At 52.6% G+C, this 286,225-nt stretch overlaps 1 protein-coding gene, 4 pseudogenes and 8 gene segments (V, D, J or C); 7 read left to right on the top strand and 6 right to left on the bottom strand.

Annotated features, from left to right (window-relative positions):
* Nucleotides 1-30,096, top strand: part of LOC115642209 — a 440,558-nt gene extending 410,462 nt beyond the window's left edge. Inside the window, exons 7-18 of the mRNA XM_030545694.1 lie at nt 1-155; nt 4,693-4,817; nt 12,874-12,976; nt 14,149-14,457; nt 15,926-16,252; nt 16,562-16,882; nt 18,090-18,404; nt 23,768-24,073; nt 25,717-26,016; nt 26,687-27,013; nt 28,607-28,776; nt 29,041-30,096. The exon at nt 1-155 is cut by the window's left edge and continues 229 nt beyond it. Of these exons, the coding sequence (XP_030401554.1) occupies nt 1-155; nt 4,693-4,817; nt 12,874-12,976; nt 14,149-14,457; nt 15,926-16,252; nt 16,562-16,882; nt 18,090-18,404; nt 23,768-24,073; nt 25,717-26,016; nt 26,687-27,013; nt 28,607-28,776; nt 29,041-29,049 (2,767 nt within the window). The 3' untranslated portion in view covers nt 29,050-30,096. The remainder of the gene's footprint in view (nt 156-4,692; nt 4,818-12,873; nt 12,977-14,148; nt 14,458-15,925; nt 16,253-16,561; nt 16,883-18,089; nt 18,405-23,767; nt 24,074-25,716; nt 26,017-26,686; nt 27,014-28,606; nt 28,777-29,040) is intronic.
* On the top strand, nt 20,280-21,507 carry LOC115642348. The segment is given in 2 exon segments: nt 20,280-20,707; nt 21,096-21,507. Coding segments are annotated over 2 exon segments (411 nt in total).
* A 7,701-nt stretch (nt 30,097-37,797) lies between the features above and the next one.
* Nucleotides 37,798-47,358, bottom strand: LOC115642208 (annotated as a pseudogene).
* Nucleotides 47,359-50,514: 3,156 nt separating this feature from the next.
* On the top strand, nt 50,515-60,819 carry LOC115642207. The segment is given in 7 exon segments: nt 50,515-50,530; nt 52,343-52,642; nt 53,628-53,954; nt 54,176-54,502; nt 54,824-55,156; nt 60,143-60,276; nt 60,512-60,819. Coding segments are annotated over 7 exon segments (1,521 nt in total).
* A 5,031-nt stretch (nt 60,820-65,850) lies between these two features.
* LOC115642206 lies at nt 65,851-70,820 on the bottom strand (annotated as a pseudogene).
* Nucleotides 70,821-75,810: 4,990 nt separating this feature from the next.
* On the top strand, nt 75,811-83,958 carry LOC115642205. The segment is given in 6 exon segments: nt 75,811-75,838; nt 76,864-77,190; nt 77,412-77,738; nt 78,060-78,392; nt 83,506-83,639; nt 83,875-83,958. Coding segments are annotated over 6 exon segments (1,233 nt in total).
* A 5,254-nt stretch (nt 83,959-89,212) lies between these two features.
* Nucleotides 89,213-95,054, bottom strand: LOC115642204 (annotated as a pseudogene).
* A 5,682-nt stretch (nt 95,055-100,736) lies between these two features.
* On the top strand, nt 100,737-108,500 carry LOC115642203. The segment is given in 7 exon segments: nt 100,737-100,753; nt 100,789-100,907; nt 101,659-101,985; nt 102,168-102,494; nt 102,808-103,140; nt 108,123-108,255; nt 108,497-108,500. Coding segments are annotated over 7 exon segments (1,260 nt in total).
* A 5,371-nt stretch (nt 108,501-113,871) lies between these two features.
* Nucleotides 113,872-115,873, bottom strand: LOC115642202 (annotated as a pseudogene).
* Nucleotides 115,874-116,008: 135 nt separating this feature from the next.
* Nucleotides 116,009-213,433, top strand: LOC115642201. The segment is given in 9 exon segments: nt 116,009-116,140; nt 118,391-118,403; nt 125,601-125,606; nt 128,366-128,665; nt 129,780-130,106; nt 202,519-202,845; nt 203,170-203,502; nt 206,752-206,885; nt 213,061-213,433. Coding segments are annotated over 9 exon segments (1,656 nt in total).
* Nucleotides 146,320-194,851, bottom strand: LOC115642324. The segment is given in 7 exon segments: nt 146,320-146,780; nt 147,279-147,608; nt 148,701-149,015; nt 150,226-150,546; nt 150,856-151,182; nt 152,607-152,915; nt 194,776-194,851. Coding segments are annotated over 7 exon segments (2,058 nt in total).
* A 3,784-nt stretch (nt 213,434-217,217) lies between the features above and the next one.
* LOC115642200 lies at nt 217,218-235,089 on the bottom strand. The segment is given in 8 exon segments: nt 217,218-217,382; nt 223,501-223,640; nt 227,765-228,097; nt 228,596-228,924; nt 231,629-231,948; nt 232,264-232,590; nt 234,043-234,351; nt 235,002-235,089. Coding segments are annotated over 8 exon segments (2,011 nt in total).
* A 3,804-nt stretch (nt 235,090-238,893) lies between these two features.
* On the top strand, nt 238,894-247,739 carry LOC115642380. The segment is given in 7 exon segments: nt 238,894-238,912; nt 239,993-240,292; nt 240,974-241,300; nt 241,449-241,775; nt 242,085-242,417; nt 246,786-246,919; nt 247,157-247,739. Coding segments are annotated over 7 exon segments (1,524 nt in total).
* Nucleotides 247,740-286,225: the final 38,486 nt, after the last annotated feature.

Raw genomic sequence — 286,225 nt, 5'->3', positions numbered from 1 at the left:
GATCAGTGAACAGGAGTGGAACGCCGGCAACACCTACACCTGCTTAGTCGGACATGAGAAGCTGCCCCTGCAGGTGACCCAGAGGACCGTGGACAAGTCCACCGGTAAACCAACCTTGGTCAATGTCTCCCTGGTGCTGTCCGACACCAATACCTGCTACTAACCGTCGTGCCGTCCCATCCCTCACTGTGCCTCTCACTCCTCCGACTGCTGTTTGGAAGGGGAGAGGTCACATGGCCCCTCCTATGTGTGTGTAAAATAATGGTGTTTCTGGAATGGAAAATCGTTGGCTGCATATTTTAAAAAAAATGTTAGAAATAAAGTCAATTTTGGGAAAAAAATGGAAACTATTTAAGTCCTTTTCTGGAGAAAATACCATGTGATGTGTCCTCAGAGATGGGGAAGGGTTTCCAAGAGTTCATTGCCCATATGAAATGGAAACTGGGCACTCGTGTTTGCACTGCAGTCATGATTCTCATATCTCTTTCTTTCTGTCTTTCTCTCTCCAGCCCTCGCTCCTCTCACAACCGTCTCCTTGCTAATCTCAGATCTTCCACCTCCCTCTCATGCCCCTGAACACAATTAGCTTGATCCTCAGTTACTTAATTCCTGCTGATTCTTATTGACTTCGGAAGAGAGTGGGGCCAAGGTAGCTTTAAACGCCCTTTCCATTCCCTGCATTCTCCCGGTCTCAGAGCACCCTTGGGGCTGCTCTAACATACTCACTGCTTTCCTATAGGCCCTGGGAAGCAGACAATATACACATCTGATAGCAGTGAGTGCCAGCCAGACTGCACTGGATAAGTACTTCTGCAGAACCCTTACACCAATTCTCCATCTGCCTGGGGGATCCTTTGCTCAGGAAATGCTCTCAGGGAGTTCTTTCTGCCCACTTTAAGGTAACTTTGCAATGCCAAAGTGGTGTAATTCAGAATCAGGCACAGTCTCTGGTATCCAATTCTTTCATGATTATCACACAAGGTGACAAGAAATACTCAGTCTCACATGCAATCTCTGGTGTCATTACACTCACAGTCCAACACATAGGCTCACAAGAAGTATTCCGGTCTCATATATGGTTCTTGTGGCATTCGATGCACTCATGGTCAACACACAGGGTAATCTTGGCAGCTAAAGGTTCTTCAGGCTCGTGGTTTCTCTTGAATGTCTGGTGTCCCAAGAAAATAAAAGATCAGGGACATAAAAACACATAACTGCAATGATGTTGAATATATCACAATATTCTTTCATGCCCACTGGGATCTCCCTTTGAGGTGTTTTGCTGATGCGCACAAATACCGGCACAATTTACTGTTGGAAGACAGGATACTGGGCTAGCTGGACCGTTGGTCTGACCCAGTGTGTCCGTTCTGATGTAACAATCAGGGTTTGTTTATCCATGCCTGGTAGACCTTTCCCTTCAAGTTGCTTTGTAAAGACTTTGTGCATATGTGGCAATGTTTCCATACTTCGGAGCATTGCCTCTGTTCACAATGAATCTTTAGGAGCATTGCACGCACCCAGTAATCGTTTTAGTCACCACTGAAAACCTCTACGATTCACGGCATCTATCGCCTCGTGACTCCAAAGTGTTCCACTGGGCATCATGGCCCCCACCTACTGCCTTTTGTACACTGGGCCCTCAGTCTACTTCTTAACAGGACAGGAGCACAGATCACCAATAAAAAAGAACCACTCTCAAAGCTGGCCCAGATCAGCCACCAAGGTGGGGGGAAATACCCTGCTCACACAAGTTAACAACCCAATGGTGGGCAGCGTCATGAGGCTGGCATCCAGGGAAGGATTTGCAGATACTGCCTACAATATTCATATTAATCTCAAAACACAAGAGTATTTAGTAAAAGAGAGAATAAAGGTGCAAAGGAAAGGCATATGGGGCCTTCAGGCTCTGGGGTACTGACTCTGATCCAACCCCACTTCAGAGGGATTAGCTGGTTCAGGAGTGTCAGAGAATGGCATACAGGGCATTTCCCTTCTAGGAGGTGCCAGCTCTGATTCAGTCCCTAGGGGGCAGGGGGCTGCTGGCTCAGGGCTGCAGGAGATGGGATATGGGGCCTTTCCTCTTTCATGGGCACCAGCTTTAATCCAGCCACATTTGCTAGATCAAGAGGATCAGGGTATGAGCTATGAGGTCTTTTCCTCCTTCATTAACTGGTTCCAATCCCATCCCGGATTAGTAGTGACCCAAAATATTGCCTGTTATGCAGTGAGTGTCAGACCAGTTCTTAGTGCGATAGGTACCATCATCGCATTATATAAGAATTTAGCTAGGTGGCTAATGGGGTGTGTATGGAGACAGATTTTGCAATGGGTTAATGGATAGGCAGATAAATAGACACACACTAGGCAAGGAAGGCTAGATAGAAAAGTACCTGCCAGGCTCACATGAACTGAAGGCCTTGCCCAAGGAAGTTCTCTCTGCTGGCGACAAAGAGTTCTTGTTGGGCGTCTTAATTATCTACTTCCTGCCAATACAAATTTAAAAAGTAGGGATGGTTGAAAAAAATCTGTCTAAATTGCTTTAGGTAGAAATTTAGGGTTTCAGGTCAAATGATATTTTTCACAAAGTTTCTGCTTTCCACAGCAAACTTTGATTTATTTTTTTGTCAAAAATGGAAGGTTCTAAATCCAGAATATTTCGACTCTTAAATGCTTCTTTGGTGCCTCATGGGAGTTGTAGTTTGGGTGCTCCCATTCTCCTCTTTGGGCCAGGCTCCCCAGCTGGATTTCATGTCCCATAATGCACAGTAAGCATGCTTCTCCTGGGATGGACTGCCTCTCCTTGAGAAAAGGCAAGATTGTGGAGTATGCTGGGAGATGTGGTCTGACCAAGGAGCCTGGGCTTTAGACGAGGATGGACAAATAAGACTCCTGAACGACAACTCCGATGAGGCACCATGGTGCCATTTCTAAATTGAAATTGTTCCATTTTTACACGAAACATTTCAGTTTTCAATCCAAACAAATTAAAATTTTTACACTGATTTAAGAAAAAAAATTCTGGCCAACTCAAATAAAAAGTGCCATGAACCCATCAGCATCTGTGACAGATGAAAATCCAACCTTTTCAGAAAGTTCACTTTGCAATATAGCTCCATTTCCTCCACCCCCAGTTCTGGGCTCAGCAGAGTCTTTTCAAAACAAGAGTTGTCCCACAACTACTCATGCTAAAGTCACAGTAAGACACCTCACCGCATCTTGGATACAACTTACATTCACGCAAGTCCCTTCTTTGGTATGAAACGTAAAACCAGATCTCAACCATCCATAGTCATTCAAGATCCCATGTCATTTCCCCCTTATCCAATTTCTATAGCAGGAAAGAGCAGAAATCTGAGATTTCCCATTCACCCAAGAGATTCAGAGAAGCTTCTGATCTGAATCATCAAAACTTTTGAAGTCTATTCATCGTTACTTTCCATGGTTCTCAGTTCAGGAATCAAAAACCTTCATGACTTGGTCTTCTTCAGTCATTACCACCAACTATTCCTCTTCACTGTTGTTCATTCTCCCATATACTCCCTTTGCAGTACGAGCATACAGCCTTTAAAGTAGAAATGTTGGTCAGAATAATGACCATGCTGGTGAAGGGTCAACCAGCGCAAGGACTATGATACATTTGAATACCTCTTATTAGTCCCTCAGAATAGGGCTTTCAGGTTGCACAATCCCCTCTGCATAGAAATTAACATCATCCATTTTCAGTTTGCAACCAAGAACATCCAGAGACGTGCCTGCAGGGAGCAGGTCCTGAGCAATTTATAGGTAGAAATATATTCATATGTAATATTCTGTGATCAGAGAAGAACATGCATATAGACATGTAGGTCCACAAATATCCCCTTCTCTCTCTCTCCTCCACCTTTCAATGCTTCAATTCTATATTTTTTATGGAATAATTTAGCCAAAGATTTCCAAAGAAGCCAAAGGGGCTTGGATGCCCAATTCTCAATTAAAGATAAAAGATTCCCAGGAAATTGGCATCCAAATCCCTCAGGTTGTTTTGAAAAGTCCAGTCTTGAGTTTTTCTGTCTATCGCCAGACACACTCATCTGCTGTTGGTCTGTCTATCCATTCCCCAACTCCAACTCCTCACCCTTGAATTCAGTGCAAACAAAACCCTCTACCTCTTAAAATATTAGCCATCAAAGACACTTCAGAAACAGCCTCTTAAAAGCATGGGGAGAGACTTTCAAAAGACCCTGAGCAGTGTAGGAAATCCCACTCTTTGTCTCTTTCTTCACCCTTGGGACCATGGAGTTTCTTCATTGGATTAGGCTGTTGAGCTGCCAAGTCCAACCTCCCAACTCCCATTGAATCAGATCGGGAGCTCCCCAAGTGGAGTCAATGGGCCAGGTCCCCAACTGGTGTAAACTGGCTGTATCTCCACTGACTACAATGGAGCAATACCAATTTACACCAGCTGAGAATCCAACTCTACGTCTTCCACAGGGAGGGGAAAGCCCTCCATTGAACCTGGCTGATGACTTGTTCTGGGAGGGAACAGAAATGGCTTGACCTCCCCTGATACCAACACCTCCAACCTATCTACTGGAAACTCCACCTAACCCAATTCCCCTCCCAATGTGCCCCTCATAGCAGTACTCAGAGGTTCCATCGGATGATACCACCAATTGGTCCTGACCCTGTGTATGTGTGTGTTGTCCAAAGTTTATCTAGATGGCTTCGTGGATGCCGAAGAGGAAGACTTCTACAACCTCTGGACAACAGCCTCCACTTTTATCATCCTCTTCCTCCTGAGTCTTTTCTACAGCACCACGGTGACACTGATCAAGGTAAAGAGGAGATTTGTTGCTGCAGGAGGGGGAGGAGAGGAGAATGCCCTAGTCTAGACTGTGATGCATCAAGGGGAACGTGCTTGGAAATTGGGGTTGGAGCTTAAGGGAGTTAGAAACCCAATTCCTATTGTTTTTTAATAGGAGTCAGGCGCCAAACTCCCAGCCTGGCAGATGCACTGGGTTGGATGCCTAGTGGACCCAAATGAGATCACAATAGTACATTAGAGAGGAGGTTGGTTGCAATTGGTGGAGAATCCAGCAGGCAGGCAAAGCGAAGAGAGGGATCCAAAATTCCAGCCTCAATGACAACGCCATCAACTGTTGTTCTTATTTAGGTCCCTGTAGTCTCATTGTGATAGGCCCTGCATGCACACATGAGACACCACAGCCCTTGCACCAAAGAGCTTGCCATCTATTTCTAGAGAAGACAAAATTGTTGCCCCCAATTTACAAATGGAGAACTGAGCAATAAAGCAACTTCCTCAAAATCTCACAGAGTTTTTGGCATGGACAGGACTCTTGAATCCAACCCAGTGTCCTAAACATGGTGCCAGCTGACTTCTCTGCTAAACACTGTCAAAGCCAAATTCCAGATGCACCACCATGTAACTGAGGGATTAACTGAGGCTAGAGAGAGACAGAGGTAGTTGGTTTTGGCCAAGGCTGGTCTTTTCAAGGGAGCCTAAAGACAGAGGAATAAAAAATTGGCCTTTAAATTGGCATCTGTTGCTTAGTGCAAGTACATGTAAGCAAACAGTGTGAACAGATGACACTTGTGCCAAAACCCATGTTCATCTCATCAGCTGCAAATCTGCAGCTCCCATCAAAGCCAAGAAGGAAGGTCTTCTCATTGATAAAGAAGACCAGGACTCTGTCGCTCACGGAGCTCTCATCCTGATCTCTAATAGTTAGAGACTAACTTAAACCTAGAAGCATGTGGTTTAATATCCTCTCAAAATTATTATCCACGTTGACTGTAACTCTGCATATTTTTGGTATCCACTTAAATATCCAGTCCAACCTAATCTTTGTGAAGTGCTTAGATACCACAACTAGGCTAGGAAGGCAGCATGGTGTAGTGGCTTGGGGCCAGATTTTCAAAGATATTTTGGTGCCTAAATCCCTTTAAAAATCTGACCTTTGGTCACTGGGCTAGAAGCGTAGACTCCTGGGGTCTACTTTGACCTTGGGCAAATCACATCCACTCTCTGCTACTCTTTCCCCTCCCTCTGGTGTCTGTCCTGTCTATTTAGACTGTAGGCTCTTCAGGGCAGAGATGGCTCTTATTACAGTGCCCAACATAATGGGGTTCTGATCTCAGTTGAGACCTTTTCTTGCTACCATAACATAAATCATTACTAATAGGACAGGCAACATAGACATTGATATATCAGCATCCAGGCAACTGATGGGATCATAGATCTCCAGAGGTTAGGAATAGGATGTTCAAAGATGCCCAAGTGGAATTTTGAAAGAAAAACTTTGTCCAACAACTCAGTATGCAAGGTCAAGTCCAATCTGACACGTGCAAATTCAGGAGTTTGTGCAGAGGTGGAAATTTGGAGGCCTGGATGAAAAACTGGTCTTAAAACATCCAGCTGAGATTTTCAAATCTCCCGAAGTCATTTAGACTTGGAACTGTGTATCCAGATCCCTTAGCCACCTAGAAAAAATCTCAACCTCTGTTTTTCTGTCATCTTCTTCTCGCAAGGGTCCTAGAACCAGATTCTGGACCTCAGGCTGAGTAGTATAAGAACCGGAACAGAATAGAGTACAATAAAATATAACAGAACTGCACTGTGAGGAAATTAATGGGATGGCAAGAAAAATAACTAATTACTCAACATGAATAGGCTGGCAGACTTTGGAATTCAGTGAATGTGACTTGTGTCCTACATAATGGTAATTTTACCATTTCAGGTGAAATAAACCCAACAGCCCAAGATTGTTCCAACCAAAGGAGTCCACGGAAAGCGATTTTCCTGAAGAACCGTTCCAAACTTTGCTCCATTCTGTCACCTGCGTAATTGTTCACCTGCCTGTGGAACATTCTCAGACATCGTCTGAATGTAACTGGACTTTCTGTCTATTGTTTATGCTCTTTCCTCTCCATTTTTAATGCACATTTGGCCAGTTTTTTATTTCTTTCTATCCTGGTAATCTCTGCTTTATGCAAAATGCAATCTCTGCTGGCATAAGAAGTTGCACGTTAATGGATATATGTAATCAAATTGCACAACTTGTTGTTTCCCCAGGCGTTTATACTTCTCATCCTGTACATATTTTTCATGTTGAAATAAAGAGATTTATTATGTTGACATATCAAGAGCTTTCTTGTGGATCCTTATTGCTCCCTGGTACTCCCTATTACGTGTAAGCATTTCACAGTAACAAATAATTGTTTTCTTTGCCCTTACAGCTCACAGAGTTTAAAGCCAGAAGAGACTAGTAGATTATTTAACCTGACCTCTTACAGAGCACAGCCCAGAGAACTTTACCCAGTAATTCATGCAGTGGAAGAAATTATTCTACTCTCTTATCGTAAAAAACCCTATGTGCCCAATACCTTGTGGTTGGACTGGAACTTACCTTTAGGAAGAGACATCCCATCTTGATTTAAAGACTCTAAGTGAAGGAGAATCCATCACCTCCCTTGGGAAGCAGTTCCAATGATTACTTCCTCTCACTGCTAAAAAGTTGCCTTTTATTTCTCCTTTGAATTTTTGCCACGCCTGGATCTTGATACCCCTTTGTCTGCTGGATTAAAGGGTCCATTACGATCAGAGATCTTCACCCAGTTGCCTCTGAAATTTCTCTAAGGGTCCGCTAAATAGACTGGACTCTCTAAGTCTCTCTGCGTAAGGCACGTTTTCCAGACCATATATCTGCACCCAGTACATTAGGGTCTTATCTCCGTTTGGTCCGATAGGTATCATGATACTAGAAGAGAGATGAACAACATCAAAGCAGTTGGTAAATACTTGTAAAATTGCTGACACATTAAATGGGCAAAATTAAAATTACAATGCGATTGTGGGAAATTATCCTTTCAAAGCACTACAGAGTTCTGCAACTGTGGTTTAAAATTCTGTAGTAACACTAACACATGACGCAGTATGTTGAGTTGACATTGCAGGATAAGATAAGATAAGAACCTGTCTCAGGTTCTTAGCTGATGCCAACACCACAATGTCTTTCTCTGGTCTGATCTTTTGCATCATTCAGTCTCAGACGTGATAAACCCAGTCACGGTCCAAGATTAAACAAGGTTCAAGGCTTGGTATGCAGAGACCTCAGCTTGTTTAGTACCATGGTAAATGCACCATTAAAAACCCTTTTTAATCTTTTATGAAAAATACAGAAAAGAAGAAAACCAGGTAAAGCCTGTGAAATGTAATGTGTTAAATCCAGCTTTCATTTTAACAACATCCCTCGTTCCCCTTCATCCAGACAGATTTTAGGAGGAAAAAAGCCCTTGTTTGATGGTCTCTTTAGATGGTATCAGAGATAGTAAAAACTGTTCTTTCGAGGAAAAGAGACGAAATTAGTTGAGATGGGCTGGGGCTGTCGCTGTCGCTGTTGTTGTTAAAATCTGATCCTGTTTCCTAGAAGACAAAGCAAACACACATAAAACGGAAGGGAAATGACCAGCAAAGATAGAAAATGCAGCTTCTGTCTCTGGGGTTGACTTTCACTTGCAACCTCACTGATGGCGAAACACGGGCATAGCACCCGATCTTACCAGCCGCTCCGAGCTATGGCAACCTCGTACCAGCGTAGGGTGTTTAGGGCCTTGCTTTCACTTGGCCCTGCTCTGGTCTGATGACAGTTTTGCAGAATGTGCAGTCGTGGCCAGGTAAGCCAGACTTTTATCAGACAGAAGGAGAAAGAGAGAGAAAAGAAGGCAGAAAAGGAAATTAACTCATTATGGGGGCAGGGGGAGACAAAGTCTCACATCCCAGGTAGTGTCTGGAATTCAACCGGAGCCAGTGGAGGTGGTGGTACCAGCTGGGTCCCTCTCTCTGGTCCACTCTGGTCAGGACATCTCTCAGGATTAGGTTTAGGGACTCCAAAAGAAAGTGTTAGGCAGAATAGCCCAGCCCCTCATTATATTGTCCACTAATTAGGCCTAATTCCCAACATACCCATTTTGGTTCATTGATTTTTGTCTCACACTATTCTCGTTTACAGGCATGATCCTCACAGTCCTTGAGTTATATCAGTGGGTTTTCAGCTTGGACTAATTCAGTCTGTCTCCCTTTCATGCCTTTTCCCGTCCACACTTGTTGTTATAGGTTACTGTGCCCTCTTACGAACATACGCTCACTTTTCACAGTCGAGCGCACAATTAGGATAACTTTGTAGGCCCAATTATCGCAACAAAACCCTGCCCAAGAAAAATGCGGATGCTTCTCCGAATGTTTTCTTGTTTTCTCAAGTCTTTCTCCCTAAAGAGAGTTCTGGATCTCCCGACCAAACATGCCAAGAAATTCCCATTCTGTTCTCCTCTGGATTTCAGAAGTACAAAGGCAGCCATGAAATTGTTTCCAAGCACCTCACAGCAGTCCCTGGCTGGGATTCTAGGGGAATGGGTCTTATATTGTTATTTTTCCAGCTCAATTCACTCCAGAAGGTGAATAACTCACCTTAACTTGAGCAACAGAAGCAAGAAAGATTGAGGAGTGATCTTCTCCTGTCTTCTGACTAACAGGCTTAGCCATTGGCCAGTCCCCTCATGGACAGGCTTAGCCACTGGCCAATGAATCCAGGCTGCAATTTCTACTCTGCTCAATAGCAAGAAAATGGAGACTGCTAGAATTATCACATGGGTATGCCAGTGATGAAGCACAATTAAAAGAGATGGGTGTGACATACAACCGTGCCTTTGCAAGGTAAGACCAGCTCTTTGGTGCAACTGGATTCAGTCACCCCACTCAGTAGAGGCTTACTCGTGTTTGGATTCCACCAGGTGAGACGTAGCTGAGATGCACATGTTGTAATGGTCCGATGGGTCTGCTGGTAGGTAACAGAGCTGGGAGACTGTAACGAGTGAGAGGCAGAAAAAGGATTATTTTATATTAAGACCCTGAGTGTTCAGGTTCTTCTCCAGAAATATGCCTTTAACTTTTCTGCAGAAATAGGCTGGGGAGAGCTCACAGGAACAGGATGTGCAGGGAAAACCCTGGTGTGGAAGGGTGATCCATGCTTAGTGACCTGGATTCAATTCCAACATTTCCTGCCTGACCTTGGGCACACCACTTACCTGACCTATGACTCAGTTCCCCATCTGTAAATGAGGATGATGCTATTCCTCCTACCTCAATGGGGCATGTGAGAGCTTAAAGACAGGAAAGTGTGTGAGGTGCCCAGGTGCAATGGTAACGGCTGCCAGAGAAGTACTCAAAATCGAGGCATGTTGCTGCAGAGTCAGAAACGAATAAGTTCAGTGAGCATTTGAGAAGGTTCGTGATGATCTGCTTTGGTTCAAGAAATGTCTGAGGTTTGGGGAGGTGAATAAGCATCTGTGGTGGAAGGCCAGTGTACCAAAGTTGCCCAGGCCCCCGGGTGGGGGAGGTGAAGTACCAATTCCTATTACTTCAATGGAAACCGAAGGGCAGAACCTGTAAATTGTCACAGCTTCATTGACATCAGCATCAGTTCAACTTCTCATTGACTCTCCTGACTAATCACTCCCTGACTTCTTCCAAACATCTCAGGAGCTTGCAATAAAGGGTCTGGCAGGAATGTTAAAAATATTGGGCTTGGAAGGCAGGATGATATTCTGAATGTATTTACAGGGTATCCAGATACAGGGGAGAGCCTTGTGTAGATATGAGAGACAGAGAGAGAGAGAGAGAGAGAGAGAGAGAGAGAGAGAGGATGAATATACTTGTACAAAACTTTCTTCTCTTCCCTGTAGCCACCTTTTCTTTCTTTTAACGTCTCCTGGCAGTTTGTTGTTGTTATACAAAGGGTCTCTTCTCGGCCTTGCTCCTGTGACGGTGGTGAGAAGTAGCTGGGTGGTTCCTCGCACCGTGACTGGCGGTGGAATGTCCACTGCAATTTGATGTGTTTAGAACTGATCAATTGGTGGAGTTTCAGGGCACAAGAAGGGATCGCTGTGATCGGCGTGTCCCCCGGCGGTTCCTGGCCCAAGCCCCCACCTTCTGGTCGAGCAGAGCAGTTAGAAAGAGAGGCCAAAGCTGGCTTTAAGGACTGTGAGTCCTGGAGAGTTCACTACAGTCCAGAAATCAGGACTGCAACCCCCAAAGTATTGTAAAGCTGTGAAATTTCCCCTGGACCTGTCAGTGTCCCAGAGAGGTGGATTGAAGAGGCCAGAGGCCGAGGTGTATAGTTTGAAAGCTCTGTTTGCACAGAAGGGCAGGGACCAGAGGAGAAAGGGCGCGTGTTGGGTTATCTCATCCATCCATGGATCACGGAGGGCTCTTCCCTAGCTTTAACAAACGGTCTTGTCATCAATAAGCCCCTACCGAATTCATGGCCATGAAAACCATGTCATGGACCATGAAATCTGGTCTTCCCCCATGAAATCTGGTCTTTTGTGTGCTTTTATCGTGTACTATACAGACTTCAAAGAGGAGACCAGTGTTTCTCAAATTGGGGGTCCTGGCCCAAAAGGTAGTTGCAGGGGGGGTCACACGGTTATTTTAGGGGGTTGCGATCAGGCCTGCTGACATGGGAGGTGAAGGGAGCAATTGCCAAGGGGCCCGGATGATTTGAAAGGGCCCGGGACGCTGGCCCTGTTGCAGTAGCAGTGGCCGGGAGCCCTGGCTCAGGTCAGCGCCAAAGGAGCCAGGAAGGGGCTGAGGGATCAGCAGAGGGTCCGGTGGGAGACTACTGGCAGGAAGGCGGGAAGCAGGAAACACAATGAACAGAGTCACGGGGCAGAGCTCTGTAGCCTCCGAGGAGAGCTGGGAACCCAGGCTGAACGGTCTTTGTGTGCCCAGCCCAGGAGGGTTTCTCCGGCTGGACCCAGCCCCAGGCTCTGCCGCCCCCGGCCCAACCCGCAGGTACTAGGTGCTGGAGAGACCCAGGGCCAGCGCTGGACGGGCAGGAAAGAGGCACTGCACAAAGGCCCCGGGAGCTGCAGGTCTTGCAGCCCCTGTGGATCTGCTCCCGTGCGGGAACACACCTGGGTGGGGCCGGGACAGTGATGGAGCTACTGCCCTCACGCTGCCTTTGGCTGGGGCAGGCTCTGCCCCGGGGCAGCACAGAGCGAGGGCAGAGCCTGGGGGCGAGGGATCAGAAAGGGACGAGGGGAGGGGAAAGACAGTGTGAAATGGTGGGGGGGTTGAACTATTTCTGTGCAGCCAGGGACGCCCAGGGGCAGCCAAGCTGGTGCTAGCGGGAGGGGAGAGGTAATGAAATCCCCTATTTGCCCACTTCTTTCTCCAAGAGGCAGAAAATTCTCCTCCATTTCTCCCTGATTGTCACTGATGGGTATAAAATCCAGGCCGGTTTCTCTCCTTTCCTCTCATGTCAGTGACCCTTTCTCTCGTCTCCACCTCAGATTGTGCCCCATTTCTCTCTAATTCATCTATGTCAATTAAAATCGCCTCAGGTTTGGGATATTTTCCCATGCATTTGACCTGCAGCAAAGTGTCCTTTGTCAGGTGGGAAACGGTTACCTGAGTCATTCCCAAACGGGAAGGGGGTTGGTGGGTGCAGCCCTGAGACGCGGCTGGCCGTTCTCTGCCAGCAACAAGGCCGGGATGGCCCAGGAAGGCAAAATGGCGGCAAATAGAGACTGCCCAGCCCCAGGTTACCCGCCCCGAGCTGCTGCCTCCCACAGCTGCCCAGTGCAGCTCCCCCCAGCCACTAGCTGCTAGTCACCTGCCTACCCCTGCTGCTGGGGAGCGTTCCTGCTCCATGCCCCTCACGTGCCCTCTTAAAATACCTCCCCAAATGGCTCCCTGCTGCCCATGGAGGCTGGTGGTGTGGAACTATCACTTCACTTTATTAACTGAACTTTCATATGCAGGTCCCCGTCCCCGAAGCCCCGGGCCCTTTTAAATCACCGGGTGGGCCGCAGGGCTCCCGGGCACATGCGGGGTGGTACCGGCGGCAGCGACAGCAGCCAGGCGAGTGTGTGGAAGCCCTGGCCATGCTGGAAGAGTGCGCCGGACCATGTCTATGTGGGCACGGCTTGTGTGTGCGTGGCGTGAACCTCAGCCATCTCCTTCTAGGGGCCCATTGACTGTTCTGCCCTGGAATTACTGTCGGCGGGTCCGGTTATGGTATTGCCAACCTGACTTCAGAGCTGCCTTCAGAGCTGGGTGGCCGGAGGGCAACGACGGTTGGCCAGGTGCACAGGTGCAGTGCCATTCCAGGCCACCCTTATGTCTGTGCTGCCTTCAGAGCTGGGCGGCCGGAGGGCAGCGATGGTTGGCCAGGTGCACAGGTGCAGTGCCATTCCAGGCCACCCTTATGTCTGTGCTCCCTTCAGAGCTGGGTGGCCGGAGGGCGGCGACGGTTGGCCAGGTACACAGGTGCAATGCCACACCAGGCCACTCTTACGTCTGTGCTGCTGCTGGCAGCGGCGCTGCCTTCAGAGCAGGGCTCCTGGCAACAGCCACCGCTCTCCAGCTGCACAGCTCTGACCGCAGCACCACCGTCAGCAACTGCAAAGAAGTCAGGGTAGCAGCACCGCAACCCCCCCACAATAACCTTGTGACACACACACACACCCAACTCCTTTTTGAGTCAAGACCCCTACAATGACAACACCATGAAATTTCAGATTTAAATTGCTGAAATCATGAAAATGATGATTTTTAAAATCCTATGCCCATGAAATTGAGCAAAATGGACTGTGAATTTGGTAGGGCCCTAGTTATAAAATACAGGAAGGGACTCGGGGAACTGGCTTCAATTCCCAGATCTCCCACAGACTCCCTCTGTCACCTTGGGGAAGCCACGTCACCTCTCCATGTCTCAGTTTCCCCATCTGTTCAATGAGGGTAATGATTCTCACTTCACACCGGAGAGCTGAGATGGGCTGGACTCAGGTTGTGAGGTGCTTGGGGAATATTTCAACCTTGCAAAGGACCAGAGTCTCCACTCAGCATCACTCGCACAAAGCAGAGCTATTCCAGTGCAGTTGCTCCAGGTTTACACTGGAACGGCCGAGGTCAGAATCCCATTTCTCATGTTTTTCGCCCGTCGCTAGGACACCACTGCACAATGGGAAGTTAAAGGCAGAGAGAAGGTCAGTGACAGGCCCAAGGTCCCACAGCAGCTGGGAACAGAACCTGAGTCCTCTTCCCCCTTTTTGATGGTTTCTCTTGTATTCTCTTTATTTTTTCAGGGAACCCCACAGCCCCCTCCGTCTTCCCCCTGGTTCCCTGCTGCACCAAGACTGACAATGCTCCCCCGGACACAAGCTTGGCCTGCCTTGTAACGGGTTATTTCCCATCACCAGTGGAGATCAAGTGGAATTCGGGCAAAGTGACCCAGGGGGTCACAACTTTCCCAGAGGTGACAGTGAGCAACGGGCGCTTCGCCCAGAGCAGCCTGCTGATCATCCCTGCCAGGCCCCGGCAGGGCGACACCTACCAGTGCGATGTGACACATCAAGGGACAGCAACGACCGAGTCGAAGAAGTTCCCTCAGGAGTGTAAGACACGCGGCAGGGGAGGGTGGGACAGCCAGGCTGAGCTTTTCAAAGCGCCTAAAGGGTCTGGGAGCCAGTGAATCTTAATCCACATCCCGCAGGCGCCTTTGGAAAAACCTCAGCCTGAAAGTCTGGGGAAAGTTTGGCCCAGTGTTGAAACACACTGAGCCCTGGTGCTTTGTCACTGCAGATCTCCTGCCCCCAGCGCCCCCTCCATCAACCCCTGAACAAGGGAAACCTTAGGGTGAAAGGCGCCTGGGGCAGAGACCTACGTTCCACTAAGGGGGGGATCTTTCAGTCCTGCCTAAAGGATTTAGGCACCTGGTTCCCATGGGAATTTGGCATGCGAATCCCTTAGGCACATGGGAAATCTGAGACCCGCAGCTGGGCTGAAATGGCACCTAAGCCGCATGCTGGCCCCTCTGCACAGGGGAAATCTTCGGCTCACTGCCTTTCACCCTCACCCTCACCCATTCCAACCCAACCGCCTCCCACTGGGGAAGGCAGAACAAAGCCCATTCGCTGCATCCAAAGTCCAAAGCCTCAAAGCAAAACCAGTGCAACTCTGAGCCCAGGGTCCCAGCCACCAGAGCCCCCCAGCGTTCAGCCAGCTGCATGGGGAGCCCCCCCCTTTCCCACTAGGCCACCTTCCCTGCATGGTTCCTAGGCCTCCTGCCTGTCCACGTCTCGAGATTCCCCCTCAGGCGCTTTCCTCAGCACTGAGCCAGAAGCTTTCCCTGATATAGACAGCAGCAAGCAGCCCCATGTGACTACAATTCCCAGCAACCACTGGCCTTAAAGGGGCTATACCCCCTTACGAGCTAGCACTGGTTACACCTTTGTCATGGAGCGGGGTGTGTTCCTTGCACTCTGGCTGTTCTGAGGCATATTTTGAAATGGATACAAGCCCAGAGCCACAACCCTAGGCATTCTGGGGTCTGAACTTCAACGGGTATAAATCAACTGATCTCCTCTGAAGTCAGTGGCACTGAGCTGACTTACATCAGCTGAGAATTTGACCCTTTATCCGTAGTCAGACACAGTCAGTCCTCTCCCAGGTTTTCTTCTGATGCCATGTCATGCTGTACAGCGCCATGGTCCCCCTTAAATAGGGGACATTAATTGAGGGAAACATGTTCAAATAAACAAACACAGCTCAAGTTCCAGCTTTGTCCCAGCTGTTTACCAGGGAGAACACACTCCATGCAGCACGTGCAGGAAGAATGCCTGGAGGCTTTTAACATTTGCCTAGAATATTTAAGGGCCCTGTTCCCATTTGTTTTAATCCCTTACAGGACTGTGAAAAATCTCAGCCTTGGAGGCTGATTAAAGTACTCAGTGTAAATGTACCACAACAAGGCTGGTGTTACTCGTGCTGAGAGGACTGTAGAGTTATCTCTCTCTCTGGAAGGGGGCTGGGGATCTACAGAGAGTGACACTGGACTGTGTTTTCCCCTCTCTCTGCTCTCAGGGTGTGGTTTGACAAAGCCACCCGAGGTTCACCTCCTGGTGCCCACCTGCGAGGAGAGCTCCACGGAGAGCCAGCTGGAGCTGGTTTGCCTCCTCCTGAGCTTCAAACCCAACAAAGCCAACGTGAAATGGCTGGTGAATGGAAAGGAGAGCAGCCCCCCCACCCCGGCCTTTTCCTTTGCAATGGGCACAGATGGTTTCTACATGGGGCAGAGCCGCATGAACGTCACCAAGCAGAGCTGGGAGAAGGGGGACGTCTACACCTGCCAAGTGACCCACCCAGCAGTGGGAGCAGAGCTCTCCATGCACAACACCAGCAAGTGCTTGGGTGAGGGGCTGGGCCCGTGCATGGCGGGGAGGTGCGGTGGAGAGTTACTGAGAAACCAGCCCTGCCTAAGGGTAGGTGGGACTTCACCTAGACCCCAATGTGATGGAAGACATAGGAGTGCCATAGAGAAACTGGTGCTATAGGTGGATGGGAAGAGAAAGAGATACCAGGGCTGGCTGGATGGGAGGGACACTAGGAGTGTTCTGCTGGAGATGGAGGGATAGATTAGATTAAATTAGATTTCAATCATCTTTTTCTGCCTTTCCACATTATTTGAACTGGTCAATGACATCTCTTTGCATTTCTCAGCCTGCCTCAGAAGCTCACTTGACCCAACCATCTACTTAACCAAACCCTCCTATGAAGACGTCATCAAAAATTCTGGTCATGTTACCTGTCTAGTTCTGGGCTATGACTTAGCAGCCAGCAGAATCGCATGGAAAGTGAATGGGCAAGTCAGCTCTGCGGCAAAGACAGAACCCCCCAAGAAGAACAGCAACGGGACCACCAGCCTGCTCAGTTCTCACCCTGTGTCGCTGGCACAATGGGGACAAGGCACCCAATTTACCTGCAAAGTGACCACACCCTGTTCTGGAGAACTAACGCAGGACATAACCATGAGCAATACAGGTGAGGAGCCTTGGCATCTCAAAGGGAAAGGCAAACTCCAGTCACTGTGAATTGGAATTAGAGGGTAAAACTCACCCCACACACGTCCTAAGCAGCCTTTATGTCCCAGTTAATCCCCCAAATAGGACTTTAGCGGAGCCTAGGCCCTCAGCACAGGACTGTGTTTCAGCCGTAATTAATATTTCCCCTGTGAATCTCTCATTCAGGGGATCACCATTAATATCCAGTGAGAGGTTTTCCCAGTACTCACTGTCTTCTTATCACTGAATTCCAGCTCCTCCAAGAATTTCTTTCCCTCATCTCCCTGGGAAACAGGGATGTGGCCTGTTAGGGACTCAGTGTCCTATTTGTGACTCTGATCTGATGTGCATATGTACTTCTTACCTCTGGAAATCACGCTGGTGTTTGTCGACCACCATCAGGCCTTTCAGGGATGTTTCTGGTGAGAATCTCTCAGAGTGTCCAGTGAAGTTAAATGCCCAAATCCCATTGAAATACCCAAGGTCTCAAATCCCTTAGCCAGCCTTTGAAAATCTCAATTGTGTTGAATTTTGCTGTGAGTGTTTGAAGGAGGGAAGACGCTCCATCGGAGTGAGAAATTGGGTTGGTGACTGAATGTCATGATGATGCATGGTGGAGACTTGGGGTGAAGAAGCGATAGTGTGTTCAAGGTTTGGGGTGAGGGTTCAGTATTGGGATGCAGAAATAGCTCAAAGCCCTGTGTCTATTTCCATTACTGAAAAACCAAGCTGAGGATAAAGATTGGGAGGATGATGAAGATGATGTCAATAACAATGAAGAAGGAAATTAAGATGTTGAAGGAAAAAAAGAGAAAGAACGTTATAATGCTGGAGAAGATGAAGATAAAGAGGAAGGAAGTGATTATGAAGACAATGGTGGTAAAGAAGATGAATATGATGACGGTGATGCAGACCAAGAAGAGATGATGTTAAGTTGTTTCCATTTAAGGATGAGGGGAAAGCTCAGGACTTCATTTGAATGTTTGGGTGAAGGTCCAGGCTCTCTGAGTTTCAAGGGAGATGATGCTCAGTGGTTGGGTTTTTATTTTGCCTGGTCTAGCTTCACACATACCCTGAACAACCCTCCCTGGCCCCTTCACACAGTGATAGCTGCTGGAGCTAAGTCCTTAACTTAGACATCCAAAGCAAGTCTTATTCTTCTCTTACCCCTCTTCCTTTTCATTTAGGCATCAGGAAGAAGGAGCCCTCAGTCACCATCTCCCGAGCCTACCACGAAGACATCTCCGGGAATAGAGTCTCCTTGACTCTCATCTGTGAAGCTAGCGGCTTTTACCCAGCAGAGATCAGCATCTCATGGTTGAAGAACAACTCCCCAGAACTCAAGTCGAGTTACAATAATGGCCCTGTGTCAGGAAGTGGCACTTTCTCTGCCTACAGCATCCTGAAGGTTGACAAAAGTGTAGGAGCAGTAAATTACACCTGCGTGGTGCATCACCCAGCCATGGAAGAGCCCAAGAAGGTTGTGGAAAAGGTGTCCCTCGGTAAGTGGATTCTCAGGGGCAGGTGTTAATTTGGGGATGTCCACACACTTTCTTACCCCAACCAATGGCATGAACAGCTGCATGACTCCATGTGAGCCCTGGTGAGGAAGGTGGCAATGAAGGATTTCTATCTCCATTATGGTGCCATATTTGGTGAAACAAGAACTGCATGATTTATTGCAACCCGAGCTGGGTAGGGAATGTCCCCTCCACTCCAGGGCAGGAAATTTCCATTTTCCTCCAAGGCATTATCCAGTCTGAAATTCTCCAAGCAATGGGAATCCCAACTCACCCCGTGAGTAGTTGATTCCACAGCCTCACGGACCCCATCACCAGTAAAGGAAGTGCAGGAAAACTGTCCTAATTGCAAGAGAGAATTTCAGGGCAGGAGCAGAATGTAATCTCATTGGGCTGTGATTTGCCCAAGACATTGGGATGGACACTCTTGCTCTTGGGGAAAGTTCACAGAGGTCTTTCATGGCTGGGAGGTGGTTCACAGAAAAATTTCTTTCCTTCTTAACCATGGATCCCCCTAGGAGTTGTTTGCTTCACAGTTAGACATGGATTCTCATGGTGGAAGATTCACAATTTTGTCCTTATGGTCCCTTCTTATTCCTCCAATTTGTTGTTGGCATATTGGAAATGCCTTCATGGATCTGCAGCCATGACAGACACCCAATTAAAATCTGTGCTCAAGGGAAATGTGAGCTGGAGTGGAGCAGATTCTGTATCAGATTCAGAAGCTGATGAGTGCATGCAAGCACAGGAAAGAAACCCCTCAGCTCCATTGCCCCACTGTGGGGCTTGGGCATCCATGTGAAGGTGGAATCTCAACTCCTGCAGCATCTACTTTACAATGCTAATCTCAACAATGTTCGATAGAGCAGACATCAGCCTCTAGGCTGCACTTCAAAGGCAGCAACTCCAAATGCCCCACACAACTGAATGGAGATGCTTCCATTCAACTCAGTAGGTCCACACACCCGTGCACATTTTGGATTTGTTGGTGACTGTGCCACTCCAGGAACCTGCGTGAGTTTCTCTCTTGCCCACTTTCCTTGATGCTCCTGCATGTTGCCTCATGAAGACAACCCCTTCTTTTCTGTCGCAAACCCTCCTGAGGGACTGCTGTCACTCCATGCAGGTAAGTCAGCCCTTTCCTACTTTGTCTATATATATCTACTTGATTTTCCCTTTTGAGCAGCCTGGCTGCTATCAGATTATGCTCTGGTTTCTTTGCAGCCTCGACCAATCTACAAAGACCCACGGTTGAACTCCTGCAGTCCATAGACCTGGAGAAGAAAATTGTGACATTGAAGTGTATTGCGTATGACCACAGGCCCAAAGGAGCGACAATCAAGAGGCAAGGAAAACCACACCTTGAAAGTGAGTGAAGGATGGAGGATGGTCCATACAGAGCTAGCCACCACTTTGAAACAACTATGGACAAATGGGAAGAGGCAAGTTACAGTCCTGAGGAGCAGCATACAGAGCCAGAGCAAAAGGTGACCAAGAAGACCATCAGCAAAGGTGAACTATAGAATGATCTACTGTAGCAGCAATATTTATTTTCCTGGCAATGTGATAAAGGCCTAAATGTACCAGCTGGCTTATTCAGAGCATCAGGGAGAGATGATACAGGAACGGACGGACCAATCATGGATGGGATGTTGGGGTGTTGCGCTACATATCCACATAGTCTTACACATATGGCAGCGAGGCTCGGATACCAAACTAAACACGCTAATGGGTTCGTTCCAGCATGGCAATTTTTCTTTCATCTGGAGTAGAAGGGGATGGGAATCATTGGATGGATGGATGGATGGATGGATGGATGGATGGATGGATGGATGGATGGATGGAGAGAAAGAGAGAGATGAGCTGTGTGGGGGTAGATAGCTAGAGAGATGGACAGACAGACAGATCAATGATTCTGGAGGGTTTCTGTCAGCACCCCCTTGTGACTCTGTTTCTCCCTGAAGCCTGGATGCTCCCCAGTGCCCCCACAGTGACACTTCACATCCTGCCCCCCTGCCCAAGCCCAGGAGCAAGTGACACTGTCACCTTGCTCTGTTCCACCAGCGGCTACTACCCCGGGGGCCTGCAGCTGACCTGGCAGGCAGGTGGGAAGGAGAGAGAGGGCACCCAGCTCAGACTCCTCCAGGGGAAAGATGGAAGATTCAGCTCCTTCAGCAACCTGACGATGTCCCAGGCAGAGTGGGACGAGCCGGGGGAGTACAGCTGCCATGTGACCCACCCTTGGACCGGTAGCCCCCAGCTCAGTACTATCAGCAAGTGTGCAGGTGAGTCAGCTCCCCTAATGCTCCCTTGGCCCCTTGCCTTCCCCCTACCTCCTCCCCCTCCACTCCCTGACCCCATTTCCCCTTCTTGCTCCCCCACTCCCTCATCTCTGCAGCCCCCTCTACTCTCCACCCTGATCCCCCCATCCCTTCCCACTTTGCACCCCCTACCCCATCTGGATCAGGCCTGGTCTACCTTTCCCTGCTCCACAAACCCCTCACTGCTCCCCCTGGCATCCCTGTCCCCCTGACGCTGCCCTGCTTCTGCTCTGCACCCCTCACCCTACCCCGAGCAGCTTCCTCAACCTCTATCCCATCCCATCCCTCCCTGCAGCCTCTCCCCACTGCCACACCATGTGAAAGACATATCTACCTTTCTTCTCCACTCCAGCCTGTCAGGGGAGCATCCCCCTGCCCAACCTGTAGCTCCTCAAGCCATCCCTGCAAGCCTTGCTCACTCGAGGCAAAGCCCTCCTGACTTGCCTGGCAGTGGGCTATGACCTGGGCCAAGCAAAACTCACCAGGGAGCTGGACAGTGCCATCTGGACTGCAAGTGCACCGTGGGAGAAGCCAAAAAACACAGCAACCATACCCAGAGTCTCCTGAGCCACCTAGCCATCCCCAGGGAAACCTGGGCCTCTGGGAGCAGCATTCTCTGTAGAGTGACTCATCCCTGCTCGCTGTTCCAGGGCATGGAGAAGACCATCCAGAAGCTCAGGGGTGAGAGAAGGAGAAGAGACTCAAACAATAATCAGTGACTTTGCCTAATGCTTTATAGGGGGTAGGGACCTGGACACCTCCCACTCCTTACTGAAATACAGCCACCTTCAGAAAGGGGTCTGGTACCATAAGGCCCAGAGAGAGAGAGATGCAATCATGGATGGGCGGATGGATGTGGATGGATGGATGGATGGATGGATGTTTATGGAGATAAACAGAGAAGAGGAAGAACAGATAGGTAGATGACAACCAATAGGAAAGGATAGCGAGAGAGAGTCCAACACCCCAAATCCTGTAGCACAGCACTCTCTAGTACAGAGCTGGCAAATAAGCCATCTAATGTCCCCTACTTGGATCTGGATCAGAGATGGGACCCCCAAGAGGGGAAAGACCCCATGTCTCATTCCCTACCCCTGAGCCAGCCAATTCCCTGCCCTGAGGCTGATCAGAGCCACCTAGAGGGGAGATGTCCATATCCAATTCCCCAACTCCATTGACTTCAGGGTTTCAAGTCATTCTTGATAAATTCACATTGCGCTTCCCCTCCATACAGGTGCCAGCATAGCCAAGGCTCCTTCTATATCCCTCCTTCTCCCATCGCCAGTACGACCCAGCCCCAATGCTGAGGTATGGCTTACCTGAGAGGTCTCTGGTTTCTTCCCATCCGAATTGCTCATCGAATGGAAAAGGGACAACCACAGCATCGAGCCCTCTGGATACATTACTCTGCCCTCAGTGGCTGAAGAGAGGAATTCCCAAAGCTACCTGAAAAACCCAGGGTCTCAGTGGGAAAGTGGGGTTGTATATACCTGCATGATAGGGCATGATTTCTTGCCGTCTATGCACTGCACCAGCAGGACTGTGTTAGGTGAGTCTAGATGCCAGAAAGAATTCCCTAGCAGTGGAAGAGTTGGTGAGCTCTGCAAGTCTGTGGAACCATTTTCCCTAAGGGAAGGGAGAACCCATTTCTCAGGCTTTCTAAAACTAGGACTGGGTGCCCCCTCTGGGGAAATCAACTAGAAGGAACAATTCAATAATGACTTTTATCACAGTCTGATGATACTGTGGAGGGATATGAGGGCGCAGTATTGTGATCTAGTGATTTCTTGTCATGATATGGTGATGTCTAGCGTCACAACCCTGCATTGTGGTGTTGCTATGTGATGTAGCTGTGTTGCGACATGGTGGCTTTATGGCACAGAGTAATTGCACACCAGCATGGCATGCTTTATGCTGCATGGAAACGTGACACACTATCAGGACACACTTTGTCATGACGTGTTGTTATTATGTCACAGTTAGATCTTACTTTGTCACTTCATGATATTTTGTCATGACATTGCTATTTTTTCATTATGTAGTGATACATAGACATGAGTTGTGATGTCTTTTCGTCATGGGATGGTGTCTCACCACGACTTGGTGGTAATTTCTGGTGATTTATTGTATACTGCACTATAGTGATATGTTGATTTTTCTTTGTTGTATGATGTCTTCTCAAGAGATGCTGATATTTTGGCCTGCTAGGATTATACTTTTGTTAATGTTTTGCTGTAACCTGACAGTGTTCTGTCATGACCGTGGTTATTCAGGATGCCATGACCTGTTGTCTTGATGCTGTGTTGTGAAATGTTGACATCTGGCTGTGACAAAATAAAGAAGAGCCAGGATGCACTGATGCTGCATCTCAACATGATGCAGTTGTATCATGGAACAGTGTTTGTACTGCATCGCAGCATGGCATGAATGCACCTTGATTCAGTATTTGCACTGCCTCTTGATACAATATGATGGAAAAATTGTGTCACGGTTTACTTATGTGTGTTGGCACAGCAACTCAACACCATGCAGTTGCTTCATGACATAGTGTTTGCATCACACCTTGGCATGACCTAGTTGCATAGCAGCATCTGCATTGTAGCATGACCTGAGACAGTTCTCTTGCCACCACCTATGGTTTGCATTGCATCATAGCATGATACCATTGTGTCACGACTCAGCATTTGCGTTGCAACATGACATGATGCAATTGGGTGTGACTATGGAGCATTTGTATTGCAACCTAAGTATCACCACATTATTATGATAATCCCCCAAAGCCATAGGGCAGCATGGTCTGCACTTTCAGCGTTTGCATCTGAAGAGCTTGGTGGTTAGATATTTCCACTGAAGCTAAATCCTTCACCATCCTGGCCTTTTCCTTCTACACAACACCCACATTTCTAGGTGTAACTAGAGCTTACCTTCTCTTCAGCTTTCTAGCTTCCCCAACACCTTCAGCATCCTCCCCCCCCTGCTTCTGCATGAACTAAATTGCAACAAAAAGCCACCCCTTTGTTTCAGATTTCCTGGAGACATCTCCCCCAACAGTCACAGTCTTCCACACACCAGACATAGGTGGGCATGAGAATCTGACCTGCTTTGCCACTGGCTTCTACCCAAAGCACCTAGACATGCAATGGACTGTCAACAATCAGCAGCTCAGCTGCAGCTTTCCCTCCTCTCCGACGGCCCTGGGCGATGGGAGGTTCCAGCAGAGCTGTCAGCTGGTGTTCAGAGCGGCTGAGAGGAGCACGCTGAAGCCCTACACCTGCACTGTGACCCATAGCTCCACTAAGATGATCCTGAAGACGGTGCTGCACTCTACTGGTAAGCACTGAGCAGGATTTAGCTCCACAGGCTGAGACAGTCCATGCTCCCTAGGGGATTGAGGTGACATTTATGGAAGTTGTGTGTCCAAAATCTCTTCCTCCTTCTTGGGTGTCTTTTCTCTGGCCACAGCTTCCTGTCATTATCCCCTTTTCAACAATGCCCAGACTCATGTTCATGAAGGCTGCCCCTTTTTCAACTTTCATCTCATTTCTTCCTTTAGGTCTAGGAATATTCCCCTAATTTTTCCATATGCATGTCATCGACAAAGATTGTTTGTCAGTTCTCAGTCATGAATTGTCCAGCATCAGCAGTCATCTTGCAATTATCATCCGTCAGTACTCTTATGTCAGGTCTCACTTACCAAAAGTCGATTCTCGATTATCAATCATTGAATTGATGAAAATCAATTCTCAGTCATCATTTATCAATTCTTAGTTATGAATTGCCAAGTATTAAAAGTCCATTCTCAGTTATCATCTATCAGATCTTAGCTATTAGTTGTTGGATAGCAAAGTCAATTCTCAATGATCAGCCTTCACTTCTCAGTTTCAGAGAAGACCACAAGAATGATTAAAGAATTAGTGATGTTTATTCTATTTATCTTGACAAGAGAAGGTTAATGGGTAGGGCTCTACCAAATTCAGTCCATCTTTGTAAATTTCACCATCATAGAATTTTTAAAATCTTAAATTTTGAGGTTTCAAATATTTAAACCTTAAATTTCATGCTGTTGTAACAAAGGATGAATATGTATTTAAAAACAGCAAAACATAACCACGTAAAGCCCTTAAGTGAGCATTTCTCAAACTTGGGGTCCCAACCCAAGAGGCGTTCACAGGATTGCTTCTGCCCTTCCTTCAGAGCTGGGCAGCCAGAAAGCAGCTGTCCAGACGCCCAGCTCTGAAGGCAAGGCCGAAGTAAGAGTGGCAATACCTCAACCCCCCTACAATAGCTTTGCAGTCTCTTTTGGGTCAGGATCCCTAGTTTGAGAAGCACTATGTACTTTTCTATACTTTTACCCTAGAGTATAGTGTAGGTAAAAGTACACAAAAGACCAGATTTCACGGGGGAGACCAGATTTCATGGTCTGAGATGTATTTTTCACAGCCATGAATTTTGTAGGGCCCTATTAATGGGTGACTTAATCACAATTCATAAATAGCTACAGATGGAAAAAATTGATAATAGAGGGCTCTAAATTTAGTAGACAAAGGTAGAGCAAAATCAAAATGGCTGGAAGTTGAAGCTAGACAAATTCAGACTGGAAATAAGGTGCACATTGTGAGTAATTAAGCATCGGAAAAAGTTACCCATAGGATATGGATTCTCCATGACTGGCAATTTTTAGATCAAAACAGGATGTTTTTCGAAATGATCTACTCTAGTTCATGCAGCGAGTAGCTCAGGGAAGTTCTCTGGCCAGTGTTATGCCAGAGGTCAGACTAGATGATCACAGTGGTCCCTTCTGGCCTTATATCTATGAATCTATGAATGTGTGACACACCAGGCCAGCAGAAGCTGAGCAGCTCAGAAAGACATGCCCTAGGCTCTAAACTTTAAGGACCCATAATCCGAAAATCCCCCAGTGACTGGACAGGTAGCGTTATGTGTGACCACGTCCTCGATGATTGACTCCACAGGCTGCCGGGAACCAGCATTGCCATCTGCCTACATCCAGCCCCCATCTTTGAAAGAGCTTTTCATGAACAAGTCAGCTTCTGTGATGTGCAAGACCTCCCTGGCCAATGCCAGTATCAACTGGACAATGGACGGTGAGCTGGTGGACCTGGGAGCCGTGAGGATGGAGCAACTCAACGGCAGCACCTGGCTGCAAAGTTGGCTGCAGGTCAACCTGAGTGAATGGAACTCCACCGAGACGGTCAGATGCCAGATCAAGAGTGACCTGGCGGAGAATGTGCTGGGCATCAGCCCAAAGAATGGTGAGGACTTAGGGGAAAGGTCCTCTGTCCTGACCATCCCAGAAGGACCCTGGATTAACTGGAGCTATCCAAAGTCACACAGGAGACTAGCCCATGGGAACGTTCACTTAGCTGGGATGGACTGTAGGGTTAGGGTTAAAGTTAGGACACTAGCTAGGAATAGATTTTAAGGTTAGGGCTAATTTTAGAGGGCAAGATGGGGATGGACTGTCAGGGAGAGCCCTGCACCTGCTGGGGAATGGACTGTAGGTTTAGGGTTGGTGATAAGGAACTAGATAGGGATAGATTGTAGGCTTAAACACTGTAATTCCTAAGTTCCTTTGTGCATCCAGGCCTCAGATACTGCAGTGATGGGTGCCAATATTAGATAGATAGATAGATAGATAGATAGATAGATAGATAGATAGATAGATAGATAGATAGATAGATAGATAGATAGATAGATAGATAGATAGATAGATAGATATGGGTGAACAGGAGAGAGAAGGAGTGCTATCATCCAATAATGGATACTAAATTAGCCTTGAATTGATCCCCTTATCTGGTAAGCACTTTCTTAGTGCCTTGGAATCAAAGCCACCTTGAATGACTTTGTTGACCCATGATACTTTATATTCAATTATGCCGTTCTTGTGCTCTCTCTCCCCACCACACTCCTCCAATGCTGCAGGTTCCTTGAAGGCTCCAACCATCTACCTTCTGTCCCCATCCTCAGAGGAAATCTGCCGCAACCAAAACCTCACTCTTCACTGCGCCGTCAAAGACTTCTACCCTGGTGAGGTCTCCATCTGGTGGCAGGAGAAGACAGCCCAGACGGAGGTCGACATCCTGGCCGATGACGAGAACCACAACTGTGACCATAACAGCCAGCAGTGCTCAGTGATCAGCAAGCTTGAGGTGTCCAGGAGCAGATGGATTCTGGGGACTTCCTACAGCTGTCTAGTCGCCCACCTCTCCTCTGAAGGGATTATAGCAAGAAGTGTCAATGTTCAGACTGGTAAAACACACCTTAGCTGCTTCATTCGTGCCCCAAAATCCACTCTGCACCTCAACCTAAAGATTCCTCTGTTGGCTGCCCCCCACACCTTCCAATCTGGCCTCTGCTTGTTCCCTATGTCTGTTTCCTTTGACTCAGTCCAGATGAAGACATCATTCACCTGCCTTCTTTGTGTACATTCCACAAGCCTATTAAAGCACTAACCCAACTACACCTATGGGGAATTTTGCTCTTATCTGTGGTCTCCTACCTCTTCTCCTGCAAGTATCTGGAGGACATGATGCAAAAGGATGGAGAGGAATTTATTTATTATTATTATTATTATTATTATTATTATTATTATTATTATTATTATTATTATTATTATTATTATTATTGAAATGTCTAGAGGTGCCTGTCACAAACTGAGGCCATGTTGTGTCAGTTACACTATACACACCTATCATCAATAGCCTAGTCAAGGGTAAACCCAGGTAAACTGAGTTTACTCCCTTCTCACTTGGGGAATATGGAGTTTAGGTTAGGTTAGTTTACTCATTTCGGTGTTTACCACTACACCACTGCCTACTCTCAGGACCAGATTTTCAAAGGTATTTCAGTGCCTAACTCCCACTGATTTCAAAGACCTTTGAGGACCCGGGTCTAGGTGAGTAGGCAGCTAACTCCACTTGAAATGAATCTATTTCTTTAAGCACCTAATTATATTTAAGACCCTAGCCCTTATTTTTAAGCAGATTTTCAAAGATGTCTTGGATATATGGATACCCAATTACCATTCATTATGAGGATTGGACATCCAAGGACATTAGAAAAGTTTGAAAATCCCACACTAATGGGATAACTAAAGGAAGAAGGATTTGCTTGTGGTAAAGTCATTGGGCTGGGACTCCTGGGTTCTTTTCCTCTCTCTGCCACAGCGTTGCCTTTGGGACATTGGGCAAGTTATTTATGGACTGGGTTTCAGACGTTTGCAGCTCCATTCAAAGCCATTAGAAGCTGCAGGGGCTTCGGCAAGTCCGCATTCTCCATGTGTCTAGAATTCCTACATCAAGGAATAGTTGTGAGGCACTCACACACAAGAGTGATGCAGGAGGTCAGGTTAGATTATCATAATGGGTCCTTCTGGTCATAGAATCTACGGGAATAGATAGATAGATATACTCATTTAGACTCTAGATAGGTAGCAGTTATTATATCAGAGCAGGCAACTGGTCCATCTAACCTGGTATCCCATCATTCACCCATGAAGTCTTGTATACTGCCTTGATGGGAGACTTATAAGTAGAGGACAGTAAAGTTGGGGGAGGGTGGAATAATGAACAGAGGTTGGGAACATTCGCTAGAACCAATTGGGGAGATCTCTGAAGCTGTGGAATCATCTTCCCAGGGGGATACACCCTATTCCCTAGAGGTATCTGGGGTCTGCAGAGTCACCTCTACATGGGGAAGGGGAGAGACCCTCATCTTGTGCTACTCTTAACACAGGAGCCCTATTGGAAGCATTAGCATTGGAGAGGTGGCACTGAATGAGTCCCTCCCTATCAGTCATATCCCCATCCCCCAATGACCCTGGCACCTCCTGTCTTTCGGCAGAGTCCTGGCACTGCTCCGTCCTGGGCATCAACCCCTGCAGCATCCGAGACGACAGCATGGATGACTACAGTGAGTTGGACGATGCCCAATGTGTGTGGACCACGGTCTCCACCTTCATCGCCCTCTTCCTCATCACGCTCTTCTACAGCGGATTCGTCACCTTCATCAAGGTGAAAAGGGGGCTTGGGCATGAACCAGGAGAGGATGGGTGAACCTGGGCTGGCTGAGAAAGAGCTACCAATCCATCTACCCGCCTACAATGTCTGTCTCTCTGTCTATCCCTATACACCCCCTCTATCTATCTATCTATCTATTTATCTATCTATCTATCTATCCCCAGACATCTTCTCTCTCTATCTATCTATCTATCCACATATACACCCTCTATCTATTTATCTATCTATTTATATCTCCCTCTCTCTCTGTTTTCACAGGTGAAATAGGCACCACTCTCTCCACACAGTGAAGAAGAAGGGATGGGGTCCAATCTGCCCCTCTGTTTGCAGTTCTTTTGCCCACTTCCATTTCCCTGCCTATCCATGGCGGCTGGCCTGACCTACAGGGTAGATCATCTGGCCATGGTGATCTCCCATTACTTCCAGAGACACATGAAGAAAGAACATCAAAGAAAGGCCTTCACTGTTCCCGCCCATTTTATGAAGGCCAAGAACTATGCATACTCCATGCTAAGGGAGAGAAAGTGGGTAAAGACGTCTCCCAAAAAGATTCTTTTGATAGTTCTCTGTTCCTTCTCTCAGCCTTACCATATCAGCTCCCTAACCCCTCAAAAAATTACCTGAGCTCCCCTCTGTGCTGCTAAATCTTATTCTGTACTACCCCTCCTGAGAGTCTTAGGGGGTCACGGTTGGGGACCCAATACACCCCCCCCATCTTTCACAGGGCTTCTAAGGTGGGAAACAAACCCCACTCCATTCAAGGTTGCCAAGGACCCTGGGACCTCCTAGGGTAATACACACATACCCCCAGTCCTAGGACAGAGATGAAGGCAGTTGCAACAATCTGCATCCAGAAAAAGCCAGCTCACAGCCACTCCATGCTATCCAACCTCGCAAGAATTCATCCTCGTTCTGTTTCTCCACTCAACCCCCTGAGAGCCGAACCTAATGCTGCAGATCCCGCACTGCACCCCACTGGAACCCAGCCTAAGGCCATTCCCCCCAGGAGGTCCCCACTCTACCCAACAAGATCCTAATCCAATGGTATTGACCCCTCAAGTTCCCCACGTAACCCCACAAGAACCCAACTCCATGCTGTTTCTTCTAACAAAGCCCCAACCCTAAAAGACTCCAAACTAATGCTCTTCCTCAATAAATTCTCCCACTCAATGCTGGAAGAATCCAATCCAAATGCATTCCCTACCCATCCCTAGGAGGTTCACGGCTACTCCCCCAACAAAATCACAACCCAACCTGACAAGAACCTAACCCATACATCTTCCAATACATACGTAGCCAAACTCCACTCTTCCAGTCTGAGGCCAACTCCAAACCCAGATCTCTCATGACTAAATTCTAAGCTGTTTCCCCCATGCCAGTTACACTCACAATCTTTAATGCCCCACATCCCATGCTACTGTAATTGCCATATATTCTGAGGTCTTGGGGCTTTTTGTACAAACGACATGTTATAACATTGTATTGATTTACATGCACCTGCATTATTTTCTGTTGCATTGCAATAGCCTGCATTGTTTTGCTTTGCATTGGCTTTCCTGAATTTGCATTGCATTGCCAGGGACTGCATAGTGCTGCATTGTAGCATGGCATCATGCCTTATTGCATCATACTGCATTGCTTGTACATGGTGTTCTTTCATGCTACCCTGTTGCATTGCCTGGTAGTGCACCAATTTATACTGTGTTGTGCTGTCAAGAGCTATAGAAACATAGAAATGTAGGGTTGGAAGGGACCTCGAGAAGTCATCAAGTCCAGCCCCCTGGGCTGAGGCAGGACCAAGTACATCTAGACTGTCGCTGAGAGGTGTTTGTCCATCCTGTTTTTCAAAACCTTCAATGACGGGGATACCACTATCTCCCTTGGAAGCCTATTCCAGAATACAATGACCCTGGGAGCTAGAAAGATTTTTCCTAACATCGAACCTAAATCTCAATTGCTGAAGATGTATTTGTCTTACATTTATTATTATTAATCATGTTTATTATGGTTTTCTGTAGGACCAACCAAGGATGGGGTCCCATTGTGCCAGGGGCTGCACAAACACAGAGTAGCAGCCGTTCCCTGCCTGAAACAGTTTATAGTCTCAACAGACAGACGCAAGGTGAGGGAAGGGGTAGAACGCGCCAGCACAGTGAACGGTACGATGGTGGCAAATGACACGTTAGTGCTGCAATTTTTTTAAGGTGGGTTTAATTAGGAGGGGATCAGCTAAATGACAGACAAGTGCAGGGAGGTTGAAAGGGCGGGAGGTGAGGGGGACAGTGCAGGGGAGAAGCGAGGCAGGTGTGAGGTGGAGTCAAGGTAAGGAGTAGGTGGGGGAGGAAAGGAGAAGGTTGGCGCAAACAGCCAAGCAGCACAAAAAGGAGAAAGTCCAGTTTGAATTCCAGAAAGTTCTGTGACCATGTGAAGGTCCCTGCTTTGTATTGCATTTGTTCACATTGCAGCGAGCCTTTGCATGGCATTGTGTTGCACTGACTTGCCTTGTGAGTGGAGCTGTGTGAATAACTGATTTGGGGGTTCACTGGCCAGTCTGACTTTAAAAAAAAATCATTTGGGGGGGACCTGAACCAACATTTTTCAGAATTTCTGGCAAATCAAAAATTAAAAACTATCATTTCAGGTGAAACAAAATAATTTGTTCAGCTTGAAATAAAACACTTTGTTCCAATTTCAGGGGGTATTTTTTAAAATGTTTTTAACATTTTAAAAATAAAATTGAAGGAAATTCTGAAACTCAAAGTCATCTCAATCCAAACAATTGAAACATTTCATTTCAAAAATATCAAAATGAAAATTTCAACATTTGGGGAGATTTTTAAGGTTGTTGTTTTGATTTAAACAATTTGCTAGAAATGATATGAATTTGCTATGTTTCAGTCAGCCCAAATCTGCATTTTTCAATGAAAGAAGTTTCACCTGAAAAAAAATTCGCCCAACACTGGTGATAATGAACCATTGCCCAGCATTGCATTGTGGTTAGCCATTTCATTGGGTCATAGTGCAGTGCGCTGCATGGTTTAGGATAAGAACTGTATGATGGAGCTGTTCCCGACAGCACGGGATTGAACTTGATGACCTGAGAAGTCTCTCTAGGCCTACGTTCCTATGCCTTGTATTGTTTTACCAGGAGTGTGCTGCTGCCATAAGTTCACTGTTTCACTCTATCAAAGGACCTTGTATCACATTATATCACACTAGATTCCATTGGATCACACTGCATCTTGATTTTAGTCCAGTCTATCACATGGTATTGCATTAATCCGCACAGTAACATGTTCTGAGCCAACTCACCACCAATTGTTTTGAGTTGTGCTGTCTAGCTGGAACATCCATCATGCTTTGGCGTCTAAATAAAATTTTGTTTTCCATAAAATCCAATTTCTTTCTGTTTTGCTGGCAATTTTTCTTCAGGCTACTGTCTCTGAGAGTTGGTGACATCAATGAAGGTTCTGATTTTTATCTAAAAAGTGATGAAGAAAAAGTCACCTAGTTGAGAGGAGGGTTGGTCATCTGGTTAAGATCTAGGTTCAGTTCTGTGGCCTGCATGTATGAAGATCTAGAAGATCTAAGTTTAGTTCTGCAGACTCTATGTATGACTTTTAGACAAGTCACTGATCCTTTCTGGGCAAAATTTTCTAAAGCACCTAAGTCCCATTTTCAAAAGGAACATAGCTATTTAGAACTTAAATCCCACCGATTTTGGCTTCACAGAGCGTTAAGTGATTAACCTGCTCAGGCACTTTTGAAAATTACACACCTAGAGCAGGGGTCGCCGCTGTGTAGGGAAAGCCCCTGGTGGGCCAGGCCAGTGTGTTTACCTGCCCCATCCGCAGGTCCGGCCGATCACAGCTCCCACTGGCCACGGATCGCTGCTCTGGGCCAATAGGGGCTGCTGGAAGCAGTGGTCAGTAAGTCCCTCGGCCTTAGAAAGTTTTTCCTACTATCTACACTGGGATGAATTCAGGTTGGAACAGATGCATAGAAGGGCTGCGAGGATGATTAGGGGAATGGAAGACCGGTTTTATAAGAGGAGACTGGAAGAGCTGGGCTTGTTTAGCCTAGCAAAACCCAGACTGAATGGGGGTTTGACTGCTCTGTGTATGTATATCAGGTAAGCGAACACCCTGGAGGGAAGCTCTTGAAGTCAAAGCACAAGAACAAATGGTAAATTTCCCATGAGTAAGTTGAGGAAATTAGAAGCTTGGAAACCATCTAAAAATGGAGGTTTTGGAACCACCTCCCACCAGAAGTAGTGGGGGGGAAACACCATAACTAGTTTTGAGATGGAGCTTGATACATTTATGAATGGGATTATATGATGGGGTTGCCTGTCATTTCAGGTGACTAAACTTGATGACTATAGAAGTCTCTTCCAATCCCACTCGGCACCTATCTGCATCTTTAGGCAACCGAATGCTTTTCCAAATCTGGGCCTTAGGCATTTTTGAAAATGTTACCATCAGTCCCTTCTGAAAATCATCAGCTAATCTTTAAAACACTAAGGCCAATTTTAAAAAATTTCAGAGCCCTGAATGTAAGTCAAGAGCCCAACTCTCATTTTCCCCTCTAAAGCCAACTGGATTGACTTTTGGGAGTAAGGAGACAGTAGGATCTGGGTTTACGCAGAACTTCTGAAAATCTAGCCACTTCTTTAAAGGCTTTAATATGCATTAAGATGTCCATCTTTAGAGGCTCTAAGTGGAAAAAGTTGACCCTGCTCCTTAAATTTATATGACACCCCCTGTCTTTACTTCCTTTGCATTTCTCTTGACCTGGTCTTAGGTTTGTCTACTAGGAAATCTCAGAAACTAATGTTTGTAAAGCCCCCATCTAGTCCAGTCGTCCAGCTCAAGGTTGTTGTTTAATGTATCACCCAAGAGCTAACCTCAGTAGACTCAAAGAATCTCCCTCAAGTCCTCTCTGCTCCATCTCCACCCCGGGCAGGACTGACCCCAAGGCTTTCTCCACCTGAGTCTAGTTTAAAATGAATACTGGGGTTTCCAACAGGTCACTGTGAGATAGGCACAAAACTTATACTGTCAGTCAAAAGGATTTGGGCACAGCACTCTTTTAAACCCCTTTAAAAATCCCACCCCAAGTGCTCAGCTAGGAAGTCATTAGCCAAGGTGATATCATAGAGTGGAGCATAGTTTGTCCATTTCTTGAAGATGGGCTAGACTGGGGAGTGGGGTCTGGTGGGTTAGAGCAGAGGAGCCCAGGAGTCAGGACTCCTGAGTTCTATTCCCACCTCAAGGAGGGGAGTAGCATCTAGTGGCTTAGAGTGGGGATACTGGGTGTCAGGACTCCTGGGTTCTGTTCCTGTCTTTACTACTGAGTCATTGTTGGGGAACCCGGTGCCTCAGTTTCCCCAATGGTTATAATAATGGTTACCTACCCCACAGTGGGGGTTTAGGGGGTCTGTGAAAATTAACAACACTTGGATGACAGCTGCTAGTTAGCAGAGCCAAGGGTTTGAATAATTTACAGCATGTTGTTCACTTTGTTTTTCACCACCAAGCCCACAAGGGCTGTATTTTTTAACTTAGTCATCAATGGCCTTCCATTCTGAGCTTCGCAAATCAAATCTGCCCCTAGCCATGCCAGTCTTCTACCCCAGAATGTCTCAAAGGGGAAACATCTGCTGCCAGCTGTTTTGATAAACAGGACACAGATGTTCTCAGACAGGCTAAATTGGAGAACGGTTCTTGGCCTAACCACAAAGACCTTCAGCGCGTGATACAAGGGGAAACGAAGAGTAAATTTAACCTTCCCTGAAATTAACCTATTTGCTCATGCTCTGAGAATGACTCGAGGGCTTAAGGCAGATGAACAACTGAACATCAGCTCGCAGAATGCTGCTGAAGCTAAGAGGGTGAATGCAAGCTCAGGACTTGGGATGTCTAAGCAGGGGAACATCAAGAAATAAACTGGACATTTAATGGACTCTATGGGCTCTTTCAATGGGATTTCCATGGGATTCCCTTTGAGATACACAGGACTGGAAGGGACCTCTGGGGTCATAAACTTATTAAGCAAGATCCTAAAACTTTTGCCCCCTTCTCCTCCTAGGTGAAGATGGTTCCTGAACCCCTTCCTGTGTTGGTTAGAAACCTTCTTCTCCTTTCTAGACTCAGATTATTCCTGGCCATTTCATACCCACTGGTTCTTGTCCTTTAGCACCAGTAGCTCTTCCCCAGCCTGGTGCTTATCAATAACGAGGAGAAATAATGGCTCAGTTGAACGAGGCTGACAGTGATTTCAACACACACACAGCTCAGATTTCTCCCTAAATTTGATTTCCAGAGCATCCAGAGTCTAACATTGGCACTGATGGGTAACTAGTACCTCTGGGGATCAGGTCACTTCCAGGTAGGGGAACAAGGAGTGTGACTTCAGGCACTAGTGTTTGCAGATGTCCATCTCTATAAACTGGATAAACTTTCCCCGCCCCACAGAACGTGCACCTCTAGGGAGGGTGAGTTGCAGAACTGACAGAGAAAAGCTCAGTGAAAATCCTGAGGTCACGGGACAAAGATAAAAGAATCCATCACCCCACCAGTGGTCAGAGCAAAGGGGGACTTTAAAGAGGCAGAATTAACCAGGCTATGATCCAACTGGGGAGGTACTCAAGTTCTCGGGGGCAAGTGCCCAAGGATTTATGACAATTCGTCAGGTCTCCCAACTTTCAACTCATTCAGAATATGTTGGCTTCTACATATGATGACACCTAACAGAGAGGGCGATTAGCTAGATAAATGTGGGGAGGACTGGATGGATGGATGGATGGATAACAGGGGACTGGAAGATACAGTGAGTAGTGTTCTCATAGGTTAAATCCCACAAAACCATCCTCTAATGCAGCAACCAATTTTTTAATCCATTTTATTTTGGATCAAACACACAATTCCCATGTAAGTTGCACATTAAACAACAGAGCAAATGAGAGACTCTTCTCCCTTGACAGAGTCCAGATTGACCAGCCCTCAGGACACTACAGACCTGCAAACACACACACACACTCCCACACACAAGGAAATCCGGTCCTTGCCATGGGACGGGAGTGGAGGGTTGAGGGGAATGGGGTTGAGTTCAAGCTCCAGTGTGGGCTGTCCCTTGGGGACATCCGGGGAAGGACTCTGCCCTCCCTGCTCTGGGCTCTGCAGAGCTCAGACCCTTCAGTGGCCGTTGTGGCACCCTCTGAGTTGATGTGGAACATGGTCCCTCCAGTAGTCCGGAGAAAGGGCGGGAGCCTGGGAGGGCTGACAATGGAGGGAGGGAATGAAGAGGATGAAGCAATGCTGTCCCCCTCCTAGGAGCCTGGAGCCAGGCACTCCCTGCACCTGTGGGACACAGAGAGCAGAGGGGTTCAGCCGGTGCCATTGGACTTGGCGTTGGGCTCACGGGCAGCATCCTACGCTGGGAGAGCAAGGCCAGAGGGGTCCTTTGGGACCATCTAGCCTGTCCTGCTGCGTAGCCCGGGCCATGGACCTGGCCCAGTCACGCCTGCGTCCTGCCAGGGTCTCTGCATTGAGCTGGAGCTCAACTTCCAGACAGAGACACCGGCCTTGTCAAACCGCCTCAGGGAACTGCCACTGCCCACCAGGTGCCGCACACCAACTCCCTGGGGAGACACGGCTGTCTAAGCCAATTCTGCTTCTGGTTCCAGGTCCCAGCACCATGTCCCAGCCACAGAACCGGCTTCACAGGCTGCTATGGCCCTTTGTGCATCTGGGCCCCACTACAGATCCTTAGTGATCATGGCTGAGTGGTTGGTGATTGACGCTCATTGGTCCTTGAACATTTGTTCTGGTTTCCTAATTAGTGATCATTCCTTTTTGGTCATTGATCATTCATTGCTGATTATTGATAAGTGATTATGATCAGTTAATAATTACTAGCAGCTTATTAATGGTTGATGCTTGATCCTTGAGCCAGCTCCAGCCCCACTCCTGCCTTGTTCCCATCTGGCTCCAGCCCTGCTCCTGCCTTGTTCCCATCTGGCTCCAGCCCTGCTCCTGCCTTGTTCCCATTTGGTTCCAGCCTTGTTCCTGTCCTGGCCCCAGGCTTTCCTCCCTCCAGGTAACCTGGTCCTAAACCTGGGCTCTAATTCCTGACTTTGGTTTGAGTCTCTGACAATGATAAAATCACACAGATGTAGGACAGGGAGAGACCTGGAGAGGTCGCCTAGTCCCATCTCCTGCTGTGGGGCAGGACTGAGTAATAACTCGTCCATCCCTGACAGGTATTTCTCTAACCTGTTCCTAAAAACCTCGAACAATGCAGGCTCCACAACCTCCCTGGACAATTTGTTCCACTATTTATCCAGCCTGATAGTTAGGAAGTTTTTTCCAGTGTTCAAACTAAACTGCCATGGCTGCAGTCTAAGCCCATTGCTTCTTGTCCTGTCCTCACAGGATAACGAGTGCAATTTTCACCCTCCTTTTTGTCACAACCTTTTATGTATTTCAGAAATGTTACCATGTCATTCCCCCGCCCCCACCACCCCAGTCTTCTCTGTTCCACACTAAACAACCCCAGTTCTTTCAATCTCCCCTCACAGCTCATGTTTTCTAGCCCTTAAATGATTTTTGTTGTTCTCCTATGGCCTGTCTCCAACTTTTCCTCATCTTTCCTGAAATGTGGTGCCCATCACTGGACACAAGACTCCAGCTGAAGCCGTATCAGCGCGGAGCAGAGCAGAAGAATTACTGCTTGTATCTTGCTCGCAGCACTCCTGCTAATACAGCCCAGAATTTGGTTTTTCCCCAAAAACATTACATTATTGACTCATATTTAGCTTGTGATGCAGTCTGACCCCAGATCCCTTTCCACAGTCAGTTCCCGTTCTGCATGTGGGATACTGGTTCTTCGTTCCCAAGTGATTACCTTGCATTTGTCCTCGCTGAATTTCATCACTGACTGTGGGTGACTGGGTAGTTCCCAAGGACGGCTGATGGCTGGTGGCTGCATGCTGATGGGCTGGGATAGATTACTGAGCACTGGTTATTGCTAGAAGCAGTGAAGTGTGACCATGAAGGTAGCGGTTGCTGTTACCTTAAGCAGCGTGACGCCGGCGCTGTACAACAGGCTGAGCAGGAAGAGAGCAATGAAGGCAACAGGTGTCCAGAGACCGTCAGATTCCTCCTCTCCTCCTTCAGCATCGATGCCTTGGTCCTCCACTGGGCAGTGAGGAGCTGGGGGTGAGATAAAGGGGCCGGTTAGAGAGGCCTCTTCGTTAAGCCAAGGAGCTGAGTGGGCACAGCAGGGAGCTCTGGTCTGTGCTCTTGGCAGGAGCTCCTGTCCAGGGCCAGAGACAGAGGGCTCCCTGCCAGGGGACACTGGGTGGGCTGCAGGTGGAGACTCCCTGTCACAGGCTGCAATTCTCAGAGCAGCCTCAGGGATTTCAGCCCCCAACTTCCATTACATTTCACACCCTTTGGCTCCTTTGCAAACTCCAGCCAGCAGCACTTCATGCCCCTCCCCGAGCATGCCCTCCCCCTCCCTTGGCCAGCCAGGGAACTGGGCTGAGACCTGCCAGTACAGAACTCAATGGGGCCAGGCACACCCATCAGACAGCAGCATCTTCCCAGTCAATGCCAGCTTGAGTTGTGCTGGGACCGGTTCCTCGGCAGTGGCGGCACCAATTCCCCCACCACCAAAACTCCCTATTTTGGGGACCTGGGGAATTTACCCACAGAGCTGTTCTGAGACCTCCCACAACTCGTACCATCCCAGAGGGAGTGTGGTCCAATGAACAGACCACTGGGATGAGACTCAGGACTCCCATGGGTCTATTCCCAGCTCTGTCATTGACATTGTGGGACCTCAGGCAATTCACCTCCTTTCTCTCTGCCTCGGTTTCTCTTCACACCCTTTCTCTGTTTGGACATTAAGCTCTTCTGGACAGAAACTGTCAATTACTCTATGTGCATGCAGCTCCTAGCGCATTGGGGTCCCAAACTCAGTGGAGACCTCTACACACTACTGTAATACACCTAATAATGGGACCATCTGATGCAAACAACTTTAAAGCCACTACCCGCTTGGACTTCATTTCAATCCATGCTCTGAGAAGGGGGAAGATATGTTGACCATCGCCACATTTGGGCAACACCTGACCAACCCACCCACAAGCCCGAAGGAAATGGGGAAAGGCATGGCAGCTCCATCAGTAACACCCTGAGCTTCCTCATATTGTCATGACGCTGGAAACAGAAGTGATGGCCCCTGTAGCGAGGCAGTCTGGTTCCCCACCACCTCAGAGAGGGACGAGGCCCTCTGGACATCAAAGTGGGCAGAGCCAGTGGAGCTTGCGCCCGCCCCCCAGAGGTCAGGGAACAGGACAGAAGTAGAAAAGCCCAACCCCAGAACTCCCTAGAGCCCTGGCCACCGGAGAAGTCAGACGCCTGTGGCAGAGCTCCTGGTGGGGAGACTCCTGCAGTCTGCGGCTGATCCAAGGACTGGATTGATCAGCCGAGGCCGTGATGCTGACCAGGTCTCGGTGAAGCTGTTAAGTCTGCCTCTGGCAAGCTACCCAGAGGAGAACCCGGAGGAGCCCATGATGCTGTGTTCTTGGGCCCTGATCCTTTCATCTCAGATCTGCTAAAGCTTCATCAGGGGACGTTTGAGTCATAAGGCAGAGGTCTCTAGTTCTATTCTGGATCACCCTGATTTTGGCCATGGACATTGGACTACAACAGGTTTTCTCAAACAGGGGTCACCACTTGTGTAGGGAAAGCCCCTGGAAGGCCGAGCCGGTGTGTTTACCTGCCCCGTCGGCAGGTCCGGCCAATCGCGGCTCCCACTGGCCACGGATCGCTGCTCCAGGCCAATGGGGGCTGTGGGAAGCGGCATGGGCCAAGGGACTTACTGGCTGCCACTTCCAGCAGCTCCCATTGGCTCGGAGCAGCAATCCGTGCCCGGCGGGAGCCGCAATGGGCCGGACCTGTGGACGGGGCAAGTAAACACACTGGCCCAGCCCACCAGGGGCTTTCCCTACACAAGCAGCAACCCCTGTTTGAGAAACCCTGGACTATAACCTGAAAAACTCGTTCAAGGGACTCTTTGCAACTCTGAAGCCAACCACCTCTGCTATGAAACTGACCTAAGAACTCAAGTCCTACCTTTATGTATGTGTCTTTTAACCAGTACTCACTCTCTCACTCTTATCTTTCTTAATAAATTGTAACTTACTTCATAAGAATTGACTGTTTGGGTAAGATCTGAAATACTCATTGACCTGGTGGGTGATGTCTCCAATCCTTTGGGACTGACAGAACTTCTATATGATGAACAAGATTTTCAGTAATCCTCATCCTGTCTGGGTGGGAGCTCAAGGCTGGGTTGCTTTAAGGGAGCTGTATTTCTGTCTTCTGGGTAACGAGTAAGGTATTGTAGAAGCTGTTTTGTTTCTAGTTTGGTGAATCTATCAGGATAACCACCAGTCGGGGGGATTGGCTGCCCCATTCTTTGCAATTTGTCCCGATTGTGTGATCTCAGCATGGCCCCCCAGGGACCCCAGTCACTCTCCATGCAGGTACTTATACATATCATTGAAGCCAACTATTGAATGTCTCTTTCATAAGCTCAACTGATTCAACTCCTCCTCTCTCTCACTGGAAGGTATTTTCTCCAGCCCTCTAATCATTTTTCTAGCTCTCTTTTGCACCCTCTCCAATTTTTCAACCTTCTTTTTGAATATTGGACAAGAGAATGGCCACAGTGCATGGGACCAATTCTCCAGCTACCACAGTATCCTGTCTTCCAACAGTGGCAGATACCAGATGCATCAGATGAAAATGGACCAGAATGGGACAACGGTCAAATGATTAATCCACTGTCATACAGTCCCAGCATCTGACCATAAGAGACTTAGGGACATCAAGAACATAAGGTTGCATCAATGACCTGCTTGGCTAATAGTCATTGATGGACCTATTCTCCATGAATTTATCAAATTCTTTTCTGAACCCAGTCAGGCTTTTGGACTTCACAACATCCTTAGTCAACAAATTCCACAGCTTGACTCTGTTGTGTGATTGCTGTAAACCTGTGGCCATTTAATTTCATTGGGTGAACCATGGTTCTTGTGTTATGTGAAGGAGTAAATAACACTTCCTTTTGTCACACGAGTCATGAGTGTATTGACCTCTGTAAAATCCCCCCAGTTGTCTCCCTAGATGAACAGTCCCAGCCGCTTTAATCTCTTCTCATATGGAAGCTGTTCCATAGCCCTGATCATTTCTGTTGCCCTTCTCTGAACCTTCTCTATTTCTGTTCTATCTCTTTGGCGATGGGGTGACCAGAACTGTGCACAGCAGTCGAGGTGTGGGCGTGCCGTGGATTTATACAGAGGCAATGTGGTATTTGCTGTCTTATTATCTGTCCCTTTCCTAATGATTCCCAACATGTCGTTACCGCTTCTGACCATAGCTGCAGGTTCACCCCAGAACCGGATGCTGTATTCCAGTGTCAGTCTCCCCAGTGCCGTACTCAGAAGTGAAATCACTTTCCCTGGTCACCACCCCCCTGGTCACACATCCAGGGACAATGGGGACGGAGCTCGTGGCAATGAAAGATCCTAACTCAGTCTCACCCTGATGCCTAGCTCCCTGCAGACATAACATCAGATTCCTGGGGGCTCTGCCTCTGCATCTTATGTGGTCAGGTGAGGACGCATCTGCTAGTGGTTCTGACGCCATAGCAGCCAGGGCTACATTGCTAGACAGATGCGATGGTTAAGATGCAAGTTGGAGATGGGAAAACAGGGCTCTATTCCCATCTCTCCCACTGATCTGCAGTGTGACCAGAGACAAGCCACTTGGGCTGGGGCCTTTAAAGGACTCTTAGGCAGTTAGTTGCCACTGAAATAAATTCATAATTCCAAGGGGAGTTGGGCATCTCACCCCTCTGAGCATCCCGGATATAATCCTTTTGTGCCAAAATATCCCCTCCCAGCCTCTCTGTGGACAGGGATGGACAGCTAGACTCATGACACTGCATGAGGAAGGATGGATGTTGTAGAAGCTAATATAGACAGATGACACTGCAGATGTTGGATGGATGGACAGGATTGCAAAAGGGAGAACAGACAAACTCAGATATTGCCAACCGAAATATGGATAAACAGACACAGTGCAGAGAGAGAGATTTGCAAGTGGGCAGGAAAATGGACAGCTAGTAAAGAGGGGGAAACAGACACAAGTACAGCAGAGGATAGAATGGATGGATAGATCCTGCCACAAGGAAACACCAAAGGGTTATTGGAGAGGGATGAGAACCAGGAGTCCTGGCTGCCAACCCTGACACAACCCCCCTGCTATAACCCACTAGACCCCCACACACACACTCTGCCCCCAGAGCTGGAAAAAGAACCCAGGAGTCCTGACTCTCCATCCCCTTCTCTCTCATTAATTTGCACATTTCATCCCACCCACAGATGTGTAACACCCAGTCTCACTGACCTGAAACCGGATCAGAGCTGGTGACCCCTAGAGACAAAAGGATCCATGTCCCATTCACTACACCCTGAGCCAGGCAGATTGGGGCAAGTGTCCCCTACAGGGGAAAGGCTGAGTTCTAACCTTGAATCTTGAGGATGGTCTTGACAATGGCCGACGGGATGTCTCGGTGTTTCATGGTGCAGGTGAACTCCTCCCCCGCCTGCCACTCCTCCACGCACACCCGCAGGATGCTGGTTGCACTGTAGGTACCATCTTCCTGCAGCACCGGATCCCTGGAGACCACGGCCAATGGGCCCCCGCTACCCCGGTTCCAGGACACCTCCAGGTTGCTGGGGTCTACATGCCGCTCACCAAACAACTGATGGTGGCGTTCTGCGCTATGTAGAGGTCCTCCAGGGAAGGCAGAAGGAGAGACACCTTCAGTGGGTGTTGATTACAGTTGCTGCCACCTGGTTAGGGGCAGGAGGCAACGTTGAGGGCTGGAATGAGCCAATACTCAGGAGGCACCAGCTGATAAATGAGTACCTCTGCCTCAGGGGAACAAAGCCGAGGGGCTGTTTGGGAAGGGCCCGAGGATCATTGGGATGGGAAATAGGGCACTGGCTTCCCTGATGGAAGGGGCACGATCCTCATCTCATGGGGCATCAAGAATAATGACTGAGGCTTTCCAACACACCCCGGGATTGGGATTGGGATTTCTGGGTCCCATTATTATTATTTGGGTCTCTGGGTCCCATGAGCAGATCTGAAGGCCTCTGGCTCCCATGGGACAAAGACCCATTGGTGAAATCACGGCAGGGGACAGACCTGCCATGTTTGCTCAAATCAGGGGCCTTCCAGTCTCAAATTCATGAACCCAACAAAGATGGCAGAGATGACAGCTGGGACACAGAGAGGAGAAATGACCTGCCCATGGTAATTCCTGACTCCTTTCCCCCATGCTCTAACCACTAGTCCCCACTCCCCTCCCACAGCTGGGGATAGAAACCAGCAGTCCTGGCTCCCAGCCCTCTGCTGGCACTACTAGATCCTGCATCCAGAGCTCAGGACACAACTCACATCCCCTAAACCCCTTCCCCTACACAGGCAGAAGGTGCTCTTTATATTTCACCCCAGTGATATTCTGGCTGCTGGTCTCCCAAAGTCCCTCAGGGTTGTGACCACAACTCTCACTGCAAGCCGATGTGGGAGGTGAGAGCGTGAATCCCTTTGGAAACCCCAGCATTGAAGCCTGAACTGGTGCTAGCTCCCTCACTAGCCCCTGGGAGTAATGGGGGGCCCTGGCCATATTGGGATGAACAACCCTCTCGTCGCCCTTTGGAAGCTTCAACTCACAATTCTCTGACTTCACCTTCACCTTCGCCGTTTCATTCAGCGTCATGTGCCACACCAGGCAGAAATACTGGGGCCCTGCTTCTCCTTCCCCCGTGGGCCTGGAGACTCTCAAGATGCTCTGAGTGGAGTAGGCCTCACCAGATCTGACACAGGGACACTGCTGTAGTGGGAGGCAGGGACTATGGAGCTGTTGTGCTCCCAGCAGAGGTTGACGTCTGCCGGGAAGAATCCAGTGACGTCACGGAGGAATGTGTGGAAATCTTTCTTCCCTGGAGTTTCCTCTGAATCCAGGCAGGAGACAGTGGCTGAGACAGTAGGCACGTGGGCAGGGTAGGCTGGAAGGGACAGAGATGTGAGATGAAGCTAATTTCTCTCCCAGGGATGGAATATGTCTCCTCTTAGTCCCTTGGTGGAACATGTGAGGGGTGGCCAACCTTGGCCATATTTATTATGGTATTTGCTGTTTTTCCTTAAATCCACAGCTTATGCTATGACCATGGAATCTCAGCTTTCATTTAGGGTCTATCCCCACTGGCTGTAAAGAAAAGTCTGAAAACATGATCCCCACTCACTCCCTTTGTTCCTGACTCACAAACCAGGAAGCAAATAATAGCAGCCCAACATTTATTAACATTTCTAGATTTTTTGCACCTGTTTCACAACTTTGTGCTTTGAAAAATTGAAAAGGGCTCATAGAAGAGCCTCAGTGATGATTCAGTAGCTGTAAATGAGAGATTTAAGGAGCTATATTGATTCAGTTCAGGGTAAACTGAAGATGTGACTTGAATAGTGTATGAATACCTTCCCGGGGATAAAACATCAGGTACTAAAACAGGGTTTCTCAAACAGGGGTCGCCGCTTGTGTAGGGAAAGCCCCTGGCAGGCTGGGCCGGTGTGTTTACCTGCCCCATCTGCAGGTCCCGCCGATCGCGGCTCTCACTGGCCGTGGATCCTGCTCCGGGCCAATGGGGGCTGCTGCAAGCAGCATGGGCCAAGCGACTTACTGGCAGCCGCATCCAGCAGCTCCCATTGGCCTGGAACAGCGATCCACGGCCAGTGGGAGCCACGATCAGCCAGACCTGTAGATGGGGCAGGTAAACACACGGGCCCGGCCAACCAGGGGCTTTCCCTACACAAGCTGCGACCTCGCTTTGAGAAACCCTGTACTAAAAAGTTCTCTAATCTAGCAGAAAAGGCAGAACAAGAACCAATGGCCGGAAACTGAAACCAGACACGTTCAAATTCGTTGTAAGGCAACAATATGAGAAGAAAACCATTAGAACAAACTATCAAGAGAAGTGGTGGATTCTCCATCTCCTGAGGGGTTCCAATCCAGACGGGACGTGTCTCTAGATGAAGCGTTAGTCAAAGATATGTTACTGAGCTCGACGAAGGGATAAATGAGTGAAATACTCTGGCCAGGGAAACATGAGGTCTGACTAGATGACCTAATGATCCCTTCTGGCCTCAGACTCAATGAATCTACCTTTGATGGACCATCTTAACCCTACTTTCTATCTTCTGTCCCTCATCACCTCTTCTGAGGGCCCCGGCTGAATCACCACTTTGAAAGACCCAGGAAATATCCACCAGATCCTCCTCTATTGCCTCACCTCCCTACTGGAGTCTAGTGAATTGCAAGGCCTTCATTTTCCATGGCAGAAGCTGGTCTGAGAACATGCAGCCTGACTATTATTGTGGTGGTGTCTACCAGCCCAGACTGAGACCACAACCCACTCCTGCGAGCCAGCGAAGTGACGTGAAAGAGAGCCCCTGTTCCAGAAACAGACACCAGCTGAGAGAAACAAAGGACCCTTATCCCCACTTTGCAGGCTTGGGCACAGAGCGAGAGTAAAGTGACTTTGGCTGAGTTCACACAGGGAGTTGGGAGTTACACGCGGACGTACTCACTTGTATCCATGAGTGGCATATCCTGGGTGACTTCTCCAAAAGAAGGAGGTGTCACTTTGCAAGTGAACTTGGTCCTGCTCTTCCATTACTCCAAGCTTATTTCGTGGGTGCTGATGACGCTCTGGATCCCATTGCTTTGTTCCAGGTTTCCTGTCTCTGCATCAGAGCTGGCTTTCTCATCACTTCCCAAGCCACCTGAACATCTACCAAGCTATAACCCAGCACATCACACAGGCTGTCTCCCCAATCAGGTCATCGTAAGACGGCTCGGTGACAGAGACAGATGGAGTCACTGAGGCAGGCTCAGAAATACAAAGGACTTGTTTCAATAGGGAAAGAAGAGCAGAAGACTCCATGAATTCCCTGCACCATGAAGGATACTACAGTGACGGGTGTTACAGAATCATAGAATATCAGGGTTGGAAGGGACCTAAGAAGGTCATCTGATCCAACCCCCTGCTCAAAGCAGGACTAATCCCCAGACAGATTTTTTACCCTAGTTCCCTAAATGGCCCCCTCAAGGATTGAACTCACAACCCTGGGTTTAGCAGGCCAATGCTCAAACCACTGAGCTATCCCTCCCCTCTTAGAGGGGGACTGTCAGTCCCCTAATTTGTGAGCCTCAATTTCATGGGATGTTAGAAGGAAGAAAGATAGAAATCATTGAAAAAAAGCCTCTTTCTAGCTATTGACAATCCCGTAGCACTTTCTATCTCTCCATCTACACTTTCCTGTGCAGACCTCCAGCTCTTTATTACTAATTATTCACGTACACATATCCCCTTTCTCCATCCATCCATCAGACCTGTCTTTCTACCCAGCCGTCACATCCATCTTCCCTTCCAGTCATTCCTCCTTCTATCCACACTATCTAGCTCTCTATTCATCCAGCCTGCATATCTTTCACTGCACCCATCCATCCCTCTCCCATCCACTCCTAGTATCCATCTCTCAATTGTATTTCTATGTCACCCTGGGATCTGGGCACAGTAAGAGGCTGGTTTCCAGGTAACCCTTCATCCCACCCCACCGTGCACGGCCACAGCCCCTCACCCAAGCACTCGCTGGTGTCGTGCATGGAGTACTCCATTCCCCGCACTGGGTGGGTCACTTCACAGGTGTAGATGTCCCCCTGCTCCCAGCTCTCCCTGGTGATGTTCACTTGGCTCTGGCCCACGTAGGTGCCGTTTGTGGCGTTCCCAATAGAGAAGTCCGTGGTGGGAAGATTCCTCTTCTCGCCGTTCACCAGACATTCCACTTTGGCTGCCCCTGGGCTGAATCTCAGGAGGAGGCAAACTACCTCCAGCTGCTTCTCCATGGTGTTGCGCTCACAGGAGGGGCCAAGGAGGCAAACCTCAGGATGAATTAGAGACTCACATACTGGCAGCAGAGAGACAAAATGGATACCAGCTCAGAATCATGAATCAATTGCATTTGTACGGCACCGAGCACAATGTGCTCAAGTCCTGACTGACAATAGAGAGAGGAAAGATTTACCTTTCCCTCCTTCCTTCCCTCGGCACCATTCCATCTCTCTATCACTCTGTCTATGTCATCTCTCCAGCTATCCGCCTTGTTTCCATCCATACTTCTGTATCTCCATTTGCCCACCCACCTAGCCCATGCTCCGTACCATCCTTCCCTCTCTTTCACTCTCTCCATCTTTCCCTCGTCTCTGTCCATCCATACATCCATCCCTTTTCTTCTCTATCCTCCCTTCCATGGACTTTATCATTCTATCTCCCCCACTCCCTCTGACACTTTAGTGCACCCTTCTGCCTCAGTCCTTTCCTCATTCTCTGGCACCCCAACATAGCTCACCATTCGTGATCTCCACATCTATCATTTTACGGGATGGGGTGTGCTCCACACTGCACTGGCAGGTGTTGTGTGCCAGGCCTCAGGAAAGGGCGGTGAGCTGGCTGACGAGGATGAAGGCCCTGCCACTGCTCTGTGCCGTGGCTGGGAAGTCTTGATCCCGTTGGTCACTCTGCCGGAATTCCACTTGATGTCCACGGGCTTCAGGAAATAGCCGCTAGGCAGGCTACAGTCAGCTTACAAGTGGGGTCCCCAGCTACATCGTCACAACAGGGGAACAAAGGGAACACAGAGGGGGCTTGCAGGAGCTCTGTCTGAGAGAAAGGCAAGTGAGGACATTCAGAACTGAGATCCTAAACCCAAAAAATGGTGGGACTCCAACCTCAGAAGGGGTTCTACAGAGCTTGGCATAAAACCCAGGACCCCTGGCCGTCAGCCCGCTGACCTCTCCATTCCACCACACCCCGCTCCTTCCCAGAGTCACAGATAGACCCCAGGAGTCCTGGCTCCTAACCCCCTATGCACACAAACCCACTAGATCACTCAGTCCTTTAAGAGCTTGTGATGCATACAGAGAGATATGCTGCAAGGAAACATTTGAATAGCTATCATCTCACTATTATTCCCTTTCCAGGATCAGTCTATCCCAGACCTATCGTTAGAACGGGGCAGGGCTGGGAGCCAGAACTCCTGGGTTCTGGCCTTGGCTCTGGGAAGGGACTGGGGTCTTGTGGCTTAGAATGGTGGGGCTGGGAACCAGAACTCCTGGGTTCTGTCCTTGGTTCCAGGACAGCAGTAAAGGCTGGCTCTGCACCCCATGGCAGGTTCTCTAAAAGGCCTCACCCTCACCCCCCAGAGACTTCAATCTTTTCAGAGGTCTGCAGACTCCGTGACCAAATCTCTGGTGAGACGCAGCAAACGACCAATAGGGGCCGAAAAGGGGAAGTTGAGACAAGTGACAGTTGTTTTTTCACCCCAGTGTTTGCCCCCATCCAATCCAATTTTCACACCTTCTCGCCAGCTTCAACACTGACAGCTCCTGCGTGGGCGTCACTGAGCGATAACAACCTATAATTATCTTTGGTGACCATTTGGAGGAAGAAGAGGGGATGCCCAACAGGCAAAGAAACCTCAGATGAACAATCCGACTGACACAGACCTCAGTGGATGCAGGGACACAACTCCCCGGTCTACAGTGCTGGGCCACGACCCACCATGGCTAAGAATTTGGTGAGTAAATTAGAGGAAAGTGGCTGCTAGTGGGGTGAGTACAGGGGGTCTTTTAACTCCATCGGAATGAGCCCTTTAGAGAAGAAAACTTTATAGAGAGAGGAGCAGGACTCTTGGGCTCTCTCCCCAACTCTGGCAGGGGAGTGGGGTCTGGTATTGGGGGAGGGGGTCGGAAGCCAGGACTCCTGGGTTCTCTCCCAAGCTCTGGGAGGGGAGTGAAAGCTAGGGGGTCAGAGCAGGGGGCTGGAAGCCAGGACTCCTGGGTTCTCTCCCAAGCTCTGGGAGGGGAGTGAGAGCTAGGGGGTCAGACCAGGGGGCTGGAAGCCAGGACTCCTGGGTTCTCTCCCCAGCTCTGGGAGGGGAGCTGGGGCAAGTGGGTCAGAGAACAGGGCTGCGAGCCAGGACTCCTGGGCTCTCTCCTCAGCTCTGGGAGGGCAATGGGGTCTAGTGGGTTAGAGCTGGGGGGGCCAGGTGGGTAACACAGGCCAGGCTGTGCCCTTGCCCCCAGGCAGAGATGGGGGAACAGAGGTGCTTTTCTCACACTCCACTTATAAGCTGTGATAACAGCTTTGAAAGGGGTCCAGAGCTGAACTAGCAGGGGGCTGCACATCAGGAGATCGGGAGTGAGGGGCCCCAGGAGAGCTGGGTGGGGGCAGGGCTGGGCTAGCAGAGGTCTGCGGGTCAGGAGTGAGGGGCACTGGCAGAGCTGGGGGGGGCAGGGATGGGCTAACACAGGATGCAAGTTGGGAGTGAGGGGCACCGGTAGGGCGGAGGGGGCCAGGACTGGGCTAGCAGGGGCTGCGGGTCAGGAGTGAGGGGCCCCAGCAGAGCTGCAGGGAAGCGCAGGGCTGGGCTAGTAGAGGGCTGTGGGTCGGGAGTGAGGGGCAACGGCAGAGCTAGAGGGGGCAGGGCTGGGCTAGCAGAGGGCTGCACATAAGGCGTGAGGGGCACTGGCAGGGCTGCAGGTGAGCCCAAGGCTGGGCTAGCAGGGGATGCAGGTCAGAAGTGAGGGGCCCCAGCAGAGCTGCAGGGAAGCGCAGGGCTGGGCTAGTAGAGGGCTGTGGGTCGGGAGTGAGGGGCAACGGCAGAGCTAGAGGGGGCAGGGCTGGGCTAGCAGAGGGCTGCAGGTTGGGAGTGAGGGGCAATGGCAGAGCTGGAGGGGGCAGGGCTGGGCTAGCAGAGGGCTGTGGGTCAAGAATGAGGGGCACCAGCAGAGCTGGGAGGGACAGGGATGGGCTAGCAGGGGCTGTGGGTCGGGAGTGAGGGGCACTGGCAGGGCGGGGGGGGCAGGGCTGGGCTAGCAGGGGCTGCAGGTTGGGAGTGAGGGGCACTGGCAGAGCAGGGGGGCAGGGCTGGGCTAGCAGGGTATGCAGGTCGGGAGTGAGGGGCACCGGTAGGACAGAGGGGTGGAAGGGCTGGGCTAGCAGAGGGCTGTGGGTCAGGAGTGAGGGCCATCAGCAAAGTTGGGGGCAGCCCAGGGCTGGGCTAGCAGGAGGCTAAAGTTTGGGAGGGAGGGGCACCAGCAGAGCTGTGGGGGAGGTGTGGGGGAGCCAGGGCTGTGGTGGGTATCAGGGGGCTGCAGGTTGGGAGTGAGGGGCTCCGTCAGGGCTGGAGGGGGCAGGGCTGGGCTGGCAGGGGCTGTAGTTTGGGAGTGGGGGGCACTGGCAGAGCTGAGTGGGGGAGGCCAGGACTGGGCTAGCAGGGGCTGCACATCGGTAATGGGGAAACCGGCTGAGTGGGGGGGGGACCCCAGGTCTTGGCTAGCAGAGGCTGTGGGTCAGGACTGAGGGCCATTTGCAGACGTGGGGTGCTCAGAGTTGGGGGGCTGCAACTAGACAATCAGGGGAATAGCTGAATACTTTTAAGGGGATTTTATTGTCTCCTATCTTTAGCCCAGTAATAAATATTTGCAAACAAAATCTTTCTAAACTGAGGCACAAATTTCCCCTTTGGCATGTCCCTTGTCAGAGGTAACCCCTGAACTCACCGAGTGCAGGAACGCGTCTCCCTGAGCCGGCCCTGCCTCCTTCCACCAGCTCTGCCCTCATGCTCCATGCTGAGAGCCGGGCGGGGGGATTCCCAGCACACCTAGATGTGAGCTCGGCTGCCTGGGGCTGGACATAACTGGCAGCTCAGAAGCAACAGCTCAGGGGTCAACTTCCTAACTTGGCCTTTGAGTTGAGATGGCTCCGTTTTTGCAGCGCACTCAGCTGGAGACGCGTTGGGCTTCCTTTCCGGGGGACAAGCTCTGACGTCTCCAGCTAAAGCCCACTGGAGATGCAGACCCCGGTAAGTGCTCCCAAAGGCGCTTCAGCTTTGGGCATCTAGAAAGTGAGGCAGCTGGAATTCTTGGGAGATTTCTCCCACAGAGTTTGGGAAAGTGTCCAGAAAATCTTCATCCCAACTGGTTCGAATCTGAGTGGTTTCTTGAGTGGGAACCTGGCTAGAAAGGTCGTGAGCTAGGGATGGTGATAACCAGTCGACTACTGAGTTTGGGGGAGGGAAGGTTTTTTACCCTAACCCCAGAACTATGACCCTAAACCAAACCTTAAACCCAACTACTTAGACCCCCAACTCTGTCCTAGCTCCCTAACCATGACCCTAACCCCAGCATCTTAACCTCGACAGATGCACCCATTCCTTCACCTCAACACCCTAATCCTCATCCTTTCCCTAGAGTCCAATCTTCATCCTTAACCACGGCCCTCCTCCCTAACTCTGACCCCCAACTCTGACCCTCTCTTCAAACCCAACCCCTAACCCCAACGTCCCAACCTTATCCCCCAAACTCTGACTTTAGATTGCACAGGCTGCAATGGTCCTGGGATCAGTAGAGTCCTCATTGTTATTTCTCTGTAAAGTTCCTGGCACAATGAGACCTAATCCTAGACTGGGTTTTCTAGACCACTGTGATACAAGTACTAACAACCAATTATACCCCTAACCATAACCCCAGCTCTAACCCAAACCTCCCACCTTGACTCTCTGAGCACTAGGGTTTCTGTGTCTCCAGTTGGGTATCAAGCATCCCAGCCTCAGAAATATGAGTCATTGTCGCAAACTGACCCTTGGGGTAGGACCCAAGAGTCTCACTAACTCCCTCTGGGAAATGGCAGCAGAACTGGTTGGTATTTGAAGCTTGAATGGCTGCAAAATTTTCTAGAAATACAATCACAACACATTAAATATTGACCCAAACCATTAAACCATCGCCCATAATTCCATCTTTGCAACCTATAGCCCTTATCCCCAGCACCTGACCCTAACCGCTAACCCTTAATCCTCCTCCCCACGTATAATTATAACCCGAACTCTAACCCAAAGGTCCATATGTCCCGGGTTCAATTGACAGTCCCAGTCTTTCTGAGGATATCTAACCACGTGTGTTTGAGCCATAGAAATGCTTACGAGCCAGCAGTGGCCATTGTTGTTACCATCTAGAAGGCTAATGAGAATATAACATTTAATATTCGTTCCCAAGCTAAAATCGCTAGTACAACAGGGTCTATTTAGCACCAAGAGAACTGGGGGCCCTGATCCTGCTCAGTCTGTGACACAACCTGGAAGACGGGTGGCAGCACAGACATTACTAAGACCTTGCAGCTGTCAACAGTCTCACCCCAAACTGTGCTGTGAGAATGGAGCAGCGTGGGGCTCACTAGGGGCATTCTCCCCCGGCATTGAGTGCTGGCCCCAGTGTCAATCTAGGGCCTGGTCTGCACAGAGTGGGGCAGGGCTCAGTGGGGCTGTGTCTTATGGCCTCGCTCTCTCTCCCTTTGCAGTTAGTGCCACGGCACCATCTGTCTTCCCCCTGACCTCCTGCACCAGCGATGTCACCACCTCCCAGGTCACCTTCGGCTGCCTGGCCAAAGGCTACTTCCCCGAGCCGGTCACCGTGACATGGAGCCCAAATGTCGGCTCCTCGGGCGTGAGGACCTATCCCTCCGTGCTGCAACCTTCCAGCGGCCTCTACTCGCTCAGCAGCCAGGTCACCGTCCCGGCCAGCAGCTGGGAGTCTAACACCTATCGATGCACCGTAGAGCACCAGCCCACCCGCTCCAGCATCTCCAAGGAAATCCCAAGTAGGGAAAGCGCGGCGCGGCCTGGGGAGGGAGGGGGGTGGGAAGGGCTGGGGGGTCTCGCAGGACCCTGCTCTGGTGACTGCTGCAGGGAGAGAGGATGGGCGCCTGCTAGTGCTGTGAGCCAGTGGAGTCGCAGGGGTGGGTGGGTGGAGAGAGACACCACAGAGCGATGGGAGGGAATGGGGACAGGTAGATGGTGTTGGGTGCAGATAGCAGGGCTGGGGACTCAATAGGGGGCGCTATGCTGCAGGGAGCAGGGGGCTCAGCAGGGGGCGCTGTGCTGCAGGGAGCGGGGGGCTCAGCAGGGGGCGCTGTGCTGCAGGGAGCGGGGGGCTCAGCAGGGGGCGCTGTGCTGCAGGGAACCGGGGGCTCAGCAGGGGGCGCTGTGCAGCAGGAAATGGGGAGGGCTCAGCAGGGGGCGTTGTGCTGCAGGGAGCCAGGGGCTCAGCAGGGGGCACTGTGCTGCAGGGAGCAGGGAGGGCTCAGCAGGGGGCGCTGTGCTGCAGGGAGCGGGGAGGGCTCAGCAGGGGGCGCTGTGCTGCAGGGAGCCAGGGGCTCAGCAGGGGGCGCTGTGCTGCAGGGAGCAGGGAGGGCTCAGCAGGGGGCGCTGTGCTGCAGGGAGCAGGGAGGGCTCAGCAGGGGGCGTTGTGCAGCAGGGAGTGGGGAGGGCTCAGCAGGGGGCGCTGTGCTGCAGGGAGTGGGGAGGGCTCAGCAGGAGGCGCTGTGCTGCAGGGAGCAGGGAGAGCTCAGCAGGGGGCGCTTTGCAGCAGGGAGCGGGGAGGGCTCATCAGGGGGTGCTGTGCAGCAGGGAGCGGGGAGGGCTCAGTGGGGGGCGCTGTGCTGCAGGGAGCCGGGGGTTCAGCAGGGGGCGCTGTGCTGCAGGGAGCGGGGAGGGATCAGCAGGGGGCGCTGTGCTGCAGGGAGCCGGGGGCGAGGCAACTCAGGAGGGATCTGTACAGCAACTAACCCATCACCCTTCTCCCAGAGCCCATCCCTGCTGAGCCCCAAGCCCCCGAGGTGCACGTCCTCCACTCCTCCTGCACCACCAAGCCAGGTGCCATCCAGCTGCTCTGCTTCATCTCCGGCTTCTACCCTGAGCCTTTGAAGGTGGAATGGCTGGTTAACGGCGAGCCCGGGTTACTTCACGGGGACACTGCCCCTGCCAAGAAGGACGCCGACGGCCGCACCTTCATCACCCGCAGCAATGCCAGCGTCTCCCAGGATGTGTGGCTGGAGGGCAAGACGTACACCTGCCAGGTGTCCCACCCGGGCACTGGGAGCAAAAAGCAGGCCCACGCCCGCAAGTGCGAAGGTGACGCTGAGCAGGGACGGGCTGTCTGGAGAGGCGAGGGGGACACAGGAAGGGATGGAGGGGGGAGGGGAACATGTGAGACTGGGATGGGCTTAGTAGAAGACAGGGTGTGAGAGGAGACTGGGATGGGCTCTGTAGAGGACAGGGAGTGAGGGGAGACTGGGATGGGCTTGGCAGGGGAGACCAGGCCTAGCAGCTGACCTGGACTCTCCTGTCCCCAGAAGAAACAACATCTCCCAGCAACATCCAGGTCTTCCTGGTGCCCCCATCTCCTGCCGCCCTGTACGTGGCCCAGAGCCCCATGCTCACCTGCCTGGTGGTCAACCTGCCTAGCGACTCCGGCCTCCAGGTGGTCTGGTCCCGGGAGAAGCCAGGGTCCATTATCCCTGATCCCCTGACCCTCACTGAGCAGTTCAACAACACCTTCACCGCCTCCAGCTCCATGCCCATCTTCACCCGGGACTGGGAGGCCGGCGAGACCTTCACTTGCAAAGTGGAGCACTCGGACCTGATCTCGCCCCTCATCAAATCGATCTCCAAGAAGCCAGGTAAGAGGAGAGGAGGGTCTCTAAGGGGAGAGACTCAGTCCCAGGACCCAGCATGGAGGGATGCTCCTTATGGGGAAGCCCCAACCCCCAACAACCTGGGATCCTGGCCCCTGAGTCCTTTTGCATCCCCAAATCCCCACCCTCACGTTGTGCTCCAGAGATACCAGCTCCCAGTCCCCAGCCTCTCCATCCTGGAAGAGAGAGGGGATCTTCCTACTCCCACACACACACACATACACACACATACCATCCTTCTCCCCATCTGCCCCAGATGAGTAATGTGCATGGCTCATCTCTGTCCTCCATCCCCACTCACTGAAGGCAAGCACTCCGCCCCGGGCGTCTACCTCCTGCACCCCCACAGTGAAGAGCTGAGCAGCAAAGGAGACTCTGTCAGTGTCACCTGCCTGGTGCGGGGCTTCTTCCCCGAGGACATCTCGGTGCAGTGGATGAAGAACCATGAAGGTGAAAAGGAGACCAACTACATCACCACCCCGCCCATGAAGGATGGAGCCAGCGACTCGAACTTCTTCCTCTACAGCAAGCTGAAAGTCAGCAAGGCCAGCTGGAACAGAGGGGACACCTACACCTGCATGGTCACCCACGAAGCCCTCTCATTGAAGTTCACCCAACGCAGCATCAGCAAAATCTCTGGTAAATGAAGAAGGCTCCTCCCAGCCCCACTGCTAGCACTGTCCAGTACAGCTTCCTGTAAATAATCTCTGTGCCCTGCATGACAACAAGTGAATAAATGGAACTAGTCTGAGCTCACACCCAGGTCTCCTTCTTGTGGTGTGACTGGGTGAAATCTGCGAGTCGCCCAAGGTGGACGAGGTCCCAGGTTGCAGGCTGGGAGAAACTGAGATGCTATAAGGCTGGGGATGCCAATTCCCAGATCCTGTATGGGTGGATACATATATACCATGGATGGATGGGGAGATACATGGGTTGATGCCATGAAAGGAAATATGAGTAGTTGCCACGGAAGGAAGGATGGGTAGATATGTGGGTCCATGCCACGAAAGGAAGGATGGATAGATATGTGGGCCTATGCCGTGGAAGGAAGGACGGGTAGATATATGGGCCATGGAAGGAAGGATGAATACATGCACAAGTACATACACACCATGGAAACAGTGATGGAGAAGGGGGTAGATGCACAGTTACAGACATACTGCAGAGGAACAGACACATTCAAGCCAATCTCAGTTGGAAGGCCAGGTGTTCAGAGAGATGATTAAATGGATACATACTTCAGATGGCAGGACAAATACACTGAGATATCACAAGCAGCAAGAGAGAAATAGGGAGATCATTATTTGGATTAAATAAACCCCTATATCCCCAAATGAGACCAGGACCCTGTTGGGATGGGCACAGCACAGACAGCAGGAGACAGTCCTTCTCACAGCCTAAATAGAGAAAGAGGAGGAAGAGAACAGAGGTATCAGAAGGGGGAGAGTCCTGCCCAAAATTATCGAGCATGTCAATGACAGAGCTAGAAACAGAAGCCAGGTGTCCTGCGTGTCCCACCCAGTGTGCCTGCTACAAGACTGCACTGTACACAGGGATTAATGGTTGGATGGTTCAAAGAGGGTGGATGCCAATGGATAAATAGATGTCAAGGGATAGAAAAAATCCCTGGGGATCTGCAGAAGGGTGGATGGATGGATAGAGGGGTGTGTTGGGGGGCATAGATGGATGGATGGCGAATGTTGGATGGGCACACTTTCTGAAGGAGTGATGGATGAATAAATGGATGGAGTGTGATAGATGGATGGGTGGAGATGGGGATGAATGGATGTATACATGAACGGTGGTGGATTGGTAGTCACATATGGCACTGGACTGCTACCAATGGGGATGGGCAGGTGCCTGGATGAAGGGGTTGTTACACATAGTGAGTGAGTGAGAGATGAGGATGAAAGGATGGCTAAATATAATGGCTGACTACGCATGTTTGGGAAAGGATAGATGGCAATGGATGGATGAGAGTCAATGAGTACCGATGGTGATAGAGGGATGGGGTGGATGTATACTGAAAAGGATAGATAGATAGATAGATAGATAGATAGATAGATAGATAGATAGATAGATAGATAGATAGATAGATAGATAGATAGATAGATAGATAGATAGATAGATAGATGGGCTTGCCTGGGTGGACGGTGAGGGATGAGGATGGACGGATTGAATAATGGACTGCACATTGGATGGATGGTTAGAAACAAGAATGGATGGGTGGGTACAGATCTGTATGGATGGTGGAAGATACAGATATAGGGTTAGATGGATGTTTATGGATGAGGAAGGACAGATGGATGGTACAGATCAGGAGGGATGGATGGAAGATACAGGGATGGATGTATGTTTATGGATGAGGAAGGATGGATGGATGGTACAGATCAGGAGGGATGGATGGAAGATATAGGGATGGATGGGTGTTTATGGATGAGGAAGGATGGATGGATGGTACAGATCAGGAAGGATGGATGGAAGATATAGGGATGGATGAATGTTTATGGATGAGGAAAGATGGACGGATGGTACAGATCAGGAGGGATGGATGGAAGATATAGGGATGGATGGGTATTTATGGATGACGAAGGATGGATGGATGGATGGATGGTACAGATCAGGAGGGATGGATGGAAGATATAGGGATGGATGGATGTTTGTGGATGAGGAAGAATGGATGGATGGTACAGATCAGGAGGGATGGATGGAAGATATAGGGATGGACGGATGTTTATGAATGAGGAGGGATAGATGGATGGCACAGATCAGGAAGGATGGATGGAAGATATAGGGATGGATGGATGTTTATGGATGAGGAAGGATGGATGGATGGTACAGATCAGGAGGGATGGATGGAAGATATGGGGATATATGGATGTTTATGGATCAGCATGGATGGATGGATGGATGGCTAAGCAATCTCTAGGATCCCAGTGAGACAAGGCCCTCTAGGCTCAAACCTGTGCATGCCCAGAGGGGTGCCGTGTCAGGGTCAACATTTACCCCACATCCCATCCCACCCCAGAGAGGAGCAGGGAGAATTTTGAGACAGAATCAGTGGAGGGAGGGCAACTCAAATTCCCTGACCCCTACATACACCTCCCCTGCTAGCTAAGAAACTAAGGGGTCTCTCTCCACCCCATCCCTCCGTGGTAGCTGGGGAGGGGGTCATAGTGCAACAGACAGCAAACACCCCACACCAGGGATCAGCTTCTGGCACCCAGTGCTCGCAAAGCAGCAGCACTAGTAGGGCTGTTATCTGGAGCAGACACTAAGCAGGGACTCACCTAAAGTCTCACTAGGGCTGGTGACATGGGGGTAGGACAGAGGAGGCAGACTCATCTATGGCCCCGCACATGAGCCCCATCTCCTACGTAGCCCCAACAGGGCACCCACATGCACCCGTGTGTGTGTGTGTCAGCCTCAGGGCTGGATGGGCGAGCGCAGGGCTTGACCACACCAGTGCCAAGCCCAGCGCTCAGCACGTGGTGCCAAAGGGTGGGTAGCAGCAGCGGCAGTGTTAGGGCTGTAAAAGCAGCAGAGAGTCCTGTGGCACCTTACAGACTAACAGACATATTGGAGCGTGAGCTTTCCTGGGTGAATACTCACTTCGCCGGATGCTGTTATCCTGGGGCAGCGCAGGGGCACACACAGTAAGGGAGTGGGGAGGTTGCTGAGAAAGAGATAGAGAGAGAGAGATCTGGTACAGATGGACACACCTGTAACGTGGCATGACCCAGGGACCCTCCCACCTGAGCTGTCGTGTTTGTACACACAGAGAGACACACAACACAGAGAGACACAGACATGCACCCAGAGGCAGCCACGCAGCCTGTTCTCCCTCCACTCGCAGCCAGCTCTAAGATGCAGCTGTCTCTGGGACAGGTGTTACAGAATCTCTCACCCTGTGCTGAGCTGTGTCCTCTCTGGGGTGGAACATGGCGTCTGGTTATTCACGGACCCCTCCCCCGGCACTGGGCTATGTTTTACTCTGGGGTGGGGTATGCGGGAGTCAGTTTATATGGGGATACCTCACCCACGTCTAAGAAGCAGCTACCAACTCCAACCAAATCCTCGGAGCCCCCTTTACCTGGCTAGTGAGACCTGCATCACCCAGAAGCCAGTGGGCTCAGTATGGGGTGATCTCCCCTCACAGTCAGAGCTGACCTCAATGCCCCCACTGCTATGCTAGGGGTGCTGTGATACAGGGGGCACCATCTTTCCTCTGAGAGATAAACATGAGCCTCCCAATCATTAAATTACTCATGACTCCGTTCATCAAAGCAACAGTGATCAGCACACCCCATGCCAGCTACAGCTTGGCATTTAGGCAAAGGGTCCCTATCTAAACAGCCCCTGTGTGCCACCCCAAAGGGGGCACATCTCAGTGCCGGCTGAGAGACCACCTCTATAAACAGCCACCAGATGCCACCGTCCCAGTGCCACCCAAGGGAGCCCCAAATAAACAGCCCCAGAGGTTGCTGTGTTCCATCAGAAGTGACTCCTGAGTGTTTAGGTACATTGGGACCAGTGTCATAGAGGTACACGTGTGAAATCCAGTCATCCTGGTCTTTAGCGGGCTCCTCTGTTGTGGCCCCATCCTGGCACCTCACATACACCTATGAATTTACCCTCTAAGGGATCCTGAGCCACCTTTCTTGTGGGAATGGAGGGAGAGAGAGGGTGTGCAAAGGGAAAGAGCAAGTGAAGATGTGTGTAATGGATGGTTTGATGAATGGAGGGTTGTGTCTAGAGATAGATGGGTGGAGGGGTGTGTAGGGATGGATGGATGATATCCAGAAATGGATAGATGGAGGGGTGTGTGGTCATGGATGGACAGATGGATGGAGGGATGGTTGTATCTAGAAATGGATGTGTGGAGGGGTGTGTGGTCATGGATGGATGGGTGGATTGATGTGTGGGGATGGATGGATGGTTACATCTACAGATGGATAGATGGAGGGGTGTTTTGTCATGGATGGACGGATGGATGGAGGGGTGTGTGGGGATAGGTGGATGGTTGTATGTAGAAATGGATGGGTGGAGCGGTGTGTGGTCATGGATGGATGGTTGTATCTAGAAACGGATGGGTGGAGGGGTGTGTGGTCATGGATGGATGGTTGTATCTAGAAACGGATGGGTGGAGGGCTGTGTGGTCATGGATGGACAGATGGATGGAGGGATGGTTGTATCTAGAAATGGATGTGTGGAGGGGTGTGTGGTCATGGATGGATGGGTGGAGGGAAGTGTGGGGATGGATGGATGGTTATATCTAGAGATGGATAGATGGAGGGGTGTTTGGTCATGGATGGACGGATGGATGGAGGGGTGTGTCGGGATAGATGGATGGTTGTATCTAGAAATGGATGGGTGGAGGGGTGTGTGGTCATGGATGGATGGTTGTATCTAGAAATGGATGTGTGGAGGGGTGTGTGGTCATGGATGGATTGGTGGAGGGGTGTGTGAGGATGGATGGCTGGATGTGTCTGGAGCGGGAATGGGGGAGGGATGGAAGGATTGGTAGAGAAGGGGATAGGCAGGTTGGTGCTGGACGCACAGTCCGAGCTCTCTCTGTCACAGTGGCTGAGTCCGAGCTGATGTCTCTTTCTCTCTCCTCAACAGAGGTGATCGTGTCTGGTGAGTTTTGCAGCGAGGACGAGGATGAGGAGCTGGATGGACTCTGGTCAAGCATCTCGGTCTTCATCACCCTCTTCCTCTTGAGCGTGTGCTACAGCGCCACCGTGACCCTGTTCAAGGTGAGAGAGAGAACAAACGTAGGAATGAAGGAATTAACGCCTTTAGCACAGTAGAGGGCAGCGTGGAGGGGAAAGAAAGAAGAGAGGAATGAAGGAGAAAGGAGAATGGGTGAATAAGACAGAGACTGAATGAATGAGACACAGACAGAAAAGCAGGAAGGAATGACACAGACAGACAGAGCAGCTCCCCCCAGCACTGACCCCTCTCACCCTTCCTCTCTCTGCCCCACTGCAGGTGAAGTGGTTTTTCTCCACCCTGGTGCAGCTGAAGAAGGCGAGTGGCCCCGAGTACAAGAACGTGATCCAGCGCGTGGTGTAGAAGCTGCTCCTCCCATCTGCCCAGAGACAAGGGTTCGGGGCTTCTGGCTCCATTGGTGACACCACTCTGAGTCCCACAGATGCCCCCCGCCAGCGCTGTGCCCCTGGGAGACCCCTCAGGGGGGGGAGACAGGACCTCACTCCACATGGCCTAATCAGCCCTCAGCCACTAGGGATGCTGCCCTGCTCGGAGCCTGGCTAAGACTGGACAACTTGTATCATGCAGGGAACCAGCGCCGCTAGCAAGGGAACAACCCTTCTCCCACTTCCCACCCTCCTGAGCCCAACAGTCCCTGCTCTGGGGCTGGATCAGAGCCAGCGCCCCTAGAGAGGAAAGGCCTCACTTCCCTTCCCCACCCCCTGTGCCAGCCAGCCCCCCGCCCTGGGGCAGGACCATAGCCAGAGTTGTGTCTGTCATGCTGTATGTTGCATATTTAGCTTTTCACTGGGATTTTTGTGGGTGGTATGTGTCTGTGACTTTTATTGTGTGCACTGAGTGACAATAAATAAATAAATAAATAAATACATAAACAAATCAGGCTCCATCTCATTCATAACCTCCATCCCGGACTTTCAGGGACCCCTGATGCCCTCCACAGGGGCATGTCATGTCTGTAGGGGTGCTTCCGGGCATGGGGAATAAAATGACAGGTGCCCGCTGAACTGGCCCCAATGGGAGATAGGGGTCTAGCTACAAACCCAGAGAACTGGGGCCTCGTCCCTCAGCCTATACAGGCTGGGACGGATGGGCAGGAAGGGGAGATCTCTGGGGCAGAGAAAGCCATTGGTCAGATAGGGTGGCATGCATGAGAAAGAAAGAAAGAAAGAAAGAAAGAAAGAAAGAAAGAAAGAAAGAAAGAAAGAAAGAAAGAAAGATGTGTATGTATGAGGATGGACAGTTGTGTAGATAGATACCTGTGGCTTACATTCTCCTTGGTAAAATCTCCCAAAACCCATCCTGAAATGCAGCTACCAGTTTTGAACTCATTTTATTCTGGATCAAACTCAAAATTCCTGTGTAAGTTGCAAGTTAAAGAAAGGAGCCAATGAGACTCTTCGCCATTGACAGATTCCAGGTTGACCAGAACTTGGGACACAGATGCGTGTGCACGCACGCACACACACGCGCACAAGGAAATCCAGTCCTTGCCATGGGATGGGGTTGGAGGATGGAGGGGAATGGGGCTGAGTTCAAGTTCCAGCATGGGCTGCCCTTGGGGACGTCCAGGGAAGGACTCTGCCCTCCCTGCTCTGGGCTCTGCAAAGTTCAGACCCTTCAGTGGCCGTTGTCGTGCCCTCTGAGTTGCTGTGGAACTTTGTCCCTCCAGGGGTCTGGAGAGAGGGCAGGAGCCTGGGAGGGCTGATGATGGAGGGAGGGAATGAAGAGGATGAAGCAATGCTGTACACCTCCTAGGAGCCCAGAGCCGGGCACTCACCGCACCTGTGGGACACAGAGAGCAGAGTGGTTCGGCCAGTGCCGTTGGACCCGGCGTTGCTCTCATGGGCAGCATCCTACGCTGGAAGAGCAAGGCCAGAAGGGTCCTTTGGGACCATCTAGCCTGTCCTGCTGTGTAGCCTGGGCCATGGACCTGGTCCAGTCACGCCTGCATCCTGCCAGAGTCTCTGCGTTGAGCTGGAGCTCAAATTCCAGACAGAGACACCGGCCTTGTCAAACTGCCTCAGGGAATGGCCACTGCCCAGCGGGTGCCGCACACCAACTCCCTGGGGAGACACGGCTGTCTAAGCCGATTCTGCTTCTGGTTCCAGGTCCCAGCACCGTGTCCCCACCACAGAACCGGCTTCACAGGCTGCTATGGCCCTTTGTGCATCTGGGCCCCACTACGGATCCTTAGTGATCATGGCTGAGTGGTTAGTGATTGACGCTCATTGGTCCTTGAACATTTGTTCTGGCTTCTTAATTAGTGATCATTCCTTTTTGGTCATTGATCATTCATTGCTGATTATGGATAAATGATTATGGTCAGTTAATAATTACTAGTAGCTTATTAATGGTTGATGCTTGATCCTTGATTAACATTCATTACTGATCTGTGAGAATTGATTATTGATAATCAATTGCAGATTAATGGCTACTCAGCATTAATTACAGATCACTAGGTACTGACCAGAAATAGCCAATCCCTGATTATTGATTTCTCAGTGATAAATGATTGGAATTGATAATAGACTCTTGATTCTCATTCATTGATCACTGCTGAGTCAATCTTGATGGGAAACTCGCTCATTAGTGATGATGCTCATAAGCCCAGCAGAAGTTAAGAAGTTGCCCAAAGCATTTCCCCAGAGCTGTGATAGCCAGGGCCATCCAGAGGATTCCCGCCGAATTGCCACCAAAGACATTGGACTATAACAGGGTTTCTCAAACAGAGGTCGCTGCTTGTGTACAGAAAGCCCCCAGCGGGCCAGGCCAGGATGGTGTGTTTACCTGTCCCATCTGCAGGTCCGGCCAATCGCGGCTCCCACTGGCCACGGATTGCTGCTCCAGGCCAATGGGGGCTGTGGGAAGCGGCATGGGCCAAGGGACTTACTGACTGCCACTTCCAGCAGCTCCCGTTGGCCCGGAGCAGCAATCCGTGCCCGGCGGGAGCCGCAATGGGCCAGACCTGTGGACGGGGCAAGTAAACACACTGGCCCGGCCCACCAGGGGCTTTCCCCACACAAGCAGCAACCCCTGTTTGAGAAACCCTGGACTATAACCTGAAAAACTCGTTCAAGGGACTCTTTGCAACTCTGAAGCCAACCACCTCTGCTATGAAACTGACCTAAGAACTCAAGTCCTACCTTTATGTATGTGTCTTTTAACCAGTACTCACTCTCTCACTCTTATCTTTTCTAATAAATTGTAACTTACTTCATAAGAATTGACTGTTTGGGTAAGATCTGAAATACTCATTGACCTGGTGGGTAATGTCTCCAATCCTTTGGGACTGACAGAACTTTTATATGATGAACAAGATTTTCAGTAATCCTCATCCTGTCTGGGTGGGAGCTCAAGGCTGGGTTACTCTAAGGAAGCTGTATTTCTGTCTTCTGGGTAACCAGTAAGGTATTTTAGAAGCTGTTTTGTTTCTAGTCTGATGAATTTATCAGGATAACCACCAGTCTGGGGGGATTGGCTGCCCCATTCTTTGCAATTTGCCCCGATTGTGTGATCTCAGCATGGCCCCCCAGGGACCCCAGTCACTCTCCATGCAGGTACTTATACATATCATTGAAGCCAACTCTTGAATGTCTCTTTCATAAGCTCAGCTGATTCAGCTTCTCCAATCTCTCACTGGAAGGTATTTTCTCCAGCCCTCTAATCATTTTTCTAGCTCTCTTTTGCACCCTCTCCAATTTTTCAACCTTCTTTTTGAATATTGGACAAGAGAATGGCCACAGTGCATGGGACCAATTGTCCAGCTACTCCAGTATCCTGTCTTCCAACAGTGGCAGATACCAGATGCATCAGATGGAATGGCCAGAATGGGACAATGGTCAAATGATTAATCCACTGTCATACAGTCCCAGCATCTGACCATAAGAGGCTTAGGGACACCAAGAACATAAGGTTGCATCAATGACCTGCTTGGCTAATAGTCATTGATGGACCTATTCTCCACGAATTTATCAAATTCTTTTTTGAACCCAGTTATGCTTCTGGACTTCACAACATCCTTAGTCAACAAGTTCCACAGCTTGACTCTGTTGTGTGATTGCTGTAAACCTGTGGCCATTTAATTTCATTGGGTGAACCATGGTTCTTGTGTTATGTGAAGGAGTAAATAACACTTCCTTTTGTCACACGAGTCATGAGTTTATCGACCTCTGTAAAATCCCCCCAGTTGTCTCCCTAGATGAACAGTCCCAGCCGCTTTAATCTCTTCTCATATGGAAGCTGTTCCATAGCCCTGATCATTTCTGTTGCCCTTCTCTGAACCTTCTCTATTTCTGTTCTATCTCTTTGGCGATGGGGTGACCAGAACTGTGCACAGCAGTCAAGGTGTGGGCGTGCCGTGGATTTATACAGAGGCAATGTGGTATTTGCTGTCTTATTATCTGTCCCTTTCCTAATGATTCCCAACATGTCGTTACTGCTTCTGACCACTGCTGCAGGTTCACCCCAGAACCGGATGCTGTATTCCAGTGTCAGTCTCCCCAGTGCCGTACTCAGAAGTGAAATCACTTTCCCTGGTCACCACCCCCCTGGTCACACATCCAGGGACAATGGGGACGGAGCTCGTGGCAATGAAAGATCCTAACTCAGTCTCACCCTGATGCCTAGCTCCCTGCAGACATAACATCAGATTCCTGGGGGCTCTGCCTCTGCATCTTATGTGGTCAGGTGAGGACGCATCTGCTAGTGGTTCTGACGCCATAGCAGCCAGGGCTACATTGCTAGACAGATGCGATGGTTAAGATGCAAGTTGGAGATGGGAAAACAGGGCTCTATTCCCATCTCTCCCACTGATCTGCAGTGTGACCAGAGACAAGCCACTTGGGCTGGGGTCTTTAAAGGACTCTTAGGCAGTTAGTTGCCACTGAAATAAATTCATAATTCCAAGGGGAGTTGGGCATCTCACCCCTCTGAGCATCCCGGATATAATCCTTTTGTGCCAAAATATCCCCTCCCAGCCTCTCTGTGGACAGGGATGGACAGCTAGACTCATGACACTGCATGAGGATGGATGGATGTTGTAGAAGCTAATATAGACAGATGACATTGCAGATGTTGGACGGATGGACAGGATTGCAAAAGGGAGAACAGACAAACTCAGATATTGCCAACCGAAATATGGATAAACAGACACAGTGCAGAGAGAGAGATTTGCAAGTGGGCAGGAAAATGGACAGCTAGTAAAGAGGGGGAAACAGACACAAGTACAGCAGAGGATAGAATGGATGGATAGATCCTGCCACAAGGAAACACCAAAGGGTTATTGGAGAGGGATGAGAACCAGGAGTCCTGGCTGCCAACCCTGACACAACCCCCCTGCTATAACCCACTAGACCCCCACACACACACTCTGCCCCCAGAGCTGGAAAAAGAACCCAGGAGTCCTGACTCTCCATCCCCTTCTCTCTCATTAATTTGCACATTTCATCCCACACACAAATGTGTAACACCCAGTCTCACTGACCTGAAACCGGATCAGAGCTGGTGACCCCTAGAGACAAAAGGATCCATGTCCCATTCCCTACACCCTGAGCCAGGCAGATTGGGGCAAGTGCCCCCTACAGGGGAAAGGCTGAGTTCTAACCTTGAATCTTGCGGATGGTCTTGACAATGGCCGACGGGATGTCTCGGTGTTTCATGGTGCAGGTGAACTCCTCCCCCGCCTGCCACTCCTCCACGCACACCCGCAGGATGCTGGTTGCACTGTAGGTACCATCTTCCTGCAGCACCGGATCCCTGGAGACCACGGCCATGGGCCCCCGCTACCCCGGTTCCAGGACACCTCCAGGTTGCTGGGGTCTACATGCCGCTCACCAAACAACTGATGGTGGCGTTCTGCGCTATGTAGAGGTCCTCCAGGGAAGGCAGAAGGAGAGACATCTTCAGTGGGTGTTGATTACAGTTGCTGCTACCTGGTTAGGGGCAGGAGGCAACGTTGAGGGCTGGAATGAGCCAATACTCAGGAGGCACCAGCTGATAAATAAGTACCTCTGCCTCAGGGGAACAAAGCCGAGGGGCTGTTTGGGAAGGGCCCGAGGATCATTGGGGTGGGAAATAGGGCACTGGCTTCCCTGATGGAAGGGGCACGATCCTCATCTCATGGGGCATCAAGAATAATGACTGAGGTTTTCCAACACACCCCGGGATTGGGATTTCTGGGTCCCATTATTATTATTTGGGTCTCTGGGTCCCATGAGCAGATCTGAAGGCCTCTGGCTCCCATGGGAGAAAGACCCATTGGTGAAATCACGGCAGGGGACAGACCTGCCATGTTTGCTCAAATCAGGGTCCTTCCAGTCTCAAATTCACGAGCCCAACGAAGATGGCAGAGATGACAGCTGGGACACAGAGAGGAGAAACGACCTGCCCATGGTAATTCCTGACTCCTTTCCCCCATGCTCTAACCACTAGCCCCCACTCCCCTCCCACAGCTGGGGATAGAACCCAGCAGTCCTGGCTCCCAGCCCCCTGCTGGCACTACTAGATCCTGCATCCAGAGCTCAGGACACAACTCACATCCCCTAAACCCCTTCCCCTACACAGGCAGAAGGTGCTCTTTATATTTCACCCCAGTGATATTCTGGCTGCTGGTCTCCCAAAGTCCCTCAGGGTTGTGACCACAACTCTCACTGCAAGCCGATGTGAGAGTTGAGAGCGTGAATCCCTTTGGAAACCCCAGCATTGAAGCCTGAACTGGTGCTAGCTCCCTCACTAGCCCCTGGGAGTAATGGGGGGCCCTGGCCATATTGGGATGAACAACCCTCTCGTCGCCCTTTGGAAGCTTCAACTCACAATTCTGTGGCTTCGCCTTCACCTTCACCGTTTCATTCAGCGTCATGTGCCACACCAGGCAGAAATACTGGGGCCCTGCTTCTCCTTCCCCCGTGGGCCTGGAGACTCTCAAGATGCTCTGAGTGGAGTAGGCCTCACCAGATCTGACACAGGGACACTGCTGTAGTGGGAGGCAGGGACTATGGAGCTGTTGTGCTCCCAGCAGAGGTTGACGTCTGCCGGGAAGAATCCAGTGACGTCACGGAGGAATGTGTGGAAATCTTTCTTCCCTGGAGTTTCCTCTGAATCCAGGCAGGAGACAGTGGCTGAGACAGTAGGCACATGGGCAGGGTAGGCTGGAAGGGACAGAGATGTGAGATGAAGCTAATTTCTCTCCCAGGGATGGAATATGTCTCCTCTTAGTCCCTTGGTGGAACATGTGAGGGGTGGCCAACCTTGGCCATATTATTATGGTATTTGCTGTTTTTCCTTAAATCCACAGCTTATGCTATGACCATGGAATCTCAGCTTTCATTTAGGGTCTAGCCCCACTGGCTGTAAAGAAAAGTCTGAAAACATGATCCCCACTCACTCCCTTTGTTCCTGACTCACAAACCAGGAAGCAAATAAAAGCAGCCCAACATTTATTAACATTTCTAGATTTTTTGCACCTGTTTCACAACTTTGTGCTTTGAAAAATTGAAAAGGGCTCATAGAAGAGCCTCAGTGATGATTCAGTAGCTGTAAATGAGAGATTTAAGGAGCTATATTGATTCAGTTCAGGGTAAACTGAAGATGTGACTTGAATAGTGTATGAATACCTTCCCGGGGATAAAACATCAGGTACTAAAACAGGGTTTCTCAAACAGGGGTCGCCGCTTGTGTAGGGAAAGCCCCTGGCGGGCTGGGCCGGTGTGTTTACCTGCCCCATCTGCAGGTCCCGCCGATCGCGGCTCTCACTGGCTGTGGATCCTGCTCCGGGCCAATGGGGGCTGCTGGAAGCAGCATGGGCCAAGCGACTTACTGGCAGCCGCGTCCAGCAGCTCCCATTGGTCTGGAACAGCAATCCACGGCCAGTGGGAGCCACGATCAGCCAGACCTGTAGATGGGGCAGGTAAACACACGGGCCCGGCCAACCAGGGGCTTTCCCTACACAAGCTGCGACCCCGCTTTGAGAAACCCTGTACTAAAAAGTTCTCTAATCTAGCAGAAAAGGCAGAACAAGAACCAATGGCCGGAAACTGAAACCAGACACGTTCAAATTCGTTGTAAGGCAACAATATGAGAAGAAAACCATTAGAACAAACTATCAAGAGAAGTGGTGGATTCTCCATCTCCTGAGGGGTTCCAATCCAGACGGGACGTGTCTCTAGATGAAGCGTTAGTCAAAGATATGTTACTGAGCTCGACGAAGGGATAAATGAGTGAAATACTCTGGCCAGGGAAACATGAGGTCTGACTAGATGACCTGATGATCCCTTCTGGCCTCAGACTCAATGAATCTACCTTTGATGGACCATCTTAACCCTACTTTCTATCTTCTGTCCCTCATCACCTCTTCTGAGGGCCCCGGCTGAATCACCACTTTGAAAGACCCAGGAAATATCCACCAGATCCTCCTCTATTGCCTCGCCTCCCTACTGGAGTCTAGTGAATTGCAAGGCCTTCATTTTCCATGGCAGAAGCTGGTCTGAGAACATGCAGCCTGACTATTATTGTGGTGGTGTCTACCGGCCCAGACTGAGACCACAACCCCCTCCTGCGAGCCAGCGAAGGGACGTGAAAGAGAGCCCCTGTTCCAGAAACAGACACCAGCTGAGAGAAACAAAGGACCCTTATCCCCACTTTGCAGGCTTGGGCACAGAGCGAGAGTAAAGTGACTTTGGCTGAGTTCACACAGGGAGTTGGGAGTTACACGCGGACGTACTCACTTGTGTCCATGAGTGGCATATCCTGGGTGACTTCTCCAAAAGAAGGAGGTGTCACTTTGCAAGTGAACTTGGTCCTGCTCTTCCATTACTCCAAGCTTATTTCGTGGGTGCTGATGACGCTCGGGATCCCATTGCTTTGTTCCAGGTTTCCTGTCTCTGCATCAGAGCTGGCTTTCTCATCACTTCCCAAGCCACCTGAACATCTACCAAGCTATAACCCAGCACGTCACACAGGCTGTCTCCCCAATCAGGTCATCGTAAGACGGCTCGGTGACAGAGACAGATGGAGTCACTGAGGCAGGCTCAGAAATACAAAGGACTTGTTTCAATAGGGAAAGAAGAGCAGAAGACTCCATGAACTCCCTGCACCATGAAGGATACTACAGTGACGGGTGTTACAGAATCATAGAATAACAGGGTTGGAAGGGACCTAAGAAGGTCATCTGATCCAACCCCCTGCTCAAAGCAGGACTAATCCCCAGACAGATTTTTTACCCTAGTTCCCTAAATGGCCCCCTCAAGGATTGAATTCACAACCCTGGGTTTAGCAGGCCAATGCTCAAACCACTGAGCTATCCCTCCCCTCTTAGAGGGGTACTGTCAGTCCCCTAATTTGTGAGCCTCAATTTCATGGGATGTTAGAAGGAAGAAAGATAGAAATCATTGAAAAAAAGCCTCTTTCTAGCTATTGACAATCCCGTAGCACTTTCTATCTCTCCATATACACTTTCCTGTGCAGACCTCCAGCTCTTTATTACTAATTATTCACGTACACATATCCCCTTTCTCCATCCATCCATCAGACCTGTCTTTCTACCCAGCCGTCACATCCATGTTCCCTTCCAGTCATTCCTCCTTCTATCCACACTATCTAGCTCTCTATCCATCCAGCCTGCATATCTTTCACTGCACCCATCCATCCCTCTCCCACCCACTCCTAGTATCCATCTCTCAATTGTATTTCTATGTCACCCTGGGATCTGGGCACAGTAAGAGGCTGGTTTCCAGGTAACCCTTCATCCCACCCCACCGTGCACGGCCACAGCCCCTCACCCAAGCACTCGCTGGTGTCGTGCATGGAGTACTCCGTTCCCCTCACTGAGTGGGTCACTACACAGGTGTAGATGTCCCCCTGCTCCCAGCTCTCCCTGGTGATGTTCACTTGCCTCTGGCCCACGTAGGTGCCGTTTGTGGCGTTCCCAATAGAGAAGTCCGTGGTGGGAAGATTCCTCTTCTCGCCGTTCACCAGACATTCCACTTTGGCTGCCCCTGGGCTGAATCTCAGGAGGAGGCAAACCACCTCCAGCTGCTTCTCCATGGTGTTGCGCTCACAGGAGGGGCCCAGGAGGCAAACCTCAGCATGAATAAGAGCCTCAAATACTGGCAGCAGAGAGACAAAATGGATACCAGCTCAGAATCATGAATCAATTGCATTTGTACGGCACCGAGCACAATGTGCTCAAGTCCTGACTGACAATAGAGAGAGGAAAGATTTACCTTTCCCTCCTTCCTTCCCTCGGCACCATTCCATCTCTCTATCACTCTGTCTATGTCATCTCTCCAGCTATCCCGCCTTGTTTCCATCCATACTTCTGTATCTCCATTTGCCCATCCACCTAGCCCATGCTCCGTACCATCCTTCCCTCTCTTTCACTCTCTCCATCTTTCCCTCGTCTCTGTCCATCCATACATCCATCCCTTTTCTTCTCTATCCTCCCTTCCATGGACTTTATCATTCTATCTCCCCCACTCCCTCTGACACTTTAGTGCACCCTTCTGCCTCAGTCCTTTCCTCATTCTCTGGCACCCCAACATAGCTCGCCAATCGTGATCTCCACATCTATCATTTTACGGGATGGGGTGTGCTCCACACTGCACTGGCAGGTGTTGTGTGCCAGGCCTCAGGAAGGGGCGGTGAGCTGGCTGACGAGGATGAAGGCCCTGCCACTGCTCTGTGCCGTGGCTGGGAAGTCTTGATCCCGTTGGTCACTCTGCCAGAATTCCACTTGATGTCCACGGGCTTCAGGAAATAGCAGCTAGGCAGGCTACAGTCAGCTTACAAGTGGGGTCCCCAGCTACATCGTCATAACAGGGGAACAAAGGGAACACAGAGGGGGCTTGCAGGAGCTCTGTCTGAGAGAAAAGCAAGTGAGGACGTTCAGAACTGAGATCCTAAACCCAAAAAATGGTGGGACTCCAACCTCAGAAGGGGTTCTACAGAGCTTGGCATAAAACCCAGGACCCCTGGCCGTCAGCCCGCTCACCTCTCCATTCCACCACACCCCGCTCCTTCCCAGAGTCACAGATAGACCCCAGGAGTCCTGGCTCCTAACCCCCTACACACACAAACCCACTAGATCACTCAGTCCTTTAAGAGCTTGTGATGCATACAGAGAGATATGCTGCAAGGAAACATTTGAATAGCTATCATCTCACTATTCTTCCCTTTCCAGGATCAGTCTATCCCAGACCTACCGTTAGAACGGGGCAGGGCTGGGAGCCAGAACTCCTGGGTTCTGGCCTTGGCTCTGGGAAGGGACTGGGGTCTTGTGGCTTAGAATGGTGGGGCTGGGAGCCCGAACTCCTGGGTTCTGTCCTTGGTTCCAGGACAGCAGTAAAGGCTGGTTCTTCACACACATGCACCCCATGGCAGGTTCTCTAAAAGGCCTCACCCTCACCCCCCAGAGACTTCAATCTTTTCAGAGGTCTGCAGACTCCGTGACCAAATCTCTGGTGAGACGCAGCAAACGACCAATAGGGGCCGAAAAGGGGAAGTTGAGACAAGTGACAGTTGTTTTTTCACCCCAGTGTTTGCCCCCATCCAATCCAATTTTCACACCTCCTCGCCAGCTTCAACACTGACAGCTCCTGCGTGGGCGTCACTGAGCGATAACAACCTATAATTATCTTTGGTGACCATTTGGAGGAAGAAGAGGGGATGCCCAACAGGCAAAGAAACCTCAGATGAACAATCCGACTGACACAGACCTCAGTGGATGCAGGGACACAACTCCCCGGTCTACAGTGCTGGGCCGCGACCCACCATGGCTGAGAATTTGGTGAGTAAATTAGAGGAAAGTGGCTGCTAGTGGGGTGAGTACTGGTGAGCTAGTGGGGCTCCGTCAGAATGAGCCCTTTAGAGAAGAAAACTTTATAGAGAGAGGAGTAGGACTCTTGGGCTCTCTCCCCAACTCTGGCAGGGGAGTGGGGTCTGGTATTGGGGGAGGGGGTCGGAAGCCAGGACTCCTGGATTCTCTCCCAAGCTCTGGAAGGGGAGTGAAAGCTAGGGGGTCAGAGCAGGGGGCTGGAAGCCAGGACTCCTGGGTTCTCTCCCAAGCTCTGGGAGGGGAGTGAGAGCTAGGGGGTCAGACCAGGGGGCTGGAAGCCAGGACTCCTGGGTTCTCTCCCAAGCTCTGGGAGGGGAGCTGGGGCAAGTGGGTCAGAGAACAGGGCTGGGAGCCAGGACTCCTGGGCTCTCTCCTCAGCTCTGGGAGGGCAGTGGGGTCTAGTGGGTTAGAGCTGGGGGGGCCAGGTGGGTAACACAGGCCAGGCTGTGCCCTTGCCCCCAGGCAGAGATGGGGGAACAGAGGTGCTTTTCTCACACTCCACTTATAAGCTGTGATAACAGCTTTGAAAGGGGTCCAGAGCTGAACTAGCAGGGGGCTGCACATCAGGAGGTCGGGAGTGAGGGGCCCCAGGAGAGCTGGGTGGGGGCAGGGCTGGGCTAGCAGAGGTCTGCGGGTGAGGAGTGAGGGGCACTGGCAGAGCTGGGGGGGGCAGGGATGGGCTAACACAGGATGCAAGTTGGGAGTGAGGGGCACCGGTAGGGCGGAGGGGGCCAGGACTGGGCTAGCAGGGGCTGCGGGTCAGGAGTGAGGGGCACTGGCAGAGGGCAGGGGGCAGGGCAGGGCTGGGCTAGCAGGGGGCTGCACATAAGGCGTGAGGGGCACTGGCAGGGCTGCAGGTGAGCCCAAGGCTGGGCTAGCAGGGGATGCAGGTCAGAAGTGAGGGGCCCCAGCAGAGCTGCAGGGAAGCGCAGGGCTGGGCTAGTAGAGGGCTGTGGGTCGGGAGTGAGGGGCAACAGCAGAGCTGGAGGGGGCAGGGCTGGGCTAGCAGAGGGCTGCAGGTTGGGAGTGAGGGGCAATGGCAGAGCTGGAGGGGGCAGGGCTGGGCTAGCAGAGGGCTGTGGGTCAAGAATGAGGGGCACCAGCAGAGCTGGGAGGGACAGGGATGGGCTAGCAGGGGCTGTGGGTCGGGAGTAAGGGGCACTGGCAGGGCTGGGGAGCAGGGCTGGGCTAGCAGGGTATGCAGGTCGGGAGTGAGGGGCACCGGTAGGACAGAGGGGTGGAAGGGCTGGGCTAGCAGAGGGCTGTGGGTCAGGAGTGAGGGCCATCAGCAAAGTTGGGGGCAGCCCAGGGCTGGGCTAGCAGGAGGCTAAAGTTTGGGAGGGAAGGGCACCAGCAGAGCTGTGGGGGAGGTGTGGGGGAGCCAGGGCTGTGGTGGGTATCAGGGGGCTGCAGGTTGGGAGTGACGGGCTCCGTCAGGGCTGGAGGGGGCAGGGCTGGGCTGGCAGGGGCTGTGGTTTGGGAGTGGGGGGCACTGGCAGAGCTGAGTGGGGGAGGCCAGGACTGGGCTAGCAGGGGCTGCACATCGGTAATGGGGAAACCGGCTGAGTGGGGGGGGACCCCAGGTCTTGGCTAGCAGAGGCTGTGGGTCAGGACTGAGGGCCATTTGCAGACGTGGGGTGCTCAGAGTTGGGGGGCTGCAACTAGACAATCAGGGGAATAGCTGAATACTTTTAAGGGGATTTTATTGTCTCCTATCTTTAGCCCAGTAATAAATATTTGCAAACAAAATCTTTCTAAACTGAGGCACAAATTTCCCCTTTGGCATGTCCTTTGTCAGAGGTAACCCCTGAACTCACCGAGTGCAGGAACGCGTCTCCCTGAGCCGGCCCTGCCTCCTTCCACCAGCTCTGCGCTCACGCTTCATGCTGAGAGCCGGGCCGGGGGATTCCCAACACAGCTAGCTGTGAGCTCGGCTGCCTGGGGCTGGACGTAACTGGCAGCTCAGAGGCAACAGCTCAGGGGTCAACTTCCTAACTTGGCCTTTGAGTTGAGATGGCTCCGTTTTTGCAGCGCACTCAGCTGGAGACGCGTTGGGCTTCCTTTCCGGGGGACAAGCTCTGACGTCTCCGGCTAAAGCCCACTGGAGATGCAGACCCCGGTAACTGCTCCCAAAGGCGCTTCGGCTTTGGGCATCTAGAAAGTGAGGCAGCTGGAATTCTTGGGAGATTTCTCCCACAGAGTTTGGGAAAGTGTCCAGAAAATCTTCATCCCAATTGGTTCGAATCTGAGTGGTTTCTTGAGTGGGAACCTGGCTAGAAAGGTCGTGAGCTAGGGATGGTGATAACCAGTCGACTACTGAGTTTGGGGGAGGGAAGGTTTTTTACCCTAACCCCAGAACTATGACCCTAAACCAAACCTTAAACCCAACTACTTAGACCCCCAACTCTGTCCTAGCTCCCTAACCATGACCCTAACCCCAGCATCTTAACCTCGACAGATGCACCCATTCCTTCACCTCAACACCCTAATCCTCATCCTTTCCCTAGAGTCCAATCTTCATCCTTAACCACAGCCCTCCTCCCTAACTCTGACCCCCAACTCTGACCCTCTCTTCAAACCCAACCCCTAACCCCAACGTCCCAACCTTATCCCCCAAACTCTGACTTTAGATTGCACAGGCTGCAATGGTCCTGGGATCAGTAGAGTCCTCATTGTTATTTCTCTGTAAAGTTCCTGGCACAATGAGACCTAATCCTAGACTGGGTTTTCTAGACCACTGTGATACAAGTACTAACAACCAATTATACCCCTAACCATAACCCCAGCTCTAACCCGAACCTCCCACCTTGACTCTCTGAGCACTAGGGTTTCTGTGTCTCCAGTTGGGTATCAAGCATCCCAGCCTCAGAAATATGAGTCATTGTCGCAAACTGACCCTTGGGGTAGGACCCAAGAGTCTCACTAACTCCCTCTGGGAAATGGCAGCAGAACTGGTTGGTATTTGAAGTTTGAATGGCTGCAAAATTTTCTAGAAATACAATCACAACACATTAAATATTGACCCAAACCATTAAACCATCGCCCATAATTCCATCTTTGCAACCTATAGCCCTTACCCCCAGCACCTGACCCTAACCGCTAACCCTTAATCCTCCTCCCCACGTATAATTATAACCCGAACTCTAACCCAAAGGTCCATATGTCCCGGGTTCAATTGACAGTCCCAGTCTTTCTGAGGATATCTAACCACGTGTGTTTGAGCCATAGAAATGCTTACGAGCCAGCAGTGGCCATTGTTGTTACCACCTAGAAGGCTAATGAGAATATAACATTTAATATTCGTTCCCAAGCTAAAATCGCTAGTACAACAGGGTCTATTTAGCACCAAGAGAACTGGGGGCCCTGATCCTGCTCAGTCTGTGACACAACCTGGAAGACGGGTGGCAGCACAGACATTACTAAGACCTTGCAGCTGTCAACAGTCTCACCCCAAACTGTGCTGTGAGAATGGAGCAGCGTGGGGCTCACTAGGGGCATTCTCCCCCGGCATTGAGTGCTGGCCCCAGTGTCAATCTAGGGCCTGGTCTGCACAGAGTGGGGCAGGGCTCAGTGGGGCTGTGTCTTATGGCCTCGCTCTCTCTCCCTTTGCAGTTAGTGCCACGGCCCCGTCTGTCTTCCCCCTAACCTCCTGCACCAGCGATGTCACCACCTCCCAGGTCACCTTCGGCTGCCTGGCCAAAGGCTACTTCCCCGAGCCGGTCACCGTGACATGGAGCCCAAATGTCGGCTCCTCGGGCGTGAGGACCTATCCCTCCGTGCTGCAACCTTCCAGCAGCCTCTACTCGCTCAGCAGCCAGGTCACCGTCCCGGCCAGCAGCTGGGAGTCTAACACCTATCAATGCACCGTAGAGCACCAGCCCACCCGCTCCAGCATCTCCAAGGAAATCCCAAGTAGGGAAAGCGCGGCGCGGCCTGGGGAGGGAGGGGGGTGGGAAGGGCTGGGGGGTCTCGCAGGACCCTGCTCTGGTGACTGCTGCAGGGAGAGAGGATGGGAGCCTGCTAGTGCTGTGAGCCAGTGGAGTCGCAGGGGTGGGTGGGTGGAGAGAGACACCACAGAGCGATGGGAGGGAATGGGGACAGGTAGATGGTGTTGGGTGCAGATAGCAGGGCTGGGGACTCAATAGGGGGCGCTATGCTGCAGGGAGCAGGGGGCTCAGCAGGGGGCGCTGTGCTGCAGGGAGCGGGGGGCTCAGCAGGGGGCGCTGTGCTGCAGGGAGCGGGGGGCTCAGCAGGGGGCGCTGTGCTGCAGGGAACCGGGGGCTCAGCAGGGGGCGCTGTGCTGCAGGGAGCGGGGGGCTCAGCAGGGGGCGCTGTGCTGCAGGGAGCCAGGGGCTCAGCAGGGGGCGCTGTGCTGCAGGGAGCAGGGAGGGCTCAGCAGGGGGCGCTGTGCTGCAGGGAGCAGGGAGGGCTCAGCAGGGGGCGTTGTGCAGCAGGGAGTGGGGAGGGCTCAGCAGGGGGCGCTGTGCTGCAGGGAGTGGGGAGGGCTCAGCAGGAGGCGCTGTGCTGCAGGGAGCAGGGAGAGCTCGGCAGGGGGCGCTTTGCAGCAGGGAGCGGGGAGGGCTCATCAGGGGGTGCTGTGCACCAGGGAGCGGGGAGGGCTCAGTGGGGGGCGCTGTGCTGCAGGGAGTCGGGGGTTCAGCAGGGGGCGCCGTGCTGCAGGGAGCGGGGAGGGCTCAGCAGGGGGCGCCATGCAGCAGGGAGCCAGGGGGGAGGCGACTCAGGAGTGATCTGTACAGCAACTAACCCATCACCCTTCTCCCAGAGCCCATCCCTGCTGAGCCCCAAGCCCCCGAGGTGCACGTCCTCCACTCCTCCTGCACCACCAAGCCAGGTGCCATCCAGCTGCTCTGCTTCATCTCCGGCTTCTACCCTGAGCCTTTGAAGGTGGAATGGCTGGTTAACGGCGAGCCCGGGTTACTTCACGGGGACACTGCCCCTGCCAAGAAGGACGCCGACGGCCGCACCTTCATCACCCGCAGCAATGCCAGCGTCTCCCAGGATGTGTGGCTGGAGGGCAAGACGTACACCTGCCAGGTGTCCCACCCGGGCACTGGGAGCAAAAAGCAGGCCCACGCCCGCAAGTGCGAAGGTGACGCTGAGCAGGGACGGGCTGTCTGGAGAGGCGAGGGGGACACAGGAAGGGATGGAGGGGGGAGGGGAACATGTGAGACTGGGATGGGCTTTGTAGAAGACAGGGTGTGAGAGGAGACTGGGATGGGCTCTGTAGAGGACAGGGAGTGAGGGGAGACTGGGATGGGCTTGGCAGGGGAGACCAGGCCTAGCAGCTGACCTGGACTCTCCTGTCCCCAGAAGAAACAACATCTCCCAGCAACATCCAGGTCTTCCTGGTGCCCCCATCTCCTGCCGCCCTGTACGTGGCCCAGAGCCCCATGCTCACCTGCCTGGTGGTCAACCTGCCTAGCGACTCCGGCCTCCAGGTGGTCTGGTCCCGGGAGAAGCCAGGGTCCATTATCCCTGATCCCCTGACCCTCACTGAGCAGTTCAACAACACCTTCACCGCCTCCAGCTCCATGCCCATCTTCACCCGGGACTGGGAGGCCGGCGAGACCTTCACTTGCAAAGTGGAGCACTCGGACCTGATCTCGCCCCTCATCAAATCGATCTCCAAGAAGCCAGGTAAGAGGAGAGGAGGGTCTCTAAGGGGAGAGACTCAGTCCCAGGACTCAGCATGGAGGGATGCTCCTTATGGGGAAGCCCCAACCCCCAACAACCTGGGATCCTGGCCCCTGAGTCCTTTTGCATCCCCAAATCCCCACCCTCACGTTGTGCTCCAGAGATACCAGCTCCCAGTCCCCAGCCTCTCCATCCTGGAAGAGAGAGGGGATCTTCCTACTCCCACACACACACACATACACACACACACCATCCTTCTCCCCATCTGCCCCAGATGAGTAATGTGCATGGCTCATCTCTGTCCTCCATCCCCACTCACTGAAGGCAAGCACTCCGCCCCGGGCGTCTACCTCCTGCACCCCCACAGTGAAGAGCTGAGCAGCAAAGGAGACTCTGTCAGTGTCACCTGCCTGGTGCGGGGCTTCTTCCCCGAGGACATCTCGGTGCAGTGGATGAAGAACCATGAAGGTGAAAAGGAGACCAACTACATCACCACCCCGCCCATGAAGGATGGAGCCAGCGACTCGAACTTCTTCCTCTACAGCAAGCTGAAAGTCAGCAAGGCCAGCTGGAACAGCGGGGACACCTACACCTGCATGATCACCCACGAAGCCCTCTCATTGAAGTTCACCCAACGCAGCATCAGCAAAATCTCTGGTAAATGAAGAAGGCTCCTCCCAGCCCACTGCTAACACTGTCCAGTACAGCTTCCTGTAAATAATCTCTGTGCCCTGCATGACAACAAGTGAATAAATGGAACTAGTCTGAGCTCACACCCAGGTCTCCTTCTTGTGGTGTGACTGGGTGAAATCTGCGAGTCGCCCAAGGTGGACGAGGTCCCAGGTTGCAGGCTGGGAGAAACTGAGATGCTAAAAGGCTGGGGATGCCAATTCCCAGATCCTGTATGGGTGGATACATATATACCATGGATGGATGGGGAGATACATGGGTTGATGCCATGAAAGGAAATATGAGTAGTTGCCACGGAAGGAAGGATGGGTAGATATGTGGGTCCATGCCACGAAAGGAAGGATGGATAGATATGTGGGCCTATGCCGTGGAAGGAAGGACGGGTAGATATATGGGTCCATGCCATGGAAGGAAGGATAGGTAGATATGTGGGTCCATGCCATGTAAGGAAGGATGGGTAGATATGTGGGTCCATGCCGTGTAAGGAAGGATGAATACATGCACAAGTACATACACGCCATGGAAACAGGGATGGAGAAGGGGGTAGATGCACAGTTACAGACATACTGCAGAGGAACAGACACATTCAAGCCAATCTCAGTTGGAAGGCCAGGTGTTCAGAGAGATGATTAAATGGATACATACTTCAGATGGCAGGACAAATACACTGAGATATCACAAGCAGCAAGAGAGAAATAGGGAGATCATTATTTGGATTAAATTAACCCCTATATCCCCAACTGAGACCAGTACCCTGTTGGGATGGGCACAGCACAGACAGCAGGAGACAGTCCTTCTCACAGCCTAAATAGAGAAAGAGGAGGAAGAGAACAGAGGTACCAGAAGGGGGAGAGTCCTGCCCACAATTACCGAGCATGTCAATGACAGAGCTAGAAACAGAATCCAGATGTCCTGCGTGTCCCACCCAGTGTGCCTGCTACAAGACTGCACTGTACACAGGGACTCATGGTTGGATGGTTCAAAGAGGGTGGATGCCAATGGATAAATAGATGTCAAGGGATAGAAAAAATCCCTGGGGATCTGCAGAAGGGTGGATGGATGGATATAGGGGTGTGTTGGGGGGTATAGATGGATGATTGGCGAATGTTGGATGGGCACACTTTCTGAAGGAGTGATGGATGAATAAATGGATGGAGTGTGATAGATGGATGGGTGGAGATGGGGATGAATGGATGTATACATGAACGGTGGTGGATTGGTAGTCACATATGGCACTGGATTGGTACCGATGGGGATGGACAGGTGCCTGGATGAAGGGGTTGTTACACATAGTGAGTGAGTGAGAGATGAGGATGAAAGGATGGCTAAATATAATGGCTGACTACGCATGTTTGGGAAAGGATAGATGGCAATGGATGGATGAGAGTCAATGAGTACTGATGGTGATAGAGGGATGGGGTGGATGTATACTGAAAAGGATAGATAGATAGATAGATAGATAGATAGATAGATAGATAGATAGATAGATAGATAGATAGATAGATAGATAGATAGATAGATAGATAGATAGATAGATAGATAGATAGATAGATGGGCTTGCCTGGGTGAACGGTGAGGGATGAGGATGGACGGATTGAATAATAGACTGCACATTGGATGGATGGTTAGAAACAAGAATGGATGGGTGGGTACAGAACCGTATGGATGGTGGAAGATACAGATATAGGGTTAGATGGATGTTTATGGATGAGGAAGGACAGATGGATGGTACAGATCAGGAGGGATGGATGGAAGATACAGGGATGGATGGATGTTTATGGATGAGGAAGGATGGATGGATGGTACAGATCAGGAGGGATGGATGGAAGATATAGGGATGGATGGGTGTTTATGGATGAGGAAGGATGGATGGATGGTACAGATCAGGAAGGATGGATGGAAGATATAGGGATGGATGAATGTTTATGGATGAGGAAGGATGGACGAATGGTACAGATCAGGAGGGATGGATGGAAGATATAGGGATGGATGGGTGTTTATGGATGATGAAGGATGGATGGATGGATGGATGGTACAGATCAGGAGGGATGGATGGAAGATATAGGGATGGATGGATGTTTATGGATGAGGAAGGATGGATGGATGGTACAGATCAGGAGGGATGGATGGAAGATATAGGGATGGATGGGTGTTTATGGATGAGGAAGGATGGATGGATGGTACAGATCAGGAGGGATGGATGGAAGATATAGGGATGGATGGATGTTTATGGATGAGGAAGGATGGATGGATGGCACAGATCAGGAAGGATGGATGGAAGATATAGGGATGGATGGATGTTTATGGATGAGGAAGGATGGATGGATGGTACAGATCAGGAGGGATGGATGGAAGATATGGGGATATATGGATGTTTATGGATGAGGAAGGATGGATGGGTGGATGGCTAAGCAATCTCTAGGATCCCACTGAGACAAGGCCCTCTAGGCTCAAACCTGTGCATGCCCAGAGGGGCGCCGTGTCAGGGTCAACATTTACCCCACATCCCATCCCACTCCAGAGAGGAGCAGGGAGAATTTTGAGACAGAATCAGTGGAGGGAGGGCAACTCAAATTCCCTGACCCCTACATACACCTCCCTAGCTAGCTGAGAAACTAAAGTGTCTCCCTCCACCCCAACCCTCTGTGGTAGCTGAGGAGGGGGTCATAGTGCAACAGACAGCAAACACCCCACACCAGGGATCAGCTTCTGGCACCCAGTGCTCGCAAAGCAGCAGCACTAGTAGGGCTGTTACCTGGAGCAGACGCTAAGCAGGGACTCACCTAAAGTCTCACTAGGGCTGGTGACATGGGGGTGGGACAGAGGAGGCAGACTCATCTATGGCCCTGCACATGAGCCCCATCTCCTACGTAGCCCCAACAGGGCACCCACATGCACCCGTGTGTGTGTGTCAGCTTCAGGGCTGGATGGGCGAGCGCAGGGCTTGACCACACCAGTGCCAAGCCCAGCGCTCAGCACGTGGTGCCAAAGGGTGGGTAGCAGCAGCGGCAGTGTTAGGGCTGTAAAAGCAACAGAGAGTCCTGTGGCACCTTACAGACTAACAGACATATTGGAGCGTGAGCTTTCCTGGGTGAATACTCACTTCGCCGGATGCTGTTCTCCTGGGGCAGCGCAGGGGCACACACAGTAAGGGAGTGGGGGGGGGTTGCTGAGAAAGAGAGAGAGAGAGAGAGAGATCTGGTACAGATGGACACACCTGTAACATGGCATGACCCAGGGACCCTCCCACCTGAGCTGTCGTGTTTGTACACACAGAGAGACACACAACACAGAGAGACACAGACATGCACCCAGAGGCAGCCACACAGCCTGTTCTCCCTCCACTCGCAGCCAGCTCTAAGATGCAGCTGTCTCTGGGACAGGTGTTACAGAATCTCTCACCCTGTGCTGAGTTGTGTCCTCTCTGGGGTGGAACATGGCGTCTGGTTATTCACGGACCCCTCCCCCGGCACTGGGATACGTTTGACTCAGGGGTGGGGTATGCGGGAGTCAGTTTATATGGGGATACCTCTCCCACGTCTAAGAAGCAGCTACCAACTCCAACCAAATCCTCGGAGCCCCCTTTACCTGGGGAGTGAGGCCTGCATCACCCAGAAGCCATGCACACCTGGAGTGGGCTCAGTATGGGGTGATCTCCCCTCACAGTCAGAGCTGACCTCAATGCCCCCACTGCTATGCTAGGGGTGCTGTGATACAGGGGGCACCATCTTTCCTCTGAGAGATAAACATGAGCCTCCCAATCATTAAATTACTCATGACTCCGTTCATCAAAGCAACAGTGATCAGCACACCCCATGCCAGCTACAGCTTGGCATTTAGGCAAAGGGTCCCTATCTAAACAGCCCCTGTGTGCCACCCCAAAGGGGGCACATCTCAGTGCTGGCTGAGAGACCACCTCTATAAACAGCCACTAGATGCCACCGTCCCAGTGCCACCCAAGGGAGCCCCAAATAAACAGCCCCAGAGGTTGCTGTGTTCCATCAGAAGTGACTCCGGAGTGTTTAGGTACATTGGGACCAGTGTCATAGAGGTACAAGTGTGAAATCCAGCCATCCTGGTCTTTAGCGGGCTCCTCTGTTGTGGTCGCATCCTGGCACCTCACACACACCTATGAATTTACCCTCTAAGGGATCCTGAGCCACCTCTTGTGGGAATGGAGGGAGAGAGAGGGTGTGCAAAGGGAAAGAGCAAATGAAGATGTGTGTAATGGATGGTTTGATGAATGGAGGGTTGTGTCTAGAGATAGATGGGTGGAGAGGTGTGTAGGGATGGATGGATGATATCCAGAAATGGATAGATGGAGGGGTGTGTGGTCATGGATGGACAGATGGATGGAGGGATGGTTGTATCTAGAAATGGATGTGTGGAGGGGTGTGTGGTCATGGATGGATGGGTGGAGTGATTTGTGGGGATGGATGGATAGTTACATCTAGAGATGGATAGATGGAGGGGTGTTTGGTCATGGATGGATGGATGGAGGGAGGGGTGTGGAGGGATAGATGGATGGTTGTATCTAGAAATGGATGGGTGGAGGGATGTGTGGTCATGGATGGATGGTTGTATCTAGAAACGGATGGGTGGAGGGGTGTGTGGTCATGGATGGCCAGATGGATAGAGGGATGGTTGTATCTAGAAATGGATGTGTGGAGGGGTGTGTGGTCATGGATGGATGGGTGGAGGGATGTGTGGGGATGGATGGATGGTTATATGTAGAGATGGATAGATGGAGGGGTGTTTGGTCATGGATGGACGGATGGATGGAGGGGTGTGGGGGGATAGATGGATGGTTGTATCTAGAAATGGATGGGTGGAAAGGTGTGTGGTCATGGATGGATGGTTGTATCTAGAAACGGATGGGTGGAGGGGTGTGTGGTCGTGGATGGATTGGTGGAGGGGTGTGTGAGGATGGATGGCTGGATGTGTCTGGAGCGGGAATGGGGGAGGGATGGAAGGATGGATAGAGAAGGGGATAGGCAGGTTGGTGCTGGACACACAGTCCGAGCTCTCTCTGTCACAGTGGCTGAGTCCGAGCTGATGTCTCTTTCTCTCTCCTCAACAGAGGTGATCGTGTCTGGTGAGTTTTGCAGCGAGGACGAGGATGAGGAGCTGGATGGACTCTGGTCAAGCATCTCGGTCTTCATCACCCTCTTCCTCTTGAGCGTGTGCTACAGCGCAACCGTGACCCTGTTCAAGGTGAGAGAGAGAACGAAGGTAGGAACGAAGGAATTAACGCCTTTAGCACAGTAGAGGGCAGCGTGGAGGGGAAAGAAAGAAGAGAGGAATGAAGGAGAAAGGAGAATGGGTGAATAAGACAGAGACTGAATGAATGAGACACAGACAGAAAAGCAGGAAGGAATGACACAGACAGACAGAGCAGCTCCCCCCAGCACTGACCCCTCTCATCCTTCCTCTCTCTGCCCCACTGCAGGTGAAGTGGTTTTTCTCCACCCTGGTGCAGCTGAAGAAGGCGAGTGGCCCCGAGTACAAGAACGTGATCCAGCGCGTGGTGTAGAAGCTGCTGCCCCCATCTGCCCAGAGACAAGGGTTTGGGGCTTCTGGCTCCATTGGTGACACCACTCTGAGTCCCACAGCTGCCCCCCACCAGCGCTGTGCCCCTGGGAGACCCCTCGGGGGGGAGACAGGACCTCACCCCACATGGCCTAATCAGCCCTCAGCCACTAGGGATGCTGCGCTGCTCGGAGCTTGGCTAAGACTGGACAACTCGTATCATGGAGGGAACCAGCGCCCCTAGCAAGGAAACAACCCCTCTCCCACTTCCCACCCTCCTGAGCCCAACAGTCCCTGCTCTGGGGCTGGATCAGAGCCAGCGCCCCTAGAGAGGAAAGGCCTCACTTCCCTTCCCCACCCCCTGTGCCAGCCAGCCCCCCGCCCTGGGGCAGGACCATAGCCAGAGTTGTGTCTGTCATGCTGTATGTTGCATATTTAGCTTTTCACTGGGATTTTTGTGGGTGGTATGTGTCTGTGACTTTTATTGTGTGCACTGAGTGACAATAAATAAATAAATAAATACATAAATACATAAACAAATCAGGCTCCATCTCATTCATAACCTCCATCCCGGACTTTCAGGGACCCCTGATGCCCTCCAGAGGGGCATGTCATGTCTGTAGGGGTGCTTCCGGGCATGGGGAATAAAATGACAGGTGCCCGCTGAACTGGCCCCAATGGGAGATAGGGGTCTAGCTACAAACCCAGAGAACTGGGGCCTCGTCCCTCAGCCTATACAGGCTGGGACGGGTGGGCAGGAAGGGGAGATCTCTGGGGCAGAGAAAGCCATTGGTCAGATAGGGTGGCATGCATGAGAAAGAAAGAAAGAAAGAAAGAAAGAAAGAAAGAAAGAAAGAAAGAAAGAAAGAAAGAAAGATGTGTATGTATGAGGATGGACAGTTGTGTAGATAGATACCTGTGGCTTACATTCTCCTTGGTAAAATCTCCCAAAACCCATCCTGAAATGCAGCTACCAGTTTTGAACTCATTTTATTCTGGATCAAACTCAAAATTCCTGTGTAAGTTGCAAGTTAAAGAAAGGAGCCAATGAGACTCTTCGCCATTGACAGATTCCAGGTTGACCAGAACTTGGGACACAGATGCGTGTGCACGCACGCACACACACGCGCACAAGGAAATCCAGTCCTTGCCATGGGATGGGGTTGGAGGATGGAGGGGAATGGGGCTGAGTTCAAGTTCCAGCATGGGCTGCCCTTGGGGACGTCCAGGGAAGGACTCTGCCCTCCCTGCTCTGGGCTCTGCAAAGTTCAGACCCTTCAGTGGCCGTTGTCGTGCCCTCTGAGTTGCTGTGGAACTTTGTCCCTCCAGGGGTCTGGAGAGAGGGCAGGAGCCTGGGAGGGCTGATGATGGAGGGAGGGAATGAAGAGGATGAAGCAATGCTGTACACCTCCTAGGAGCCCAGAGCCGGGCACTCACCGCACCTGTGGGACACAGAGAGCAGAGTGGTTCGGCCAGTGCCGTTGGACCCGGCGTTGCTCTCATGGGCAGCATCCTACGCTGGAAGAGCAAGGCCAGAAGGGTCCTTTGGGACCATCTAGCCTGTCCTGCTGTGTAGCCCGGGCCATGGACCTGGTCCAGTCACGCCTGCATCCTGCCAGAGTCTCTGCGTTGAGCTGGAGCTCAATTCCAGACAGAGACACCGGCCTTGTCAAACTGCCTCAGGAATGGCCACTGCCCAGCGGGTGCCGCACACCAACTCCCTGGGGAGACACGGCTGTCTAAGCCGATTCTGCTTCTGGTTCCAGGTCCCAGCACCGTGTCCCCACCACAGAACCGGCTTCACAGGCTGCTATGGCCCTTTGTGCATCTGGCCCCACTACGGATCCTTAGTGATCATGGCTGAGTGGTTAGTGATTGACGCTCATTGGTCCTTGAACATTTGTTCTGGCTTCTTAATTAGTGATCATTCCTTTTTGGTCATTGATCATTCATTGCTGATTATGGATAAATGATTATGGTCAGTTAATAATTACTAGTAGCTTATTAATGGTTGATGCTTGATCCTTGATTAACATTCATTACTGATCTGTGAGAATTGATTATTGATAATCAATTGCAGATTAATGGCTACTCAGCATTAATTACAGATCACTAGGTACTGACCAGAAATAGCCAATCCCTGATTATTGATTTCTCAGTGATAAATGATTGGAATTGATAATAGACTCTTGATTCTCATTCATTGATCACTGCTGAGTCAATCTTGATGGGAAACTCGCTCATTAGTGATGATGCTCATAAGCCCAGCAGAAGTTAAGAAGTTGCCCAAAGCATTTCCCCAGAGCTGTGATAGCCAGGGCCATCCAGAGGATTCCCGCCGAATTGCCACCAAAGACATTGGACTATAACAGGGTTTCTCAAACAGAGGTCGCTGCTTGTGTACAGAAAGCCCCCAGCGGGCCAGGCCAGGATGGTGTGTTACCTGTCCCATCTGCAGGTCCGGCCAATCGCGGCTCCCACTGGCCACGGATTGCTGCTCCAGGCCAATGGGGGCTGTGGGAAGCGGCATGGGCCAAGGGACTTACTGACTGCCACTTCCAGCAGCTCCCGTTGGCCCGGAGCAGCAATCCGTGCCCGGCGGGAGCCGCAATGGGCCAGACCTGTGGACGGGGCAAGTAACACACTGGCCCGGCCCACCAGGGGCTTTCCCCACACAAGCAGCAACCCCTGTTTGAGAAACCCTGGACTATAACCTGAAAAACTCGTTCAAGGGACTCTTTGCAACTCTGAAGCCAACCACCTCTGCTATGAAACTGACCTAAGAACTCAAGTCCTACCTTTATGTATGTGTCTTTTAACCAGTACTCACTCTCTCACTCTTATCTTTTCTAATAAATTGTAACTTACTTCATAAGAATTGACTGTTTGGGTAAGATCTGAAATACTCATTGACCTGGTGGGTAATGTCTCCAATCCTTTGGGACTGACAGAACTTTTATATGATGAACAAGATTTTCAGTAATCCTCATCCTGTCTGGGTGGGAGCTCAAGGCTGGGTTACTCTAAGGAAGCTGTATTTCTGTCTTCTGGGTAACCAGTAAGGTATTTTAGAAGCTGTTTTGTTTCTAGTCTGATGAATTTATCAGGATAACCACCAGTCTGGGGGGATTGGCTGCCCCATTCTTTGCAATATGCCCCGATTGTGTGATCTCAGCATGGCCCCCCAGGGACCCCAGTCACTCTCCATGCAGGTACTTATACATATCATTGAAGCCAACTCTTGAATGTCTCTTTCATAAGCTCAGCTGATTCAGCTTCTCCTATCTCTCACTGGAAGGTATTTTCTCCAGCCCTCTAATCATTTTTCTAGCTCTCTTTTGCACCCTCTCCAATTTTTCAACCTTCTTTTTGAATATTGGACAAGAGAATGGCCACAGTGCATGGGACCAATTGTCCAGCTACTCCAGTATCCTGTCTTCCAACAGTGGCAGATACCAGATGCATCAGATGGAATGGCCAGAATGGGACAATGGTCAAATGATTAATCCACTGTCATACAGTCCCAGCATCTGACCATAAGAGGCTTAGGGACACCAAGAACATAAGGTTGCATCAATGACCTGCTTGGCTAATAGTCATTGATGGACCTATTCTCCACGAATTTATCAAATTCTTTTTTGAACCCAGTTATGCTTCTGGACTTCACAACATCCTTAGTCAACAAGTTCCACAGCTTGACTCTGTTGTGTGATTGCTGTAAACCTGTGGCCATTTAATTTCATTCGGTGAACCATGGTTCTTGTGTTATGTGAAGGAGTAAATAACACTTCCTTTTGTCACACGAGTCATGAGTGTATCAACCTCTGTAAAATCCCCCCAGTTGTCTCCCTAGATGAACAGTCCCAGCCGCTTTAATCTCTTCTCATATGGAAGCTGTTCCATAGCCCTGATCATTTCTGTTGCCCTTCTCTGAACCTTCTCTATTTCTGTTCTATCTCTTTGGCGATGGGGTGACCAGAACTGTGCGCAGCAGTCAAGGTGTGGGCGTGCCGTGGATTTATACAGAGGCAAAGTGGTATTTGCTGTGTTAGTATCTGTCCCTTTCCTAATGATTCCCAACATGTCGTTACTGCTTCTGACCACTGCTGCAGGTTCACCCCAGAACCGGATGCTGTATTCCAGTGTCAGTCTCCCCAGTGCCGTACTCAGAAGTGAAATCACTTTCCCTGGTCACCACCCCCCTGGTCACACATCCAGGGACAATGGGGACGGAGCTCGTGGCAATGAAAGATCCTAACTCAGTCTCACACTGATGCCTAGCTCCCTGCAGACATAACATCAGATTCCTGGGGGCTCTGCCTCTGCATCTTATGTGGTCAGGTCAGGACGCATCTGCTAGTGGTTCTGACGCCATAGCAGCCAGGGCTACATTGCTAGACAGATGCGATGGTTAAGATGCAAGTCTTGGAGATGGGAAATCAGGGTTCTATTCCCATCTCTCCCACTGACCTGCAGTGTGACCAGAGACAAGCCACTTGGGCTGGGGTCTTTAAAGGACTCTTAGGCAGTTAGTTGCCACTGAAATAAATTCATAATTCCAAGGGGAGTTGGGCATCTCACCCCTCTGAGCATCCCAGATATAATCCTTTTGTGCCAAAATATCCCCTCCCAGCCTTTCTGTGGACAGGGATGGTCAGCTAGACTCATGACACTGCATGAGGATGGATGGATGTTGTAGAAGCTAATATAGACAGATGACACTGCAGATGTTGGATGGATGGACAGGATTGCAAAAGGGAGAACAGGCAAACTCAGATATTGCCAACCGAAATATGAATAAACAGACACAGTGCAGAGAGAGAGATTTGCAAGTGGGCAGGAAAATGGACAGCTAGTAAAGAGGGGGAAACAGACAAAAGTACAGCAGAGGATAGAATGGATGGATAGATCCTGCAGAAGGAAGCTTTGATGAATAGATCTAGAGAATGCATAAGAAAAGGAGAGTGGATGGACAGTAAGAGATACGTCAGAAAGAAGGCTGGTGAATGGATATAGATGACGCAGGAGGGAGGCTGGGCTGGTGGATAAGACATAGAGATGGTCCCTGCTTGAAGAAGACATCCCATTGAAAACAAGCTCCAGCATGGGGCATTTTATTTGGGCATATTCCACACACAGCCACGCTCCGTACACCAGAGCTCCCACAGCTTTACACACAGGCTCAGAGGAATCCCAGACCCCACAAGGTTCCATGGCCACCCCAGATACGCCGTGAGGAGCCCGTGGGGCTCTGATCCTCAGTAGCAAGTGACGTCGGTGTCGGACAGGATCACAGAGACATTGACAGCGGTGGGTTTACCAGAGGCTTTGTCCATGCTCCGTGGATGAAGGTCATGGGCAGACCCTCGTGCCCCACCACACAGGCGTAGGTGTCCCCCCGCTCCCATTTGGACGCCAAGACATTGAGCTTGCTGTAGATGAAGTAGCGCTCCTCCTTCCCAGCCTCCCACACGGGGCTAACGTTGGTGTAGGCTTCCTGGGGCACGGGCCAATCCTGCTGGGTCCATGTCACCAAGATGTCTCTGGGCCGGAACCCGGAGGCCAGGCAGGTGATGGTGGCTGATGCCCAGAGAGACAGTTCCTCAGCGTGAGGAGGGGAGACGTAGACAGAAGGGGCCCGGAAAGACATCTCTGCCATGAGGAAACACCAAAGGGTTAATGATGAGGGATGAGAACCAGGAGTCCTGGCTGCCAACCCTGACACAATCCCCCTGCTATAACCCACTAGACCCACACACACACACTCTGCCCCCAGAGCTGGAAAAAGAACCCAGGAGTCCTGACTCTCCATCCCTTTCTCTCTCATTAATTTGCACATTTCATCCCACACACAAATGTGTAACACCCAGTCTCACTGACCTGAAACCGGATCAGAGCTGGTGACCCCTAGAGACAAAAGGATCCATGTCCCATTCCCTACACCCTGAGCCAGGAAGATTGCAGCAAGTGCCCCCTACAGGGGAAAGGCTGAGTTCTAACCTTGAATCTTGCGGATGGTCTTGACAATGGTCGACGGGATGTCTCGGTGTTTCATGGTGCAGGTGAACTACTCCCCCGCCTGCCACTCCTCCACGCACACCCGCAGGATGCTGGTTGCACTGTAGGTACAATCTTCCTGCAGCACCGGATCCCTGGAGACCACGGCCAATGGGCCCCCGCTACCCCGGTTCCAGGACACCTCCAGGCTGCTGGGGTCTACATGCCGCTCACCAAACAACTGATGGTGGCGTTCTGCGCTATGTAGAGGTCCTCCAGGGAAGGCAGAAGGAGAGACACCTTCAGTGGGTGTTGATTACAGTTGCTGCCACCTGGTTGGGGGCAGGAGGCAACGTTGAGGGCTGGAATGAGCCAATACTCAGGAGGCATCAGCTGATAAATAAGTACCTCTGCCTCAGGGGAACAAAGCCGAGGGGATGTTTGGGAAGGGTCTGAGGATCATTGGGGTGGGAAATAGGGCACTGGCTTCCCTGATGGAAGGGGCACGATCCTCATCTCATGGGGCATCAGGAATAATGGCTGAGGTTTTCCAACACATCCCGGGATTGGGATTGGGATTCCTGGGTCCCATTATGATTATTTGGGTCTCTGGGTCCCATGAGCAGATCTGAAGGTCTCTGGCTCCCATGGGAGAAAGACTCATTGGTGAAATCACAGCAGGGGACAGACCTGCCATGTTTGCTCAAATCAGGATCCTTCCAGCCTCAAATTCACGAGCCCAACGAAGAGGGCAGAGATGACAGCTGGGACACAGAGAGGAGAAACGACCTGCCCATGGTAATTCCTGACTCCTTTCCCCCATGCTCTAACCACTAGTCCCCACTCCCCTCCCACAGCTGGGGATAGAACCCAGCAGTCCTGGCTCCCAGCCCCCTGCTGGCACTACTAGACCCCGCATCCAGAGCTCAGGACATAACTCACATCCCCTAAAACCCTCCCCCTACACAGGCAGAAGGTGCTCTTTATATTTCACCCCAGTGATATTCCGGCTGCTGGTCTCCCAAAGTCCCTCAGGGTTGTGACCACAACTCTCACTGCAAGCCGATGTGGCAGTTGAGAGCGTGAATCCCTTTGGAAACCCCAGCATTGAAGCCTGAACTGGTGCTAGCTCCCTCACTAGGCCCTGGGGTAATGGGGGGCACTGGCCATATTGGGATGAACAAACCTCTCGTCGCCCTTTGGAAGCTTCAACTCACAATTCTCTGACTTCACCTTCACCTTCAAGGTTTCATTCAGCATCATCTGCCACACCAGGCAGAAATACTGGGGCCCTGCTTCTCCTTCCCCCGTGGGCCTGGCGACTCTCAAGATGCTCTGAGTGGAGTAGGCCTCACCAGATCTGACACAGGGACACTGCTGTAGTGGGAGGCAGGGACTATGGAGCTGTTGTGCTCCCAGCAGAGGTTGACGTCTGCCGGGAAGAATCCAGTGACGTCACGGAGGAACGTGTGGAAATCTTTCTTCCCTGAAGTTTCCTCTGGGTCCAGGCAGGAGACAGTGGCTGAGACAGTAGGTGCGTGGGCAGGGTAGGCTGGAAGGGACAGAGATGTGAGATGAAGCTAATTTCTCTCCCAGGGATGGAATATGTCTCCTCTTAGTCCCTTGGTGGAACATGTGAGGGGTGGCTAACCTTGGCCATATTTATTATGTATTTGCTGTTTTTCCTTAAATCCACAGCTTATGCTATGACCATGGAATCTCAGCTTTCATTTAGGGTCTATCCCCACTAGCTGTAAAGAAAAGTCTGAAAACGTGATCCCCACTCACTCTTTTTGTTCCTGACTCACAAACCAGGAAGCAAATAAAAGCAGCCCAACATTTATTAACATTTCTAGATTTTTTGCACCTGTTTCACAACTTTGTGCTTTGAAAAATTGAAAAGGGCTCATAGAAGAGCCTCAGTGATGATTCAGTAGCTGTAAATGAGAGATTTAAGGAGCTATATTGATTCAGTTCAGGGCAAACTCAAGATGTGACTTGAATAGTGTATGAATACCTTCCCGGCGATAAAACATCAGGTACTAAAAGAGGGTTTCTCAAACAGGGGTCGCCGCTTGTGTAGGGAAAGCCCCTGGCAGGCTGGGCCGGTGTGTTTACCTGCCCCATCTGCAGGTCCCGCCGATCGCGGCTCTCACTGGCCGTGGATCCTGCTCCGGGCCAATGGGGGCTGCTGCAAGCAGCATGGGCCAAGCGACTTACTGGCAGCCGTGTCCAGCAGCTCCCATTGGCCTGGAACAGCGATCCACGGCCAGTGGGAGCCACGATCAGCCAGACCTGTAGATGGGGCAGGTAAACACACGGGCCCGGCCAACCAGGGGCTTTCCCTACACAAGCTGCGACCTCGCTTTGAGAAACCCTGTACTAAAAAGTTCTCTAATCTAGCAGAAAAGGCAGAACAAGAACCAATGGCCGGAAACTGAAACCAGACACATTCAAATTCATTGTAAGGCAACAATATTGGAAGAAAACCATTAGAACAAACTATCAAGAGAAGTGGTGGATTCTCCATCTCCTGAGGGGTTCCAATCCAGACGGGACGTGTCTCTAGATGAAGCATTAGTCAAAGACATGTTACCGGGCTCGACAAAGGGATAAATGAGTGAAATACTCTGGCCAGGGAAACATGAGGTCTGACTAGATGACCTGATGATCCCTTCTGGCCTCAGACTCAATGAATCTACCTTTGATGGACCATCTTAACCCTACTTTCTATTTTTCTGTCCCTCATCACCTCTTCTGAGGGCCCCGGCTGAATCACCACTTTGAAAGACCCAGGAAATATTCACCAGATCCTCCTCTATTGCCTCACCTCCCTACTGGAGTCTAGTGAATTGCAAGGCCTTCATTTTCCATGGCAGAAGCTGGTCTGAGAACAGGCAGCCTGACTATTATTGTAGTGGTGTCTACCAGCCCAGACTGAGACCACAACCCCCTCCTGCGAGCCGGAGAAGGGACGTGAAAGAGAGCCCCTGTTCCAGAAACAGACACCAGGTGAGAGAAACAAAGGACCCTTATACCCACTTTGCAGGCTTGGGCACAGAGCGAGAGTAAAGTGACTTTGGCTGAGTTCACACAGGGAGTTGGGACTTACACGCGGACGTACTCACTTGTGTCCATGAGTGGCATATCCTGGGTGACTTCTCCAAAACAAGGAGGTGTCACTTTGCAAGAACTTGGTCCTGCTCTTCCATTATTCCAAGCTTATTTCGTGGGTGCTGGTGACGCTCTGGATCCCATTGCTTTGTTCCAGGTTTCCTGTCTCTGCATCAGAGCTGGCTTTCTCATCACTTCCCAAGCCACCTGAACATCTACCAAGCTATAACCCAGCACCCGGCATGTCATACAGGCTGTCTCCCCAATCAGGTCATCGTAAGACGGCTTGGTGACAGAGACGGATGGAGCCACTGAGGCAGGCTCAAAAATACAAAGGACTTGTTTCAATAGGGGAAAAAGAGCAGAAGACTCCATGAATTCCCGGCACCATGAAGGATACTACAGTGACGGGTGTTACAGAATCATAGAATATCAGGGTTGGAAGGGACCTCAGGAGCTCATCTAATCCAATCCCCTGCTCAAAGCAGGACTAATCCCCAGACAGATTTTTTACCCTAGTTCCCTAAATGGCCCCCACAAGGACTGAACTCACAACCCTGGGTTTAGCAGGCCAATGCTCAAACCACTCAGCTATCCCTCTCCTCTTAGAGGTGGACTGTCAGTCCCCTAATTTGTGAGCCTCAATTTCATGGGCTGTTAGAAGGAAGAAAGATAGAAACCATTGAAAAAAAGCCTCTTTCTAGGTATTGACAATCCCGTAGCACTTTCTATCTCTCCATCTACACTTTCCTGTGCAGACCTCCAGCTCTTTATTACTAATTATTCACGTACACACATCCCCTTTCTCCATCCATCCGACCTGTCTTTCTACCCAGCCATCACATCCATCTTCCCTTCCAGTCATTCCTCCTTCTATCCACAGTATCTAGCTCTCTATCCATCCAACCTGCATATCTTTCACTGCATCCATCCATCCCTCTCCCACCCACTCCTAGTATCCATCTCTCAATGTATTTCTATGTCACCCTGGGATCTGCGCACAGTCCCGCTTACCCTTAGATAAGGCTGGTTTCCAGGCAACCCTTCATCCCACCCCACCGTGCACGGCCACAGCCCCTCACCCAAGCACTCGCTGGTGTTGTGCATGGAGTACTCCATTCCCCGCACTGGGTGGGTCACTTCACAGGTGTAGATGTCCCCCTGCTCCCAGCTCTCCCTGGTGATGTTCACTTGGCTCTGGCCCACGTAGGTGCCGTTTGTGCCCTTCCCAATAGAGAAGTCCGTGGTGGGAAGGTTCCTCTTCTCGCCGTTCACCAGCCATTCCACTTTGGCTGCCCCTGGGCTGAATCTAAGGAGGAGGCAAACCACCTCCAGCTGTTTCTCCATGATGTTGTGCTCACAGGAGGGGCCCAGGAGGCAAACCTCAGGATGAATTAGAGACTCACATACTGGCAGCAGAGAGACAAAATGGATACCAGCTCAGAATCATGAATCAATTGCATTTGTACAGCATTGAGCACAATGTGCTCAAGTCCTGACTGACAACAGAGAGAGGAAAGTTTTACCTTTCCCTCCTTCCTTCCCTCGGCACCATTCCATCTCTCTATCACTCTGTCTATGTCATCTCTCCAGCTATCCGCCTTGTTTCCATCCATACTTCTGTATCTCCATTTGCCCACCCACCTAGCCCATGCTCCGTACCATCCTTCCCTCTCTTTCACTCTCTCCATCTTTCCCTCGTCTCTGTCCATTCATACATCCATCCCTTTTCTTCTCTATCCTCCCTTCCATGGACTTTATCATTCTATCTCCCCCACTCCCTCTGACACTTTAGTGCACCCTTCTGCCTCAGTCCTTTCGTCATTCTCTGGCACCCCAACATAGCTCACCATTCGTGATCTCCACATCTATCGTTTTACGGGATGGGGTGTGCTCCACACTGCACTGGCAGGTGTTGTGCGCCAGGCCGTAGGAAGGGGCGGTGAGCTGGCTGACGAGGGAGAAGGCCCTGCCACTGCTCTGTGCCATGGCTGGGAAGTCTTGATCCCGTTGGTCACTCTGCCGGAATTCCACTTGATGTCCACGGGCTCCGGGAAATAGCCGCTAGGCAAGTTACAGTCACCTCACAAGTGGGGCCCCCGGCTACAATCGTCACAACAGGGGGAACAAAGGGAACATAGAGGGTGTTTGTGGGAGCTCTGTCTGAGAGAAAGGCAAGTAGGACATTCAGAACTGAGAATCCTAAACCCAAAAATGGTGGGACTCCAACCTCAGAAGGGGTTCTACAGAGCTTGGCATAAAACCCAGGAGCCCTGGCCTTCAGCCCTCTCACCTCTCTACTCCACCACACCCGGCTCCACTCCTTCCCAGAGCCACAGAGAGACCCCAGGAGCCCTGGTCATCAGCCCACTCATCTCTCCACTCCATCACACCCAGTTTCTTCCCAGAGTCACAGATAGACCCCAGGAGCCCTGGCTGTCAGCCCACTTATCTCTCCACTCCACCACACCCTCCTCCTTCCCAGAGTCACAGATAGACCCCAGGAGCCCTGGCCTTCAGCCCTCTCACCTCTCCACTCCACCAAACCCAGCTTCTTCCCAGAGTCACAGATAGACCCCAGGAGCCCTGGCTGTCAGCCCACTTATCTCTCCACTCCACCACACCCTCCTCCTTCCCAGAGTCACAGATAGACCCCAGGAGCCCTGGCCTTCAGCCCTCTCACCTCTCCACTCCACCAAACCCAGCTTCTTCCCAGAGTCACAGATAGACCCCAGGAGCCCTGGCCTTCAGCCCTCTCACCTCTCCACTCCACCAAACCCAGCTTCTTCCCAGAGTCACAGATAGACCCCAGGAGCCCTGGCCTTCAGCCCTCTCACCTCTCCACTCCACCAAACCCAGCTTCTTCCCAGAATCACAGATAGACCCCAGGGACCTGGCCCTCAGCCCTTTCACCTCTCCACTCCAACACACCCCACTCCTTCTCAGAGTCATAGATAGACCCCAGGGACCTGGCCGTCAGCCCTCTCATCTCTCCACTCCACCACACCCCACTCCTTCCCAGAGCCACAGATAGACCCCAGGAGTCCTGGCTCCTAACCCCCTACGCACACAAACCCACTAGATCACTCAGTCCTTTAAGAGCTTGTGATACATACAGAGAGATGTGCTGCAAGGAAATATATGAATAGCTATCATCTCATTATCCTTCACTTTCCAGGATCAGTCTATCCCAGACCTACCGTTAGAACGGGGCAGGGCTGGGAGCCAGAACTCCTGGGTTCTGGCCTTGGCTCTGGGAGGGACTGGGGTCTTGTGACTTAGAACCGGGGGGCCTGGGAATCAGAACTCCTGGGTTCTGTCCCTGGCTCCAGGACAGCAGTAAAGGCTGGTTCTTCACACACATGCACCCCATGGCAGGTTCTCTAAAAGGCCTCACCCTCACCCCGCAGAGACTTCAATCTTTTCAGAGGTCTGCAGACTCCGTGACCAAATCTCTGGTGAGATGCAGCAAACGACCAATAGGGGCCGAAAAGGGGAAGTTGAGACAAGTGACAGTTGGTTTTTCACCCCAGTGTTTGCCCCCATCCAATCCAATTTTCACACCTTTTTGCCAGCTTCAACACTGACAGCTCCTGCGTGGGCGTCACTGAGTGATAATAACCTATAATTATCTTTGGTGACCATTTGGGAGAGGAAGAGGGGATGCCCAACAGGCAAAGAAACCTCAGATGAACAATCCGACTGACACAGACCTCAGTGGGATGCAGGGACACAACTCCCCGGTCTACAGTGCTGGGCCGCGACCCACCATGGCTGAGAATTTGGTGAGTAAATTAGAGGAAAGTGGCTGCTAGTGGGGTGAGTACAGGAGGTCTTTTAATCCCATCAGAATGAGCCCTTTAGAGAAGAAAACTTTATAGAGAGAGGAGCAGGACTCTTGGGTTCTCTCCCCAACTCTGGCAGGGGAGAGGGGGCTGGTGTTGGGGGAGGGGGCTGGAAGCCAGGACTCCTGGGTTCTCTCCCAAGCTCTGGGAGGGGAGCTGGGGCAAGTGGGTCAGAGCACAGGGCTGGGAGCCAGGACTCCTGGGTTCTCTCCGCTCTCTGGGAGGGCATGGGGTCAGTGGTTAGAGCTGGGGGGGCCAGGTGGGTAACACAGGCCAGGCTGTGCCCCTCCAGGCAGAGATGGGGGAACAGAGGTGCTTTTCTCACACTCCACTTATAAGCTGTGATAACAGCTTTGAAAGGGGGTCCAGAGCTGGACTAGCAGGGGGCTGCACATCAGGAGGTCGGGGAGTGAGGAGCCCCAGCAGAGGCTGGGTGGGGGCAGGGCTGGCTAGGCAGAGGTCTGCGGGTCAGGAGTGAGGGCACTGGCAGAGCTGCGGGGGGCAGGGGCAGTCCGGGCTAGCAGGGGGACTGCACATAAGGCGTGAGGGGCACTGGCAGGGCTGCAGGGGAGCCCAGGGCTGGGCTAGGGAGGGTATGCAGGTGGGATGGAGGGGCACCAGCAGGGCTATGGGGGACCGAGTTGGGCTAGCAGAGGCTGCAGATCAGAGTGAGGGGCACTGGCAGGGCTAGGAGGGGCCAGGCATGGTCTAGAAGGGGCTGCAGATCAGGAGTGAGGGGCACCAGCAGGGTTGGGGGGGGCAGCGCTGGGCCTAGCAGGTACTGCGGGTCGGGAGTGAGGGGCACTGGCAGCGCATGGGGTTTGGGCAGGGCTCGCTATCAGGGGCTGTGGGTCGGGAGTGAGGGGCACCAGCAGGGCTAGATTGGGGCAGGGCTGGGCTAGCAGGGGCTACAGGTTGGGAGTAAGGGGCAACCGGCAGAGCTGGTGGGGCAGGGCTGGGCTAGCAGGGGCTGCAGATCAGGAGTGAGGGGCACCGGGGGGGGCAGGGGTGGCTAGCAGGGGCTGCATATCAGGAGTGAGGGGCACCGGGGGGGGCAGGGCTGGGCTAGCAGGGCTGGCAGATCAGGAGTGAGGGGAACCAGGGGGGGCAGGGCTGGGCTAGCTGGGGCTGCAGGTCAGGAGTGAGGGGCACCAGCAGGGCTGGGCTAGCAGGGGATGCAGGTCGGGAGTGAGGGGCACCAGCAGGAGGTGGGGCAGGGCTGGGCTAGTAGGGGGCTGCAGGTCAGGAGTGAGGGGCACCAGCAGGGCTGGGCTAGCAGGGGATGCAGGTCGGGAGTGAGGGGCACCAGCAGGAGGGGGGGCAGGGCTGGGCTAGTAGGGGGCTGCAGGTCAGGAGTGAGGTCCATCAGCAAAGTTGGGAGCAGCCCAGGTCTGGGCTAGCAGGGGGCTAATGTTTGGGAGGGAGGGAGGGAGGGGCACAAGCAGAGATGTAGGGAAGCCAAAGCTGGGGTATCAGGGGGCTGCAGGTTGGAAGTGAGGGGCTCCGGCATGGCTGGAGGGGGCAGGGCTGGGCTGGCAGGGGCTGTGGTTTGGAAGTGGGGGGCACTGGCAGAGCTGGGTGGGAGAGGCCAGGGCTGGGCTAGCAGGGGCTGCACGTCGGTAATGAGGGAACTGGCAGAGTAGGGGGGACCCTAGGTTTTGGCTAGCAGGAGCTACAGGTCAGGACTGAGGGTGCTTAGCAAATGTGAGGTGCTCAGAGTTGGGGGGCTGCAACTAGACATTCAGGGGAACAGCTGATTAAGGGGATTTTATTGTCTCCTATCTTTAGCCCAGTAATAAATAGTTGCAAACAAAAATTTTCTAAACTGAGGCACAAATTTCCCCTTCGGCACGTCCCTTGTCAGAGGTAACCCCCTGAACTCACCGAGTGCAGGAACGCGTCTCCCTGAGCCGGCCCTGCCTCCCTCCACCAGCTCTGCCCTCATGCTTCATGCTGAGAGCCAGGCCGGGGGATTCCCAACACAGCTAGCTGTGAGCTAGGCTGCCTGGGGCTGGACGTAACTGGCAGCTCAGAGGCAACAGCTCAGGGGTCAACTTCCTAACTTGGCCTTTGAGTTGAGCTGGCTCCGTTTTTGCGGCGCACTCAGCTGGAGACGTTGGGCTTCCTTTCCGGGGACAAGCTCTGACGTCTCCGGCTAAAGCCCACTGGAGATGCAACCCCGGTAAGTGCTCCCAAAGGCGCTTCAGCTTTGGGCATCTAGAAAGTGAGGCAGCTGGAATTCTTGGGAGATTTCTCCCGCAGAGTTTGGGAAAGTGTCCAGAAAATCTTCAACCCAATTGCTTGGAATCCGAGTGGTTTCTTGAGTGGGAACCTGGCTAGAAAGGTCGTGAGCTAGGGGTGGTGATAACCAGTCGACTACTGAGTTTGGGGGAGGGAAGGTTTTTTACCCTAACCCCAGAACTATGACCCTAAACCAAACCTTAAACCCAACTACTTAGACCCCCAACTCTGTCCTAGCTCCCTAACCATGACCCTAACCCCAGCATCTTAACCTCGACAGATGCACCCATTCCTTCACCTCAACACCCTAATCCTCATCCTTTCCCTAGAGTCCAATCTTCATCCTTAACCACAGCCCTCCTCCCTAACTCTGACCCCCAGCTCTGACCCTCTCTTCAAACGCAACCCATAACCCCTAACCCCAACGTCCCAACCTTATCCCCCAAACTCTGACTTTAGATTGCTCAGGCTGCAATAGTCCTGGGATCAGTAGAGTCCTCGTTGTTATTTCTCTGTAAAGCTTTGTGTGATGGGTCCTGGTCCTAAACTGGGTTTTCTAGACCACTGTGATACAAATACTAACAATCAATTATACCCCTAACCATAACCACAGCTCTAACCTAACCTCCCACCTTACTCTCTGAGCACTAGGTTTCTGTGTCTCCAGTTGGGTATCAAGCATCCCAGCCTCAGAAATATGAGTCATTGTCGCAAACTGACCCTTGGGGTAGGACCCAAGAGTCTCACTAACCTCTGGGAAATGGCAGCAGAACTGGTTGGTATTTGAAGCTTGAATGGCTGCAAAATTTTCTAGAAATTCAATCACAACACATTAAATATTGACCCAAACCATTAAACCATCGCCCGTAATTCCATCTCTGCAACCTATAGCCCTTACCCCCAGCACCTGACCCTAACCACTAACTCTTAATCCTCCTCCCCATGTATAATTATAACCTGAACTCTAACCCAAAGGTCCATATGTCCCGGGTTCAATTGACAGTCCCAGTCTTTCTGAGGATATCTAACCACGTGCGTTTGAGCCATAGAAATGCTTACGAGCCAGCAGTGGCCATTGTTGTTACCACCTAGAAGCCTAATGAGAATATAACATTTAATATTCGTTCCCAAGCTACAATCGCTAGTACAACAGGGTCTGTTTAGCACCAAGTGAACTGGGGGCCCTGATCCTGCTCAGTCTGTGACACAACCTGGAAGATGGGGGGCAGCCTATCTCAGGTGCCCACTTACACACAACCATTACCAAGACCTTGCAGCTGTCAACAGTCTCACCCCAAATTGTGCTGTGTGAATGGAGCAGCGTGGGGCTCACTAGGGGCATTCTCCCCCGGCATTGAGTGCTGGCCCCAGTGCCAAGCTAGGGCCTGGTCTGCACAGAGTGGGGCAGGGATCAGTGGGGCTGTGTCTCATGGCCTCGCTCTCTCTCCCTTTGCAGTTAGTGCCACGGCCCCATCTGTCTTCCCCCTAACCTCCTGCACCGGCGAAGTCACCTCCCCCCAGGTCACCTTCGGCTGCCTGGCCAAAGGCTACTTCCCTGAGCCGGTCACCGTGACATGGAGCCCAAATGTCGGCTCCTCGGGCGTGAGGACCTATCCCTCCGTGCTGCAACCTTCCAGCGGCCTCTACTCGCTCAGCAGCCAGGTCACCGTCCCGGCCAGCAGCTGGGAGTCCAACACCTATCGATGCACCGTAGAGCACCAGCCCACCAGCTCCAGCATCTCCAAGGAAATCCCAAGTAGGGACGGTGCGGCGCGGCCCGGGGAGGGGGGGGTGGGAAGGGCTGGGGTTGTCTCAGGACCCTGCTCTGGTGACTGCTGCAGGGAGAGAGGATGGGAGCCTGATAGTGCTGTGAGCTGATGGAGTCGCCGGGGTGGGTGGGTGGAGAGAGACACCACAGAGCGATGGGAGGGAATGGGGACAGGTAGATGGTGTTGGGTGTGGAGGCACCGAAGGGTGGAGGGATGAAAAGAGACACCACACCAAGAGAAGCGATGGGTGCTGCAATGCAGGAAAAGGGGCAGACGGCTCAACAGGGGGCGCTGTGTTCCAGGGAGCGGGGGCTAAATAGGGGGCATTGTGCTGCAGTGAGTCGGGGGCTCAGCAGGGGGCGCTGTGCTGCAGAGAGCCGGGGGCTCAGCAGGGGGCGCTGTGCAGCAGGGAACGGGGAGGGCTCAGCAGGGGGCGCTGTGCAGCAGGGAACGGGGAGGGCTCAGCAGGGGGCGCTGTGCTGCAGGGAGCGGGGAGGGCTCAGCAGGGGGCGCTGTGCTGCACGGAGCAAGGAAGGCTCAGTAGGGGGCGCTGTGTTGCAGGGAGCGGGGAGGGCTCGGCAGGGGGTACTGTCCTGCAGGGAGTCGGGGGTTCAGCAGGGGGCGCCGTGCTGCAGGGAGCGGGGAGGGCTCAGCAGGGGGCGCCATGCAGCAGGGAGCCAGGGGGGAGGCGACTCAGGAGGGGTCTGTACAACAACTAACCCATCACCCTTCTCCCAGAGCCCATCCCTGCTGAGCCCCAAGCCCCCGAGGTGCACGTCCTCCACTCCTCCTGCACCACCAAGCCAGGTGCCATCCAGCTGCTCTGCTTCATCTCCGGCTTCTACCCTGAGCCTTTGAAGGTGGAATGGCTGGTTAACGGCGAGCCCGGGTTACTTCACGGGGACACTGCCCCTGCCAAGAAGGACGCCGACGGCTGCACCTTCAGCACCCGCAGCAATGCCAGCGTCTCCCAGGACGTGTGGCTGGAGGGCAAGACGTACACCTGCCAGGTGTCCCACCCGGGCACTGGGAGCAAAAAGCAGGCCCACGCCCGCAAGTGCGAAGGTGACGCTGAGCAGGGACGGGCTGTCTGGAGAGGCGAGGGGGACACAGGCAGGGATGGAGTGGGGAGGGGAGCATGTGAGACTGGAATGGGCTTTATAGAGGACAGGGAGTGAGGGGAGACTGGGATGGGCTTGGCAGGGGAGACCAGGCCTAGCAGCTGACCTGGACTCTCCTGTCCCCAGAAGAAACAACATCTCCCAGCAACATCCAGGTCTTCCTGGTGCCCCCATCTCCTGCCGCCCTGTACGTGGCCCAGAGCCCCATGCTCACCTGCCTGGTGGTCAACCTGCCTAGCGACTCCGGCCTCCAGGTGGTCTGGTCCCGGGAAAAGCCAGGGTCCGTTAACCCTGATCCCCTGACCCTCAGTCAGGAGTTCAACAGCACCTTCACCGCCTCCAGCTCCATGCCCATCTTCACCCACGACTGGGAGGCCGGAGAGACCTTCACTTGCAAAGTGGAGCACACGGACCTGGTCTCGCCCCTCATCAAATCGATCTCCAAGAAGCCAGGTAAGAGGAGAGGAGGGTCTCTAAGGGGTGAGACTCAGTCCCAGTCCCCAGCAGGGAAGGATGCTCCTTATGGGGAAGCCCCAACCCCCAACAACCTGGGATCCTGGCCCCTGAGTCCTTTTGCATCCCCAAATCCCCACCCTCAAATTGTGCTCCAGAGATACCAGCTCCCAGTCCCCAGCCCCTCCATCCTGGAAGAGAGAGGGGATCTTCCTACTCTCCCACACACACACATACACCATCCTTCTCCCCATCTGCCCCAGATGAGTAATTTGCATGGCTCATCTGTGTCCTCCATCTCCACTCACTGAAGGCAAGCACTCTGCCCCGGGCGTCTACCTCCTGCACCCCCACAGTGAAGAGCTGAGCAGCAAAGGAGACTCTGTCAGCGTCACCTGCCTGGTGCGGGGCTTCTTCCCCGAGGACATCTCGGTGCAGTGGATGAAGAACCATGAAGGTGAAACGGAGATCGACTACATCACCACCCCGCCCATGAAGGATGGAGCCAGCGACTCGAACTTCTTCCTCTACAGCAAGCTGAAAGTCAGCAAGGCCAGCTGGAACAGCGGGGACACCTACACCTGCATGGTCACCCACGAAGCCCTCTCATTGAAGTTCACCCAACGCAGCATCAGCAAAATCTCTGGTAAATGAAGAAGGCTCCTCCCAGCCCCACTGCTAGCACTGTCCAGTACAGCTTCCTGTAAATAATCTCTGTGCCCTGCATGACAACAAGTGAATAAATGGAACTAGTCTGAGCTCACACCCAGGTCTCCTTCTTGTGGTGTGACTGGGTGAAATCTGCGAGTCGCCCAAGGTGGACGAGGTCCCAGGTTGCAGGCTGGGAGAAACTGAGATGCTATAAGACTGGGGATGCCAATTCCCAGATCCTGTGTGGGTGGATACATATATACCATGGATGGATGGGGAGATACATGGGTTGATGCCATGAAAGGAAATATGAGTAGTTGCCACGGAAGGAAGGATGGGTAGATATGTGGATCCATGCCACGGAAGAAAGGATGGATAGATATGTGGGCCTATGCCGTGGAAGGAAGGACGGGTAGATATATGGGTCCATGCCATGGAAGGAAGGATAGGTAGATATGTGGGTCCATGCCGTGTAAGGAAGGATGGGTAGATATGTGGGTCCATGCCGTGTAAGGAAGGATGAATACATGCACGAGTACATACACGCCATGGAAACAGGGATGGAGAAGGGGGTAGATGCACAGTTACAGACATACTGCAGAGGAACAGACACATTCAAGCCAATCTCAGTTGGAAGGCCAGGTGTTCAGAGAGATGATTAAATGGATACATACTTCAGATGGCAGGACAAATACACTGAGATATCACAAGCAGCAAGAGAGAAATAGGGAGATCATTATTTGGATTAAATTAACCCCTATATCCCCAACTGAGACCAGTACCCTGTTGGGATGGGCACAGCACAGACAGCAGGAGACAGTCCTTCTCACAGCCTAAATAGAGAAAGAGGAGGAAGAGAACAGAGGTACCAGAAGGGGGAGAGTCCTGCCCACAATTACCGAGCATGTCAATGACAGAGCTAGAAACAGAATCCAGGTGTCCTGCGTGTCCCACCCAGTGTGCCTGCTACAAGACTGCACTGTACACAGGGAATAATGGTTGGATGGTTCAAAGAGGGTGGATGCCAATGGATAAATAGATGTCAAGGGATAGAAAAAATCCCTGGGGATCTGCAGAAGGGTGGATGGATGGATAGAGGGGTGTGTTGGGGGGTATAGATGGATGGATGGTCAATGTTGGATGGGCACACTTTCTGAAGGAGTAATGGATGAATAAATGGATAAAGTGTGATAGATGGATGGGTGGAGATGGGGATGAATGGATGTATAAATGAATGGTGATGGATTGGTAGTCACATATGGCACTGGATTGGTACCGATGGGGATGGACAGGTGCCTGGATGAAGGGGTTGTTACACATAGTGAGTGAGTGAGAGATGAGGATGAAAGGATGGCTAAATATACTGGCTGACTTCGCATGTTTGGGAAAGGATGGATGGCAATGGATGGATGAGAGTCAATGAGTACTGATGGTGATAGAGGCATGGGGTGGATGAATACTGAAAAGGATAGATAGATAGATAGATAGATAGATAGATAGATAGATAGATAGATAGATAGATAGATAGATAGATAGATAGATAGATAGATAGATAGATAGATAGATAGATGGGGCTGCCTGGATGGACGGTGAGGGATGAGGATGGACGGATGGACTGATGGACCACACATTCAATGGATGGTTAGGAACAAGAACGGATGGGTGGGTACAGATCCATATGGATGGTGGAAGATACAGATACAGGGATGGATGGATGTTTATGGATGAGGAAGGACAGATGGATGGTACAGATCAGGAGGGATGGATGGAAGATATAGGGATGGATGCATGTTTATGGATGAGGAAGGATGGATGGATGGTACAGATCAGGAAGTATGGATGGAAGATATAGGGATGGATGCATGTTTATGGATGAGGAAGGATGGATGGATGGTACAGATCAGGAGGGATGGATGGAAGATATAGGGATGGATGGATGTTTATGGATGAGGAAGGATGGATGGATGGCACAGATCAGGAAGGATGGATGGAAGATATAGGGATGGATGGATGGATGTTTATCAGTGAGGAAGGATGGATGGATGGTACAGATGAGGAGGGATGGATGGAAGATATATTGATGGATGGATGTTTATGCATGAGGAAAGACGGGTGGATGGTACAGATCAGGAGGAATGGATGGAAGATATAGGGATGGATGGATGTTTATGGATGAGGAAGGAAGGTACAGATCAGGAGGGATGGATGGAAGATATAGGGATGGATGGATGGTACAGATCAGGAGGGATGGATGGAAGAGATAGGAATGGATGGACGTTTATGGATGAGGAAGGATGGATGCATGGTACAGATCAGGAGGGATGGGTGGAAGATATGGGGATATATGGATATTTATGGATGAGGAAGGATGGATGGGTGGATGGCTAAGCAATCTCTAGGATCCCATTGGGACAGGGTCCTCTAGGCTTGAACTTGTGCATGCCCAGAGGGTCGCTGTGTCAGGGTCAACATTTACCTCACATCCCATCCCACCCCAAAGAGGAGCAGGGAGAATTTTGAGACAGAATCAGTGGAGGGAGGGCAATTCAAATTCCCTGACCCCTACATACACCTCCACAGCTAGCTAAGAAACTAAGGGGTCTCCCTCCACCCCAGCCCTCTGTGGTAGCTGGGGAGGGGGTCATAGGGCAACAGACAGCAAACACCCCACACCAGGGATCAGCTTCGGGCACCCAGTGCTCGCAAAGCAGCAGAACTAGTAGGGCTGTTATCTGGAGGAGACACTAAGCAGGGACTCACCTAAAGTCTCACTAGGGCTGGTGACATGGGGGTGGGACAGAGGAGGCAGACTCATCTGTGGCCCCGCACATGAGCCCCATCTCCTACGTAGCCCCAACAGGGCACCCACATGCACTTGTGTGTGTGTGTCAGCTTCAGGGCTGGATGGGCGAGCGCAGGGCTTGACCACACCAGTGCCAAGCCCAGCGCTCAGCACGTGGTGCCAAAGGGTGGGTAGCAGCAGCGGCAGTGTTAGGGCTGTAAAAGCAGCAGAGAGTCCTGTGGCACCTTACAGACTAACAGACATATTGGAGCGTGAGCTTTCCTGGGTGAATACTCACTTCGCCGCATGCTGTTATCCTGGGGCAGCGCAGGGGCACACACAGTAAGGGAGTGGGGGGGTTGCTGAGAAAGAGAGAGAGAGAGAGAGAGAGATCTGGTACAGATGGACACACCTGTAAGGTGGCATGACGCAGGGACCCTCCCACCTGAGCTGTCGTGTTTGTACACACAGAGAGACACACAACACAGAGAGACACAGACGTGCACCCAGAGGCAGCCACGCAGCCTGTTCTCCCTCCACTCGCAGCCAGCTCTAAGATGCAGCTGTCTCTGGGACAGGTGTTACAGAATCTCTCACCCTGTGCTGAGCTGTGTCCTCTCTGGGGTGGAACATGGCGTCTGGTTATTCACGGACCCCTCCCCCGGCACTGGGCTATGTTTGACTCTGGGGTGGGGTATGCGGGAGTCAGTTTATATGGGGATACCTCACCCACGTCTAAGAAGCAGCTACCAACTCCAGCCAAATCCTCTGAGCCCCCTTTACCTGGGGAGTGAGGCCTGCATCACCCAGAAGCCAGTGGGCTCAGTATGGGGTGATCTCCCCTCACAGTCAGAGCTGACCTCAATGCCCCCACTGCTATGCTAGGGGTGCTGTGATACAGGGGGCACCATCTTTCCTCTGAGAGATAAACATGAGCCTCCCAATCATTAAATTACTCATGACTCCGTTCATCAAAGCAACAGTGATCAGCACACCCCATGCCAGCTACAGCTTGGCATTTAGGCAAAGGGTCCCTATCTAAACAGCCCCTGTGTCCCACACCAAAGACGGCACATCTCAGTGCCGGCTGAGAGACCACCTCTATAAACAGCCACCAGATGCCACCGTCCCAGTGCCACCCAAGGGAGCCCCAAATAAACAGCCCCAGAGGTTGCTGTGTTCCATCAGAAGTGACTCCGGAGTGTTTAGGTACATTGGGACCAGTGCCATAGAGGTACACGTGTGAAATCCAGCCATCCTGGTCTTTAGCGGGCTCCTCTGTTGTGGCCGCATCCTGGCACCTCACACACACCTATGAATTTACCCTCTAAGGGATCCTGAGCCACCTCTTGTGGGAATGGAGGGAGAGAGAGGGTGTGCAAAGGGAGAGAGCAAGTGAAGATGTGTGTAATGGATGGTTTGATGAATGGAGGGTTGTGTCTAGAGATAGATGGGTGGAGGGGTGTGTAGGGATGGATGGATGATATCTAGAGATGGATAGATGGAGGGGTGTGTGGTCATGGATGGACAGATGGATGGAGGGATGGTTGTATCTAGAAATGGATGTGTGGAGGGGTGTGTGGTCATGGATGGATGGGTGGAGTGATTTGTGGGGATGGATGGATAGTTACATCTAGAGATGGATAGATGGAGGGGTGTTTGGTCATGGATGGATGGATGGATGGAGGGGTGTGGAGGGATAGATGGATGGTTGTATCTAGAAATGGATGGGTGGAGGGATGTGTGGTCATGGATGGATGGTTGTATCTAGAAACGGATGTGGAGGGTGTGTGTCATGGATGGATGGGTGGAGGGATGTGTGGGGATGGATGGATGGTTATATCTAGAGATGGATAGATGGAGGGGTGTTTGGTCATGATGGACGGATGGATGGAGTAGTATGTGGGGGATAGGATGGATGGTTGTATCGTAGAAATGGATGGGTAGAAGGGTGTGTGGTCATGGATGGATGGTGTATCTAGAAACGGATGGGTAGGAGGGGTGTGTGGTCATGGATGGATTGGTGGAGGGGTGGATGGAGGGGATGCTGGGATGTGTCTGGAGCGGGAATGGGGGAGGGATGGAAGGATGGATAGAGAAGGGGATAGGGCAGGTTGGTGCTGGACGCACAGTCCGAGCTCTCTCTGTCACAGTGGCTGAGTCCGAGCTGATGTCTCTTTCTCTCTCCTCAACAGAGGTGATCGTGTCAGGTGAGTTTTGCAGCGAGGACGAGGATGAGGAGCTGGATGGACTCTGGTCAAGCATCTCGGTCTTCATCACCCTCTTCCTCTTGAGCGTGTGCTACAGCGCAACCGTGACCCTGTCAAGGTGAGAGAGAGAACGAAGGTAGGAACGAATGAATTAACGCCTTTAGCACAGTAGAGGGCAGCGTGGAGGGGAAAGAAAGAAGAGAGGAATGAAGGAGAAAGGAGAATGGGTGAATAAGACAGAGACTGAAGAAATAGAACACAGACAAGAAAAGCAGGAAGGAATTGACACAGGACAGACAGAGCATCTTCCCCCCAGCAACTGACCCCTCTCACCACTTCCTCTCTCTGCCCCACTGCAGGTGAAGAGTGGTTTTTCTCCACCCTGTGCAGGGCTGAAGAAGGCGAGTGGCCCCGAGTACAAGAACGTGAGTCCAGCGCGTGGTGTAGAAGCTCGCCTGCCCATCTGCTGCCCAGAGACAAGGGTTCGTGGGCTTCTGGCTCTCCATTGGCGACAACGCACTCTGAGTCCCACAGATGCCCCCTGCCAGCGCTGTGCCCCTGGGGAGACCCCGCGGGGGGGGAGACAGGACCTCACTCCGTCCACATGGCCTAAGCAGCCCTCAGCCACTAGGGATGCTGCCCTGCTCGGAGCTTGGGCTAAGACTGGACAACTCGTATCATGAGGGAACAGCGCCCCTAGCGAGGAAACAACCCCTCTCCCACTTCCCACCCTCCTGAGCCCAACAGTCCCTGCTCTGGGGCTGGATCAGAGCCAGCGCCCCTAGAGAGGGAAAGGCCTTACTTCCCTTCCCCACCCCCTGTGCCAGCCAGCCCCCCGCCCTGGGGCAGGACCATAGCCAGAGTTGTGTCTGTCATGCTGTATGTTGCATATTTAGCTTTCATTGGGATTTTTGTGGGTGGTATGTGTCTGTGACTTTTATTGTGTGCACTGAGTGACAATAATAATAAATAAATAAATACATAAACAATCAGGCTCCATCTCATTCATACCTCCATCCCGGACTTTCAGGGACCCCTGATGCCCTCCAGAGGGGCATGTCAGTGTCTGTAGGGGTGCTTCCGGGCATGGGGAATAAAATGACAGGTGCCCGCTGAACTGGCCCCAATGGGAGATAGGGGTCTAGCTACAAACCCAGAGAACTGGGGCCTCGTCCCTCAGCCTATACAGGCTGGGACGGATGGGCAGGAAGGGGAGATCTCTGGGGCAGAGAAAGCCATTGGTCAGATAGGGTGGCATGCATGAGAAAGAAAGAAAGAAAGAAAGAAAGAAAGAAAGAAAGAAAGAAAGAAAGAAAGAAAGAAGAAAGAAAGAAGATGTGTATGTATGAGGATGGACAGTTGTGTAGATAGATACCTGAGGACTGAGACATACAGTGGCTTACATTCTCCTTGGTAAAATCTCCCAAACCCATCCTGAAATGCAGCTACCAGTTTGAACTCATTTTATTCTGGATCAAACTCAAAATTCCTGTGTAAGTTGCAAGTTAAAGAAAGGAGCCAATGAGACTCTTCGCCATTGACAGATTCCAGGTTGACCAGAAACTTGGGACACAGATGCGTGTGCACGAGCGCACACACACGTGCACAAGGAAATCCGGTCCTTGCCATGGGATGGGGTTGGAGGATGGAGGGGAATGGGGCTGAGTTCAAGTTCCAGCATGGGCTGCCCTTGGGGACGTCCAGGGAAGGACTCTGCCCTCCCTGCTCTGGGCTCTGCAAAGTTCAGACCCTTCAGTGGCCGTTGTCGCGCCCTCTGAGTTGCTGTGGAACTTTGTCCCTCCAGGGGTCTGGAGAGAGGGCAGGAGCCTGGGAGGGCTGATGATGGAGGGAGGGAATGAAGAGGATGAAGCAATGCTGTACACCTCCTAGGAGCCCAGAGCCGGGCACTCACCGCACCTGTGGGACACAGAGAGCAGAGTGTTCGGCCAGTGCCGTTGGACCCGGCGTTGCTCTCATGGGCAGCATCCTACGCTGGAAGAGCAAGGCCAGAAGGGTCCTTTGGGACCATCTAGCCTGTCCTGCTGCGTAGCCTGGGCCATGGACCTGGTCCAGTCACGCCTGCATCCTGCCAGAGGTCTCTGCGTTGAGCTGGAGCTCAAATTCCAGACAGAGACACCGGCCTTGTCAAACTGCCTCAGGGAACAGCCACTGCCCAGCGGGTGCCGCACACCAACTCCCTGGGGAGACACGGCTGTCTAAGCCGATTCTGCTTCTGGTTCCAGGTCCCGGCACCATGTCCCCACCACAGAACCGGCTTCACAGGCTGCTATGGCCCTTTGTGCATCTGGGCCCCACTACAGATCCTTAGTGATCATGGCTGAGTGGTTAGTGATTGACGCTCATTGGTCCTTGAACATTTGTTCTGGCTTCTTAATTAGTGATCATTCCTTTTTGGTCATTGATCATTCATTGCTGATTATGGATAAATGATTATGGTCAGTTAATAATTACTAGTAGCTTATTAATGGTTGATGCTTGATCCTTGATTAACATTCATTACTGATCTGTGAGAATTGATTATTGATAATCAATTGCAGATTAATGGCTACTCAGCATTAATTACAGATCACTAGGTACTGACCAGAAATAGCCAATCCCTGATTATTGATTTCTCAGTGATAAATGATTGGAATTGATAATAGACTCTTGATTCTCATTCATTGATCACTGCTGAGTCAATCTTGATGGGAAACTCGCTCATTAGTGATGATGCTCATAAGCCCAGCAGAAGTTAAGAAGTTGCCCAAAGCATTTCCCCAGAGCTGTGATAGCCAGGGCCATCCAGAGGATTCCCGCCGAATTGCCACCAAAGACATTGGACTATAACAGGGTTCTCAAACAGAGGGTCGCTGCTTGTGTACAGAAAGCCCCCAGCGGGCCAGGCCAGGATGGTGTGTTTACCTGTCCCATCTGCAGGTCCGGCCAATCGCGGCTCCCACTGGCCACGGATCGCTGCTCCAGCCCAATGGGGGCTGTGGGAAGCGGCATGGGCCAAGGGACTTACTGACTGCCACTTCCAGCAGCTCCCGTTGGCCCGGAGCAGCAATCCGTGCCCGGCGGGAGCCGCAATGGGCCGGACCTGTGGACGGGGCAAGTAAACACACTGGCCCGGCCCACCAGGGGCTTTCCCCACACAAGCAGCAACCCCTGTTTGAGAAACCCTGGACTATAACCTGAAAACTCGTTCAAGGGACTCTTTGCAACTCTGAAGCCAACCACCTCTGCTATGAAACTGACCTAAGAACTCAAGTCCTACCTTTATGTATGTGTCTTTTAACCAGTACTCACTCTCTCACTCTTATCTTTCTTAATAAATTGTAACTTACTTCATAAGAATTGACTGTTTGGGTAAGATCTGAAATACTCATTGACCTGGTGGGTAATGTCTCCAATCCTTTGGGACTGACAGAACTTTTATATGATGAACAAGATTTTCAGTAATCCTCATCCTGTCTGGGTGGGAGCTCAAGGCTGGGTTACTCTAAGGAAGCTGTATTTCTGTCTTCTGGGTAACCAGTAAGGTATTTAGAAGCTGTTTTGTTCTAGTCTGATGAATTTATCAGGATAACCACCAGTCTGGGGGGATTGGCTGCCCCATTCTTTGCAATTTGCCCCGATTGTGTGATCTCAGCATGGCCCCCCAGGGACCCCAGTCACTCTCCATGCAGGTACTTATACATATCATTGAAGCCAACTCTTGAATGTCTCTTTCATAAGCTCAGCTGATTCAGCTTCTCCTATCTCTCACTGGAAGGTATTTTCTCCAGCCCTCTAATCATTTTTCTAGCTCTCTTTTGCACCCTCTCCAATTTTTCAACATTCTTTTGAATATTGAACAAGAGAATGGCCACAGTGCATGGGACCAATTGTCCCAGCTACTCCAGTATCCTGTCTTCCAACAGTGGCAGATACCAGATGCATCAGATGGAATGGCCAGAATGGGACAATGGTCAAATGATTAATCCACTGTCATACAGTCCCAGCATCTGACCATAAGAGGCTTAGGGACACCAAGAACATAAGGTTGCATCAATGACCTGCTTGGCTAATAGTCATTGATGGACCTATTCTCCACGAATTTATCAAATTCTTTTTTGAACCCAGTTATGCTTCTGGACTTCACAACATCCTTAGTCAACAAGTTCCACAGCTTGACTCTGTTGTGTGATTGCTGTAAACCTGTGGCCATTTAATTTCATTCGGTGAACCAGGGTTCTTGTGTTATGTGAAGGAGTAAATAACACTTCCTTTGTCACACGAGTCATGAGTATACCGACTTCTGTAAAATCCCCCTAGTTGTCTCCCTAGATGAACAGTCCCAGCCGCTTTAATCTCTTCTCATATGGAAGCTGTTCCATAGCCCTGATCATTTCTGTTGCCCTTCTCTGAACCTTCTCTATTTCTGTTCTATCTCTTTGGCGATGGGGTGACCAGAACTGTGCGCAGCAGTCAAAGTGTGGGCGTGCCGTGGATTTATACAGAGGCAATGTGGTATTTGCTGTCTTATTATCTGTCCCTTTCCTAATGATTCCCAACATGTCGTTACTGCTTCTGACCACTGCTGCACGTTCACCCCAGAACCGGATGCTGTATTCCAGTGTCAGTCTCCCCAGTGCCGTACTCAGAAGTGAAATCACTTTCCCTGGTCACCACAACCCTGGTCACACATCCAGGGACGATGGGGACGGAGCTCGTGGCAATGAAAGATCCTAACTCAGTCTCACCCTGATGCCTATCTCCCTGCAGACATAACATCAGATTCCTGGGGGCTCTGCCTCTGCATCTTATGTGGTCAGGTGAGGACGCATCTGCTAGTGGTTCTGATGCCATAGCAGCCAGGGCTACATTGCTAGACAGATGCGATGGTTAAGATGCAAGTCTTGGAGATGGGAAATCAGGGCTCTATTCCCATCTCTCCCACTGACCTGCAGTGTGACCAGAGACAAGCCACTTGGGCTGGGGTCTTTAAAGGACTCTTAGGCAGTTAGTTGCCACTGAAATAAATTCATAATTCCAAGGGGAGTTGGGCATCTCACCCCTCTGAGCATCCCGGATATAATCCTTTTGTGCCAAAATATCCCCTCCCAGCCTCTCTGTGGACAGGGATGGTCAGCTAGACTCATGACACTGCATGAGGATGGATGGATGTTGTAGAAGCTAATATAGACAGATGACACTGCAGATGTTGGATGGATGGACAGGATTGCAAAAGGGAGAACAGGCAAACTCAGATATTGCCAACCGAAATATGAATAAACAGACACAGTGCAGAGAGAGAGATTTGCAAGTGGGCAGGAAAATGGACAGCTAGTAAAGAGGGGGAAACAGACACAAGTACAGCAGAGGATAGAATGGATGGATAGATCCTGCAGAAGGAAGCTTTGATGAATAGATCTAGAGAATGTATAAGAAAAGGAGAGTGGATGGACAGTAAGAGATACGTCAGAAAGAAGGCTGGTGAATGGATATAGATGACGCAGGAGGGAGGCTGGGCTGGTGGATAAGACATAGAGATGGTCCCTGCTTGAAGAAGACATCCCATTGAAAACAAGCTCCAGCATGGTGCATTTTATTTGGGCATATTCAACACACAGCCGTGCTCCGTACACCAGAGCTCCCAAAGCTTTACACACAGGCTCAGAGGAATCCCAGACCCCACGAGGCTCCGTGGCCACCTCAGATACGAAGTGAGGAGCTCGCAGGGCTCTGATCCTCAGTAGCAAGTGACGTCGGTGTCGGACAGGATCACAGAGACATTGACAGCGGTGGGTTTATCGGGGGCTTTGTCCACTCTCCGGTGGATGAAGGTCATGGGCAGACCCTCGTGCCCCACCACACAGGCGTAGATGTCCCCCCGCTCCCATTCGGACGCCAAGACATTGAGCTGGCTGTAGATGAAGTAGCGCTCCTCCTTCCCAGCCTCCTGAGCGGGGCTAACATTGGTGTAGGCTTCCTGGGGCACGGGCCGATCCTGCTAGGTCCATGTCACCAAGATGTCTCTGGGCCGGAACCCGGAGGCCAGGCAGGTGATGGTGGCTGATGCCCAGAGAGACAGTTCCTCAGCGTGAGGAGGGGAGACGTAGACAGAAGGGGCCCGGAAAGACATCTCTGCCATGAGGAAACACCAAAGAGTTAATGATGAGGGATGAGAACCAGGAGTCCTGGCTGCCAACCCTGACACAATCCCCCTGCTATAACCCACTAGACCCACACACACACACTCTGCCCCCAGAGCTGGAAAAAGAACCCAGGAGTCCTGACTCTCCATCCCTTTCTCTCTCATTAATTTGCACATTTCATCCCACACACAAATGTGTAACACCCAGTCTCACTGACCTGAAACCGGATCAGAGCTGGTGACCCCTAGAGACAAAGGATCCATGTCCCATTCCCTACACCCTGAGCCAGGAAGATTGCAGCAAGTGCCCCCTACAGGGGAAAGGCTGAGTTCTAACCTTGAATCTTGCGGATGGTCTTGACAATGGCCGACGGGATGTCTCGGTGTTTCATGGTGCAGGTGAACTACTCCCCCGCCTGCCACTCCTCCACGCACACCCGCAGGATGCTGGTTGCACTGTAGGTACAATCTTCCTGCAGCACCGGATCCCTGGAGACCACGGCCAATGGGCCCCCGCTACCCCGGTTCCAGGACACCTCCAGGCTGCTGGGGTCTACATGCCGCTCACCAAACAACTGATGGTGGCGTTCTGCACTATGTAGAGGTCCTCCAGGGAAGGCAGAAGGAGAGACACCTTCAGTGGGTGTTGATTACAGTTGCTGCCACCTGGTTGGGGGCAGGAGGCAACGTTGAGGGCTGGAATGAGCCAATACTCAGGAGGCATCAGCTGATAAATAAGTACCTCTGCCTCAGGGGAACAAAGCCTTGGGGATGTTTGGGAAGGGTCTGAGGATCATTGGGGTGGGAAATAGGGCACTGGCTTCCCTGATGGAAGGGGCACGATCCTCATCTCATGGGGCATCAGGAATAATGGCTGAGGTTTTCCAACACATCCCGGGATTGGGATTGGGATTCCTGGGTCCCATTATGATTATTTGGGTCTCTGGGTCCCATGAGCAGATCTGAAGGTCTCTGGCTCCCATGGGAGAAAGACTCATTGGTGAAATCACGGCAGGGGACAGACCTGCCATGTTTGCTCAAATCAGGATCCTTCCAGCCTCAAATTCATGAGCCCAACGAAGAGGGCAGAGATGACAGCTGGGACACAGAGAGAAGAAACGACCTGCCCATGGTAATTCCTGACTCCTTTCCCCCATGCTCTAACCACTAGTCCCCACTCCCCTCCCACAGCTGGGGATAGAACCCAGCAGTCCTGGCTCCCAGCCCCCTGCTGGCACTACTAGACCCCGCATCCAGAGCTCAGGACATAACTCACATCCCCTAAAACCCTCCCCCTACACAGGCAGAAGGTGCTCTTTATATTTCACCCCAGTGATATTCCGGCTGCTGGTCTCCCAAAGTCCCTCAGGGTTGTGACCACAACTCTCACTGCAAGCCGATGTGGCAGTTGAGAGCGTGAATCCCTTTGGAAACCCCAGCATTGAAGCCTGAACTGGTGCTAGCTCCCTCACTAGCCCCTGGGGTAATGGGGGGCACTGGCCATATTGGGATGAACAAACCTCTCGTCGCCCTTTGGAAGCTTCAACTCACAATTCTCTGACTTCACCTTCACCTTCAAGGTTTCATTCAGCATCATCTGCCACACCAGGCAGAAATCCTGGGGCCCTGCTTCTCCTTCCCCCGTGGGCCTGGCGACTCTCAAGATGCTCTGAGTGGAGTAGGCCTCACCAGATCTGACACAGGGCCACTGCTGTAGTGGGAGGCAGGGACTATGGAGCTGTTGTGCTCCCAGCAGAGGTTGACGTCTGCCGGGAAGAATCCAGTGACGTCACGGAGGAACGTGTGGAAATCTTTCTTCCCTGAAGTTTCCTCTGGGTCCAGGCAGGAGACAGTGGCTGAGACAGTAGGTGCGTGGGCAGGGTAGGCTGGAAGGGACAGAGATGTGAGATGAAGCTAATTTCTCTCCCAGGGATGGAATATGTCTCCTCTTAGTCCCTTGGTGGAACATGTGAGGGGTGGCTAACCTTGGCCATATTTATTATGTATTTGCTGTTTTTCCTTAAATCCACAGCTTATGCTATGACCATGGAATCTCAGCTTTCATTTAGGGTCTATCCCCACTAGCTATAAAGAAAAGTCTGGAAACATGATCCCCACTCACTCCTTTTGTTCCTGACTCACAAACCAGGAAGCAAATAAAAGCAGCCCAACATTTATTAACATTTCTAGATTTTTTGCACCTGTTTCACAACTTTGTGCTTTGAAAAATTGAAAAGGGCTCATAGAAGAGCCTCAGTGATGATTCAGTAGCTGTAAATGAGAGATTTAAGGAGCTATATTGATTCAGTTCAGGGTAAACTGAAGATGTGACTTGAATAGTGTATGAATACCTTCCCGGGGATAAAACATCAGGTACTAAAAGAGGGTTTCTCAAACAGGGGTCACCGCTTGTGTAGGGAAAGCCCCTGGCGGGCTGGGCCGGTGTGTTTACCTGCCCCCACCGCTTGTGTAGGGAAAGCCCCTGGCGGGCTGGGCCGGTGTGTTTACCTGCCCCATCTGCAGCTCCCACTGATCGCGGCTCTCACTGGCCGTGGATCCTGCTCCGGGCCAATGGGGGCTGCTGGAAGCAGCATGGGCCAAGCGACTTACTGGCAGCCGTGTCCAGCAGCTCCCATTGGCCTGGAACAGCGATCCACGGCCAGTGGGAGCCACGATCAGCCAGAACTGTAGATGGGGCAGGTAAACACATGGGCCCGGCCAACCAGGGGCTTTCCCTACACAAGCTGCGACCCCGCTTTGAGAAACCCTGTACTAAAAAGTTCTCTAATCTAGCAGAAAAGGCAGAACAAGAACCAATGGCCGGAAACTGAAACCAGACACATTCAAATTCATTGTAAGGCAACAATATTGGAAGAAAACCATTAGAACAAACTATCAAGAGAAGTGGTGGATTCTCCATCTCCTGAGGGGTTCCAATCCAGACGGGACGTGTCTCTAGATGAAGCGTTAGTCAAAGACATGTTACCGGGCTCGACAAAGGGATAAATGAGTGAAATACTCTGGCCAGGGAAACATGAGGTCTGACTAGATGACCTGATGATCCCTTCTGGCCTCAGACTCAATGAATCTACCTTTGATGGACCATCTTAACCCTACTTTCTATTTTCTGTCCCTCATCACCTCTTCTGAGGGCCCCGGCTGAATCACCACTTTGAAAGACCCAGGAAATATTCACCAGATCCTCCTCTATTGCCTCACCTCCCTACTGGAGTCTAGTGAATTGCAAGGCCTTCATTTTCCATGGCAGAAGCTGGTCTGAGAACAGGCAGCCTGACTATTATTGTAGTGGTGTCTACCAGCCCAGACTGAGACCACAACCCCCTCCTGCGAGCCGGCGAAGGGACGTGAAAGAGAGCCCCTGTTCCAGAAACAGACACCAGGTGAGAGAAACAAAGGACCCTTATCCCCACTTTGCAGGCTTGGGCACAGAGCGAGAGTAAAGTGACTTTGGCTGAGTTCACACAGGGAGTTGGGACTTACACGCGGACGTACTCACTTGTGTCCATGAGTGGCATATCCTGGGTGACTTCTCCAAAACAAGGAGGTGTCACTTTGCAAGTGAACTTGGTCCTGCTCTTCCATTATTCTAAGCTTATTTCGTGGGTGCTGGTGACGCTCTGGATCCCATTGCTTTGTTCCAGGTTTCCTGTCTCTGCATCAGAGCTGGCTTTCTCATCACTTCCCAAGCCACCTGAACATCTACCAAGCTATAACCCAGCACCCGGCATGTCATACAGGCTGTCTCCCCAATCAGGTCATCGTAAGACGGCTTGGTGACAGAGACGGATGGAGCCACTGAGGCAGGCTCAAAAATACAAAGGACTTGTTTCAATAGGGGAAGAAGAGCAGAAGACTCCATGAATTCCCTGCACCATGAAGGATACTACAGTGATGGGTGTTACAGAATCATAGAATACCAGGGTTAGAAGGGATGTCAGGAGGTCATCTAATCCAATCCCCTGCTCAAACCAGGACTAATCCCCAGACAGATTTTTTACCCTAGTTCCCTAAATGGCCCCCACAAGGACTGAACTCACAACCCTGGGTTTAGCAGGCCAATGCTCAAACCACTCAGCTATCCCTCTCCTCTTAGAGGGGGACTGTCAGTCCCCTAATTTGTGAGCCTCAATTTCATGGGCTGTTAGAAGGAAGAAAGATAGAAACCATTGAAAAAAAGCCTCTTTCTAGGTATTGACAATCCCGTAGCACTTTCTATCTCTCCATCTACACTTTCCTGTGCAGACCTCCAGCTCTTTATTACTAATTATTCACGTACACACATCCCCTTTCTCCATCCATCAGACCTGTCTTTCTACCCAGCCATCACATCCATCTTCCCTTCCAGACATTCCTCCTTCTATCCACAGTATCTAGCTCTCTATCCATCCAACCTGCATATCTTTCACTGCATCCATCCATCCCTCTCCCACCCACTCCTAGTATCCATCTCTCAATGTATTTCTATGTCACCCTGGGATCTGCGCACAGTCCCGCTTACCCTTAGATAAGGCTGGTTTCCAGGCAACCCTTCATCCCACCCCACCGTGCACGGCCACAGCCCCTCACCCAAGCACTCGCTGGTGTTGTGCATGGAGTACTCCATTCCCCGCACTGGGTGGGTCACTTCACAGGTGTAGATGTCCCCCTGCTCCCAGCTCTCCCTGGTGATGTTCACTTGGCTCTGGCCCACGTAGGTGCCGTTTGTGCCCTTCCCAATAGAGAAGTCCGTGGTGGGAAGGTTCCTCTTCTCGCCGTTCACCAGCCATTCCACTTTGGCTGCCCCTGGGCTGAATCTAAGGAGGAGGCAAACCACCTCCAGCTGCTTCTCCATGATGTTGTGCTCACAGGAGAGGCCCAGGAGGCAAACCTCAGGATGAATTAGAGACTCACATACTGGCAGCAGAGAGACAAAATGGATACCAGCTCAGAATCATGAATCAATTGCATTTGTACAGCATTGAGCACAATGTGCTCTAGTCCTGACTGACAACAGAGAGAGGAAAGTTTTACCTTTCCCTCCTTCCTTCCCTCGGCACCATTCCATCTCTCTATCACTCTGTCTATGTCATCTCTCCAGCTATCCCGCCTTGTTTCCATCCATACTTCTGTATCTCCATTTGCCCACCCACCTAGCCCATGCTCCGTACCATCCTTCCCTCTCTTTCACACTCTCCATCTTTCCCTCGTCTCTGTCCATCCATACATCCATCCCTTTTCTTCGCTATCCTCCCTTCCATGGACTTTATCATTCTATCTCCCCCACTCCCTCTGACACTTTAGTGCACCCTTCTGCCTCAGTCCTTTCCTCATTCTCTGGCACCCCAACATAGCTCACCATTCGTGACCTCCACATCTATCGTTTTACGGGATGGGGTGTGCTCCACTTTAGTGCACCCTTCTGCCTCAGTCCTTTCCTCATTCTCTGGCACCCCAACATAGCTCACCATTCGTGATCTCCACATCTATCGTTTTACGGGATGGGGTGTGCTCCACACTGCACTGGCAGGTGTTGTGCGCCAGGCCGTAGGAAGGGGCGGTGAGCTGGCTGACGAGGGAGAAGGCCCTGCCACTGCTCTGTGCCATGGCTGGGAAGTCTTGATCCCGTTGGTCACTCTGCCGGAATTCCACTTGATGTCCACGGGCTCCGGGAAATAGCCGCTAGGCAAGTTACAGTCACCTCACAAGTGGGGCCCCCGGCTACATCGTCACAACAGGGGAACAAAGGGAACATAGAGGGTGTTTGTGGGAGCTCTGTCTGAGAGAAAGGCAAGTGAAGACATTCAGAACTGAGAATCCTAAACCCAAAAAATGGTGGGACTCCAACCTCAGAAGGGGTTCTACAGAGCTTGGCATAAAACCCAGGACCCCTGGCCGTCAGCCCGCTCACCTCTCCATTCCACCACACCCCACTCCTTCCCAGAGCCACAGAGAGACCCCAGGAGTCCTGGCCTTCAGCCCTCTCACCTCTCCACTCCATCACACCCACCTCCTTCCCAGAGCCACAGAGAGACCCCAGGAGTCCTGGCCTTCAGCCCTCTCACCTCTCCACTCCATCACACCCCACTCCTTCCCAGAGCCACAGAGAGACCCCAGGAGCCCTGGCCTTCAGCCCTCTCACCTCTCTACTCCACCACACCCGGCTCCACTCCTTCCCAGAGCCACAGAGAGACCCCAGGAGCCCTGGTCATCAGCCCGCTCATCTCTCCACTCCATCACACCCAGTTTCTTCCCAGAGTCACAGATAGACCCCAGGAGCCCTGGCTGTCAGCCCACTTATCTCTCCACTCCACCACACCCTCCTCCTTCCCAGAGTCACAGATAGACCCCAGGAGCCCTGGCCTTCAGCCCTCTCACCTCTCCACTCCACCAAACCCAGCTTCTTCCCAGAGTCACAGATAGACCCCAGGAGCCCTGGCCTTCAGCCCTCTCACCTCTCCACTCCACCAAACCCAGCTTCTTCCCAGAATCACAGATAGACCCCAGGGACCTGGCCCTCAGCCCTTTCACCTCTCCACTCCAACACACCCCACTCCTTCTCAGAGTCATAGATAGACCCCAGGGACCTGGCCGTCAGCCCTCTCATCTCTCCACTCCACCACACCCCACTCCTTCCCAGAGCCACAGATAGACCCCAGGAGTCCTGGCTCCTAACCCCCTACGCACACAAACCCACTAGATCACTCAGTCCTTTAAGAGCTTGTGATACATACAGAGAGATGTGCTGCAAGGAAATATATGAATAGCTATCATCTCATTATCCTTCACTTTCCAGGATCAGTCTATCCCAGACCTACCGTTAGAACGGGGCAGGGCTGGGAGCCAGAACTCCTGGGTTCTGGCCTTGGCTCTGGGAAGGGACTGGGGTCTTGTGACTTAGAACCGGGGGGCCTGGGAATCAGAACTCCTGGGTTCTGTCCCTGGCTCCAGGACAGCAGTAAAGGCTGGTTCTTCACACACATGCACCCCATGGCAGGTTCTCTAAAAGGCCTCACCCTCACCCCCCAGAGACTTCTATCTTTTCAGAGGTCTGCAGACTCCGTGACCAAATCTCTGGTGAGATGCAGCAAACGACCAATAGGGGCCGAAAAGGGGAAGTTGAGACAAGTGACAGTTGTTTTTTCACCCCAGTGTTTGCCCCCATCCAATCCAATTTTCACACCTTTTTGCCAGCTTCAACACTGACAGCTCCTGCGTGGGCGTCACTGAGCAATAACAACCTATAATTATCTTTGGTGACCATTTGGGAGAGGAAGAGGGGATGCCCAACAGGCAAAGAAACCTCAGATGAACAATCCGACTGACACAGACCTCAGTGGGATGCAGGGACACAACTCCCCGGTCTACAGTGCTGGGCCACGACCCACCATGGCTGAGAATTTGGTGAGTAAATGAGAGGAAAGTGGCTGCTAGTGGGGTGAGTACAGGAGGTCTTTTAATCCCATCAGAATGAGCCCTTTAGAGAAGAAAACTTTATAGAGAGAGGAGCAGGACTCTTGGGTTCTCTCCCCAACTCTGGCAGGGGAGAGGGGGCTGGTGTTGGGGGAGGGGGCTGGAAGCCAGGACTCCTGGGTTCTCTCCCAAGCTCTGGGAGGGCAGTGGGGTCTAGTGGGTCAGAGCTGGGGGGGCCAGGTGGTAACATAAGCCAGGCTGTGCCCCTGCCCCCAGGCAGAGATGGGGGAACAGAGGTGCTTTTCTCACACTCCACCTATAAGCTGTGATAACAGCTTTGAAAGGGGTCCAGAGCTGAATTAGCAGGGGGCTGCACGTCAGGAGTGAGGGACACCGGCAGGGCTGCAGGGGAGCCCAGGGCTGAGCTAGCAGGGGATGCAGGTCGGGAGTGAGGGGCCCCAGCAGAGCTGGGTGGGAGCAGGGCTGGGCTAGCAGAGGTCTGTGAGTCAGGAGTGAGGGGCACCGGCAGAGCTGGGGGGGGGCAGGGATGGGCTAGCACAGGATGCAAGTTGAGAGTGAGGGGCACTGGTAGGGCAGAGGGGGCCAGGGCCAGGGCTGGGCTAGCAGGGGCTGTGGGTCAGGAGTGAGGGGCACCAGCAGGGCTATGGGGGGGCAGGGCTGGGCTAGCAGGGGATGCAGGTTGGGATTGAGGGGCACCAGCAGGGCTATGGGGGACAGGGTTGGGCTAGCAGAGGCTGCAGATCAGGAGTGAGGGGCACCGGCAGGGCTAGGGGGGGCAGGGCTGGGCTAGCAGGGGCTGCAGATCAGGAGTGAGGGGCACCAGCAGGGTTGGGGGGGGCAGCGCTGGGCTAGCAGGTACTGCGGGTCGGGAGTGAGGGGCACTGGCAGCGCTGGGGTTTGGGCAGGGCTCGGCTATCAGGGGCTGTGGGTCGGGAGTGAGGGGCACCAGCAGGGCTAGATTGGGGCAGGGCTGGGCTAGCAGGGGCTGCAGGTTGGGAGTAAGGGGCACCGGCAGAGCTGGTGGGGCAGGGCTGGGCTAGCAGGGGCTGCAGATCAGGAGTGAGGGGCACCGGGGGGGGCAGGGCTGGGCTAGCAGGGGCTGCAGATCAGGAGTGAGGGGCACTGGCAGGGCTAGGGGGGGCAGGGCTGGGCTAGCAGGGGCTGCAGATCAGGAGTGAGGGGCACCGGGGGGGGGCAGGGCTGGGCTAGCAGGGGCTGCAGATCAGGAGTGAGGGGCACCAGGGTGGGCAGGGCTGGGCTAGCAGGGGCTGCAGGTCAGGAGTGAGGGGCACCAGCAGGGCTGGGCTAGCAGGGGAAGCAGGTCGGGAGTGAGGGGCACCAGCAGGAGGGGGGGCAGGGCTGGGCTAGTAGGGGGCTGCAGGTCAGGAGTGAGGTCCATCAGCAAAGTTGGGAGCAGCCCAGGTCTGGGCTAGCAGGGGGCTAATGTTTGGGAGGGAGAGAGGGAGGGAGGGGCACAAGCAGAGATGTAGGGGAGCCAAAGCTGGGGTATCAGGGGGCTGCAGGTTGGAAGTGAGGGGCTCCGGCATGGCTGGAGGGGGCAGGGCTGGGCTGGCAGGGGCTGTGGTTTGGAAGTGGGGGGCACTGGCAGAGCTGGGTGGGAGAGGCCAGGGCTGGGCTAGCAGGGGCTGCACGTCGGTAATGAGGGAACTGGCAGAGTAGGGGGGACCCTAGGTTTTGGCTAGCAGGAGCTGCAGGTCAGGACTGAGGGTGCTTAGCAAATGTGAGGTGCTCAGAGTTGGGAGGCTGCAACTAGACATTCAGGGGAACAGCTGATTAAGGGGATTTTATTGTCTCCTATCTTTAGCCCAGTAATAAATAGTTGCAAACAAAAATTTTCTAAACTGAGGCACAAATTTCCCCTTCGGCACGTCCCTTGTCAGAGGTAACCCCCTGAACTCACCGAGTGCAGGAACGCGTCTCCCTGAGCCGGCCCTGCCTCCCTCCACCAGCTCTGCCCTCATGCTTCATGCTGAGAGCCGGGCCGGGGGATTCCCAACACAGCTAGCTGTGAGCTCGGCTGCCTGGGGCTGGACGTCCAAAAGATGGGGTACCAGCATGAATTCCTCTAAGCTCAATTACCAGCTTAGTACCCGTAGCACTGCCACCAACCAGGAATTCCAGTGCCTGGTACACTCTGGTCCCCCTCAAAACCTTGCCTGGGTACCCCCAAGACCCAGATCCTCTGAATCTTATTCCAAGGAAAGTAAACCCTTTCCCCCACCATTGCTTCTCCCAGGCTTCCCCTCCCTGGGTTACCCTGGAAGATCACTGTGATTCAAACTCCTTAAATCACAAAACAGAGAGGACAATTCACCTTCCTCCCTCCTTCTCTTTCCCTCTCCCAGACTCTTCCTGAGAGAGACAGTAATCCTGACATAGAGAGAAATTAGCCTCTCTCCTCCTTCCCTCCTTTCTCCCCACCAATTCCCTGGTGAATCCAGACCCAGTCCCCTGGGGTCTCACACCAGAATAAAAAAAACAATCAGGTTCTTAAACAAGAAACTTTTAATTAAAGAGAGAAAAACAGTAAAAATGATCTTGTAAATTTAAGATGGAATAGGTACAGGGTTTTTTAGCTATAGGCACTGGGAACACCCTCCCAGCCTAAGTATACAAGTACAAATTAAAATCTTTTCAGCAAAATACCAATTTGAACTCCTTCCAGCCAAATACACATTTGAACTTCTTCCAACCAAATACACATTTGCAAATAAAGAAAACAAACATAAGCCTAACTCGCTTTATCTACCTAGTACTCACTAGTCTGAACTTATAAGGGCCTGTATTGGAGAGACTGGAGAGAAACCTGGTTGCACGTCTGATCGCTCTGAGCCCCCAGAGTGAACAACCACCAAAACTAACAGCACACAAACAGAAACTTCCCTCCCTCAAGATTTGAAAGTATCCTGTCCCCTGATTGATCCTCTGGGCAGGTGACAGCCCGGCTCACTGATCTTGTTAAAACTTTACAGAGAAAAGAGACATGAAGTACTTCTGTTCTATTAACTCTTACTGATCTGTTTATGACAGGCGACGACCCAGGAGTCTCAGCAACTCCTCTGAGAAATGGCATCAGACCCAGTAGGAATCTGATGGCTGAAAGGCTAGAAATCCAATCACAACAAGTTAAATACTGAATTTGAGGGTGGAAGGGTATTGGACTTAAGCCATTAAACCATCGCCCGTAATTCCATCTCTGCAACCTATAGCCCTTACCCCCAGCACCTGACCCTAACCACTAACTCTTAATCCTCCTCCCCATGTATAATTATAACCTGAACTCTAACCCAAAAGTCCATATGTCCCGGGTTCAATTGACAGTCCCAGTCTTTCTGAGGATATCTAACCACGTGCGTTTGAGCCATAGAAATGCTTACGAGCCAGCAGTGGCCATACAGGAACCCCTTCTCCCACAGGAACCTCTCCTTGCAACCTCTCCTCATGGTCTGTACCGCACTAAGGTCAGCCCGGTCCCGGTGCTTCCGCAAGGAGGGATCTTTCTGTAACTCGGCCTGGAACTCAGCAGCTGGGACAGGAATGGGGACTGGCTCTCTCTTGCTGGCTGGGTCTGAGGCCGCAGCCTCTCTGCACCGTGCCCCTGGGCGTTCCCCGTTCCCTGAGTTAGGGTCCTGCACCTCAGGTCGAGTACCTTCCCCGTTGTCGGGGAGCAGTGCCATTTGCCGACTCTGACTACGAGTTACGACCAGGGCACTCTGGGTGTTACTAGGCCAGTCCTCAAGGTCCCCTCCCATTAACACGTCAGTGGGCAAATATTGGTGTACCCCCACATCCTTGGGGCCCTCCTTGGCCCCCCATTTCAGGTGTACCCTTGCCACGGGTACCTTGAATGGGGTCCCGCCCACGCCCATCAGGGTCAGGTAGGTGTCGGGCACCATCCGATCTGAGGCCACCACCTCGGGCCGGGCCAGCGTCACCTCTGCGCCTGTGTCCCAGTACCCAGTGACCTTCCTCCCATCCACTTCCAGGGAAACAATGCACTCTTTCCGGAGGGGCAGCCCTGCGCCCACCCGGTAAACCAAAAACCCGGAGCCTGGAGCATCCATAGGTGGTATGTTGCCAACCCCCCTTTCCTGGGAATGTAGCCCCTCCTCCGATTGGGTTTTTACCCAGTCCACCCTCTGCGGGTTGGGTCTGCTTGGTCTGTCCCTGAGCTTGGGGCACTGGGCCCGTATGTGACCTCGTTGGCCACAGCGATAGCAGCCCATATCTCGTGGGTCCCCTTGAGTGGGTCGGAGGGACCTGCCGCTGTTCCCCTTTTGGGGGGGTTCTCCATAGGCCCCCTTTGGGAGGTCCCAGGATGACTCTCTCTCTGCGTTGAGGCAGGCCTGCTCCTTCGAGACTCCTCCCTGCCATCCCCTGCCCGACTGTCCACAAATTGGTCAGCCAGCTGGCCTGCGTGCTGTGGGTTCTCCGGCTTCTGGTCCATCAACCACAGCCTCAGGTCGGACGGGCACTGCTCGTACAGGTGCTCCAGTATGAATAGGTCAAGCAGGTCCTCTTTAGTTTGGGCCCCAGCTGTCCACTTGCGGGCATACCCCTGCGCCCGGTTGACCAGTTGTAGGTATGTGACCTCACGGGTTTTACGCTGGCTCCGGAACTTTTTCCGATACATCTCAGGAGTCAGCCCAAACTCGCGGAGCAGGGCCTGTTTGAACAGTTCGTAGTCCCCTGCCTCCGCCCCTTTCAGTCGGCTGTACACCTCCACGGCTGTGGAGTCCAGTAAGGGGGTGAGAACTGCGATCCTGTCTGCAGGGTCAACCCTGTGCAGCTCGCAGGCATTCTCAAAGGCCGTCAGGAAGGTATCTATGTCCTCCCCCTCCTTACGCCGGGGCAGCAAGTGCTTATCAAAGCTCTTTGTAGGCTTGGGCCCCCCCTCACTCACCGCAGCCGGGGCCTCACTGCTCCTCAGCCGGGCCAGGTCCAGCTCATGTTTACGCTGTTTCTCCTTCTCCTCCCACTCACGCTGGCGCTGGTTCTCCTCATGTTTACGCTGGTTCTCCTCATGTTTACGCTGGTTCTCCTCATGTTCACGCTGTTTCGCCTTCTCCTCCAGCTCTTTCCTCTTTAACTCGAGCTCCTCCCGTCTCAGCTCCCTTTCATATTCCAGCCGCCTCCACTCCACGGATGCCGAGCGTTGCCGGGAGGATCCCCTGCTGGGGGGTGAGCTTCGCCGGGCGGATCCTCTGCTGGCCAGGGATGTCACGGTGCCCTCGGTATACACTGGGCTCCTCCCCGCCCTTCCCCTACGCCTAGGAAGGGGGGGTCTCGGGAAGCCCTCGTCCGCCGGCTGACCGCTCCCAGCGGGGACAGACACTGGTGCCTGAGCTGCATCTGCTCGGCTGCTTCCCTCAGAGACAGGGCTCCGTTCATTCATGCGGTCTCCCTGCTCCAGCTGGGCAATCAGCTGGTCCTTGGTGAGCCTCCCCGGGCGCAACCCCCTCTGCTTGCACAGCTCCACCAGGTCACACTTGCGCCGCTTGGCATACATCTTCCTGCTGGCCACTCACAGGCCGGGGCGCTCGCCGCTCCCCACGGTTTCCAGGGGCACCCCTAGTGCACCAGCCCTTCGTGAGGTCACCACCTCTCTGCCAGGGTCGAGCTGCAGACTCCTCCACCCTTGGACTGCTTGCTGCAATCCCCCGGGGGACCCTGTTACTGCAAAGTCCTTCTCACTGGGCACACACTCCCAGGGGTTAATCACCCCTTCGTTTTACTGCTCCCCAGTCACTTACTGCAGGAAGCGCCGTGCACGGGGTGCAGTATATCCCACCGCTGCCACCAGTTGTCACGGAGTGTGGGGGGAGTCCGGCCCTGCACCCCTCTTCCTGGGACCCACAGTGACTCTCAGCCAGCCAGTAAAACAGAAGGTTTATTGGACAACAGGAACACAGGTTACAGCAGAGCTTGCAGGCACAGTCAGGACCCCTCCACCGAGTCCTTCTGGGCTTTCAGGGTGCTTGGATCCTAGCTAGGATCCCCTGAATTCCACCCACACAGCCCCAAGCCCAAACTCAAACTGCTTCCCTCCTGCCACTCCCTTCCTTTGTCCCCTTCCCGGGCAAAGGTGTTGACCTTTCCCCTCCCTTACCTAGCTCAGGTTACAGGCCCTGACATCGTCCATCCCCTAAAGTCCTCCCCTGCTCTCCCACTCCCCACACAGACAGTCCCTACTCCATCACATATCTAACCACGTGCGTTTGAGCCATAGAAATGCTTACGAGCCAGCAGTGGCCATTGTTGTTACCACCTAGAAGGCTAATGAGAATATAACATTTAATATTCGTTCCCAAGCTACAATCGCTAGTACAACAGGGTCTGTTTAGCACCAAGTGAACTGGGGGCCCTGACCCTGCTCAGTCTGTGACACAACCTGGAAGATGGGGGGCAGCCTATCTCAGGTGCCCACTTACACACAACCATTACCAAGACCTTGCAGCTGTCAACAGTCTCACCCCAAACTGTGCTGTGTGAATGGAGCAGCGTGGGGCTCACTAGGGGACGCTCTCCCCCGGCATTGAGTGCTGGCCCCAGTGCCAAGCTAGGGCCTGGTCTGCACAGAGTGGGGCAGGGATCAGTGGGGCTGTGTCTCATGGCCTCGCTCTCTCTCCCTTTGCAGTTAGTGCCACGGCCCCGTCTGTCTTCCCCCTGACCTCCTGCACCGGCGAAGTCACCACCTCCCAGGTCACCTTCGGCTGCTTGGCCAAAGGCTACTTCCCCGAGCCGGTCACCGTGACATGGAGCCCAAATGTCGGCTCCTCGGGCGTGAGGACCTATCCCTCCGTGCTGCAACCTTCCAGCGGCCTCTACTCGCTCAGCAGCCAGGTCACCGTCCCGGCCAGCAGCTGGGAGTCTAACACCTATCGATGCACCGTAGAGCACCAGCCCACCAGCTCCAGCATCTCCAAGGAAATCCCAAGTAGGGACGCTGCGGCGCGGCCCAGGGAGGGGGGGGTGGGAAGGGCTGGGGTTGTCTCAGGACCCTGCTCTGGTGACTGCTGCAGGGAGAGAGGATGGGAGCCTGCTAGTGCTGTGAGCTGATGGAGTCGCCGGGGTGGGTGGGTGGTTGGATGGAGAGAGACACCACAGAGCGATGGGAGGGAATGGGGACAGGTAGATGGTGTTGGGTGTGGAGGCACCGAAGGGTGGAGGGATGAAAAGAGACACCACGCCAAGAGAAGCGATGGGTGCTGCAATGCAGAGAAAGGGGCAGAGGGCTCTAAACTGGGCACTGGGCCGCAGGGAGCGGGGGAGCTCAGCAGGGGGCACTGGGCTGCAGGGAGCTGGGGGCTCACTAGGTCACTGTCCCGGCCAGCAGCTGGGAGTCTAACACCTATCAATGCACCATAGAGCACCAGTCCACCAGCTCCAGCATCTCCAAGGAAATCCCAAGTAGGGACAGCACGGTGCAGCCCGGTGAGTAGGAGGGAGGGGTTGGGGGTCTCGCAGGTCCCTGCTCTGGTGACTGCTGCAGGGAGAGAGGATGGGAGCCTGCTAGTGCTGTGAGCTGATGGAGTCGCTGGGGTGGGTGGGTGGGTGGATGGAGAGAGACACCACAGAGCGATGGGAGGGAATGGGGACAGGTAGATGGTGCTGGGTGTGGAGGCACCGAAGGGTGGAGGGATGAAAAGAGACACCACGCCAAGAGAAGCGATGGGTGCTGCAATGCAGGGAAAGGGGCAGACGGCTCAGCAGGGGGCGCTGTGCTGCAGGGAGCCGGGGGCTCAGCAGGGGGCGCTGTGCTGCAGTGAGTCGGGGGCTCAGCAGGGGGCGCTGTGCTGCAGAGAGCCGGGGGCTCAGCAGGGGGCGCTGTGCAGCAGGGAGTGGGGAGGGCTCAGCAGGGGGCGCTGTGCAGCAGGGAGCGGGGAGGGCTCAGCAGGGGGCTCTGTCCTGCAGGGAGCCGGGGGCTCAGCAGGGGGCGCTGTGCTGCAGGGAGCCGGGGGCTCAGCAGGGGGCGCTGTGCTGCAGGGAGCCGGGGGCGAGGCGACTCAGGAGGGGTCTGTACAACAACTAACCCATCACCCTTCTCCCAGAGCCAATCTCCGCTGAACCCCAAGCCCCCGAGGTGCACGTCCTCCACTCCTCCTGCACCACCAAGCCAGGTGCCATCCAGCTGCTCTGCTTCATCTCCGGCTTCTACCCTGAGCCTTTGAAGGTGGAATGGCTGGTTAACGGCGAGCCCGGGTTACTTCACGGGGACACTGCCCCTGCCAAGAAGGACGCCGACGGCCGCACCTTCAGCACCCGCAGCAATGCCAGCGTCTCCCAGGATGTGTGGCTGGAGGGCAAGACGTACACCTGCCAGGTGTCCCACCCGGGCACTGGGAGCAAAAAGCAGGCCCACGCCCGCAAGTGCGAAGGTGACGCTGAGCAGGGACGGGCTGTCTGGAGAGGCAAGGGGGACACGGGCAGGGATGGAGTGGGGAGGGGAGCATGTGAGACTGGAATGGGCTTTGTAGAGGACAGGGAGTGAGGGGAGACTGGGATGGGCTTGACAGGGGAGACCAGGCCTAGCAGCTGACCTGGGCTCTCCTGTCCCCAGAAGAAACTACATCTCCCAGCAACATCCAGGTCTTCCTGGTGCCCCCATCTCCTGCCGCCCTGTACGTGGCCCAGAACCCCATGCTCACCTGCCTGGTGGTCAACCTGCCTAGCGACTCCGGCCTCCAGGTGGTCTGGTCCCGGGAAAAGCCAGGGTCCATTAACCCTGATCCCCTGACCCTCAATGAGCAGTTCAACAACACCATCACCGCCTCCAGGTCCATGCCCATCTTCACCCGCGACTGGGAGGCCGGAGAGACCTTCACCTGCAAAGTGGAGCACTCGGACCTGGTCTCGCCCCTCATCAAATCGATCTCCAAGATGCCAGGTAAGAGGAGAGGAGGGTCTCTAAGGGGTGAGACTCAGTCCCAGTCCCCAGCAGGGAAGGATGCTCCTTATGGGGAAGCCCCAACCCCCAACAACCTGGGATCCTGGCCCCTGAGTCCTTTTGCATCCCCAAATCCCCACCCTCAAATTGTGCTCCAGAGATACCAGCTCCCAGTCCCCAGCCCCTCCATCCTGGAAGAGAGAGGGGATCTTCCTACTCTCCCACACACACACATACACCATCCTTCTCCCCATCTGCCCCAGATGAGTAATGTGCATGGCTCATCTGTGTCCTCCATCTCCACTCACTGAAGGCAAGCACTCCGCCCCGGGCGTCTACCTCCTGCAGCCCCACATGCACGAGCTGAGCAGCAAAGGAGACTCTGTCAGCGTCACCTGCCTGGTGCGGGGCTTCTTCCCCGAGGACATCTCGGTGCAGTGGATGAAGAACCATGAAGGTGAAAAGGAGACCGACTACATCACCACCCCGCCCATGAAGGATGGAGCCAGCGACTCGAACTTCTTCCTCTACAGCAAGCTGAAAGTCAGCAAGGCCAGCTGGAACAGCGGGGACACCTACACCTGCATGGTCACCCACGAAGCCCTCTCATTGAAGTTCACCCAACGCAGCATCAGCAAAATCTCTGGTAAATGAAGAAGGCTCCTCCCAGCCCCACTGCTAGCACTGTCCAGTACAGCTTCCTGTAAATAATCTCTGTGCCCTGCATGACAACAAGTGAATAAATGGAACTAGTCTGAGCTCACACCCAGGTCTCCTTCTTGTGGTGTGACTGGGTGAAATCTGCCAGTCGCCCAAGGTGGACGAGGCCCCAGGTTGCAGGCTGGGAGAAACTGAGATGCTATAAGACTGGGGATGCCAATTCCCAGATCCTGTGTGGGTGGATACATATATACCATGGATGGATGGGGAGATACATGGGTTGATGCCATGAAAGGAAATATGAGTAGTTGCCACGGAAGGAAGGATGGGTAGATATGTGGGTCCATGCCACGGAAGGAAGGATGGATATATATGTGGGCCTATGCCGTGGAAGGAAGGACGGGTAGATATATGGGTCCATGCCATGGAAGGAAGGATAGGTAGATATGTGGGTCCATGCCGTGTAAGGAAGGATGGGTAGATATGTGGGTCCATGCCGTGTAAGGAAGGATGAATACATGCATGAGTACATACACGCCATGGAAACAGGGATGGAGAAGGGGGTAGATGCACAGTTACAGACATACTGCAGAGGAACAGACACATTCAAGCCAATCTCAGTTGGAAGGCCACGTGTTCAGAGAGATGATTAAATGGATACATACTTCAGATGGCAGGACAAATACACTGAGATATCACAAGCAGCAAGAGAGAAATAGGGAGATCATTATTTGGATTAAATTAACCCCTATATCCCCAACTAAGAGCAGGACCCTGTTGGGATGGGCACAGCACAGACAGCAGGAGACAGTTCTTCTCACAGCCTAAATAGAGAAAGAGGAGGAAGAGAACAGAGGTACCAGAAGGGGGAGAGTCCTGCCCAAAATTACCGAGCATGTCAATGACAGAGCTAGAAACAGAATCCAGGTGTCCTGCGTGTCCCACCCAGTGTGCCTGCAACGAGACTGCACTGTACACAGGGTCTAATGGTTGGATGGTTCAAAGAGGGTGGATGCCAATGGATAAAAAGATGTCAAGGGATAGAAAAAATCCCTGGGGATCTGCAAAAGGGTGGATGGATGGATAGAAGGGTGTGTTGGGGGGTATAGATGGATGGATGGTGAATGTTGGATGGGCACACTTTCTGAAGGCGTAATGGATGAATAAATGGATGAAGTGTGATAGATGGATGGGTGGAGATGGGTATGAATGGATTTATAAATGAATGGTGGTGGATTGGTAGTCACATATGGCACTGGATTGGTACCGATGGGGATGGGCAGGTGCCTGGATGAAGGGGTTGTTACACACAGTGAGTGAGTGAGAGATGAGGATGAAAGGATGGCTAAATATACTGGCTGATTTCGCATGTTTGGGAAAGGATGGATGGCAATGGATGGATGAGAGTCAATGAGTACTGATGGTGATAGAGGCATGGGGTGGATGAATACTGAAAAGGATAGATAGATAGATAGATAGATAGATAGATAGATAGATAGATAGATAGATAGATAGATAGATAGATAGATAGATAGATAGGGTTGCCTGGATGGACGGTGAGGGATGAGGATGGACGGATGGACTGATGGACCGCACATTCAATGGATGGTTAGGAACAAGAACGGATGGGTGGGTACAGATCCATATGGATGGTGGAAGATACAGATACAGGGATGGATGCATGTTTATGGATGAGGAAGGACAGATGGATGGTACAGATCAGGAGGGATGGATGGAAGATATAGGGATGGATGCATGTTTATGGATGAGGAAGGATGGATGGATGGTACAGATCAGGAGGAAAGGATGGAAGATATAGGGATGGATGGATGTTTATGGATGAGGAAGGAAGGTACAGATCAGGAGGGATGGATGGAAGATATAGGGATGGATGGATGGTACAGATCAGGAGGGATGGATGGAAGATATAGGGATGGATGGATGGTACAGATCAGGAGGGATGGATGGAAGAGATAGGAATGGATGGACGTTTATGGATGAGGAAGGATGGATGCATGGTACAGATCAGGAGGGATGGGTGGAAGATATGGGGATATATGGATATTTATGGATGAGGAAGGATGGATGGGTGGATGGCTAAGCAATCTCTAGGATCCCACTGAGACAGGGTCCTCTAGGCTAGAACCTGTGCATGCCCAGAGGGTCGCTGTGTCAGGGTCAACATTTATCTCACATCCCATCCCACCCCAAAGAGGAGCAGGGAGAATTTTGAGACTGAGTCAGTGGAGCGAGGGCAATTCAAATTCCCTGACCCCTACATACACCTCCCCAGCTAGCTAAGAAACTAAGGGATCTCCCTCCACCCCAGCCCTCTGTGGTAGCTGGGGAGGGGGTCATGGGGCAACAGACAGCAAACACCCCACACCAGGGATCAGCTTCGGGCACCCAGTGCTCGCAAAGCAGCAGCACTAGTAGGGCTGTTATCTGGAGCAGACACTAAGCAGGGACTCACCTAAAGTCTCACTAGGGCTGGTGACGTGGGAGTAGGACAGAGGAGGCAGACTCATCTATGGCCCCGCACGTGAGCCCCATCTCCTACCTAGCCCCAACAGGGCACCCACATGCACCCGTGTGTGTGTGTCAGCCTCAGGGCTGGATGGGCGAGCGCAGGGCTTGACCACACCAGTGCCAAGCCCAGCGCTCAGCACGTGGTGCCAAAGGGTGGGTAGCAGCAGCGGCAGTGTTAGGGCTGTAAAAGCAGCAGAGAGTCCTGTGGCACCTTAAAGACTAACAGACATATTGGAGCGTGAGCTTTCCTGGGTGAATACTCACTTCGCCGGATGCTGTTACCCTGGGGCAGCGCAGGGGCACACACAGTAAGGGAGTGGGGGGGTTGCTGAGAAAGAGAGAGAGAGAGAGAGAGAGATCTGGTACAGATGGACAAACCTGTAACATGGCATGACCCAGGGACCCTCCCACCTGAGCTGTCGTGTTTGTACACACAGAGAGACACACAACACAGAGAGACACAGACATGCACCCAGAGGCAGCCACGCAGCCTGTTCTCCCTCCACTCGCAGCCAGCTCTAAGATACAGCTGTCCTTGGGACAGGTGTTACAGGAATCTCTCACCCTGTGCTGAGTTGTGTCCTCTCTGGGGTGGAACATGGCGTCTGGTTATTCACGGACCCCTCCCCCGGCACTGGGATACGTTTCACTCTGGGGTGGGGTATGCGGGAGTCAGTTTATATGGGGATACCTCTCCCACGTCTAAGAAGCAGCTACCAACTCCAGCCAAATCCTCTGAGCCCCCTTTACCTGGGGAGTGAGGCCTGCATCACCCAGAAGCCATGCACACCTGGAGTGGGCTCAGTATGGGGTGATCTCCCCTCACAGTCAGAGCTGACCTCAATGCCCCCACTGCTATGCTAGGGGTGCTGTGATACAGGGGGCACCATCTTTCCTCTGAGAGATAAACATGAGCCTCCCCATCATTAAATTACTCATGACTCTGTTCATCAATGCAACAGTGATCAGCACACCCCACGCCAGCTACAGCTTGGCATTTAGGCAAAGGGTCCCTATCTAAACAGCCCCTGTGTGCCACCCCAAAGGGGGCACATCTCAGTGCTGGCTGAGAGACCACCTCTATAAACAGCCACCAGATGCCACCGTCCCAGTGCCACCCAAGGGAGCCCCAAATAAACAGCCCCAGAGGTTGCTGTGTTCCATCAGAAGTGACTCCTGAGTGTTTAGGTACATTGGGACCAGTGTCATAGAGGTACACGTGTGAAATCCAGCCATCCTGGTCTTTAGCAGGCTCCTCTGTTGTGGCCGCATCCTGGCACCTCACACACACCTATGAATTTACCCTCTAAGGGATCCTGAGCCACCTCTCTTGTGGGAATGGAGGGAGAGAGAGGGTGTGCAAAGGGAGAGAGCAAGTGAAGATGTGTGTAATGGATGGTTTGATGAATGGAGGGCTGTGTCTAGAGATAGATGGGAGGAGGGGTGTGTAGGGATGGATGGATGATATCTAGAGATGGATAGATGGAGGGGTGTGTGGTCATGGATGGACAGATGGATGGAGGGATGGTTGTATCTAGAAATGGATGGGTAGAGGTGTGTGTGGTCATGGATGGATGGTTGTATCTAGAAATGGATGTGTGGAGGGGTGTGCGGTCATGGGTGGATTGGTGGAGGGGTGTGTGGGGATGGATGGATGGTTATATCTAGAGATGGATAGATGGAGGAGTGTGTGGTCATGGGTGGACGGATGGATCGAGGGGTATGTGGGGATGGATGGATGGTTGTATGTAGAAATGGATGGGTAGAGAGATATGTGGTCATGGATGGATGGTTGTATCTAGAAATGGATGGTTAGAGGGGTGTGTGGTCATGGATGGATTGGTGGAGGGGTGTGTGAGGATGGATGGCTGGATGTGTCTGGAGCGGGAATGGGGGAGGGATGGAAGGATGGATAGAGAAGGGGATAGGCAGGTTGGTGCTGGACACACAGTCCGAGCTCTTTCTGTCACAGTGGCTGAGTCCGAGCTGATGTCTCTTTCTCTCTCCTCAACAGAGGTGATCGTGTCAGGTGAGTTTTGCAGCGAGGACGAGGATGAGGAGCTGGATGGACTCTGGTCAAGCATCTCGGTCTTCATCACCCTCTTCCTCTTGAGCGTGTGCTACAGCGCAACCGTGACCCTGTTCAAGGTGAGAGAGAGAACGAAGGTAGGAACGAAGGAATTAACGCCTTTAGCACAGTAGAGGGCAGCGTGGAGGGGAAAGAAAGAAGAGAAGAATGAAGGAGAAAGGAGAATGGGTGAATAAGACAGAGACTGAATGAATGAGACACAGACAGAAAAGCAGGAAGGAATGACACAGACAGACAGAGCAGCTCCCCCCAGCACTGACCCCTCTCACCCTTCCTCTCTCTGCCCCACTGCAGGTGAAGTGGTTTTTCTCCACCCTGGTGCAGCTGAAGAAGGCGAGTGGCCCCGAGTACAAGAACGTGATCCAGCGCGTGGTGTAAAAGCTGCTGCCCCCATCTGCCCAGAGACAAGGGTTCGGGGCTCCTGGCTCCATTGGCGACAACGCCCTGAGTCCCACAGCTGCCCCCCGCCAGCGCTGTGCCCCTGGGAGACCCCTCGGGGGGGAGACAGGACCTCACCCCACATGGCCTAATCAGCCCTCAGCCACTAGGGATGCTGCCCTGCTCGGAGCTTGGCTGAGACTGGACAACTCGTCTCATGCAGGGAACCAGCGCCCCTAGCGAGGAAACAACCCCTCTCCCACTTCCCACCCTCCTGAACCCAACAGTCCTGCTCTGGGGCTGGATCAGAGCCAGCGCCTCTAGAGGGGAAAGGCCTCACGTCCCTTCCCCACCCCCTGTGCCAGCCAGCCCCCCGCCCTGGGGCAGGACCATAGCCAGAGTTGTGTCTGTCATGCTGTATGTTGCATATTTAGCTCTTCATTGGGATTTTTGTGGGTGGTGTGTGTGTGTGTGACTTTTGTTGTGTGCACTGAGTGACAATAAATAAATAAATAAATAAATAAATCAGGCTCCATCTCATTCATAACCTCCATCCTGGACTTTCAGGGACCCCTGATGCCCTCCAGAGGGGTATGTCGTGTCTGTAAGGGCGCCTCCGGGCATGGAGAATAAAATGACAGGTGCCCGCTGAACTGGCCCCAATGGGAGATAGGGGTCTAGCTACAAACCCAGAGAACTGGGGCCACGTCCCTCAGCCTATACAGACTGGGACGGAGGAGCAGGAAGGGGAGATCTCTGGGGCAGAGAAAGCCACTGATCAGATAGGGTGGCATGCATGAGAAAGAAAGAAAGAAAGAAAGAAAGAAAGAAAGAAAGAAAGAAAGAAAGAAAGAAAGAAAGAAAGAAAGAAAGAAAGAAAAAGATGTGTATATATCAGGATGGACGGATGCGTAGACAAATACCAGGGGACTTAGACATACAGCGGCTAGCATTCTCCTTTGTTAAATCTCCCAAAATCCATCTTGAAATGCAGCTACCAATTTTGAACTCATTTTATTTTGGAACAAACTTAAAATTCCTGTGTAAGTTGCAAGTTAAAGAAAGGAGCCAGTGAGACTCTTCGCCATTGACAGATTCCAGGTTGACCAGAACTTGGGACACAGATGCATGTGCACGCACGCACACACACGCGCACAAGGAAATCCGGTCCTTGCCATGGGACAGGGGTGGAGGATGGAGGGGAATGGGGCTGAGTTCAAGCTCCAGCACGGGCTGCCCCTTGGGGACATCCAGGGAAGGACTCTGCCCTCCCTGCTCTGTGCTCTGCAAAGTTCAGACCCTTCAGCGGCCGTTGTCGCGCCCTCTGAGTTGCTGTGGAACTTTGTCCCTCCAGGGGTCTGGAGAGAGGGCAGGAGCCTGGGAGGGCTGACGATGGAGGGAGGGAATGAAGAGGATGAAGCAATGCTGTACACCTCCTAGGAGCCCGGAGCCGGGCACTCACCGCACCTGTGGGACACAGAGAGCAGAGGGGTTCGGCCGGTGCCATTGGACCCAGTGTTGGGCTCACGGGCAGCATCCTACACTAGGAGAGCAAGGCCAGAAGGGACTGTTATGACCATCTAGCCTGTCCTGCTGTGTAGCCCGGGCCATGGACCCGGCCCAGTCACACCTGAATCCTGCCAGGGTCTCTGCATTGAGCCGGAGCTCAACTTCCAGACAGAGACACCGGCCTTGTCAAACAGCCTCAGGGAACAGCCATTGCCCAGCGGGTGCCGTACACCAACTCCCTGGGGAGACACGGCTGTCTAAGCCGATTCTGCTTCTGGTTCCAGGTCCCGGCACCATGTCCCCACCACAGAACCGGCTTCACAGGCTGCTATGGCCCTTTGTGCATCTGGGCCCCACTACAGATCCTTAGTGATCATGGCTGAGTGGTTAGTGATTGACGCTCATTAGTCCTTGAACATTTCTTCAGGCTTCTTAATTAGTGATCATTCCTTTTTGGTCATTGATCATTCATTGCTGATTATGGATAAGTGATTATGGTCAGTTAATAATTACTAGCAGCTTATTAATGGTTGATGCTTGATCCTTGATTAACATAAATTACTGATCTGTGAGAGTTGATTATTGATAATTAATTGCTGATTAACGGCTACTCAGCATTAATTACAGATCACTAGGCACTGACCAGAAATAGCCAATCCCTGATTATTGATTTCTCAGTGATAAATGATTGGAATTGATAATAGACTCTTGATTCTCATTTATTGATCACTGCTGAGTTAATGTTGATGGGAACTCGCTCATTAGGGATGATGGGTGGTTGATTATTAATATATAATCATTCCTGATTACCTCTGATTGATCGTTGGGAGAGACCTGGAGAGGTCACCTAGTCCCATCTCCTGCCGTGGGGCAGGACTGAGTAATAACTCGTCCATCCCTGACAGGTATTTCTCTAACCTGTTCCTAAAAACCTCCAACAATGCAGGCTCCACAACCTCCCTGGACAATTTGTTCCGCTATTTACCCAGCCTGACAGTTAGGAAGTTTTTTCCAGTGTCCAAACTAAACTGCCCTGGCTGCAGTCTAAGCCCATTGCTTCTTGTCCTGTCCTCACAGGATAACGAGTGCAATTTTCACCCTCCTTTTTGTCACAACCTTTTATGTATTTCAGAAATGTTACCATGTCATTCCCCCGCCCCGGCCATCCCAGTCTTCTCTGTTCCACACTAAACAACCCCAGTTCTTTCAATCTCCCCTCACAGCTCATGTTTTCTAGCCCTTAAATGATTTTTGTTGCTCTCCTATGGCCTGTCTCCAACTTTTCCACATCTTTCCTGAAATGTGGTGCCCACCACTGGACACAAGGCTCCAGCTGAAGCCGTATCAGTGCGGAACACAGCAGAAGAATTACTGCTTGTGTCTTGCTCACAACACTCCTGCTAATACAGCCCAGAATTTGGTTTTTCCCCAACAACATTACATTATTGACTCATATTTAGCTTGTGATGCAGTCTGACCCCAGATCCCTTTCCACAGTCAGTTCCCGTTCTGCATGTGGGCTACTGGTTCTTCGTTCCCAAGTGGTTACCTTGCATTTGTCCTCGCTGAATTTCATCACTGACTGTGGGTGACTGGGTAGTTCCCAAGGACGGCTGATGGCTGGTGGCTGCATACCGATGGGCTGGGATAGATTACTGAGCACTGGTTATTGCTAGAAGCAGCGAAGTGTGACCATGAAGGTAGCAGTTGCTGTTACCTTAAGCAGCGTGACGCCAGCGCTGTACAACAGGCTGAGCAGGAAGAGAGCAATGAAGGCAACAGGTGTCCAGAGACCGTCAGATTCCTCCTCTCCTCCTTCAGCATCGATGCCTTGGTCCTCCACTGGGCAGTGAGGAGCTGGGGGTGAGATAAAGGGGCCGGTTTAAGAGGCCTCTTCGTTAAGCCAAGGAGCTGAGTGGGCACAGCAGGGAGCTCCGGTCTGTGCTCTTGGCAGGAGCTCCTGTCCAGGGCCAGAGACAGAGGGCTCCCTGCCAGGGGACACTGGGTGGGCTGCAGGTGGAGACTCCTTGTCACAGGCTGCAATTCTCAGAGCAGCCTCACGGATTTCAGCCCCCAGCTTCCATTACATTTCACACTCTTTGGCTTCTTTGCAAACTCCAGCCAGCAGCACTACACACCCCTCCCCGAGCATGCCCTCCCCCTCCCTTGGCCAGCCAGGGAACTGGGCTGAGACCTGTCAGTACAGAACTCAATGGGGCCAGGCACACCCATCAGACAGCAGCATCTTCCCAGTCAATGCCAGCTTGAGTTGTGCTGGGACCGGTTCCCGGGCAGTAGCGGCACCATGGGGAATGAAGGCATCTCATGGGGACTGAGTAAAAGCTCTCCCAACTCATTCCACATAGGATACCACTCGGTAGGAGCCTCTTTCACTCACCACCAGCCTGGGCTCCATTGGGAACCTGTTCCCAAGAGTAGGAAGGACTCACAGCCCAGCATTCCCTGAGCTCATCCATGCGTCTTGTCAATGGCATGAACGTCGACTGGGAAATGGCCTGGAGCCTCCTCAACTTAGTACACACCTGGGCAATCAAAGGGCTGCCAGGAGAAGCCTCAGCTGTCTGGATGTGTCAGCTGAAATCTTTATTCACCCACCAGTGCGCTATAAGGCCTGGGCCATAGAGTTCAGTGGTAGATAATTGATGTTACCTTCTTAGCTCTGAAACCTTGACGGTGCTTTTCTAGATCTTAAGGCAAGAAGGGACCATGACAGTAACAAGCCTGACCTCCTCTATATCACAGGCCAGGGACTCTAACCCAGCTACCCCTCTATGGAGCCCAATGACTTGTCTTTGTTGGGAGCATATTTTCCAGAATGGACCCCAGGCTGGATGTTCAAATCTCGAGATGGAGACTCCACCACTTCCACTGGAAGTTAGTTCCAGTGGTTCCCTTCCAGATTTCTTGCCTAAGACGGGGTGCGCATACCCGCACTAGCCAGGAAAGTGTTAATCCCACCCTATGGGTGGAGGAAGTCCTGCCCCTCGGAACATGCTAAGCACACTCCAAATGCTATGCTGGTATAAAGAAGAGCAGCCCAGCTCAGTCTGCACAGACTGCCAAGGAGGAAGGACGCTTGGTCGAGGCTCCAGCCCCGGAGCCATTAGAGCCCTTGCCCGTAGAAGGCTGAGATCTCAAGACACAGACCAGAGACCTGTTGCCTACAGCTGACAAGCTATAGACAGAGTCTCAGGGAATTACCAGTTCCGAGGAGCCTGGAGATACCGACGTAATATGGACTGCAGATTCAGGAAGCCTGGTCGGAAGTGTCCCAGGGAGGTGGAGGGAGGGGTATCTCCCACCCGTGTAAGGTCAGCATGTTGCAGTGTTGCAATGAGGGGAAAAAAACAGTAACAGAATATACAGAAATGGCAGAGTTGCTTAATGATGTCTGTGTTTCGATTTTCACCAACAAGGTGGGTGGCGACTGGACGTCTAACATAGTGAATGCCAGTGAAAATGAGGTAGGATCAGAGGTTAAAATAGGGAAAGAATAAGGTAAAAATTACTTAGATAAATTAGTTGGCTTCAAGTCATCAGAGCCTGATGAAATGCGTCCTAGAATACTCAAGGAGCTGTCTGAGGATATCTGAGCCACTAGCGATTATCTTTGAAAAGTCAGGGAGGATAGGAGAGATTCCAGAAGACCAGAAAGGGCAAATAGAGTGCCCATCTATAAAAATGAAAATAAGGACAACCCAGGGAATTACAGACCAAGCAGCTTAACTTCTGTACCCAGAAAGATAATGGAGCAAATAATTAAGCAATCAATTTGCAAACATGTAGAAGAAAATAAGATGATAAGTAACAACATGGATTTATGAAGAACAAATCATGTCAAACCAACCAGCTCGCTCTCTTTAACAGAGTAACAAGGCTTGTGGATAGGGAGGAAGTGGTAGATGTGGTATATCTTGACTTTAGTAAGGCTTTTGACACTGTCTTGCATGACCTTCTCATAAACAAACTAGGGAAATGCAACCTAGATAGAGCTACTATAAGGTGGGTGCATAACTGGTTGGAAAACCATTCCCAGAGAGTAGTTATCAGTGGTTTACAGTCATGCTGGAAGGGTATAATGAGTGGGGTCCCACAGGGATCAGTTCTGGGTTTGGTTCTGTTCAAGATCTTCATCCATAATTTAGATAAGAGCATACAGAGTACACGTTTATAAAGTTTACAGATGATACCAAGCTGGGAGGGGTTGCAAGTGCTTTGGAGGATCGCATTAAAATTCAAAGTGATCTGGACAAACTGGAGAAATGGTCTGAAGGAAATAGGATGAAATTCAATAAGAAAAAATGCTAAATACTCCATTTAGGAAGGAACAATCAGTTGCACGCATACAAAATGGGCAATGACTGTCTAGGAAGGAACACTGCAGAAAGGGATCTGGGGGTCATAGTGGATCACAAGTTAAGCATGAGTCAGCAGTGTAACACTGTTGCAAAAAAAGTGAACATCATTCTGGGACATATTATCAGGGCAGTTGTAAACAAGACACGAGAAGTCATTCTTCCAAACTACTCCACACTGATTAGGCCTCAACTGGAGTCTTGTGTCCAGTTCTGGGCACCACATTTCAGGAAAGATGTGGACAAATTGGAGAAAGTCAGAGAAGAGCAACAAAAATGATTAAAGGTCTAGAAAACATGACCTGTGAGGGAAGATTAAAAACTGGGTTTGTTTAGTCTTGAAAAGAGAAGGCTGAGAGGGGACATGATAACCGTTTTCAAGAACATAAAAGGCTGTTACAAGGAGAACGGAGAAAAATTGTTCTCCTTAACATCTGAGGATAGGACAAGAAGCAATGGACTTCAATTGCAAAAAAGGGAGGTGTGAGCTGGACATTAGAAAAGGCTTCCTGTCAGAGTGTCAAGTATCAGAGGGTAGCCGTGTTAGTCTGGATCTGTAAAAGCAGCAAAGAATCCTGTGGCACCTTATAGACTAACAGACGTTTTGGAGCATGAGCTTTCGTGGGTGAATACCCACTTCCTCAGATGCATGTCATGCATCTGAGGAAGTGGGTATTCACCCACAAAAGCTCATGCTCCAAAACGTCTGTTAGTCTATAAGGTGCCACAGGATTCCTGTCAGAGTGGTTAAGCACTGAAATAAGTTGACTAGGGAGGTTGTGGAATCTCCATCATTGGGGGGTTTTAAGAGCACATTAGACAAACATTTCTCAGGGATGGTCTAGATAATATTTAGTCCTGCCATGAGTACGGAGACTGAACTAGATGAGCTCTCGAGGTCCCTTCCAGACCTTTGAGTCTATGATTCTATGACTCCCCACTGACCCACTGGTGGACCATTCCACCACTGCTAGGGCCCTGGGTCAGGACCCGGTGGAGTTGAGTGGGCCCCTGTCCCCCTACCCTGGTGTCATAAACAGATGGTTAAGGTTTAATGTCTCCTTTACCTGTAAAGGGTTAAGAAACTCAGTAAACCTGGCTGACACCTGACCAGAGGACCAACAGGGGGAAAAGATACTTTCAAATCTTGATGGAGGGAAATCTTTGTTTGTGCTTTTTGTTTGGTTCATTGTTCGCTCTCGGGACTGAGAGGAACGGGACATCATTCCAGGCTCTCCAATCTTTCTGAATCAGTCTCTCATGTTTCAAAATTGTAAGTAATAGCCAGGCAAGGCGGATTAGTCTTATGTTTGTTTTCTTAACTTGTAAATGTGTCTTTTTGCTGGAAGGATTTTACCTCTGTTTGCTGTAACTTTGAATCTAAGGCTAGGGGGGAGGGGAGTCCCTCTAGTCTATATGAATCTGAGTACCCTGTAAAGCATTTTCCATCCTGATTTTACAGAAATAATTTTTACCTTTTCTCTCTTTAATTAAAAGCTTTCTTTTTAAGAACCTGATTGATTTTTCCTTGTTTTAAGGCTGGTGGCAGCGTAGCAGATTTAAGCTAGTAATTAAGCTTAAAAGTGTTCAGGCAGGTCTCCACTTTTTGTACCATAAAGTTCAAAGTGGGGGAAAAAACCTTGACACCTGGCCATCACCCCATCTAGTGATGGCCCCTGGGTTTGGCCATTACACTACACTCCCCTACATTTGAGGGCCTCTCTATTCACTTTGGCTGCTAGGCCATGCTCCCCAGCACTCAAGGGCTGCTGTATTCATTCTAACCCCTAGGAAACAAAATCCTGCACTTAAGGGTTGATATATTGACCCTGGGCACTAGGCCTGTCATAAACAGATAGTCAAGGGTTAATGTCTCTTTTACCTGTAAAGGGTTAAGAAGCTCAGTGAACCTGAATGACACCTGACCAGAGGACCAATAGGGAGACAAGTTACTTTCAAATCTTGGTGGAGGGAAATTTTTGTTTGTGTTCTTTGTTTTGGGTGTTGTTTGCTCTTGGGACTAAGCGGGACCAGACGTACATCCAGGCTCTCCAAATCTTTCTGAATCAGTCTCTCATGTTTCAAAATTGTAAGTAACAGCCAGGCAAGGCGGATTAGTCTTATGTTTGTTTTCTTAACTTGTGAACGTTTCTTTTTGCTGGAAGGATTTTTACCTCTGTTTGCTGTAACTTTGAATCTAAGGCTGAGGGGGGGTCCCTCTGGTCTATAGGAATCTGAGTACCCTGTAAAGCATTTTCCATCTTGATTTTACAGAGATATTTTTTACCTTTCTTTCTTTAATTAAAAGCTTTCTTTTTAAGAGTCTGATTGATTTTTCCTTCTTTCAAGATCCAAGGGGATTGGGTCTGGACTCCCCAGGAATTGGGGGGGGGAAAGAAGGGGGGATGGTTAATTTCTCCTTGTTTTAAGATCCAAGGGGTTTGGATCTGTGTTCCCCAAAGAATTGGAGAAGTCCCTCAAGGCTGCCCAGGGAGGGGAAAGTTTTGGGGGGACAGGTAGTGTCTTAGACACTGAAATTTCTGGGTGGTGGCAGTGTTACCAGATCTAAGCTAGTAATTAAGCTTAGAAGTGTTCATGCAGGTCCCCACATTTGTACTCTAATGTTCAAAGTGGGGGAAAAAAACCTTGACAAGGCCACACTGCTCTTTGCTCATGGGTGGCCATATTCTCTCAGCCCATTAGGCCACACAGCCCAGAACCCAAGGGATGCCACGTAGACTCTGGCAATTAGCCCGCATTGTGGTGAGGCCAGGACAGTCTGGCAGACTGAATCTGCAGTGTCAGCACAACCCTGATCTACCCTGCACTGCTTTATTCTACATTTGTATCTGTCCAGCCATTGGCTCCTCTTAAGCCTCTCTATACTAAGTTACAGACCTTTACTGCCTGGTACTTTCTCCCCATGGAGGTACTTATACATATCCATGAGGCCATCCCCTGAATGTCTCTTTCAGCCAATTCGTCTCCTCCTGTCTCTCACTGGAAGCCATTTTCTCCATCCTTCTAAACATTTTTCTAGCTCTCTTTTGTACCTCCTCCAATTTTTCAACCTTCTTTTGAATATTGGACAAGAGAATGGCCACAGTGCATGTGACCAATGGTCCAGCTACCCCAGGACCCTGTCTTCCAACAGTGGTTGATGCCAGAGGGGTTCCCCTGCACCCCACCCCGTGTTCATACATCCAGGGATAGGGCTGGTGGGAATGGAGGCTCCTAACTCAGTCTCACCCGCCGCCTAGCTCCCGGCAGACATAACACCAGATTTCTGGGGGCTCTGCCTCTCACCTAATGTGGTCCGGTGAGGAAGCATGTCCAAGGAGTTCTGATGCCAGATTGGCTAGGACTACATTGCTAGACAGATGCAACGGTTAGGAAACAAGTCTTGGAGATGGGAAATCAGGGCTCTATTTCCACCTCTACCACTGACCTGCAGTGTGACCAGATACAAGCCACTTAGTCTGGGGTCTTTAAAGGACTTTGAGGAAATGAGGTGCCAGTGAAATAAACTCACAATTGCAGTCAGAATTGAGTGTCTCACTCCTTTTCAGTGTCCCAATTTTAATCCCTTTGTGCCAAAATATCCCCTCCCAGCCTTTCTCTGCTTGGTTCCAGGACGTTTGCTCTACGTCTGTTCATGTAGTGCTCATCCAATGGGGCCCTAACCTCAGTTAGGACATCTAGGAGCTGCAATATCATCAATAACAATGGATGGATAGCAACTCCCTGCAGAGGGGTGGGCAGGTAGAAACATGCACTGCAGAGGATGGATGGATGGATGCAGAGAGAACATGGCATGATTTTCCATGCATGAATCGATGGATATGGTGGAATCAAAGAGACAGGTGCTGCAGAGGGTAGGATGGATGGATGGATCCTGTGGAAGGATGAATTGATGTAGACAATCCATGAGGAAAGGAGGATGGCTAGAGCAAAAGAATAAAAGAAAGAGGGGTGGATAGATACATTTAGATATTGTGGGAGGAAGCGTGGGTTGATAGATAAGACGCATGGACAGTCTCAGCCAGAGGATAAACCTTTCATCACAAGCTCTAGCATGGTGCATTTTATTTGGGCATATTCCACACACAGCCATGCTCTGTACACCAGAGCTAACACAGCTTTACACACAGGCTCAGAGGAATTCCAGACCCCACGATGTTCCATGGCCACCCCAGATACGCCGTGAGGAGCCCGTGGGGCTCTGATCCTCAGTAGCAAGTGACGTCGGTGTCGGACAAGATCACAGAGACATTGACAGCGGTGGGTTTACCAGAGGCTTTGTCCACGCTCCGGTGGATGAAGGTCATGGGCAGACCCTCGTGCCCCACCACACAGGCGTAGATGTCCCCCCGCTCCCATTCGGACGCCAAGACATTGAGCTTGCTGTAGATGAAATAGCGCTCTTCCTTCCCAGCCTCCTGCATGGGGCCAACGTTGGTGTAGGCTTCCTGGGGCACGGGCCGATCCTGCTGGGTCCATGTCACCAAGATGTCTCTGGGCCGGAACCCAGAGGCCAGGCAGGTGATGGTGGCTGATTCCTGGAGAGCCAGTTCCTCAGCATGAGGAGGGGAGATGTAGACAGAAGGGGCCCGGAGGGAGACCACTGCCATGAGAAACAGCAAAGGCTTAATGCTAAGGATTGGGACCCAGAGTCCTGGCTACCATTCCCCACCTTCATCGCCCAGCAATATCCCACTAGACCCCTCCCATGCTCCTCCCAGACCCATAGACAGAATCCAGGAGTTCGGGCCACACTAACCCACTAGATCCAAATCCCTTCCATGAAAAGGGGCTAGAACCCAGGTGTCACAGCCTCCAGTCTCCCTGTTCTAGCCCACTACATCCCACTCCCCTCCCAGAGACAGAAAAAGAACCCAGGAGTCCTGACTCTCCATCCCCTTCTCTCTCATCAATTTGCACATTTCATCCCACCCACAAATTTGTAACTCCCCATCCAAACACCTGAAACCGGATCAGAGCTGGGGCCCCCTAGAGACAGAAGGTCCCACGTCCCATTCCCCACACTCTGTGCCAGCCACTCCCCCAGCATGCGGCCCCATTGAAGCTGGCGCCCCCTACAGGGGAAAGGCTGAGTTCTTACTGTGACTCTTGTGAATGGTCTTGACAATGGCTGACGGGAAGTCTTGGTGCTTCACGGTGCAGGTGAACTCCTCCCCTGCCTGCCACTCCTCCACGCACACCCGCAGGATGCTGGTTACACTGTAGGTGCCATCTTCCTGCAGCACAGGATCCCTGGAGACCACGGCCAATGGGCCCCCGCTACCCCGGTTCCAGGAGATCTCCAGGCTGCCGGGGGTCTCCATGCCACTCACCAAACAACTGATGGTGGCTTTCTGTGCTATGTAGAGGTCCTCCAGGGAAGGGGGGAGGAGAGACACCTCCAGAGGATGTTGATTACAGTTGCTGACACCTGGTGGGGGCAGGAGGAGGCGTTGAGGGCTGGGCTGAGCAAATATTTAAACGGGCACCAGGTGGTAACTGAGTGCCTCTCTCTCAGGGGTGCAGAGCCCAGGGGCTGTTTGGGAAAGGGGCTGAGCATCATTGGACTTGTAAATAGGGCACTGGGTTCCCTGGTGGAAGGGGTGGGACCCTCATCTTATGGAGCAGCAGGAACAATGGCTGAGATTTTCCAGCCAACCGAAGGATTGAGATTCCTGATTCCCATTATGGTTATTTGGGTCTCTGGAAGCCAGGAGCAAATCTAAAGGTCTCCAGTTTTGTTAGGAGAAAGCCCCATTGCAGAAAACATGGCTGGGGCCAGACCTGCCATGGTTGCTAAACTCAGGGTACTTCTGGCCTGAAATTCATGAGCTTAATGGCGCTCCTGAGCTCAGCATGGTTATCCCTGTTTCCCAGAGATGGCAGCTGGGACACAGAGGACAAATGACCTGCCCATGGTCATGCCTGGCACCCAGACCCCCCGATCTAACAACTAAACACCTCACCACACCCAGGACTGAGGACGGAACTTGTGTTCCCTAAATCCCTACCCCATGCACAGGCAGAAAGGCTATTTAGGTTTCACACCCATCATCTGCCAAGATCCCTCAGGGCATGAGTCCCCCAACTCCCACTGCAAATCGATGGGGGAGGGCAGAACTTGAATCGCTTTAGAAGTCTCAGCCAGGGAGCCCAGACTCATTGGAGCCCTGGCACCCAGGGACAAAGGCCTCTCTTGAATGTTCTCTGAAGGATATGCACGGTCTGGCTCATGAAATAAGTTTGTAAAGTGGATCCTGCTGGAGCTGGGAGTCCAGATTCATATGCATGCCCAAGCCCCACTGTGGGACAATAGAACTGAGGGGTTTCTCTCCTTTATTTGCATGAATTCATCAGCTTCTCAATCTGATATGGCATCATAATGGAGATAGAAATCCTTCATTGCCACTCCTCCCACCAGGGTTCACATGCAGTCATGCAGATGTTCATGCCATTGGCTGGATGACATCAGAAAGCGTGTGGACATCCCCAAACTAATACCTGCCTCTGAGAATCCACTTACCAAGGGACACCTTTTCCACAACCTTCTTGGGCTCTTCTATGGCCGGGTGATGCACCACGCAGGTATAATTTCCTTCTCCTTGACTTTGCTCAACCTTCAGGATGCTGTAGGCAGAGAAAGTGCCACTTCCTGACACAGGGCCATTATTGTAACTCGACTTGAGTTCTGGGGAGTTGTTCTTCAACCATGAGATGCTGATCTCTGCTGGGTAAAAGCCACTAGCTTCACAGATGAGAGTCAGGGAGACTCTATTCCCGGAGATGTCTTCGTGGTAGGACCGGGAGATGGTGACTGAGGGCTCCTTCTTCCTGATGCCTAAATGAAAAGGAAGAGGGGCAAGAGAAGAAGAAGACTTGCTTTGCATGTCTAAGTTAAGGACTTAGCTCCAGCAGCTATTACTGTGTGAAGGGGCCAGGGAGGGCAGTTGTTCAGGGTACGTGTGAAGCTAGACCAGGCAAAATAAAAACCCAACCACTGAGCATCATCTCCCTTGAAACTCAAAGAGCCTGGACCTTCACCCAAGAACTCAGCTGAACTCCCAAACCTTCCCCACAGAATGCACAGTGAGCTTCTCAATCTTCAACCTTAAACGGCAACAACTTAACACCATCATCTTCGTCTTCATCACCATTGTCATATTCATCTTCTTCACCTCCCTTATCTTCATAATCACTTCCTTCCTCTTTATCTTCATCTTCTCCAGCAATCTAACATTTTTTCTCCTTCAGCATTTTCATTTCCCTCTTCATTGTCATCGACACAATCTTCATCCCCTTCAAGATCATCATCAGGATCATTATCCTCAGTTTGGCTTTACAGTAACGCAGAGGGGCAGAGGGCTTTCAGCTGGTCCTGCGTCCCAAACCTGACCTCTCACCCCAAACATTGAATCTCCTCTTCACCGAAGTCTCCATCATGCATCATCGTGACATTGGGTCATCAACCCATTTCTCACTCCGACGGAGCCTCTTCCCTCCTTCAAATGCTCCCAGCAAAATTCAACACAATTGAGATTTTCAAAGGCTGCCTTACGGACTTGGACAACATGGGTATTTCAATGGGATTTGGGCATCTTACTCCAATGGAGACTCTTAGAGAGTCTCACCCGAAATATCCCATAAAGGCCAGATGGTGAGTGACAAGCACCAGCCTGATTTCCAGAGGTAAGAAGTACAGACGCACGTCAGATCAGAGTCCCTAACAGGCCACATCCACGTTTTTCAGGGAGCCGAGGGAATGAAATTCCTAGAGGAGCTGGAATTTAATGATCAGGAAGGGAATCCTGGGAAAACTGTGCAAGTGGAAATTAGTGAGAGATTGAGAATGAGAAATTCACAGAGGAAATACTAATTCTACCTGCTCACACCCCTGTGCTGAGCGCCTAGGTGCCGCTAAAGTCCTTCTTGGAGGGTTAACTGGGACATAAAGGCTGCCTAGGACGTGTGCTGGGGTGAGTTTCACCCTCCAATCCCAATTCACAGTGACCGGAGTTTGCCTTTCCCTTTGAGATGCCAAGGCTCCTCACCTGTATTGCTCATGGTTATGTCCTGCGTTAATTCTCCAGAACAGGGTGTGGTCACTTTGCAGGTAAATTGGGTGTCTTGTCCCCATTGTGCCAGCGACACAGGGTGAGAACTGACCAGGCTGCTGGTCCCGTTGCTGTTCTTCTTGGGGGCTTCTGTCTTCGCCGCAGAGCTGACTTGACCATCCACTTTCCATGCGATTCTACTGGCTGCTAAGTCAAAGCCCAGAACTAGACAGGTAACATGACCAGAATTTTTGATGACGTCTTCATAGGAGGGTTTGGTTAAGTAGATGGTTGGGTCAAGTGAGCTTCTGAGGCAGGCTGAGAAATGCAAAGAGATGTCATTGACCAGTTCAAATAATGCGGAAAGGCAGAAAAAGACGATTGAAATCTAATCGAATTTAATCTATCCCTCCACCTCCAGCAGAACCCTCCTAGCGTCCCTCCCATCCAGCCAGCCATTGTATCTCTTTCTCTTCCCATCCACCTACAGCACCAGTTTCTCTATGGCACTCCTGTGTCTCCCATCACATTGGGGTCTAGGTGAAATCCCACCTACCCTTAGGCAGGGCTGGTTTCTCAGTAACTCTCCACCCCACCTCCCCGCCATGCACGGGCCCAGCCCCTCACCCAAGCACTTGCTGGTGTTGTGCATGGAGAGCTCTGCTCCCACTGCTGGGTGGGTCACTTGGCAGGTGTAGACGTCCCCCTTCTCCCAGCTCTGCTTGGTGACATTCATGCGGCTCTGTCCCATGTAGAAGCCGTCTGTGCCCATTGCAGAGAAAAAGGCCGGGGTGGGAGGGCTGCTCTCCTTTCCATTCACCAGCCATTTCACGTTGGCTTTGTCAGGTTTGAAGTTCAGGAGGAGGCAAACCAGCTCCAGCTGGCTCTCCGTGGAGCTCTCCTCGCAGGTGGGCACCAGGAGGTGAACCTCGGGTGGTGCTGTCGAACCACACCCTGAGAGCAGAGAGAGGGGAAAACACAGTCCAGTGTCACGCTCTGTAGATCCCCAGCCCCCTTCCAGAGAGAGAGATAACTCTACAGTCCTCTCAGCACGAGTAACACCAGCCTTGTTGTGGTACGTTTACACTGAGTACTTTACTCAGCTTCCAGTGAGATTTTTCACAGCCATGTAAGGGATTAAAACAAATGGGAACGGGGCCCTTAAATCATCTAGGCAAATATTAAAAGCCTCCAGGCATTCTTCCTGCACGTGCTGCATGGAGTGTGTTCTCCCTGGTAAACAGCTGCGACAAAGCTGGAGCTTGAGCTGTGTTTGTTTATTTGAACATGTTTCCCTCAATTAATGTCCCCTATTTAAGGGGGACCATGGTGCTGTACAGCATGACATGGCATCAGAAGAAAACTTGGGAGAGGACTGACTGTGTCTGACTACGGATAAAGGGTCAAATCCTCAGCTGATGTAAGTCGGCTCAGTGTCACTGACTTCAGCAGAGATCAGTTGATTTACACCCATTGAAGTTCGGAGCCCAGAATGCCTAGGTTTGCGGGTCTGGACTTGTATCCATTTCAAAAGATGCCTCAGAAAAGCCGAAGTGCAAGGAACACACTCAGCTCCATGGCCCCTTTAAGGCCAGTGGTTGCTGGGAATTGTAGTCCCATGAGGCTGCTTGCTGCTGTCTATATCAGGGAAAGCTTCTGGCTCAGTGCTGAGGAAAGCGCCTGATGGGGAATCTCTAGATGTGGACAGGCAGGAGGCCTAGGAACCATGCAGGGAAGGTGGCCTAGTGGGAAAGGCGGGGGCTCCCCATGCAGCCAGCTGAACGCTGGGGGGCTCTGGTGGCCGGGACCCTGGGCTCTGAGTTGCACTGGTTTTGCTTTGAGGGTTTGAACTGACACGGCTAATGGGCTTTGTTCTGCCTCCCCCAGTGGGAGGCGGTTGGGTTGGGTGAGGGTGAGGGTGAGGGTGAAAGGCAGTGAGCCGAAGCTTTCCCCTGCACAGAGGGGCCAGCATGCGGCTTAGGTGCCACTTCAGCCCAGCTGCGGGTCTGAGATTTCCCAGGTGCCTAAGGGATTTGCATGCCAAGTTCCATGGGAACCAGGTGCCTAAATCCTTTAGGCAGGACTGAAAGATCCTCCCCTTAGTGGAACGTAGGTCTCTGCCCCGGGTGCCTTTCACCCTAAGGTTTCCCTCCTTCACGGGTCCGTGGAGGGGGCACTGGGGGCAGGAGATCTGCAGTGACAAAGCACCAGGGCTCAATATGTTTCAACACTGGGCCAAACTTTCCCCAGACTTTCAGGCTGAGGTTTTTCCAAAGGCACCTACGGGATGTGGATTAAGATTCACTGGCTCCCAGACCCTCTAGGCGCTTTGAAAAGCTCAGCCTGGCTGTGCTGCCCTCCCCTGCCGCGTGTCTTACACTCCTGAGGGAACTTCTTCGACTCGGTCGTTGCTGTCCCTTGATGTGTCACATCGCACTGGTAGGTGTCACCCTGCCGGGGCCTGGCAGGGATGATCAGCAGGCTGCTCTGGGTGAAGCGCCCGTTGCTCACCGTCACCTCTGGGAAAGTTGTGACCCCCTCGGTCACTTTGCCCGAATTCCACTTGATCTCCACTGGTGATGGGAAATAGCCTGTTACTAGGCAGGCCAAGCTTGTGTCCGGGGGCGCATTGCCAGTCTTGGTGCAGCAGGGAACCAGGGGGAAGATGGAGGGGGCTGTGGGGTTCGCTGGAAAAATAAAGAGAATACAAGAGAAACCATCAAAAAGGGGGAAGAGGACTCAGGTTCTGTTCCCAGCTGCTGTGGGACCTTGGGCCTGTCACTGACCTTCTCTCTGCCTTTAACTTCCCATTCTGCAGTGGTGTCCTATCGACGGGCGAAAAACACGAGAAATGGGATTCTGACCTCGGCCGTTCCAGTGTAAACCTGGAGCAACTGCGCTGGAATAGCTCTGCTTTGTGCGAGTGATGCTGAGAGGAGACTCTGGTCCTTTGCAAGGCACAAATATTCCCCAAGTGCCTCAGAACCTGAGTCCAGCCCACCTCAGCTCTCCGGTGTGAAGTGAGCATCATTACCCTCATTGAACAGATGGGGAAACTGAGGCATGGAGAGGTGACGTGGCTTCCCCAAGGTGACAGAGCGAATCTGTGGGAGACCTTGGAGTTGAAGCCAGTTCCCCGAGTCCCTTCCTCTGTTTGATCACAAGACCATTAGTTAAAGCTAGGGAAGAGCCCTCCATGAGTCATGGATGGATGAGATAACCCAACATGCGCCCTTTCTCCTCTGGTCCCTGCCCTTCTGTGCAAACAGAGCTTTCAAACCATACACCTCGGCCTCTGGCCTCTTCAATCCGCCTCTCCAGGACACTGACAGGTCCAGGGGAAATTTCACAGCTTTACAATACTTTGGGGTTGCAGTCCTGATTTCTGGACTGTGGTGAACTCTCCAGGACTCACAGTCCTTAAAGCCAGCTTTGGCCTCTCTTTCTAACTGCTCTGTTCGACCGGAAGGTGGGGGCTTGGGCCAGGAATCGCCGGGGGACATGCCGATCACAGCGATCCCTTCTTGTGCCCTGAAACTCCACCAATCGATCAGTTCTAAACACGTCAAATTGCGGTGGACATTCCACCACCAGTCACAGTGCGAGGAACCACCCAGCTACTTCTCACCACCGTCACAGGAGCAAGGACGAGAAGAGACCCTTTGTATAACAACAACAAACTGCCAGGAGACATTAAAAGAAAGAAAAGATGCTAGAAAGGAGACATACTTGTGTACAACTATGTACAGGACATCTATCCATCCCCATAGACGCCCACTGTCAATCTATCCATCTTGGGTGGGTGGGAGTCAGGACTCCTGGGTTTTCTCTCTGGTCTTTACGAGGTTAGTGCAGATGGGGCTGAGACATCACCTCCTAGGGTCTGTCCCCAGCTGGGAGAGTGAACAAGGATCTCCAAGATTAGAGGAGGGGGGCTGCAGGGCCGCCCAGAGGATTCAGGGGGCCTGGGGTCTTGGTTGCGGGTCCCAGGGCAGAAGGACCCCCAGCCACCGAATTGCCGCTGAAGACCCGTCCTGGGACCCGCCCTGGGACCCGCCACCGAAGTGCCGGAAGAAGCCTCCCACTGCAGGTCTTCGGGGCACTTCGACGGCGGGTCCCTGGGCGGAAGGACCCCCTCCACCACCAAATTCCCGATGACGACCAGGAGCAGAAGAAGCTCTGAGGGCCTGAGCTCCGTGAGAGTTTTCCAGCGTTCCCGGAGCGAGTGAAGGACTCCACTCCAAGGGCCCCAAAAACTCTCGTGGAGGCCTGGGGCAATTGCTCCTCTTGCCCCCCTCCCACCTCTGGGCAGCCCTGGAAGGCTAGGAGTCAGGACTCCTGGGTTCTATCCCCAGTTCCAGGACAGCCATAAAGTTTCTTTTTTCACCTTCCTGCATGGCAAGTTCTCAAAAAGACACCCCAGGAGGCCTCAATCTTCTCTGAGGTCTGCGGCCTTTGTCACCGAATCTCTGGGGAAAACCGACCACCAAACAAACAAACAACATGGGCTGAAAAGGGGAAGTTTACGCAAATGAAAGTCACAGCGAGCTTGTTTTTCGCCCCAGTTTTAGCCCCCTGCACTCACCCACCTGTCCAATTTTCAAACTTTCCCACCAGCTGTAACAGTGAAAGCTCCCCAGAGGGCGTCATCTATTGTTCTCAATCTATAATTATCCTGACTTCCATCGGAGGGGTGGGGAGGAGAGGGGATGTCTGACAGGCAAAGATACCTCAGAAGAGCTCTGCGACAGACACAGAGCAGAGCTGGACTCCCGGACAGAACCCCCCGGTCTACAGTGTCGGGTCGTGACCCAACATGGCCGGTGATTTGGTGAGTCCATCCCAGGAAAGTGGCTGCTATTGGCTTGTGACATGAGTTCAGAGGGTGTTTTAACCCCATCAGAGATAAATGGGGTGAAGCGTGTGCTAGAGAGGGGAGCAAGACACCTGGGTTCCCTCACCAGCTCTACAAGGGGAGTGAGGTCTAGTCATTAGAGTGGAGGGCTGGGATCCAAGACTCCTGGGTTCTTTCCCAGGCTCTGGAAGGGGAGTAGGTTAGAGCAGGGGGGCTGGAAGCCAGGAGTATTGTTCTCTGTTCTGACCTATGAAGGGCAGTGGGGTACGTTCCCCTGTGTGGACCCAATACCAGGGCAGGGTGCAGCTCATGGCTCCTCTGCACAGGCTGGATATGCTGCCCAGGCCAGGACGGGTACAGGCCAGGCTGTGCACCCCCCAGGCAGAGACGGGGGGACAGAGGTGCTTATCCCACACTCCAGCTATTAGCTGGGATAACAGCTTTGAAAGAACTGCAGGGAGTGAGCCCAGGGCTGGGCTAGCAGGGGGCTGCAGGTGGCGAATGAGGGGCACTGGCAGAGTGGGTGGCAGAGCTGGGCTAGCAGGGGCTGCAGGTTGGGAGTGAGGGGCACTGGCAGGGCTGGGTTAGCAGGGGCTGCGGGTCGGGAGTGAGGGGCACTGACAGAGCAGGGGAGGCAGAGCTGGGCTAGCAGGGGTGGGGGGCAGGAGTGAGGGGCACTGACAGAGCAGGGGAGGCAGAGCTGGGCTAGCTGGGGTGGGGGGCGAGAGTGAGGGACACCAGCAGGGCTGGGCTAACAGGGGCTGCGGGTCGGGAGTGAGGGGCACTGACAGAGCAGGGGAGGCAGAGCGGGGCTAGCAGGGGGCTGCGGGTCGGGAGTGAGGGGCACCGGCAAGGCTAGGAGGCAGGGCTGGGCTAACAGGGGCTGCGGGTCGGGAGTGAGGGGCACCAGCGGAGCAGGGGAGGCAGAGCTGGGCTAGCGGGGAGGGGCGGGAGTGAGGGGCACTGACAGAGCAGGGGAGGCAGAGCTGGGCAAGCAGGGGCTGCGGGTCGGGAGTGTGGGGCACTGACATAGCAGGGGAGGCAGAGCTGGGCTAGCAGGGGGCTGCGGGTTGGGAGTGAGGGGCACTGGCAGGGCTGGGGTAGCAGGGGGCTGCAGGTCGGGAGTGAGGGGCACTGGCAGGGCTGGGCTAGCAGGGGCTGCAGGTCGGGAGTGAGGGGCACTGACATAGTAGGGGAGGAGGGCTGGGCTAGCAGGGGTGGGGGGCAGGAGTGAGAGGCACCGGCAGGGCTGGGCTAACAGGGGCTGCAGGTCGGGAGTGAGAGGCACCAGCAGAGCAGGGGAGGCAGAGCTGGGCTAGCAGGGCTGGGGAGCGGGAGTGAGCAGCACTGACAGGGCTGGGCTAGCAGGGGCTGTGGGTCGGGAGTGAGGGGCACCAGCAGAGCAGAGGGGGCAGGGCTGGGCTAGCAGGGGTGGGGGGCGGGAGTGAGGGGCACTGGCAGAGTGGGGCGCAGCACTGGGCTAGCAGGGGTGGGGGGCAGGAGTGAGGGGCACCAGCAGGGCTGGGCTAGCAGGGGCTGCGGGTCAGGAGTGAGGGGCACTGACATAGCAGGGGAGGCAGAGCTGGGCTAGCAAGGGGCTGCAGGTTGGGAGTGAGGGGCACTGGCAGGGCTAGGGGGCAGGGCTGGGGTAGCAGGGGGCAGCAGGTCGGGAGTGAGGGACACTGGCAGGGCTGGGCTAGCAGGGGCTGCGGGTCAGGAGTGAGGGGCAATGACAGATTAGGGGAGGCAGAGCTGGGCTAGCAGGGGTGGGGGGCGGGAGTGAGGGACACCGGCAGGGCTGGAGTAGCAGGGGGCTGCAGGTCGGGAGTGAGGGGCACTGACAGAGCAGGGGAGGCAGACTTGGGCTAGCAGGGGTGGGGGGCAGGAGTGAGGGACACAGGCAGGGCTGGGCTAGCAGGGACTGTGGATCAGGAGTTAGGAGCATCAGCAGAGCTGGGGGCTGTCCATGGCTGGGCTAACAGGGGCTGCAGGTTGGGAGTGAGGGGCCCGTGCAGAGCTGGAGGGAAGCCAAGGCTGGACAAGTAGGGGGCTGAGGGTCGGGAGTGAGGGACACCAGCAGAGTTGGGTAGGGGGAGCCCAGGGCTGGGTGAGCAGGACGCTGGGGGTCAGGACTGAGGACCATTTGCAGACGTAGGGTGCTCAGAGTTGGGGGTCTGCAACTAGACATTCAGGGGAACAGCTGAATACTTTTAAGGGGATTTTATTGTCTCCTATCTTTAGCCCAGTAATAAATATTTGGAAACAAAATCTTTCTAAACGGAGGCACAAATTTCCCCTTTGGCATGTCCCTTGTCAGAGGTAACCCCCTGAACTCACCGAGTGCAGGAACGCGTCTCCCTGAACCGGCCCTGCCTCCCTCCACCAGCTCTGCGCTCACGCTCCATGCTGAGAGCTGGGCCGGGGGATTCCCAGCACAGCTAGATGTGAGCTCGGCTGCCTGGGGCTGGACGTAAATGGCAGCTAAGAGGCAACAGCTCAGAGGTCAGCTTCCTAACTTGGCCTTTGAGTTGAGATGGCTCCGGTTTTGCGGCGCACTCAGCTGGAGACGCGTTGGGTTTCCTTTCCGGGGGACAAGCTCTGACGTCTCTGGCTAAAGCCCACTGGAGATGCAGACCCCGGTAAGTGCTCCCCAAGGTGCCCCAGCTTTGGGCACCTAGAAAGTGAGGCAGCTGGAATTCTTGGGAAATTTCTCCCGCAGAGTTTGGGAAAGTGTCCAGAAAATCTTCATCCCAATTGGTTAGATTCCGAGTGGTTTCTTGAGTGGGAACCTGGCTAGAAAGGTTGTGAGCTAGGGGTGGTGATAACCAGTCGACTACTGAGTTTGGGGGAGGGAAGGTTTTTTACCCTAACCCCAGAACTATGACCCTAAACCAAACCTTAAACCTAACTTCTTAGACCCCCAACTCTGTCCTAACTCCCTAACCATGACCCTAACCCCAATGTCCTAACTCCCGACAGATGCACCCATTCCTTAACCCCAACACTCTAATCCTCCCCCTTTCCCTATAGTCGTATCTTCATCCTTAATCCCGTCTCTGTAGCTCCTACTCCCTAACTCTGACCCCCAACTCTGACCCTCTCTTCAAACCCAACCCCTAACCCCAACGTCCCAACCTTATCCCCCAAACTCTGACTTTAGATTGCACAGGCTGCAATGGTCCTGGGATCAGTAGAGTCCTCATTGTTATTTCTCTGTAAAGTTCCTGGCACAATGAGACCTAATCCTAGACTGGGTTTTCTAGACCACTGTGATACAAGTACTAACAACCAATTATACCCCTAACCATAACCACAGCTCTAACCCGACCTCCCCACCTTCACCCTCGGAGCAACAGAGTTTTGGTGTCTCCAGTCTAGTATCAAGTATCCCAGCCTCAGAAATATGAGTCATCATCACAAACTGACGCCTTGGGGTAGGACCCAAGAGTCTCACTAACTCCCTCTGGGAAATGGCAGCAGAACCAGCTGGTATTTCATGGTTGAATGGCTGCAAAATTCACTAGAAATCCAATCACAACACATTAAATATTAAACTTGAGGTTGGAAGGGTATTTGACCCAACCATTAAACCATCACCCTTAATTCCATCTCTGCAACCTATAACCCTTAACCCCAGCACCTGACCCTAACCGCTAACCCTTAATCCTCCTCCCCACGTATAATTATAACCCGAACTCTAACCCAAAGGGCCCATATGTCCCGGGTTCAATTGGACAGTCCCAGTCCCTCCTACCAGTGTCTCAGTGAGTTCTCAGGACTCTAAGGACGTGTGTTTGAGATACAGAATTGCTAATTGGCAACTAGAACTGATGATGATAACAATGAAGCTAGGAGCCTAATGAGAATAACATTTAATATTCATATCCAAGCTAAAATTCCCAGAATAAAATCTGTACGTCTTCAGCTGGAGACCTGAAAACCCAAACATTAGTGGCACGATACGTCTTCGAGAGCCCAGAAGTGCCCCCCAATTTCAGTTCCTTGGTCAAAAACTTCGGTTATTTTCCAGCTGCAGACGCTGTGATTTCTCCAAGGGGAATTTCTCTGCCACTTTTGCACCTAATTCCCTTTGGCTCCTCAGGAGAAACCCAGTGCAAATTACTGGGAACAACCCTCCACTCTGTGAAATCAAGCCGTGTTACTGCTGCCCAGCGGCACAGCACGATGCATCATCCAGTCCACAGAGCAGAGGGTGGGACACAGGACTCCTGGGTTCTCTACCGGATTCTGCCACTGACCTGCAGTGACCAGGTCCCTTCCTTGCTCGCTGCCTCACTTTCCCCTCTGACCCTTCCTTTATCTTGCCTATTTGGCCTGTAAGTTTTGTGGGGTAGGGACTGTCTGTCACTGTGTCTCTCTGCAGCACTCGGTGTAATGGGGCCCCCGATCAAACACTGGGTCTCTTTAGCACCAAGTGAACTGGGGGCCCTGATCCTGCTCAGTCTGTGACACAACCTGAAGATGGGGGGCAGCCTACCTCAGGTGCCCTCTTACACACAGACATTAGTAAGACCTTGCAACTGTCAACAGTCTCACCCCAAACTGTGCTGTGTGAATGGAGCAGCGTGCGGCTTGCTAGGAGATGCTCTTCCCCGGCATTGAGTGCTGGCCCCAGTGCCAAGCTAGGGCCTGGTCTGCACGGAGCAGGGCAGGGCTCAGTGGGGCTGTGTCTCATGGCCTCGCTCTCTCTCCCTTTGCAGCTAGCAAAACGGCCCCATCTGTCTTCCCCCTGACCTCCTGCACCAGCGAAGTCACCACCCCCCAGGTCACCTTCGGCTGCCTGGCCAAAGGCTACTTCCCCGAGCCGGTCACCGTGACATGGAGCCCAAATGTCGGCTCCTCGGGCGTGAGGACCTATCCCTCCATGCTGCAACCTTCCAGCGGCCTCTACTCACTCAGCAGCCAGGTCATCGTCCCGGCCAGCAGCTGGGAGTCTAACACCTATCGATGCACCGTAGAGCACCAGCCCACCAGCTCCAGCATCTCCAAGGAAATCCCAAGTAGGGACGGTGCGGTGCGGCCCGGGGAGGGGGGGGTGGGAAGGGCTGGGGTTGTCTCAGGACCCTGCTCTGGTGACTGCTGCAGGGAGAGAGGATGGGAGCCTGCTAGTGCTGTGAGCTGATGGAGTCGCCGGGGTGGGTGGGTGGGTGGATGGAGAGAGACACCACAGAGCGATGGGAGGGAATGGGGACAGGTAGATGGTGTTGGGTGTGGAGGCACCGAAGGGTGGAGGGATGAAAAGAGACACCACGCCAAGAGAAGCGATGGGTGCTGCAATGCAGGGAAAGGGGCAGAGGGCTCTAAACTGGGCCCTGGGCTGCAGGGAGTGGGAGGGGAGCTCAGTAGGGGGCGCCAGGCTGCAGGGAGAGGGGATGGGGGCTCAGCAGGGTGCACCGGGCTGCAGGGAGAGGGGGGGGCTCAGCAGGGGGCGCCGGGCTGCAGGCGGGGGGGGCTCAGCAGCGGGGGGCCGGGCTGCAGGGAGCCGGGGGCTCAGCAGGGGTCTGTACAAAAACTAACCCCTGCCGCCTTCTCCCAGAGGCCAGCTCCATTAAACCCCAGGTGAAAGTCTTCTACAACTGCAACAGCCAGTCAGAGGTCCAGCTGGTTTGCTTAATCTCCGGCTTCTCCCCCGAGCCGGTGGAGGTGGACTGGCTGGTGAATGGCGAGAAACGAGCTGGTGACACTGAGCAGCCCACGAAGGACGCTGATGGCCGCACCTTCAGCACCCACAGCAATATCAGTGTCCCCCTGAGGGACTGGATGGGTGACTCTCCCCTCACCTGCCAGGTGTTCCACCCAGGCACCAAAACCACAACGCAGGCTCACGCCCACAAGTGCCAAGGTTAATGTCCCCAGGGCTAGGCTCCCTACGAGGAGGAGGGGCCGGGGCGGATTCAGAGTTACTGGGGCCCTGTGATCAGCCTCATTTTTGCGGCCCTCCTTGGGGGCCAGTCAAGAAAAAGAACGTTCTCTGTTAGCTGCCCCCCACCCCGTTTGTCATTCTTCTTTTCTTCACCCTCCTCCTGTCAGTAATAGCAAGTAAATGGAAATAAAGTGAGGTTCCTTGACTGGTTTTGTAGTCAAACTTATTTTTCCACAGACCACTTGAAAATCGCTGGGGGTCTCGGCGGACACTTAACGGTCTTTCCAAATACTGTTTGTGCCATTAGCTAACTACTGCAAAGCGCTTTGGATAAGAGCCCTTTATAAAAATAACGTAAAAAAAATTGGGGTGCGGGGTCTGGCCAGGACTTAGCGTTCAGGAGGGGGCTCAGGGCAGGGGGTGCAGGATCTGGGAGGGAGTTAGGGTGCAGTAGCAGGCTGGGGTTGGGGTGCAGGGTCTGGCCAGGACTTAGCGTGCAGGAGGGGGCTCAGGGCTGCAGCAGGGAATTTGGGTGTGGAGCGCGTACCTGGGGCAGCTCCTGTCTGGTGCGAGGGGTGGGGGTGGGATGTGAGAGGTTGCAGCAGTCAGGGAGGGCAGGGGGCTGGAGGTGTGTGACGGGGGGGCAGGAATCAGGGTGGGGGGGTGCAGGGTCTGGGAGGGATTTAGGGTGCAGGAGCAGGCTGAAGGTTGGGGTGCAGGGCCTGGCCAGGAGCTAGGATGAGGGAGGGGCTCAGGGTTGGGGCAGGAGGTTGGGGTGTGGAGCGTATACCTGGAGTAGCTCCATTTGGGGCAAGGGGTGGGGGTGGGGATGTGGGGCGGGGTGAAGGATCTCCCATTTGGTGCTCAGGGTGGGAGGATCTGGGGGGCTGCAGGAGTCAGGGCAGGGAGCTGCAGTCGTGGTGATGCTCCCAGCCCCCTGCCCCACCCCCCCGCCCCTACCCTGAGCGGCTCATGGCAGGGGGTTGGGGTCGCGGGGGGTATGTATAGGGGGAGTGTGGGGAGCAGGGTGCTGCCCCCACAGCTGCCCGGCCCAGTGGCCTCCTGTGTTTTACTGTGAATTCGCGTCTGGTCCTGCCGCCTCGAGGGGCTCCTGCTGCAGGCTCTGCCCCCACCGGCAGCCAAGCTCCTCCACCCCCACCTCTTCCCTGCCCCTCCCCCCAGCGCTTCCCCCACTGCCAAACAGCTGTTTGCCGGCGCTCCGGGAGGGAGGGGGGGCTGCAGCGTGCTCAGGGAAAGAGGCGGGGAGCAAAGGCCGCCCCCAGTCACTCCCCTACACATACCCTCCCAATCCCCTGTCTTGAGCAGCTCGGGGCAGGGGGCTGGGAGCACCCCCACGATCCCAGCCCACATCCCCAGCCCCCTGCCCTGATTCCTGCACCCCTTCCAGATCCCCCTGATCACCAAACGGGAGTTCCTGCACACACATCCCGCATTCCCACCTGCACCCCTCACACCAAATGGTGCTGCCCCGAGTAAGCGCTCCACACCTCAACCCCCTGCCTCAATCCTGAGCCCCTCCCTCATTCTAGCTCCTGGCCAGGCCCTGCACATCAATCCCCAGCCCACTCCTGCACCCTAACTCCCTTCCAGACCCTGCACCCCCTGCCCTGATTCCTGCACCCCGTCACACACAGCCTAGGTCCTCCACACTCCTTGCCCTGACTCCGGCACCCTCCCGAATCCCCACCCCTGCCCTGAGCACCAAACGGGAACTCTTGCACCTCCACCACCCCACTCCCAGCAATTTTCAAGTGGTTGGAGGAAAAATGAGTTTGACTACAAAAACAATAAAGGTCCCTCACTTTATTTCCATTTACTTGCTATTACTGACAGGAGGAAGATGAAGAAAACAAGAATGAAAACCAGGAGTGGGGGCAGATAAAAGAGATTGTTCTTTTTCTTGGCTGGGTCTCAAGGAGGGGCCCCAAAAACGAAGCTGAGCACAGGGCCCCACGCACTCTAAACCTGCCACTGGGCAGGACCAAGCTTCTGCCCCTGCTGCTGCCCGACCATGGGGCCCCCTGTCATTGGGGTTCCCTGTGCCAGGGCACCCTGTGATTTACTGTAAATCCACCTGTGGGGAGGGGGACACCAGGCTGGGCTCGAGGGGGGAGAGGGGTAGGGACAGACTGGGATGGGCTTGGCAGGGCAGACCAGGTCTAGCAGCTGACCTGGGCTCTCGTGTCCCCAGAAGAAACAACATCTCCCGGCAACATCCAGGTCTTCCTGGTGCCCCCGTCTCCTGCCGCCCTGTACGTGGCCCAGAGCCCCATGCTCACCTGCCTGGTGGTCAACCTGCCTAGAAACTCCAGCATCCAGGTGGTCTGGTCCCGGGAGAAGCCAGGGTCCATTGTCCCTGAACCGCTGACCCTCACTGAGCAGTTCAACAGCACCATCACCGCCTCCAGCTCCATGCCCATCTTCACCCGGGACTGGGAGTCTGCAGAGACGTTCACCTGCAAAGTGGAGCACTCAGAGCTGCCCTCGCCCCTCATCAAATCGATCTCCAAGAAGCCAGGTAGGAGGAGAGCAGGGTCCCTAAGGGGAGAGACTCCCCTATCCCAGGCCCCAGCAGGGAGGGATGCTTCTTAAGGGGAAGACCCAACAACCTGGGATCCGAGCCCTGGGTCCCTTTGCGTCCCCATCTGAGATGGAGTCCATCCTATCCCCCATCCTGTGCTCCAGGACTACCAGCTCCCAGTCCCCAGCCCCTCCATCCTGGAGGAGAGAGGGGATCTTCCTACCCCCCAACACACACACGCCCCATCATTCTTCCTGCGTGACCCCAGCTGAGTGATGTACTTGGATCTCCTGTGTCCTCCATCCCCACCCACCGAAGGCAGGCGCTCTGGCCCTGGCATCTACCTCCTGCGACCTCACAATGAAGAACTGAGCAACTCCGAAGACTCCGCCAGCCTCACCTGCCTGGTGCAGGGCTTCTTCCCTGAGGACATCTCGGTGCAGTGGATGAAGAACCACAAACCCAATGAGAGCTTGGAATATATCACCACCCAGCCCTTCAAGGACGGAGCCGGCGACTCGAACTTCTTCCTTTACAGCAAGCTGAAAGTCAGCAAGGCCAGCTGGAACAGCGGGGACATCTACACCTGCATGGTCATCCACGAAGCCCTCTCCATGAAGTTCACCCAACGCAGCGTCAGCAAAGTCTCTGGTAAATGAAGAAGGGTCCTCCCAGCCCCACTGCTAGCACTGTCCAGTACAGCTTCCTGTAAATAATCTCTGTGCCCTGAGTGACAACAAGTGAATAAATGGACCTAGTCTGAGCTCACACCCAGGTCTCCTTGTGGTGTGACTGGATGAAATCTGCAGGTCGCCCAAGATGGACGAGGTCCCAGGTTGCAGGCTGGGAGAAACCGAGATGCTACAAGGCTGGGGACGCCAATTTCCAGATTCTGTGTGGGTGGATACATATATACCATGCATGGATGGGGAGATACATGGATTGATGCCCTGGAAGGAAGGATGGATTGAAGGCATGGAAGGAAGGATGGGTAGATACATGGGTACATACACACCATGGAAGCAGTGATGGAGAGGGAGGTAGATTTACAGTTACACACATACATACTACACAGCCCATACCCAAGCCCAGCTCTGTTGGAAGGCCAGGTGTTCTGAGAGATGGTTAGAGGGATACATACATACTTCAGCGGGAAGGACTCATAGACCAACAGATATCACAGAGAGAAGGGGAGAGAGAGAGAGATTATTATTTGGATTAAATTGCACCTCCTCCCCCAACTCAGATAGGGCCCTGTTGGGCTGGGTGTGGCACAGACACAGTGGGAGACAGTCCCGGTATCAAAGGGCTCACACCTAAATAGAGAAAGACATTGAAGAAACAGAGACACCAAGAGGTGAAGGGACCTACCCAAGGTCACGTCCATTACCAGGCTAGAAACAGAACCCAGGTGTTCTGAGAGTCCCACCCAGTCCCACTAGACTGCGCTGCGCTGAGGGAAGGATGGTTGGATGGTTCGCAGGTGCGGTGCCAATGGATAAGTGGATGGGGATGGATGGATAAATCTATGGTGAAGGCTGGAGGGGTGCCCATTCTGAAGTATGAAGGGATGGATAAATGGATGGCCACAGATGGACTGCGATAGATGGATGGCTAGAGGTGGGGATGGATGGATGTATAAATGAATGGGTGAATGGATGCATATGGTAGTGGAACAGTACCGATGGGGATGAATAGACAGATGGATTGTCTGTTACAGATGGTCAGTGGTAGATGAGGATGAATGGATGGGTGGTTAGGGATGACGATGGATGAATGGATGGATGGGGAGGTAGGAGAATGGATGGGTATAGATCTATATGGATGGATGGAAGATATGGAGGATGGTTAGAGATAAGGCTGGATGGAGCATGGGATGGCTGGGGGGTAGGTGGATCGGTGGATGGCCAAGCCATTCCTGGTATCTCATTGAGGCGGGATCCTCTCTAGGCTATAACCCATGCATACCCACGGGGGCACCGTGTCAGAACCATCCTTTACCCTACACCCCCTTCCAACCCAGAGAGGATCAGATGCCCCATGGGGATTTTCCAGACAGAGTCAGTGGGGGAAGGTAATTAAAATACCATGACCCCCCACACACACTCCTCTGCTGGCTAGACAGCTAAGGGGTCTCCTTCCACCCCTTACCCACAGCAGCAGCTGTGGAGGGGGAGATAGGACAACATTCAGCAAATACCCCACAGCAGGGATCAGCTCCTGGTCTCAGCCCCCACTAAGTAGAAGCAGTAGCAGGGCTGTTTTCTGGAGCAGACACTAAGCAGGGGCTCACAAAAAGTCTACCTAGCTTTGGTGTCATAGGACATCCAGGCAGTGGGATGGGACAGATGATGCAGATGCCCCTATGCCCCCGCACATGAGCTCTGTCTCCTACCCAGCCCCTCACTTACACACTTTCCCCCCGCCCCCCATGTGTGTATCAGCCCCAAAGCTGGATGGGCGAGTGCAGGAATCAAACCCATCAGTACGAGCACAGAGCTCACACCTGGCATTAAAGGGGGGTAGCCTGCAGCGGCAGTGTTAGGGCTGTTATCCTGGGGCAGCGCAGGGGCACACAGACCAAGAGAGTGGGGGGGTGGCTGTGACAGAGCTCAGTCCAGTTCAGATGGACACACCTGTAACATGGCATGACCCAGGGACCCTCCCACCTTGGCTGTCGTGTATGTACCCGCAGAGAGACACACAACACAGAGAGAGATAAACATGCACCCACACAGATCTATGCACCTGTTCTCCAGACATCCCTAGGGCATGGGGCTCAGTAGGGGGCACCATGCTCAGGGAGCAGCATCTGTCATACCAGAGAGACCTGAGATCCCATCCTTAAAATACTTGTGGCTCTGTTCATAAAAGTGACAGTGTTCAAAATCCCCACCTCCCTCAGCCGAGGCAACTACAGGCTGCACCTGGGCAAGAGAGCTCGGGATAAACAGGCCCAGAGGTGGCTGCATTCCACCTGAAGTGACTCCTGGGTGTTTTGTTACACTGGGAGCAGGGTCATAGAGGTACACATGTGAAATCCATCCATCCTGGTCTTTAGGGAGCTCCCCCACCATGGCAGCATCCCAGCATCTCGCACACCTCAGAGGGCTCCTGAGCCACCTTTCACAGGCAGAGACACTAAGGCACAGAGAAATTCAACAGGCGGCCAAGCTTCAGTGCCAGGGTGTAGGGACACAGCCACAGGGGATGAGTGAGATGAAAGCTGGGAGTCTCTGCATCCTTCATTTCATCACAGTGGTCAGGGGTGGGTGGATGGATGGAGGGGTGTGTCTAGGGATGTTTGGATGGATGGATGGATCAATGGGTGGTTTGTGGTCATGGATGGATGGAGGTATCTAGAGATGGATGTATGGATGGAGGTGCCTCGAGATGGACGGTGGAGGCATGGACAGATGAATGGTTTGTGGGGATGGATGGATGGAGAGGTGTGTCTTGAGATCATGGTTAGTGGGCATGGATGGATGGATGGATGTACCTAAAAATGGATGGCAGGAAGGGTACATCTGGGGATGGTTGGATGGATGGAGGAGTCTAAGGATGGACTGATGGATCGATGGGAAGTTTGTGGTCATGGATGGAGTGGAGTGGAGAGGAATTGATGGATAAATGAAGTGTCTAGGGATGGAATGATGGATGAATAGATGGTTTGTGGTCATGGATGGATGGTGGGTGAGTGGGGATGGATGGATGCGTGTATTTAGAGATGGATGGATGGTTTATGGGGATTGATGATTTGTGGTCATGGATGGATGGATGCATCTAAAGATGGATGGGTGGAGGGAGGGATGAATGAATAGATGGATGGATGGAGGTGTCTAGGGATGGATTGAAAGATGGATCGATGGGCAGTTTGTGGTCATGGATGGACAGAAGTATCTAGAGATGGATGGTGCAGGCATGGATTAATGGATGGAGGTGTCTAGGGATTGATGGATGGAGGGGTGAGTGGGGATGGGTGGATGGATGGATGCATCTAGAGATGGATAAATGGAAGGAGGGGTGTGTCTAGGGATGGAATGATGGATGGTCTGGGGTCAGGGATGGATGGATGTATCCAGAGATAGATGAATGGAGGGAGGAAAGGATGAGTAGAGAAGGGGATAGGCGGGTTGGTATTGGACGCACAGTCCGAGCTCTCTCTGTCACAGTGGCTGAGTCGGAGCTGATGTCTCTTTCTCTCCTCCCAGCAGAGGTGATCATGTCAGGTGAATTTTGCAGCGAGGATGGAGACGAGGAGTTAGACGGCCTCTGGTCCACCATCTCGGTCTTCATCACCCTCTTTCTCTTGAGCGTGTGCTACAGTGCCACCATGACCCTGTTCAAGGTGAGAGAGAGAACGAACGTAGAAACGAAAGAATGAATGAGTTTAGCATAGTAGATGGTGTAACAATGCTACCTCTTGTAACGATGGTGCCTGTGGTGGGACACTTCTGAGAGTATGAATTCAGTAGAAATTGCTTCGAGATGGGCAGTTACAGCCCAAGGCAGGTATTTCTCCACTTCTAAGCACACCAAACCTGCGAAACAGAGAGGACTTTGGTTTCACCTCACTGGCTAACCATAAGTCATACAAGCATTCCCTAAGACACTCCAGTTTCTTGACTGGGCGCTTACTGAGAACAGTCCTTTCTCAAGAAACTGACCAAATACTTCACTGAGGCTACTTAGAATCAAAACACATTGAGATACAAGTACAGAGCCAATATTCATAACTTCAACTACACAAATGATACACACTTACAGAGAGCACAATCATAACCAGTAAATCAGAAACTTGTCGTAGATACCTCACTCCACAACCTTTGTACAATATCTGCTGCAACTATATAACAGTGGTTGCAACAACAATCTGTACGGTCACAGTTTATGTCAGTAACATCACAGAAGGCAGCGTGGAAGGGAAAGAAAGAAGAGAAGAATGAAGGAGAAAGGAGAGTGGGTGAAGAAGACAGAGCCTGAATGAATGAGACACAGACAGAAAAGCAGGAAGGAATGACACAGACAGACAGAGCAGCTCCCCCCAGCACTGACCCCTCTCACCCTTCCTCTCTCTGCCCCCCTGCAGGTGAAGTGGCTTTTCTCTGCAATGGTGCAGCTGAAGGAGGCGAGTGGCCCCGAGTACAAGAACGTGATCCAGAGCGTGGTGTAGGAGCTGCTGCCCCCATCATACTGGACACATGGGACCAGGACTCCTGGCTCCATTGGTGACACCACCCTGAGTCCCACAGCTGCTCCCTGCTAGCGCTGTGCCCCTGGGAGAGCCACCAGGGAGGAGGCAGGACCTCACCCCACATGGCCTAATCAGCCCTCAGCCACTAGGGATGCTGCCCTGCTCGGAGCTTGGCTGAGACCGGACAACTTGTATCATGCAGGGAACCAGCGCCGCTAGCGAGGGAACAACCCTTCTCCCACTTCCCACCCTCCTGAGCCCAACAGTCCCTGCTCTGGGGCTGGATCAGAGCCAGCGCCTCTAGAGGGGAAAGGCCCCACGTCCCTTCCCCACCCCCTGTGCCAGCCAGCTCCCCGCCCTGGGGCAGGACCATAGCCAGAGTTGTGTCTGTCATGCTGTATGTTGCATATTTAGCTCTTCATTGGGATTTCTGTGGGTGGTGTGTGTGTGTGTGACTTTTGTTGTGTGCACTGAGTGACAATAAATAAATAAATAAATAAATATACAAATCAGGCTCCATCTCATTCATAACCTCCATCCCGGACTTTCAGGGACCCCTAGCGCCCTCCAGAGGGGCATGTCATGTCTGTAAGGGCGCCTCTGGGCATGGAGAATAAAATGACAGGTGCCCGCTGAACTGGCCCCAATGGGAGATGGGGGTCTAGCTACAAACCCAGAGATCTGGGGCCTCGTCCCTTAGCCTGTACAGGCTGGGATGGAGGGGCAGGAAGGGGAGATCTCTGGGGCAGGGAAAGCTACCGATCAGATAGGGAGGCATGTGTCAAGGTGTCACCCTCACTCTGAACTTTAGCGTACAGATGTGGTGACCTGCATGAGATAACCCCTAAGCTTATTTACCAGCTTCGATCTAGTAGCTGCCACCACCAAATAGTTTAAGCAAACGTTTATGGGAGAGTCGTTTGGAAACTCTGTCTTCCCCCCAAATATTTCCCCAGTCTTTATCCCCCTTTTCCTGGCAGGATGGAGACTGATTCACCTCCCACCAATTCCTGGTGAGCCCAGATCCAAAAAATCCTTGGATCTTAAAACAAGGAAAAATCAATCACGTTCTTAAAAGAAGGACTTTTAATTACAGACAAAAGGTGAAAGGAATACCTCTGTGAGACTAGCACGGAAGCTACTCTCACAGACAACATATTCAAAACACAGAGGATGTCCCTCTGGGCAAAACCTTAGTTACACAAAGAAACCCAATTTGATTCTCCCTCTATGCAGAAAAAAATCACAAAAGAAAATAAATATAATCTAATACATTCCTTCTCTAACCACTTACTACTTTTTAGAAATGTTAGATGGCTGATTCCTGGATCCTTCACTCTGGCACAAACTTTCTTCAACAGACCAAAGACCAGGTTGACCAGTCCTCAGGACACTGCAGACCTACACACACACACGCACAAGGAAATCCAGTCCCTGCCATGAGATGGGGGTGGAGGATGGAGGGGCATGGGGTTGAGTTCAAACTCCAGCGTGGGCTGCCCCCTGGGGATGTCCAGGGAAGGACTCTGCCCTCCCTGCTCTGGGCTCTGCAAAGTTCAGACCCTTCCAGATGTCCTTGTCGTGCCTTCTGAGTTGCTGTGGAACATGGTCCCTCCAGGTGTCTGGAGAGAGGGCAGAAGCCCGAGAGAGCTGACGATGGAGGGAGGGAATGAAGAGGATGAAGCAATGCTGTTCACCTCCAAGGAGCCCGGAGCCAGGCACTCCCTGCACCTTTGGGACACAGAGAGCAGAGGGGTTCAGCCGGTGCCATTGGACCCAGTGTTGGGCTCACAGGCAGCATCCTACGCTGGGAGAGCAAGGCCAGAAGGGTCCTGTGGGACCATCTAGCCTGTCCTGCTGTGTAGCCCTGGCCATGGACCTGGCCCAGTCACGCCTGCATCCTGCCAGGGTCTCTGCATTGAGCTGGAGCTCAACTTCCAGACAGAAACACCGGCCTTGTCAAACAGCCTCAGGGAACTGCCACTGCCCAGCGGGTGCCGCACACCAACTCCCTGGGGAGCCACAGCTGTCTAAGCCGATTCTGCTTCTGGTTCCAGGCCCCGGCACCATGTCCCAGCCACAGAACCGGCTTCACAGGCTGCTATGGCCCTTTGTGCATCTGGGCCCCACTACAGATCCTTAGTGATCATGGCTGAGTGGTTAGTGATTGACGCTCATTGATCCTTGAACATTTGTTCTGGCTTCTTAATTAGTGATCATTCCTTTTTGGTCATTGATCATTCATTGCTGATTATTGATAAGTGATTATTATCAGTTGATAATTACTAGCAGCTTATTGATCCTTCATTGTTTAACATTAATTACTGGTCTGTGAGTGTTGATTATTGATAATTAATTGCAGATTAATGGCTACTCAGCATTAATTACAGATCACTAGGTACTGACCAGAAATACTCAATCCCTGATTATTGATTTTCTCAGTGATAAATTAATGGAATTGATAATAGACTCTTGATTCTCATTTATTGATCACTGCTGAATCAACCTTGATGGGAACTCGCTCATTAGGGATGATGGGTGGTTGATTATTAATATATAATCATTCCTGGTTGTATCTGATTGATCGTTGGGCCCTGTCAGGAAAATCAGGGCTGGCAGCAGAGTCAGTCTCAGATAACCTGACACCTTCGCACCTGGCCTGTAGCTCACTGCCTAATCAGTTCCACCCTGGTTGCTGGGCAGAGTCAGCAATTGGCTTATAAGCCCAGCAGAAGTTAAGCAGTTGCCCAAAGTATTTCCCCAGGGCTGTGATGGTGGCTGTGATGGATTGTTACAGCCCGGCTCCTGCCTTGTTCCTGTCCGGCTCCAGCCCGGCTCCTGCCTTGTTCCCGTCCGGCTCCAGCCCGGCTCCTGCCTTGTTCCCGTCCGGCTCCAGCCCGGCTCCTGCCTTGTTCCCGTCCGGCCACCCCAGTCTTCTCTGTTCCACACTAAACAACCCCAGTTCTTTCAATCACCCCTCACAGCTCATGTTTTCTAGCCCTTAAATGATTTTTGTTGCTCTCCTATTGCGTGTCTCCAACTTTTCCTCAGCTATCCTGAAATGTGGTGCCCACCACTGGACACAAGACTCTAGTTGAGGCCTAATCTGTGCAGACTAGATTGGAAGAATTACTTCTCGTGTCTTGCTTACAACACTCTTGCTAATGCATTCCTGATTTTGCTTTTTTCCAAAAGTGTTACATTATTGACTCATATTTAACTTGTGATGCAGTCTGACCCCAGATCCCTCTTCGTTCCCAAGTGGTTACCTTGCATTTGTCCTCACTGACTGTGGGTGACTGGGTAGTTCCCGAGGACGGCTGATGGCTGGTGGCTGCATGCCGATGGGCTGGGATAGATTACTGAGCACTGGTTATTGCTAGAAGCAGTGAAGTGTGACCATGAAGGTAGCGGTTGCTGTTACCTTAAGCAGCGTGACGCCAACACTGTACAACAGGCTGAGCAGGAAGAGAGCAATGAAGGCAACAGGTGTTGTGACAAAGTTCTTCCTCTACCTTGGTGGGTCCTGCGCTTATTGGCAGATTTGCTCACCTCCGTGATCTTCCCCACAGTCTGGATCAACTCCTCCTGTGTCTGATCAGGAATTGGGAGGCTTGGGTGGAACCCAGGCCCACCCTCTACTCTGGGTTCCAGCCCAGGGCCCTGTGGATTGCAGCTGTCTATAGTGCCTCCTGTAGCAGCTGCATGACAGCTGCACCTCCCTGGGCTACTTCCCCATGGCCTCCTCCAAACACCTTCTTTATCCTCACCACAGGACCTTCCTCCTGGTGTCTGATAACGCTTGTACTCCGTAGCCCTCCAGCAGCACAGCCTCTCACTCTCAGCTCCTTGTGCCTCTTGCTCCCAGCTCCTCACACGCACTTCCTCTCCTCTGGCTCCCCCCTCCCTGACTGGAGTGAGCTCCTTTTTAAACCCAGGTGCCCTGATTAGCCTGCCTTGATTGGCTGCAGGTGATCCAATCAGCCTGTCTGCCTTAATTGGTTCTAGCAGGTTCCGGATTACTCTACTGCAGCCCCTGCTCTGGTCCCTCAGGGAACAGAAGCCTGCTTCTCCTGGGGCCAGTACCGGCTCTTCCCTCTATCGCTCTGCTGTAGAGGAAGGAGGGAGAGGGCAGCTGCTGCTGCTGCTGTTCCTGCTGGGCACTGGGCCCTCGCTGCTGCTGCTGCTGTTCCTGCTGCTGTTCCTGCTCCAGCTGCTCCCCTGGCTGGGCTAGACACCACCACCAGCCCCTCTCTCTGCTGTCTGTTTGCTGGCTGGCTGGTGGTTCCCCCCCACCTCAGTTACTGCTGTTACTCCACCTACAGCCCCGGGGGGCTGCTGGCCTGCTTCCCAGAGAGGAGGGGAGTGAGGGACCCCAGCTCTTGTTGCTGAAGACACCATCTGAGCGGGGTCCCTCCTGCCTGGATGCCAGACCACCACCACCTGGAGCAACTGGGGCTGCTGTGGCTGTTGCTGGGGAGCTGTTGGTGCCTGGAGGAGGAGAGGAAGGAGAAGAGGACCACCCGCTGCTGGAGACTGTGCGAAGACCGCTGTGGAGGGGGCTTTTCTGGACTGAGTCTTTTTCGAACTGTGCTCTTGTGGTGGGGGTTTGGACTGTGTCTGCTGGAGCACCGGGGGTGTGGCGTGGAGCCTGCCCCCAGTCCATCCGTGTCCCCCTTCTTCCCCACCACCATCGTTGCCCCCTCCACCACCCCTGCTGCCTGTTTTCCTTCTGCTTTGGACTCCTGCCTCTGGGACTGAGCTGCTCGCCTGGCTCACCACGCCCACTTCCACCATTTGGGCCTGCAGCAGCAGCAGCCAACCATTGACTTTTTGGCACAAGTGCCTGTGGCTGCACCACCTCCCCCCTCCTCCTAGACTGACCCCCTCCCCTTTGCCACATTTGTCCACCCCACCTATTTCCCTCTGCCGCCTGATAGTTCTGCCCCGGCCCTGCAGCTGTCCCCGTGGTCCCTCTACCCCAATCCCAGCTCGCTCTTTCCCCCCACCCGGTGCTCCCCCAGCCCTGATCGGTTCCCCCCCATGCGCCCACGCCCCCTCTCAGGCGCTTGTGCCCTTCCCCATTTGGTTTCCCCTTGTTCACTGCACTCCCCCCTCTGCTGTTGCCCCCCCGCTCCCCTAGTGCAACTGGAGGAGCCGGAACCTCCTCTGCGTTGGTGCCCTGCAACAATCCCACCCTTAGTCCTTGGTTGCTCCCTACGCCCCTTTAGCCTTCCCCTTCTGGCACCCTCCTCTCCTGCCTGCAGCCTAGCGGGGAAGGGTGGCCGCCTCCTCTCCTTCCCCTCCCCTCGCTGTTTGTCCCCCTCCCCGCTCTCGTTATGGCGGGGGATGCGGCGGGGGAGACCCCTCGCGATGCTCCCACTACCCCTCCTCCACCTGCCCCCGTGTCCACTGCCCAAGCCTCTACCTCGACCGCCGCTGCCGATCCACCTACCACCGCCCCTGCTGGGGCACCGGCGGCGGCGAGTACTAGGGAGACCTCCGTTGCTGCCACTTCTCTCGCCCCTTCTGATTCGGGGGGAGCCCCCCCAGCCGGTGGGAAGGGTCGGGGTGGGAAGAAGGGTAAGGGCCCCGCTAGAAAGGCCAGGCCCTCCATGGCGGAGACTGCCCCCGCTGCCGCAGCCCCGCTACCGGCTGCGGCATCCCTCCCCGCTATTCCCTCCACCAGCGCTGCAGGTGTCCCTCCCTCGGCCCCCAGGGCGTACGCCCAGGTGGCGGCGGCCCCCCCGCCTGCCGCTGCTCCTCCGCCCGCTGCTTCCGCCAACATCTACAGCAGCCGGGGCCCCTTTCCCACTTTGACCAGGAAGCACGGCGTCCGTTGCCTCCTGGTACCCGCCTCGCCCCACGTGGAGACCTACGTGCGGGCGTTGGCGAGGGTAGTGGGGCCCACGGCCATCGTGGCGGCCTCCAAAATGTACGGGAAGGTGGTCTTCTTCCTGGCATCGGAGGCCGCCGCCCAGGAAGCGGTAGAGACGGGCCTGGCGGTGGGGGGCGTGTTCGTCCCCCTGGAGCCGTTAGAAGACCTGGGGGTCCGCTTGATCTTGACCTCCGTCCCTCCCTTCCTGCCCAATGCCGCCCTGCTGCCCGCCCTTTCTGCCCTGGGACGCCACATCTCTGTCATCAGCCCTCTCCCCTTGGGCTGCAAGGACCCCGCCCTCCGTCATGTTCTCTCGTTCCGCCGGCAAGTGCAGCTTCAACTGCCGCCGGCGGCGCGTGGCGGAGAGGCGCTCGAGGGGTCCTTTCTGGTCCCTTACCAGGGAGCCCACTACCGGGTGCATTACTCAACGGGGGAGGCCCGGTGCTACCTCTGCCGGGCGATGGGGCACGTCCGGAGGGACTGTCCCTTGGCCCAGCACGGAGGAGCGTCCGGGACCCCTGAGCCCCGGCAAGGCGCCGACCCTGTCATCGCCGGTCCCCCTGACTGCCCGGCACCGGAAGCTGCCCCTCCTCCTCCTTCTCGGTCCACCTCTGTGGAGGAGGGTGTGGCGGGGCTACCGCCGGACGTGGGAGAGGGCTCGTCCCAGGGGGAATCCTCCCCGGTTTCTGCTGTCCCACCACTGCCTCCCCGAGTCCCTGAGCCATTGCCCTTGCCCCCCGAGCCGACCCCTGTTAGCCAGCCCCCGGATGATGCCATGGAGGGATGGTCCTTAGTGCAGGGGAAGCGGGGCAAGCGGAAGGCTCGAGTTTGCTTACATCCTTCGGATTCGGAGGCCCCCCGGAAGAGCAGGAAGGGGGGCACCGATGACGAGTCTTCTGCCTTGCCCCCTGATGACTCCCGTTGTGTGGAGCTGGCTGGGGATGCTGTGGCAGCATCGGAAGGTGACACCGCCCCTGCTCCGGAGTCCCTTCCCGTGGATGCCCCCGAGGGAGCCTCTCTCGCCCCCTTCCCACTTGGCGCCTCTGAGAGCGCCGCGGTGGGTATCGCCTCGGGTGCTGGCGGGGAGGGCCCTGGGGTGGTGGACGGTGATCTCCCTCCCATCTACGCAGAAATCGAGGCCCTGGGCTTGACCCCGGTCATGCAGGGGGAGGACGACCCTCTGCCGGCGGGCCTCGATCTGGGTGACCTCCCTACATCCCCCCTGTCCCCGGGTTCCCTTCCCCTACCCGCTGTTTCTGCTCCCACCTCAGAGGGTCCCCTGGACTCTTCTATCGACCTGGCTGCGGGTGGCACTCTGTTGACGGCTGCCGAGCCCCTTGGGGCGACGGCCAGTGCCTCGCTGCCGAGCCCCGCTTCCCAGGGGGTGTCCCTCTTTGGTGTGGAGGACCCGCCCTCCTTCCCCAGCGGGGACCCCATTGACCACCATCTCTCTCTGGATGCCGAGGCTGCCGCACGTGCCACAGTGGCTGAGCCCGGCATCGTTAGGGGTCCCCTGCCATCTTCCCAGATCCTTGAGCCCTGGCCAGGAGGAGCCACCTTCTGGCGTCTCACCTATGGAGGCTCCGGATCCTGCCTCTACCTCCTTCCCGGATTCTCTCCCTGATCCCCGCCCTACTCCTGTCGGCCCTGTCCTTATCCCCCCCGCTTCCTGTGATGCCAGTGCCGCCCCTGGCAGTACCTCCCAGGGAGCGGGTTCACTAGCTCTTTCCTGTCCCGACCCCCAGGGGCTGCTGTTCTCCCTTCCACCACCCCTTCTTGACTCTGAGAGCGGGGCGGGTCGTGTGGCGTCGGTCCATCTGCTGCCACGTTGGGGATCTGCCCCCTGCCTGCCCGCCTCGGTGGGCCACGGGGCTGTGACGGGGGCCCCACTGGGGGCCAGTCCTCGATCAGTGACCCCACCCCCCCATGTGCTGAGGGAGGAGCTGCGGGAGTTCCTTGAGGACGTCCGTGGCTCCCGGAACAAAGTCCATCTTGCGCTCCAGCGGTGGGGGGATTTCCATCAGGTCCTCCGGGCCGCAAGGGCCCTCATGGGGGAGGGTAGGAGGACCGGGAAGCAGGCCGCCACGGCCTACCGGCGGGTCCGTGCCTTCCGTGACTCCTTGCTTACCTTTGGGGTTGGTCACGGATTGCTGCGCGGCCTGCCAGAAGCCGTGGGCGTGTCTGCCAGCGAGGATCCCCCCCAGCCCTCCTCATGGCGCCGATCGTCCTTGCCACCTTGAACACCCGAGGCTGTAGGATGGGTCTCCGCAGGAGCCAGGTGCTCTCCTTCCTCCGGGAGGGGGGGTACTCTGTGGTTTTCCTGCAGGAGACCCATACGGATCCGGCCGCTGAAGCTAGCTGGCGGCTGGAGTGGGGGGATGGGGCCTACTTTAGCCATTTCTCTGTCTGCGCGGCTGGAGTGGCGACCCTGTTCTCCCCCGACCTACGGCCCGAGGTGCTAGGGGTCGCCGAGGCTGTGCCGGGTCGCCTGCTGCACCTCCGGATCCGTGTGGAGGGGCTTGTGGTTAATCTCGTCAATGTTTACGCCCCGACATCGGCCCCAGAGAGGCTGCATTTTTATCAGCAGGCGTCCGCCTTCCTTGGCTCCCTGGATCCTCGTGAGTGCCTGGTCCTGGGAGGGGATTTTAACACCACCCTCGAGGAACGGGACCGCTCGGGGACCGAGCAGTGCCCGGCAGCTGCGGACGTCCTCCGGGAGATTGTTGACCGCCACTCCCTGGTGGACGTCTGGCGCAACCACCACCCAGACGACGTCTCGACGTTCACCTTCGCCCGGGTGGAGGCCCATCGGTCTTGCCACTCCCGGCTGGACCGTATTTACCTGTCACGTTTCCACCTTTCACGGGCCCACTCCCCCAGCGTTCGGCCGGCCCCCTTTTTGGATCACCACCTTGCCACCGTGACGGCCTCTCTCTGTGCGGAGAGGCCGGGGCCGGCCTATTGGCACTTTAATAATGGTTTGCTGGAGGATGCGGGCTTCGTGGCATCCTTCCGGGAGTTCTGGCTGGCCTGGCGAGGGCAGAGGCGCGCCTTTTCCTCGGCGCGGCGGTGGTGGGATCTGGGGAAGGTGCGCGCCCGGCTCTTCTGCCGTGACTACACTCGGGGTGCCAGCCGACGGAGGGATGCGGCGATAGGACAGTTGGAGCGGGAGGTCTTGGAGCTGGAGAGGCGTCTGGCCGTCCAGCCCCGAGGATCCATCCCTCTGCGGAGCGTGCCGGGAGAAGCGGGAGGAGCTCCGGGCTCTCGAAGACCATCGGGCCCGGGGTGCTTTTGTTCGATCCCGCATCCACCTCCTTCGGAAGATGGATCGCGGCTCCCGCTTCTTCTACGCCCTGGAGAAAAGGAGGGGGGCCAAGAAGCACGTCACCTGCCTCCTGGCGGAGGACGGCACCCCCCTCACGGATCCGGCGGAGATGTGCCAGAGGGCCAGGGCCTTCTACGCCACTCTTTTCTCCCCAGATCCGACCGATCCTAACGCTTGCAGAGTGCTCTGGGACGGGCTCCCGACGGTCAGCACGGGCAACCGGGACCGGCTAGAGCTGCCTCTCACTCTGGCTGAGTTCTCGGAGGCCCTCCGTCACATGCCCACCAATAAATCTCCGGGCTTGGATGGGCTGACCGTGGAGTTCTACCGCGTGTTCTGGGACGTCCTCGGCCCAGACTTGGTCACCGTCTGGGCCGAGGCTTTGCAGAGCGGGGTCCTCCTTCTCTCGTGCAGGCGAGCCGTGCTGGCCTTATTGCCGAAGAGGGGGGACCTCCGCGACTTACGGAATTGGCGTCCCGTCTCGCTCCTCAGCACGGACTACAAAATTGTTGCGAAGGCCATCTCAATGCGGCTAGGGTCCGTGCTGGCGGACGTGGTCCATCCAGACCAGACCTACACCGTCCCGGGCCGCACCATCTTTGATAACTTGTATCTGGTCCGGGACCTTCTGGAATTGGGGTGTAGGGATGGTCTGTCGTTCGCCCTCTTGTCCCTGGATCAGGAGAAGGCATTCGACCGGATGGATCACGGGTATCTCCTGGGCACTCTGCGAGCGTTCGGCTTCGGACCCCAGTTTGTGGGTTTTCTCCAGGTGCTGTACGCTTCTGCGGAGTGTCTGGTCAGGCTCAACTGGACCCTGACCGAGCCGGTCAGCTTCGGGCGGGGAGTGCGGCAGGGGTGCCCCCTCTCGGGCCAGCTGTACACTCTGGCGATCGAGCCCTTCCTCTGTCTCCTCCGCAAGAGGTTGACGGGGTTGGTGCTTCGGGAGCTGGGGCTGCAGCTGGTCCTGTCGGCATACGCTGACGATGTGCTCCTCGTGGTCCAGGACCCGGGCGACTTGGCGCAGGTGGAGGCTTGCCAGGCTGTGTACTCGGCGGCCTCCTCCGCCCGGGTCAACTGGGTCAAGAGCTCTGGTCTGGTGGTCGGGGACGGGTGGCAGGCGAGCTCCCTCCCACCCACGCTTCAGGCCATCAGGTGGAGCGCGGGTCCGCTGCTCTATCTCGGCGTTTACCTTTCTGCCACGCATCCGTCTCCGCCGGAGAACTGGCAGGATTTGCAGGGCAGGGTGACGGAGCGGCTCCGGAAATGGACAGGACTACTCCGGTGCCTCTCCCTTTAGGGGAGGGCACTGGTGCTTAATCAACTGGTCCTGTCCATGCTCTGGTACCGACTCAACACCCTGGTCCCGGCCCCGGGTTTCCTGGCCAAGCTCCGGACTGTGATTCTGGAGTTCTTTTGGCCAGGGACGCACTGGGTCTCTGCAGGGGTCCTCCACCTGCCCCTGGAGGAGGGGGAGCAGGGCCTGAAGTGCTTACGCGCTCAGGTCCATGTCTTCCGCCTCCAGGCCCTGCAGAGGCTCCTGTTTGGTGCGGGTAGTCCGGCGTGGAGCGTACAGGCGCACGCCTTCCTCCGCCACTTCCGAGGGCTCCGATATGACCGGCAGCTCTTTTACCTCCATCTGAGAGGTCTTCCGCGAGACCTCTCTGGGCTGCCGGTCTTCTACCAAGACCTCCTCCGGACCTGGAAGCTCTTTTCAACGACCAGGTCCGGGGCGGCCACCATGGGGGTTGACCTCCTCGCAGAGCCCCTGCTACACAATCCCCAGCTTCGTGTGCAGGTGGCGGAGTCCCCCACGGTGTGCCAGAGGCTGGTCTCGGCGGGAGTCACCAGGGTCGGAGACCTCCTGGACTACGACAGGGGAGACTGGCTGGATCCCCTGACGCTCGCTCAGCGCATGGGGCTCTTCAGACCTCGTACTCCCCAGCGCGTATTTCAGGAGGTGAAGGCCGCTTTACTGCCCGCTGCTCGGGCTTACCTCGACCGGGTCCTGCGAGAGGGCACGCCCCGCCCACCCTCCACCCCAGGCTCCGTGGACATTTTTATCGGGCTCCTGCCCCGTGGACCCAATCGGCCCCCTCACCCTTTCACTGCCAGCCAGCTGCATGATCTGCAGCCGGTTTTGTTCCAGACCACGCCACGGAAACATCTGTACTCGCTCGTGCTCCATACCCTTCACTACCTCACCCTCGCATCCCGCCCCGATACCAAATGGCGGGACCTCCTGCCGCCTCTCAAGAGTGAGGAGCCCCGGTGGGCCAGCTTGTACTCTGCCCTGGTCCCGAGGCCGGCAGGGAATATCAGTTGGCGGCTCCTTCACGGAGCCGTGAGAACGGGCGTGTACTTGGCGCGGTTCACGTCTGTCCCTAGCACCTGCCCTTTCTGTGGTGAGAAGGAGACCTTGGCGCACGTTTATTTGGAGTGCGCCAGGTTGCAGCCCCTGTTCCGGCTCCTCCTGAATATTTTCTTGCATTTTTGGTTGCACTTTTCCCCTCACCTTTTTATCTACACGCTCCCCATCCGTGGCCCCACGAAGTCGCGGGATCTCCTTCTCAACCTCCTCTTGGCCCTGGCCAAACTGGTCATCTACAACACCAGGGAGAGGAGGATGGCCGACGGGATTTCCTGCGACTGTAGGGCCTATTTCCGTTCCTCTGTCTGTTCACGCATCTGGGCAGAGTTCCTCTGGGCGGCGTCCACTGGCTCCCTTGACGCCTTCGAGGAGCAGTGGGCCTTGTCCGGGGTTCTCTGCTCGGTGTCCCCATCAGGTTCCCTTCATTTAGCCCTCTGACCTCACTCCCGATCCTGTTTTTTCATTAGTTGTCCCCCATAATTACTTGGTGTCCCAGACCTGTGGGTCCTCCTCTTAGGCTGGGGGGAGGCCCTTTAGAAGTGGGCGGGCTTCGCCCGCCCACCCCCACTGGATGCCAATAGGACCAGACTCCTGTACCCTACTGGTCTGGGTCTGTCACAGAGTCCAGAGACCGTCAGATTCCTCCTCTCCTCCTTCAGCATCGATGCCTTGGTTCTCCACTGGGCAGTGAGGAGCTGGGGGTGAGATAAACGGGCCTGTTAGAGAAGCCTCTTCGTTAAGCCAAGGAGCTGAGTGGGCACAGCAGGTCTGTGCTCTTGGCAGGAGCTCCTGTCCAGGGCCAGAGACAGATAATTTAAAAAAAAAAAGGTAATAATTGGAGATATCCCAATCTCCTAGAACTGGAAGAGACCTTGAAAGGTCATTGAGTCCAGACTCCTGCTTTCACTAGCAGGACCAATTTTTGCTCTAGCTCCCTAAATGGCCCCCTTAAGGACTGGGCTCACAATGCTGGGATTAGTAGGCCAATGCTCAAACCACTGAGCTATCCCTCCCCCCAGACAGCAGCATCTTCCCAGTCAATGCCAGCTTGAGTTGTGCTGGGACCGGTTCCTGGGCAGTAGCGGCACCATGGGGAATGAAGGCATCTCATGGGGACTGAGTAAAAGCTCTCCCAACTCATTCCACATAGGATACCACTCAGTAGGAGCCTCTTTCACTCACCACCAGCCTGGGCTCCATTGGGAACCTGTTCCCAAGAGTAGGAAGGACTCACAGCCCAGCATTCCCTGAGCTCATCCATGCGTCTTGTCAATGGCATGAACGTTGACTGGGAAATGGCCTGGAGCCTCCTCAATTTAGTACATACCTGGGCAATCACCAAGGTACCAGCTGAAATCTTAATTCACCCATCTGTGCGCTATAAGGCCTGGGCCATAGAGTTCAGTGGTAGATAATTGATGTTACCTTCCTAGCTCTGAAACCTTGACTGGTGCTTTTGTAGATCTTAAGGCAAGAAGGGACCATGACAGCAACGAGCCTGACCTCCTCTATATCACAAGTCAGAGACTCTAACCCAGCTAACCCTCTATGGAGCCCAATGACTTGTCTTTGTTGGGAGCATATTTTCCAGAATGGACCCCAGGCTGGATGTTCAAATCTCGAGATGGAGACTCCACCACTTCCACTGGAAGTTAGTTCCAGTGGTTCCCTTCCAGATTTCTGGCCTGTGACGGGGTGCGCATACCCACACTAGCCAGGAAAGTGTTCATCCCACCCTATGGGTGGAGGAAGTCCTGCTCCTCAGACTATGCTAAGCATGTTCCAAATGCTGTGCTGGTATAAAGAAGAGCAGCCCAGCTCAGTCTGCACAGACAGCCAAGGAGGAAGGACGCTTGGTCGAGGCTCCAGCCCCGGAGCCATTACAACCCTTGCCTACGGAAGGCTGAGATCTCAAGACACAGACCAGAGACCTGTTGCCTACAGCTGACCAGCTGGAGTTGGAGTCCCAGGGAATTACCAGCGCCGAGGAGCCTGGAGACCCCAATGTGACATGGACTGCAGCTTCAGGAAGCGCAGTCAGAAGTGACGCAGGTAGGTGGAGGGAGGGGTATCTCCCACCCGTGTAAGGTCAGCATGTTGCAGTGTTGCAATGAGGGGAGAAAATAAACAGAATATGTGGAAATGGCAGAGGTGCTTAATGACGTCTGTGATTCGGTTTTCACCAACAAGGTGGGTGGCGATTGGACATCTAACATAGTGAATGCCAGTGAAAATGAGGCAGGATCAGAGGCTAAAATAGAGAAAGAACAAGTTAAAAATTACTCAGATAAGTTAGTTGGCTTCAAGTCATCAGAGCTTGATGAAATGTTTCCTAGAATACTCAAGGAGCTGACTGAGGAGATATCTAAGCCACTAGCGATTATCTTTCAAAAGTCAGGGACGATGGGAGAGCTTCCAGAAGACCAGAAAAGGGCAAATAGAGTGCCCATCTATAAAAATGAAAATAAGGATAACCCAGGGAATTACAGAGCAAGCAGCTTAACTTCTGTACCGGAAAGATAATGGAGCAAATAATTAAGCAATCAATTTGCAAACGTAGAAGAAAATAAGATAAGTAACAACATGGATTTATGAAGAGCAAATCATGTCAAACCAACCAGCTCGCTCTCTTTAACAGAGTAACAAGGCTTGTGGATAGGGAGGAAGTGGTAGATGTGGTATATCTTGACTTTAGTAAGGCTTTTGATACTGTCTTGCATGACCTTCTCATAAACAAACTAGGGAAATGCAACCTAGATAGAGCTACTATAAGGTGGGTGCATAACTGGTTGGAAAACCATTCCCAGAGAGTAGTTATCAGTGGTTTACAGTCATGCTGGAAGGGTATAATGAGTGGGGTCCCACAGGGATCAGTTCTAGGATTGGTTCTGTTCAATATCTTCATCAATGATTTAGATAAGAGCATACAGAGTATACTTTTATAAAGTTTATAGATGATACCGAGCCAGGAGGGGTTGCAAGTGCTTTGGAGGATCGCATTAAAATTCACAGTGATCTGGACAAACTGGAGAAATGGTCTGAAGTAAATAGGATGAAATTCAATAAGGAAAAATGCTAAATACTCCATTTAGGAAGGAACAATCAGTTGCACGCATACAAAATGGGCAATGTCTGTCTTGGAAGGCGTACTTCAGAAAGGGATCTGGGGGTCATAGTGGATCACAAGTTAAGCATGAGTCAGCAGTGTAATACTGTTGCAAAAAAAGTGAACATCATTCTGGGACATATTATCAGGGCAGTTGTAAACAAGACACGAGAAGTCATTCTTCCAAACTACTCCACACTGATTAGGCCTCAACTGGAGTCTTGTGTCCAGTTCTGGGCACCACTTTTCAGGAAAGATGTGGACAAACTGGAGAAAGTCAGAGAAGAGCAACAAAAATGATTAAAGGTCTAGAAAATATGACCTGTGAGGGAAGATTAAAAACTGGGTTTGTTTAGTCTTGAAAAGAGAAGGCTGAGAGGGGACATGATAACTGTTTTCAAGAACATAAAAGCCTGTTATGAAGAGAAGGGAGAAAAATTGTTCTCCTTAACCTCTGGGGATAGGACAAGAAGCAATGGGCTTCAATTGCAGAAAGGGAGGTGTAGGCTGGACATTAGAAAAAGCTTCCGGTCAGGGTGGTTAAGCACTGGAATAAATTGCCTAGGGAGGTTGTGGAATCTCCATCATTGGGGAGTTTTAAGAGCACATTAGACAAACATTTCTCAGGGATGGTCTAGATAATATTTAGTCCTGCCATGAGTACGGAGACTGGACTAGATGAGCTCTCGAGGTCCCTTCCAGACCTTTGAGTCTATGATTCTATGACTCCACACTGACCCACTGGTGGACCACTCCACCACTGCTAGGGCCCTGGGTCAGGACCCAGTGTAGTCGGGTGGGCCCGTCCCCCTACGCTGGCCATCACCTTCTCTGGTGATGGCCCCTGGGTTTGGCCATTACACTACACTCCCCTGCATTTGAGGGCCTCTCTATTCACCCTGGCTGCTAGGCCACACTCCCCTGCACTCAAGGGCTGCTATATTCATTCTAACCCCTAGGAAACAAAATCCTGCACTTGAGGGCTGATATATTGACCCTGGGCACTAGGCCACACCGCTCTGTGGTCATGGGTGGCTGTATTCTCTCAGCCCATTAGACCCCACAGCCCAGAACCCAAGGGATGCCACGTAGACTCTGGCAATTGGGCCGCACTGTGGTGAGGCCCAGAACAGTCCAGCAGACTGAATCTGCAGCGTCAGCACAACCCTGATCCACCCCACACTGCTTTATTCCACATTTGTATCTGTCCAGCCATTGGCTCCTCTTAAGCCTCTCTATACTAAGTTACAGACCTTTACTGCCTGGTACTTTCTCTTCATGGAGGTACTTATACATATCCATGAAGCCATCTCCTGAATGTCTCTTTCAGACAATTTGTCTCCTCCTGTCTCTCACTGGAAGCCATTTTCTCCAGCCCTCTAAACGTTTTTCTAGCTCTCTTTTGCACCTTCTCCAATTTTTCATCCTTCTTTTGAATATTGGACAAGAGAATGGCCACAGTGCATGCGACCAATGATTCAGCTGCCCCAGGACCCTGTCTTCCAACAGTGGCTAATGCCAGAGGTATCAGAGGGAATAACCAGATCAGGGCAATTATTGAGTCATCCATCTGCTGTCGGACAGAACCAGCCTATGACAGGCAGAGCCTTAGGGACAACAAGAGCTTAGGGCTGCATCCATGACCATCTTGGCTAATAATCTTTGATGGATTTATCCTCCATGAACTTGCTAATTCTTCTTTGAACCCAACTATATTTCTGGCCATCACAACATCTCCTGACCACTAGTTCCACGGGTTGACTCTGTTGTGGGAAGAAATATTTCCTTGTGTTTGTTTTAAACCAGCTGCCATTTAATTTCAGTGGGTGACCCCTGGTTCTTGTGTTATGTGAAGGGGGAAATAACACTTCAATATTTTCTTTCTCCACACGAGTCACAATTTTATAGACCTCAATCATATTTCCCCTTAGTCAATTCTTTTCTAAGATGGAAAGTCCCAGCCTTTCTAATCTTTCTTCAAACAGAAGCTGTTCCATCCCCATGATCAATTTTCTCCCCTCTCTGTACCTTCTCCATTTCTAATACACCTTTCTAGACATGGGGAGATCAGAATTGCATGAGCTATTCAAGCTGTGGACATACCATGGATTTATATGGTGGCATTATAAGGTTTACTGTTTTATTGTCTCCCCCTTTCCTAATGATTCTGCCCATTGTTACCTTTTCTGACTGTCACTGCATGTTGACTCCAGAACTGAAGGCTGGTCCAGTATCAGTCCCCCTAACCGCGTACACAGAGGTGAAATCACTTCCCCTGCACCCCACCCTGTGTTCATACATCCAGGGATAGGGCTGGTGGGAATGGAGGCTCCTAACTCAGTCTCACCTGCCGCCTAGCTCCCAGCAGACATAACACCAGATTCCTGGGGGCTCTGCCTCTCACCTAATGTGGTCCGGTGAGGAAGCATGTCCAAGGAGTTCTGATGCCAGACTGGCTAGCGCTACATTGCTAAACAGATGCAACGGTTAAGAAACAAGTCTTGGAGATGGGAAATCAGGGCTCTATTTCCACCTCTACCACTGACCTGCAGTGTGACCAGATACAAGCCACTTAGTTTGGGGTCTTTAAAGGACTTTGAGGAAATGAGGTGCCAGTGAAATAAACTCACAGTTGCAGTCAGAATTGAGTGTCTCACTCCTTGTTAGTGTCCCAATTTTAATCCCTTTGTGCTAAAATATCCCCTCCCAGCCTTTCTCTGCTTGGTTCCAGGATGTTTGCTCTACATCTGTTCATGTAGTGCTCATCCAATGGGGCCCTAACCTCAGTCAGGACATCTAGGAGCTGCAATATCATCAATAACAATGGATGGATAGCAACTCCCTGCAGAGGGGTGGGCAGGTAGAAACATGCACTGCAGAGGATGGATGGATGCAGAGAGAACATGGCATGATTTTCCATGCATGAATCGATGGATATGGTGGAATCAAAGAGATAGGTGCTGCAGAGGGTAGGATGGATGGATGGATTTTGTGGAAGGATGAATTGATGCAGACAATCCATAAGGAAAGGAGGATGGCTAGAGAGAAAGAAAGAGTCGATGGATACATCTAGATATTGTGGGAGGAAGCGTGGGTTGGTAGATAAGATGAACGGACAGTCTCAGTCAGAGGACACACCCTTCATCACAAACTCTAGCATAGTGCATTTTATTTGGGCATATTCCACACACAGCCACGCTCCGTACACCAGAGCTACCACAGCTTTACACACAGGCTCAGAGGAATCCCAGACCCCACGAGGTTCCATGGCCACCCCAGATACGCCGTGAGGAGCCCGTGGGGCTCTGATCCTCAGTAGCAAGTGACGTCGGTGTCGGACAAGATCACAGAGACATTGACGACAGTGGGTTTACCAGAGGCTTTGTCCACACTCCGGTGGATGAAGGTCATGGGCAGACCCTCCTGCCCCACCACGCAGGCGTAGGTGTCCCCCCCGCTCCCATTTGGACGCCAAGACATTGACCTTGCTGTAGATGAAGTAGCGCTCCTTCTTGCCAGCCTCCCGCACGGGGCCGACGTTAGTGTAGGCTTCCTGGGGCACGGGCCGATCCTGCTGGGTCCATGTCACCAAGATGTCTCTGGGCCGGAACCCGGAGGCCAGGGAGGTGATGGTGGCTGATTCCTGGAGAGCCAGTTCCTCAGTGTGAGGAGGGGAGATGTAGACAGAGGGGGCCCGGAGGGAGACCACTGCCATGAGAAACAGCAAGGGATTAATGCTAAGGATTGGGATCCAGAGTCCTGGCTACCATTCCCCATCTTCATCGCCCTGCAATATCCCACTAGACCCCCTCACGCCCCTCCCAGACCCATAGACAGAATCCAGGAGTTCGGGCCACACTAACCCACTAGATTCAAATCCCTTCCATGAACAGGGGCTAGAACCCAGGTGTCACAGCCTCCAGTCTCCCTGTTCTAGCCCACTACATCCCACTCCCGTCCCAGAGACAGAAAAAGAACCCAGGAGTCCTGACTCTCCATCCCCTTCTCTCTCATCAATTTGCACATATCATCCCACCCACAAATTTGTAACTCCCCGTCCCAAACACCTGAAACCGGATCAGAGCTGGGGCCCCCTAGAGACAGAAGGTCCCATGTCCCATTCCCCACACCCTGTGCCAGCCACTCCCCCAGCCTGCGGCCCCGTTGGAGCTGGCGCCCCCTACAGGGGAAAGGCTGAGTTCTTACTGTGACTCTTGCGAATGGTCTTGACAATGGCCGACGGGAAGTCTTGGTGTTTCATGGTGCAGGTGAACTCCTCCCCCGCCTGCCACTCCTCCACGCACACCGGCAGGATGCTGGTTACACTGTAGGTGCCATCTTCCTGCAGCACCGGATCCCTGGAGACCACGGCCAATGGGCCCCCGCTACCCCGGTTCCAGGAGACCTCCAGGCTGCCGGGGGTCTCCATGCCACTCACCAAACATCTGATGGAGGCGTTCTGCGCTATGTAGAGGTCCTCCAGGGAAGGGGGGAGGAGAGACACCTCCAGAGGGTGTTGATTACAGTTGCTGACACCTGGTGGGGGCAGGAGGAGGCGTTGAGGGCTCGGCTGAGCAAATATTTAAACGGGCACCAGGTCGTAACTGAGTGCCTCTCTCTCAGGGGTGCAGAGCCCAGGGGCTGTTTGGGAAAAGGGCTGAGCATCATTGGACTTGTAAATAGGGCACTGGGTTCTCTGGTGGAAGGGGCGGGACCCTCATCTTATGGAGCAGCAGGAACAATGGCTGAGATTTTCCAGCCAACCGAGGGATTGAGATTCCTGACTCCCATTATGGTTATTTGGGTCTCTGGGAGCCAGGAGCAAATCTGAAGGTCTCTAGTTTTGTTAGGAGAAAGCCCCATTGCAGAAAACATGACTAGGGCCAGACCTGCCATGGTTGCTAAACTCAGGGTACTTCTGGCCTGAAATTCATGAGCTTAATGGCGCTCCTGAGCTCAGCGTGGTTATCCCTGTTTCCCAGAGATGGCAGCTGGGACACAGAGGACAAATGACCTGCCCATGGTCATGCCTGGCACCCAGACCCCCCGATCTAACCACTAAACACCTCACCACACCCAGGACTGAGGACGGAACTTGTGTTCCCTAAATCCCTACCCCATGCACAGGCAGAAAGGCTATTTAGGTTTCACACCCATCATCTGCCAAGATCCCTCAGGGCATGAGTCCCCCAACTCCCACTGCAAACCGATGGGGGAGGGCAGAAATTGAATCGCTTTAGAAGGCTCAGCCAGGGAGCCCAGACTCATTGAAGCCCTGGCACCCAGGGACAAAGGCCTCTCTTGAATGTTCTCTGAAGGATATGCATGGTCTGGCTCATGAAATAAGTTTGTAAAGTGGATCCTGCTAGAGCTGGGAGTCCAGATTCATATGCATGCCCAGTCCCCACTGTGGGACAATAGAACTGAGGGGTTTCTCTCCTTTATTTGCATGAATTCATCAGCTTCTCAATCTGATATGTCATCATAATGGAGATAGAAATCCTTCATTGCCACTCCTCCCACCAGGGTTCACATGCAGTCATGCAGATGTTCATGCCATTGGCTGGATGACATCAGAAAGCGTGTGGACATCCCCAAACTAATACCTGCCTCTGAGAATCCACTTACCAAGGGACACCTTTTCCACAACCTTCTTGGGCTCTTCCATGGCCGGGTGATGCACCACGCAGGTGTAATTTACTGCTCCTACACTTTTGTCAACCTTCAGGATGCTGTAGGCAGAGAAAGTGCCACTTCCTGACACAGGGCCATTATTGTAACTCGACTTGAGTTCTGGGGAGTTGTTCTTCAACCATGAGATGCTGATCTCTGCTGGGTAAAAGCCACTAGCTTCACAGATGAGAGTCAAGGAAACTCTATTCCCGGAGATGTCTTCGTGGTAGGCTCAGGAGATGGTGACTGAGGGCTCCTTCTTCCTGATGCCTAAATGAAAAGGAAGAGGGGCAAGAGAAGAAGATGACTTGCTTTGCATGACTAAGTTAAGGACTTAGCTCCAGCAGCTATCACTGCGTGAAGGGGCCAGGGAGGGCAGTTGTTCCGGGTATGTGTGAAGCTAGACCAGGCAAAATAAAAACCCAACCACTGAGCATCATCTCCCTTGAAACTCAAAGAGCCTGGACCTTCACCCAAGAACTCAGCTGAACTCCCAAACCTTCCCCACAGAATGCACAGTGAGCTTCTCAATCTTCAACCTTAAACGGCAACAACTTAACACCATCATCTTCGTCTTCATCACCATCGTCATATTCATCTTCTTCACCTCCCTTATCTTCATAATCACTTCCTTCCTCTTTATCTTCATCTTCTCCAGCAATCTAACATTTTTTCTCCTTCAGAATTTTCATTTCCCTCTTCATTGTCATCGACACAATCTTCATCCCCTTCAAGATCATCTTCAGGATCATTATCCTCAGTTTGGCTTTACAGTAACGCAGAGGGGCAGGGGGCTTTCAGCTGGTCCTGCATCCCAAACCTGAACTCTCACCCCAAACATTGAATCTCCTCTTCATCCAAGTCTCCATCATGCATCATCGTGACATTGGGTCATCAACCCATTTCTCACTCCGACGGAGCCTCTTCCCTCCTTCAAATGCTCCCAGCAAAATTCAACACAATTGAGATTTTCAAAGGCTGCCTTACGGACTTGGACAACTTGGGTATTTCAATGGGATTTGGGCACCTTACTCTAATGGAGACTCTTAGAGAGTCTCACCCGAAATATCCCATAAAGGCCAGATGCCAGGTAACAAGCACCAGCCTGATTTCCAGACGTAAGAAGTACAGACGCACGTCAGATCAGAGCCCCTAGCAGGCCACATCCACGTTTACCAGGGAGCTGAGGGAATGAAATTCTTGGAGGAGCTGGAATTTAATGATCAGGAGGAGAATCCTGGGAAAACTGTGCAAGTGGAAATTAGTGAGAGATTGAGAATGAGAAATTCACAGAGGAAATACTAATTCTACCTGCTCACACCCCTGTGCTGAGGGCCTAGGCGCCACTCAAGTCCTTCTTGGAGGGTTAACTGGGACATAAAGGCTGCCTAGGACTTGTGCGGGGTGAGTTTCACCCTCCAGTCCCAATTCACAGTGACTGGAGTTTGCCTTTCCCTTTGAGATGGCAAGGCTCCTCACCTGTTTTGCTCATGGTTATGTCCTGGGTTAGTTCTCCAGAACAGGGTGTGGTCACTTTGCAGGTAAATTGGGTGCCTTGTCCCCATTGTGCCAGCGACACAGGGTGAGAACTGACCAGGCTGGTGGTCCCGTTGCTGTTCTTCTTGGGGGGTTCTGTCTTCGCCGCAGAGCTGACTTGCCCATTCACTTTCCATGCGATACTGCTGGCTGCTAAGTCATAGCCCAGAACTAGACAGGTAACATGACCAGAATTTTTGATGACGTCTTCATAGAAGGGTTTGGTTAAGTAGATGGTTTGGTCAAGTGAGCTTCTGAGGCAGGCTGAGAAATGCAGAGAGATGTCATTGACCAGTTCAAATAATGTGGAAAGGCAGAAACAGACGATTGAAATCTAAACTAATCTAATCTAATCTATCCCTTACCCACCTCCAGCAGAAAACTCCTAGTGTCCCTCTCATCCAGCCAGCCCTGCTATCTCTTTCTCTTCCCACCCACCTACAGCACCTGTTTCTCTATGGCACTCCTGTGTCTCCCATCACATTGGGGTCTAGGTGAAGTATCACCTTCCCTTAGGCAGGGCTGGTTTCTCAGTAACTCTCCACCCCACCTCCCCGCCATGAACGGGCCCAGCCCCTCACCCAAGCACTTGCTGGTGTTGTGCATGGAGAGCTCTGCTCCCACTGCTGGGTGGGTCACTTGGCAGGTGTAGACGTCCCCCTTCTCCCAGCTCTGCTTGGTGACGTTCATGTGGCTCTGCCTCATGTAGAAGCCGTCTGTGCCCATTGCAGAGGAAAAGGCCGGGGTGGGGGGGCTGCTCTCCTTTCCATTCACCAGCCATTTCACGTTGGCTTGGTCGGGTTTGAAGCTCAGGAGGAGGCAAACCAGCTCCAGCTGGCTCTCCGTGGAGCTCTCCTCGCAGGTGGGCACCAGGAGGTGAACTTCGGGTGGTGCTGTCGAACCACACCCTGAGAGCAGAGAGAGGGGAAAACACAGTCCAATGTCACTCTCTGTAGATCCCTAGCCCCCTTCCAGAGAGAGAGATAACTCTACAGTCCTCTCAGCACGAGTAACACCAGCGTTGTTGTGGTACGTTTACACTGCATACTTTAATCAGTCTCCAGGGCTGAGATTTTTCACAGCCATGTAAGGGATTAAAACAAATGGGAACAGGGCCCTTAAATCATCTAGGCAAATATTAAAAGCCTCCAGGCATTCTTCCTGCACGTGCTGCATGGAGTGTGTTCTCCCTGGTAAACAGCTGCGACAAAGCTGGAACTTGAGCTGTGTTTGTTTATTTGAACATGTTTCCCTCAATTAATGTCCCCTATTTAAGGGGGACCGTGGTGCTGTACAGCATGACATGGCATCAGAAGAAAACCTGGGAAAGGACTGACTGTGTCTGACTACAGATAAAGGGTCAAATCCTCAGCTGATGTAAGTCGGCTCAGTGCCACTGACTTCAGAGGAGATCAATTGATTTACACCCGTTGAAGTTCTGACCCCAGAATGCCTAGGTTTGCGGCTCTGGGCTTGTATCCATTTCAAAAGATGCCTCAGAACAGCCAGAGTGCAAGGAACACACCCAGCTCCATGACAAAGGTGTAACCAGTGCTAGCTCATAAGGGGGTATAGCCCCTTTAAGGCCAGTGGTTGCTGGGAATTGTAGTCCCATGGGGCTGCTTGCTGCTGTCTATATCAGGGAAAGCTTCTGGCTCAGTGCTGAGGAAAGCGCCTGAGGGGGAATCTCTAGATGTGGACAGGCAGGAGGCCTAGGAACCATGCAGGGAAGGTGGCCTAGTGGGAAAGGGGGGGGCTCCCCATGCAGCCAGCTGAACTCTGGGGGCTCTGGTGGCCGGGACCCTGGGCTCAGAGTTGCACTGGTTTTGCTTTGAGGCTTTGGACTTTGGATGCAGCGAATGGGCTTTGTTCTGCCTCCCCCAGTGGGAGGCGGTTGGGTTGGGTTTGGGTGAGGGTGAGGGCGAAAGGCAGTGAGCCGAAGATTTCCCCGTACAGAGGGGCCAGCATGCGGCTTAGGTGCCATTTCACCCCGGCTGCGGGTCTGAGATTTCCCAAGGTGCCTAAGGGATTCGCATGCCAAGTTCTCATGGGAACCAGGTGCCTAAATCCTTTAGGCAGGGCTGAAAAATCCCCCCCTTAGTGGAATGTAGGTCTCTGCCCGGGGCACCTTTCACCCTAAGGTTTCCCTCCTTCAGGGGTCCGTGGAGGGGGCGCTGGGGGCAGGAGATCTGCAGAGACAAAGCACCAGGGCTCAATGTGTTTCAACACTGGGCCAAACTTTCCCCAGACTTTCAGGCTGAGGTTTTTCCAAAGGCGCCTGCGGGATGTGGATTGAGATTCACTGGCTACTAGACCCTCTAGGCACTTTGAAAAGCTCAGCCTGGCTGTGCCACCCTCCCCTGCCACGTGTCTTACACTCCTGAGGGAACTTCCTCGACTCGGTCGTTGCTGTCCCTTGATGTGTCACATCGCACTGGTAGGTGTCGCCCTGCCGGGGTCTGGCAGGGATGATCAGCAGGCTGCTCTGGGTGAAGCGCCCGTTGCTCACCGTCACCTCTGGGAAAGTTGTGACCCCTTGGGTCACTTTGCCCGAATTCCACTTGATCTCCACTGGTGATGGTAAATAGCCCGTTACAAGGCAGGCCAAGCTTGTGTCCAGGGGAGCATTGCCAGTCTTGGTGCAGCAGGGAACCAGGGGGAAGACGGAGGGGGCTGTGGGGTTTCCTGAAAAAATAAAGAGAATACAAGAGAAACCATCAAAAAGGGGGAAGAGGACTCAGGTTCTGTTCCCAGCTGCTGTGGGACCTTGGGCCTGTCACTGACCTTCTCTCTGCCTTTAACTTCCCATTCTGCAGTGGTGTCCTAGCGACGGGCGAAAAACACGAGAAATGGGATTCTGACCTCGACCGTTCCAGTGTAAACCTGGAGCAACTGCGCTGGAATAGCTCTGCTTTGTGCGAGTGATGCTGAGAGGAGACTCTGGTCCTTTGCAAGGCACAAATATTCCCCAAGTGCCTCACAACCTGAGTCCAGCCCACCTCAGCTCTCCGGTGTGAAGTGAGCATCATTACCCTCATTGAACAGATGGGGAAACTGAGGCATGGATAGGTGACGTGGCTTCCCCAAGGTGACAGAGCGAGTCTGTGGCAGATCTGGGAACTGTAGCCAGTTCCCCGAGTCCCTTCCTCTGTTTGATCACAAGACCATTAGTTAAAGCTAGGGAAGAGCCCTCCATGAGACATGGATGGATGAGATAACCCAACATGCGCCCTTTCTCCTCCAGTCCCTGCCCTTCTGTGCAAACAGAGCTTTCAAACCATAAACCTCGGCCTCTGGCCTCTTCAATCCGCCTCTCCGGGACACTGACAGGTCCAGGGGAAATTTCACAGCTTTACAATACTTTGGGGGTTGCAGTCCTGATTTCTGGACTGTGGTGAACTCTCCAGGACTCACAGCTTTGGCCTCTCTTTCTAACTGCTCTGCTCGACCGGAAGGTGGGGGCTTGGGCCAGAAATCGCCGGGGGACATGCCAATCACAGCGATCCCTTCTTGTGCCCTGAAACTCCACAAATCGATCAGTTCTAAACACGTCAAATTGCAGTGGACATTCCACCACAAGTCACGGTGCGAGGAACCACCCAACTACTTCTCACCACCGTCACAGGAGCAAGGACGAGAAGAGACCCTTTGTATAACAACAACAAACTGCCAGGAGACATTAAAAGAAAGAAAAGATGCTAGAAAGGAGACATACTTGTGTACAACTATGTACAGGACATCTATCCATCCCCATAGACGCCCACTGTCAATCTATCCATCCTGGGTGGGTGGGAGTCAGGACTCCTGGGTTTTCTCTCTGGTCTTTACGAGGTTAGTGCAGATGGGCTGAAACGTCACCTCCTAGAATCTGTCCCCAGCTGGGAGAGTGAACAAGGATCTCCAAGATTAGAGTGAGGGGGCTGGGAGTCAGGACTCCGGGGTTCTATCCCCAGTTCCAGGACAGCTGTAAAGTTTCCTTCTTCACCTTCCTGCATGGCAAGTTCTCAAAAAGACGCCCCAGGAGGCCTCAATCTTCTCTGAGGTCTGCGGCCTTTGTCACCGAATCTCTGGGGAAAACCGACCACCAAACAAACAACATGGGCTGAAAAGGGGAAGTTTACACAAATGAAAGTCACAGCGAGGTTGTTTTTCACTCCAGTTTTAGACCCCTGCACTCACCCACCTGTCCAGTTTTCACATCTTCCCACCAGCTGTAACAGTGAAAGCTCCCCAGAGGGCGTCATCTATTGTTCTCAATCTATAATTACCTGACTTCCATCGGGGGGGTGGGGAGGAGAGGGGATGTCTGACAGGCAAAGATACCTCAGAAGAGCTCTGCGACAGACACAGAGCAGAGCTGGACTCCCAGACAGAACCCCCCGGTCTACAGTGTCGGGTCATGACCCAACATGGCCAGTGATTTGGTGAGTCCATCCCAGGAAAGTGGCTGCTATTGGCTTGTGACATGAGTTCAGAGGGTGTTTTAACCCCCTCAGAGATAAATGGCGTGAAGCGTATGCTAGAGAGGGGAGCAAGACACCTGGGTTCCCTCACCAGCTCTGGGATGGGAGTGGGATCTAGACATTAGAGTTGGGGGCTGGGAGCCAGGACTTCTGGGTTCTTTCCCCAGCTCTGGAAGGGCAGTGGGGTCTAGTCATTAGAGTGGTGGGCTGGGATCCAAGACTCCTGGGTTCTTTCCCAAGCTCTGGAAGGGGATTAGGTTAGAGCAGGGGGGCGGGAAGCCAGGAGTATTGTTCTCTGTTCTGACCTATGAAGGGCAGTGGGGTACGTCCCCCTGTGTGGACCCAATACCAGGGCAGGGTGCAGCTCATGGCTCTTCTGCACAGGCTGGATATGCTGCCCAGGCCAAGACAGGTACAGGCCAGGCTGTGCACCCCCCAGGCAGAGACGGGGGGACAGAGGTGCTTATCCCACACTCCAGCTATTAGCTGGGATAACAGCTTTGAAAGAACTGCAGGGAGTGAACCCAGGTCTGGGCTAGCAGGGGGCTGCAGGTGGGGAGTGAGGGGCACTGGCAGAGCTGAGTGGGGGAGCCCAGGGTTGGGCTAGCAGGGGGCTGCAGGTCAGGAATGAGGGGCACCAGCAGGGCTCAGGGGGAACCCAGGGCTGGGCTAGCAGGGACTGCAGGTGGAGAGGGGCACTGGCAAAGCTGGATCAGGGAACCTAGGTCTGGGCTAAGAGGGGCTGCAGGTCAGGAGTGAGGGGCACCAGCAGACCTGGGTCGGGGAGCCCAGGGCTGGGCTAGCAGGGGCTGCAGGTCGGGAGTGAGGGGCACTGGCAGGGCGGTGGGGGCAGGGCTGAGATAGCAGGGGCTGTGAGTCAGGAGTGAGGGGCAGCGGCAGAGCTGGGTCGGGGAACCCAGGACTGGGCTAGCAGGGGCTGCAGGTCGGGAGTGAGGGGCACTGGCAGAGCTGCAGGGGGACGCCAGGGCTGGGCTGGCAGGGGCTGTGGGTTGGAAGTGAGGGGCAATGACAGAGCAGGGGAGACAGAGCTGGGCTAGCAGGGGTGGGGGGCGGGAGTCAGGGGCACCGGCAGGGCTGGGCTAGCAGGGGCTGCAGGTCAGGAGTGAGGGGCACCAGCAGAGCAGGGGAGGCAAAACAGGGCTAGCAGGGGTGGGGTGCGGGACTGAGTGGCACCGGCAGGGTTGGGGGGGCAGGTGCTGCAGGTTGTAAGTGAGGGGGAACCAGCAGTGCTGTAGGGGGAGCCCAGTTCTGGGGTAGCAGGGGCTGTGGGTCAGGAGTGAAGAGCATCAGCACAGGTGTGGGCAGCCCATGGCTAGGCTAATATGGGCTGCAGGTTGGGAGTGAGGGGCCCGTGCAGAGCTGGAGGGAAGCCAGGGCTGGGTGAGCAGGAGGCTGGGGGTCAGGACTGAGGGTGATTAGCAGATATGGGGTGCTCAGGGTTGGGGGGCTGCAACTAGACATTCAGGGGAACAGCTGAATTCTTTTAAGGGGATTTTATTGTCTCCTATCTTTAGCCCAGTAACAAATAGTTGCAAACAAAAAATTTCTAAACTGAGGCACAAATTTCCCCTTTGGCATGTCCCTTGTCAGAGGTAACCCCTGAACTCACCGAGTGCAGGAACGCGTCTCCCTGAGCCGGCCCTGCCTCCTTCCACCAGCTCTGCGCTCATGCTCCATGCTGAGAACCGGGCAGGGGGATTCCCAGCACAGCTAGATGTGAGCTCGGCTGCCTGGGGCTGGACGTAACTGGCAGCTCAGAGGCGACAGCTCAGGGGTCAACTTCCTAACTTGGCCTTTGAGTTGAGATGGCTCCGTTTTTGCGGCGCACTCAGCTGGAGACGTGTTGGGCTTCCTTTCTGGGGGACAAGCTCTGACGTCTCTGGCTAAAGCCCACTGGAGATGCAGACCCCGGTAAGTGCTCCCAAAGGCGCCTCAGCTTTGAGCACCTAGAAAGTGAGGCAGCTGGAATTCTTGGGAGATTTCTCCCGCAGAGTTTGGGAAAGTGTCCAGAAAATCTTCAACCCAATTGCTTGGAATCCGAGTGGTTTCTTGAGTGGGAACCTGGCTAGAAAGGTCGTGAGCTAGGGGTGGTGATAACCAGTCGACTACTGAGTTTGGGGGAGGGAAGGTTTTTTTACCCTAACCCTAGAACTATGACCCTAAACCAAACCTTAAACCCAACTACTTAGACCCCCAACTCTGTCCTAGCTCCCTAACCATGATCCTAACCCCAGCATCCTAACCCCCGATAGATGCACCCATTCCTTCACCCCAACACCCTAATCCTCACCCTTTCCCTAGAGATCTATCCTCATCCTTAACCGCGGCTCTCTAGCCCCTACTACCTAACTCTGACCCCCAACTCTGACCCTTTCTTCAAACCCAACCCCTAACCCCTAACCCTAATGGCCCAACATTATCCCCCAAACCCTGACTTTAGATTGCTCAGGTTGCAATGGTCCTGGGATCAGTAGAGTCCTCATTGTTATTTCTCTGTAAAGTTCCTGGCACAATGAGACCTGGTCCTAGACTGGGTTTTCTAGACCACTGTGATACAAGTACTAACAACCAATTATACCCCTAACCATAACCCCAGCTCTAACCTGAACCTCCCACCTTGACTCTCTGAGCACTAGGGTTTATGTGTCTCCAGTTGGTATCAAGCATCCCAGCCTCAGAATTATGAGTCATCGTGGCAAACTGAACCTTGGGAATAGGACCCAAGAGTCTCACTAACCGTCTGGAAAATGGCAGCAGAACCGATTGGTATCTGGTGGTTGAATGGCTGCAAATTGGTTAGAAATCCAATCACAACACATCAAATATTGAACTTGACAGTGGAAGGATATTTGACCCAAACCATTAAACCATCACCCATAATTCTATCCCGGCAACCTATAACCCTTAACCGCAGCACCTAACCCTAACCACTAACCCTTAATCCTCCTCCCCACATATAATTAAAACCCGACCGAACTCTCACCCAAAGGGCCCGTATGTCCCTGGTTCAATTGGACAGTCCCAGTCCCTCCTACCGGTGTCTCAGTGAGTTCTCAGGACTCTAACGACGTGTGTTTGAGATGTGGAATTGGTAATTGGCCACTAGGGGCTGATGATGTTAGCAATGAACCTAGAAGCCTAATGAGAATATAACATTTAATATTATTACCCAAGCTAAAATTGTTAGAATAACATCTGCACGTCTTCAGCTGGAGACCTGAAAACCCAAAGGTTAGTGGCACAACACGTCTTCGAGAGCCCAGAAGTGTCCCCCAATTTCAGTTCCTTGGTCAAAAACAGGGTTATTTTCCAGCTGCAGGCGCTGTGATTTCTCCAAGGGGAATTTCTCTGCCACTTTGGCACCTAATTCCCTCAGAAGAAACCCACTGCAAATTACTGGGAACAACCCTCCACTCTGTGAAATCAACCCGTATTACTGCTGCCCAGCGGCACAGCACAATGCATCATCCAGTCCACAGAGCAGAAGTTGGGACACAAGACTCCTGGGTTCTCTACCTGGCTGTGCCACTGACCTGCTGTGACCAGGTCCCTTCCTTGCTCACTGCCTCAGTTTCCCCTCTGACTCTTCCTTTATTTGGCCTGTAAGTTCTGTGGGGTAGGGACTGTCTGTCATTGTGTCTCTCTGCAACACCTGGTGTAATGGGGCCCCCGATCAAACACTGGGTCTCTTTAGCACCAAGCGAACTGAGGGCCCTGATCCTGCTCAGTCTGTGACACAACCTGAAGATGGGGGGCAGCCTATCTCAGGCGCCCTCTTACACACAGACATTAGTAAGACCTTGCAACTGGCAACAGTCTCACCCCAAACTGTGCTGTGTGAATGGAGCAGCGTGGGGCTCACTAGGGGCATTCTCCCCCGGCATTGAGTGCTGGCCCCAGTGCCAAGCTAGGGCCTGGTCTGCACAGAGCGGGGCAGGGATCAGTGGGGCTGTGTCTCATGGCCTCACTCTCTCTCCCTTTGCAGTTAGTGCCACAGCCCCGTCTGTCTTCCCCCTGACCTCCTGCACCGGCGAAGTCACCACCCCCCAGGTCACCTTCGGCTGCCTGGCCAAAGGCTACTTCCCCGAGCCGGTCACCGTGACATGGAGCCCAAATGTCAGCTCCTCGGGTGTGAGGAGCTATCCCTCCGTGCTGCAACCTTCCAGCGGCCTCTACTCGCTCAGCAGCCAGGTCACCGTTCCGGCCAGCAGCTGGGAGTCTAACACCTATCGATGCACCGTAGAGCACCAGCCCACCAGCTCCAGCATCTCCAAGGAAATCCCAAGTAGGGACGCTGCGGCGCGGCCCAGGGAGGGGGGGGTGGGAAGGGCTGGGGTTGTCTCAGGACCCTGCTCTGGTGACTGCTGCAGGGAGAGAGGATGGGAGCCTGCTAGTGCTGTGAGCTGATGGAGTCGCTGGGGTGGGTGGGTGGTCGGATGGAGAGAGACACCACAGAGCGATGGGAGGGAATGGGGACAGGTAGATGGTGTTGGGTGTGGAGGCACCGAAGGGTGGAGGGATGAAAAGAGACACCACGCCAAGAGAAGCGATGGGTGCTGCAATGCAGGGAAAGGGGCAGAGGGCTGCATGCTGGGTGCTGGACTGCAGGGAGCGGGGACCTCAGCAGGGGACGCTGTGCTGCAGGGAGTTGGGGAGGGAGCTCAGTAGGGGTCTGTACAAAACCTAACCCGTCACCCTTCTCCCAGAGCCCCCCGTCCCTGAACCCACTGCCCCCGAGGTGGAAGTCTTCTACTCCTGCACCACCAACCCAGGCACCGTCCAGCTGGTGTGCTTAATCTCCGGCTTCTCCCCCAAGCCTTTGACGGTGGAATGGCTGGTGGACGGCGAGCACGGGCTACTTCATAGCGACCTCTACCCTGTCAAGAAGGACCCCGACAGCCACACCTACAGCATCCGCAGCAATTCCAGTGTCCCCCAGAGCGAGTGGCTGACGGGCAAGACGTACACTTGCCAGGTGTACCACCAGGGCACTGCCACCACAAAGCAGGCCCACGCCCGCATGTGTGAAGGTGACTCTCCCCAGGGCTAGGCTCCCTACGAAGAGGAGGGGCCGTGGCGGATTTAGAGTGAGTGGGACCCTGTGCTCAGCTTCATTTTTGGGGCCACCCTTTGGGACCCTGCCAAGAAAAAGAACATTCTCTCATATCTCCCCCACAACCATTTGTCATTCTTGTTTTCTTCATCCTCCTCCTGTCAGTAATAGCAAGTAAATGGAAATAAAGTGAGGTTCCTTGACTGGTTTTGTAGTCAAACTTATTTTTCCACAGACCACTTGAAAATCGCTGGGGGTCTCGGCGGACACTTAACGGTCTTTCCAAATACTGTTTGTGCCATTAGCTAACTACTGCAAAGCGCTTTGGATAAGAGCCCTTTATAAAAATAATGTAAATAAATTGGGGTGCGGGGTCTGGCCAGGACTTAGCGTGCAGGAGGGGGCTCAGGGCAGGGGGTGCAGGATCTGGGAGGGAGTTAGGGTGCAGTAGCAGGCTGGGGTTGGGGTGCGAGGTCTGGCCAAGAGTTACAGTGAGGGAGGGGGCTCAGGGCTGCAGCAGGGAATTCGGGTGTGGAGTGCAGGTGGGGATGTGGGGGGCAGCAGCAGTCAGGGAGGGCAGGGGGCTGGAAGTGTGTGAGGGGGTGCAGGAATCTAGGGGGTGAAGGAGCAGGCTGGGAGTTGGGGCGCAGGGCCTGGCCAGGAGCTAGGATGAGGGAGGGGGTCAGGGTCAGGGCAGGAGGTTGGGGTGTGGAGCGCTTACCTAGGAGCTCCCATTTCGTGTTGTGGGAATGTGAGGGGTGGGGGGAGGAGTCAGGGCATAGGATGTGAAGGGGCTCAGTATGTTGGGGGGTGCAGGAGTCAGGGCAGAGAGCTGCAGTCGTGGGGATGCTCCCAGTCCCCTGCCCCTACCCTGAGCGGATCATGGCAGGGGGTTGGGGTCGGGGGGGGTATGTGTAGGGGGAGTGTGGGGAGCAGGGTGCTGCCCCCACAGCTGCCCGGCCCTGTGGCCCCCTGTGTTTTACTGTGAATCCGCGTCTGGTCCTGCCGCCTCGAGGGGCTCCTGCTGCAGGCTCTGCCCCCATCGGCAACCAAGCTCCCCCTCCCCCACCTCTTCCCCGCCCCTGCCCCCAGCGCCTCCCCAGCCACCGAACAGCTGTTTGCCGGCACTCCGGGAGGGAGGGGGACGGGGAGGGGCGGGGCTGCAGTGCTCTCGGGGGAGAGGAGGCATAGAAGAGGTGGGGGTGGGGCATTGGGGAAGGCGGTGGAATTGGGACAGGGCGGCGCAAAGGCAGGGCCCCCGCACTCCACTACACATACCCCCTTCCAGCCCTCTGCCATGATCCTCCAGGGCCAGGGGGCTGGGAGCACTCACACAGCCCAGCCCAACTCCTGCACCCCCCTCATCCCCCGGTCCTCACTCCTGCACCCCCCCATTCCCACCTGCACCCCTTGCACCAAATGGATCTGCCCCAGGTAAGCGCTCCACACCCCAACCTCTGCCTCAACACTGAGCCCCCTCCCTCCCCATAACTCCTGGCCAGACTCTGCATCCCCAACTCTGACTCCTGCACCCCCACACTTACTCAGCCCCCTCAACCCATGCCCTGACTCCTATACCCCACACACATCCAGACTCCACCCCTCGCACCAAATGGAGCTGCCCCAGGTAAGCTCTCCACACCCCAACCTCCTGTCCCAACCCGGAGCGCCTCCTGCACCCTAACTCCTGGCCAGGCCCTGCACCCCAACCTTCAGCCTGCTCCTGCACCCTAACTCCCTCCCAGATCCTGCACCCCCAGCCCTGACTCCTGCACCCCCACACACACACACCCAGCCCTAATTCATGCACACACTCACAGACACCCAGCCCCCTTTCCTCTATGATTCCTGCACACCTCCACCTCCATCCCTTGCACCAACCGGGAGCTGCCCCACGTAAGCGCTTCACACCCCAATCCCCTGCCCCAGCCCTGAGCCCCATCCCTCACCCTAACTCCTGGCCAGACCCTGCACATTTTTTAACATTTTTTTTATAAAGCACTCTTATCCAAAGCACTTTACAATAGTTAGCTAACGGTACAAACAATATTTGGAAAGATCATTAAGTGGTCCGCTGAGACTCCCATCAATAAGGGTCTTTGCTGGGTCCCAAGGAGGGACCCCAAAAACGAAGCTGAGCATAGGGCCCCACTCACTCTAAAACTGCCACTGGGCAGGACCAAGCTTCTGCCCCCTCAGCTGCCCGACCATGGGACCCCCTGTCATTGGGGTTCCCTGTGCCAGGGCACCCTGTGATTTACTGTAAATCCACCTGTGGGGAGGGGGACACCAGACTGGGCTCGAGGGGGGAGAGGGGTGGGGACAGACTGGGATGGGCTTGGCAGGGCAGACCAGGTCTAGCAGCTGACCTGGGCTCTCGTGTCCCCAGAAGAAACAACATCTCCCAGCAACATCCAAGTCTTCCTGGTACCCCCGTCTCCTGCTGCCCTGTACGTGGCCCAGAGCCCCATGCTCACCTGCCTGGTGGTCAACCTGCCTAGAAACTCCAGCATCCAGGTGGTCTGGTCCCGGGAGAAGCCAGGGTCCATTGTCCCTGAACCGCTGACCCTCACTGAGCATTTCAACAGCACCATCACCGCCTCCAGCTCCATGCCCATCCTCACCCATGACTGGGAGGCCGGAGAGACCTTCACCTGCAAAGTGGAGCACTCAGAGCTGCCCTCGCCCCTCATCAAATCGATCTCCAAGAAGCCAGGTAGGAGGACAGCAGGATCCCTAAGGGGAGAGACTCCCCTATCCCAGGCCCCAGCAGGGAGGGATGCTTCTTAAGGGGAAGACTCAACAACCTGGGATCCGAGCCCTGGGTCCCTTTGCGTCCCCATCTGAGATGGAGTCCATCCTATCCCCCATCCTGTGCTCCAGGACTACCAGCTCCCAGTCCCCAGCCCCTCCATCCTGGAGGAGAGAGGGGATCTTCCTACCCCCCTCCCACACACACACATCCCATCATTCTTCCTGCGTGGCTCCTGCTGAGTGATGTACTTGGATCTCCTGTGTCCTCCATCCCCACCCACCGAAGGCAGGCGCTCTGGCCCTGGCATCTACCTCCTGCGACCTCACAATGAAGAACTGAGCAACTCCGAAGACTCTGTCAGCCTCACCTGCCTGGTGCAGGGCTTCTTCCCCAAGGACATCTCGGTGCAGTGGATGAAGAACCACAAACCCAACGAGAGCTTGGAATATATCACCACCCAGCCCTTCAAGGACGGAGCCGGCGACTCGAACTTCTTCCTTTACAGCAAGCTGAAAGTCAGCAAGGCCAGCTGGAACAGCGGGGACATCTACACCTGCATGGTCATCCACGAAGCCCTCTCCATGAAGTTCACCCAACGCAGCATCAGCAAAGTCTCTGGTAAATGAAGAAGGGTCCTCCCTGTCCCACTGCTAGCACTGTCCAGTACAGCTTCCTGTAAATAATCTCTGTGCCCTGCATGACAACAAGTGAATAAATGGAACTAGTTTGAGCTCACACCCAGGTCTCCTTGTGGTGTGACTGGGTGAAATCTGCGGGTGGCCCAAGGTGGACGAGGTCCCAGGTTGCAGGCTGGGAAAAGCCGAGATGCTACAAGGCTGAGAATGCCTGTATGAGTGGATACATATACACCATGGATGGATGGGGGGATACATGGGTTAATGCCATGGAAGGAAGGATGGGTTGATACATGGTTAGATGCCGTGGAAGGAAGGATGGGTTGATGCCATGGAAGGAAGGATGGGTTGATACATGGGTAAGTGCCATGGAAGGAAGGGTGGGTTGAAGGCATAGAAGGAAGGCTGGGTAGATGCCATGGAAGGAAGGATGTGCAGATACGTGGGTAGAAGCCACAGAAGGAAGGATGGGTTGAAGGCATGGAAAGAAGGCTGGGTAGATACATGGGTAGGTGCCATGGAAGGAAGGATGGGTTGTGCCTTAGGAAGGAAGGATGGGTAGATCCATGGTGTGGATGTACCCATGTAAACAGTGATGGAGTGGGGCGTAGATGGACAGTTACACACATACATAGTGCAGAGCCCATATCCAAACCCAGCTCTGTTCCAGCTCTGTTGGAAGGCCAGGTGTTCAGAGAGATGGTCAGATGGATACATACATACTTCAGCGGGAAGGACTCATAGACCAACAGATATCACAGAGAGAAGGAGAGAGAGAGAGAGAGAGAGAGAAATTATTATTTGGATTAAAGTAGCACCTCCACCCCCAACTCTGATAGGGCCCTGTCGGGCTGGGTATGGCACAGACACTGTGGGAGACAGTCCCTGTGTCAAAGGGCTCACATATAGATAGAGAAAGAAGGAGAAGATACAGAGTCACCAAGAGGGGAAGGGACCTGCCCAAGGTCACGTCCATTACCAGGCTAGAAACAGAACCCAGGTGTTCTGAGAGTCCCACCCAGTCCCACTAGACTGCGCTGCGCTGAGGGAAGGATGGTTGGATGGTTCGCAGGTGCGGTGCCAATGGATAAGTGGATGGGGATGGATGGATAAATCTATGGTGAAGGCTGGAGGGGTGCCCATTCTGAAGGATGAAGGGATGGATAAATGGATGGCCACAGATGGACTGCGATAGATGGATGGCTAGAGGTGGGGATGGGTGGGAACAGATGGATGTATGAATGAATGGATGGGCGGGTGCATATGGTAATGAATCAGTACTGATGGGATGGATGGTGGTGGGAAAATGAGAATGGATGGGGATGGACCGACAGACGGATGGATGGGCTGGTACAGATGATGAGTGATAGATAGATGAAGATGAGTGGATGGGTGAATATGGCAATGGATGGATGGATGACTGAGTGTGTTAATGGGGACAGATGGTGATGGATGTTTTGGGATGGATAATATATAAAGAGATGATAGATAAGTGGATGGGGTTGCATGTATGGATGGAAGATATGGGTGAGGATGAATGGATGGATGGTTAGGGATGATGCTGGAGATGGATGGATGGGGAGGTAGGAGAATGGATGGGTATAGATCTATATGGATGGATGGAAGATATGGAGGATGGTTAGAGATAAGGCTGCATGGAGCTTGGGATGGCTGGGTGGGTAGATGAATCGGCAGATGGCCAAGCCATTCCTGGCATCTCACTGAGGTGGGATCCTCTCTAGGCTATTACCCATGCATACCCACGGGGGCACCGTATCATGATCAGCATTTACCCTACACCCTCTTCCACCCCAGAGAGAAGCAGAGGCCCCATGGGGATTTTCCAGACAGAGTCAGTGGGGGAAGGTAATTAAAATACCCTGGCCCCCACACACACTCCTCTGCTGGCTAGAAGGCTGTCGTGTATGTACCCACAGAGAGACACACAACACAGAGAGAGACAAACATGCACCCACACAGATCTATGCACCTGTTCTCCAGACATCCCTAGGGCAGAGGGCTCAGTAGGGGGAACCATGCTCAGGGAGCAGCATCTGTCATACCAGAGAGACCTGAGATCCCATCCTTAAAATACTTGTGGCTCTGTTCATAAAAGTGACAGTGTTCAAAATCCCCACCTCCCTCAGCTGAGGCAACTACAGGCTGCACCTGGGCAAGAGAGCTTGGGATAAACAGGCCCCGAGGTGGCTGCGTTCCACCTGAAGTGACTCCTGGGTGTTTTGTTACACTGGGAGCAGGGTCATAGAGGCACGCATGTGAAATCCATCCATCCTGGTCTTAAGGGAGCTCCCCCACCATGGCAGCATCCTGGCATCTCGCACACCTCAGAGGGCTCCTGAGCCACCTTTCACAGGCAGAGACACTAAGGCACAGAGAAATTCAACAGGCGGCCAAGCTTCAGTGCCAGGGTGTAGGGCCACAGCCACATGGGATGAGTGAGATGAGACCTGGGAATCTCTGCATCCTTCATTTCATCACAGCGGGCAGGGGTGGGTGGATGGATGGATGGGTGGTTTGAAGTCATGGATGGATGGATGGAGGGATGTGTTTAGGGATGATGGTTTGTGGTCATGGATGGATGGATGGAGGATGTACCTAAAGATGGATGGCTGGAGCGGTGCATCTAGAGATGGTTGGATGGAGGGAGGTGTCTAAGGATGGACTGATGGATCGATGGGCAGTTTGTGGTCATGGATGGAGTGCAGTGGAGAGGCATAGATGGATGGATGGAAGTGTCTAGGGATGGCTTGATGGATGAATAGATGGTTTGTGGTCATCAGTGAATGGAGGGGTAAGTGGGGATGGATGGATATATTTAGATGGATGGATGGTTTCTGGGGATGGATGGTTTGTGGTCATGGATGGATGGAGGTATCTAAAGATGGATGGGTGCAGGCATGGATGAATGGATGGAGGTTTCTAGGGACAGACGGATGGATGGATGGTTTGTGGTCATCGATGAATGGAGGGGTGAATGGGGATGGGTGGATGGATGCATGCATCTAGAGATAGATGAATGGAAGGAGGGGTGTGTCTAGGGATGGAATGATGGATGGTTTGGGGTCAGGGATGGATGGATGTATCCAGAGATAGATGAGTGAAGGGACGGAAGGATGGGTAGAGAAGGCGGGTTGGTGTTGGTTGCACAGTCCGAGCTCTCTCTGTCTCAGTGGCTAAGCCGGAGCTGATGTCTCTTTCTCCCCCCCAACAGAGGTGATCGTGTCAGGTGAGTTTTGCAATGAGGATGGAGACAAGGAGTTAGACGGCCTCTGGTCCACCATCTCGGTCTTCATCACCCTCTTCCTCCTGAGCGTGTGCTACAGTGCCACCGTGACCCTGTTCAAGGTGAGAGAGAGAGAGAGAACAAACGTAGGAACAAAGAAATTAATGAGATTAGCACAGTAGAGAGTGTAATGATGGTGCCTCTTGTAACGATGGTGTCTCTGGTGGGACACTTCAGAGAGTATCAGTTCAGGATAAATTGCTTAGAGAAGGGCAGTTACAGCCCAAGGCTGGAGTTTCTCCACTTCTAAGACACTGAACCAGCCAGCCAGAGAGGACTTTGGTTTTACCCCACTGGCTAACAATAAGACCTGGTCTACACTCAAGGGGGGATCGATCTAAGAGATGAGAATAGCATAGCTGAAGTCGACATATCTTAGATCAAATTAAAATTACTTACTTCACATCCTTGTGGCACTAGATCGAGGACTGTGGCTCCCCCATCGACTTTGCTTCCACCTCTCAAACTGCTGGAGTTCAGCAGTCAATGGGAGAGTGATCGGAGATCAATTTATCACGTCTACACTACACACGATAAATCAATTCCCTATAGATCGATCACTACCCATTGATCTGGCAGGTAGTGTAGATGTACCCTTAGTCATACAAGCAATTCCCTTAGACACTCCAGTTTCCCAGTATCACCACCAGCGTCACTTGTTATGGGGACGAATGATTATGAAAACCAATACCCCAGTAAAAGAAAAAAGTTCTCCCGATCCCAAGGGACCAAGCCCCAGATCCAGGTCAATATACAAATCAGATCTTACCCACATTCTTACAGTTCTTGGTAACAGCAACACATTAGTTACAAAAATTACCATTAGCAATAACAACAAATTCATTGCAGGTGTCCATCTACAATCATGTTTATCATGCCACACCTTTGGCTCATTGCCATTGGGCTTTTGGCATTTTAGGATTAACCTGTGGCTTCCCTTTGAAAAATTAACTTCTCTTTTTCCTCCTTGTCCTGATGGATCAAACCCCAATTTCTTTTCCTTAACAGAATTTACTGGCTGATTGGGTGGGCTCTCTGTGCTAACAGCTATTAGCAAGTCTTTCTTCTCCCTGCCAGCCAGGTAATTTGGATCAACACAGACAGGAGCCTGTTCACCAGTTTTCAAATTCTTAACCGCTATCAATTCCATGGCTGGACTCTGTCTTGAAGAGATACCACACAATCCAAAGAGTCTGAGGGTTAGAGTTTTCTTACACTTCCCTGCATCCTTAAACATTCAGCCATAAAATTGTTCTGCTCTAAAACATTAGTAGCCAAATCTGTCATCAGACCCTGAAGCACAGACTCATTGCTTAAAGAATCAGCATGGAGACATTTCTCTCTCAACAACCTTGTCTTCCCAACAAGCTGGTCACACACAGCCACTTGGTTATAAGGCTGTTCAACTTTCTTAATAGCTTTTACTCCATCTGAGACCTTCTCAAAGTGACCCACACTGGATCTTCCAAAAGGACAGTCAGTGGATCCATTCACAACAGAAAATTTCTGGCCATTAGGAACTGAAACTTTCTTAATTAAATTACTTCCACACCCTTCAGCTACAGCAAACTGCTTGCACAGATTACCACGAGAATTTCTTTCCCCGGGACCTTCTCTAAGCAACAATTCTCTTCTCACAGAAATTCTGCCCTTACGCACTTCGCCAAGGGCTTGCTCTAAAGGAACACTTTCCTGAGCAACCACAGACTTTTTCTGGGTTTCACTTACATTCTGGATTACCTTTGGCTCATCAGGCAAATTTCTACACAATCCCCTTTCAGGCAAACTCATAGATTCACTAGATAAAAGGTTAGAGGTACTCTCCTTCCCTCTGCAACTTTCCTCACTGTCACAGGCAACGTGGAAATTGTCAGGCTCAACACACACCATTTAGGAATTATTTCCTTCTTGCTACAAGTTTCCATACTGTCAGTAGGTAACACAATCAAATCACCTTCATGGCCTCCTCGTGTCCTGGCTTTTCCCATCAATTTGGTCAGCAGAACAGGCATTCGCTGCTCATCTGGGATCCCATGCAAAGTGCATAGATGTTCAAAGGTAGACAAAAACTCCTCGATGTCTTCAGTATCTTTGTAAATGGGACAGATCCTTTCTCAGTTTCTTTCCTCATGGCAGGGAAGCGGAATATCCAGTGATGATGACTTTCTTCACTCTTCCATTACTTGGAGCTGAAGTTGGGAGGCTGACTGGCCTGTATTTCCCCATATCCTTCTTCTTTCCTTTTTTAAAGATGGTCATTAGCCTTTTTCCAGTCATCCAGGACCTCCCCCGATCGCCACAAGTTTTCAGAGATAATGGCCAATCGCTCTGCAATCACATCCGCCAACTCCTTTAGCACCCTCGGATGCAGCACATCCGGCCCCATGGACTTGTGCTCGTCCAGCTTTTCTAACTAGTCCTGAATCACTTCTTTCTCCACAGAGGTCTGGTCACCTCCTCCACATGCTGTGCTGCCCAGTGCAGCAGGCTGGGAGCTGACCTTGTTCGTGAAGACAGAGGCAAGAAAATCATTGAGTACATTAGCTTTTTCCATATCCTCTGTCACTAGGTTGCCTCCCTCATTCAGTAAGGAGCCCACACTTGCCTTGACTTTCTTCTTGTTGCTAACATACCTGAAGAAACCCTTCTTGGTACTCTTAACATCTCTTGCTAGCTGCAACTCCAAGTGTGATTTGGCCTTCCTGATTTCACTCCTGCAGCCTGAGCAATATTTTTATAGTCCTCCCTGGTCATTTGTCCAATCTTCCACTTCTTGTAGGCTGCTTTTTTGTGTTAAAGATCAGCAAGGATTTCACTGTTACGCCAAGCTGGTGGCCTGCCATATTTACTATTCTTTCTACACAGCGGGATGGTTTGTTCCTTCAACCTCAAGAAGGATTCTTTAAAATAAAGCCAGCTCTCCCAAACTCCTTTCCCCTTCATGTTATTCTCCCAGGGGATCCTGTCCATCAGTTCCCTGAGGGAGTCAAAGTCTGCTTTTCTGAAGTCCAGGGTCCATATTCTGCTGCTCTCCTTTCTTCCTTGTGTCAGGATCCTGAACTCGACCATCTCATGGTCACTGCCTCCCAGGTTCCCATCCACTTTTGCTTCCCCTACTAACTCTTCTGTTTGTGAACAGCAGGTCAAGAAGAGCTCTGCCCATAGCTGGTTTCTGCAGCACTTGCACCAGGAAATTGTCCCCAACACTTTCCAAAACCTTCCTGGATTGTCTGTGGACCACTGTCTTGCTGTCCCAGCAGATATCAGGATGATTAAAGTCCCCCATGAGAACCAATCTAGTAACTTCTGCTAGTTGCTGGAAGAAAGCCTTGTCCACCTCATCCCGCTGGTCTGGTGGCCTACAGCAGACTCTCATCACGACATCACCCTTGTTGCTCACACTTCTAAACTTAATCCAGAGACTCAAGTTTTTCTGCAGTTTCACACTGGCAGGCCGGCTCTACAGTTTTTGCCACCCCAAGCAGCATGCTGAATTGCCGCCACGGGCGGCGGGGACAGTCCATGTGCCCTTAGAGCAGCAGGCGAGTTTCTGCGGCGGCGGCAATTTGGCGGCAGCTTCTATGTTTAGCCGAAGCCCCCGCAGACAGCTAAACATAGAAGCTGCTGCCAAATTGCCGCCACCGCGGAAACACGCCTGCCACCCCTTGCAGATTGCCGCCCCAAGCACCAGCTTGGAATGCTGGTGCCTGGAGCCAGCCCTGCACACTGGAGCTGTAAGAAGTCATACTGCTTTCTTACATACAGTGCAACTCCCCCACCTTTTCTGCCCTGCCTGTCCTTCCTGAACAGTTTATATCCATCCATGACCGTACTCCAGTCGTGTGAGTTATCCCACCAAGTCTCTGTTATTCCAATTACATCTTAATTCCTTGACTGCACCAGGACTACCAGTTCTCCCTGCTTGTTTCCCAGGCTTCTTGCATTTGTGTATAGGCACTTAAGATAACTCGCTGATCATCCTGCTTTCTTAGTATGAAGCAGGAGTCCTCCCCTCTTGCACTCTCCTGCTCGTGCTTCCTCCCAGTATCCCATTTCCCCACTTACCTCAGGGCTGTGGTCTCCTTCCTCTGGTGAACCTAGTTTAAAGCCCTCCTCACTAGGTTAGCCAGCCTGCTTGCGAAGATGCTCTTCCCTCTCTTCGTTAGGTGGAGCCCGTCTCTGCCTAGCACTCCTCCTTGGAACGCCATCCCATGGTCGAAGAATGCAAAGCCTTCTTTCCGACACCACCTGCATAGCCATTCGTTGGCTTCCACGATTCAACGGTCTCTACCACAGGGAGGATGGACGAGAACACCATTTGTGCTTCAAACTCCTTTATCCTTCTTCCCAGAGCCACGTAGTCTGCAGTGATCCGCTCAAGGTCATTCTTGGCAGTATCATTGGTGCCCACGTGGAGAAGCAGGAAGGGGTAGTGATCCGAGGGCTTGATGAGTCTCAGCAGTCTCTCCGTCGCATCGTGAATCCTAGCTCCTGGCAAGCAGCAGACCTCTTGAGTTTCTCGGTCAGGGCGGCATACAGATGACTCAGTCCCCCTGAGGAGGGAGTCCCCAACCACCACCACCCGCCTCCTTCTCTTGGGGGCGGTGATCATGGAACCCCCCATCCCTAGGACAGTGCATCTCATGCCTTCCAATCGGTGGAGTCTCCATCTGCTCCCTTCCCTCAGATGTACCATCTAGTCCACTCTCCACATTAGTACCTGTGGAGAGAACATGAAAACTCTTGCTTGCTTGTGTCTGCATTGCTGGTACATGGACGCTCCTCTTTCTTCTTCTGGAGGTCACATGCTGCCAAATTTCTTCACAGTCCCTCTGTCCCAGCTGTGCAGCCTGCTCTGATTCTTCAGAATGTTGTGCTGGTAGAAGCATATCCTGACGTCTGCCCCGGAAAACCTCATTTTCTCTTAAGCAACACAGGGTTAATACTTGTTTCTCCAGACCCTGAACTTTTCTCTTCCAATATGGAGACAGGCTTGCACTTTGTACAGACAAAGTCGCTTCTGTCCTGTGGAAGAAAGACAAACATGGCACAACCTGTGCAGGTCACAACAGCCGATCACTCACCATCCATATCTCCTTCCTTCTAAGAGCTCTCATCAGCCTCCTTCCTTTCGTTCATCAGCTTCTCTTTCTAATTCAGTTTTCCTTGGCTTCTCTCTCTCCCAGCAGCTTCCTTCTCTAATTCAGCCTCTTTTGCTTTTCCAGACATCAAATGTCTGTTCACTCTCATGTTGCAGTTTATTTGCTACCTGTGGGACACTTCGGAGAGTATCAATTCAGGACAAATTGCTACGAGCCGGGCAGTTACAGCACCAGGCTGGGGTTTCTGCACTTCTAAGGCACCAAACCAGCCAGACGGAGAGTAATGGCAAAGTTCTTGGTTCAGGCTTGTAGCTGGGATGGAATAAACTGCAGATTCAAATCAAGTCTCTGGAATTTCCCCCGCTGGGATGGGTCATTCAGTCCTTTGTTCAGAGCTTTGGTTTGTACCAAGGTTCCTCCAGAGGTATGAAGCAGGACTGAAGACAAAATGGAGGTGTTTCCTGGGCCTTTTATATTCTCTGCCCATGGAAGGACCCCTTTGTTCTTAATGTGGTAAATAACAGAAGCAAGATGGAGTCTGGAGTCACATGTCCATGAATGACTCAGTTTGCAGGCCGATACCATTGTTTACATGTTAGTTTGAACGTTCTCGGGAAAGCTCAGATGTGGATTGGGGTCTCCCAAAGTCCATTGTCAGTTAAGTGATTCTCGACTGGGCACTTACTGAGAACAGTCCTTTCTCAAGAAACTGACCAAATGCTTCACTGGGGCTACTTAGAATCAAAACACATTGAGATACAAGTTCAGAGCCAATATTCATAACTTCAACTACAAAAATGACACACACTTACAGAGAGCACAATCATAACCAGTAAATCAGAACCTTGTCGTAGACACCTCACTCCACAACCTTTGTACAATATCTGCTGCAACTATGTAACAGTGGTTGCCACAATGATCTGTGCGGTCACAGTTTATGTCAATAACATCACAGAGGGCAGCGTGGAAGGGAAAAAAGAAGAGAAGAATGAAGGAGAAAGGAGAATGGGTGAACAAGGCAGAGACTGAATGAATGAGACACAGACAGAAAAGCAGGAAGGAATGACACAGACAGACAGAGCAGCTCCCCCCAGCACTGACCCCTCTCACCCTTCCTCTCTCTGCCCCCCTGCAGGTGAAGTGGCTTTTCTCTGCAATGGTGCAGCTGAAGGAGGCGAGTGGCCCCGAGTACAAGAACGTGATCCAGCGCGTGGTGTAGGGGCCACTGCCCCCATCCGCCCAGAGACAAGGGGCTGGGACACCCAGCTCCATTGGCGACACCACCCTGAGTCCCACGGCTGCCCCTCGCCAGCACTGTAGCCCTGGGAGACCCCTCGGGGGGAGACAGGACCTCACCCCACATGGCCTAATTAGCCCTCAGCCACTAGGGATGCTACCCTGCTTAGAGCTTGGCAGAGATCAGACAACACATATCATGCAGGGAACCAGCGCCCCTAGCGAAGAAACAACCCCTCTCCCACTTCCCACCCTCCTGAGCCCAACAGTCCCTGCTCTGGGGTTGGATCAGAGCCAGCGCTTCTAGAGGGGAAAGGCCTCACTTCCCTTCCCCACCCCCTGTGCCAGCCAGCCCCCTGCCCTGGGGCAGAACCATAGCCAGAGTTGTGTCTGTCATGCTGTATGTTGCATATTTAGCTCTTCATTGGGATTTTTGTGGGTGGTGTGTGTGTGTGTGTGACTTTTGTTGTGTGCACTGAGTGACAATAAATAAATAAATAAATAAATAAATAAATAAATCAGGCTCCATCTCATTCATAACCTCCATCCCGGACTTTCAGGGACCCCTGACGCCCTCCAGAGGGGCATGTCGTGTCTGCAGGGTCACTGTTGGGCATGGAGAATAAAATGACAGGTGCCCGCTGAACTGGCCCCTTTGGGAGATGGGGGCCTAGCTACAAACCCAGAGAGCTGGGGCCTCATCCCTCAGCCTATACAGGCTGGGATGGAGGGGCAGGAAGGGGAGATCTCTGGGGCAGGGAAAGCCACCGATCAGATAGGGAGGCATGCATGAGAAAGAAAGAAAGATGGATGTGTACGGATGAGGATGGACAGATGCATAGATAGATCCCCGGGCACAGTGCCTAGCGTTCTCCTTGGTTAAATCCCCCAAAACCACCCTAAAATGCAGCTACCAATTGTGCTGGGTTAGATCCCAGAACCCCCCCTTGGGAGCCTGATGTGCCCAGACTACTACTCCCTCTGCTTTCCCTGCCAGCTCAGGGCCCCAGCACTCCATCTTGCTGAGCCAGACACGCCCGTCTGCTCCAACATAGACCCAGGGTCTGAATTACCTGCCCCAAAGCTGCAGGTTTACCTGAAAGCAGCTGACAGAAGTGTTCCTGCCTTTAACACTCAGATACCCAACTCCCAATGGGGTCTAAACCCAAATAAATCCATTTTACCCTGTATAAAGCTCATGCAGGGTAAACTCACCAATTGTTCACCCTCTATAACACTGAGAGAGAGATTTGCACAGCTGTTTGCTCCCCCCCCACCTATTAATACATACTCTGAGTTAATTAATAAGTAAAAAGTGATTTTATTAAATACAAAAGGTAGGATTTAAGTGGTTCCAAGTAGTAACAGACAGAACAAAGTCAGTCACAAGCAAACTAAAATAAAATGCGCAAATCTATGTCTAATCAAACTGAATACAGATAAGGTCCTCCCCAGGTCCAGAATGCTCCCTTTTACAGGTTCATCTCCTTTTAGCCTGGGTCCAGCAACCCCTCACACCCCCTGCAGTCACTGCCCTTGGTTCCAGTTTCTTCCAAGTATCCTGTGGGGTGGAGATGCTCTCTCTTTAGACAGCTGAAGACCAAATGGAGGGGTCTCCCAGGGGTTTAAATAGACTTTCTCTTGTGGGTGGAGACCCCTCCTCACTCCTATGCAAAGTCCAGCTCCAAGATGGAATGTAGGAGTCACCTGGGTAGGTCACATGTCCATGCACGACTCACAGTTTTTACAGCAGGGTTTCTCAAACAGGGGTCACCGCTTGTGTAGGGAAAGCCCCTGGTGGGCCCAGCTGGTGTATTTACCGGCCCCACCCACAGCTCCAGCTGATCGCGGCTCCCACTGGGCATGGATCGCTGCTCCAGGCCAATGGGGGCTGTGGGAAGCAGCATGGGCCAAGGGACTTACTGGCTGCCACTTCCAGCAGCTCCCATTGGCCCGGAGCAGCAATCCACAGCCAGTGGGAGCCGTGATCGGCTGGAGCTGTGGGCGGGGCAGGTAAACACACTGGCCTGGCCCATCAGGGGCTTTCCCTACACAAGCAGCAACCCCTGTTTGAGAAACCCTGTTTTACAGGTAGCATCCATTGTTTACATGCTACCATGAATGTCCTCAAGTAGACGTCCTGTGTGGATTGGAGCAATCCAAGATCCATTGTCCTTTAAGTGTTTCTTGATTAAGTACTTAACTTCAACATTCCTTTCTCCAGGAACTGACCAAATGCATTACTAAGGATATTTAGAAATCAAACCAGTACATAGCCAACAGTCATAACTTCAAATACAGAAATGATACATGCATACAAATAGGATTAATACATTTAGTAGATCGTAACCTTTACAGAGATATGTTACATGGCATATGTAGCATACAACACATTCTGAGCATATTTCCATTAAGCCTTATGGGAGGTACCATCACACTAATTATACTTGGCAGTCCTTCAATCCGACGATGACAAATCTGTGCAGGTCATCTATTGTTGGTCTCATGGTGTGCTCTCTGATGACTGTACAAGCCAATTCTAGAGGTGCACATTTTGCTGCAGATGGTGTATGGGAAGTTCGTGGTCAGTGGATTGTGCGCTGCTGGTGCTCTGTGACGTCATTCGCTTGCCTCTTGTAGACGCCGGCAGTGGTCTTCCTCAATGGCGATGCAGGTATTTCTGACTGTTGCACGCCACTGTGTTCTGTCGCTGGCGGCATCCTCAAGGTCCCTGGGTTTGATACTGCTGTACTACAGATTGGCTTTGATGGTGTCCTTGTAAAGTTTCCGTGGATGACTTATATGCCGGCTGCCCTGGGAGAGCTCACCATACAGAAGCTGGCGGGGGATTCTGCTGGCATCTATGCGGCTGACATGATGGGTCCAACGTAGCTGTGACTTCATGATCATCATTTTGATGCTTGTCATCTGGGCCCTCTCGAGGACCTCGAGACTGGGCACTTTGTCTTGCCAGCGGATTTTCATGATGTTGCGGAGACTGCGCATGTGGAATGCTTCAAGCTGCTTGATGTGATGCCTATCTAGTGTCCATGTTTCGCACCCATACAAAAGAGATGAGAGAACAACAGCTCTGTACACAAGCAGTTTTGTTGACATCCGGATGTTGTGGTGGTTTAAAACTTTGACACGCAGACAGCCAAGTGCCTGGCTTGCTTTGGATATTGGTGCGTTGATCTCATTCACTACCCAGGTATTTAAAGTTCTCCACTATTTTAAGCTGAGTGCCATCAATGGAGATACTCGGGACAGAAGCATTTGATCCAGGTGCAGGTTAATGAAGAACTTCTGTCTTTCCGAGGCTGATAGTTAGTCCGAAGAGTTGCGAGGCCTCAGCAAACTTGTTGACAATGTGCTGAAGATCATTTTCAGTGTGAACCATGAGGGCACAGTCATCAGCAAAGAGTGTCTCAAGAAGGAGTTTCTGCACTGTCTTAGTCTTTGCATTCAGGCGACAGAGGTCAAAAAGTGAACCATCGTGCCGGTATTTCAAATATATACCTCGGTCCAGATCTTTCATTGCATGGTTAAGGACGCATGCAAAGAACAGGTTAAATAGGACAAGGAGTGAGAACACATCCTTGTTTCACGCCATTGGTGATGTTGAAGGGGGCTGATGTGGCTCCATCAGACAATACTTCGCCTGTCATGCTGTCGTGAAAAAGGAGTATAATCTCGAAAAATTTTCTTGGGCAGCCAAGTCGTGTTAGAATGGTCCAAAGGGCTTCCCTGTTGACAGTATCAAACATCAATTATTAACTCATTTTATTTTGGATCAAACACAGACTTCCTGTGCAAGCTAAACAACAGAGCAAATGAGAGACGCTTCTCCCTCGCCAGAGTCCAAGTTGACCAGACCTCATGACACTACAGACCTACACACACACACACAAGGAAATCCAGTCCCTGTTATGGGAGGTGGGGTGGAGGATTGAGGGGCATGGGGCTGAGTGCAAGCTAGAGCGTGGGCTGCCCCCTGGGGACGTCTGGGAAAGGACTCTGTCCTCCCTGCTCTGGGCTCTGCAGAGCTCAGACCCTTCAGCAGCCGTTGTCACTCTCTCTGAGCTGCCGTGGAACATGGTCCCTCCAGGTGTCCAGAGAAGGGGCAGGAGCCCGGGAGGGCTGACGATGGAGGGAGGGAAGGAAGAGGATGAAGCAATGCTGTCCACCTCCTAGGAGCCTGGAGCCGGGCACTCCCTGCACCTGTGGGACACAGAGAGCAGAGGGGTTCAGCCGGTGACATTGGACCTGGTGTTGGGCTCACGGGCAGCATCCTATCCTGGGAGAGCAAGGCCAGAAGGGACCGTTGGGACCATCTAGCCTGTCCTGCTGTGTAGCCCGGGCCATGGACCTGGCCCAGTCAAGCCTGTATCCTGCCAGGATCTCTGCGTTGAGCTGCAGCTCAACTTCCAGACAGAGACACCAGCCTTGTCAAACCGCCTCAGGGAACGGCCACTGCCCAGCAGGTGCCGCACACCAACTCCCTGGGGAGCAGGGCCACCCAGAGGTGGGGAAAGTGAGGCAATTTTCCCCAGGCCCGAGCCCCACAGAGGCCCCCATGAGAATGCTCCGGCCCTGGACCTGCCTCTGCCTTCCTCCATCCCCAGCGCCTCTGCTTGCCGCGTCCAGGAGCGGCCCTGGACAGAGCTAATGCGGCATGGCTCCAGTGGGGCCTGAGCTCCCCCCGGCTCAGAGCCGTGTGGTAAGGGGCCAGGGCAGCTCCTGGACATGGCACGCTGAGGCTCTGAGAGAGGGGAGAGGTGGAGGAAACCCAGGAGCGGCCCTGGACAGAGCTAAAGCGGTGTGGCTCCAATGGGGCCTGAGCTCCTCCCCACTCGGAGCCGCATGGTAAGGGGCTGGGGCTGCAAGCTCTGGGCCGAGTGGCGGGAGCTCAGGCCCTGCTGGAGCCAGGCTGCTGCAGCACTGTCCCAGGCCGCTCCTGGACACGGCGCACTGAGGCTCCGAGAGAGGGGAGAGGCGGGGGTAAGCGGCATGGTAGGGGGCCAGGGCTGTGGGGTTGGATATGGGGCAGGAAGTCCCAGGGACAGGGAGGGGGCAGAGACTCCGGGGGGCAGTCAGGGGACAGGGAACAGGGGGTTGGATTGTAGGCATTCCTGGCATCTGTCAGGACTTGGTGGATAGGGGTCGGGGCAGTCAGAGGACAGGGAACGGGGGTGTTGGTGGGGGGTGGCATCCCGTTGTGGTGGTTGGGGAGGGGACCTAAGAGAGGTGGTGAGGGGACAAGGAGCAGGATGGGTCGTGGATTCTGAGGCGGGGCAGTCAGGGGGCAGGAAGTGGGTGGGGGTCGGATGGGGACAGGGACAGGCTGTTTGGGGAGGCACAGCCTCCCCTACCCTAAAGCTCATTCGGCAGTTTGAGGCTTGCAGACAGCTATTTAACACAAAGAGCCAAGCTGTTATCTTTTCCATGGGGGAGGGATCACAGGGGAAGAGCAATATCCTACACCACCTACCTCCTTCCCAACCCTACCAAGGGAGACCCCCCTCCCCTGCATTCCCCGAGGCTCCAGAGGGGTTAATTCAGTGGTTCTCAAACTTTTGTACTGTGACCCCTTCCACATAGCAAATCTTTGAGTGTGACCCCCCCTTATAAATTAAAAACACTTTTTTATATACTTAACATTACTATAAATGCTGGAGGCAAATCAGGGTTTGAGGTGGAGGCTGACAGCTCGCGACCCCCAGTAATAACCCCATGACCCCCCTGAGGGGTCCTGACCCCCAGTTTGAGAACCCCTGGGTTAATTTAATTTTAGCACCCTGTGTCCATTCACATCCATGTGCTATTTTGAGCATTTCAGTTTTCACAACATAGGCTCATCCCAGATTCTGGAACAAGTTCAAATGCTCAGTTCGTGGAGTAAGTACATAAGCTATACTAAAGACAAACCCACAGTAACCGTCTCCAGTTCGTGAGGGACCCCATGGAGCCAATCTCTAGGAAACAGATACATTCATGGAGTTTAAGTCCATTAATGGCTATTAGCCAGGATGGGTAAGGAATGATGTCCCTAGCCTCTGTTTGTCAGAGGGTGGAGATGGATGGCAGGAGAGAGATCACTTGATCATTACTTGTTGGGTTCGCTCCCTCTGGGGCACTTGGCATTGACCACTGTCAGCAGACAGGATACTGGGCTGGATGGACCTTTGGTCTGACTCAGTATGGCCATTCTTATGTTCTAAGCTAAATGAACCCAAAGTTATGGAGACAGATATGAGTCAAGGAAGCCAACAGAGTATTATCAAAGATCTACAACCTATCCTGAAAGATGATCCCTCACTCTCACAGGTCTTGGGAGGCAGACCAGTCCTCGCTTACAGACAGCCCCCCAACCTGAAGCAAATACTCACCAGCAACCACACACCACACAACATAAACACTAACCCAGGAACCTATCCTTGCAACAAAGCCCAATGCCAGCTCTGTCCACATATCTATTCAAGTGACACCATCATAGGACCTAACCACATCAGCCACACCATCAGGGGCTCGTTCACCTGCACATCTACCAGTGTGATACATGCCATCATGTGCCACAATGCCCCTCTGCCATGTACATTGACCAAACCAGACAGTCTCTACGCAAAAGAATAAATGGACACAAATCAGACATCAGGAATCATAACATTCAAAAACTAGTAGGAGAACACTTCAACCTGTCTGGTCATTTCAATGACAGACCTGAGGGTGGCAATTTTGCAACAGAAAAGCTTCAAAAACAGACTCCAACGAGAAACTGCTGAACTCGAATTGATATGCAAACTAGACATAATCATCTTAGGTTTGAATAGGGATTGAGAATGGTCTGAGCCATTACAAACATTGAATCTATCTCCCCTTGTAAGTATTCTCACACTTCTTATCAAACCGTCTGTACTGGGCTATCTTGATTATCACTTCAAAAGTTTTTTCTCTTACTTAATTGGCCTCTCAGAATTGGTAAGACAACTCCCACCTTTTCATGCCCTCTGTATGTGTATATATATCTCCTCACTATATGTTCCATTCTGTGCATCCGAAGAAGTGGGCTGTAGCCCACGAAAGCTTATGCTCAAATAAATGTGATAGTCTCTAAGGTGCCACAAGTACTCCTGTTCTTTTTTTGGATACAGACTAACACGGCTGCTACTCTGAAACAGAGTATCAGAAGCCTGGAAAAATCTCTGACTGGATGGGCTCAGGCGTTGGGTCACGAGCTGAGGTGGTTCAAAAGTTTTGGATTTTTTTTTAAGCAGAATTTTTTTATTGTTTCTTTAAATAAACACAGAAAGCAGCAAATATTTGGCCACGCACTTCTGAAACCCCAAACCATGTTCAGGCTTTGACAGACTAATTTCAGCTTTTCAATTAAAAAAACCACAACACATTTTGAAGGAAAGCAGACATTGTCCGAGATTTTTTTCGGCTTTTTTAAAAACCCCTAGTTTTCAATCCAAAAAAAGTTTTGACAGAAAATATTTGTCCAACCCTTTTAATGAGCTTTAGTGCCTTTTAGCACTCGCTGATGCTGACAACCAATGATAAGTTGTAAAGCTGACTTGAAAAGACGTTTTCAGAAAATGGTTTGTGCCAAGATGTGGAAGGTTTTTAAATATTTATTTTTCCCAGGGCTGCCCAGCGGGCGGGGGAGGAGGGGCAAGTGGGGCAATTTGCCTCAGGCCCCACAGGGTCCCCTACAAGATAATAGTGTTCTATAGTATTGCAACTCTTTTTTAATGGAAGGGGCCCCTGAAATTGCTTTGCCCCAGGCCCCCTGAATCCTCTGGGCGGCCCTGCTGGGGAGCCACAGTTGTCTAAGCCGATTCTGCTTCTGGTTCCAGGCCCCTGCACCATGTCCCCGCCACAGAACCAGCTTCACAGGCTCCTATGGCCCTTTGTGCATCTAGGCCCCACTACAGATCCTTAGTGATCATGGCTGAGTGGTTAGTGATTGATGCTCATTGGTCCTTGAACATTTGTTCTGGCTTCTTAATTAGTGATCATTCCTTTTTGGTCATTGATCATTCATTGCTGATTATGGATAAGTGATTATGATCAGTTAATAATTACTAGCAGCTTATTGATCCTTCATTGTTTAACATTAATTACTGGTCTGTGAGTGTTGATTATTGATAATTAATTACAGATCACTAGGTACTGACCAGAAATAGCCAATCCCTGATTATTGATTTCTCAGTGATAAAGGACTGGAATTGACTCTTGATTCTTATTCATTGATCACTGCTGAGTCAGCCTTGATGGGATCTCACTAATTAGTGATGACAGGTGGTTGATTACTAATAAATAATGTGACATAAAGTTCTCCTCTGCCTTGGTGGGTCCTGCACTTCTTGGCAGATTTGCTCACCTCAGTGATCTCCCCCACAGTCTGGGTCAACTCCTCCTGTGTCTGATCAGGAGTTGGGAGGTTTCGGGAGAACCTGGGCCCGCCCTCTACTCCGGGTTCCAGCCCAGGGCCCTGTGGATTGCAGCTGTCTATAGTACCTCCTGTAACAACTGCATGACAGCTACACGTCCCTGGGCTACTTCCCCATGGACTCCTCCAAACACCTTCTTTATTCTCACCACAGAACCTTCCTCCTGGTGTCTGATAACACTTGTACTCCGTAGCCCTCCAGCAGCACAGCCTCTCACTCTCAGCTCCTTGTGCCTCTTGCTCCCAGCTCCTCACACGCACTTCCTCTCCTCTGGCTCCCCCCTCCCTGACTGGAGTGAGCTCCTTTTTAAACCCAGGTGCCCTGATTAGCCTGCCTTGACTGGCTGCAGGTGATCTAATCAGCCTGTCTGCCTTAATTGGTTCTAGCAGGTTCCTGATTACTCTAGTGCAGCCTCTGCTCTGGTCACTCAGGGTACAAAAAACTACTCGTCCACTGACCAGTCTATTTGCCCTCTACCAGACTCCTGTACCCCACTGGCCTGGGTCTGTCCCAATAAGGTTTTCTCATTATCTCTGATTGATCATTGCACACTGTGAGGAATCTGGTCTGGCAGCAAAGAAAGTCCCAGGTAACCTAACGTGTGCACCTGACCTGTAGCAGGCAGCCTGATCGGCTCCACCCTGGTTCCTGGGCAGAGTCAGCAACCAGCTCACAAGCCCAGCAGAAGTTAAGCAGCTGCCCAAAGCATTTCCCTAGAGCTGTGAAAGCAGCTGTGTTGGATTGTTCCAGCCTGTTCCTGCCCTGTTCCCGTCCGGGGCCAGCCCGGCTCCTGCCTTGTTCCTGTCTGGCTCCAGCCCTGCTCCTGCCTTGTTCCCATCTGGCTCCAGCCCTGCTTCTGTCTGGCTCCAGCCCGGGTCCTGCCCTGGCCCCAGGCTTTCCTCTCTCCAGGTAACCTGGTCCTAAACCTGGGCTCTAATTCCTGACTTTGGTTTGAGCCTCTGACAACCATAAAATCACACAGTTGTAGGACAGGGAGAGACCTCGAGAGGTCACCTAGTCCCATCTCCTGCCGTGGGGCAGGACTGAGTAATAACTCGTCCATCCCTGATAGGTATTTCTCTAACCTGTTCCTAAAAACCTCGAACAATGCAGGCTCCACAACCTCCCTGGACAATTTGTTCCGCTATTTACCCAGCCTGATAGTTAGGAAGTTTTTTCCAGTGTCCAAACTAAACTGCCCTGGCTGCAGTCTAAGCTCATTGCTTCTTGTCCTGTCCTCACAGGATAACGAGTGCAATTTTCACCCTCCTTTTGTCACAACCTTTTATGTATTTCAGAAATGTTACCATGTCATTCCCCCGTCCCCGCCACCCCAGTCTTCTCTGTTCCACACTAAACAACCCCAGTTCTTTCAATCTCCCCTCACAGCTCATGTTTTCTAGCCCTTAAATGATTTTAGTTGCTCTCCTATGGCCTATCTCCAACTTTTCCTCATCTTTCCTGAAATGTGGTGCCCACCACTGGACACAAGACTCCAGCTGAAGCCGTATCAGTGTGGAGCAGAGCAGAAGAATTACTGCTTGTATCTTGCTCGCAGCACTCCTGCTAATACAGCCCAGAATTTGTTTTTTCCCCAAAAACATTACATTATTGACTCATATTTAGCTTGTGATGCAGTCTGGCCCCAGATCCCTTTCCGCAGTCAGTTCCCGTTCTGCATGTGGGCTACTGGTTCTTCGTTCCCAAGTGGTTACCTTGCATTTGTCCTCGCTGAATTTCATCACTGACTGTGGGTGACTGGGTAGTTCCCAAGGACGGCTGATGGCTGGTGGCTGCATGCCGATGGGCTGGGATAGATTACTGAGCACTGGTTATTGCTAGAAGCAGCGAAGTGTGACCATGAAGGTAGCGGTTGCTGTTACCTTAAGCAGCGTGACGCCGGCGCTGTACAACAGGCTGAGCAGGAAGAGAGCAATGAAGGCAACAGATGTCCAGAGACCGTCAGATTCCTCCTCTCCTCCTTCAGCATCGATGCCTTGGTCCTCCACTGGGCAGTGAGGAGCTGGGGTTGAGATAAACGGGGCCGGTTAGAGAGGCCTCTTCGTTAAGCCAAGGAGCTGAGTGGGCACAGCAGGGAGCTCTGGTCTGTGCTCTTGGCAGGAGCTCCTGTCCAGGGCCAGAGACAGAGGGCTCCCTGCCAGGGGACACTGGGTGGGCTGCAGGTGGAGACCCCCTGTCACAGGCTGCAATTCTCAGAGCAGCCTCAGGGATTTCAGCCTCCAACTTCCATTACATTTCACACCCTTTGGCTCCTTTGCAAACTCCAGCCAGCAGCACTTCATGCCCCTCCCCGAGCATGCCCTCCCCCTCCCTTGGCTAGCCAGGGAACTGGGCTGAGACCTGCCAGTACAGAACTCAATGGGGCCAGGCACACCCATCAGGCAGCAGCATCTTCTCAGTCAATGCCAGCTTGAGTTGTGCTGGGACCGGTTCCTGGGCAGTAGCGGCACCATGGGGAATGAAGGCATCTCATGGGGACTGAGTAAAAGCTCTCCCAACTCATTCCACATAGGATACCACTCAGTAGGAGGTTTTCCACTCACCACCAGCCTGGGCTCCATTGGGGACCCCTTCCCAAGAGCTGGAAGGACTCACAGCCCAGCATTAGTTGGCTTCAAGTCATCAGGGCCTGATGAAATGCAGTCTAGAATACTCATGGAGCTGACTGAGGAGATATCTGAGCCATTAGCAATTATCTTTGAAAAGTCAGGGACAATGGGAGAGATTCCAGAAGACTGGGAAAGGGCAAATAGAGTGCCCATCCATAAAAATGAAAATAAGGACAACCCAGGGAATTACAGACCAATCAGCTTAACTTCTGTACCCAGAAAGATAATGGAGCAAATAATTAGTCAATCAGTTTGCAAACATGTAGAAGAAACAGCAAAGAATCCTGTGGCACTTTATAGACTAACAGACATTTTGGAGCATGAGCTTTTGTGGTTGAATACCCACTTCGTCTGATGCATGTAGTGGAAATTTCCAGAGGCAGGTATATATATGCAAGCAAGAAGCAAGCTAGAGATAATGATGTTAGTTCAATCAGGGAAGATGAGGCTCTGTTCTAGCAGTTGTGGTGTGAAAACCAAGGGAGGAGAAACTGCTTTTGTAGTTGGCAAGCCATTCACAGTCTTTGTTTAATCCTGAGCTGATGGTGTGAAATTTGCAGACGAATTGAAGCTCAGCAGTTTCTCTTTTCAAGTCTAAAGTTTTTTTGCTGTAGCATGGCCACCTTAAGATCTGCTATTGTGTGGCACAGTTCTTCCGCTCTACTCCACACTTATTATGGCTCAGCTGGAGTATTATGTCCAGTTCTGGGCACCACATTTCAGGAAAGATGTGGACAAATTGGAGAAAGTCAAAGAAGAGCAACAAAAATGATTAAAGGTCTAGAAAACATGACCTGTGAGGGAAGATTAAAAACTGGGTTTGTTTAGTCTGGAAAAGAGAAGGCTGAGAGGGGACATGATAACCGTTTTCAAGAACATAAAAGGCTGTTACAAGGAGAAGGGAGAAAAATTGTTCTCCTTAACCTCTGGCGATAGGACAAGAAGCAATGGGCTTCAATTGCAGAAAGGGAGGTGTAGGCCGGACGTTAGAAAAAGCTTCCTGTCAGGGTGGTTAAGCACTGGAATAAATTGCCTAGGGAGGTTGTAGAATCTCCATCATTGGGGGTTTCTAAGAGCACATTAGACAAAGATTTGTCAGGGATGCTCTAGATAATGTTTAGTCCTGCCATGAGTACAGGGCCTGGACTAGATGAGCTCTCGAGGTCCCTTCCAGACCTTTGAGTCTATGATTCTATGACTCCCCACTGACCCACTGGTGGACCACTCCACCACTGCTAGGGCCCTGGGTCAGGACTCGGTGGAGTTGGGTGGGCCCCTGTCCTCCTGCACTGCCATCACCCCCTCTGGTGATGGCCCCTGGGTTTGGCCATTACACTACACTCCCCTGCGTTTGAGGGCCTCTCTATTTACCCTGGCTGCTAGGCCACTCACCCCTGCACTCAAGGGCCGCTATATTTGTTCTAACCCCTAGGAAACAGAATCCTGCACTTGAGGGCTGATAAATTGACTCTGGGCACTAGGCCACACCATTCTGTGCTCATGGGTGGCTGTATTCTCTCAGCCCATTAGGCCACACAGCCCAGAACCCAAGGGATGCCACTTAGACTCTGGCAATTAGCCCGCATTGTGGTGAGGCCAGGACAGTCTGGCAGACTGAATCTGCAGTGTCAGCACAACCCTGATCCACCCCACACTGCTTTATTCCACATTTGTATCTGTCCAGCCATTGGCTCCTCTTAAGCCTCTCTATACTAAGTTACAGACCTTTACTGCCTGGTACTTTCTCCCCATGGAGGTACTTATACATATCCATGAAGCCATCTCCTGAATGTCTCTTTCAGACAATTTGTCTCCTCCTGTCTCTCACTGGAAGCCATTTCCTCCATCCTCTAAACATTTTTCTAGCTCTCTTTTGCACCTCCTCCAATTTTTCAACCTTCTTTTGAATATTGGACAAGAGAATGGCCACAGTGCATGTGACCAATGGTCCAGCTACCCCAGGACCCTGTCTTCCAACAGTGGTTGATGCCAGAGGTATCAGAGGGAATAACCAGATCAGGGCAATTATTGAGTCATCCATCTGCTGTCAGACAGAACCAGCCTATGACAGGCAGAGCCTGAAGGACAACAAGAGCTTAGGGCTGCATCCATGGCCATATTCGCTAATAACCTTTGATGGATCTATCCTCCATGAACTTGCTAATTCTTCTTTGAACCCAACTATATTTCTGGCCGTCACAACATCTCCTGACCACTAGTTCTACGGGTTGACTCTGTTGTGAGAAGAAATATTTCCTTGTGTTTGTTTTAAACCAGCTGCCATTTAATCTCAGTGGGGGACCCCTGGTTCTTGTGTTATGTGAAGGGGGAAATAACACTTCAATATTTACTTTCTCTGATTTTATAGACCTTGATCATATTTCCCTTTAGTCAATTCTTTTCTAAGAGGGAAAGTCCCAGCCTTTCTAATCTCTCGTCATATGGAAGCTGTTCCATCCCCATGATCAATTTTCTCCCCACTCTGTACCTTCTCCATTTCTAATATACCTTTCTTGACATGGGGCGATCAGACATAATACCAGATTCCTGGGGGCTCTGCCTCTGAACCTGATGTGGGCAGGTGAGGACACATCTCCAAGGAGTTCTGATGCCAGACTGGCTAGGACTACATTGCTAGACAGATGCAACGGTTAAGAAACAAGTCTTGGAGATGGGGGATCGGGGCTCTATTCCCACCTCTACCACTGACCTGCAGTGTGACCAGATACAAGCCACTTAGTCTGGGGTCTTTAAAGGACTTTGAGGAAATGAGGTGCCAGTGAAATAAACTCACAGTTGCAGTGGGAGTTGGGTGTCTCACTCATTTTTAGTGTCCCAATTTTAATCCCTTTGTGTCAAAATATCCCCTCCCAGCCTTTCTCTGCTTGGTTCCAGGACGTTTGCTCTGCGTCTGTTCATGTAGTGCTCATCCAATGGGGCCCTAACCTCAGTCAGGACATCTAGGAGCTGCAATATCATCAATAACAATGGATGGATAGCAACTCCCTGCAGAGGGGTGGGCAGGTAGAAACATGCACTGCAGAGGATGGATGGATGCAGAGAGAACATTGCCTGTTTTTCCATGCATGATTCGATGGATAAGGTAGAATCAAAGAGACAGGTGCTGCAGAGGGTAGGATGGATGGATGGATCCTGTGGAAGGATGAATTGATGCAGACAATCCATAAGGAAAGGAGGATGGCTAGAGAGAAAGAAAGGGTGGATGGATACATCTAGGTTTTGTGGGAGGAAGCATGTGTCGATAGATAAGACGCACGGACAGTCTCAGCCAGAAGACACACTGGTGCATTTTATTTGGGCATATCCCGCACACAGCCACGCTCCGTACACCAGAGCTCCCGCAGCTTTACACACAGGCTCAGAGGAATCCCAGACCCCACGAGGTTCCATGGCCACCCCAGATACGCCGTGAGGAGCCCGCGGGGCTCTGATCCTCAGTAGCAAGTAACGTCGGTGTCGGACAGGATCACAGAGACATTGATGGCGGTGGGTTTACCAGAGGCTTTGTCCATGCTCCAGTGGATGAAGGTCATGGGCAGACCCTCGTGCCCCACCATGCAGGCGTAGGTGTCCCCCCATTCCCATTCGGACACCAAGACATTGAGCTTGCTGTAGATGAAGTAGCGCTCCTCCTTCCCAGCCTCCCACACGGGGCCGACGTTGGTGTAGGCTTCCTGGGGCACGGGCCGATCCTGCTGGGTCCATGTCACCAAGATGTCTCTGGGCCGGAACCCGGAGGCCAGGCAGGTGATGGTGGCTGATTCCTGGAGAGCCAGTTCCTCAGTGTGAGGAGGGGAGATGTAGACAGAAGGGGCCCGGAGGGAGACCACTGCCATGAGAAACAGCAAGGGATTAATGCTAAGGATTAGGACCCAGGAGTCCTGGCTACCATCCCCCACCCTCATGACCCTGCTATATCCCACTAGACACCCCACACGCCTCCCAGATTCATGGACAGAATCCAGGAGTTCAGGCCACACTAACCCACTAGATCCAAATCCCTTCCATGAACAGGGGCTAGAACCCAGGTGTCACAGCCTCCAATCTCCCTGTTCTAACCCACTACATCCCACTCCAGTCCCAGAGACAGAAAAAGAACCCAGGAGTCCTGACTCTCCATCCCCTTCTCTCTCATCAATTTGCACATTTCTTCCCACCCACAAATTTGTAACTCCCCGTCCCAAACACCTGAAACCGGATCAGAGCTGGGGGCCCCTAGAGACAGAAGGTCCCACGTCCCATTCCCCACACCCTGTGCCAGCCACTCCCCCAGCCTGTGGCCCCATTGGAGCTGGCGCCCCCTACAGGGGAAAGGCTGAGTTCTTACTGTGACTCTTGCGGATGGTCTTGACAATGGCCGACGGGAAGTCTTGGTGCTTCACGGTGCAGGTGAACTCCTCCCCTGCCTGCCACTCCTCCATGCACACCGGCAGGATGCTGGTTGCACTGTAGGTGCCATCTTCCTGCAGCACCGGATCCCTGGAGACCACGGCCAACGGGCCCCCGCTACCCCGGTTCCAGGAGACCTCCAGGCTGCTGGGATATACATGCCGCTCACCAAACAACTGATGGTGGCGTTCTGCGCTATGTAGAGGTCCTTCAGGGAAGGGGGGAGGAGAGACACCTCCAGAGGGTGTTGATTACAGTTGCTGACACCTGGTGGGGGCAAGAGGAGGCATTGAGGGCTGGGCTGAGCAAATATTTCAATGGGCACCAGGTGGTAACTGAGTGCCTCTCTCTCAGGGGTGCAGAGCCCAGGGGCTGTTCGGGAAAGGGGCCAAGGATCATTGGACTTGTAAATAGGGCACTTGGTTCCCTGGTGGAAGGGGCAGAACCCTCATCTTATGGATTAGCAGGAACAATGGCTGAGATTTTCCAACCAACTGAGGGATTGGGATTCCTGGATCCCATTATGGTTATTTGGGTCTCTGGGTCCCAGGAACAAATCTGAAGGTCTCTGGTTTTGTTGGGAGAAAGCCCCATTGTGGAAAAAATGGCCAGGGACAGATCTGCCATGGTTACTCAACTCACAGTCCTTCCAGACACAAATTCATGAGCTCGATGACCCACCTGAGCTCAGCTTAGTTATCCCCATTTTCCAGAGATGGCAGCTGGGACACAGAGGACAAATGACCTGCCCATGGTCATGCCTGGCACCCAGACATTCCTGCTCTAACCACTAGACCCCACATGGGACCCACAGCTCAGGACGGAACTTGTGTTCCCCAACCCCTATTCCCTGCACAGGCAGATGGGCCCTTTATATTTCACACCCATCGTCTGCCAAGATCCCTCAGGGCATGAGTCCCCCAACTCCCACTGCAAGCAGATGGGGAAGGGGAGAGCTTGAGTCTCTTTAGAAATCTCAGCCAGGAAGCCCAGACTGATTGGAGCCCTGGCACCAAGGGACAACGGCCTCTATTGAATGTTCTCTGAAGGATATGCACGGTCTGGCTCATGAAATAAGTTTGTAAAGTGGATCCTGCTGGAGCTGGGAGTCAAGATTCACATGGATGCCCAAGCCCCACGGTGGGCCAATGGAGCTGAGGGGTTTCTCTCCTTTGTTTGCATGAATTTTTAGGCTTCTAGCCAGGCAAAATAAAAACCCAACCATTGAGCATCATCTCCCTTGAAACTCAAAGAGCATGGGCCTTCACCCAAACCCTCAACTGAACTCCCAAGCCTTCCCCGCAGAGTCAGAGTGACCTTCCAGATCCTCAGCCTTAAACGGCAACAACTTAACATCATCATCTTCATTTTCGTCCTGATCACCATCATCATATTCATCTTCTTCACCTCCTTGTCTTCATAACCACTTCCTTCCTCTTTATCTTCATCTTCTCCAGAGCAAAACCTTCATTACCATCCTCTTCATTATCTCCTTCAGCTTTCTGACACTCTTTCTCCTTTTCTCCTTCAGCATCTTCATCTCCTTCGAGATTATCATCACGATCGTTATCCTCAGCTTGATTTTACAGTAACGCAGATGGACATGGTTCTTTGAGCTAGTCCTGCAAACCTGAACCCTCCCCCCACCATTGAACCACACTATCTCCTCTTCTCCCCCAGTCTCCACCATGCAGCATCATCACATTGGGTCACTGTAAAGGTGCGGGACTCACCCCTGCGGCACCTCCTGCTGGTCACCTCGGGAATTAACTCTCCAGCCTCCGGAGCACCTTCTGAAGGCCAGTGTCCCGCTGTTGCTTGGCCCCCGTGTCCCTCCCTGGACTCCAGTGCCCCTATATCCAGGGTACTGCCCCTGGCAGTAACCCCCCAGTCTCAGGGCTTACTCCTTCCCAGGGAACCCCCATCCCCCATCCGCACCTCTCCTTAGTCGTAGGCTACTGCCAGTCACCAAGTAGCCCCCATGCCCTGGGGCAGACTGCAATGTCAGTCACTCATCACTGGCAAGGAGAGTTTGGGCCTGCTCCCTTCCTCTGCCCTTTGGCTGCCCCCTACAACCCCAATACCTATTTGGCCATATACTAGGCCGCAGCCTGGGGGATTTCCAGGCCAGAACTCCCCAGCTCTTCTGGCCTTCCCCCAGCCGTACTCTACCTCAGGTTCACTCCCCAGCAGCCAGGCCCCTCCCTCTCAAAGGCTAGCGAGACAGTCTGACTAGGCTTCTGGCTCACAGCCTCTTACAGGGACCAGCTGGGCCCAACTGGGCCAGGGCCCCACCTGTTCTTGCCTTCCCCAACCAGCCCAGGCTTTGATCCACAGCCGCAGCCCTCTCCCAGGGCCGCTTTAATCCTTTCCAGACTGGACCGAGTGACCACCACGCTACAGTCACCAACCCATTTTCTCACTCCGGTGCAGCCTCTTCCCTCCTTCAAAATGCTCCCAGCAAAATTCAACACAGTTGAGATTTTCAAAGGCTGCCTTAAGGACTTGGACAACTTGGGCATTTCAATGGAGATTCTTAAGAAAGTCTCACCGGAAATATCCCATAAAGGCCAGATGGTGAGTGACAAGCACCAGCCTGATTTCCAGAGGTAAGAAGTACAGACGCAAGTCAGATCAGAGCCCCTAGCAGGCCACATCCACGTTTACCAGGGAGCTGAGGGAATGAAATTCTTGGAGGAGCTGGAATTTAATGATCGGGAAGAGAATCCTGGGAAAACTGTGCAAGTGGAAATTAGTGAGAGATTGAGAATGAGAAATTCACAGAGGAAATACTAATTCTACCTGCAACACACCCCTGTGCTGAGGGCCTAGGCGCAACTAAAGTCCTTCTTGGAGGGTTAACTGGGACATAAAGGCTGCCTAGGACTTGTGCGGGGTGAGTTTCACCCTCCAGTCCCAATTCACAGTGACTGGAGTTTGCCTTTCCCTTTGAGATGCCAAGGCTCCTCACCTGTATTGCTCATGGTTATGTCCTCGGTTAGTTCTCCAGAACAGGGTGTGGTCACTTCGCAGGTAAATTGGGTGCCTTGTCCCCATTGTGCCAGCGACACAGGGTGAGAACTGACCAGGCTGGTGGTCCCTTTGCTGTTCTTCTTGGGGGGTTCTGTCTTCACCGCAGAGCTGACTTGCCCATCCACTTTCCTGCAATTCTGCTGGCTGCTAAGTCAAAGCCCAGAACTAGACAGGTAACATGACCAGAATTTATGATGATGTCTTCATAGGAGGGTTTGGTTAAGTAGATGGTTGGGTCAAGTGAGCTTCTGAGGCAGGCTGAGAAATGCAAAGAGATGTCATTGACCAGTTCAAATAATGTGGAAAGGCAGAAAAAGACGATTGAAATCTAATCTAATCTAATCTAATCTATCCCTTCCACCTCCAGCAGAACACTCCTAGTGTCCCTCTCATCCAGCCAGCCCTGCTATCTCTTTCTCTTCCCATCCACCTATAGCACCAGTTTCTCTATGGCACTCCTGTGTCTCCCATCACACTGGTGTCTAGGTGAAGTCCCACCTACCCTTAGGCAGGGCTGGTTTCTCAGTAACTCTCCACCCCACCTCCCTGCCATGCACGGGCCCAGCCCCTCACCCAAACACTTGCTGGTGTTGTGCATGGAGAGCTCTGCTCCCACTGCTGGGTGGGTCACTTGGCAGGTGTAGACGTCCCCCTTCTCCCAGCTCTGCTTGGTGACGTTCATGCGGCTCTGTCCCATGTAGAAGCCGTCTGTGCCCATTGCAGAGGAAAAGGCCGGGGTGGGGGGGCTGCTCTCCTTTCCATTCACCAGCCATTTCACGTTGGCTTTGTTGGGTTTGAAGCTCAGGAGGAGGCAAACCAGCTCCAGCTGGCTCTCCGTGGAGCTCTCCTCGCAGGTGGGCACCAGCAGGTGAACCTCAGGTGGTGCTGTCAAACCACACCCTGAGAGCAGAGAGAGGGGAAAACACAGTCCAGTGTCACTCTCTGTAGATCCCCAGCCCCCTTCCAGAGAGAGAGATAACTCTACACTGCTCCCAGCACTAGTAAATCCCACCTTATTCTGGTACGTTTACACTGAGTGCTTTAATCAGCCTCCAGGACTGAGATTTTTTACAGCCATGTAATGGATTAAAACAAATGGGAACGGGGCCCTTAAATCATCTAGGCAAATGTTAAAAGCCTCCAGGCATTCTTCCTGCATGTGTTCCACCTGGTAAACAGCTGGAACAAAGCTGGAACTTGAGCTGTGTTTGTTTATTTGAACATGTTTCCCTCAATTAATGTCCCCTATTTAAAGGGGACCGTGGCGCTGTACAGCATGACATGGCATCAGAAGAAAATCTGGGAGAGCACTGACTGTGTCTGACTACGGATAAAGGGTCAAATCCTCAGCTGATGTAAGTCGGCTCAGTGCCACTGACTTCAGAGGAGATCAGTTGATTTACACCCGTTGAAGTTCTGACCGCAGAATGCCTAGGTTTGCGGCTCTGGGCTTGTATCCATTTCAAAAGATGCCTCAGAAAAGCCGAAGTGCAAGGAACACACCCAGCTCCATGACAAAGGTGTAACCAGTGCTAGCTCATAAGGGGGTATAGCCCCTTTAAGGCCAGTGGTTGCTGGGAATTGTAGTCCCATGGGGCTGCTTGCTGCTGTCTGTATCAGGGAAAGCTTCTGGCTCAGTGCTGAGGAAAGCGCCTGAGGGGGAATCTCGAGACGTGGACAGGCAGGAGGCCTAGGAACCATGCAGGGAAGGTGGCCTAGTGGGAAAGGGTGGGGCTCCCCATGCAGCCGGCTGAACGCTGGGGGGCTCTGGTGGCCAGGACCCTGGGCTCAGAGTTGCACTGGTTTTGCTTTGAGGCTTTGGACTGACGCGGCTAATGGGCTTTGTTCTGCCTCCCCCAGTGGGAGGCGGTTGGGTTGGGTTTGGGTGAGGGTGAGGGTGAAAGGCAGTGAGCCGAAGATTTCCCCTGTGCAGAGGGGCCAGCATGCGGCTTAGGTGCCACTTCAGCCCAGCTGCGGGTCTCAGATTTCCCAGGTGCCTAAGGGATTCGCATGCCAAGTTCCCATGGGAACCAGGTGCCTAAATCCTTTAGGCAGAGCTGAAAAATCCCCCCCTTAGTGGAATGTAGGTCTCTGCCCCAGGCACCTTTCACCCTAAGGTTTCCCTCATTCAGGGGTCCATGGAGGGGGCGCTGGGGGCAGGAGATCTGCAGTGACAAAGCACCAGGGCTCAGTGTGTTTCAACACTGGGCCAAACTTTCCCCAGACTTTCAGGCTGAGGTTTTTCCAAAGGAGCCTGCGGGATGTGGATTAAGATTCACTGGCTCCCAGACCCTCTAGGCGCTTTGAAAAGCTCAGCCTGGCTGTGCCGCCCTCCCCTGCCGCGTGTCTTACACTCCTGAGGGAACTTCTTCGACTCGATCGTTGCTGTCCCTTGATGTGTCACATCGCACTGGTAGGTGTCGCCCTGCCGGGGCCTGGCAGGGATGATCAGCAGGCTGCTCTGGGTGAAGCGCCCGTTGCTCACCGTCACCTCTGGGAAAGTTGTGACCTCCTGGGTCACTTTGCCCGAATTCCACTTGATCTCCACTGGTGATGGGGAATAGCCCGTTACTAGGCAGGCCAAGCTTGTGTCCGGGGGAGCATTGCCAGTCTTGGTGCAGCAGGAAACCAGGGGGAAGGCGAAGGGGGGTGTGGGGTTCCCTGAAAAAATAAAGAGAATACAAGAGAAACCATCAAAAAGGGGGAAGAGGACTCAGGTTCTGTTCCCAGCTGCTGTGGGACCTTGGGCCTGTCACTGACCTTCTCTCTGCCTTTAACTTCCCATTCTGCAGTGGTGTCCTAGCGACGGGCGAAAAACATGAGAAATGGGATTCTGACCTCGGCCGTTGCAGTGTAAACCTGGAGCAACTGCGCTGGAATAGCTCTGCTTTGTGCGAGTGACGCTGAGAGGAAACTCTGGTCCTTTACAAGGCACAAATATTCCCCAAGCGCCTCACAACCTGAGTCCAGCCCACCTCAGCTCTCCGATGTGAAGTGAGCATCATTACCCTCATTGAACAGATGGGGAAACTGAGGCATGGAGAGGTGACGTGGCTTCCCCAAGGTGACAGAGCGAGTCTGTGGAAAATCTGGGAATTGAAGCCAGTTCCCCGAGTCCCTTCCTCTGTTTGATCACAAGACCATTAGTTAAAGCTAGGGAAGAGCCCTCCATGAGTCATGGATGGATGAGATAACCCAACACGCGCCCTTTCTCCTCCGGTCCCTGCCCTCCTGTGCAAACAGAGCTTTCAAACCATACTTGTGTGCAACTATGTACAGGGACATCTCTCTATCCCATACACACCCACTACCCATCTGGGCTGGGCAGGAGTCAGGACTCCTGGGTTCTATCCCCAGTTCCAGGACAGCCATAAAGTCTCCTTCTTCACCCTCCAGCATGGCAGGTTCTCAAAAAGACCCCCCAAGAGGCCTCAATCTTTTCTGAGCTCTGCAGCCCTCATGACCAATCTCTGGGGGAAACTGACCAACAAACAACACGGGCTGAAAGGGGAAGTTTACGCAAGCGAAAGTCACACCAATGTTATTTTTTCACCCCGGTTTTAGCCCCCTGTGCTCTCCCACCTGTCCAATTTTCACACCTTCCCACCAGCTGTAACAGTGAAAGCTCCCCAGAGGGCGTCATCTATTGTTCTCAATCTATAATTATCCTGACTTCCATCGGGGGGGTGGGGAGGAGAGGGGATGTCTGACAGGCAAAGATACCTCAGAAGAGCTCTGCGACAGACACAGAGCAGAGCTGGACTCCCAGACAGAATCCCCCGGTCTACAGTGTTGGGTCGTGACCCAACAAGGCCAGTGATTTGGTGAGTCCATCCCAGGAAAGTGGCTGCTATTGGCTTGTGACATGAGTTCAGAGGGTGTTTTAACCTCATCAGAGGTAAATGGGGTGAAGCGTGTGCTATAGAGGGGAGCAAGACACCTGGGTTCCCTCACCAGCTCTGGAATGGGAGTGGGATCTAGCCATTAGAGTGGGGGGCTGGGAGCCAGGACTCCTGGGTTCTTTCCCTAGCTCTGGAAGGGGAGTGGGGTCCAGTAGTTAGAACGGGGACATGGGAGCCAGACTGTTATGCTCTGTCCTGAAGGGCAGTGGGATATGTCCCCCTGTATGGACCCAATACCAGGGCAGGGTGCAGCTCATGGCTCCTCTGCACAGGCTGGATATGCTGCGGAGGCCAGGACGGGTACAGGCCAGGCTGTGCACCCCAGGCAGAGACGGGGGGACAGAGGTGCTTATCCCACACTCCAGCTATTAGCTGGGATAACAGCTTTGAAAGAACTGAAGGCAGCGAGCCCAGGGCTGGGCCAGCAGGGGCTGCAGGTGGGGAGTGAGGATGATCAGATAGCAAGTGTGAAAAAATGGGACACGGAGTGGGGGTAATATAAGAAAAAGCCCCCAAAATCAGGACTGTCCCTATAAAATCTAGACATCTGAGCTGGGGGAACCCCAGGGCTGGGCTAGCAGGGAGCTGCGGGTGAGGAGTGAGGGAACAGGCACGGCCGGGTAGACAGGGCTGGGTTAGGAGGGGGCTGCGGGTCGGGAGGGAGAGGCACCGGCAGAGCTTGGGGAGAGACAGGGCTGGGCTACCAGGGGGCTGCAGATTAGGAGTGAGAGGCACCAGCAGGGCTGGGTAGGCGGCAGGGCTGGGCTAGCAGGGGCTATGGGCTGGGATGGCTCCAGGCACTAGCACGCCAAGCTTGTGCCTGGGGCGGCAAGCCACGGGGGGTGCTCTGCCAGTTGCTGCAAGGGCGGCAGGCAGCCTGTCTTCGACAGCATGCCTGCAGAGGGTCCGCTGGTCCCGTGGCTTCGGCGGACCTCTCACAGGCGAGCAGCCAAAGGCAGCCTGCCTGCCATGCTTGGGGCAGCAAAATACCTACAGCTGCCCCTGGCTGCGGGTTGGGAGTGAGGGGCACTGGCAGGGCTGGGGCGGGGACAATGCTGGGCTAGCAGGGGCTGCGGGTCGGGAGTGAGGGGCACTGGCAGAGCTTGGGGAGAGACAGGGCTGGGCTAGCAGGGGGCTGCAGGATAGGAGTGAGAGGCACCAGCAGGGCTGGGTAGGCGGCAGGGCTGAACTAGCAGGGGCTATGGGCTGGGGTGGCTCCAGGCACTAGCACGCCAAGCATGTGCCTGGGGCGGCAAGCCACGGGGGGTGCTCTGCCAGTTGCTGCAAGGGCGGCAGGCAGCCTGTCTTCGACAGCATGCCTGCAGAGGGTCCGCTGGTCCTGTGGCTTCGGCGGACCTCTCACAGGCGAGCAGCCAAAGGTAGCCTGCCTGCCATGCTTGGGGCAGCAAAATACCTACAGCTGCCCCTGGCTGCGGGTTGGGAGTGAGAGGCACTGGCAGGGCTGGGGCGGGGGCAACGCTGGGCTAGCAGGGGCTGCGGGTCGGGAGTGAGGGGCACTGGCAGGGCGGGGGCAATGCTGGGCTAGCAGGGGCTGCGGTTCAGGAGTGAGGGGCACTGGCAGGGCTGGGCTAGCAGGGGCTGTGGGTCAGGAGTGAGGGGCACAGAGAAGGCAGGACAAACAGTGCTCAGATAGCAGGAGTCTGTGGGTCGGGAGAGAGGAGCTGGGGCGGGAGCTCAGGGCTGAGCTAACAGGGGCTGCGGGTCTGGAGTGAGGGGCACCGGAAGGGTTGGGGGAAGAATAGGGCTGGGCTAGCAGAGACTGCAGGTTGGTAATGAGGGGGCACCAGCAGAGCTGCAGGGGGCAGGGCTGGGCTAGCAAGGGGCTGCAGGTCAGGAGTGAGGGGCACTGGCAGGGCTTGGGGGGAGGAGCGCAGAGCTGGGCTTGCAGGGGGCTGCAGGTCAGTAATAGGGGGCACCAGCAGAGTGAGGGGGAAACCAGGGCTGATCTAGCAGGAGGCTGGAGCTCAGGATTTAGGGCCATTAGCAGACATGGGGTGCTAGGGGTTGGGGGGCTGCAATTAGAGGTTGGGGAAGTAGCTGAATTGTTTCTAAGGAAGTTTAATTGTCTCCGGCAAAAAATTTTCTAAACTGAGGCACAAATTTCCCCTTTGGTATGTCCCTTGTCAGAGATAACCCCCTGAACTCACCGAGTGCAGGAACCTGTCTCCCTGAGCCGGCCCTGCCTCCTTCCACCAGCTCTGCGCTCACGCTCCATGCTGAGAACCGGGCGGGGGGATTCCCAGCACAGCTAGATGTGAGCTCGGCTGCCTGGGGCTGGACGTAACTGGCAGCTCACAGGCGACAGCTCAGGGGTCAGCTTCCTAACTTGGCCTTTGAGTTGAGATGGCTCCTTTTTTGTGGTGCACTCAGCTGGAGACGCATTGGGCTTCCTTTCCGGGGGACAAGCTCTGACGTCTCTGGCTAAAGCCCACTGGAGATGCAGACCCCGGTAAGTGCTCCCCAAGGCGCCTCAGCTTTGAGCACCTAGAAAGTGAAGCAGCTGGAATTCTTGGGAGATTTCTTCCGCAGAGTTTGGGAAAGTGTCCAGAAAATCTTCAACCCAATTGGTTCGAATCTGAGTGGTTTCTTGAATGGGAACCTGGCTAGAAAGGTTGTGAGCTAGGGGTGGTGATAACCAGTCGACTACTGAGTTTGGGGGAGGGAAGGATTTTTTACCCTAACCCCAGAACTATGACCCTAAACCAAACCTTAAACCTAACTACTTAGACCCCCAACTCTGTCCTAGCTCCCTAACCATGACCCTAACCCCAGCGTCCTAACCCCTGACAGATGCACCCATTCCTTAACCCCAACACTCTAATCCTCCCCCTTTCCCTAGAGTCCTATCTTCATCCTTAACCCCGGATCTCTAACCCCTCCTCCCTAACTCTGACCCCCAACTCTGACCCTTTCTTCAAACCCAACCCCTAACCCCAACGTCCCAACCTTATCCCCCAAACTCTGACTTTAGATTGCACAGGCTGCAATGGTCCTGGGATCAGTAGAGTCCTCATTGTTATTTCTCTGTAAAGTTCCTGGCACAATGAGACCTAATCCTAGACTGGGTTTTCTAGACCACTGTGATACAAGTACTAACAACCAATTATACCCCTAACCATAACCCCAGCTCTAACCCGAACCTCCCACCTTGACTCTCTGAGCACTAGGGTTTCTGTGTCTCCAGTTGGGTATCAAGCATCCCAGCCTCAGAAATATGAGTCATTGTCGCAAACTGACCCTTGGGGTAGGACCCAAGAGTCTCACTAACTCCCTCTGGGAAATGGCAGCAGAACTGGTTGGTATTTGAAGCTTGAATGGCTGCAAAATTTTCTAGAAATTCAATCACAACACATTAAATATTGACCCAAACCATTAAACCATCGCCCATAATTCCATCTTTGCAACCTATAGCCCTTACCCCCAGCACCTAAAACTAACCGCTAACCCATAATCCTCCTCCCCACGTATAATTATAACCCGCACTCTAACCCAAAGGTCCATATGTCCCGGGTTCAATTGGACAGTCCCAGTCCCTCCTACCGGTGTCTCAAGTGAGTTCTCAGGACTCTAAGGACGTGTGTTTGAGATACAGAATTGCTAACTGGCCACTAGGGGCTGAGGATGTTAACAATGAACCTAGGAGCCTAATGAGAATATAACATTTAATATTCGTACCCAAGGTAAAATTGCTAGAATAAAATCTGTACGTCATCAGCTGGAGACCTGAAAACCCAAACGTTAGTGGTACGACACGTCTTCAGAGAGCGCAGAAGTGTCCCCCCATTTCAGTTCCTTGGTCAAAACCTTGGGTTGTTTTCTACCTGCAGATGCTATGATTTCTCCAAGGGGAATTTCTCTGCCACTTCGGCACTTCATCACCTAATTCCTGGTTTCTCTACCTGGCTGTGCCACTGACCTGCTGTGACCAGGTCCCTTCCTTGCTCGCTACTTCAGTTTCCCCTCTGATCCTTCCTTTATGTTGCTTATTTGGCCCGTAAGTTCTGTGGGGTAGGGACTGTCTGTCATTGTGTCTCTCTGCAGCACCTGATGTAAAGGGGCCCCCGATCACACACTGGGTCTGTTTAGCACCAAGTGAACTGGGGGCCCTGATCCTGCTCAGTCTGTGACACAACCTGGAAGACGGGGGGCAGCCTATCTCAGGTGCCCTCTTACACACAGACATTAGTAAGACCTTTCAACTGGCAACAGTCTCACCCCAAACTGTGCTGTGTGAATGGAGCAGCGTGGGGCTCGCTAGGAGGTAATCTCCCCCGGCATTGAGTGCTGGCCCCAGTGCCACGCTAGGGCCTGTTCTTCCCGGAGCGGGGCAGGGCTCAGTGGGGCTGTGTCTCATGGCTTCACTCTCTCTCCCTTTGCAGTTAGTGCCACGGCCCCGTCTGTCTTCCCCCTGACCTCCTGCACCGGCGAAGTCACCACCCCCCAGGTCACCTTCGGCTGCCTGGCCAAAGGCTACTTCCCCGAGCCGGTCACCGTGACATGGAGCCCAAATGTCAGCTCCTCGGGCGTGAGGACCTATCCCTCCGTGCTGCAACCTTCCAGCAGCCTCTACTCGCTCAGCAGCCAGGTCAGCGTCCCGGCCAGCAGCTGGGAGTCTAACACCTACCGATGCACCGTAGAGCACCAGCCCACCCGCTCCAGCATCTCCAAGGAAATCCCAAGTAGGGACGCTGCGGCGTAGCCCGGGGAGGGGGGGGAGGGAAGGGCTGGGGGGTCTCGCAGGTCCCTGCTCTGGTGACTGCTGCAGGGAGAGAGGATGGGAGCCTGCTAGTGCTGTGAGCCAGTGGAGTCGCAGGGGTGGGTGGGTGGAGAGAGACACCACAGAGCGATGGGAGGGAATGGGGACAGGTAGATGGTGTTGGGTGTGGAGGCGCCGAAGGGTGGAGGGATGAAAAGAGACACCACGCCAAGAGAAGCGATGGGTGCTGCAATGCAAGGAAAGGGGCAGACGGCTCAGCAGGGGGCGCTGTGCTGCAGTGAGTCAAGGGCTCAGTAGGGGGCGCTGTGCTGCAGGGAGCGGGGAGGGCTCAGCAGGGGGCGCCGTGCTTCAGGGAGTGGGGAGCGCTCAGCAGGGGGCGCTGTGCTGCAGGGAGTGGGGAGCGCTCAGCAGGGGGCGCTGTGCTGTAGGGAGTGGGGAGGGTTCAACAGGGGGCGCTGTGCTGCAGGGAGTGGGGAGGGCTCAGTGGGGGGCGCTGTGCTGCAGGGAGCCGGGGGCTCAGCAGGGGGCGCCGGGCTGCAGGGAGTGGGGAGGGCTCAGCAGGGGGCGCTGTGCTGCAGGGAGCCGGGGGCGAGGCGACTCAGGAGGGGACTGTACAGCAACTAACCCATCATCCTTCTCCCAGAGCCCATCCCTGCTGAGCCCCAAGCCCCCGAGGTGCACGTCCTCCACTCCTCCTGCACCACCAAGCCAGGTGCCATCCAGCTGCTCTGCTTCATCTCCGGCTTCTACCCTGAGCCTTTGAAGGTGGAATGGCTGGTGGACGGCGAGCCCGGGTTACTTCACGGGGACACTGCCCCTGCCAAGAAGGACGCCGACGGCCGCACCTTCAGCACCCGCAGCAATGCCAGCGTCTCCCAGGACGTGTGGCTGGAGGGCAAGACGTACACCTGCCAGGTGTCCCACCCGGGCACTGCCACCACAAAGCAGGACCATGCCCGCAAGTGCAGAGGTGACGCTGAGTGGGCCCAGGCTTCCTAGGAAGGGGAGGGGGACACCGGGCTGGGCTCAAGGGGGGAGAGGAGTGGGGAGGAGACTGAGATGGACTTGGCCAGGGGGAGACCAGGCCTAGCGACTGACCTGGGCTCTCCCATCCGCAGAAGAAACAACATCTCCCAGTGACATCCAAGTCTTCCTGGTGCCCCCGTCTCCTGCCGCCCTGTACGTGGCCCAGAACCCCATGCTCACCTGCCTGGTGGTCAACCTGCCTAGCGACTCCGGCCTCCAGGTGGTCTGGTCCCGGGAGAAGCCAGGGTCCATTGTCCCTGAACCCCTGACCCTCGCTGAGCAGTACAACACCACCTTCACCGCCTCCAGCTCCATGCCCATCTTCACCCGCGACTGGGAGGCTGGAGAGACCTTCACCTGCAAAGTGGAGCACTCAGATCTGCCCTCTTCCCTCATCAAATCGATCTCCAAGAAGCCAGGTAGGAGGAAAGCAGGGTCCCTAAGGGGAAAGACTCCCCTATCCCAGTCCCCAGCAGGGAGGGATGCTCCTTAAGGGGAAGACCCAACAACCTGGGATCCGAGCCCTGGGTCCCTTTGCGTCCCCATCTGAGATGGAGACCATCCTGTGCTCCAGGACTACCAGCTCCCAGTCCCCAGCCCCTCCATCCTGGAGGAGAGAGGAAATCTTCCTACCCCCACACACACACTTGTCCCATCCTTCTCCCTGCGTGGCCCCAGCTAAGTGATGTGCATGGCTCATCTGTGTCCTCCGTCCCCACCCACCGTAGGCAGGCGCTCTGGCCCTGGCATCTACCTCCTGCGACCTCACAACGAGGAGCTGAGCAGCTCTGAAGACTCTGTCAGCGTCACCTGCCTGGTGCAGGGCTTCTTCCCCGAGGACATCTCGGTGCAGTGGATGAAGAACCACAAACCTGATGAGACCTTGGAATATATCACCACCCAGCCCATCAAGGACGGAACTGGCGACTCAAACTTCTTCCTCTACAGCAAGCTGAAAGTCAGCAAGGCCAGCTGGAACAAAGGGGACATCTACACCTGCATGGTCATCCACGAAGCCCTCTCCATGAAGTTCACCCAACGCAGCGTCAGCAAAGACTCCGGTAAATGAAGAAGGCTCCTCCCAGCCCCACTGCTAGCACTGTCCAGTACAGCTTCCTGTAAATAATCTCTGTGCCCTGCATGACAACAAGTGAATAAATGAAACTAGTCTGAGCTCATCCCCGGTCTCCTTCTTGTGATATGACTGGGTGAAATCTGTGGGTCACCCAAGGTGAGCAAGGTCCCAGGTTGCAGGCTGGGAGAAACTGAGATGCTATAAGACTGGGGATGCCAATTTCCAGATCCTGTATGGGTGGATACATATATACCAGGGATGGATGGGGAGATACATAAATAGATGCCATGGAAGGAAGGATGGGAAGATACGTGGGTACATACACACCACAAAAGCAGTGATGAAGAGGGGGGTAAATGGACAGTTACACACATAAATATGTCCAAGCCCAGCTCTGTTGGAAGGCCAGATGTTCAGAGAGATGGTCAGATGGATACATACATGCTTCAGAGGGAAGGACTCATAGACCAACAGATATCACAGAGAGAAGGAGAGAGAGAGAGAGAAATTATTATTTGGATTAAAGTAGCACCTCCACCCCCAGCTCAGATAGGGCCCTGTTGGGCTGGGTATGGCACAGACACAGTGGGAGACAGTCCCTGTGTCAAGGGCTCACATCTAGATAGAGAAAGAGGGAGAAGAAAGAGACACCAAGAGAGAAAGGGACCTGCCCAAGATTACGTCCGTTACCGAGCTAGAAACAGAACCCAGGTGTTCTGAGAGTCCCACCCAGTCCCACTAGACTGCGCTGCGCTGAGGGAAGGATGGTTGGATGGTTTGCAGGTGCGGTGCCAATGAATAAGTGGATGGGGATGGATGGATAAATCTATGGTGAAGATTGGAGGGGTGCCCATTCTGAAGGATGAAGGGGTGGATAAATGGATGGCCATAGATGGACTGCGATAGATGGATGGCTAGAGGTGGGGATGGGTGGGGACAGATGTATGTATGAATGAATGGATGAGCGGGTGCATATGGTAATGGGTCAGTACTGATGGGATGGATGATGATAGAAAAATGAGAATGGATGGGGATGGACCGACAGACAGATGGATGGGCTGGTACAGATGGTGAGTGATAGATAGACGAAGATGAGTGGATGGGTGAATATGGCAATGGATGGATGGATGACTGAGTGTGTTAATGGGGACAGATGGTGATGGATGTTTGGGGATGGATAATATATAAAGAGATGATAGATAAGTGGATGGGGTTGCATGTATGGATGGAAGATATGGGTGAGGATGAATGGATGGATGGTTAGGGATGATGCTGGAGATGGACGGATGGGGAGGTAGGAGAATGGATGGGTATAGATCTATATGGATGGATGGAAGATATGAAGGATGGTTAGAGATAAGGCTTGATGGAGCATGGGATGGCTGGGTGGGTAAGTGGATTGGTGGATGGCCAAGCCATTCCTGGCATCTCATTGAGGCGGGATCCTCTCTAGGCTATAACCCATGCATACCCACGGGAGCACCGTATCATGATCAGCATTTACCCTACAACCTCTTCCACCCCAGAGAAGAGCAGAGGCCCCATGGGGATTTTCCAGACACAGTCAGTGGGGAGAAGGTAATTAAAATACCCTGACCCCCACACAAAATTTCTCTGCTGGCTAGAAGGCTAAGGGGTCTCCTTCCACCCCTTACCAACAGCAGCAGCTGTGGAGGTGGAGATAGGACAACATTCAGCAAACACCCCACAGCAGGGATCAGGTCCTGGGCTCAGTACCCACAAAGTAGAAGCAGTAGTAGGGCTGTTATCTGGAGCAGACACTAAGCAGAGACTCACCTAAAATCTCACTAGCTCTGGTGTCATAGGGCGTCCAAGCAGTGGGGTGGGACGGTGCAGATGCCCCTATGCCCCCGCACATGGGCTCTGTCTCCTACCCAGCCCCTCACTCACACACCTTCCCCCCGCCTCCCATGTGTGTATCAGCCCCAAAGCTGGATGGGCGAGTGCAGGAATCAAACCCACCAGTACGAGCACAGAGCTCACACCTGGCATTAAAGGGGGGTAGCCTGCAGCAGCAGTGTTAGGGCTGTTATTCTGGGGCAGCGCAGGAGCACACTGACCAAGAGAGTGGAGGGGTGGCTGAGACAGAGCTCAGTCCAGTGCAGATGGACACTCCTGTAACATGGCATGACCCAGAGACCCTCCCACCTGGGCTGTCGTGTATGTACCCGCAGAGACACACAACACAGAGAGAGACAAACATGCACCCACACAGATCTATGCACCTGTTCTCCAGACATCCCTAGGGCAGAGGGCTCAGTAGGGGGCACCATGCTCAGGGAGCAGCATCTGTCATACCAGAGAGACCTGAGATCCCATCCTTAAAATACTTGTGGCTCTGTTCATAAAAGTGACAGTGTTCAAAATCCCCACCTCCCTCAGCCGAGGCAACTACAGGCTGCACCTGGGCAAGAGAGCTCAGGATAAACAGGCCCAGAGGTGGCTGCGTTCCACCTGAAGTGACTCCTGGGTGTTTTGTTACACTGGGAGCAGGGTCATAGAGGCACGCATGTGAAATCCATCCATCCTGGTCTTAAGGGAGCTCCTCCACCATGGCAGCATCCCGGCATCTCGCACACCTCAGAGGGCTCCTGAGCCACCTTTCACAGGCAGAGACACTAAGGCACAGAGAAATTCAACAGGTGGCCAAGCTTCAGTGCCAGGGCGTAGGGACACAGCCACATGGGATGAGTGAGATGAAAGCTGGGAGTCTCTGCATCCTTCATTTCATCACAGTGGTCAGGGGTGTGTGGATGGATGGAGGGGTGCATCTAGGGATGGATGGAGGGATGGATGGATGGAGGTATCTAGAGATGGATGGAGGAATGGATGGATGGAGGTATCTAGAGATGGATGGATGTGTCTAGAGATGGACAGTGGAGGCATGGACAGATGGATGGTTTGTGGGGATGGATAGATGGAAGGAGGGGTGTGTCTAGAGATGGACTGATGGATGGATGGGGGGTTTGCAATCATGGATAGATTGGATGTAGGGGTGTTTTCAGGAAAAGTTGTTTACTTATTCCCATAATATAAGAACTAGATGCCACCAAATGAAATTAATGGGCAGCAGGTTTAAAACAAATAAAAGGAAGTTCTTCTTCACACAGCACACAGTAAACCTGTGGAACTCCTTGCCTCAGGAGGTTGTGAAGGCTAGGACTATAACAGGGTTTAAAAAAGAACTAGATAAATTCATGGAGGTTAAGTCCATTAATGGCTATTAGCCAGGATGGGTAAGGAATGGTGTCCCTAGCCTCTGTTTGTCAGAGAGTGGAGATGGATGACCGGACAGAGATCATTATATCATTACCTATTGGTTAAATCCCTCTCAGGCACTTGACATTGGCCATTGTTGGTAGACAGATACTGGGCTCGATGGACCTTTGGTCCGACCTAGTATGGCCATGCTTATGTTCTTATGTTATTAGGGATGATGGTTGGTGGTCAGGGTCTGAATGGATGGATGGATCAATTGGTGGTCTGTGGTCATGGATGGACGGAGGTATCTAGAGATGGAGGGTGGAGGCATGGATGGATGGATGGTTTGTGGGGATGGATGGAGGGATGTGTCTAGAGATGATGGTTCGTGGTCATGGATTGATGGATGGATGTACCTATGGATGGATGGAGGGATGCACCTAGGGATTGTTGGATGGATGGAAGTGTCTAAGGATGGACTGATGGATTGATGGGTGGTTTGTGGTTATGGATGGATTGGAGTGGATTGGAGATGAACGTGTCTAGGGATGGATTGATGGATTAATAGATGGTCTGTGGTCAAGGATGAATGGAGAGGTGAGTGGGGCTGCATGGATGGATGTATTTAGAGATGGATGGAGGGAGAGAGGGAGGGATTGATGGAGGTGTCTTGGGAGGATTGGTGAATGGATCAATGGGTGGTTTGTGGTCATGGATTGATGGAGGTCTCTAGACATGGATGGGTGCATGCATGGATAGATGGATAGAGATGTCTAGGGATGGATTGATGGAAGAATGGATGGACAGAAGTATCTAGAAATGGACTGTGCAGGCATTGATGAATCAATGGAGGTTCTAGACATTGATGGATGGATGGTTTGTGGTCATTGATGAATGGAAATGGGCAGATGGATGGATGCATCTAGAGATGGATGAATGGAAAGAGGAGTGTCCAGAGGGATGGAATGATGGATGGTTTGTTGTCACAGATGGATGGATGTATCCAGAGATAGATGTGTGAAGGGAAGGAAGGATGGGTAGAGAAGGTGGGTTGGTGTTGGTCGCACAGTACGAGCTCTCTCTGTCTCAGTGGCTAAGTCGGAGTTGATGGCTCTTTCTCTCTCCTCAACAGAGGTGATCGTGTCAGGTGAGTTTTGCAGTGAGGACGGCGACGAGGACTTAGATGGCCTCTGGGCCACCATCTCGGTCTTCATTACCCTCTTCCTCTTGAGCGTGTGCTACAGCGCCACCGTGACCCTGTTCAAGGTGAGAGAGAGAACGAACGTAGGAATGAAGGAATTAACGTGTTTAGCACAGTAAAGGGCAGCGTGGAGGGGAAAGAAAGAAGAGAAGAATGAAGGAGAAAGGAGAATGGGTGAATAAGACAGAGACTGAATGAATGAGACACAGACAGAAAAGCAGGAAGGAATGACACAGACAGACAGAGCAGCTCCCCCAGCACTGACCCCTCTCACCCTTCCGCTCTCTGCCCCCTCCCTGCAGGTGAAGTGGCTTTTCTCCACCGTGGTGCAGCTGAAGCGCACGAGGGGGCCTGACTACAAGAACGTGATCCAGCGCATGGTGTAGGAGCTGCTGCCCTCATCCACCCAGAGACAAGGGGCCGGGACTCCCGGCTCCATTGGCGACACCGCCCTGAGTCCCACAGCTGCCCCCCACCAGCGCTGTGCCCTTGGGAAAGCCCCTGAGGGGAGCAAGGAGCTCACCTCACATGGCCTAATCAGCTCAGAGCTGGACTAAGGCTGGACCACTCATATCATGCAGGGAACCAGCGCCCCTAGCGAGGAAACAACCCCTCTCCCACTTCCCACCCTCCTGAGCCCAACAGTCCCTGCTCTGGGTTGGGTCAGAACCAGCGCACCCTAGAGAGAAAGGCCCATGTCCCATTCCCCCACCCTGGGGCTAGATTGGAGCTGGTGCCCCCTAGTGTGCAAGGGCCCTGTGCCCCATTCGCTGTCCCCCTGAGCCAGCCAGCCAGCCCCCCACTGGGGCCAGATCACAAATGGCTTTGTCTCTGTTGCTCTGAATGTTGCATATTTAGCTCCCGGCTGTTTTTTGTGACTTTTGTGGTTTGCACTGAGTGACTGTAAATAAATAAATATTCAATGCGGGCTCCTTGTTGTTCACAGCCTCCAACTCTGACTTTCAGGGGCCTCTGAAACCCTTCACTGTGTCTGTAGGAGGCACCACGGGACATGGGGAATAGACTGAGTGGTGCCCGTTGAACTGACCCCAATGGGAGGTGGGGGGCCTAGCTACAAACCCATAGAGCACGGCCTTTGTCCCTCAACTTCTTCAGGCTGGGACAAGGAGAGATCAGCAAGGAGAGATCTCCAGGGCAGGAAAAAGTTACCACTGATAAGAAAGAAAGAAAGAATCTATGGAGGGAGAGAGATTGATTGATCAATTACTAGAACAACTTATTAAACAATCATTTTGCAAGCACCTAGAGGATAAGAGGGTGATAAGGAACACCCAGCAGGAATTTGTCAAGAACAAATCATGCCAAACCACCCTAATCTGATAGGGTTAGTGGCCTGGTGGATGGGGGGAAGCAGTAGATGTGATATAGCTTGATGCTAGTAAGGCTTTGACACAGTTCCACATGACCCTGTCGTAAGCAAACCAGGGCAATGTGGTCTAGATGAAATCACTGTAAGGTGGGTGCACCACTGGTTGAAAGAGCATTCCCAAAGAGTCGCTGTCAGTGGTTTTCTGTCAAACTGGGAGGGCGTATCTAGTAGGAGTTCCACAGGGGTCAGTCCTGGGTCAGGTATTATTCCATATTTTCTTTAGCGACTTGGATAATGGAGCGGAGACCGTGCTCATAAAATCCGTAGATGACAGCAAGCTAGCAGGGATGGGATGCTTTTTGGAGAATGGGATTTGAATTCAAAAGGACTGCACTTGGGAAGGAAAAATTCAAGGTTCAGCCACAAAATGGGGACAGACCAGCTAGATCAGGGATGGGCAAACGACGGCCCGCTGGCCACATCGGGCCTGCAGGACCATCCTGCCTGGCCCCAAGCTCCTGGCCCGGGAGGCTCGCCCCTGACCCCTCCCCTGCTGTCCCCTCTCCCCCACAGCCTCAGCTCGCTCACTCTGTCGCCGGCGCAATGCTCTGGGTGGCGGGGCTGTGAGATCCTGGGGCAGCGCAGCTGCAGAGCCCAGCCTGACCCGGTCTCTGTGCTGCATGGTGGCAGCGGCAGCAGCGTGGCCCGGTGCTCCAGGCAGCGTGATAAGGGGGAAGGGGGCAGAGGGGCTTGGATACAAGGCAGGGGAGTTCGAGGTGGTGGTCATGGGGTGGGGCTGTGGATAGAGGTCAGGGCAGTTTGGGGGGAGAACAGGGGGTTAAATGAGGGCAGGGGTCCCAGGGGGCAGTCAGGAAGGAGAGGGGGTTGGATGGGGTGGCAAGGGGCAGTTAGGGGCGGGGATCTGGGAGCAGTCAGGGGACAGAGAGAAAGGATGATTGGATGGGGCAGGGGTCCATGGGGGGCCATCAGGAATGAGAGGAGGGGTTGGATGGGGCGATGGGGGTCCAGCAGCAGTCAGGGGACAGGGAGTGGAGGGGATGGATGGGGCAGGGGTCCCAGAGGGGGTATCAGGGAATGGGGGGGTTGGATGGGGCAGGAGTCCAGGAGGGGGGGCGGATAGGAGGTAGGCACCGGGCCATGACTCCCTCCCCTAACCAACCCTCCATACAATTTACAAAAACTCATGCGGCCCTCAGGGCAAAACGTTTGCCTGCCCCTGAGCTAGACGGTAGCACTACTGCAAAGGCACTGAGGGGCTGAGTGAATCAGAGACCGGAAATGAGTCAACAATGTGATGCAGTTGTAAAAAAAAGGCTAAGATCACTGGGGTGGGGAGGAACAAGAGGTCAGATGTAAGACACAGGAGGGAATTGTCCCACTCTACTCAGCACTGTGACTGAGTGCCATGTGGAGTCCCGTGTCCAATTCTGATCACCTAACTTTAGGAAAGAGGGGGACAAACTGGAGAGATTCCAGAGGAGAGCAACAAAAACAATCAAAGGGTTAGAAAATTTGACCTAGGAGGGAAGGTTAAAAAAAAACAGGACATGTTCAGTCTTGAGAAAAAAAGACAGAGTGGGAGCTGATAATCAAATCTGTGAAGAGCTGTTCTGAAGAGGACAGGGATCCACTGTTCTCCATGGCCACTGATGGTAGGACAAGAAGTAACAGGCTTCATCTGCAGCAGGGAACAGTTAGGTTGATGATTAGAAAATACTTCGGCACCTTAAAGAGTAACAGATTTATTTGGACACAAGCTTTCGTGGGCAAGAAGCCCACTTCCTCAGATGTATGGAGTGAAAGTTACAGATGCCAGCATTGTTATACTGACACACGAAGAGAAGGGAGTTACCTTACAAGTGGAGAACCACTGTTGACAGGGCCAATTCAGTAAGGGTGGCTGTGGTCCACTCCCAATAATTGATGAGGCGGTATCAATACTGTGATGCAGTAGGGACTGTCTGTATGGGGAGTGGGAGAGCAGGGGAGGACTTTAGGGGATGGACGAAGCCAGGGCCTGTAACCTGAGCTAGGTAAGGGAGGGGAAAGGTCAACACCTTTGCCCGGGAAGGGGACAAAGGAAGGGAGTGGCAGGAAGGAAGCAGTTTGAGTTTGGGCTTGGGGCTGTGTGGGCGGAATTCAGGGTATCCTAGCTAGGATCCAAGCACCCTGAAAGCCCAGAAGGACTCGGTGGAGGGGTCCTGACTGTGCCTGCAAGCTCTGCTGTAACCTGTGTTCCTGTTGTCCAATAAACCTTCTGTTTTACTGGCTGGCTAAGAGTCACTGTGGGTCCCAGGAAGAGGGGTGCAGGGCCGGACTCCCCCACACTCCGTGACAAATACCAAGAGAGAGAAAGTTGTTTTGTAGTGAGCCAGCCATTCCCAGTCCCTATTCAAGCCCCAATTAATGATGTTAAATTTGCAAATGAATTGTAGTTCTCCAGTTTCTCTTTGAGGTCTGTTTTTGAAGTGTTTTTGTAGCGGGATGGCTACTTTTCAATCTGTTATCGAATGTCCAGGAAGATTGACGTGTTCTCCTACTGGCTTTGTATGTTACCATTCCTGATGTCTGATTTGTGTCCATTTATTCTTTTGCATAGAGATTGTCCAGTTTGGCCGATGAACATGGCAGAGGGGCATTGCTGGCACATGATGGCATCTGTCACATTAGTAGATGTGATATAGGCCACATATATGCCATAATAGATATATCTACTAATGTGATAGATGCCATCATGTGTCAGCGGTGCCCCTCTGCCATGTACATTGGCAAAACCAGACAGTCTATGTAAAAGAATTTGGGCCTGATTGAATTGGCCCTGTCAACACTGGTTCTCCACTTGTAAGGTAACTCCCTTCTCTTCCTGTGTCAGTATAAAAATGCCGGCATCTGTAACTTTCACTCCATGCATCTGAAGAAGTGAGTTTTTCCCCCGAAAGCTTATGCCCAAATAAATCTGTTAGTCTTTAAGGTGCCACCGGACTCTTCATTGTTTTTGTGGATACAGACTAACACAGCTACCCCGGATAGGAAATATTCTGTAACTCTAAGACTAGTTAAGCTCTGGAACAGGCTTCCAAGGGAGGTTGTGGAGTCCCCATCACTGGAGTTTTTTAAGACTGGTTGGACAAACACCTGCCTGGGCTGGTCAAAGTGTACTTCGTCCTGCCTCAGAGCAGGTGGCTGGATATGGTGACCTCTCAAGGTCCCTCCAGCCAGATAGTTCTGTGATTCTCTGGTAGATATATCAGCTTAGCTTTGGCTAGCCGGTTTGGCCACATTGCTGTCTTTGGGGGTGGGCAGCTGAATCTCACCAGGGCAGATGTTTCCTGTTTTTCTCACACCCTGTTCTGCCTTGCGTCCCCAGAGGCAGAAATGCAAAATTGGCTCTCTCTCGTGAGTCCATGTGAAGAGCTGGAAAGTCCCAGAGGAAGGGGGAGGGAGGGACTCTTTAACCCAGCACCTCCTAATTGTTACCCTCCCTGTTAGAAACTTGCCCCAGATTTCTACTCTGAATTTGTCCAGCTTCAGCTTTCAGCCCTCGGACCCATGTGCTGGATGGAAGCCCTCAGAAACCTCTTTCCTCACAGTCCTCAACTCACCCTATAACCTGCCCATGAATCAATGGACTAGATTGGCTACAAAGGCACTAGCCCTGTCTGCAGCCCTGGGGAGACCGCAGCTGGAATCCTGGATAGACTCCAGGCCAGCAAAGAGGAGGCGAAGGGGTGACTCAATCCCAGCTGACCAGCACCCACCTGGGGAACAGAAATTTGATGGTGGGGGGCTCGTCCCTCTGGCCAACAAAGGTCTAACCAGGGCCAGTGGCTGGCAGCTGAAGTGAGACAAATTCAACAAGGAAATTCAGGGGTCGCAGGCCACGTAGCTTCTGTTGGCTGAGCTCACGGCTCACCCCTGGGGCTTCTCACGTGCTTGCTTTCCCCCACACACATAATCCCGGTGTGCTGCCCTCCCAGCCCCTCTGTTTCCGGGACTCCTCAGTCTGCCCCGCATGCAGGTAGCTGTGTCTTCCCACTTTCTCCTGCAGCTGGGACACCCATTCTCCCACCCATGCTGGGAGTTCTGCATGCATCCCCTGCACCTCTGTTTCACTCATGCCTGGGGGCCCCCCATTCCACCTTCCTCCCTGCTTCCTCCTGTAATACTGGTCTGGCTGGTCAGCCATGCAGGGTCTCACCATAGTATCACAGAAACATCGGGCCAGAGGGGTCTATGGGAGGTCACCAGTCCAGCCTCCCAGCGCCGAGGCAGGACCAAGTAAACAGGAAAGCCCAGGGCCAAACCACCCCTGATGACAGGATAAGTCCCACCTGAGAGGGGCCAGGTGCTCCAGGTATAAAAGAAGTCAGGAGTCAGCACTAGGAGGGCCCAGCTGGGGAACAGGCTAGTGGGAAGTGACAGTAGGATGCAATAATGGTCCTGCCTAAGCAAGGGGCCCTGGGAATGCCCCTGAGTAACCAAGTGAGAGCCTGGCTGCAGGAGAGCCTCAAAGAGACGGGAAGGTTTTGTTTCTGGTAAAGACAGGTTTAAAGCTTAATTTGGGACCCCATAAGAGGTGGGCTAAAGACTGACTCAGCCAGAGTGCTGCTGTGACTGTCCTCCGGGGGCGCCGGCCTGAGAGGGGTTCCCAGGGGTGAGTGGGTGTCTGTACCAATCTGAACATAAGAGCGGCCACACTGGGTCAGACCAAGGGTGCATCCAGCCCAGTGTCCTGTCTGCCGACAGCGGCCAGTGCCAGATGCCCTAGAGGCAATGAACAGGACAGGTGATCTGTCCCCTGTCATCCATTCCCAGTGTGACATTCTGTACCCCAAGGCAACACCCTGACACCCCCAGATTTGCCATGGTGATGGGATTATGATATGTTTTGTACAAAGTATGCCTTGTTCTAAAACAGGGCTTCTCAAACAGGGGTTGCTGCTTGTGCCTTCCTGCTGCTCCAGGCCAATGGGAACGGTGGGAAGCGGTGGCCAGTAAGTCCCTCAGCCCACGCCGCGTCCAGCAGCTCCCATTGGCCCGGAGCAGCGATCCCCGGCCAGTGGGAGCCGCCATCGGCCGGCCCTGTGGACGTGGCAGGTAAACACATTGGCCCAGCCGCCAGGGGCTTTCCCTACACAAGTGGCGACCCCAGTTTAAGAAACCCTGCTCTAAAAGTCTTGATCTGTTGCACATGAATATCCTGTTGGATTGTATGTTCTGTCATTGTATCTGAAGTTATGAATATTGACTAGATACAGGTATTTCAAATGTGTTTGCCCCTGGGGTGACACCCACAAGGCAATTTACATCCAGTCTAGCCAGCACCTTGTGGCTGAATCTTTCAAGCTGATGGCCCATCAGTGAACACAATAGACCATGGAAGAAGCTTATCCCCCCCGATGGACTTTCCTGGGAACGTTTTAGCCAGAATATGGGGAATGGCCCCTGCTATGACTCATCGAAGCAGGCAAGGGCATGAGACCAGCTCACGTGACACCGGACTCCATCTTGTGCCTGAACTTTTCCACTAAATGTGCTGGGGACCTCAGCAGGGACAATGAAGTTCCCTCCACATGGAGGAAGCTATAAAAGGGGAAGTGACATCATCACATAGCCTCACTCCCCCCTGCCCAACTCAACACCTGGAAACACCAGACGAATGAAGACTGAACCGGGGAGGTGCTCCCAGGCAGGAAAGGAGTCATCCATCCCAGCCTGTGTATGGAAGATTGGTGAACTGTTTGTACCATCAGGGTGAGACATGGCTTGATTCAAATCCTGTCTAGTGCACACAACTTAGATTGCAATTTTGTTTTATTTCTTAGGGGGACTGGGTAATACCTTACACGGATGAGGCTTTTGACCAGAGGAAGACAGGACAGCTCTCAGGTCCCAGGCTGGGGAGTTGGGGGAATTGGCTGGAGCCTCTCGATTCTTGGTCGATGTGCGGCTGGCGGCAGCATTCCTGTAACTGCAGCTGGGCGTGTCCCTGCTTGTAAGGCTGGCTGGGTGGAGGACCACGGAGGCATCTGCACCTTGTCACAGCAGCACAGTGTGAGAGGGAGCCCATGCTGAGGAGACAGAGGGCCCAGTGGTACCCCAGTTCCAGGTGGCACCCCAGGAAAGTACATCACACCCAGCTTCTGGCAAACAGAGGCTAGCGACATCACCTCTGCCCGTCCTGGCTAATAGCCATTGGTGGACCTGTCCTCCATGAACAGATCTAGTTCTTTTTTCAACCCTGTTATAGTCTTGGCCTACACAGCATCCTCTGACACACACTGGTTGACTGTGTTGTATAAATACTTCCTTTCGTTTGTTTTAAACCTGCTGCCTATTAATTTCAGTGGGTGACCCCAGGCTCTTGTGTTATGAGAAGGAGTAAATAACACTTCCTTATTTTCTCTTTCCACATCAATCATGATTTTATAGATCTCTATCATATCGCCCCTTAGTCATCTCTTTTACAAACTGAAAAGTCCCAGTCTTATTAATCCCTGATCATACGGCAGCTGTTCCACACCCCTCATCATTTCTGGTGCCCTTTTCTGAACTTTTTCCCATTCCAACATATCATTTTTGAGAGGGGGCGACCACACCTGCACACAGTGTTCAAGAAATGGGCGTACCAGGGATTTATAGAGAGGCAACACGATATTGTTGTTCTGGAAGGCATTAACAGTGCTACCCAACAGTGGTTTGAGCTATACACAATTGCAGAGGTGATAGGTCAGTGCCTCTTTGATGTGTCTCCTGTGACTCTTTGCAGCATATGTGGTTAAAACTCTGTGTGATTTAGTTAGTAACCAATCTAAGTTATTAACCCATTGGGATGCTTTAACTATGTCATTACCTAATTCAGTTATTAACTTATTTGCTGTGAGAATATGTATGTGCTAAATATTTCTGTCAGACTGTTTAAATGTGACTCCATAGCACCACAGTAAATAAAACAATCAATTCACACCGGTGGGGCTCTTTCGGGGAATGTTGATCACTAATTTGGCTCCTAAACCATTGAGGTCCGAGCACGAGCACTGACTTTATGGTTTGCCAGTGGTTGCATGTGGAGCAGGGACAGGAAGAGGCAGAGTGAGGGCGGAGCTTATCGGGAAGAGGCAGAGTGAGGGATCGGGAAGAGGCAGAACAGGGGTGGGGTTTTGGGGGGAAGAGGCGGAGTGAGGGATCGGGAAGAGGCAGAACAAGGGTGGGGTTTTGGGGGGAAGAGGCGGAGTGAGGGATCGGGAAGAGGAAGAACAGGGGTGGGGTTTTGGGGGGAAGAGGCAGAGTGAGGGATCGGGAAGAGGCAGAACAAGGGTGGGGTTTGGGGGGGAGGAGGCGGAGTGAGGGATCGGGAAGAGGCAGAACAAGGGTGGGGTTTTGGGGGCAAGAGGTGGAGTGAGGGATCAGGAAGAGGCAGAACAAGGGTGGGGTTTTGGGGGGAAGAGGTGCAGTGAGAAATCGGGAAGAGACAGAACAGGGGTTGGGTTTTGGGGGGAAGAGGTGGAGTGAGGGATCGGGAAGAGGCAGAACAGGGGTGGGGTTTTGGGGAGGAAGAGGCGGAGTGAGGGATCGGGAAGAGGCAGAACAGGGGTGGGGTTTTGGGGGGAAGAGGCAGAGTGAGGGATCAGGAAGAGGCAGAACAAGGGTGGGGTTTTGGGGGGAAGAGGCGGAGTGAGGGATCGGGAAGCGGCAAAACAGGGGTGGGGGGTTGGGGGGAAGAGGCGGAGTGAGGGATCGGGAAGAGGCAGAACAGGGGTGGGGTTTTGGGGGGAAGAGGCAGAGTGAGGGATCAGGAAGAGGCAGAACAAGGGTGGGGTTTGGGGGGGAAGAGGTGGAGTGAGGGATCAGGAATCGGCAGACAAGGGTGGGGTTTTGGGGGGAAGAGGTGGAGTGAGGGATCGGGAAGGGGCAGAACAAGGGTGAGGTTTTGGGGGGAAGAGGTGGAGTGAGGGATCGGGAAGCGGCAGAACAGGGGTGGGGGTTTGGGGCGAAGAGGCGGAGTGAGGGATTGGGAAGAGGCAGAACAAGGGTGGGGTTGGGGGGAAGAGGCGGAGTGAGGGATCGGGAAGAGGCAGAACAGGAGTGGGGTTTTGGGGGGAAGAGGTGGAGTGAGGGATCAGGAAGAGGCAGAACAGGGGTGGGGTTCTGGGGGGAAGAGGCGGAGTGAGGGATCGGGAAGAGGCAGAACAGGGGTGGGGTTTGGGGGGGAAGAGGCGGAGTGAGGGATCGGGAAGAGGCAGAACAGGGGTGGGGTTTGGGGGGAGGAGGCGGAGTGAGGGATCGGGAAGAGGCAGAACAGGGGTGGGGTTTGGGGGGAAGAGGTGCAGTGAGGGATCGGGAAGAGGCAGAACAGGGGTGGGGTTTTGGGGGGAAGAGGTGCAGTGAGGGATCGGGAAGAGGCAGAACAGGGGTGGGGTTTGGGGGGAAGAGGCAGAGTGAGGGATCGGGAAGAGGCAGAACAAGGGTGGGGTTTTGGGGGGAAGAGGCAGAGTGAGGGATCGGGAAGCGGCAGAACAAGGGTGGGGTTTGGGGGGGAAGAGGTGGAGTGAGGGATCGGGAAGAGGCAGAACAAGGGTGGGGGTTTGGGGGGAGGAGGTGGAGTGAGGGATCGGGAAGAGGCAGAACAAGGCTGGGGGTTTGGGGGGAGGAGGTGGAGTGAGGGATCGGGAAGAGGCAGAACAGGGGTGGGGTTTTGGGGGGAAGAGGCGGAGTGAGGGGTCGGGAAGAGGCAGAATAAGGGTGGGGTTTGGGGGGGAAGAGGTGGAGTGAGGGATCAGGAATCGGCAGACAAGGGTGGGGTTTTGGGGGGAAGAGGTGGAGTGAGGGATTGGGAAGGGGCAGAACAAGGGTGAGGTTTTGGGGGGAAGAGGTGGAGTGAGGGATCGGGAAGCGGCAGAACAGGGGTGGGGGTTTGGGGCGAAGAGGCGGAGTGAGGGATTGGGAAGAGGCAGAACAAGGGTGGGGTTTTGGGGGGAAGAGGCGGAGTGAGGGATCGGGAAGAGGCAGAACAGGGGTGGGGTTTTGGGGGAGGAGGCGGAGTGAGGGATCGGGAAGAGGCAGAACAGGGGTGGGGTTTGGGGGGGAAGAGGCGGAGTGAGGGATCGGGAAGAGGCAGAACAGGGGTTGGGTTTTGGGGGGAAGAGGCGGAGTGAGGGATTGGGAAGAGGCAGAACAAGGGTGGGGTTTGGGGAGAAGAGGCGGAGTGAGGGATCGGGAAGCGGCAGAACAGGAGTGGGGTTTTGGGGGGAAGAGGTGGAGTGAGGGATCAGGAAGAGGCAGAACAAGGGTGGGGTTTTGCAGGGAAGAGGCGGAGTGAGGGATCGGGAAGAGGCAGAACAGGGGTGGGGTTTGGGGGGAAGAGGTGCAGTGAGGGATCGGGAAGAGGCAGAACAGGGGTGGGGTTTTGGGGGGAAGAGGTGCAGTGAGGGATCGGGAAGAGGCAGAACAGGGGTGGGGTTTGGGGGGAAGAGGCAGAGTGAGGGATCGGGAAGAGGCAGAACAAGGGTGGGGTTTTGGGGGGAAGAGGCAGAGTGAGGAATCAGGAAGCGGCAGAACAAGGGTGGGGTTTTGGGGGGAAGAGGCGGAGTGAGGGATCGGGAAGAGGCAGAACAGGGGTGGGGTTTTGCAGGGAAGAGGCAGAACAAGGGTGGGGTTTTCGGGGGAAGAGGTGAAGTGAGGGATTGGGAAGCGGCAGACAAGGGTGGGGCTTTGTGGGGAAGAGGTGGAGTGAGGGATTGGGAAGAGGCAGAACAGGGGTGGGGTTTGGGATGAAGAGGCAAAGCAGGGGGGGAAGAGGTGCAGCAGGGGTGGGGCCTTGCCCTGCATCAAGCATTTCTTGCCTCCCCAAACTCCTTGTGTCCCCCGCCCCCAAGCACTCACAGAGTCAGCACCCATGGGTCCGAGTATCACTGGGCTACAGGCTGTGATAACTGACAGGGGCTCCATGTGGCCTCCGTTTTCCCTCTTCTGCTGCCAGTTTTCCCCCAAATCAGTCAGGTTCTTGCCCTGGTGCCTAGGACCTTCTTGGAAATGCTGGCACTGAGCTCGTGAGCTGTTCAAAAGCTATTGCACTGCGGCCGGTCCCAGAAATGCTCAGCTAACAAGGTGCAAATGTTTAGCCATGAGGGGAATTCTCTGTCGGGTTGGGGGAATTCTCTGTCCCTGGCAATGGTTTGAAAGCAAGACTGGATGATTTTCTGAAAGATCTGCTCTAGTCCAAGCAGAAACTAACTTGGGGAAGTCCCAAGCCTATGTTCCAGAGTAGGCCAGACCAGATGGTCACAGGGTCCCTCGTGGACTGATAATCCATGAACTGAACAGAGAACCCAGGAACGGTCTCACTAAGGCTTTAGACGAGGCATTGCCCTCTTAATGACAGCATCACACCGGGAGCTCAGCTCAGTTTTGTGTGACTGCTAAGCCCTTTTCCAAGTCCCCAGTCCACCAGCTGATGCAGGAAACCCACCTTCCTTGTTCCTAGATGCACAACCTTGTCTTTGGTTGTGTTAAAACACACGGTGATCAAACAGACCCAGCTTAGCAAGCAGGCAATATGGCCGCCTTTTCCCCAGATGTAGTTTCCACTCTGCCATTTTTGCCTCATCATTGGCACTTTTTGTGGGAGTGAGGGGGGGTTTTACTTCTGTGTACAGCAGTGGGGAGGCCAAGCCTGTAACCCCACGTCTGGTTCTGGGGTCCGCAGCTTGAAAGGGTGCAGAAAAGAGCCACAAAAAATGACTCAACACCTGGAGAAAACACCGGACCGAGAGACGTCAAAAGCTGCATTGATTGTGCTCCTCAAACGGGAGACTGAGAAGAGATGGGGTTAAGGTGGAGAAGGACCCTCATGGGGAGAAAATACTGGGCACCGAAGGGCTCTTTAACCTAGCAGAGAAAAACAGCAGGCTGAATGTGAAAACGAAACCAAGCCAAATTAGATGGGAGGTGCAGATTTCTAACAGGGAGGGAGATTCTCCATTGGAACAAACTACCAAGGGAAGTGGTGGATTCTCCATCTTCTGGTCGCCTTTCGGGAAGATGGTTTGGTCAAACACAAGCTATAGGGGTACCTGGGTGAACTACTCCCACCTGTTGAGGTCACACTAGATGAACTAACAGTGCCTTCTGGCCTTAAACTCTCTGAATCATCTTTCATTTTCCTTGAGGTTGTCAGGAAAGAGAGTGAACAGAACTGGGCCACCACCAACAGCCCCCATTAGGCAACGATTCCACCTAAGAACCAATTAGCCAGTTTGCAATAGAAGCAACATTAAAAGAGCGTTCTGCAAAACCCAATCAGAACATCCTAAGTCAGACGCCTTCACAGATGTCTCAGTGTCGGGTGACAACGTGGTTCCCTTTATCCACCACAAAAAAAGCCGAGTTCGGCTCATGAGATCAATTCAGCACAACGTGGTGTTGATGTTCATGAATGGAACACCTTGCTTTTAATTCACTATGGATTGTAGCCCCTATCAGCTGTTCCATGCCTTGGGCCAAGATTGGTGTCCAGCTAACTAGCCTGTAGTTACCCATGTCATCCTGCACCTGCATGGATGGATGGAGGGAAGGTAGACGGATGAACAGATGGATCAATCAGTGGATCAGACTAGCCCCGGCTGATTTCACTGTGTCTCTCCAAGCCTCACCCTATCCCAACAAGTCTGTAATGAAATAAATCTGCTGAATAAACACTTATACATGATTGGGAAATGTAGCAGGCCATTTGTAAATTCATGGGGCTCAATTTCACAACATTGTCCACGCTTTGGCATGCAACCCATGATGGGCAGGATACTCAAGGGGCCTTGGGCCCCGGGTTCTTGGGCAGTGGCCCCCCACTGCACCCCACCCCATCTTCTCTCCCCGCTGGAGCCTGCAGCTGGCCCCTGCTGCCCCGTTATGCAAATCCCCACTCGGCTTCACACCTCCAGGGTAATTTTAGCCAGGAGCTGCTGAGGCGGGTGGGGCCGGGGACCGAAAGCAGCTCAGTGTGGAGCCTGGGGAAAGTCCCCACACTTGGGTATCAGCTGCTGCTGTTTGCTCTGACCGGTAAGAGTACCCCAGGGACAGAAATGTGTCAGCCCAGCTACCTCCATACACACCCTTCTATCCACCCCGTGACCCCGCAGCCCTCCCTGACCTGGAGAAACGGTCTAGGGCTCAGATTATACTACGGGCTGGGAGGGGCTGGGAGCCAGGACTCCTGGGTTCTCTCCCTGGCTCTGGGAGGGGAGTGGGGACTGGGAGCCAGGACTCCTGAGTTCTCTCCCCAGCCCTGGGAGCGGAGTGGGGTCTGGTGGATTGGAGTAGGGGGGACTGGGAGTCAGGACTCCTGGGTTCTCTCCCCAGCTCTGGGAGGATGTTATACAGACAAAACTACAGGATCTTTTCGAGGACAAGACAAAGATGCCACATTTATTATGATAACAATTTGATTTATGACCAATAACTAATATCTTAATCCTTATACACACACATTATACCTGATACCTACACATACACACATACACATCCATCAGATGTTCTGCAGCTACTGCATAGTTACCAGTCCTGAATGTAGCTTGAGTTCGTGGCTTGATTTTGCAGCTTGGGTTTGTAGCTCGTGGTGGTAACTGGCCAGGAAAGCCGGGTGCAAGGACGAGCTGGGTCTCTGTTGGGCCTGCACCGATGCCCTTCCATGTTGGCAGCAGAGTGTTACCCTCCAAAGTCTCCCATCTCACCCATCCTTTCTGTAGGCTTTAGTTTGAATCCAGAGTCTAGAGGTCGCTGGGTCACTGCCTCTGAGTTTGGCGATTGATCACCCATCAATGGCAGGCGACTGTCAGCCTGGGACCTGGCTTTGATGTTCCTTCTATTGCACCTTTTCTGTTTAGGGTGGATACTTCTTACTTCGTTAAGGCTCTTGTCGGCATCTTCAGCCGGGGGGGGTTGAACTCGATTTCATCAGGACAGGCTGGGGCTGGAGGTTGAGTCCATCATCCATCCAAACCTCAGTCACACAGCTAAACTAAACTAAGATTACAGCAGGGTTTGCAAAAATGAAGGTTGGAGGAAACTTTCACAAAATGGAGTGAGCGTTTTAAAATGGGGCTTGAATGCCAATATGGCAAACAGTGAACAGAAGGTACAGTGTAGACAAGTGTAGTGAATGGTGAACAGTGAACAGAAGGTACAGTGTAGACAAGTGTAGTGAACAGTGAACAGAAGGTACAGTGTAGACAAGTGTAGTGAATGGTGAACAGTGAACAGAAGATACAGTGTAGACAAGTGTAGTGAACGGTGAAGAGTGAACAGAAGGTACAGTGTAGACAAGTGTAGTGAATGGTGAACAGTGAACAGACGGTACAGTGTAGACAAGTGTAGTGAACGGTGAAGAGTGAACAGAAGGTACAGTGTAGACAAGTGTAATGGATGGTGAACAGTGAACAGAAGGTACAGTGTAGACAAGTGTAGTGAACGGTGAACAGAAGGTACAGTGTAGACAAGTGTAGTGAATGGTGAACAGTGAACAGAAGGTACAGTGTAGACAAGTGTAGTGAACGGTGAACAGAAGGTACAGTGTAGACAAGGGTAGTGAATGGTGAACAGTGAACAGAAGGTACAGTGTAGACAAGTGTAGTGAATGGTGAACAGTGAACAGAAGGTACAGTGTAGACAAGTGTAGTGAATGGTGAACAGTGAACAGAAGGTACAGTGTAGACAAGTGTAGTGAACGGTGAAGAGTGAACAGAAGGTACAGTGTAGACAAGTGTAATGGATGGTGAACAGTGAACAGAAGGTACAGTGTAGACAAGTGTAGTGGATGGTGAACAGTGAACAGAAGGAACAGTGTAGACAAGTGTAGTGAATGGTGAAGAGTGAACAGAAGGTACAGTGTAGACAAGTGTAGTGGATGGTGAACAGAAGGTACAGTGTAGACAAGTGTAGTGAATGGTGAACAGTGAACAGAAGGCACAGTGTAGAGAAGTGTAGTGAATGGTGAACAGTGAACAGAAGGTACAATATAGACAAGTGCAGTGAATGGTGAACAGTGAACAGAAGGTACAGTGTAGGCACGTGTAGTGGATGGTGAACAGTGAACAGAAGTTACCATGTAGGCACGTGTAGCAAATGGTGAACAGAAGGTACAATATAGACAAGTGTAGTGAATGGTGAACAGAAGGTATAGTGTAGGCACGTGTAGTGGATGGTGAACAGTGTACAGAAGGTACAATATAGACAAGTGTAGTGGATGGTGAACAGTGAACAGAAGGTACAGTGTAGGCACGTGTAGTGGATGGTGAACAGTGAACAGAAGTTACCATGAATTCACGTGTAGTGAATGGTGAACAGTGAACAGAAGTTACCATGTAGTCACGTGTAGTGAATGGTGAACAGAAGGTACAATGTAGATAAGTGTAGTGAATGGTGAACAGAAGATACAGTGTAGACAAGTGTAGTGAATGGTGAACAGTGAACAGAAGGTACAGTGTAGACAAGTGTAGTGAATGGTGAACAGTGAACAGAAGGTACAGTGTAGACAAGTGTAGTGGATAGTGAACAGTGAACAGAAGGTACAGTGTAGACAAATGTAGTGGATGGTGAACAGTGAACAGAAGGTACAGTGTAGACAAGTGTAGTGAATGGTGAACAGTGAACAGAAGGTACAGTGTAGACAAGTGTAGTGGATGGTGAACAGAAGATACAGTGTAGATAAGTGTAGTGAATGGTGAACAGTGAACAGAAGGTACAGTGTAGACAAGTGCAGTGAACGGTGAACAGAAGGTACAGTATAGACAAGTGTAGTGAATGGTGAACAGTGAACAGAAGGTACAGTGTAGACAAGTGTAGTGGATGGTGAACAGAAGATACAGTGTAGATAAGTGTAGTGAATGGTGAACAGTGAACAGAAGGTACAGTGTAGACAAGTGTAGTGAATGGTGAACAGAAGGTACAGTGTAGACAAGTGTAGTGGATGGTGAACAGTGAACAGAAGGTACAGTGTAGACAAGTGTAGTGGATAGTGAACAGTGAACAGAAGGTACAGTGTAGACAAGTGCAGTGAACGGTGAACAGAAGGTACAGTGTAGACAAGTGTAGTGAATGGTGAACAGTGAACAGAAGGTACAGTGTAGACAAGTGTAGTGGATGGTGAACAGAAGATACAGTGTAGATAAGTGTAGTGAATGGTGAACAGTGAACAGAAGGTACAGTGTAGACAAGTGTAGTGAATGGTGAACAGAAGGTACAGTGTAGACAAGTGTAGTGGATGGTGAACAGTGAACAGAAGGTACAGTGTAGACAAGTGTAGTGGATAGTGAACAGTGAACAGAAGGTACAGTGTAGACAAGTGTAGTGGATGGTGAACAGTGAACAGAAGGTACAGTGTAGACAAGTGTAGTGAATGGTGAACAGAAGGTACAGTGTAGACAAGTGTAGTGGATGGTGAACAGTGAACAGAAGGTACAGTGTAGACAAGTGTAGTGGATAGTGAACAGTGAACAGAAGGTACAGTGTAGACAAGTGTAGTGGATAGTGAACAGTGAACAGAAGGTACAGTGTAGACAAGTGTAGTGAATGGTGAACAGAAGGTACAGTGTAGACAAGTGTAGTGAACGGTGAAGAGTGAACAGAAGGTACAGTGTAGACAAGTGTAATGGATGGTGAACAGTGAACAGAAGGTACAGTGTAGACAAGTGTAGTGGATGGTGAACAGTGAACAGAAGGAACAGTGTAGACAAGTGTAGTGAATGGTGAACAGAAGGTACAATATAGACAAGTGTAGTGAATGGTGAACAGTGAACAGAAGGTATAGTGTAGGCACGTGTAGTGGATGGTGAACAGTGAACAGAAGTTACCATGTAGTCACATGTAGTGAATGGTGAACAGTGAACAGAAGGTACAGTGTAGTCACGTGTAGTGAATCATGAACAGAAGGTACAATGTAGATAAGTGTAGTGAATGGTGAACAGAAGGTACAGTGTAGACAAGTGTAGTGGATAGTGAACAGTGAACAGAAGGTACAGTGTAGACAAGTGTAATGGATGGTGAACAGTGAACAGAAGGTACAGTGTAGACAAGTGTAGTGGATGGTGAACAGTGAACAGAAGGTACAGTGTAGAGAAGTGTAGTGGATGGTGAACAGTGAACAGAAGGTACAGTGTAGACAAGTGTAGTGAATGGTGAACAGTGAACAGAAGGTACAGTGTAGATAAGTGTAGTGAATGGTGAACAGTGAACAGAAGGTACAGTGTAGACAAGTGTAGTGGATGGTGAAGAGTGAACAGAAGGTACAGTGTAGACAAGTGTAGTGGATGGTGAACAGTGAACAGAAGGTACAGTGTAGACAAGTGTAGTGAATGGTGAACAGTGAACAGAAGGTACAGTGTAGACAAGTGTAGTGGATGGTGAACAGTGAACAGAAGGTACAGTGTAGAGAAGTGTAGTGGATGGTGAACAGTGAACAGAAGGTACAGTGTAGATAAGTGCAGTGAACAGTGAACAGAAGGTACAGTGTAGACAAGTGTAGTGGATGGTGAACAGTGAACAGAAGGTACAGTGTAGATAAGTGTAGTGAACAGTGAACAGAAGGTACAGTGTAGACAAGTGTAGTGGATGGTGAACAGTGAACAGAAGGTACAGTGTAGACAAGTGTAGTGAACAGTGAACAGAAGGTACAGTGTAGACAAGTGTAGTGGATGGTGAACAGTGAACAGAAGGTACAGTGTAGACAAGTGTAGTGGATGGTGAACAGTGAACAGAAGGTACAGTGTAGAGAAGTGTAGTGGATGGTGAACAGTGAACAGAAGGTACAGTGTAGAGAAGTGTAGTGGATGGTGAACAGTGAACAGAAGGTACAGTGTAGAGAAGTGTAGTGGATGGTGAACAGTGAACAGAAGGTACAGTGTAGACAAGTGTAGTGAACAGTGAACAGAAGGTACAGTGTAGACAAGTGTAGTGGATGGTGAACAGTGAACAGAAGGTACAGTGTAGAGAAGTGTAGTGGATAGTGAACAGTGAACAGAAGGTACAGTGTAGACAAGTGTAGTGGATGGTGAACAGTGAACAGAAGGTACAGTGTAGACAAGTGTAGTGAATGGTGAACAGTGAACAGAAGGTACAGTGCAGACAAGTGTAGTGAATGGTGAACAGAAGATACAGTGTAGACAAGTGTAGTGGATAGTGAACAGTGAACAGAAGGTACAGTGTAGACAAGTGTAGTGAATGGTGAACAGAAGGTACAGTGTAGACAAGTGTAGTGAACGGTGAAGAGTGAACAGAAGGTACAGTGTAGACAAGTGTAGTGGATGGTGAACAGTGAACAGAAGGTACAGTGTAGAGAAGTGTAGTGGATGGTGAACAGTGAACAGAAGGTACAGTGTAGACAAGTGTAGTGGATGGTGAACAGAAGGTACAGTGTAGACAAGTGTAGTGGATAGTGAACAGTGAACAGAAGGTACAGTGTAGACAAGTGTAATGGATGGTGAACAGTGAACAGAAGGTACAGTGTAGACAAGTGTAGTGGATGGTGAACAGTGAACAGAAGGTACAGTGTAGAGAAGTGTAGTGGATGGTGAACAGTGAACAGAAGGTACAGTGTAGACAAGTGTAGTGAATGGTGAACAGTGAACAGAAGGTACAGTGTAGATAAGTGTAGTGAATGGTGAACAGTGAACAGAAGGTACAGTGTAGACAAGTGTAGTGGATGGTGAAGAGTGAACAGAAGGTACAGTGTAGACAAGTGTAGTGGATGGTGAACAGTGAACAGAAGGTACAGTGTAGACAAGTGTAGTGAATGGTGAACAGTGAACAGAAGGTACAGTGTAGACAAGTGTAGTGGATGGTGAACAGTGAACAGAAGGTACAGTGTAGAGAAGTGTAGTGGATGGTGAACAGTGAACAGAAGGTACAGTGTAGATAAGTGCAGTGAACAGTGAACAGAAGGTACAGTGTAGACAAGTGTAGTGGATGGTGAACAGTGAACAGAAGGTACAGTGTAGATAAGTGTAGTGAACAGTGAACAGAAGGTACAGTGTAGACAAGTGTAGTGGATGGTGAACAGTGAACAGAAGGTACAGTGTAGACAAGTGTAGTGAACAGTGAACAGAAGGTACAGTGTAGACAAGTGTAGTGGATGGTGAACAGTGAACAGAAGGTACAGTGTAGACAAGTGTAGTGAATGGTGAACAGTGAACAGAAGGTACAGTGTAGACAAGTGTAGTGGATGGTGAACAGTGAAAAGAAGGTACAGTGTAGACAAGTGTAGTGGATGGTGAACAGTGAACAGAAGGTACAGTGTAGACAAGTGTAGTGGATGGTGAACAGTGAACAGAAGGTACAGTGTAGACAAGTGTAGTGAATGGTGAACAGTGAACAGAAGGTACAGTGTAGATAAGTGTAGTGAATGGTGAACAGTGAACAGAAGGTACAGTGTAGACAAGTGTAGTGGATGGTGAACAGTGAACAGAAGGTACAGTGTAGAGAAGTGTAGTGGATAGTGAACAGTGAACAGAAGGTACAGTGTAGACAAGTGTAGTGGATGGTGAACAGTGAACAGAAGGTACAGTGTAGACAAGTGTAGTGAATGGTGAACAGTGACCAGAAGGTACAGTGCAGACAAGTGTAGTGAATGGTGAACAGAAGATACAGTGTAGACAAGTGTAGTGAATGGTGAACAGTGAACAGAAGGTACAGTGTAGACAAGTGTAGTGGATGGTGAACAGTGAACAGAAGGTACAGGGCAGTCAAGTGTAGTGAATGGTGAACAGAAGATACAGTGTAGACAAGTGTAGTGGATGGTGAACAGTGAACAGAAGGTACAGTGTAGACAAGTGTAGTGAATGGTGAACAGTGAACAGAAGGTACAGTGTAGACAAGTGTAGTGGATGGTGAACAGTGAACAGAAGGTACAGTGTAGAGAAGTGTAGTGGATGGTGAACAGTGAACAGAAGGTACAGTGTAGATAAGTGCAGTGAACAGTGAACAGAAGGTACAGTGTAGACAAGTGTAGTGGATGGTGAACAGTGAACAGAAGGTACAGTGTAGATAAGTGTAGTGAACAGTGAACAGAAGGTACAGTGTAGACAAGTGTAGTGGATGGTGAACAGTGAACAGAAGGTACAGTGTAGACAAGTGTAGTGAACAGTGAACAGAAGGTACAGTGTAGACAAGTGTAGTGGATGGTGAACAGTGAACAGAAGGTACAGTGTAGACAAGTGTAGTGGATGGTGAACAGTGAACAGAAGGTACAGTGTAGAGAAGTGTAGTGGATGGTGAACAGTGAACAGAAGGTACTGTGTAGAGAAGTGTAGTGGATGGTGAACAGTGAACAGAAGGTACAGTGTAGAGAAGTGTAGTGGATGGTGAACAGTGAACAGAAGGTACAGTGTAGACAAGTGTAGTGAACAGTGAACAGAAGGTACAGTGTAGACAAGTGTAGTGGATGGTGAACAGTGAACAGAAGGTACAGTGTAGAGAAGTGTAGTGGATAGTGAACAGTGAACAGAAGGTACAGTGTAGACAAGTGTAGTGGATGGTGAACAGTGAACAGAAGGTACAGTGTAGACAAGTGTAGTGAATGGTGAACAGTGAACAGAAGGTACAGTGCAGACAAGTGTAGTGAATGGTGAACAGAAGATACAGTGTAGACAAGTGTAGTGGATAGTGAACAGTGAACAGAAGGTACAGTGTAGACAAGTGTAGTGAATGGTGAACAGAAGGTACAGTGTAGACAAGTGTAGTGAACGGTGAAGAGTGAACAGAAGGTACAGTGTAGACAAGTGTAGTGGATGGTGAACAGTGAACAGAAGGTACAGTGTAGAGAAGTGTAGTGGATGGTGAACAGTGAACAGAAGGTACAGTGTAGACAAGTGTAGTGGATGGTGAACAGAAGGTACAGTGTAGACAAGTGTAGTGGATAGTGAACAGTGAACAGAAGGTACAGTGTAGACAAGTGTAATGGATGGTGAACAGTGAACAGAAGGTACAGTGTAGACAAGTGTAGTGGATGGTGAACAGTGAACAGAAGGTACAGTGTAGAGAAGTGTAGTGGATGGTGAACAGTGAACAGAAGGTACAGTGTAGACAAGTGTAGTGAATGGTGAACAGTGAACAGAAGGTACAGTGTAGATAAGTGTAGTGAATGGTGAACAGTGAACAGAAGGTACAGTGTAGACAAGTGTAGTGGATGGTGAAGAGTGAACAGAAGGTACAGTGTAGACAAGTGTAGTGGATGGTGAACAGTGAACAGAAGGTACAGTGTAGACAAGTGTAGTGAATGGTGAACAGAAGATACAGTGTAGACAAGTGTAGTGAATGGTGAACAGTGAACAGAAGGTACAGTGTAGACAAGTGTAGTGGATGGTGAACAGTGAACAGAAGGTACAGGGCAGTCAAGTGTAGTGAATGGTGAACAGAAGATACAGTGTAGACAAGTGTAGTGGATGGTGAACAGTGAACAGAAGGTACAGTGTAGACAAGTGTAGTGAATGGTGAACAGTGAACAGAAGGTACAGTGTAGACAAGTGTAGTGGATGGTGAACAGTGAACAGAAGGTACAGTGTAGAGAAGTGTAGTGGATGGTGAACAGTGAACAGAAGGTACAGTGTAGATAAGTGCAGTGAACAGTGAACAGAAGGTACAGTGTAGACAAGTGTAGTGGATGGTGAACAGTGAACAGAAGGTACAGTGTAGATAAGTGTAGTGAACAGTGAACAGAAGGTACAGTGTAGACAAGTGTAGTGGATGGTGAACAGTGAACAGAAGGTACAGTGTAGACAAGTGTAGTGAACAGTGAACAGAAGGTACAGTGTAGACAAGTGTAGTGGATGGTGAACAGTGAACAGAAGGTACAGTGTAGACAAGTGTAGTGGATGGTGAACAGTGAACAGAAGGTACAGTGTAGAGAAGTGTAGTGGATGGTGAACAGTGAACAGAAGGTACTGTGTAGAGAAGTGTAGTGGATGGTGAACAGTGAACAGAAGGTACAGTGTAGAGAAGTGTAGTGGATGGTGAACAGTGAACAGAAGGTACAGTGTAGACAAGTGTAGTGAACAGTGAACAGAAGGTACAGTGTAGACAAGTGTAGTGGATGGTGAACAGTGAACAGAAGGTACAGTGTAGAGAAGTGTAGTGGATAGTGAACAGTGAACAGAAGGTACAGTGTAGACAAGTGTAGTGGATGGTGAACAGTGAACAGAAGGTACAGTGTAGACAAGTGTAGTGAATGGTGAACAGTGAACAGAAGGTACAGTGCAGACAAGTGTAGTGAATGGTGAACAGAAGATACAGTTTAGACAAGTGTAGTGGATAGTGAACAGTGAACAGAAGGTACAGTGTAGACAAGTGTAGTGAATGGTGAACAGAAGGTACAGTGTAGACAAGTGTAGTGAACGGTGAAGAGTGAACAGAAGGTACAGTGTAGACAAGTGTAGTGGATGGTGAACAGTGAACAGAAGGTACAGTGTAGAGAAGTGTAGTGGATGGTGAACAGTGAACAGAAGGTACAGTGTAGACAAGTGTAGTGGATGGTGAACAGAAGGTACAGTGTAGACAAGTGTAGTGGATAGTGAACAGTGAACAGAAGGTACAGTGTAGACAAGTGTAATGGATGGTGAACAGTGAACAGAAGGTACAGTGTAGACAAGTGTAGTGGATGGTGAACAGTGAACAGAAGGTACAGTGTAGAGAAGTGTAGTGGATGGTGAACAGTGAACAGAAGGTACAGTGTAGACAAGTGTAGTGAATGGTGAACAGTGAACAGAAGGTACAGTGTAGATAAGTGTAGTGAATGGTGAACAGTGAACAGAAGGTACAGTGTAGACAAGTGTAGTGGATGGTGAAGAGTGAACAGAAGGTACAGTGTAGACAAGTGTAGTGGATGGTGAACAGTGAACAGAAGGTACAGTGTAGACAAGTGTAGTGAATGGTGAACAGTGAACAGAAGGTACAGTGTAGACAAGTGTAGTGGATGGTGAACAGTGAACAGAAGGTACAGTGTAGAGAAGTGTAGTGGATGGTGAACAGTGAACAGAAGGTACAGTGTAGATAAGTGCAGTGAACAGTGAACAGAAGGTACAGTGTAGACAAGTGTAGTGGATGGTGAACAGTGAACAGAAGGTACAGTGTAGATAAGTGTAGTGAACAGTGAACAGAAGGTACAGTGTAGACAAGTGTAGTGGATGGTGAACAGTGAACAGAAGGTACAGTGTAGACAAGTGTAGTGAACAGTGAACAGAAGGTACAGTGTAGACAAGTGTAGTGGATGGTGAACAGTGAACAGAAGGTACAGTGTAGACAAGTGTAGTGAATGGTGAACAGTGAACAGAAGGTACAGTGTAGACAAGTGTAGTGGATGGTGAACAGTGAACAGAAGGTACAGTGTAGACAAGTGTAGTGGATGGTGAACAGTGAACAGAAGGTACAGTGTAGACAAGTGTAGTGGATGGTGAACAGTGAACAGAAGGTACAGTGTAGACAAGTGTAGTGAATGGTGAACAGTGAACAGAAGGTACAGTGTAGATAAGTGTAGTGAATGGTGAACAGTGAACAGAAGGTACAGTGTAGACAAGTGTAGTGGATGGTGAACAGTGAACAGAAGGTACAGTGTAGAGAAGTGTAGTGGATAGTGAACAGTGAACAGAAGGTACAGTGTAGACAAGTGTAGTGGATGGTGAACAGTGAACAGAAGGTACAGTGTAGACAAGTGTAGTGAATGGTGAACAGTGAACAGAAGGTACAGTGCAGACAAGTGTAGTGAATGGTGAACAGAAGATACAGTGTAGACAAGTGTAGTGAATGGTGAACAGTGAACAGAAGGTACAGTGTAGACAAGTGTAGTGGATGGTGAACAGTGAACAGAAGGTACAGGGCAGTCAAGTGTAGTGAATGGTGAACAGAAGATACAGTGTAGACAAGTGTAGTGAATGGTGAACAGTGAACAGAAGGTACAGTGTAGACAAGTGTAGTGAATGGTGAACAGTGAACAGAAGGTACAGTGTAGAGAAGTGTAGTGGATGGTGAACAGTGAACAGAAGGTACAGTGTAGACAAGTGTAGTGGATGGTGAAGAGTGAACAGAAGGTACAGTGTAGACAAGTGTAGTGGATGGTGAACAGTGAACAGAAGGTACAGTGTAGACAAGTGTAGTGGACGGTGAACAGTGAACAGAAGGTACAGTGTAGACAAGTGTAGTGAATGGTGAACAGTGAACAGAAGGTACAGTGTAGACAAGTGCAGTGAATGGTGAACAGTGAACAGAAGGTACAGTGTAGACAAGTGCAGTGAATGGTGAACAGTGAACAGAAGGTACAGTGTAGAGAAGTGTAGTGGATGGTGAACAGTGAACAGAAGGTACAGTGTAGACAAGTGTAGTGAATGGTGAACAGTGAACAGAAGGTACAGTGTAGACAAGTGTAGTGGATGGTGAACAGTGAACAGAAGGTACAGTGTAGAGAAGTGTAGTGGATGGTGAACAGTGAACAGAAGGTACAGTGTAGACAAGTGTAGTGGATGGTGAACAGAAGGTACAGTGTAGACAAGTGTAGTGGATGGTGAACAGTGAACAGAAGGTACAGTGTAGACAAGTGTAACAAATGGTGAACAGTGAACAGAAGGTACAGTGTAGACAAGTGTAGTGAATGGTGAACAGAAGGTACAGTGTAGACAAGTGTAGTGAACGGTGAAAAGTGAACAGAAGGTACAGTGTAGACAAGTGTAGTGGATGGTGAACAGTGAACAGAAGGTACAGTGTAGACAAGTGTAGTGGATGGTGAACAGTGAACAGAAGGTACAGTGTAGACAAGTGTAGTGAACGGTGAAGAGTGAACAGAAGGTACAGTGTAGACAAGTGTAGTGGATAGTGAACAGTGAACAGAAGGTACAGTGTAGACAAGTGTAATGGATGGTGAACAGTGAACAGAAGGTACAGTGTAGACAAGTGTAGTGAATGGTGAACAGTGAACAGAAGGTACAGTGTAGACAAGTGTAGTGAACGGTGAACAGAAGGTACAGTGTAGACAAGTGTAGTGATGGTGAACAGTGAACAGAAGGAACAGTGTAGACAAGTGTAGTGAATGGTGAACAGAAGGTACAACATAGACAAGTGTAGTGAATGGTGAACAGTGAACAGAAGGTATAGTGTAGGCACGTGTAGTGGATGGTGAACAGTGAACAGAAGTTACCATGTAGTCACGTGTAGTGAATGGTGAACAGTGAACAGAAGTTACCATGTAGTCACGTGTAGTGAATCATGAACAGAAGGTACAGTGTAGACAAGTGTAGTGAATGGTGAACAGTGAACAGAAGGTACAGTGTAGACAAGTGTAGTGGATGGTGAACAGTGAACAGAAGGTACAGTGTAGACAAGTGTAACAAATGGTGAACAGAAGTTATGATAGTGAAACAGTGCAAGTCTCTGTGATTTAAGCAGGATTTGGACTAACAGTGAAATGTACAAGGGCAGCTGACTGAAGAGCTCTGGCTCTTAACAATCATCTTCATTGTCAATTAGCCAGTTCTTGGGGTAACCGGTTTTATGAATGAACATTGTTTCATTCATAAAACTTTACTTATGAAGTTACATTAATAAAGTAAACAATTAAAAACAATTTCATTTATCAGTTCTACAAGGGGAGAGGGGTCTAGTGGTTAGAACGAGGGGCTGGGAGTCAGGACTCCTGGGTTCTCTGCCCAGCTCTGGGAGAGGAGTGGGGTCTGGTGGGTTAGAGTGGGGGGCTGGGAGCCAGGACTCCTGGGTTCTCTGCCCAGCTCTGGGAGGGGAGTGGGGTCTGGTGGTTAGAATGGGGGGCTGGGAGCCAGGACGCCTGGGTTCCATCCCCCTCTGGAAGAGAAGTGGGGGGCTGGGAGCCAGGACTCCTGGGTTTGCTCCCCAGCTCTGGGAGGGGAGTGGGGTCTGGTGGTTAGAATGGGGGGCTGGGAGTCAGGACGCCTGGGTTCCATCCCCCTCTGGAAGAGGAGTGGGGGGCTGGGAGCCAGGACTCCTGGGTTTGCTCCCCAGCTCTGGGAGGGGAGTGGGGTCTGGTGGTTAGAATGGGGGGACTGGGGACTCAGGTACAGATTCTATGTCACTGCCCAACACTCTGGTGCTGGGCTGGGGGAAGATCACCTCACTGCGAGTCCCTTGCATTCTCTGCTAGGTGGGGTGCCCTGTTCAGGGCTGGTTATGTGCTGTGGAACTGGGAGTAGGGCTCGCTGCGGGGGGAGATTCCCAGTGGGTGAGGGTGGCTGGAGCATCCCTGCCCACCTCGGTAGCTATGAACATCCCCCGGCACACACAGACTATAGGCAGGACGGACAGGGAGAGACAGACAGGGACTGGCCCAGAGAGATGGATCGAGACAGGCCCAGATGGACGGACAGACAGACAGCGACCGGCCCAGAGAGATGGACCCAGACAGATAGCTGCCCACCCACCCCTTTCCAGCTGATTGCCCAGGCTGACCTGAAGCAGGGAGGGAGCAGAGAAGCTCCTCTGACCCAGGGCCACGGGCAGAGCTCGAGGGAACCACAGACCCATCCTTGCCCAGCCTTCCTGGGCAGGTCAGCGCTGAGCCCAGGCCCCTCCAGCCACCTGTCCACATTCATAGTTGCCTTGGGCATCTCCATCTGCCATCTCTGCCCAGGGCTGCGAGCTGCCCACCCCTGGCACTTATTGGCTGAAGATGTCAAAGTGCTTTACAAAGGAGGGAGGCCTCATTACCACCACCACCCAGATTGGGGAAACTGAGGCACAGGGGGGCCGTGACTGACCCAAGTCCCCCCTCCCCCTACAGCAGACCAATGGCAGAGCCAGGAACAGAGTCCACTACTCCCAGGCTGCTCATTCAAGTGAGATTTCAGATCTCCGTGTGGTGGAGCGAAGTCACACAGAGCAGGATGGATCTGCAAGTCACTTTCAACGGCCTCAGCCCTGGGCGAACAGAGGGCTTGTGAACTGCTGGGCAGCAACCGCCCTGGCTTAGAGACAGCTCAGATCGTAACAGGGGGTTTCCAGCCAATAGCCACATGGCCAATGTTGTAAAAAAAACCCTGGCAAGCAGAGATTCAGTCGTAGATCTCCAGGCTGGCTTCCTGACTCTCACAGGCCAGAGGGTTTGCCCCAGAAGGTGGATTGGATTGAAGCATCTTCAGAAACCGATTTAATCCCATCTTAAGGATCCCCAAGTCTTTGGAGCAAGGGTCGTCTTTTAAAGGGTGTCCAGCCAGAGCCCAGCACAACGGGCCCCTGATCTCAGTCGGGGTCTGGGCAGCGCCCGCTGCGACGGGACCCCAATCTTAGTCGGGGCCTTGGCAGCATCCGACACAAGGGGGCTCTGATCTCAGTCAGAGTCTGGGCAGCGCCCAGTGTGACGGGACCCCAATCTCAGTCAGGGCCTGAGCAGCACCCGGCACAATGGGGCCCTGATCTCAGTCAGGATCTGGACAGCGCCCGGCGTGACAGGGCCCTGATCTCAGCTGGGGTCTGGGCAGCACCAGCATGACGGGGCCCTGATCTTGGTCTGGGTCTGGGCAGCACCTGGCACAACAGGGCCCTGATCTCAGCTGGGGTCTGGACAGCACCAGCATGACGGGGCCCTGATCTTGGTCTGGGTCTGGGCAGCACCTGGCACAACAGGGCCCTGATCTCGGCTGGGGTCTGGGCAGCACCTGGCGCGACAGGGCCCTGATCTCGGCTGGGGTCTGGGCAGCGCCTGGCGTGACAGGGCCCTGATCTCAGCTGGGGTCTGGGCAGTGCCTGGCGTGACAGGGCCCTGATCTCGGCTGGGGTCTGGGCAGCACCTGGCACGATGGGGCCCTGATCTTGGCCAAGGTCTGGGCAGCACCCAGCACCACAGGGCCCTGATCTCGGCTGGGGTCTGGGCAGCGCCTGGCGTGACAGGGCCCTGGTCTCGGCTGGGGTCTGGGCAGCGCCTGGCGTGACAGGGCCCTAATCCCGGCTGGGGTCTGGGTAGCACCTGGCACGATGGGGCATTGATCTCAGTTGGGGTCTGGGCAACTCCTGGTGCAATGGGAGCCCCAAAAAGGTCGTTTATTTCCACCATATGCACCAGTCATAGTGCAGGATGGCCACATGCTGGTGAACTCTTCATGCCAGAGCCCAGTGTCCAATCTCCCAGAGAGTAAACCCCGCCCCACAAATTAACTCTAGAAATGTTATGACAGCCGCAAATTCCCCTGCTGTTTGCAACAGCTCCTCCTACTGAAAAGCACATCACAAACCCTGACCAAAGCCGCAGCCTCCTCCAGGACTGGGAACCCACCTGTGGGAGCTGTAAGATTGAGGTGTAACAGCATCATCTAGTGGGGCCTGACAGGAAAAGTTCACTAGCCTGGAGACCCATGTGGATTGGGACAGTCAAACAGAACCAATCCCACTGCTGGGTCTAGTCTAGGTTGGGTTCTTCTCAGTTCATGGGAAACCATTTCCAAGCAGCAGACTGGCTTTAAGTAGTCAATTGCTCTGCTTCCTTGGGCTTTCTTCCTTCTTGGAGCAGAAAACGTAGGGCTGGGGCAGCTGCAAAATGAAGCCCAGAGAAAATCGATCCCACCTCTGGGTCGAACCAGGATTGAGTTCATCTCAGTTCATGGAGAGACAAATCATAAACTTATCCTGTTAGACTCTGCCATGAGGTCAACTTAACCCAAAACCCTTTGCCAATGACTCACAGGGCCTGGAGCCATTTCAAAAGGTCTTAGGACAGAACAATTATCAGACTGGGTCAAACCACTGCTCCAACCATCTCCAGTCTCTTCTCTTCAACAGTGGCCAGAAACAAGTGAGGCAGAGGAATCTGGAAGGCGGCACTAATGGAAAAACTTCCCTGTAGAGCAACTCTCATCCCAAGCCTCACATTTAGAGAAGGGAGTGGGGTCTAGTGCTTATAGCAGGGAGGGCGCTGGGAGAAAGGACTCTGGCTCTGGGAGGGGAGTGGAGTATATAGGGCAATGCTGGAGCAGGGGCGTAGGAGCTGGGACTCCTGGGTTCTCTCCCTGGCTCTGGGAGGGGAGTGGGGTATATAGGGCAGTGCTAGAGCGGGGGGTGGGGTAGGAGCCTGGACTCCTGGGTTCTTGGTTTGGGAAGGGGAAGCAGAATCATTTCAGGAACCCAGGAGGTGCCTCCACTCTGGTCCTCTGCTGACGCCATGTGGCCATTTCCCCCATTGCACCCACTCAAACCACAAACCAATTCAAAGGCCCCAGAGTGACCTGAGACTCTGTAATTAGCACGTTTCACTTCCCCATTCCCAGCAGGCCCATTGGGGCAAAAATCACAAAAACAGCTCAGGGGCAGGGTCTGCGCCAGGACTCCTGGGTTCTGCCCCCAGCTCATGTTTTCCCAGGAATTGAAGTTAAGGGAGGACGGGGGCTCCTATTTGGGGGCAGGGGTTGGGAAAATGACTAAATTGGCAACACTGAGTAGTTGACCACAGGGGAGGGATGAGAGAGTTCAGAAAGGGCTGGGAGCCAGGACTCCTGGGTTCTGCCCCAGCTCGTGTTTTCCCAGGAGCTGAAGTTAGGGCGGGGTCCTATTTGGGGGCAGGAGTTGGGGAAATAACTAAACTGGCAACCCCGAGACCACAGGGAGGGATGGGATCCTGGGCTCGTGGGTTCTCAGCCTGGCTCTGGGAGGGCTGTGGGGTTTTCTAGTGGTTAGAGCATGTGGGGGTTGCAAGAGCCAGGACTCCTGGGTTCTATCTGCAGCTCTCGGCAGGGAATGGGGTCTGCTGGTTAGAGTGGGGGGTCTGGGACCCAGGACTCGTCCTGGGTTCATCTGCAGTTGGAAAAGGGAGACCAGGTCCTGTTATGGAGCCAGAACATGACTCCAGCTTCAGCTTTTGCTCCCGCTATGTGGCCATTTTTCACCAGTGCCCACTGTCTAAAATAAAGTCCTGTTAGCTAAACCCCAGCCACCAGAGACCCCTGCTGAGTCCCTGTCCCTTGATCATCTGCCCGCTGCACACCCCTACAGAGAATGGAAACAGCTTGTCACGGGCAGGGCAGAGTCTCAGCCTGGGAGCCAGGACTTCTGGGTTCTCCCTGGCTCTGGGAGGGGAGTGGGGTGTACAGGGCAGGGTCAGAGCAGGGGCGTAGGAGCCGGACTCTGGGTTCTTTCCCTGGCTCTGGGAGGGGAGTGGGGTGTATAGGGCAGGGTCAGAGCAGGGGCATAGGAACCGGATTCCTGGGTTCTTTCCCTGGCTCTGGGAGGGGAGTGGGGTGTATAGGGCAGGGTCAGAGCAGGTGCGTAGGAGCCGGACTCATGGGTTCTTTCCCTGGCTCTGGGAGGGGAGTGGGGTATATAGGGCAGGGTCAGAGCTGGGGAGCAGGAGCCCAGACTCCTGGGTTTTGGTTTTGGGAAGGGGAGGCAGAGCCAGTTCAGGAACCCAGGAGGCGCCTCAATTCTGGTCCTCTGCTGCCGCCATGTGGCCATTTCACTCATTTCACCCCCTCAAACCACAAGCCAATTAAAAAACCCCAAAGGCCCCAGAGTGACCTGAGACTCTGTAATTAGCTCGTTTCACTTCCCCATTCCCAGCAGGCCCATTGGGGCAAAAATCACAAAAACAGCTCAGGGGCAGGGCCTGCACCAGGACTCCTGGGTTCTGCCCCCAGCTCATGTTTTCCCAGGAATTGAAGTTAGGGGAGGACGGGGGCTCCTATTTGGGGGCAGGGGTTGGGAAAATGACTAAATTGGCAACACTGAGTAGTTGATGACAGGGGAGGGATGAGAGAGTTCAGAAAGGGCTGGGAGCCAGGACTCCTGGGTTCTGCCCCCAGCTCGTGTTTTCCCAGGAGCTGAAGCTGGGGGGGGGTCCTATTTGGGGGCAGGAGTTGGGGAAATAACTAAACTGGCAACCCCGTGACCACAGGGAGGGATGGGATCCTGGGCTCGTGGGTTCTCAGCCTGGCTCTGAGAGGGCTGCGGGGTTTTCTAGTGGTTAGATCATGTGGGGGTTGCAAGAGCCAGGACTCCTGAGTTCTGTCTGCAGCTCTCGGCAGGGAATGGGGTCTGCTGGTTAGAGTGGAGGGTCTGGGACCCAGGACTCGTCCTGGGTTCATCTGCAGTTGGAAAAGGGAGACCAGGTCCTGTTATGGAGCCAGAACATGACTCCAGCTTCAGCTTTTGCTCCCGCTATGTGGCCATTTCTCCCCAGTGCCCACTGTCTAAAATAAAGTCTTGTTAGCTAAACCCCAGCCACCAGAGACCCCTGCTGAGTCCCTGTCCCTTGGTCATCTGCTCGCTGCACACCCCTACAGAGAATGGAAACAGCTTGTCAGGGGCAGGGCAGGGTCTCAGTCTGGGAGCCAGGACTCCTGGGTTCTCTCCCTGGCTCTAAGAGGGGAGTGGGACCTAGTGGTTAGAACAGGGGGGAGGAGCCCGGACTCCTGGGTTCTTGGTTTGGGAAGGGGAGGCAGAGTCAGTTCAGGAACCCAGGAGCTGCCACAACTCCGGTCCTCTGCTGCCGCCATGTGGCCATTTCACCCATCGCACCCAACCAAACCAAAGGCCCCCGAGGCCCTGAGACTCTGTAATTAGCACGTTTCACTTCCCCATTCCCAGCAGGCCCATTGAGGCAAACATCACAAAAACAACTCGGGGGCAGGGCCTGCGCCAGGACTCCTGGGTTCTGCCCCCAGCTCGTGTTTTCCCCAGGAATGGAAGTTGGGGGGGGTGGTATTTTGGAGGTGGGATTTGGGGAAATGACTCGATTGGCAACACTGTGTGGTTAATCACAGAGGAGGGATGGCAGAGTTCAGAGCGGGCTGGGAGCCAGGACTCCTGGGTTCTGCCCCAGCTCGTGTTTCCCAGGAGCTGAAGATAGGGCGGGGTCCTATTTGGGGCAGGAGTTGGGGAAATAACTAAACTGGCAATCCCATGACCACAGGGTGGGATGGGATCCTGGGCTCGTGGGTTCTCAGCCTGGCTCTGGGAGGGCTGCGGGGTCTTCTAGTGGTTTAAAGCATGTGGGGGTTGCATGAGCCAGGACTCCTGGGTTCTATCTGCAGCTCTCGGCAGGGAATGGGGTCTGCTGGTTAGAGTGGGGGGTCTGGGACCCAGGACTCGTCCTGGGTTCATCTGCAGTTGGAAAAGGGAGACCAGGTCCTGTTATGGAGCCAGAACCTGACTCCAGCTTCAGCTTCTGCTCCCGCTATGTGGCCATTTCTCACCAGCGCCCACAATCTAAAATGAAGTCCTGTTAGCTAAACCCCAGCCCCTAGAGACCCCTGCTGAGTCCCTGTCCCTTGGTCATCTGCTCGCTGCACACCCCTACAGACAATGGAAACAGCTTGTCAGGGGCAGGGCAGAGTCTCAGCCTGGGAGCCAGGACTCCTGGGTTCTCCCTGGCTCTGGGAGGGGAGTGGGGTGTATAGGGCAGGGTCAGAGCAGGGGGGTAGGAGCCGGATTCCTGGGTTCTTTCCCTGGCTCTGGGAGGGGAGTGGGGTGTATAGGGCAGGGTCAGAGCAGGGGGGTAGGAGCCGGATTCCTGGGTTCTTTCCCTGGCTCTGGGAGGGGAGTGGGGTGTATAGGGCAGGGTCAGAGCAGGGGGGTAGGAGCCGGATTCCTGGGTTCTTTCCCTGGCTCTGGGAGGGGAGTGGGGTGTATAGGGCAGGGTCAGAGCTGGGGAGCAGGAGCCCGGACTCCTGGGTTCTGGTTTTGGGAAGGGGAGACAGAGCCAGTTCAGGAACCCAGGAGGCGCCTCAATTCCGGTCCTCTGCTGCCGCCATGTGGCCATTTCACCCATCGCACCCACTCTGGGCACAGGCCTGTTAAACAACCCCAAAGGCCCCAAAGTGACCTGAGACTCTGTAATTAGCTCGTTTCACTTCCCCATTCCCAGCAGGCCCATTGGGGCAAAAATCACAAAACAGCTCGGGGGCAGGGCCTGCGCCAGGACTCCTGGGTTCTGCCCCAGCTCGTGTTTTCCCAGAAGCTGAAGTGGGGGGGGGGTCCTATTTGGGGGCAGGAGTTGGGAAAATGACTAAACTGGAAACCCCGTGACCACAGGGAAGGATGGGATCCTGGGCTCGTGGGTTCTCAGCCTGGCTCTGGGAGGGCTGTGGGGTCTTCTAGTGGCTAGAACATGTGGGGGTTGCAAGAACCAGGACTCCTGGGTTCTATCTGCAGCTCTCGGCAGGGAATGGAGTCTGCTGGTTAGAGTGGGGGGACTGGGACCCAGGACTCATCCTGGGTTCTTCTGCAGTTGGAAAAGGGAGACCAGGTCCTGTTATGGAGCCAGGAACTGACTCCAGCTTCAGCTTCTGCTCCCGCTATGTGGCCATTTCTCCCCAGTGCCCACAGTCTAAAATAAAGTCCTGTTAGCTAAACCCCAGCCACCAGAGACCCCTGCTGAGTCCCTGTCCCTTGATCATCTGCTCGCTGCACACCCCTACAGAGAATGGAAACAGCTTGTCACGGGCAGGGCAGAGTCTCAGCCTGGGAGCCAGGACTCCTGGGTTCTCCCTGGCTCTGGGAGGATAGTGGGGTGTATAGGGCAGGGTCAGAGCAGGGGCGTAGGAGCCGGATTCCTGGGTTCTTTCCCTGGCTCTGGGAGGGGAGTGGAGTGTATAGGGCAGGGTCAGAGCAGGGGCGTAGGAGCCGGATTCCTGGGTTCTTTCCCTGGCTCTGGGAGGGGAGTGGGGTGTATAGGGCAGGGTCAGAGCAGGGGCGTAGGAGCCGGACTCATGGGTTCTTTCCCTGGCTCTGGGAAGGGAGTGGGGTGTATAGGGCAGGGGCAGAGCAGGGGCATAGGAACCGGACCTCTGGGTTCTTTCCCTGGCTCTGGGAGGGGAGTGGGGTATATAGGGCAGGGTCAGAGCTGGGGAGCAGGAGCCCAGACTCCTGGGTTTTGGTTTTGGGAAGGGGAGACAGAGCCAGTTCAGGAACCCAGGAGGTGCCTCAATGCTGGTCCTCTGCTGCCGCCATGTGACCATTTCACTCATTTCACCCACTCAAACCACAAGCCAATTAAAAAACCCCAAAGGCCCCAGAGTGACCTGAGACTCTGTAATTAGCTCGTTTCACTTCCCCATTCCCAGCAGGCCCATTGGGGCAAAAATCACAAAAACAACTCGGGGGCAGGGCCTGCACCAGGACTCCTGGGTTCTGCCCCCAGCTCATGTTTTCCCAGGAATTGAAGGTAAGGGAGGACGGGGGCTCCTATTTGGGGGCAGGGGTTGGGAAAATGACTAAATTGGCAACACTGAGTAGTTGACCACAGGGGAGGGATGAGAGAGTTCAGAAAGGGCTGGGAGCCAGGACTCCTGGGTTCTGCCCCAGCTCGTGTTTTCCCAGGAGCTGAAGTTAGGGCGGGGTCCTATTTGGGGGCAGGAGTTGGGGAAATAACTAAACTGGCAACCCCGTGACCACAGGGTGGGATGGGATCCTGGGCTCGTGGGTTCTCAGCCTGGCTCTGGGAGGGCTGTGGGGTCTTCTAGTGGTTAGAGCATGTGGGGGTTGCAAGAGCCAGGACTCCTGGGTTCTATCTGCAGCTCTCGGCAGGGAATGGGGTCTGCTGGTTAGAGTGGGGGGTCTGGGACCCAGGACTCGTCCTGGGTTCTTCTGCAGTTGGAAAAGGGAGACCAGGTCCTGTTATGGAGCCAGAACCTGACTCCAGCTTCAGCTTCTGCTCCTGCTATGTGGCCATTTTTCACCAGTGCCCACAATCTAAAATGAAGTCCTGTTAGCTAAACCCCAGCCACCAGAGACCCCTGCTGAGTCCCTGTCCCTTGGTCATCTGCTCGCTGCACACCCCTACAGACAATGGAAACAGCTTGTCAGGGGCAGGGCAGGGTCTCAGTCTGGGAGCCAGGACTCCTGGGTTCTCTCCCTGGCTCTAAGAGGGGAGTGGGACCTAGTGGTTAGAACAGGGGGGAGGAGCCCGGACTCCTGGGTTCTTGGTTTGGGAAGGGGAGGCAGAGTCAGTTCAGGAACCCAGGAGCTGCCACAACTCCGGTCCTCTGCTGCCGCCATGTGGCCATTTCACCCATCGCACCCAACCAAACCAAAGGCCCCCGAGGCCCTGAGACTCTGTAATTAGCACGTTTCACTTCCCCATTCCCAGCAGGCCCATTGAGGCAAACATCACAAAAACAACTCGGGGGCAGGGCCTGCGCCAGGACTCCTGGGTTCTGCCCCCAGCTCGTGTTTTCCCCAGGAATGGAAGTTGGGGGGGTGGTATTTTGGAGGTGGGATTTGGGGAAATGACTCGATTGGCAACACTGTGTGGTTAATCACAGAGGAGGGATGGCAGAGTTCAGAGCGGGCTGGGAGCCAGGACTCCTGGGTTCTCTCTCTGGCTCTGGGAGGAGAGTGGTGTCTAGTGGTTAGAGCAGGGGGCTGGGCAGCCAGGACTCCTGGGTTCTCTCTCTGGCTCTGGGAGGGGAACAGGGCCTAGTGGTTAGAGCAGGGGGGCTGGGGAGCCAGGACTCCTGGGTTCTCTCCTTGGCTCTGCTAGGGGGGTGGGGGTCTAGCGGTTACAGCAAGGGGGCTGGAAGCCAGGACTCCTCCTGGGTTCATCTGCAGTTGGAAAAGGAAGAGCAGGTCCTGTTATGGAGTCAGAACCTGACTCCAGCTTCTGTTGTCCCCTTATGGTTTTTACTCACCAGTGCCCCCAGTCTAATAGAAAACCCTGTTAACCAACCTACAGCCCCCCAAGGGGCCCTTCCTCAGCCCCTGTCCCGTCAACTGGGTCATACACTTCTCTGCTTGCTGCACACCCCACTGCAGAGAATGGAAACAGCTTGTCACGGGCAGGGCAGAGTCTCAGCCTGGGAGCCAGGACTCCTGGGTTCTCCCTGGCTCTGGGAGGGGAGTGGGGTGTATAGGGCAGGGTCAGAGCAGGGGGGTAGGAGCCGGATTCCTGGGTTCTTTCCCTGGCTCTGGGAGGGGAGTGGGGTGTATAGGGCAGGGTCAGAGCAGGGGGGTAGGAGCCGGATTCCTGGGTTCTTTCCCTGGCTCTGGGAGGGGAGTGGGGTGTATAGGGCAGGGTCAGAGCAGGGGGGTAGGAGCCGGATTCCTGGGTTCTTTCCCTGGCTCTGGGAGGGGAGTGGGGTGTATAGGGCAGGGTCAGAGCTGGGGAGCAGGAGCCCGGACTCCTGGGTTCTGGTTTTGGGAAGGGGAGACAGAGCCAGTTCAGGAACCCAGGAGGCGCCTCAATTCCGGTCCTCTGCTGCCGCCATGTGGCCATTTCACCCATCGCACCCACTCTGGGCACAGGCCTGTTAAACAACCCCAAAGGCCCCAAAGTGACCTGAGACTCTGTAATTAGCTCGTTTCACTTCCCCATTCCCAGCAGGCCCATTGGGGCAAAAATCACAAAAACAGCTCGGGGGCAGGGCCTGCGCCAGGACTCCTGGGTTCTGCCCCAGCTCGTGTTTTCCCAGAAGCTGAAGTGGGGGGGGTCCTATTTGGGGGCAGGAGTTGGGAAAATGACTAAACTGGAAACCCCGTGACCACAGGGAAGGATGGGATCCTGGGCTCGTGGGTTCTCAGCCTGGCTCTGGGAGGGCTGTGGGGTCTTCTAGTGGCTAGAACATGTGGGGGTTGCAAGAACCAGGACTCCTGGGTTCTATCTGCAGCTCTCGGCAGGGAATGGAGTCTGCTGGTTAGAGTGGGGGGACTGGGACCCAGGACTCATCCTGGGTTCTTCTGCAGTTGGAAAAGGGAGACCAGGTCCTGTTATGGAGCCAGGAACTGACTCCAGCTTCAGCTTCTGCTCCCGCTATGTGGCCATTTCTCCCCAGTGCCCACAGTCTAAAATAAAGTCCTGTTAGCTAAACCCCAGCCACCAGAGACCCCTGCTGAGTCCCTGTCCCTTGATCATCTGCTCGCTGCACACCCCTACAGAGAATGGAAACAGCTTGTCACGGGCAGGGCAGAGTCTCAGCCTGGGAGCCAGGACTCCTGGGTTCTCCCTGGCTCTGGGAGGATAGTGGGGTGTATAGGGCAGGGTCAGAGCAGGGGCGTAGGAGCCGGATTCCTGGGTTCTTTCCCTGGCTCTGGGAGGGGAGTGGAGTGTATAGGGCAGGGTCAGAGCAGGGGCGTAGGAGCCGGATTCCTGGGTTCTTTCCCTGGCTCTGGGAGGGGAGTGGGGTGTATAGGGCAGGGTCAGAGCAGGGGCGTAGGAGCCGGACTCATGGGTTCTTTCCCTGGCTCTGGGAAGGGAGTGGGATGTATAGGGCAGGGGCAGAGCAGGGGCATAGGAACCGGACCTCTGGGTTCTTTCCCTGGCTCTGGGAGGGGAGTGGGGTATATAGGGCAGGGTCAGAGCTGGGGAGCAGGAGCCCAGACTCCTGGGTTTTGGTTTTGGGAAGGGGAGACAGAGCCAGTTCAGGAACCCAGGAGGTGCCTCAATGCTGGTCCTCTGCTGCCGCCATGTGACCATTTCACTCATTTCACCCACTCAAACCACAAGCCAATTAAAAAAGCCCCAAAGGCCCCAGAGTGACCTGAGACTCTGTAATTAGCTCGTTTCACTTCCCCATTCCCAGCAGGCCCATTGGGGCAAAAATCACAAAAACAACTCGGGGGCAGGGCCTGCACCAGGACTCCTGGGTTCTGCCCCCAGCTCATGTTTTCCCAGGAATTGAAGGTAAGGGAGGACGGGGGCTCCTATTTGGGGGCAGGGGTTGGGAAAATGACTAAATTGGCAACACTGAGTAGTTGACCACAGGGGAGGGATGAGAGAGTTCAGAAAGGGCTGGGAGCCAGGACTCCTGGGTTCTGCCCCAGCTCGTGTTTTCCCAGGAGCTGAAGTTAGGGCGGGGTCCTATTTGGGGGCAGGAGTTGGGGAAATAACTAAACTGGCAACCCCGTGACCACAGGGAGGGATGGGATCCTGGGCTCGTGGGTTCTCAGCCTGGCTCTGGGAGGGCTGTGGGGTTTTCTAGTGGTTAGAGCATGTGGGGGTTGCAAGAGCCAGGACTCCTGGGTTCTATCTGCAGCTCTCGGCAGGGAATGGGGTCTGCTGGTTAGAGTGGGGGGTCTGGGACCCAGGACTCGTCCTGGGTTCTTCTGCAGTTGGAAAAGGGAGACCAGGTCCTGTTATGGAGCCAGAACCTGACTCCAGCTTCAGCTTTTGCTCCCGCTATGTGGCCATTTTTCACCAGTGCTCACTGTCTAAAATAAAGTCTTGTTAGCTAAACCCCAGCCACCAGAGACCCCTGCTGAGTCCCTGTCCCTTGATCATCTGCTCGCTGCACACCCCTACAGAGAATGGACACAGCTTGTCACGGGCAGGGCAGAGTCTCAGCCTGGGAGCCAGGACTCCTGGGTTCTCCCTGGCTCTGGGAGGGGAGTGCGGTGTATAGGGCAGGGTCAGAGCAGGAGGGTAGGAGCCGTATTCCTGGGTTCTTTCCCTGGCTCTGGGAGGGGAGGGGAGTGTATAGGGCAGGGTCAGAGCAGGGGCGTAGGAGCCGGATTCCTGGGTTCTTTCCCTGGCTCTGGGAGGGGAGTGGGGTGTATAGGGCAGGGTCAGAGCAGGGGCGTAGGAGCCGGACTCATGGGTTTTTTCCCTGGCTCTGGGAGGGGAGTGGGGTGTATAGGGCAGGGGCAGAGCAGGGGCGTAGGAACCGGATTCCTGGGTTCTTTCCCTGGCTCTGGGAGGGGAGTAGGGTATATAGTGCAGGGTCAGAGCTGGGGAGCAGGAGCCCGGACTCCTGGGTTTTGGTTTTGGGAAGGGGAGACAGAGCCAGTTCAGGAACCCAGGAGGTGCCTCAATGCTGGTCCTCTGCTGCCGCCATGTGGCCATTTCACTCATTTCACCCACTCAAACCACAAGCCAATTAAAAAACCCCAAAGGCCCCAGAGTGACCTGAGACTCTGTAATTAGCTCGTTTCACTTCCCCATTCCCAGCAGGCCCATTGGGGCAAAAATCACAAAAACAGCTCAGGGGCAGGGCCTGCACCAGGACTCCTGGGTTCTGCCCCCAGCTCATGTTTTCCCAGGAATTGAAGTTAGGGGAGGACGGGGGCTCCTATTTGGGGGCAGGGGTTGGGAAAATGACTAAATTGGCAACAC

The sequence above is a fragment of the Gopherus evgoodei genome, unplaced genomic scaffold, assembly GCF_007399415.2.
Source record: "Gopherus evgoodei ecotype Sinaloan lineage unplaced genomic scaffold, rGopEvg1_v1.p scaffold_39_arrow_ctg1, whole genome shotgun sequence".
Lineage (NCBI taxonomy): Eukaryota > Metazoa > Chordata > Testudines > Testudinidae > Gopherus > Gopherus evgoodei.
Note: the sequence above shows the minus strand (reverse complement) of the source record. Positions and strands in the feature narration are given on the sequence as shown.